This window comes from Lepidochelys kempii, chromosome 10 (assembly GCF_965140285.1).
Source record: "Lepidochelys kempii isolate rLepKem1 chromosome 10, rLepKem1.hap1, whole genome shotgun sequence".
Lineage (NCBI taxonomy): Eukaryota > Metazoa > Chordata > Testudines > Cheloniidae > Lepidochelys > Lepidochelys kempii.
In genome coordinates, this window is record NC_136389.1 from 47,448,901 (window position 1) to 47,660,921 (window position 212,021).

The 212,021-nt window shown below is 47.9% G+C and overlaps 8 protein-coding genes, 1 long non-coding RNA gene and 1 pseudogene across 26 annotated transcripts; 4 read left to right on the forward strand and 6 right to left on the reverse strand.

The window, feature by feature from the left end:
- Positions 1 to 11,908: 11,908 nt before the first annotated feature.
- On the forward strand, positions 11,909 to 23,888 carry CPLX3 (complexin 3). The gene is made up of 3 exons (XM_073363293.1): positions 11,909 to 12,398; positions 14,141 to 14,228; positions 22,662 to 23,888. The coding sequence occupies exons 1-3, from the start codon at positions 12,238 to 12,240 to the stop codon at positions 22,884 to 22,886; spliced, it is 474 nt and encodes a 157-aa protein (XP_073219394.1). The 5' UTR covers positions 11,909 to 12,237; the 3' UTR covers positions 22,887 to 23,888.
- LOC140918568 (uncharacterized) lies at positions 20,581 to 42,308 on the reverse strand. 2 transcript variants are annotated; one of them, XR_012161241.2, is made up of 3 exons: positions 41,757 to 42,308; positions 23,090 to 23,292; positions 20,581 to 22,655 (listed from the first exon to the last, which is right to left on the reverse strand). It is a non-coding gene; the product is annotated as an uncharacterized LOC140918568 (long non-coding RNA). The 2 variants fall into 2 exon arrangements; XR_012161240.2 differs by lacking the exon at positions 41,757 to 42,308 and adding an exon at positions 26,753 to 27,429.
- Positions 41,550 to 45,196, forward strand: LOC140918566 (growth arrest-specific protein 1). Of its 2 annotated transcripts, none has more exons than XM_073363292.1 (2): positions 41,550 to 43,040; positions 44,932 to 45,196. In XM_073363292.1, the coding sequence occupies exon 1, from the start codon at positions 41,898 to 41,900 to the stop codon at positions 42,678 to 42,680; it is 783 nt and encodes a 260-aa protein (XP_073219393.1). In that variant the 5' UTR covers positions 41,550 to 41,897; the 3' UTR covers positions 42,681 to 43,040; positions 44,932 to 45,196. The 2 variants fall into 2 exon arrangements, with proteins under 2 accessions (XP_073219393.1, XP_073219392.1); XM_073363291.1 differs by having other exon boundaries at positions 41,550 to 43,021.
- Positions 45,197 to 45,758: 562 nt separating this feature from the next.
- Positions 45,759 to 72,922, reverse strand: ULK3 (unc-51 like kinase 3). 11 transcript variants are annotated; one of them, XM_073363295.2, is made up of 16 exons: positions 72,672 to 72,917; positions 70,676 to 70,816; positions 69,818 to 69,938; positions 69,225 to 69,329; positions 68,393 to 68,536; positions 67,408 to 67,490; positions 64,831 to 64,986; positions 64,504 to 64,609; positions 63,884 to 63,924; positions 63,148 to 63,250; positions 62,803 to 62,867; positions 59,461 to 59,539; positions 59,298 to 59,335; positions 58,084 to 58,131; positions 57,803 to 57,857; positions 45,759 to 48,778 (listed from the first exon to the last, which is right to left on the reverse strand). In XM_073363295.2, the coding sequence occupies exons 1-16, from the start codon at positions 72,771 to 72,773 to the stop codon at positions 48,762 to 48,764; spliced, it is 1,404 nt and encodes a 467-aa protein (XP_073219396.1). In that variant the 5' UTR covers positions 72,774 to 72,917; the 3' UTR covers positions 45,759 to 48,761. The 11 variants fall into 11 exon arrangements, 6 of the variants coding, with proteins under 6 accessions (XP_073219396.1, XP_073219395.1, XP_073219397.1 ...); XM_073363294.2 differs by having other exon boundaries at positions 59,298 to 59,338; XR_012161243.2 differs by lacking the exon at positions 59,298 to 59,335.
- A 4,040-nt stretch (positions 72,923 to 76,962) lies between these two features.
- SCAMP2 (secretory carrier membrane protein 2) lies at positions 76,963 to 103,499 on the reverse strand. Of its 2 annotated transcripts, XM_073363302.2 has the most exons (10): positions 103,329 to 103,499; positions 95,345 to 95,425; positions 94,354 to 94,443; positions 93,766 to 93,909; positions 91,484 to 91,601; positions 86,503 to 86,631; positions 85,650 to 85,802; positions 84,824 to 84,932; positions 81,306 to 81,423; positions 76,963 to 79,347 (listed from the first exon to the last, which is right to left on the reverse strand). In XM_073363302.2, the coding sequence occupies exons 1-10, from the start codon at positions 103,383 to 103,385 to the stop codon at positions 79,201 to 79,203; spliced, it is 1,146 nt and encodes a 381-aa protein (XP_073219403.1). In that variant the 5' UTR covers positions 103,386 to 103,499; the 3' UTR covers positions 76,963 to 79,200. The 2 variants fall into 2 exon arrangements, with proteins under 2 accessions (XP_073219403.1, XP_073219402.1); XM_073363301.2 differs by lacking the exon at positions 93,766 to 93,909 and having other exon boundaries at positions 103,329 to 103,496.
- A 1,205-nt stretch (positions 103,500 to 104,704) lies between these two features.
- Positions 104,705 to 122,402, forward strand: MPI (mannose phosphate isomerase). The gene is made up of 8 exons (XM_073363303.1): positions 104,705 to 104,842; positions 107,814 to 107,941; positions 108,685 to 108,885; positions 111,080 to 111,221; positions 112,032 to 112,214; positions 116,275 to 116,448; positions 117,100 to 117,308; positions 118,886 to 122,402. The coding sequence occupies exons 1-8, from the start codon at positions 104,827 to 104,829 to the stop codon at positions 119,102 to 119,104; spliced, it is 1,272 nt and encodes a 423-aa protein (XP_073219404.1). The 5' UTR covers positions 104,705 to 104,826; the 3' UTR covers positions 119,105 to 122,402.
- A 328-nt stretch (positions 122,403 to 122,730) lies between these two features.
- FAM219B (family with sequence similarity 219 member B) lies at positions 122,731 to 134,514 on the reverse strand. Of its 4 annotated transcripts, none has more exons than XM_073363304.2 (6): positions 134,238 to 134,514; positions 131,396 to 131,495; positions 129,470 to 129,560; positions 128,136 to 128,213; positions 127,399 to 127,447; positions 122,731 to 126,465 (listed from the first exon to the last, which is right to left on the reverse strand). In XM_073363304.2, the coding sequence occupies exons 1-6, from the start codon at positions 134,307 to 134,309 to the stop codon at positions 126,307 to 126,309; spliced, it is 549 nt and encodes a 182-aa protein (XP_073219405.1). In that variant the 5' UTR covers positions 134,310 to 134,514; the 3' UTR covers positions 122,731 to 126,306. The 4 variants fall into 4 exon arrangements, with proteins under 4 accessions (XP_073219405.1, XP_073219406.1, XP_073219408.1 ...); XM_073363305.2 differs by having other exon boundaries at positions 122,731 to 126,462; positions 134,238 to 134,512; XM_073363307.2 differs by lacking the exon at positions 128,136 to 128,213 and having other exon boundaries at positions 134,238 to 134,512.
- An 8,692-nt stretch (positions 134,515 to 143,206) lies between these two features.
- On the reverse strand, positions 143,207 to 156,461 carry COX5A (cytochrome c oxidase subunit 5A). Its single transcript, XM_073363309.1, has 5 exons — positions 156,262 to 156,461; positions 148,992 to 149,108; positions 147,090 to 147,211; positions 145,371 to 145,493; positions 143,207 to 143,365 (listed from the first exon to the last, which is right to left on the reverse strand). Exons 1-4 carry the CDS (start codon positions 156,353 to 156,355, stop codon positions 145,380 to 145,382), a joined length of 447 nt encoding a protein of 148 aa, XP_073219410.1. The 5' UTR covers positions 156,356 to 156,461; the 3' UTR covers positions 143,207 to 143,365; positions 145,371 to 145,379.
- An 8,358-nt stretch (positions 156,462 to 164,819) lies between these two features.
- Positions 164,820 to 179,410, forward strand: LOC140918574 (histone H2A type 2-C-like; annotated as a pseudogene). The gene is made up of 5 exons (XR_013636418.1): positions 164,820 to 166,624; positions 166,942 to 167,065; positions 167,240 to 167,360; positions 175,159 to 175,226; positions 178,629 to 179,410. The product of XR_013636418.1 is annotated as a histone H2A type 2-C-like (transcript).
- Positions 179,411 to 182,040: 2,630 nt separating this feature from the next.
- On the reverse strand, positions 182,041 to 183,218 carry RPP25 (ribonuclease P/MRP subunit p25). The gene has a single exon (XM_073361448.2). The coding sequence runs from the start codon at positions 182,816 to 182,818 to the stop codon at positions 182,159 to 182,161; it is 660 nt and encodes a 219-aa protein (XP_073217549.1). The 5' UTR covers positions 182,819 to 183,218; the 3' UTR covers positions 182,041 to 182,158.
- Positions 183,219 to 212,021: the final 28,803 nt, after the last annotated feature.

Consider the following 212,021-nt stretch of genomic DNA (forward strand, 5'->3'; position numbering starts at 1 on the left):
CAGGGGAGGCGGTGGATATCTAGTGTTAGACTATCCTTCTCAGGAGATGGGCCACCACATGGTGGATTAGCTTCCCCTCCCTGTGACCTTTGCCTTCAGTCCCAGGTAGCGAGGGACAGTGTAGGTGAAAGGCTTGACCAAAAAGTCATGGCGATTCCAAACAGAAATAATTTCAAATCTGTACTGAAATCGCTAGACACCAATGATCTTAGTTATTTTTATATTAGATCCTCTAAAATTACTTGCATGTGCCACTCCAGCACCTCGGATCCTGCACCAATATTGCACCTTGAGACAGGCGCAGATGACAGCATAAAATCAGGAATGAATTAAATGCATGTGATAAACACCCCCTCAGCCTCCCACCATCTGCCTGGACCTGCATCTCCACTTGTTTCTCTACCATCTCCTCTTGGATGTCTTGCCCTTACTCATCTTCCCACCCAAGCTCTCACTTCCCTGTTCTCCATCACTGTCAGCATCATTATCAGCCTTCCAGGCCCCCTGGCTTGAGCCTGGGACTCATCTTCCATCCTGGCTTTTGCCAAAAGTTCATCTCTTTTTCTGTCTCTTCTTCACCCCCATTACTAAGACTCTAGTTCTTACTCTACTAATTTCCTGCCTCAACTATTCTGTCCTCCTTCTCTCCAGCCTGCCCATCTCCTATCCTTCCCCATTCCACCCAGAATGGCAGTTCTTTCTTCCCTGCTGCTCACTTCTTTTATCTCGGTACTGGCTTCCACTGTAAAATTCTCCTCTTCTCTTTCCCTTCCAAGCTCTCCTGGACCCAACTTCTGACACCATCTCTACCTTTTTCTCCTCCTACCCCTTATCTCCCTAACCCAGCTGATCTCCTACCTGCCCCCTTTGTCTTCTTTATTCACTCCTGAATTCCTGCTTTTTTTCGTGCTGCCCCCGTATGCTTGGAACAGCCTGCTGAGTGATGTATGCCGAGCTCCCTCCCTTTCCCTCTTCGAAAAAATGTCTGAAACCCCATCTGTTCCGTGAGAAATTCCAGCTGTAAGGACTGTGCGCAGCTTTCTGTTTCTTCTGTCCTGCTTGTCTCCCCCCTGCTCCTGCCTTTTTTAGACTTGCAAACCCATTGAGGGCATGCAGCCCATTTGCTCCTCTCTTATAAAGTGCTGCGTCCACTTAAGGTGCTATCCCAGTCATCTATTGGAAATGCCTGTGATGTGGATCGGGGTTAAGTATGTCACAGTTGCCAGAGAAAAGAATTTTGTAAATTTCACAGGGCTCCCTCGCAATCTGCCTGCCTAATTATTTTTATTCACCGTTCAGCAGATACTGCTGGCTCTAATTAGGTCCAATCGAAGAGTCAGGCTCATTCTGTCACGTCCTCTGTGCCCATGCTGCAAAACCCTCTCAGATCAAGTGTGCGTCTGTGCACTCCCATACCTCCACATGTCCCCACAGCATGTGTGGATATTTTTACCGTGATGTACAGAGACATCCATATCCCCAGTAGGTCACATTCTTTGAGTCTTAGGAGAGAGAGAGGTGAAACTAGAACTATGGAAAGCTCCCCTATGGGGAAACCTCTGGGGGGGGAAGGGGGTGTTCATGTTCCTCTGAGGTCAGGAGCTGCTAGCTGCCACTGGGTATTTAGGGAGCACATGTTCCCCCATGTGCCTGTTTACATGGCTCGATCCACTGCTGTATGTGTCTGTCCATGCATGTTTGTGTCACTTGCTGTGCATGCGTATGCCTCGTGTGTGTCGTGTCCGTGAGTTCATTCCTGCCCGCTTGGAGCTCAGCCTTTGACAGCATGCCCAGTGCCCTGCAAAGAGCCCCCGGGGGTGCTGTTTGCAAAGGGGGCAGATCAGGCAGCCTCATGAAAGCCGAAAAGGCAACTTGGCTGTTTGCAGTGAGGATTACTGTGCATGCTTGTCCTTGCTCAGACAGCTGTTGTAATTCAAATGAATTTCTTCACATTGAAAGGGGTAAAACTTTGTCAGCACGGGTCAGCGACGATGCCTGTAGCGACAGTTAGCTTTATCTTGGCATCTCCTTTTGTAGCAGGGCTCAGCTTTGGGCCTTCCTGTGGCCAAGGGTACGTGTGTGGCAGTTACAAGAGAGCCCCAAGAAGGCGGTGCGTCCTGTTTCTTTCTGGTGTCTACGTGACATGGCATCACCGGAGAAGGCTTGGAGCTTCCGGAGAATCCTCGCTCCTTTGTTCACTGTGGCTCAGTAGCTTTGCTCAGGGGAGCCTCGCTGGGGTCCTGTGTGGTGACTTAGAATAAATGCCAGAGTGATCATCCTTCTGGAGGGGCTTCTGCAGCCTGGGCTACATTTCACTTTGAGAAGTCCCAGCCACGTTGAAGATGTCACACTCGCTTTGTGGTCCACCCTGTCCCCTTCACCCTCCACCCCAGTCTGTCCATGCTGCAAGGATTGGGGGAAAGGGGCCAATGTGGGGTTTGTATGGATTGCATGGCACACGGGGCCAGCATGGGTGGGACAGTACAGGCATGGTATTACCAAGCAGACCAACCTGTCTGCAAGCCTGTGAGTTGTCCAGGTCAGGCCGTTCCGCTCTGCGGCCAACTTAGCAGTGTCGGCGAGTGAGATCTGGGAATCCCGGGCACCCACCTGGGTAGGAGGATCACTCCTGTCCTCAATCCTCACTGCTCACTAATGTACTGGCCCCAGGGGCCAGGTGTTTGCTGTCACTGAAAGGAACATGGGCATTGTGGAACCTTTACTCACTCCATCAGAGAGGGAAAACATCAGTGGAAAGTGACTCACCCCTTGCTGACTTTCCCCAGCTCTCCCTCCTCCTTTCCCTTTTATTTTAAGATCTCCAATCAATATTTATATTGTGCCTACATGCAACATGCTCCTTTCCTTGGATCCATTTGTTAATGTCCCTGCAGCGCACAGAGATTGGTAAGTGCCATACAAAGGCTCAGTCTGATTATTCCTGTTTTGCTTTCAATATAAAAACAGCTTGTCCTTTTCCACCACTGAGCTCCTCTGTATCTTCTCCCCATATGTTGTCTGGGTGAAGGAGGAGACTGTTCTCACTGCAAGCTGCCACTTGATCTTATGTCTGTGTAGGGCACGAATTTTTAACCCTTGCCCAGATTCTATCCTATGTTCAGGCTGCTTTGCATTGCACCAAAGCTGGCATGGCTGCCTGGAGGAAGCTCACCCCTTCTGGGTGGCACCAGCGTGCCAGTTCCTGCCATCAGTCTAGGGGGCACAGCTGGCTGAAGGGAGCATGGCTAATGCTTTCATGAACACTGGTGGTGCCTGGTTGTCAGGATGACTGCTTGGGCTCTTGGCAGCTGGCACCAATTAGGGTAGCTTTTGGGCTGCTCTAAGTATGCTGGGGCTAGCCCAACGCACAGCCAGCCCAGGAGCAAGGGAGAACAAAGGTGGCTTGACAGCACTGCGTAGTGCTGAGTAACCCCTTTGGGTATGTCTACACTGCAATGTAAGGCCAGAAGTAGAACTCGAGGTAGCAGCCCTTGAGTTTGTTAACATGTGGCTTGAGCATCTACTCTCACTTGTAGCCCCAGGTTAGGAAGTGTTGAACCCTGGGGCTCCAGTGTCTATGCTGCATTATGTGGGCCTGAGGCCAGCCACTCACATCCCAGACATCCTGGTGCCCTCCCAACATGTGATTCCACTAGCCCTTTCTTTGTGGGGCAGTGTGGGGAAACTTGCCAGCCCAATACATTTGACCATCCAGAGGACAAAGAAAGTCAGCTCGTGGAGTTGTGGGTTACTTTTGGTGGCCGCCCAGAGCATGAGTCCAGTGAGGCTGCGTCTACACTGCAAAGCAATAGGGCTTGAACCCTGGGTCCCAACTTGGTGCTGGGGCCCCAGAAGCCCTGGGTTAGCCTTATTTGAGAGTAGACGGAACGGGGGTTCGGCTAGCGCCTGACTTTAAACTCTGGGCTTACATTGCAGTGTAGACCTACCCTTAGACACAGCTGAAGATCTGGGCTCCTATATCACAGTGACTGTCCTGATCATAAGAAACGTGACTTCTCCAGGCAGAGAGCTCTTCTGTTTTTCTTTCTTTTTTTTTAAGAGTTGAATTCTCATTCCCTCCCCTCCTCGCCCACGTTGATGACTCCAACACACACCTTTCAAGGACTGAACTCTGCAACCCAGAGTCTTGGAAGGTCTAAAAATCTCCCCATGGATTTAAGAGTAAAATGTCCCAAGGAAACAGGGTGGGCATCATCTAAGGACTCCTCCTTTTTCCTCCTCTGGGCACAGGGCAAAGGCTTCTGAAGATTACATCAAAAGTCAAGGCCATGTACTTCCTCACCGGGCCTATTGCTATACACATGTTGGACAAACTTCTCCTCCCTGGTGCAACTTAATTGACTTCAGTGGAGTTCCGCTGGTGTAATTGAAAGGAGAATTTGTCCCACTGAGGAGACCATTAACCTGCTGAAAGGAGTTGGTGACGCTCCCAGGGACCTTACAGAGACTGATTTCTGCAGGGTGTGCAGTGTCTTGGGCTTCGGGTTCTAAATACGTATTCTAACGACCGCTTCTCATTAATCACATCCAGCATCTCAACTCCCAGCATTAACCTTCCTTCTGCTGGAAGACTGGAGGCAGAGAAGCTAAGGTGCACGAGCTTTGGAAATACAGATCTAGTGACTTATGTCTCGCATCACTGTAATGCCCAAACACCTCAGAATCAGGCATGAATGAACGACAAAGGTCCCTGTAGAGAGAGACCTCATCATAGCAGGCTTAAGTAATCCCCACAAAGATACCATATAACATTGAGGAACAACCCTTCCACATTAGAAGAGAAATGAGAGGTCTAGTCCTCTCCAAATCTCTCCTCGGTGCCAAGTGAACGTGAGCTCTCGCTGGGGCATGCTCTAATGCAGGGGATCCTGACTGCTCCTCATGGCCTGGTGGAGCTAGGTCTCCTCAGACCCACATATTGATGCAGCGCTTGTGGAATCCCCTGATGGGAGGTTTTAAAAACAGGGTAGACACGCACCTGTCAGGGATGCTCTGGGTTTATTCAGTCCTGCCTCAGTGCAGGGGGGTGGACTAGATGACTCTTTTAAGTCCTGTCCAACCCTACATTTCTAAGATTCTCTGTGTTGAAACAGTCCCTGAATGCCAGTGCTTTTAGCAGCAAATGCATGGGAGGCAAACGGCTCTGCTCCTAGCCCTGCCTCCTATTCAAATCAGATGTCAAAGTGAGGAAAGGATGCTCTTAACTTCTGCCAACTTGTGTTAGGTTGGCTTCCACTGGGTGAGGTTTCTCTCCTTATAATCCATGAAGATATGTGATATAGCATAAGCTAATATAATGGGTCATGCAAGGATTTACATCTAATTACTACATGTTAGCATCCTCGCGGAAGGATGATTCATACTTACTGGAATATATTTACTGGCTAAGGAACAGCTTGGCTACCCGGAGAAAAGAGAATGTTAAATTGCCCACCATGGAGCAGCCCAGGCCTCACTCCATGGGGGAATGTGAGTTCTCGCCCCAGTGTCCAGATGGCCTTCCTTCAGAAGATGAGAGCCTAGATGTAAAGCTTATGGAAGAAGATGTGTCCACCCCTGGGGGATAGAGGTGCATTGAGCCACTCCCATAGCCCTTATTGACTGATATGGTGAGAGGGGGACCCCTTTCTTGTCCTCAGATGAAGCTTGTTGCCATGACAGTATTCTAATTCAGGGAGGAGTGTGCTGGCACTCCCAGCCTGGAGACACCCTTAGCGCAGAGGGGACTGAAGTGCAGAACATTCAGCCTGTCAGAAAGATGAGAGGTTAAAGCCTCATATTCCTCTCTCTCTCTCTCTTCCACCTCTCACCTCGATCCTGACTGCTTCTTGGCCTACCTGGCAAACGGAGTGGAAGGGCAGGCAACCAATGTGGGGCATTTGGAAGATCTTGCTGTGGGGAAAGATGCCCCCAAGCCCCATAAAAGTAAATGCCGGGGTGCTGTTGATTGATCTGTGTAACATCTACATCAGTCCAGGCACATTGTCCTAGGATAGGGAGATCTTTGCAGCTTTCTGCAACTAACCTAAGGCTCATTTTTGCAGCCTGTATTAGTCTTAATTCTGCTTTTTAACCTCTCACTGTTTCCTTTAGCATTTTCATCAAAAGCTTCATTGCTCACCAGTTGCACTTACTTCTTCTTATGGGTCTCAAGACCACTTCAGCCCAACTCGTCAAAGGTATTTAGGTGCCTTCATTTCAATGGGAGTTAGGCACCTAAATACATTTAAGGATCTGGGCCCTCCTGCTTTTTTCCCGTCTAAACTAAGCAGAGTGGATCAGTTATCACCGAGCTCGGCACTCAGTGATAATCCAGGGGGTGATGTTGTAGTTCCCCATTTCATGTTTCTCAAACACGTAAGTTACATAACCACAATTAAAACACGATGTGGCAAATGTACACCTTGATAAGCAGTAATATGATGCTTTCACTGATGTATCCCATTGCACCTGAGGCCATAGTGCTGGAACTAGGGGTGCTGGGGGTGCTGTCACACCCCCTGGCTTGAAGTAGTAATAACAAACACCAAGTACATGGTTTCCATCAGCAGCACCCCCACTATAAAAGATGTTCCGGCCCCCCTGCCTGAAGCTCCACAGGGCAGATTCCATGCCACACCTCAGAGGAGTGGGGAAGGTGACTTTAAATTGTCTTTGTGACTCCTGGATTCTGGGTGTCCCGTGAAACCACGGTGTAAAATACAGACACCCCAGGGGCTGCTTTAATTGGCAGCAGCCTTACCTGGGATGCCTCTGGGCTGGGCTGCAGCCTGGAGCAGCCCAGAACTCCTATAGATCCTGCTCTTTTCCCACCTCTAGCCCCACTCAAGCTATATCACCTAGGGTGGTAGCTGAAGAAGGCTGGGAGGATGGACCAGAGCATAGTCTGGTGGCTAGAGCCCTTGCCTGGGCTAGCGGGCTCACTTCCTGCTCCATCACAAACATCCTGTGTGACCCCAGGTGAGCCACAAAGGCTGAGCCCAACATAGGTATTTAGGTGCCTATCTCACATTGAGTTCAATGGGCATTAGGTACCTAAATATCTTTGAGGATCTGGGCCTTAGCCTCTCTTTGTCTCAGTTCCCTATCTGTAAAATAGGAACAGCAGTGCCACTTTGCTTTGTGGTGGTGTCATGAGCATGAATTACATTCAAGATTGGGAGGAGCTCAGATACTGTAGTGATGGGGGGTCAGGTAAGAATCGAAGATAGCTAGCAGCATACAGCAGCCCTACACAAGGAAAATTCTCCCCTTGCCTTTAACAGTATTTATATGTATCCAGGTTTCAGATTAGCAGCCGTTTTAGTCTGTATCTGCAAAAAGAAAAGGAGGACTTGTGGCACCATAGTGACTAACAAATTTATTTGAGCATAAGCTTTCATGAGCTACAGCCGGGGGGGGGGGGGGGCAGGATCAACCCCCAAATGTTATTTTCTAATGAAGCCTCATCAGAGCCCTGTGAATGAGTTGTATTGTCTGAGTGGTGTGAGCTGTTTGGCTTGGACCACAGAAGTATTTGGAATTAACCTGTGTCTGACCCACATCTCCAGCCAGCTGCGGTTCACTCCAGTGTTGTTTGTGTCTGTAAATTGCCCATGGAGGTTTCCTGTCACCTGGTGTTTCTCCTGCATTCCTGATTGGGTCGGCCAAGCAGCACAGCTCTTCAGAAGCCACTTTCACTTAGTTTCTCAGACAAGGAGGCTACACTTTAGTTGACGCTTCTGATCCAGCTGGGAAAAAAAAACAGTCCTGCTTTCAAGTCTCTTGCTCTAACTGCTAGACAATGCTCCCTCTCGGCTGGAATTGAAGGACTCATCTGATGCATCAAAGCAGAGCTGGGCACTTTATGTGCCCTAGATTTCTGGTTAGCGTGCTGTGGTCAAGAGCAGTGGCTCTCAACCAGAGGTCCAGGGCCCACTGTGGGGCCATGAGCAGGTTTCAGGGGGTCCGCCAAAATAAACCAGAGAGCAGGGGCAGTGTTCAACTCACTGGGGCCTGGGGCTGAAGCTGAAGCCCAAGCCCCACTGCCCTGGGCTGCAGCCAAAGCGCGAGCAACTTAGTTTTGTGCCGTCCTCCTTCTTTTCCCCCTCCCTCCCATGATGTGGGGCCCCAGGCAATTGCCCTGCTTGCTACCCTGTAATGCCAGCCCTGGCTTTTAATCTACTAGATATGCAGAAAAACATTGTCGTGGAACAGGCGGGCCGGGGAGTTTTTACAGCATGTTGGGGGGGGGGGGGCGCTCAGAAAGAGAAACGTTGAGAACCCCTGGTGTAGAGCAGGTATGGAGACCCTGACTCAGTGATGGAGTCCGACTTGAATTAACAATGATAGAGAGAGGCCAGAACGAAAATCCTAGATTCAAATACCTCTGTACTTTGGGGACAAGTCATCTCTGGGTCCAGACTTCACAGCTGGTCTCAGATCTGTGCAAAACAAGAAATGGCAATGGGACCATATGTGTCCCATTAAACCCACCTGAAGGTAGACTCAGGCTGCTGCTCTGTTTTGCTACCGCAGAATGAAAAGTTCAGCAGGGTTTATAAACCTTTCCTAGATATCCTGAATAAGCAAAAGTCCTTCTGTCAGGGGTTGATAAAAACCAAGGGCCAGCTCCTCAAACCAGTTAAGTCTGGACGCTGCTTGAAGTTGAGCCAGGGTTCAAAGAAGCCCAGGATTGGGGGACGGGATGATATAGGTAAAGTATCATCATCTTTGCCTCTCCCCACCCCCTCTGATCAAGCACAACCCAGCTGGACCTGAGGTAGCAACCCCAAAACTGTTAACTGTTGCTTACTCTGTTATTTGCATTGGTTGCTAGTGCATCATTAAGTAATCAAGAGGGCCCAAGAAGTATAGGAATGTTTCTGGACCATAACAATGCACTCCACGTAGGCATAGTGAACTGAGAGCTGAGTGACTCTTAGACCTGTAACACTGGCTTCTGTGCTATGTAATTTGCACATAAGGAAAACAGTCAGACCTGGGCATTACAGCGATGGGTATGACATCACCAGCAGCCAGCCAGAAAGCTCCAAGGGTCTTCATTGTTCTAAAGCCATTTCACTACCACGAGGAACGCCGGATCACTGGGGAAATTAAAAATAAAGTTAAGAGCTGTTTCTGTAAATGTGGTAATGTAGATTAGATTGTAAGACCTTCAGATCAGGGGCCATGACTGAGCCCTCTAGGGACTACTGCAAGAGAAAAATACCCCCAAAGCCAGTGAAAAAGGTTTGCTTAGCGTCTCTGGACAGCTGAGAAGGGCGCCTCCTACTGTAAGAAAAGGGGCCTCATTTTTTCCAGAGTAACTAATGATTTGGGGTGCCCAACTTGAGGTGCGTTAAAGGGACATGATTTTCAGATAGTGCTGAGCAGTCTTCATCTAAACGCAGCCTCCTTTAAGACATCTCAACCATGGCAAACTGAGGCATACAAAATTACTAGTCACAAAATATGCAGATCGGGACTCATAATAACACTGATGACTGATTAGCACAAACCCCTCTGTCCTTAAATGTACTATTGCCTGATAGTTAATGAATGACCTTCAAATCCCAGATTATTATTCAAGCAAAAAAAAAAATCTTGATTTTTTAACAGAGAAAGTTTTGCCTGTAGCTATACTAGGGGCATAGTCATTTCCCCTCCCCCTTCACCATGTTCTGCGGAGTCACAGCTGTTCAGTCATTTTAATCTCCAGAGATCGTCTTTATATTCAGGAATCCAAATGATTTGCCACAAACAGGGATTGCATTACTGAAAATAAAACAATTCTTGCACTGTTTTGGGAGAGAAAGCGAGAGCAAAGAATGTATATTAATCACAACGATGCCAGCTGGCAGTTAGGTGCATTTTTGGGGGAGCCTCATTAGCTGCACCCCCCCACCCCCACCCCAAGTCTGTGATCTTGCAGTAGGTAAAAGATTCAATAGAGGGGTCAGAATAAGATTATTCATGAACTCGAAAGGGGAGGAAAGAATTATAGAGTGAAACCAAAGATCTTCCCCCTTATGCCTCCTGATTTAAGCGAGCACTTTAATGAAGCCTTATGCGATTTCCAGTACTTTTTTTACATTTAGTTAAAGCATTGCTCTCTTATATAGGCCTGATCCAAAACTCACTGAAGTCAGTGGAAAGACTCCTGTTGACTGTAGCTGAGTTTTTTTCCTCCCTGTACCCTTGGAATGATGTTTGAAGGAAGAGGAGGACTTGTGGCACCTTAGAGACTAACAAATTTATTAGAGCATAAGCTTTCGTGAGCTACAGCCCACTTCAGCAGATGCATGCAGTGGAAAATACAGTGAGGACACGGCTGTTACTCTAAAACCTGTTTTAAGGAAGGTTTCTTTAACTGTAGCTCTGAGCTCTCTCTCTCTATTCGCTGAATGCATTTGAAAGGGCTTTCCTTGTTTCTCACTGCAGCGAGAAGGCAGATGGGGGCCATCAAGGAATGATTTTTTTTAAGGGAAAGTCTAAATCAGGAAAAACCCACCGTTGGGGGGGAAAAACATATTTATTCCTGCAAATAACTTGGGCTGTGTCCGTCAGTGAACTGACCGAAGCATATGTTATTCTGAACTTGATAGATTTGGGGCAAGGCTCCACTGTTTATGTCAGTTACATTTTTTCCCCATTTGATGTTGGGACTGTAGCTAAAGTAAAGGAACCGTTGTACCACGTTTGTGTGTTGTGGTCCATGGGCTAACGTGTGGTTTGGGTGATTAAATGTATTATGGTGCTGAAGCTGCTGTCTGGAAACCGCATTGTTTTGGCAGTCACTGATTCGTTGTGAAAGTTGCCCTGTCTCCATCGAAGCAGCAGTGACTGCAAGAGCTGGCTGACTTGTTGAGATGGCTCGATCTTTGCAAGGTTTTTTTTTTCTTTCCCCCCCTTCTTGCCAAACAACAAATCGAAGAGGCGGGTTGACCTCTGGCGTTATCTTGCACGCGGACACAGCAGTTCCCTCTGTAAATGGCTTCCTCTCACTTTCTAGCAAGCATCCCCAAGGCAGGCTGAGCTGGAAGCCATCACTGATGACCCACGAGTCTCCCAAGCATCAGTAATCGCCACCGCAGCAAAACCCCTGCTCAGGCTCAGTAGAGCTGTTTTATTTATTTGGTTTTAATCTAGCAGATTAAACCAGCAGTTCTCAAACTGTGGGTCAGGACCCCAAAGTGGGTCGCTAGTCGTGACCTATTTTAACGGGGGTCACCTGGGCTGGCGTTAGACTGGTTGGGCCCTGGGGCCAAAGCCGAAGCCGAAGCCCCACTGTCCAGCCGTCCCCTGCCTGGGGTGGTGGCGCTCAGGTGGGCTCAGGCTTCGGTCACCCCCTGCCCTCATGTAGTAATTTTTGCTGTCAGAAGGGGGTCACGGTGCAATGAAGTTTGAGAACCGCTCCATTAAAACACTGGGAACTTTCATGACTGCCATTGTTAGCACTATTCTGGTGAGGCAAGCTACTGCCCTCAGCGCCAACACTCACCCTTTAAAGGCGGGGAGGGGGCGATTTTATCGCTCTCACAGTGATGAGGCTGGATTTGACTTTTGGTTGACGATTCCTGTCGCCCATAGCGATGCGCTGCCGAACCGTCAGACATCTCCATCCAGTCGCTCTCCTTCCCAGCCACACACACGCTGCCGCCAGGGTGTGAAAAAAGCCTCCCCGATGTTCACTCGCTCGCCTCCGCCCCAGGTTTTAGCTGCACGGGGCGAGGGCGAGGGTTGTAAGCAGGAGCCCGGAGCTGGAGCCATGTGGTCTGCTGGCGTCACACCAGTAAACAAGTTAATCCTCCTTTCCAAAGGGGCGTGGTGGGCGGGGCGGGGCGGGGCGGGGGGGACAGAGTAAAGCTCGGGGAGGCTGCGAGTTGAGCTCAGACTGGCTCAGCACCGCTGGAGTCACGTTCCCCTACAGAACGGGGGGAGCCCTCTCCCCGCTCCGGCCCACAAGCGACCCCGCGCGGCTGGAGCTGTCCACGCGTTGCGGTGCTGAACCTTGCCCCTGAGCCCGTCGAGCGCACCCCGCAGAGGCGCTGGCCGCGCGAGGCGGAGGCGCTCGGAGCTGTCCATCGCCTGCGGTGCTGACCCGGGGCCGCTCGTCCATGGCAGGCGGAGCGCGGCTGGCCTGAGCCCGGGCGCCGAGAGGACGCCGAGCGGACGCCGAGCGCTCCAGCCGCGCCGCGGCTTCTCGCTCAGCCGAGCCCCAGCGCCCGCCCCGCCATGGCGTTCATGGTGAAGTCCATGGTGGGCGGCCAGCTGAAGAGCCTGGCCGGGGGGCTGGGCGGCGAGGAGAAGGGGGATGGCGAGAAGTCCCCGGCCGAAGCCCAGGGGATGACGCGGGAGGAGTATGAAGAATACCAGAAGCAGCTAGGGGAGGAAAAGTAAGTGCGGAGCGCGCCTGGGGGGCTGGCGGTGCGTGACCCTTCTGGCCATCTCATCTCCCGCGTGGGACAGGTGCCCTCGGACCGTGGGAGCCCTTCACCCACCTTCTCTGCCCCCCTAAGGGGCTTTCCCTTCGGGAGCAGGTTAAAGAAAGCCTGGTAAACTTGTCCACCAGATTCATGCCCCCCGCCCCCTCCCAAAAATGTCAGCGGCGTCCGTGCTTCTCGCTCAATGCATCAAGGGGCTCCTGGCCGGCAAAGCGGGACTGCCCCACAGGGGAGATGCCGGGCAGGAATCCCCTCCAAGTGGCAAGGGAGCATGGAAAACGCGGGGTGTGGGGGAGAGGGGAAGTACGGGAAATTCCCCAGCGTCTCCGCCTCTACAGCAGCGCCGAGCCCGACCAGGCATTCAGCTAACTCCGCGACGCCTGTGACCCAGCAAACCGGCGGGCTGCCGCTGAATTAGGCTCATTGGCCCGAGCTAATTAGGCTAAACGCCCAGCTCCCCCTGTGGCCGGGGCTGTAGCTAACTTCAGCGCGCCCACAACCCCCCGAGGGTCCGTGGGTCGAAACTCGCGGTGGAGCCAGCGTAGACCTGCAGTTTGGGAAGCGGGGCCCGGGCGGGGGGGTCTTTGGTTGGGTGAGTGGTTTACACCCAGGGCTCGCAGATAGCCGCCTTGCCTTTGCCTTTTCAAAGGAAACGCCAAGCGGCAGAGGACATCGCCATAAATAGGTTCAAATGGCTGTAGAAGGCGGGGAATTTTAGTTTTAATGGCACCCGTTATCTTTTAATCTGCTTTCGCACCGGCGGGATGGGTTTGTCTTCTCCTCCCGGGCCACCTTCCGCTACCGTTATTTTTTATGGCGCTCCCCCGGAGTTGGTTTTGGTGTCTCTGGTTCCTGCTTTTTGGGTGGAGGCTGGCGGATGTCTGTAGGTGCTGAAGGCATTGGGCGTGAAATCGCATGCCCAAGGGCGTCACCGCAATCTGGGCCAGATTGTAGTCAGGCTTCCTCCGCACACGCAGAGCCTTCAAACCTGACAGAAACAAGCCTGGAGAAAGCGCCTCCCTTACCCCCCACCTGCCCAAAAGGGCTTCAGTCTGGTCACTGAATTTGTCCAGGCCCGCTTGCTGCACTGCTCAAACTGGACTCATGCAGTGATTGATTTCTGTGGCAATGAAATTCAGGTGAAAAGATAATTGACGTGAAGAAAGAAATAAGCAAGCTGAAGAGAGGGTTGTGTCCATTTCCAGCTTTCTAGCCTCCAGTTGGCTGACCATTAAATAAACTAAAGTTAGGAGGATCCTGAGAGATGGCCCAAAATAGCTGCAAACTCTGGGAGATTCATCGATGTATTTGTTCTTGACGGTAAACACTGGCCGGTTTTTTTCCTCAAGTGTTATGTGCTGATTAGATTGTGTACAGTGCCCAGGCAGGCGTTTGCAATAGAAACTGGCAGTAAACTCCTTCCCCTGCTGCTGCTGTATTCCCCTGTGTGTGGCTGTAGGAGACAGAGGCTCAGGTGGGGGAAGCCTCTTCTGGATGCCAGTTGGAAAGCAGCCTTCAAGCCCCATCTGGCGAATTAAGACCTGTTCACGTCAGATCAGGGCTTCCATTCAGTGCATGCAGGAGCTCAGGGAATGGGCATTAGTGACCTGCATTGGACACCTCCTCACCCAGCCCGGCCTAGCGAGCAGAACGGGAGCAGGCTGACAGTCTTTGTTTTCTAATGTTGTTTCCAGGATGGAAAGGGATGCCCAGTTCACTCAGCGCAAAGCAGAGAGAGCCACGCTCCGGACCCACTTTAGAGACAAGTACCGTCTCCCCAAGGTAAAGATCGAGGCGCGCGCACCAGCTCTGTGGCCTTATCAGCAGCCCTGCATTCAGGGGGAACACTCTGGATTCCAGCCCATGGCTCCTCAAGAGCATTCTTTCAAACTGCTTGTCTCTGGGCTGGCTACCAGCTAGGCACCAGGATGGGGGTACAGGAGGTAGGATTCCTGCCCCACACCACCCCCACGCTCTTGGGGAAGCATGAGCTCAGAGAAGGGATCAGCCCTGGGCCTGGCTGATTGTGTCCTATTTACAGCTGAGTAAGTGTTTGCATTCCTAGGAACCACTCTACTCCAGTCAGTTTCCCAGGAGGGTAATACTTCCACTAAGGCAAGAGTCTGTGCTTCTAGTAACATCCTCTCTCACTCAGCCTTCCTCTATCCACAAGCCTTTCTACTGCAATTGATTGTCCTGCTGCTTCCCTTGTCTACCTACCTGTCTACCAGCCCAGACTCATTTGGGGCACTAAGGGGTAACCCATCAGCTAGAAAAATGTCTTTGCTATCGCAGGCTTGACACATGTCCGGTGCTCATCACCAGGATGGATGGAGATGCTGGAACTGGTGCAGTTCTTTCTATATCACTTTATATTTAAACGTTATCAGGCATCCAACTGGGGGAAAAAAACAGAAACTCACAAAAAGGGCCACAACTCAGAGAAACATTGTCTAATTTTAACCAAAATTGGCAGAAAGTTTTGAAATACAATTGATATGCAACCACATACTCAAAATAGTACAGGTGGTATATTTTATCATTTTCCCATCTTCCCCCACCCCTCTGGTTAAAACAAAAATCTGTAGTTGCACGACAATATGAGCTTGTTTGTACCATGTAATACATTGTCATTATTTGTAGAATGGACTAATTTGAGAAATGTTTTTCTGTCTGTTATTTTTCTGAAGCTATGCAGATAATAAGGCCCCTACCCCTTAATTATAAAACATGGTTATCTGCTCAGCTGGAGATGTCAGTCTAAAGCACTCATGGTACAACTGTAAGAACATAAGAATGGCCATATTGGGTCAGACTAAAGATCTATCTAGCCCTGTATCCTGTCTTCGGACAGTGGCCAATGCCAGGTGCTTCAGAAGGAATTAATAGAACAGGGCAATTATCAAGTGATCCATCCCGTCACCCATTTCCAGTTTCTGGCAAACAGAGGCTAGGGACACCATTCCTGCCAATCCTGGCTAATAGCCATTGATGGACCTATCCGCCATGAATTTGTCTAATTCTTTTTTGAACCCTGTTATAATCTTGGCCTTCACAACATCCTCTGGCAAAAAGTTCCTTAGGTTGACTGTGCGTTGTGTGAAGAAATACGTCCTTTTGTTCATTTTAAACCTGCTGACTATTAATTTCATTGGGTGATCCCTCTCTCTTGTGTTATGAGAAGGAGTAAATAACACTTCCTTATTTACTTTCTCCACACCAGTCATGATTTTATATCAATCATATCCCCTTTTAGTTGTCTCTTTTCTAAGCTGAAAAGTCCCAGTCTTATCAACCTCTCCTCATATGGAAGCTGTTCCACACCCCTAATCATTTTTGTTGCCCTTTTCTGTACCTTTTCCAATGCCAATATATCTTTTTTAAGATGGGGTGACCAGAACTACACGCAATATTCAAGTAATTATTATCGTCTTACTATCACTGACTACAATGACAATATCTGTAAATCGCTTATATAACAGTAATGACTCTTAGAAGAAGGGCTTAGAAAGTCTTGTCTGATATATCGTGTGCATAACAAAGTATAACCATGTATGCTTACATAACCCTGCCATATAACTATGAGCCACTAACTGGCTAATGCAGCACCCCTTCAAGCAATATTTACTCACTAAAATAGTCCCCATGATTTGCAGATAGTTGAAGCGTTTCTACTCCCCCTTAGAATCTGTGTCTGATGCGTTCAATACGCTGTTTGTTGCTGCACTCGGCCCTGCCACGGCTGCATGCACCAGAGCGCACCAAAGCTTCCCTGTTGTACTTGCATCTCCCTGTTGCACAGGTCCTCTCACAGCCACACTGCACAAAGGTGAGGGTGGCTTCTGGAGCAGGTGTCAACACCGTCATTTTAGGAACAAGCTGTCCCCTGCTATCCATCACCCATCCGTTATTGACAGGGGACACAAAGATACTGAGCTGGTGCATGATTCCATATGTGTGACTGATCATTAGCATGTGTTAGGTGCTGCCTGAAGGAGGCCATTGTTGGTGGCAGTTTCTCATTTGTTTTGTCCTGAGCAAACAACTGATAGTGCCCATTATGCAGAGATGCTTCCTTCTTATCACACTGTAACAAAGATACCTGTAAGACAGAGGCTGCTGCCTCTGAAAAAGCAGCAATGAGCTGGACTGCAGTTAGCTACCTTCAAATCTTCATAATATCCTGAGCAAGGGCTACTTCATTCAGCTACTGCTTGGGTCCCCGTTACCTCTCTGGTGAGGTCAGCTCTGTCCACGCCATGAATTCAAAGTAATGGGCCTAATTCAATAAGCCATCGACAGGCAGAGACGGAGCTACCTCCTGGACTGTCAGATCATCTTTGATGTGTGACCATGGCTGAGTGCTTCTGCTCTTTGCCCTCAAAACTGCTCATCCTGTGGGTGATGGGAGCAGGCTTATAAATGACAGCCTGCAGTTAGGTTACTGACACCCCACAGCTGGTATTTCCCACTTGTTCTTGGGATGGGAAGAATCATGTTTCTTTTGCACAAAGCTAAGGGGGAAATGAGCAGTGTTCATACCGAATGTATCTCACTAGCCTTCCCCTGAGATGACCAACACACAACTCCGACGGCCAAGAATCCGAGCACCGTTCGACTGTCCCTTTGGTTCTACAAAGTGGTGCTATTGTGAGCCAGACATGGAATGCCGGATACTCTACAGGTCACAGGCAGAGTAAGACTGGCTTGGAAATGTCTATGCTAGGAGAAGGCTTTGGGTACCATGCATGTGGTGCAAATTTGAGGTCATGGTCAAGGGGCGCCTGGGATACAACTCCCTTCCTGGCAAATGACTTGTGTTTAATTTTAAAATGCTGTAAAATGCAAAGGCAGAGCCAGATTGGTTTGAGACCCGGTGTGGCCGATGAAGACCCAGAATATCATCTGGGGTAGAGTTTGGGGGGTCATTTGGTGAACAGAGCTGCCCTTTCCCCTGCCCTGGCTTTATAAGGAGAGAACTCCAGCAGCGTTTTAGGCGGCACTGATGCAGCAGGCATGCAGTGCTGCGCTGGGGCGCGAGCTGAGCGTGTGTGTGCCCAGAATTCAGGGGTGCTAAGCGTGGGCACACAGACCACACAAAACCAGCTCCAAAAAGGGACATAGGAGGTTAAGTCCCCGTTTCAGGCTCTGGTACCTCCTGCTAGGAACCAGATGCCTTGCTCATGCCTAAGCCCCAGCACGATTCTCAAACCAGGGGCAATAAGCAGGGCCCTGCATAGCGTCCCTGGGGGGCCTGCTCTGGTAGCCAGACTCATAGGCTACCTAATGCCATACAAGGTCGGGGGAGAGGAGATAACCACCCTTAGACTGTAACTCAATGGTTGGGGTATGTACCCTGAATACAGGGAGCCTGGGTCAATTTAATTCTCTGCCTGGTGTGCAGAAGGGATTTGACTAGAGAGCTGCCCTTGCTCAAGTGAGAGCCCTAATCACTGAACTAAGGGATCTTCTGATGTGGGCTCATCTCTTGTCAAAGCTGTTCCACTTTAATTCCACAATGAACTATTGGGCCAGAGAGAGTGTGAGAATCATGCAGTGGGACAGTGGTCTGGGTACTCACCCAGGCTCGGGAGACTCCGGGTCAAGCCCTGTTGCTTGCTGAGACAGGATTTGAACAGGGGCTCTCCTACCTCACAAGTGAATGTCCTAACAGCTGGGTGATGACATGTTCAGAAGTGGGGCTCCCACAGGTTTTCCTGTTGCATCTGTTTCACTTTAATTAAATATTAAGTAAGCCAAAGCAGCCACAAGTAGCCCTCTGTGCTTAGGGTGCTCTCCTAGCCTGTTGGAGACCCTAGTTTGATTCCTCCAGCTTCCTGATGAGGAGAAGCAATTTGAACAGCGAGCTCCCCTGGGCTTTAATTAAATATCAATTGGGCAAAAATAAGCAAGAGTAGCCCTCTGTAGTGGTTAGGGTACTCGGGTGAGACGCTGAAGACCCTCGTTCAACTCCTCCAGCTGCCTGAGGAAAAACAAGTCATGAGCTCCTTCAATCTTTCCTGTTGAAGCTGGTCCACTTTAATTAAATATCAAAAGAGGAGCCTGGCATGAGAAGCCCTCTCTAGCCCAGCAGTTAGGGCCCTGGTTCCATTCTCTTCTGCGTTTGAGGAGAAAGGGTGCAAACAGGGGTCTGCCACCTCAACTTCCCCCTTTTATTAAATATGTATTGGGTCACAGAAAACATGTGAATCACTCTTGAACCCACAGCTAGGACACCTCCCTTCCCAGTCAGTAGCTCATCAGACAGCTCCCCAAAAGTCTTTGATTTGGCAGGGTTGGTGCACACCATCGGCAGAATCCTCATGATGTCAGTAATAGCTAATGTTGACTCACAGGTGGCTGGTAACTCAATCATGGATCGATTTTTCTCCAGCCAAGACGGTGTGCTGCTCTTTGGGGTCTTTAGAGTTCTATCCAAGTTGAAGAGGGAAAGTGGAACAGGTGCCAGCTCACACTTCATCATACACTGGCTACCAACATCTCTGCGCTAGGCAACAACTGTCAGCTTGCGGGATATCTGACAATCAGTAGTGGTCCCTTGTGCTGTCTGCTGCTTCTTTTGTTTGATTGTCTTGTTGAGATTACCAGTGATTTGAGATTAGACCTTTCTATGGGATCAAAGAGATCTATCTCACCCCTTTGCAGCCTACTGGTTACAAACTGCTTCCTTTCTTGTGGGCCATTCTCTCTCCTCATGCACAACGTTTCTGCAGTTTCAGGTGGGGCCCCAGGAGAGGTTATAATGTTCACATGTGGCTGTCTGTCATCTGGGCTCATTCCAAATTCAGGGCTAAAAGGAACGGTCATTCAGTCACAACTTTTCTAATATCTGGGACAGCAGTTTCATCTGCCGCCATGCGCTGTGTGGTAGCTTCTTGGTGGAGCTCTGTTGCTGAAGGCTGCATTCCACACATTTGTTTTGTCATAGCTGTTACAACTGCCTCAAATGTGAAGTCAGGTAATACTTGGTCAGAGCCTTATCTTTTGTCAAAGATGCTGATGCTTCCCACAGTCCTTGCTGAGAGATTGCTCGACGGCCATGTCATGCCATATGCCACTGAAAGGTCTGGCAGTCCGGTAGACTGCTCCTTGGCTATCAGCTAGGGCATGATATATAGCTGGCTTCTCCTCCTCCAGAAATCTGGCTTCTGCTACAGTTACACATCTCCACCTAGCATAATTCACGTGATCACACTGCAAATGTCTCAAGTTCCCTAGCCTTGTTATCATCTCTCTTTGCTGCTCTGTAATCCATCAGTAGCTGGGAGAAATCCATTACATAGTTCTCCCAGAACAGAAATGTATCTGAACAGATTGTTCCTTGGGTAACATAAATGTCCATGAGCTGATTGGGTTCTGTTCATGAAGTCTGCCACAGCATTCTGTGCTTCCACTCTGTCTTCTCTGTGTGCCTTCTCCACAGCTTCAAATGCTTCAACGAGGGTTTGAATTTTCTCCAAGATGTATCTCTCCCCATCTTCACACCATTGTTCATGGAATGGCCAAGGGCCATCCATTTCAAGCAATTCATTGCCTCATTTATAAGTTTGTGGATTCCAACACCACAGTTATATGCTCTCCCTCTTAGAGTATGGCTGATGGTAAAACCACCATAGTTGCTGGCTTCCACAAGGATGTCTTCAAACCCACTTTTCTGCATCACACTGCCTATATCACCCACAAAATTCATTGCACGATTCATACCTCCCACATCAATGTGGTCATGGTTAAATTCCTTTTGATTCCTCCATTTAATAATCTGTGCTTTGCAGTAGATTGCTTCATCATACACGACATAGGCCCAGTCTTGGCTCAGAGAATGGAGCATCTCCTCAAAATGTTTCATCATCATGGTATATGCTGCATTAACATCAGTTGCCAATGCAGGAATAACACAAGAATGGCCATACTGGGTCAGACCAAAGGTCCATCCAGCCCAGCATCCTGTCTACCAACAGTGGCCAATGCCAGGTACACAAGAGGGAGTGAACCTAACAGGTAATGATCAAGTGATCTTTCTCCTGCCATCCATCTCCACCCTCTGACAAACAGAGGCTAGGGACACCATTCCTTACCCATCCTGGTGAATAGCCATTAATGGACTTAACCTCCATGAATTTATCCAGTTCTCTTTTAAACCCCATTATAGTCCTAGCCTTCAAAACCTCCTCAGGCAAGGAGTTCCACAGGTTGACTGTGCGCTGAGCGAAGAAGAACTTCCTTTTATTTGTTTTAAACCTGCTGCCCGTTAATTTCATTTGGTGGATCATCAGACATTAGCCCATAGTCATAAAATATAAAATAGCAGACTGAAAAACATCTCAATATCAGTCCATGCTACAAATAATGACAAACATTTTGAGGTATTACATGGTAGAAACAAGCTCATACTGTTGTGTGACTACAGACTTTTGCTTTACCCAAAGGCCTAAAAGGACAAGAAAATGCATCAAATATATCAGCTGGGGATAAATATTTCCCAAATTTTCCAAACCAGTACTGTTCTGAGTATATAATTGTGCTATCAATTGTATTTAGAAGGTTTCTGCCAGTTTTGGTCAAAATTAGACACTGCATCTTGAAATTATGACCCTTTTTGTGATTTTTATGGTTTTCTTCAGATTGGCTCCCTGATGACATTTAACCATTACGTGATATAGAAAAACTGCAACACTACCAGCATCTCCATCTGCCCCGGTGATGACCACCAGATATGCACCTAATGTGAGACATTTTTCTAGCTGATGGGTTCCTCTAACTCATTAATCAGACCCCTTTTTATATCTGGCTGGTGGATTAGATACAATACCAGCTCTGCAGCCTCTTAAAAACCACAGTGCAACACTCTCACGCCTTCCCTACAGCTCTGCACCGGGAACCCTGTGCTGATGCTCACCTGCTAATGCCTAGCAGCAAGCAATACTACTGCACTATGCAGCCACCTGTCCGGCTGGCCAGAAGACAGCAGTCCCTTTGAGTGGCAATTAGTAATAGGCCAACGTGTACATCTTTTTTTCCGGCAATCTGTCATGTGAGCCATTCTGCTGTACTGTCAACTCACCTTCTCCTGCTCAAAATCACTTTCTGTCTGCAAAGCCCCATTGTGCGGCTACTCTCACTGATCTGTTTCACCAGGGATTTGGCTGCTTCCTCAATATAAATAGCAAATCAGGAGGAACTCCACTGAAGTCAGCCACTTGAGCCTAGATCCTCAAAGGTATTTAGGCACCTAATTCCCATTGATTTCATTGACAGTAGAGTAACAATATCTTCCTTCAACCGGCATTGCCTCACCCCTCCATTTCACCTGCTCTTTCTTAGGCTAATTCCCATTTTGGTACATCTGCTTAGAGCTGTATGAATGATTCACTGGGAACAATTTAATCTACGAAAATTCAGCCTCCTTCTTTGTTCATGGACTAACTGAAGAGCTTAGGGTTAGGGTTTCTTTAAGTGCATTCAACAAAAAAGTGCTTTTTAAAAATTCTCTGACTTGATTATGAATATTCTAAATTGCCCCGGGTTGATTTAGTTTTGAAAGGTCAGTTCAGTCCCTTGATATTGTTTCAGTGTCCCTAGTGGATAAACAGACATGCACGTCTTATACACAGAGGAAAAATCATTTTCTACCACCATTAGTGACAGGTAAGTGGATTGCTCAGGGGTTTGTTTCTGTAAACACACAAGAGGGGGAAAGATGTTCAAAGTGAAGGAACACGTATTAATTCACGAGTCTCTCTGCCTCGTTCACCCAGCTCTCATTCGCATTGATATTTTGGTTCAAATACATCAACTATTTTCTTCCGTGAATCTTTTCTGCAGTAGCTACTGACCCTCTCCAGCTGTTGTGCCAACTCTTTCAAAGTCATCCTGTGGTTCGTCAGTGTATTGATGCTCCCAATCTGGTCCTGATTCAGCAGGTGACTTAAGCACCTGAGTAAAGTTAAGCATATGCTGAAATCCAGCATTACTCAGCAAAACATTGAGGCATATTGAGGCACTCTCTTTGATTTCAGTTTGCAGAGTAGCAGCCGTGTTAGTCTTAATGCTGAGCAAGTGATTAAGTTCAGTGCTGAACTGGGGCTTCTAATCTCATCCACTTCCTACTTCTTCTCTCCTTCCTTATCTCTGTCCCAGAGCCTGATTCTGAACTACTCACTCATGTTCTTCTCTTTGATTGATGTGACCCTGTAGAATGAAACAGATGATAGTCAGATCCAGCTGGCAGGAGGGGACGTGGAGCTCCCAAAGGAGTTGGCCAAGATGATAGAGCAAGACAACGAGGAGGAAGAGGAAAAGGACTCTGTTATCGGACAGCTGACCAACATCCAGAACCTGGACCTTGATTCCCTGAAGGATAAAGCCCAGGCCACGCTAGAGGACCTGAAGCACTCAGCTGAAAAGTGTTCTGTTATGTGACGCAGCTGGTTCCCTCGACATAACACCCCATTCTTAACCATATAATGTTGGGGGGAGGAGGGAAGCAATGGATGGTCTGGGGGAAACGATGGTGTATGAAAATTAACCAGTGGGAACCCCACTGAGTTTGTCACCCTTACCTGTGTGAGTTGGATACCTTTTCTGAACCCATGCTCCCCCTAGATTCCCCCAAACAGACTTACGTGTTCTGTTCCTCTTGGAAGTGTGGTTTCCAGTGCGAGGCCAGAGTCGGGAGGCAGCACTGTCCTCCCCCAAGCACCCCTCCAGAGGTCGGATCTAAACCTGCCTGTGCCACTGCTCATGTGGGGGACCGCATTCCTCTGTCCATTTGAATCTTTCAGTGCAGAAAGGCAGGAGGGTTGTGATGCGGGTTGCTGAACCATGCCTGTGAATGGGAGCAAAGAACCTCTTTAGAGGAGCAGACTGGCATTGCTGCTCTGCATTCACTCCCATCTTGGTGAAGGAGATTTGGAGCAAACCTCCTGGAGGCGATGCCCAGTGTTCCCTTTGCTTTCCAGACAAGCCGTGACAGGGAAATTTCCCACATCCATGTAACTAAGGCCAAGAAATAATACAACTACTTTGCCTTCATGGCACCTTTCATGCATTGATCTCAAAGCACTTGGCAAAGGAGGGGACAGCTATATCGGTGCCATTTGAGAGAAGGGGAAACTGAGGCACAGAGCAGTTAGGCTATTTGCCCAAGTCAGTGGCAGGGTCAGGAATAGAGCCCAGACCAATTGGGGCTCAGTCAGCTTAGACCACAATCGCCCTTCCGTGTAAGAAATGTCACTTATTGGAAATGCGTTCAAATGCCGTGTCACTTCTACAATATGGGGCCTACTCTGTGTAATGAGAGGAAAATCTATCTATACATTGTGATGTAACCATGCCAAGTTTTTGTCTGACTTTCTACCCCTTATATACCCTCCTTATTCTATGGTATTGATATAGCTGATGGAATAAATACCAGGATATCTCTATGCATTTCTGTCTCACCAGTATCGCCATGCTAAAAAGATGGGTGGTCCAGCATGGGCCATTTTTTCCCCCCTGTACAGTCAGTGTTCTTTGTGCAGTAGCCAAGGATGGATTCAGCGAACTACCATAGACTGTGATCCCTTTTAAAAAGCATTAAGAACATAAGAACGGCCATATTGGGTCAGACCAAAGGTCCATCCAGCCCACTATCCTGTCTGCTGACAATGGCCAATGCCAGGTGCCCCAGAGGGAATGAACAGAACAGGTAAGCATCAAGTGGTCCATTCCCTGCCGCTCATTCCCAGCCTCATTCAACTCAGTGGACTCAGATCTGACTGTGGGGTGTGTGTATGTCTGAAGTGCTTCGCCTTTTTCCAACCTTTGCCAAGATTTCTAAAAGGTGCCTTCTCCAGGTGAAAGAATGTCTGGGAAAGGATAACCTGTCCAGGTGGGTAATGCTTAAATCTCCAGGCAACTCTGCCAAATCTCATAATGACGATGGTAAGAAATACTTTTCACTTCCAGAGCACCTTCCATCAAAGTACTTTACAGATGTGAGCCTTAGCACCCCTGGGAGAGGCGGAAGTATTATTATCCCTGTTTTACAGATAGGGAAATTGAGGCACAGGGCTATTTCTTGGATTTTAAGGCCATTTGGGACCATTATGATCATTTAGGATATGTCTACACTACAGAGCCTGTGCCGGCATAGCCCCCCGAGGGAAGACGCTGCCTAAAGCGGTGCAGGAATACCCCCTCCCCAAACGTTCGCTGTGTCACCAGAAGTGCTCTTCCATTGGCATAGTTGCATCTGCACTGGGGGCTTTGTCAGCAGAGGTAGGTCAGTCAGGGGTGTGTTTTTCTCATACCACCGCCCAACAAAGCTGTGCTGATATATAATTTTTAAGTGCAGACCAAGGCCAGTGGTTCTCTTTATGGTGTGGGACCATCCTCCCATCTAGCTAGGGTTTAGCTGGGCCCCTTCTCCCATTTAGCAACATGGGAAGGGCCGACGGGTCACAAAGTCAAGAACCCACGATCTAGCATGAGGCCCAGTCACACTTAAAATGTAGGCCGACCTAGCGGTGAGGCTCAGGAGTATGAAGTGAAGCTTTAGCTCCAACCACAGCAGGTCCTGATCATCCGCAGTAAACACTGGAACAGTACAAAAAATATCTGCACATCCCCTCTCCCCATCCAATGCAGCCTGGTGGCCAATTGTATGCAGGGTTTCTGAGCCCTCTGAAAGATTCATCAGAGACAGCGCCAGGGAGACAGCACCCATCAAGGACGCCCCCACAGGTCACAAGCAGCCCAGAGGTCGGATTCGCCGTAATGGAGGAAATCTGCAGCCTCTCGGGATAACATCAAAACTGCCTCCCCACGAGAGGTGGGGTGATAATTGGAAAGCGCAGCCACACAGGACATTTCTGGAGCACGGACCAAATGACTGACTGCTCCTGCAAAGGAAGCCACCATCTTGCCTTTCCTTTGGGAAGCCTGGATCATCTGGGCATAGCTCGCTTCATCTAGCCCCTGCCACTGCATTAGAGCAGCCCCTTGTTCTCTGCCCGTGGCACACCATAGTTTAGTGCCTTGGGATATAGGTGCTGACTTTTATTTTTCCTCGTGGGTGCTCCACCCGGAGGCCCCACCCCCATTCTGCTCCTTCCCCCGAGGCCCCACCCTCCTTCCACCTCTTCCCACCCCCGCTCCACCTCCTTTCCCAAGGACCTGTCCTCACTCCACCTCTTCCTGCCTCCACTCCATTCTCTCCCAAAGGTCCCACTCTTGCTCCATCTCTTCCCGCACCTACTCCACTCCTTTCCCTGAAGCCCCCCTCCCACCTGCCACTCACTGCTCTTCACCCTCCCCCAAGTGCCTCCTGCCAGCTGCCAAACAGCTGATCTGTGGCACCGCTGAACAGCTGTGGCTGGCTTTTTCCGTGGGTGCTTGAGCCCCAGAGCACCCCTGGAGTCAGTGCCTACATCCTGGGAGCTTTAATACTTTGATCTAATTCTGGTTATTGGACGTGGAGTGGAAGTGGCTGGATGGTATTGATGGCCTGTGATATGCAGAAGGTCCGATTAGATGATGTGACAGTCACGTCTGACTTTAAACTCGTGATCTCCACCAACAATCCACTCTGGTTGGCTTTATCAGACGAGAGGGACACACATCCAGATTGTGAGCTCTGTTCTCAGCGAGTTCCCCCATTCCTAGAACTTCCCTGAGCAAAACTGGCTGGAACTCCAGCAGTGAAGAGGTGCCTTTGTCAATGTGGATTTGCCACTACCATGGCAGCTAGCCTAGTCCAAATCTGAACAACGTGTCCACCGAACTGAAAACTCCGCTCAAGAAACATTCCCACTGTTTCTAAGTGGGGAAGCCTGGACTCCTCAATTTATCTGTCCACTATCTGGAGTAACTCCACCACTTGGACCTTTGTGAACTCTAGAGAAGGAAGAGAGCTCTTTGCCTCCAACACAGCCTCAGCACAGGACTTAAAAAACTTTCTGTGTCTCAACTGATGCTCACCACGGTACTCTAGCCTCCAGCTGGTGTGCTTTTTCTGTCGCAGGTCATCTGAATACCAAATATCTGGAGGATCATAATGACCTGTGATAGAGAGGACCAGCAGATGCAGGGAAATCTCTCACAGGGAAATCTGAAATCAGTCTCGGTGAGTGGACCAGCCCTCTCCACCCTGGTGGGAATAAGGGTGAACCCCAATTTCCAATCGGAGGAGGGCATGGTCGGACCACAACCAAGTCATAATCATCATACACACCCAGGGCCTCCTGGAGCCCACACCTACCATCCCAGCCACAAAGCAAGGCATAGAAATTGACCTATGGTCTCACCTTTAGAATGAGGCTGTTTGGAGGAGAAGCATGGATGAAACTGCTAGGGCTGCAGGCCCTTCTTGGCTTATCCTGAGGTTGTACTGAGCAGTGCAACACCTAGGGCTGTCAGCCTGCCATGGATCATCACCACTACATTCGCTGGAGGGAGGGGAAGGAAGAATAACAACACAAATAAAACATCCTTTTGCTGCAGTAAGTGCTGGGTTAGGCAGTGACAGGTTGTGGGTTCAGCTTTTAGGAATCAAGAGCATATCTGCACTTCAGTCTTAATTAACCCAGGAACTTTTCTGTTTTAAACCACGCCACTTATAAGAGCAGTGAGCAGCTTAGGGAGAAGGATCTCGCCCACATCTAGGGTGTCTGTAGAGTCAAAGTCACCCTGCCATGGGCTTCGTCCCCCCTCAGGGCAGTAGAAGCAAAGAACATCAAGGCAGCCTGCTGTGTCTTATTGCTTATTCATAACAGGCAGCTCGGCAGATTGGCTATATATAGGCAGGAAGCTGGGCAATGGTGCGCCTCCCTTTACAGGTCAGTGAAACGTACCCTTGCAGCTAGCCTCCCTGAAGGTGGGGCCTGCAGCTGTCAAGGAAGAAAAGAGAGGGGCTTAACTGGCAGCGAATGATTCTTAAACCAAAAGCTTGGGTAGAGCAGGCTTTGTAGGGCAGGAAGGCTGAATGATTGTACCAAACAGGCATCATTTCCATCTGAAACAGTCCCACAAACAGTTAAAATATACAAGGGCTGGGAGGACTCTAAGAGACCGAATAGCTCCAGAGACAAACTGTTCCTAGAAATCACGTGTTTTGTTTAGTCTCTCTTCTGCTTTGTCTTTTTTTTTCTTCTTCCATTTCTCCAGCTAATTTCAAATCCAGATGCTTTACTGATAGGGGCTCAGTGTTGCCAATGGCTTGAACAGTCCTGAATCTTCATTCAATTAGAGAAAATTACTGAGCAATTTTGGGAAAGTCAGCTTTGGCATCAGAGTGTGTGCACACAACACACACTACTGAAGGGGTCAGACCCTCAGCGAGCGGAAACTGACATGACTTCCACGAAGACCTGCCAATTTACACTCACTGACAAGCTAGCCCTGTGCGTGTATCTTTTTAATCTCCCTTTTTTCCTGCCTCCCTTTCCTTTTTCTATTTTATCCTCTCTGATCTCTGTTCAGGTTGGGATTTTTTTACCAGTAGCTCTGAAATCTCAGCTCTGCCAAGGCCCTGTGATGTTCCTCTGGTTTATTTTAGGAGGCAATATGACCTCCAGTCGTGTGACAAGAAAGCAGCATGTTACCCTGACTGGAATGATCATGCGCTAAACATAGGTGCCTATAAACTATTACAAGCTCCTGGGAGTCTCTGAGCCTGCACTAGGATACCGCTCAGTATGGGACAAATTCCCTGCAGTTGCATGTCTTTGCATGTCTTCTTCATGTCGTCCCCACAACAGCAGAAAGTCAGCGCTGCTCCCTGTGCTCTCTGAACATCACTGGCCCATTGCCGTGCCTTGGTATTTCGGACGCGGTAAGAGCAGCTTGTTGTGTTGCATTGCACAGCAGCATTTGTGTTGGTGTCCAAGCTGGGACATACCATAGAATGACGGCAAAAGTAGCATTTTGGCTAATGGGACAAATGATCTGCTCGTGTCAATTAGCCCAGCACCATTAAATCTCTGGGGCTGCAGCAGTGTACGCCAGCAGGGAATCCGGCCCAGCGTCTCTGGGCTTGCTCCGTGGGAGCTGCTGGTGTTCGGCACCTTTGAAAAATCAGACCATTTATTTTGGTGCCTACATATCATAGACTATCAGGGTTGGAAGGGACCTCAGGAGGTCATCTAGTCCAACCTCCACCAATCCCCAATTTTTGCCCCAGATCCCTAAATGGCCCCCTCGAGGATTGAACTCACAACCCTGGGTGTAGGAGGTCAATGCTCAAACCCCTAAGCTATCCCTCCCTTCCTCTCTGGGCATGCAGCTGGGCTCCTCAGTTTAGGAAGCCAAGCTGGAAAGCGTCACCCTTTGCCTCAGCATTTTCATCTGCGAAACGGATCAGAAGATTCACAGTACCTACCTCAGACAGATGCAGTGGGGAGTAATTAATGGCTGCCCAGTGCTACAGCAGCTGCATGTGTGGCTGATTAAAACCCTGGGCTCCGATACCTCGGTGATGGACGCAGCAGCAGCAGAAATACCTACTAGGCAGACCGCTAAGAATGACCCAGCTAGCTTAGCAGAGGGGCATCAGCACAGTATATGGGTCTGATCTTGATACGGCAACAGAAACCAGTAGCTCTACCCTATGGGATGGGGAATTTCTCTGCTCTTTAGCACTAGGTCCTCACCAGCTCTCTCTAGCGCCACTCCATTCCTCGCTGCGACAGGCAGACGGTGTCGTCTGGGTGTTCTGACTCTCCGAATAAGAACCTCTCTCAAGCACTTAGGGGTTCCAATTCACACCAACATCGTTGGAAAGACAGTTCATTCTTAAAACAGCCCTTTCTTAGACAGGTACCATTGCTGTTATCCCTATATTCACCCTTATCAACAAAAAGTTGACCCCCCTCCGTCAGTGCAATTCCAGTGGAGTCAATGCGGGGGTTACATAAGTTTGACTGCAGGCAGGGACTGTCTTTTTGTTCTGTATTTGTACAGTGCCTATTACAATGGGGGCCTGGGCCATGACTGGGGCTCCTAAGCACTACCAACCAGCACACAAATAATAATGAATAATTTGTCCCTAAATGCCTGCGCTTTTCATAACCTATAGGGTGCAACTTTAGACAGCACAGCTCCTTAAATCAGCCATTGATATTAGTTTCTAGATTGGCTTGAATGTATATGCACTCTGCACAAGCCTTCACGACAACTCTGATCCACATTGGCTTCAATACTGAGGAGTCTCTCCATAGAGATCCACAATCTGTTTTTAAAAGGACTCCATTTTCCTGTTTGGTCAATGACCCCATTTATTCAGAAAACACAAGTTCCCACTTGCCAGCATCATCCCATGCATTGCATTCCGTCGGGCCTTGGGGCTCTCTTGCCAATGCAAAGACAAGTGGCCCCACCCTGCATGAAAGCCCTTTCTTCCTTCGCTGGCTCGCAGCTCTAGGCTGGCCCCGGATTTCTTGCCACATGAAAGGACTGGCCATAAAACACAGCCTAATAACTTTAAACAAAGCATTACTGGAGCTTAAGCCAGAGAATCTATTTTCCCTCCACTGTACCATAAATCCCATATAATTCCCTAACCTTTGGTTCTAGGGTTTTTGTTTTATCGTCTCAGTCCTGGGCCCCAACTGCTGCTGTCAGAGAGCAGCATTTCCAGTCGCTCTGCTCTTCTGATCATGTTTTTTTCCCCAATGAAGAGGAAACTAAAAGAGCAAATGTAAAGGGCGATAATTGAAACCAGGGAAACAAACAGGAATATAGGATTTGCCAGACCAGCTCAACCCATGGATCCATCAAGCCTGCTCTCCTGCTTCAAGCAGTGGCCAATAGTCAATGATTCTTATGGAATTAAGATACCGTTTCAATGGCACCTCACACCAGTCAGGTTAAAAAATAGAGCAAGATTGAATGGGGACAAATATTGGAGAATTGTGGTAAAAGAGGAGATTTTATGCATATATGGCAGACATGGTCAGTCATTACAGAGTATTTGGGATGCAATCTGTAACCAAATATCACAAATGATTGGACATTTATTACCCAATGATCCTTTGGCAAACCTCCTAGGGCTTCCTAATGGAAATGGTCACACAAAAGGAAACAAAGAATTAATCCCTCATCTGCCGGTAGCTTCCCAGCTATTGGTAGTCTCTAACTGGAAAAAGAAAAATAGCCCAACTATTGAGGACTGGTTCAAAAGCGATGGGAGGTTGTGATTATGGAAAAATTAACACACCAGTTACATACCCAACAAAACAGACAGAGGACAGAGAGACACTAAGATATTTGCAGGTTTCAGAGTAGCAGCCGTGTTAGTCTGTATCTGCAAAAAGAACAGGAGGACTTGTGGCACCTTAGAGACTAACAAATTTTTTTGAGCATAAGCTTTCGTGAGCTACAGCTCACTTCATCGTTCCCTTCTATTCAGTACTCAGACAAAGTACGTTCACCTGCAAAAAAAAAACCCTCAAAAACCCGGCACACCTATCCAATTTTTTTGAATATTAACGTTTGATAGACATACTGGCCTGTTAAATTCATATATATAGAGATTTACCCCCATTTCATAAAATCACTAGAAATGACATAGGTGTTGTAATGATGCTCACTTGTAATAGAGTAACACCCTGTTAAACAGAAAGATTGGATAATTATATTCCCCCTATAATGTCCCTTTAAACAACAGCTCACTAGCATAACGATTGCTTTGTTTCTGATATTTACACAGCAAGAGTTTGTAAACTCGTTATAACTTCCTAAATAAATAGTTTAAAAATAAATAAATATCCAACTCATAAAGCAACTGGACAACAGAGTGATGCTCTATTTGGGGACAAAAATAATTCCCGATCCCCGAAAATCAGGATCTGTTATGTTCTAGGCACATAAACAGAGAAATTAGATTAAAACATACAATGCTCTTTCTGGAAGGTTGGCGCATACCCCTACTTTATTTCTTGAAATCCAGAACCTTTGCACACAAGCACCAAAAGCTGGGAGATAAAGCAGGCTGGTCCCTAAGGCAGCGAAGCACATCTCACCCCTCCTTGCTCTTTACAGACTAACTGCTGAAAGACCCAGATCGCAAGCTTCCCTACAGAGCCCCCTAGCCTGCAAGCAGGACCAGGAAAACCCTTAAAAACTTAAAGTAATAGTTTTGTAATTTTAACCTAGTTTTCAATACACTACAGTATTCTCTTCCGGGAGCACAGGATCAAATTTAGTTTGCCACATAGGGGTCTTTAGGATGAGACTTTAGAAACCTATCTGACCTGTCTGGATATTAAAGATCACACAAAGTTTTTTATTTAGAGTGGAGATGGTGTTGCTCCTCTGTCCCTGGACAAAATTTTCCCTCCTCTCACCTAGATGCAATGTATTGGTTGCTTGCTGCTCTCCACTCCGGAGATGGCTGCATTTCAGGGCTGCTGCAGCTAAATTTCTAAAGCTCTTTAGGATTATTTAGAATTAAGGGAGATTCCACTATTGCTCGTGCAGCTATGAAATTATCTAATCTCTCCCACCCTCTTTTTAAACCCAGCTATATTACTTGACCTTCTGGCCTTCTATGGCAGAGTAATCTACAGGCTGAAACACAGGGATGTCAGTGTACTTGCTCTACATTTAGCAGCCATTTGTGTCACCAAATTTAGCGACCCCCTTTAGCGACCCCCTTTGTGGCTAGTAATAAAATCAGAAGTAACAGGTTACAGGAGACGAGAGGATGCAGCTGTCTTAGAAATCCATATGAGGCTGAGGACGGCTAGATCACCTAGTGGGATTGATAAGGCACACGAAAGAGCCTCCCAAGACAAGGATAAGTGTATCCACTGTACAGCACAGGGTCCCTGCTTTCTGCAGGGGCTCTAGGCTGGATAATCCAGGCGGTCTATTATTCCCTCATCAGTAAGTCTGTGATGCTGACCCTGATGTGATCCTGCCTGACAGATGCCGCAGGCAGAAGAGGGGCCTGGCGTGCCCGCCACCTGGGCTGACTCCACGCTGTCGCACCACGGACTGCTCAGTTCGTGCAGAAGGCAATGCTCGCTGCACTGCCAGGACCAACACGTCATTAGCTTCAGTATGCGCAGTGACATTTTGGAAGCTTTTTTTCAGGCCTTGACGCATGCTGACTGGGATCTGCCCAGACAGGAACCTCTGACTTGACCCCACAGCACAGACCACAGATTATATTCAATTTAGCAGAGCACAGGACGGGACTGCAGGTTCACACTACGGATAATTGCAGTGCCAAGAGGATAGTTGCTAAGTACACACCTGCCATTGACACCCCAAACAACATGCAACTCTTATCTTAACAAGCCACTGTGAAGGGAAGAAAATGCCCTTAGAGAATGGCCACTGACTGCATCTCTCCTTTAGAACATACCTGGGTTCAGATTTACCCTTCTGCTCCAGATTGTGTCCTCTGAAGAAGATAATGAAAGTACGTTGAAAACAACCCCTATGGTAGCCTATCAACTGATCAACCCAGTTCTGTTTCAGACAGCTCCCAGGGCAGCTGTCACGGCCGCGCTAATGATAGACGAGTGGGGGAGAAAGCTAGCATTAGAAAGCTCTTTAAACCTCAAAACGCATCTATCCACTTAGACTTAAGAATGCATCTGCACATCTGTCCAGGAGTGCACTTTCCCTCTGCAGATGTGGGTCCAAACAGGAGCATGGCGCTGGCCGGTTAAGTAAATTCTAGCTGGAGTAGCAGAGTGAAAAGACAACAGCTGTATTAGGCCGCGTGAATGTGGAAGGGGGGAGTGGAACTAAAAACCCTGATCCAAAATCTAGAGACATGGCAACTTTGGCAAAGAATTCTCTTACATTTCCTATTTTAGCCATAGATCAAAAGTTACATGACAAAAATGAGTGATTATGAATTCTAAAGAAGGACGTGTCCTCTTATAAGGCTGAAGGAGATTAATCCCATTATCATCTGATAACAAGAAGTACAGTGGCATGCCAAATGCAACCTGAACCAGCCAGTTAGATGAAACCAGTCTACCGGCTGGATGGCTCACCCTGGTTTAGCGATGAACTCCTTTAAAAAAAAAAAAATTACACACACGCACACATCAGCCAATTAGAGTTGTACACGCTAGAAGGAGCTGTATTTTCATAGAACCACTGTTCTCTGATTGGCTCAGGGAATGGCACAACTGTGTGCCCCATTCAATGAGAAAACCCACATCAATCATACTAGACAATAAACAACGGCTGCTGTATCACAGCAGGATCCGTCAGGCAAAACAATTGATTCTAATACCTCACATGATTGATGCTAGTTTACATCAGCCTTGCAAAATGCTACTCACCCACGCTCTGGGGGCAAGTCAAATATCACTAGCAGTTCCCTCAGTAATAGCCCGGGCAAGTGGATTTTGTGCCCAAGCTGGTATATGTTCAAGACTGTTCTGCAAAGACGATTTAGAGACACTGAAAGAGGACACTGTCACCTCTGGATTTAAAAATAACCATCTCTTTTTGGCTGCTGACGTTTGTCTTAGGGCAGCAGACGACAACAGTCCTGTGACAAGGTTCAATTCAACTGACAAAATGTCTTTCTTCAAATGTAGGTTCAGAAGAATTATTGTTACGATACACACCAGCTTGGTACCTGATTTGAAGGGGGATTGAGCACACAGGCAGTAACTTGGTGGCGAGCTCTGACGGGTGCCCACGGCTGGCACCTAGGTATAGAGGGGAAGGGGTTTGAGCAGTGTGCTCCGCAGCCTTGGGCCCATGCACCATGGCCAGGTTGTTCATGCGACACATTGTTCCTATTACGATACAGAAAGTGCAAGGACCTTGCAGCCTCCACCTTGCCAGCAACTGACATGGCCTCTTGTCCAATTCCTAAGCTTCACTCCCATCAGTGGCCAGTACTTTGGAGGGGAGGGCTGGGAAGGGGCTTGCTGCCCTGATGTCTGCACTGATCAATCAAAATTGGATGCTTTTTCTCAAAGATCGCATCAAGAATTATTTTGGGGCAGATCTCTGGCCCGCGTCATACAGAGAGTCAGACTAGATGATCACAATGGTCCCTTCTGGCTTTAGAATCCATGCATCTATGAAGCCTAGTGTATTAGCTGCTCCAAGTCTGAATTAAAGGGAAAAAGATCACCCACCATTAATTGCAGTTCTTCAAGTGTATTGCCCGTGTAGCACCATATTTTGGGGCTGGGTGCCCTCAATGCCACAATGACTGGGGTGGGGCTACACATTTACCTCTTCTTAGGGGCCCACGTGTTTGGCACAAATATAAAAGGAAGCCACCCCATTCGCTGCAGGGCCTTCCTCTACTTCAGGCTACTGTCACAAATACTCAAAGTGAGAGGGACAGGAGAATGAGAAGGATGAATCTGCAGAGGCAAAGCACTCAGAGAACTACGGTTCTTGGTAAGTAAACTCTCCTTCTGCTTTGGGGCTGGCGCCTCTTGGGAGGAGCCCCAGAAGAGGACTGACTTTAATTCAACAAAGATTTCAACACTGCTCCACCAAAGTGGACATCAGAATGAGATGCCAAATTTGGAGAGCAGTGCTGCCTAAAGCTTGGAATGGTGTTTCCAGCAGGGCCTTGCAAATATCTGCAAGAGATGTGACCCGTCAGATATGCTGCCTTTGACCTAATTGACCCTGGGCCTTCAGGGACAGAGACGGTAGCTAACATATACCATGTCTGAATACGAGATTTAATACATTTGACTGGTTCTGTAACAACCAGACTCACTAAGCAGGCCCGATTCAGCAGAGTGAGCAGTAGGAGGCTTACGTGCTTCCTCCATGAGAGGGATGTCAGGTGATACTGACTATCCCTGCAAGCTTACAGAGCGAACCCAGCACAAAAAGTCAGCCAGCAGGGCTGGACTCATGCAGGCGATTTAGGGGCTGCCAGCCCAGGACCTCGGGCTAAGGGATCCCCCAAGGGCTACATGCAACCCACTGCTTCTTTTAATCTGGCCCGCAGCAAGTCACTGCACCACAGGCTGGACACTGGACCCTGAGCCGTGGTGCCCCCTCCCCCAGAGCTGGAGCCATGAGCACCGGCTCGCTGATGTGCCCCTGCAGCCCCTAGGCGAGTATTCAGAGAATCTCTGCAAGCTGCCTCCACCCCCAGTGCCGGCTCTGCAAGATAAGTGCCTCCCGGCCAGAGCCTGCACCCCAACCCCTTACCCCAGCCCAGAGCCCCCAAACTCCCACCCAGAGCCCTCACCCTGAACCTCTTGCTGCACTTCAACCCCCTGTCCCATCTCTGGCCCCAACCCAGAGCCCACCCCCCTAGCTGGAGCTGCAACCCCTCCTGCACCCCAATCCCGTGCCCCAGCCCTGAACCCACTCCCCCACTCCAAACCCCCAGGGGCCCCACAAAATCTAATAGCCTCGGGCCCACACGCGAGGGGATCTGCAGCAGCTTTTCTGAAGTATATCTTTGCCATTGCCCCTTAGCCTGTAGTTAACAAGTGGGTTCAAAACGCAGCCTAGGAATCTAGCAGTCTCCTTTGCTCAGTAACTTTGACTTTGCTAAGTCTTTCAAAGGTTCTCCAGGACTCATGGCACAGACTTATGTATCTGAACACCCAGCCATCTGGTGTGCAGAGAGTTCCCTCTCAGCCATTATACACCTCCAGCACAGAACAATGAGTGTGAATGATTGGTTCTGAACACCACCCCTGGCATCACACTGGGTACAAAACTATTCTGCTCTGACCCACATTTTAGCATTTAGAGATCTCACTGGCATTCAGAACTGCTGACAGTATGAGGGGCTACCACAAAAGTGACCACCACAATGTTTCAGTGGAAAGCAAAATGCCTAGTGGAAAGCATTAGCGTTAGATTAAGGCAAACAGGGCCCTAAACACATTATCGCCTGGGGCTTTGGTGTCTTTACTTTAGCATCATAGAATAGATCATAGAATATCAGGGTTGGAAGGGACCTCAGGAGGTCATCTAGTCCAACATCCTGCTCAAAGCAGGACCAATCATCACATGACCTGAGTTCAGGGCATGAGTCTATTGTTCTTAGTGGTTAATCAATCCCTGCTGATAACACACCTAGCCAATTATACATCAGAGAAGGAAATTCCTTCCTGACCCCCATATTGGCAAGCTGAGGGCCCTGATGCATGAGATTTGATCCACCTTTGTTTAGCCTATTTAGGCCCATCTACACTGGGATTTTTTTGCACCAGAAAAACAAGTGCAAACCCCCAGTCCAGCTGTGCTGCACTGGTGTGAGATGTGACTTGTGAAGCTGCACAATAGAAAAAAAGACACACAGATCCAGACAACACCTCGACTGTGGACTGAAATGAGGAAAAGAAAAAAATGGATGATTAACTAGCAATTATTTATAGAACAGTAGTACCCAAAAGCCCTAATCTGCATTCCTAATGTGCTGGGTGCTGTGCACACAGAGATGAAGAGACTTTCCCATCCTTTGTGTGCAGCATTCCTCTACAAGTATAGGAACAAATTTCTATTTCCTCTTTGCGTCAATTATATTTTAGTTCCAAACATTTCTCCCGTGTCTCCTGAAACGTTGCTCTGTCAGCATTCAGTCAGTGCAGCAGACCCTGAAAAGGCACGGGCCGGTTCCTCAGCTGAGGGGAATCAAGGTAGCTCCATTGATACCACTACCTCTCCCATGCATTACCCAGTGATATAAATTGGTGTTGCGCCATCAAAGCCAGTTTGTGCCAGTGTACTTCCATTGCCTTTAATACAGCTCCACCCATTTACACCAGCTAAGAATCTGTCTCCCAGGCTTTCAGTATTGGTGGATTTAGATTCCACCATCTCAGCAATAACAACCTTTTCATGCACAGTATTGCTAATGCAATTTGTTTCTTCCTCCATTGTGCCATGCCACTGCACTCATGCAAGTGTATTATTAGACTGCTAGAGAGCAGCTGTTTTAAATGTAAGAGGACAGCTGCTAACGACTTTATTGGTGGGAGGCAAATTATCTCAGGACAGATGTGTGCTTGCAAGTCCTCCTTTCACCTGAATGCCCCTCTCATTTTTCAAGTGCGTCTAAGGTCAGCCATGCCCACACTGACTCCAGGCAAAGTTCTATTTGGGGCTGGTTTGCAAAACTGGCTCCTTGACGTGTAAAGATTCTGTACTAACCCTGCCAAAAATGCATGGGAGAGTGTAACAAAGGCTCAGCTGAGAACAGATACTTAAATGCAGCACATTTCCATCTATTTCAGGCCTTGTCTAGATGGGAGATTTGCCCTGATTTCAGCCATCAGCATAGATCCACTAATGCAAGCCCGTGGTGTATCCCAGCTGCTGCCATCTGAAAACAACTACCAGCAAAAATGTTCCTTCTTTCACAGGGATGTGAGATTCCCCTTATCATCATCCAAAATTACACTCACCTGAGACCCGGGACATGTAATATTCAGTGACAGATTCCAGATTCAATATCTTATCACCTATCCAGGCTAAAACCAGGCACTTTCTACAGTCAGAAAGGTCTGTCTACCATGGTACTTATATGGCCCCCATTACTGTAGTGGCTGTAATGTATTTATCCTTGAACACCCCTGTGAAGTACGGCAGTGCTGTTATCCCCATTTTACAGATGGGAAATTAAGGCACAGAATGGCTAAGTGACCGTGGTAGAGCTAGGAGGGGAACCCAGGTTTCCCAAGTCCTAGGCCTGGTCCATCCTTCCTCTTGCTTTCAGGGACTTTTAACTGTGGTGCCGTAGATCATAAAATATCAGACCTTAACATCCTGCCATCATCGTATGTGGAAAAGTGATTTCAGGTAAAAGGTATTACTTAGAATTGAGCGATAGGTTCTAAGGCCAGAAGGGACCACTGTGAACATCTCGTCTGACCTCCTGTATAGCACAAGCCAGAGACCTGCCCCCAAATAATTCCTAGAGCAGATCTCCGAGACGAAAAATCCAACCTTGATTTTAAAATTGCCAGTGACGGAGAATCCACCCTGACCCTTGTTCCAATGGTTTGTTCCAGGGGTTAATGAGTCTCACTGTTAAAAAGTCATGCATTATTGCCATTCTCAATTTGTCTAGCTTCAAATTCTAGGCACTGGATCATGTCAGACCTTTCTCTGCTAGACTGAAGAGCCAATTATCATATATTTGTTCCCCAGATAGACACGCATACACTGTAAGTCACCCCTTAACCTTTTCTTTGTTAAGCTCAATAGATTGAGCTCTTTGAGTCTATCACTGTAAGGCAGGTTTTCTAATCCTTTAATCTTTCTCATGGCTCTTCTCTGAACCCTCTCCCATTTTTCAAGATCCCTTTTGAACCGTGGGCACCAGAACCAGACTCAGTATTCCAGCCACAGTCGCACCAATGCCAAATATAAAGGTAAAATAACCTCTCTGCTCCTAACTGAAATTCCCCTGTTTATGCAGCCCAGGATCACATTAGCTCTTTTGGCCACAGCATCGCACTCGGAGCTCATGTTCAGCTGAATCTCTACCACGACCCTCAAGCTGAGGCCTGAATGGCTGGACTCACTGTCCTGAAGTCATTTAAAGAAGGAAGGATAGAAAAAACAGGACTAGTAGCAGTGCAAATAATTTTTTATGACATTTCTACAACAATTTTCCTGTAAAATCCATCCAGAATGGATGATGGATTGGAGCTGCAGAAGTCATGAGTCGGAGATGGTTCCACCACTCACAAGTAAAGTGATTATCCCAAATCAATGCTGATAAAAGCTTCCTAGCACACCTGAAAGTTTGCATGCACGGGGCAGCTACATGTTAGAACACAACCTCGAGGAATCATGCTAATGAACACGTTAAACACAGCTTAGAACTCTGGGATTGTCTACTAGGAATAAAAAAAACCTTAACACAAGGTACAAATCACTTTAACACCAGCTAAAATCCTAGTGTAGTTTTAACACATTAGCTGATTGAGGTAAACCCTAGGCTGATGTAAATTTGGCCTTGTCTACACCAGGATTGCAACCCATTAGGTAACAGGTTAGAATCACACCCTAGCATAGACATGGCCTCAGTGTAGACAAGAACAGTCATAGTTAACGTCGTCTCAGCTTGTTAAAGGTTAACCACAACCTGTTGCCACAATGTTATGCACAACAGTCTGGGTCTACACCATGTGCCAATTTGTGTCAAATGTGTTACCATGACTCCACAAGGCCGTGTTCTAACACAATGGAATTTTCCGGTGCAGATAAGCTCTCAGGGTGCAATGCGTGCCTCAAAGGAAACGCAACCCAGTCTGACTTCAGTGGTTTGGCAGCATCTCAGACAGAGCCCTTGGGACCCAAGCTGAGAGCACTCAGCACCTCTCAGGATCAGACCTTTTGTCCTTCCAGATTCTTTAGTTTAATGTATGGAGGGTGGGGGCGGATGGAGGTTGTTTCTGGAATCCATCTTCATTCCTCTCTCCTCCCTGGGACACTCCCCAAGGGAAATCAGGAAGGCTTCTTTGTGTTACTGTGCAGCTGGCAAGAATCCTGGGGGCTGCTGCTGCCCCCGCCCCCTGCCTCCTGAAAGCCCAGAGGGTGGGGAAATCAGGTTAGTTTCCATTTCAATGGCTGGGGGGAATGGAGTGAACTGCACTTCTTTGCAGGCTCTCAAGTGCGCTTTGTCAAGGCAATGGCAGTAAAACAGAGGCCATCTGAAAAAGGCCCCTATTGACAGGCTGCAAGGCGTGAACAATCTTCTCTGCCATAAAGGCACCAGCTCGCTGCATGGCCCACGGGAGACAAAGGGAATGAACCAGCCCAGAAAATGCTATTCACCCCTTTTACTTGCAGTGATTAAAACCCATATCCAACCCCTGTCTCCCCCCCACCATGCAAACTCCTGGCCACTACCACCCCTTACACACCAGCCCTGCAAAATCTCCGTGCAACAGACCCGCGCACACTCTGTTCCCACATCCAGAGCAATCCCCCAGACCACTACGGACCTCTCCACACCCAGAGCTCACTTTCACACCTCTGTGTCTCTATCCCTCCCCACAAGCCCAGCCCTACGGCCCTCCCCATACAGGTCCCTGGCAAGGCTGGCCAGGGACATTTCCTCAGATCGGACACAAAAATCAATTGGCCTGTAGGTAAGACCACTTGTGCATAGCAGCGTGACCTACCTAGTGCCGACTAGTGCTCACCCTCTGCTAGTCAGTGCTCAATTTACAGTCACCACCACCACTGCCCCAGTCACACACACTCCGAGCCCGACTCACCACTGCCCTGCGGTTTGCACTTGTCCTAGTGCAAAAGGCTCCCTCTGCCTGTCATTCTGATTGGGCAGCATTTTGCACAGGCCTAAATGGCTGTGCAAGGCACAGACCAACAGAGGAACTGGGCTCTCCCAGTCCACTCTTCTGCCTCCTCCACACCTAGACAGACAGCAACCGTCCAAGCTAGCCTCTGCAGGCCTCTCCACTCCAGAGGCTCCTCCTTTGCTCTTCTTGCGGCCTCTGCCTAACCCACACCAACCTCTGCCGCCGTGCAAAGGGGCCCCGAGCTGATGTTGGCTGCAGAAAGATGAGCCAGACAAGAATGCCCCCTGAGCAGAAGAGCTCCATTTGAGGCATGACAAGAATGGCTGTGTGATTATTTGGATGGGGGAAGACAGGTGCAGTGAGCCCGTTTCTGCAGAGACTAGCAGGAACCTCTTCCTGCCCCATTTTGGGAAAGCCTGGAGACCACAGTGGCAGCTGTAGGAACTGGAAGGCCAGGAGAGCAGAAGGAAAGGAGGCGGAGAGATGGAGGGGGCTCTGGGAAGGGGCTGCAACAGGAGGGGAAAGGGAACAATGGGTCTGCAACTGCCTGGAAGATGAATGGAAAAGATTTCCCCCGTCACTGGTGTGTGTGGGTCGTCGTCGCCGCCCCCCCTTTCACCCAGAGGGATGGTCGCAGCGCAGCATCTACACTTTGCACCGGGGATCTGACCGCGGAGTGCACCGGGACCGGGGAGAACATGCCCCCGGGGGCCTGACTGCACTGCAAAGTGGGGGCGTGCAACCAGGACCTGACTGCACCTTGCACCGGACAGCGGGGCGTGCAACCAGGACCTGACTGCACCTTGCACCGGACAGCGGGGCGTGCAACCGTGCACCTGACTGCACCCTGCACCGGACAGCGGGCCGCGCAGCTGGGGGCCGGACTGCCCTGCACCGGACAGCGGGGCGTGCAACCGGGCACCTGACTGCACCGTGCACCGGACAGCGGCCCGCGCAACCAGGGGCCGGACTGCACCAGCCCAACGTGAGCCTGGGATCCGACGGCCACTTGCCCTAGGACCGGGGGAGCCCGCCACCGGCACCAGCACTGGGCCCTTCGAGTCACCTGGAGGCGGCCCGCTCGGACTGCGGTCGAGCGGTGCCCCGCGGAGCAGGCGGCAGCTGTTGCCGGGCCGCGGCGTAGGAGCGCAGGCTGGAGGCGGAGCCGGGCGCTGGAGCGCATGGAGCCCGGGGCGCCGCTCGCTCCATGTGGCTGTTCCTGCCGCTGCTGCTGTGCTGGGGCCGCGCTGGCGGCGGCGCCCCCGGGGAGCCCTGCTGGGAAGCGCTGCTCCGCTGCCAGGACGAGCCGGACTGCGGCTCCGCCTACAGCCAGTCGCAGGCGGCCTGCGAGCCGGTGCTAAGCGGGGCCGGGGCCGGGGCCGGAGGAGGAGAGCCCCCCGGCGGCTGCCCCAGCCACTGCATCGGGGCGCTGGGGCGGCTGAACCGCAGCCGGAGCGGCCCGGCCCTGGAGCGCTGCGAGTGCGGGCAGGACGCGCGCTGCCGGCTGATGAAGGCGGCCATCGAGCCCTGCTTGCCCCGGCCCTCCCGCAGCGGCCTGGGCTGCACGGCCGCCCGCTTCCGCTGCCAGCAGGAGCCCGCCTGCCGAGAGCCGCTGGCCGCCTACTTGGCCCGCTGCGGGCAGCTCTTCAACGGGCGGCGCTGCACGGCCGCCTGCCGGGCCGCCATGGGGCAGCTGCTGGCCGCGCCGGGGGGCCCCGCGCTGGAGCGCTGCGTTTGCGACGGGCCCGAGCGCCCCTTCTGCCAGGTGCTCAAGGCCAACATGGGCCGCCTGTGCTCCGGGCCGCCCGCCGAGCCGGGCCCGGACGAGGACTACCGGGACGAGGAGCGGCTCCTGCGGGAGGAGGACGAGGGGCCGGGCGCGGGCGGCGCCTGGGTGCGCTCCGGGGCCCGCTCTCGGGACGCGCCGGCCTGGCGCGCCCTGGCACTGGCGGCCCTGTCGCTGGGGCTCCGGCTCCTCTCCTGGCCCTAGGCCGGGCTGCCCGGAGCCTGGCCCGGGGCTGAGTCAGGGGGGTCGGAGCGATCTGATGCGCCGCCCCAGGCGGAGGGGCCCCCTAGCGTTGGAGGTGGCTGCCGTGAGCTGGAGCTGGGGTCCCGGCTGACACTCAGGGACGCTAGCCACTGGAGAAGGCCCCCGCAGGGCCCCGTTTAGAGGCGCCTTTCCCGGCGCTAGGACTCCGGCTGCTTGTCCAGCATTTCTCCACGGGCTGAGGTTCCCGTACGGGTAGAGGTGACTGGAGAGGCCGAGATGCGACCTTTTCTTTGGACCCTGGCAACATCACTTTTCCTTTCGCTGGAGGAGAGATGCAGCAGGTGACTAAAGCCTAGCAGGGTGAGCCCTGCCAGGGACTCAGTTTGTTTTCTATGTACTGATCCCCCTAAACTCTCAGCTCCAGGGGTAGAGCTAGTTTGAGGGGCACTGAAGGGATCAGAAAATGCTATAATCCCCACAAGATTCTTGCTCTTGTGTGTGGTTCATACCTGTGGACATAGGTATTCACTCAGAGGGGAGCTCTCCATTCCAAACACTAGGGCTAACAGAAGCCAGGAAATCTTCAAACATCTGGTTACAAAGCACTGATGGCCCCACACTGCCCCATCTGTTCAGGGCTCATGAGTCAGGCTCCAAGAAATCGAGACTGGCTAGAAAAAAATTGTGAGATTTAAAAAATTAGGAGTTATTTTTCTTTGCTGTTGGGTTTTGAGCCTTTCGAGGGTTGTGTTTTTACACCCATCCACACCCAGCCTTCATTAAAGAAATGAAAGTCTAGAGTCTTATGTGATGACAGATTTAAGAACAGCGTAAGACTTGCAGTAGTTTCGCTATGAGTTGGCAATATTGTGTTGGGAGGAATGTGTCTTGTCTAGTGCTTAGACCTGAAGATGAGGAATCTGTATGCTTGGATTCTATTGCCAGCATTTCACTAGGTGACCTTAAGCAAAATTACATAAATCCAACACCAAGATTGAGAGTGGCTTTCAAAGCACTGGCAGCAAAACAGAGTTAGCAGAGGCACATTTTCCAGACACAGGTTTGCAAGATCAATAAGGCCTGGCCCGCTCTCTGCCTTAGTTTACCCCATCTATGAAATGGGTTTTATCTCACAGAGGTATTGGCAGAATGAACTAAAATAACTGCCAACGCCCTGGGTAGGATGATTTAGTTGGGATTGGTCCTGCTTTGAGCAGCGGGTTGGACTAGATGACCTCCTGAGGTCCCTTCCAACCCTAATCTTGTATGATTCTAATTACCTGGTTGATCCCCACTAGCAGCCTATGGCAAACCTGCTCTTGCAACCTCCTAGTTGCTGGGGCCTACAGGCCAGGGCATGAAAGGCGCTAAAAGTCCATCAGTGGTGAGCGCCCCTAACCCCTGTTTGGCCATCACAGATCTAGGGAAATAAGAGAAGAGGAATCCAATAGTCTGGGGTGAATGTGAGCACCCTTTTGCCATCCAAGCTGAGCACTTTGCTTCTTATTCCCTCCTGCTCCCCTGTGTCCATAGCCCTGGAAACTTCTCCGTATGAATTAAATTTAGCAGAATTTTTATAACCCTGACAATAACTGTTCAGTGATCACACCAAGGCCTGCAGGTCTATGTGGTAATCCTAGTTTCTCGTACCATACACTCCCGTGCACACCCACTGGGATTCTGTTTCTCTGTAGCATGCTTCTTCCTTGTAGTCCTTCGCTTTCCAATGACTTCAGATTGGACACTGGGAGTACAAGTAATACACTCTCCTGTGGCTCACATCCTGATGTGCCACAACAGGGACATCCAGACAAACGGACCACTCCCCAAAGTGTGCTGGGAGTCTTAGGGTTACACCTAACTTCTATATAAGCTCACAATTTGTTTTAACTAAAAAACGAATGTACTGAGTCTCAGTGCCTGGGTCAATTGGCTGAGGCTCACAGGGCTTGGCTGTGGGGCTAAAAATAGCAGTGCAGCCCTTTGGGCTCAGGGTGGAGCCCAGGCTCTGAGACCTACCTGCGCTCACAGGGTTTTAGAGCCCAGATGTCCACACTGCAATTTTTAACCCCACAGCCCAAGCCCTGTGAGCCCAAGTCAGCTGATCCAGGCCAGCCACAGCCATCTGGTGGGTCTCTTATTGCAGTGTAGATGTAGCCATAGACTCTAGGTTTGAGTTAGTCCAAGGGTCACCCTCTGGTTACTCATGTTTTGTATCTACTTTAAAAAACCCATCTGCCCTCTCTTGTAGGTGCTCCGTCGCTTTTAATGCGTGCAAAGCCGCAGATCCTCAACTGCAACCAGACTTTGGCTAACCGTCGTGAATATGTATATTGCTTGGAACGTCTTGTCCTGCACACATATTTTGTACAGAAAGTAGGGGGCCAACCTGGAGGTTATTTAAGTTGTAAAATAAGCATAACCCTGTCACTATAAAATCTTTAATTTTTTTGAATGCAGCGTTAGAACATGTATTTTTTGTACGATTTTGATAAAAGTTTTTGACAATGTTAAAATTCTGGTTTGGGTGTCTTGAATCTCCTTAGAATTCTTTCTGGAGTTGTGGGAGAGGGGAGCGGACACAGAATAATTGCAAAAAGAAAAGGAGGACTTGTGGCACCTTAGAGACTAACCAATTTATTTGAGCATAAGCTTTCGTGAGCTACAGCTCACTTCATCGGATGCATGAAGTGAGCTGTAGCTCACGAAAGCTTATGCTCAAATAAATTGGTTAGTCTCTAAGGTGCCACAAGTACTCCTTTTCTTTTTGCAGATACAGACTAACACGGCTGCTACTCTGAAACCTGTCATTATGCAAGGCACAGAATAATTGCAGGTGCCCAAGCCCCCAGTAAAGTCATTCTTGGTGGCTGACAGCAAATGTGGGCGGGTGGGTTTGCTATTCCCCTGGGCTGGGTCAGTATTAGGAACAGGGGCTGCAAGGTTCATTAATCAGACCCTGTGTGAACAGAGATGCTCATCCCCTACAAAATGCAATATCTGGTCTGTGTCCAGCTGAATAAATGATGGTTCTGTGTCTGAGCTGGGCCCTGAAGAAAGGAACTAGGGACTAGAGTGTTTGGAAAATTATTTAATAAAGCCACCAATCAATTACATTTTCTTTCAACGCAGCAGACTTTGAGAAAAGCTCTGAGCGGTGCTGGGCCCGTTCCCAGAGCGCTGCCTCCTGCCAAGCTACTACTGCCATTTACCATTCCCTCCCGTACGTTTCAAACCAACAGTGGTCAGAGCCAGAGGAGCTGCCCGTGGCTCTGAGGAGCTCACTCGTCAGCCCAACATTCTACAAGCAGGACAAAAAGAAAAATCATAACCAAAAATAAGAGATGAGGTAAGGGTCAGTTCAGTCCAAACTAATGCTGGGGGTTTCAGGGTTAAGTGATGTCTATAAATAAAGACTGTCACAGGGAGGAAAGGATCAGTCAGGCTTGTGGCTCAAAGCAGCTCCAAACAGCAAGACCCAATAAACCCAGTGCTAGGGGGAATTGGCGGTTAGCAATTCAGCACCCAGGGATAGGGGCATGGGAATAAGGCCAAATCCTCATCCCAATCAGAATTTTGTCATGACCTCCAGTGGGATGAGTTTGGCCCGGGGCCTGCAGCGTTTCAGGGGAGTGCAGGAGCCGGGGAAAGTTGTCAGCATATAGTACATTATATGTGATTTTATTATATCCTGCAAAGTCGGGGGGGGGGGAGAGAAATGGAGCATATATACCTATGAAAAGTCAGGGCAGAGGGGCAAATCAAGGTCTGGGAGGGGTAACTGCCCCCTTTGCCCCATAGCAAATGACTCCCCTTGTCTGGGATAGTCCAGGATCTACAGAAATAAAGGGCAGGAAAATTAGGAGAAATTCAAGCTGGCGTATTTGGCTTCAGACAATACAGTACACAGATGTAGGACCAATGCTCTTAGGGTTGGCATGAACCGTTCTGGTCCCCTAGCTTGCTTAATCTCTCCCCAGCCATTTCAGGACAGTGTTGCTACAGCCTGAGAGAATGCTTGTTAGGGACACGGTATTATAGAAAGAGACTGGGGAGGACACACGATGCACACAGTGAAATTCTGCCCCCAAACGGAGCGACTAGACTGATTGAGATCTCTGATGTAGGAGCAGGGAGCTGACTGATCCATTGACGAAGGCACATCTGTAGTACTCGAGTCAGCACTAGAGCTGGGCAAATAGATTTTTTTGGTTCACTGGCAAGTCTGGAAGGTCAACAACAAAAATGGATTTGGGGCAAATGAAATTTTGTTTTAACAAAATCAAAACATGATGTTTTGATTTTGACCATGTTATAATAAAATTCAGAGACAGATTGGAACTCAAAGCAGTTTCAAGCCCATCCCCCCCCCCTTTTTTTTTTAAATAGACCAAAACAATTCAGCAGAATCACCATGAATTCGTGAAACAATTCAGTGTTGCCAAATCTGCATTTTTAACTGGAAAAAATAAAAGTTTCTTCACCCAGCTCTAGCCACGACCGACCTGGAGTGCTGCGCATGTCAGTGCTCGGTACGGTATGGCACAACACCTCCACTCAGCGCGCCATGGCTCACCTAAGCATCCAGCTCATGGATCTGTCCCCAGCCCTCAGGAGCAAACTGCAGTTTTAGCTGTCGTTTGGCCTTCCCATACCAGTGAGTGTTTTCTAAGCGGCTGGCTGGATTTCCAATCCCGTCAGTCTTAAAAACAAGCTACTACTGACGGGTCTGTTTAACAGTCAGCTTAGGATTCAATTTAAAAAAACAGAGCCCTGAATAACTAAAACACAATTGGTAAAAGCTCCACCAAATAGATTCCAGTCACTGGGAGATGCTCTGGTGTGGCTTTTACCGGGATTAAAGGTGCACAGTAGATAATACTAAGACTAAGGGCCTAATCCATTGATTTGGATCAGGCCCTTCTAAGTGCTTTTCTTCCATAGATCCCGAGGGTCCTGATCCTGCAAGGTGCTGAGTGCTCTCAGCTCTCGCTGATTTCAGGAAAGAAACCAGGACTCTCACAAGGGTGCTCAGCCCCGTGGGGCCAAGGAGGGGCAAGCTCCTTCCTTTCTCTTCCCTCAGGTTGTGGACAGGGAGCCAAGTGCTGGTTGTATATCACCGGCCAATCAGGAGACAGGATTTTGTTAAAAAGGTGTCCTAGACGAGGATTTGTGAGGAGAAAGGAACATGTATGGCCGAAAGGAAAGATGAGCACACAGTGCAGGGGATGATGGAGAGTTTAGAGGGGGGGGGGAATCTGCAGGAGTTAAAATGAAGAAAACAATATTTATCCCGCTTTTTAAACAGTGAAGGAGATGCGAGGGTGGAATAGGCCGTCTGCCGCAGTCACGGAGCCCCTGATTGGAGGGATCGAAGTGTGCAACTGGGGATTAGGCAGAAATACATTCATACCATCCTGCAGCCAGGGGGATGGGACTTAGACCCTTTCCTCAGATCCCCCTCAGACCCTTCCCAGCCCCTCTATCCACGACTCTGTTGCAGAGAGGCAGTGAGTGTGGAAAAAGCAGCCGTAGAGAGCAAATCCTTAAGGAAGGTACCGCTAAAGCCCCCTGCCTTCTGTTATCATGTCCCTCAGGGGGTCCCTAAAGGCCAGTAGTCTACAGCAACACCACACAAATGCCCTGTTTGTATGATCAACCCTTTAAGCTCTAAATCTTGTCATTATCCCCTAGCTACCCAGGCAGGGGTCAGCAATGGAGCTAAGGTTGTTCCTTGACATTAAATACTAAAAGGTCTTCTTTAATTCTCTCTTTGCTTAACATACGACAAACCCATTTTTTACAATGATTTGTACATATATACTGCGTATATACATATGTAAAATCACCAGACAGTGCATATAAGTGAAACCCTCTAGATAACCTCCTGTTCTGGAACTAGTGTGACAGCGTGTATAGAAACCAGCCAAGTGTCTGTTAATACACGTACGCAAACCGCGATGCACGCACATGATTCCTGGGTGGGAAGTCAGATGAGGAAGCTGATGGCGAGGAGGTCGGACGGTATCTGTTGCCTTGGGTGCTGTACTGATCCCCCGGGGGTCCATGCTCACCTGGGTGTTACTGCAGAGTACAGGCTGTGACAGAGGAAACAAAGGGGGGGGGGGGCGGAAAATGGAAGATTATTTACTTAGCTTGTGAACTCTTCAGTGCAGGCACTGGGGTGTCACACTGGGGCCATGATCTGCTACCATGGAACAACAAAATAATAAATTACATGGTTGAGACATCAGACTGAATCTTTGTTCATTCCTGGCCTGCTGGACTCCAGGACAATTATTGATCATGCTTATTATGGTACTGCCTACAGACCAACCAAGATCGGGGCCCCATTGTGCAGACAGTGCTCCTCTGAATTACAGAACTCAGAACTTTCTACAGGTTGTATGGATCTGGATTTTTAGCAAGGCACCAGAAAACACAGGCAAGCAAGGTTTTAAAACCAATATAACCACACAACGTCAGGGCCTTTCTATATTATTTCCCAGCCTTGCTGATCATGGAAAGTTCTGTCTGCAATCAGAAGCCGTTGCCTTTAAAACTTAACCTCCAGCCCAGCTCCTTCAGGAAGAACGATTCTCAGAGCTACTCTTAAGCCAAGCTGTGCTCCCTGCTAATGTGGGGAAGGGAGCAGGGACCAGGATGCGGGAAACTGGACAGAGTGACATGCTGCATCCTTCTCCTCCTTTTCATTCTGTAGGGATAGGGGTTCACAGTCAGGAAGGCAGTGGGAAATAAGGGCCAGGGAAAGCCATCCCCACCACAAGGTTTAACAGCATCCAAGCGCAAGCCACGCTGGTGCTGAGTCTGACCTGAAAGGGACCACTGATTAAGGGCCTTTGGAATGAACGAACTTTGGTGTTTTTTCATCCAGCATTGAACGGTGCAGGCTGCTAAACTGACAGGAAGAGCGACTGTTCTGCAAGGCCATCAGGAGCTCAAAGGTTATTGCTTGTGCAACACAATTCACCGCTTTCCATAAAGACGCAGCTAATTTCCATCCCAACCCCATTCACCTCATTTCAGAATCCTAAGGGCCTGGTCATGCTCTGGCTTCAGCAGGTGTTGGATCAGACCCCAGATTTTCTAGGGCAGAAGGGAGAGCATGGCCAGGATCACAGCTGCCCTCGATGACATGCTCACAGCCTGGCCAATAGCCACCTTAACTCCTGCTGCATGCCTGCAACTCCACTCTGGACCCCAGGGGGATTTATGAGCAATGGAAACTGCAGCCCCATAGCAAGCAGATCTCTGCAGAGATAGCTGGCTTGTTGCTCTCTGACAGCCTGGCTTCTGCCATTTGCTCTCCCTGCCGCCGGAGGAAATCTGTGTCTGATCCAACAACAGCTGCTGAAGCCAGAGCAAAGACTCATGTGCTTAAATGGCCACTGGATCAGGTCTTTAGGATCTTGAAATGGGTCAGAATGTAAATGCAGTGAGTTGGGTTTGGATTGCCACGCCCCCTCAATGGGAACAATCCCAGGAAACTTGGGAAGATCGACCCACAAGAGCTGGGTTAAATCCAAATCCTATGGGGCTTTTCCACTGATCTCACTGGGCTTTAGATCAGGTCAACAGCACTGTTCCCTTTTTTTTTTTTTTTTTAAAAGGACATCAACTTTAAAAAACATCACTTCTGTTGGAAATTGGTTTACTTGCAATTGTAAGTAACATTTTGGAATGACATCTACAGTATAATGAGGCTTGGTGGAATTCGATTTTATTTTTTGATAATTTTGACATGTTTATTTTAAAGGATTTTTAAAGATTTTTATCTATTTTAAAATGTTCTCGCGCAAAATTACAGGTTTTCAGCTATTTTTTTTTAAACTTTTATCAATTTAAATTGTCCAAGTTTTGGGAAATGAAAGGGTGGAGTGGGGAGAGACAGTAATTACTGAAGGACGGGAAATGTTGAGATTCAAAAAGTTAACAATTTAGAACTGTGAAAACACAAATTGTCAACATCACATTCAAATATACAAAGTAAATATCCTGGAGTCAAACTAACAATTGCTCAAAGCAGCATTTTTTATTTACTTTGCCTGTCTGTACATTTTGATTATTATAGATGGAAATATTTTTTGGTTTGTGTGTGTGTACGGTAAAATCGATGCATTTCAACATTTACCAATAAAATCGAACTCTTCCAAGACTACTTCTTATAAGAGAGAAATATCATTCTGTTTTTGTCTTTGCTTTGCATATTGTGAATAGTCAATTTCACTTTTTCCCCTGTTTCATCAGACAGATTCCTCTGTTTATGTGGGTCTCACATAGCAAAGGAAGGGGAAAAAACCAACAACTTAAATTGGGCTGTGTGATTACTAACCAATCACAAAATCTGGCCGTGGGAACTAGGGGCAGGACCTGAAACCACTAAGTCACTTTAAAAAAAACAAAAAAAAAACAGACAAGATTTCAAGCCGACAGTGCTCCTGTAGGAAGTGAATTTTAAGGGTGGTGAAAGGAAACAGAGGACTTCAGGGCTGGTGTTCTGTTTATCTACAGAACAGGTACATCACATATGGTGCAAGCTTGCAACATCCTGTTCAAAGGGATTCCTGTAGGAGCGACTGGATCATTCAGGTTTCTTAAACCACTTGATTCTTATTAAGGCTGCCAACGAGGCAGCTGGAGCCAACAGCGAAGGTAGGCTCCTGTCATACGGAGACCTATCTGTTAAGAACAGGACTGGACAGAAGTGATCAGGAACAGTCAGCATGGATTCACCAAGGGAAGGTCATGCCTGACTAATCTAATCGCCTTCTATGATGAGATTACTGGTTCTGTGGATGAAGGGAAAGCAGTGGATGTATTGTTTCTTGACTTTAGCAAAGCTTTTGACACCTCCCACAGTATGCTTGTCAGCAAGTTAAAGAAGTATGGGCTGGATGAATGCACTATAAGGTGGGTAGAAAGTTGGCTAGATTGTCGGGCTCAACGGGTAGTGATCAATGGCTCCACGTCTAGTTGGCAGCCGGTGTCAAGTGGAGTGCCCCAGGGGTCGGTCCTGGGGCCGGTTTTGTTCAATATCTTCATAAATGATCTGGAGGATGGTGTGGATTGCACTCTCAGCAAATTTGCGGATGATACTAAACTGGGAGGAGTGGTAGATACGCTGGAGGGCAGGGATAGGATACAGAGGGACCCAGACAAATTGGAGGATTGGGCCAAAAGAAATCTGATGAGGTTCAATAAGGATAAGTGCAGAGTCCTGCACTTAGGACGGAAGAACCCAATGCACAGCTACAGACTAGGGACCGAATGGCTAGGCAGCAGTTCTGCAGAAAAGGACCTGGGGTGACAGTGGACGAGAAGCTGGATATGAGTCAGCAGTGTGCCCTTGTTGCCAAGAAGGCCAATGGCATTTTGGGATGTATAAGTAGGGGCATAGCGAGCAGATCGAGGGACGTGATCGTTCCCCTCTATTCGACATTGGTGAGGCCTCATCTGGAGTACTGTGTCCAGTTTTGGGCCCCACACTACAAGAAGGATGTGGATAAATTGGAGAGAGTCCAGCGAAGGGCAACAAAAATGATTAGGGGTCTGGAACACATGACTTATGAGGAGAGGCTGAGGGAACTGGGATTGTTTAGTCTGCAGAAGAGAAGAATGAGGGGGGGATTTGATAACTGCTTTCAACTACCTGAGAGGTGGTTCCAGAGAGGATGGTTCTAGACTATTCTGAGTGGTAGAAGAGGACAGGACAAGGAGTAATGGTCTCAAGTTGCAGTGGGGGAGGTTTAGGATGGATATTAGGAAAAACTTTTTCACTAGGAGGGTGGTGAAACACTGGAATGCATTACCTAGGGAGGTGGTAGAATCTCCTTCCTTAGAAGTTTTTAAGGTCAGGCTTGACAAAGCCCTGGCTGGGATGATTTAATTGGGGATTGGTCCTGCTTTGAGCAGGGGGTTGGACTAGATGACCTCCTGAGGTCCCTTCCAACCCTGATATTCTATGATTCTATGGAACCAGTTTACTTCAGGATATGTAACCAGCTACCCATCAGGCGGAAAATGCTTTTGGTCACTTCACCACTGGGCTGAAGGTCAAGTGATCTTGAGCTTTCATGATCAAGGGGACAGGGAAAGACTTCATATCTTCTTACCAACCCTGGGGCTCCCTGGTTCTCTGCTTTTAACCCTCCACACTGCATGTAAGATATGCAGATCCATCCATACTGAGGAGACCGGGCAGTAGAAGATACTCCTATAATTAGCATCATTTTACCAGATGCCGAGCGGCACTGTCCTGAGTTTGCTAAGCAGATGCACCCAGGGGGCAGAGAGCTCTTGTGCACGGATTACCCCAGACAGAAAGGTGGATGGTCACTTGGAGTCAGTATGCCTGACACACAGGACTATCCCCACAGCTGTTGCAAGAGGAGCTTGGTTTATGGCACCATGCCCACTGCAGAGCACTAATGCCGGAATCCCATGGCTACCCCATTCTACGCCGCTCAAGAGCTTATTGCAGGGAAGATGTAGGATTAAAATAATCATCATCATCATAAAATGCCCCCTCCAGGCCTCCAGGAAGCATTTTTATGTCAAATGTGATGAGCTGAGCCCTTCATGTCTAAATCAAATCCCCACTCCCCATCTGCTCACGTATGAGGGGAGCGGCGGTAGTGGGGCCTGCAGCCGAAAAGCTACTTTGCTCGCAAGCTCCATTAGCCCCTGACCTCCTTCCTCCATCAGCATGTGAGTAAGGAGAGATGGAAGGAGAAAGAGACAGAAGGGGGGGGAAGCACTTCCCTCCATTCAGTGTTAAATTCACACGCCCCTATGTTCTAGGTGCTGATCAATGGCCTGGTCACATGGTGATTGAGAGACAGGGGTCCAGGGCAGGGCGGGGGGGCACAGAAAGGCTACAACCCCATTTGGAAGCCCAGCCTCCCATTTTGCAGGTGCAAATAATTGTGGGTGCAAACACATGGGAGCCACAAACACTGTTCCTTGAGCATCTCCAGAGTCACCAGTGGTTTTGGGTGCCAGACTCGATGCACTTGAAAGGGATCAGATTTTCCGAGGAGATCTGCTTAGCACTTTAAAAGGGTCTCAGGTCTGACACCCACCAAAATATCACTAGTCCCTCTGAAAATCCTGGCCTTCACTCATGTCTTCAGATCGTAACAGACATCTACGAGACCTCTACTGAGAGTCAAGCCCCTGTTCAGGTGGGCCAGGTGCCACTTTCCTCACTGCACATACTGCAAGGACAACAGCTGGGTCCTGTCATTTATATAGCACCTTTCCGTGGCCAAGGAGCCCAGAGCATTTCACAGACCATATATGTACAATTTACCATTAAATGCAGCCACCTCTGGGGCGGATAGCAGCAACCAACTAGCACATTGCACAGTAGCTGGGAGGGGACATTTTGGTGAGACAACGTCATTTGTTGTAAACAGGAGGCCAAGAATTCATCCTGTGTCATTAAAATATACAGAGACTCAGGCTGGCAGGCACAGACAGGGCCCGGAAAATGGACAAAAAGCAAATAGCATGAGTATGTGAGTCACAGCACATTAGGGCTTGCACTTCCTTCTTCCTCCTACAGGGGTCAGGCTGGGAAAATAAAGGGTGGCACCCTCCCAAGCGCTGCCCGCCGGTCACGGAAAGAAGACGCCACTCGCAGCAGACTGTGCAGGTCTTCCCTCTCTCTCGGCTGCTTTGATCAGGGGTGTTATAGTTAACAACATGGACACATAAGCCAACATTAGGTTTCAGAGTCAACATGCCCACAGAATCGAATGGGAGCAATTCACACTTCTCAGAGCTATTGTTTCAGGCTGCCTGAAGACTCGGGCATACACCGCTACCCCCGTTTACACATTGTAAACCTTCACCATGTGAACGTTTACACCCATAAGGAGTAGAGACTATTTTTCAGATCATGAAGCCACCGAGAGCTGGCCGAGCAATGGGAGTCCAGGGAGCGTGGATCCCTGTTTCAATGTAAGAGCGAGCAGGGCCACAGACCGTAGCAGGGGGAAGCAGCCCAGGAGCTCAGGCCTCGGCAGAGAACTCAGGAGAGAAGTGACTCGTTCCCCAGCAGCGATCTTAGACCTGGGATGGGGGAGAGGGGGGGGTATTTAAAATATTTCAGTTCACTGCTATCAAAAATATAAATAATTTTAAGAGTGCGGACAAGTATCTGCACAGAGCCTGGCTCCCAGCATGCCACCCTGGGAGCATGAGGTGAGAGCCAACTAAACATTAAAGGGTTAAATCCTCTTGACACCCAGCCAGGCTTCCTGGACTATTCCCGGGGCTGGAGCAGAGCTCTCCCTCTGCCGTGCCAGGCTGTCACGCATGTCACACGCCCACAGCCCCCCTCTTCCCCGCAGCCTGGGGTGCAGCAGGGGAGAAAAGAGCTCAGGGTGCGGGGGGAGGGGGGCGGGTGTTCGCCAGGTTTGCTGGTCACATGACTGTGCAGAGCAGGGAGGAGAATCTGTGGGAAGGGGATACAGGTAAACCGGGGGAGAGCTAGTCCAACGGCAGCAGAGAGAGGACGTCCCCTCCTGGCTCTCTATGCTGCATCCCGGCAGGGAGAACAAAGCTCTCATTTTCCAGCTCAGTGGATCACACAGATTTGCTGGACTCCCAAGTGCTGAAAAATCTGGACGACGGGTCAGATCAGCCAGTGCAGAGGTACTTGTAGGGACAGCACCCTGCTCCCCCCATCCCAGTCCCAACATGTCACCTGAGCAGGGAGAGGCACTGAGCCATCCATGCCCCTTAGCTTCTGCCCTGGCCCTGTTGAATCTGGCCCATGCCCAGTGCGGGAAGGGGCCCTTCCTTATAGCACATTCTCTGGAGCATTATCCTTTCCAACTAGCCCTTCCCATGGAGGCACAGAGCCAAGCGCCCCATGTCTATTTCAGTTCTAAGGGCTGCCTCTGGGGGCCCCTCTGAACACCTGCCCGCCCCCCTCTGCTCATCCCCTCTGCTGACAGGACAAAGGGAAAGGGCATCCCCCTGTGATCTGTCAAGCTTAGGAGAGGGACGCAGGACAGACAGACCCTTGCCCCTCCTTATGGCTCCAGATCTGTTCAAGAAGAAATAAAAGGATCCCCACAGCAGCCTCCTGCCCCCACGGGGAGCTACCAGCCTCTGGGACGGAGAAATGGTCCCACCTGGCAGCTTATTCCAATTAACCAGTCAAGCACAAAGAGGATAGGGATTAGCAGCTACCTGTGGATTCCCCCAAGCTGCAGAGAGAAGGCACAAAGGCCTGCTTCTACCCCAATCAAACGGGGAGGGGACAATCGCGCCCTCTTCCCCATCAAACCGTTCCAAGTTCAGAGTGGGACAAGCACCAAGACCTTCCCTAAGCCCCATCCCCATGCATAGGGACACTTACCCTACCCCACTGAACAGAGGGGACAGCCACAGCCCCTTCCCCACCTCCGATCCCAGGCAGCCAGGAGCAGGGGAGACACCTAGGCTTCAACCTCTTCTCCATTCCTGGCTCTGGGTATTGCTACTTCTCCTGATTCCAACGTAAGGATCCCAGGATGGGATTTTGAAAAGTGACACGGCGGGTCAGGAGCCTGGAGGGGTGGGGCTGGCCAGGCACCTGCTCTTAAATCCAGCCACTCTTCACCACCTGGGGTGGTTGTAAGCCGCACAAGGGAGGCGTGGCATTTTAGAGCCAAGTACAGACAACTGGTCTCTTCCCTGCAGGGCGTACAGTCTAGATTAGATGTAACAGCCCGGGAGGAGACGGCGGAAGGGGCACGGGAACCATCAGGGGATGTGCCGACTGCTATGTGTGCATCTCGCGTGCCAGGCGAGGTAGATAAAGGGAGAGGAATGGCTTAAGCAGCATTAAGACATTTGGATTTTTGTCCATGACATAGGAACTGGGAGAGTCGGGCGAGGGGCTGAGAGGGGTGGGCAGCGCTGAAGCTGTGTCTGGAGGCTGCAGAGAGCCCAGGCCGGATCCAGGCTATTCCTGGCCTAGGGGGTGGTGCGAGAGGATGCCAGGAGCCACTAAGGGGCGAAGGAGATCTAAGCCGAGGAGCTGGCCAGGCAGCAGGTGGGAGTAGGGGGCGGTGTGATCAGACAGGCAACAGGCAGGATGAACACACATGGAGATAGGACCCAGAGCAGGGACTACTGGAGTGGCTGATGCAGGGCTGAACGGGGGAGCAGAGGCATATCTGGAAGTTGTCAGCAAGGAGTTGACAATTGGTGGCGTGAGAGCGGATAGGGTCGCCCAGGGATGGAGCATGGCAGGAGCAGGAGGGGACCAAGGATGGAGCCTGACAGGACACTGATGGACAGCAGGACATGGGGCCACAGAGAGAGACACTGAAGGAGCATCTGGACAGGCCCACAGAACTGGCCAGGAGCAGGTCACTGGCTGTCTCAGTGAGAGCTGGGCCAGTCGGGGCAGAAGCCGGACTACAGAGGATGCAAGAGAGAGCTGGGAGTGGGGCAGGAGCAGGCAGCAGGTTCGAGGAGGGGACGAGGAGGAGGAGGAGAGTGGGTGGTAGCTGAAGAGGCAGGAGGGGTTGTGGGAGGACTTTAAGGAACCATTCAGAAGTAGAAGGGAGACGGGAGAGAGGTGAAGATGGCGGGTGGGTGTGGGTCTGTAGTAGGAGCAAGCGCAGCCAAGGCCCTAGGTGGGAGCTGGGGAGACAGCCAGAAGGTGGCAGTGGGTTGTGGGGAGCCAAAATCAAATTCTGAGCAGAGGGGTCAGAAGCCTTGGGGGGTAGAGGGGCTTAGCCAGGGAGATGGCAACGGAGGACATTCACATGGACCCTGCACATTCTCCACAGAGGCTCCATGGGGTGGGAGGCAGAACGGAGGGACAGGACGGGAGGGGAGGGGGAGACCCCACGGGCAGGGTTAGCGGGGCAGACAGAGCAGCGAGAAGCTGGCAGACTGAAGGAGACACAGCCAGGTGGAGAAGGGAGGGCAGCTGGCGTGGAGCTGCGTAGGGACTGGTGCGGCAGGGTTGCGGGGGGGGGGGGGGGCGGGGGAACAGTGCTAATGGGAGGCAGAGGGGAGCTGGCGGTGGGGACTGGCAGTAGGGAACAGCGAGGGGGACAGGCAGGTGTTGTACAAGGCACAATCACACTCACAGCTCCGGACAGACTCCGACAGCATCTCCTTGCCCATGAATTGCGCATCCCTCATCTGGAACACAGAGGGGGGTTCTCATCACACGTTGCATCCAGGGGCCAGTCGCTATCTAGTCCCCAGACACCCCAACATACCGCCCCCACCTTCCCACACCTGGCAAGTGCCCCCAACGTCCCCCCATCCCACCCAGGCCGTTCTCTTACGTTCCCAAGTATCCATTTATACCGCAGCCCCCACTCCACGCATGAATCCTCCCCCACAACCCCCAGCCCTGCTGTACCTTGATCTGCTCTTTCAGGTACTCAGCCCGGCCCATCAGAGTCTGAATCTGCGGGCGAGACACAAACAATCACTCGTCCCGCTCCCTGACCAGGAGTCACAGCTGAGCGTGAGCCAGCAGCTAAATGATGCTGGCTCAGGGGGTTGGGAAAGGCTGGCTTGGCAGCTTAGTGGCAGGGAGCCTGGTTTGGTTCCCTGGGAGACGACAACATGGTTAGCCTCAGGAGAGAGCTGGGACAAATATCCTCAGTCAGGAGGATCATCTGGGGAGGAATCGGGGGGCAGGGGACAGCTGGGATCCAGGAGACTCTACCAGTAGCTGCAAGGACCACCATGGGAGTGCAGCTGGGAGGTGAAGCATCAGCGTTAAGGAGGCTGATTTGGATTCATCAAGCTTGTTTAGTGCAAGGGAGGCAGTGTTGTCTAGTGGTTAGGGCACCAGCCTGGCCCCTGGGGAGCTGGGTTCTGTTCCCAGCTCAGCTACAGACTACCTAAGTGATTTCCTCCTGCCTCAGTTTCCCCATTCGTAAAATGGGATGGAACATGCTTTACAACAGGTGCTAAGTACCGTTATAATCCACTCTAGACCAGTGCTTTTTATTTGAAAAACAACAAAAAAATTGTCCTGCGACCCACCATATCCCACAGTCCTTTGCAGCTGCCAAGATTTGTGGGCTTTGGGTGCCAGGCGGAAACCAGGGAAGGTGACGGAGGGCTGCTGCTGGGCTGTGGGGCTGTTCCTCCTCCTCTCCACCACTCCAAGAAGCGGAGGCAAGATGGGGCCTATGCAGCAGCTCTAGAACTGCGCAGCAGGTAAGAGAGGCAGCAACCCCATGTGAGTTCTTCCTTCCATCTCCTGGCCAGGTTCCTGCTAGATCTTCCTGAGCCAAGGATAATGCTGCTTTTTCACCTATCGGGATGTGATTCACTGAGCTCCCCCACAAACCCACCCCTGATCTAGCCCGTCCCCAGGGGGGTCAGAGCAGGATTGTCGCTGACCCAGAACTTGGCCTGGAGTAATGAAACTTCTGCCTCTCCCCTTGGCAGAGATCTCGCCACTGGCAAAGGGCTCTCAGTATCTGGCCGTGGGTCATCCCATCAGCCCTAGCAGGAAGGAATGGAGGCAAACTCTAAAGCCAAGGGAGCCTGTAACCGAAATCCCCATTGGGCTGCTCCTCCGGGAGAGCAGGTGAAGGGGACAACCCCATTTCATACCTCCGAGTGAAGCAGCTCCCGTCTCCTGCCCACAGGTTCTGCTGGAGAGAGAGCCGGCAGCGTTAGCCTCCAGCGCTGCACAGAATAGCAGCATGCACGGTCTCTGTTGCTAAGCTAGATTCCAGCCGCGCCAGCTGGAATCCCACTGCAGGCTGTAACTCACCAGCTAACATAAGCAGCAGCTCCCCCAGACTCTGCTGGTAGAGATCCAGTGTGTCAGAGTCCTCCTTGCCCTCTTCCTCCTGGAACAGAGACCCCAGGAGGTTACAGATAAACTCCCAGACACTGCATAACATCAGTGAGGAGAGGCAGGAGAGAAAGCTCATACACTGACAGTACCAAGCTCTTATCTAGCACTATTCAGCAGTAGACCTAAAAGCACTTTACAAAGGGAGGGCTGGATCATTATTTCCATTTCACAGATGGGGAAACTGAGGCACAGGGTGGTGATGTAGCTTGCCCAGGGTCACCCAGCACATCTCCTGAGTCCTGGAGAGAGAAATCCTCAAATAGACAGAGATATGAGCACAGGCCATTCGCTTCTGTGAGCATGTGTAAAGGATGTTGCCTGTAATATTTCATGGCTATTATGAGTCTGTCTGTGTGTTTGTTTTATGATTACAAAGGGTTAATTCAGGCGTTAGTTTGCCCACTAGGCAGGAAAGCAGACAGACACTCTAATAGCCCTCCATTCCCTGACACTTAAAGGGACAATGCAGTTATCAGTCCCTTTGAAGTTTGCCTCTGACCATGCTGAATTCAACAGTCCCTGGACTGGTAAGGGAGGGGGAAATCCAGATGGGAAACTGAAACAAAGAACTTTGGAGTGGATAAAAACTGAACCCGTGGGGCACGGGGGGGGGGGGGGAGACACAGTTATGGGGAAACAGATTGAACCCCAGTCTGCGAAATGGGGGTGTCTAGAGAAGCTAGGCCTACCTAAGCCTTAGCTAAAACAGATATGCTCGTAAACTGTTTGTTGTCCTTTCTCTTGTCCCTTTGTCCCTGCTGTTGAGATTAAACAATACTTTGTTTTGAAAAGGTTGCTTTGAAGCTCTGTTTTCACCACAGCTCCCGACCAACCGGAAGTCCTGCAAGTTGCCAAGCCCAGTTGGACTTGCTGAGCAATCCCAGCTAGTACACCTGGGGGGGGGCTAAAACTGAGATCTGGTCTGAGTGGGAGACTCCAGCGGTTCCACCCCAGCCCCGGTGTGGGCAAGAGGCCTGACGCCAGAGGTGGGTGCACTCAGCCAGAATGAGAGGGATCAAAGGTGCAGCTAGCCCTGAACCATGACACTACGTAACACAGTGGCCAGGTGCCCACAGGTCTCAGCAGGGTTCAGACCTGGGATCTTCAGCATCAAATGCCCACCTCTCTGCTACTTAAGCAAAAGGAAAACTTCTGTAACTGTGAGTAAGGACAAGGCTGCCACAGATGCTTGGGCAGCCACTAGAGGGAGACATAGCTTTCACACACACTGTTCTAGCGTACGGTAACTCCTCACTTAACGTTGTCCCAGTTAACGTTGCTTCATTGTTATGTTGCTGATCAATTAGGGAACATGCTTGTTTAAAGTTGCGCAATGCTCCCTTATAACGTTGTTTGGCAGCTGCCTGCTTTGTCCACTGCTTGCTGGAAGAGCAGCCCATTGGAGCCAGTGGTGGGCGCTTGGAACCAAGGTGGACCAGCAGCCTCCCATCAGCTCCCCTAAGTTCCCTGTGCAGCAGCCGCCCAGTAGGCTACCAATTGCCGGCAGTTCAGCTGTCCCTCCCCGCACTGCCTTGTGCTGCTCCTGCCCTCTGCCTTGGAGCTGCTCCCGGGAGCCTCCTGCTTGCTGTGCAGGGGTGGGAGGGGTGCTAATGTCAGGATGTCCCCCTGCTCTGTGGAAATGGAACAGGAGTGGGACCGGGGAGGGGGGGACACAACAGGACTCAGGACGGAGGGAACTTGCTGGCAGCAGCTGCTGTCTCAACTTGCTGATCTACTTAAAAAGGCAATGTACTTAGAGTGCAGTCAGCGTACTTAAAGGGGCAATGTGTGTGTGTGAGAGAGAGAGAGACAGACACACACACACAGTGTGTGTCTCTCTCTGCCATGCTGTGTCTCCTCCCTCCTTTCAAGCTGTTCTGTAGAGTGTGAGGCTACATTTACAACAATGTGTTAACCCTTGAGGGCTCAGCTGAGTCCTAGTTCATCATTTAGCAATAAGGCATCCCACCCTCTGACTCCACCACCTCAACCAAGCTTCACAATCATCATTGCTGTGTACAGTATTTAATTGTTTAAAACTTATACGGTGTGTATATATATAGCGTGTGTGTGTGTGTGTGTGTATATATTATATATATATATATATAAAAAAAATAAAATATAGTCTTTTGTCTGGCAAAAATAATTTCCCTGGAACCTAACCCCCCCCCCCCCCATTTACATTAATTCTTACGGGGAAATTGGATTCTCTTAACATCGTTTCACTTAAAGTCGCATTTTTCAGGAACATAAGCGCAACGTTAAGCGAGGAGTTTGGAGCTCTGGGGTAGAATAATTAACTCGGTGGTCTCAGCTTTCGTTCTCTCTCCAGTCCAGCAAAATAAGACACAAATCAGTCTGTGCTGCAAGGTTACGTTCAGACAGGCTCAGATGGCCGCCCCCTGGCGTGCATCTGCCATGGAAGCAGAGGGACAAACCTGGCCTCTGCACTCCTGTTTCTGCTCCTCTCCCAAATTACCTGGGTTGATATTTTGCAACGGGCTCTCTGAGGTCAGCGCAGAAGTGTTGCTGCATTAAGGGTGGAGCGTAAGGTCTGTTGAGTGGCAACTGATTCCCCCACCTGCCATATAACCAACCAGCAATTCTGGGGGAGGGACAAGTGGATGCCTTTTAAAGTGTAGCTTACACTAGGTTTGATGTGAAAGAATAGCTGCAGCAAGACAATGGGCTTAAAGAGGGTCTGCAGGCAAGCCAGCAGTTTGTGGCTGGCAAAGCTGATCAGGTTTCCCAAGGCATGGAATACATGGAAGGGAGGTTGCCTTTTGGCTGGACATTGCTGCGAATCCTACAAGAGTAAGCGACGTAGTGGGTGATGTCACAGGAAGGGAATTTTCCCTATTGGCTGGAGGACTGGGCATTAGAACTCTGGGGTTCTTTTCCTGACTCTGCCACTTATTCACTAGGTTACTTTGGGAGATTTCTTTCACCACCCTGAGCCTTAGTTTCTCCATCTGTAAAACGGGGATAGCGATAGGGTTGCTTTGTAAAGTACTGCATAAATTATTATTATTATTATTACTCAAACACCTATGGCCCTCACTGATTTGGGATCCCAGTGCCCACTAATTCCTTCCAAGCAGTGATCTTGCCCAGGCTGGTCCCTAGCTTTGCCCCTATCCATGTAGGGGTCTTCACCCTGTCTCTAGCCTCCTCCGCTGCCAGCGTATCAGGTGGCTAAGGAGGGACAGCAATGAGCCAAAGCAACAAATCCTGTCCCTTAACCCCGGGACTCACCTTAGCCATGGCTGCAGACGCCACCTCCAACGCAGCATACAGGCGGGGTTTGTCCCTGGACATCTCTGTAATGAGATGGTCCAAGAAAGGGTGAGGCCTCAGAGCAGCCCAGGCAGAGGGAATACCCCCGCTCAGGGAGGGAAACTAGGATTCACTACTGCGAGGGGGAACGGAGCAGCCCTCTCTACCTGCTACCAGCACCCCTGCAAGCCCCGCCCTCCCAAGTGGAGTCAGCATTCTCTCCCCCTTTTAAGCCCCACCCCCTGCACTCTGGTCACATGGTACAAGCTGTCCTAGGCCCATCCCTGGGGGTGGAAGGGAGGTTTGGCCTGTCCAGGGCGTTACCTTTGAGGATGTTCCTGGCGGTGTTGCCCTGCTGCAGGAGGGTCTTGTTGTTGGACGTCACCAGCGTCTTTAGTTCCTCTGCTCGCGAGATGTACTGACCCACCTGAGGAAAGCAGAAGCAGTGGCAAGCCTTAGAGGTGCCCTAGCATGTTATCCCCCCCAGGCTGGCTCCAAGGGCACAGCACCCATAGCTGGCTCTCACAGGAGGGGTGTGTGGAGGAGCATGGAGGCAGCGAGACACCATACCCAGGATCCCACATGAGGCGCCAGACGTACCCACAGATAGTGCAGGACCCACTGTTCTGTTGGCCAACCCTCCCTTCTCACCCTCACACAACTCCCAACCCAGCCCACCCTCCCTGGATGCTCCCTCTCACCTTCATGCCAGTTCCCAACCTTCTCCAGCCTGAGCTCCCATCTACCTACCTCCCCTGCCAGCCTCACCCATCCAACCTGGAAAGATCTATGTAGCTAAGGAAATAATACAGCCCTCATCACTGCAGTATCTGAGCATCTCACAGTCTTTGGTGTATTTATCCTCACACCCACCTGGGAGGTAGGGCAGCGCTGTTATCCCCACTGTGCAGCAGGGGAAACTGAGGCAAAGAGAGGCTAAGTGACTTGCCCAAGGTCACACAGAGTCTGGCTGAACAGGGACTTGAACCCTGGTCTCTCAAGTCTCCGGTTAGCACCCTAACCGCTGACCAACCTTGCTCTAGCATGGTCGGTCACTGACCTTTGACCTGATCGCTTCTTTCCTGCGAGCATCAGTTTCATCTGCGGAAGATAAGATGGGGGATGAGTTCACACTGACAACTCCAACCCCTAGCCCAGGATGTTAGAGTCTCCTCTAGGTCTAATGACCCTCAGAACATTAACCCCCACCCACCCCACGCAGAACACTTGGAGGGTCAGGGAGTCCAGCCAACACCTTGGCCTTTTCTGGCCCGCACGGAGCTCCTTTACTTAAGGTGGTTTCCAGGCCTGGGGTGAATGGGGTGTGTGTGAGAGACCCACACACTAATTAGCCCCATCTGCTTCCAGCTTCCTCCCAACCCCCAAATAAGAGTTTCAGCAATCCTCCAATCCCCACTCTTCCCCTGAGAGACCATTCCCAGACTGGTGGGCTGGTCCCAGCCAGAGCAGAGCGGGGCGATGATAAAGGCCCTTGAGGAGAAGGGATTCAGGTGGGGGATCACTTTATAGCGAAGCTACTTGAACTGGTGACATCATGCAACAGGTGAGCCCTTGTCGCCAGCGACTGCTGTGGGCAGCATCCCCGCGGGGCCTGGTACCATTCCCACCAGCCACGAAGAACAAGAGGCAGATGCGGGAGAAACAGGGTTAGTCACTCACAGTGCAGGGCAGGGACAAAAAACTCCAGGGCCTTGCAGTAGAGAGAGAGGGCGGCTGAGGGGTCTCCCTGCTGATCCTTCTTTACAGCTTCCATTACCAGCGCGGTCTGGCACAGAGAAGAGGGCAGGGGAGGGGGTTAGAGAGGCGGGCAAGGCTAGGATCTGTACTGCACCAGCAGAGCGATCAGGCTCAGATCTGGTATACACCAGGCCTACTGCACTGTAACCTTCTCTCACAGCGGTGCCCCGGGTCAGTGCCTGGCAAATCCAATGGGAGCTCCCTCAGAGCCGTGCCCCCGAGTGATCTCTCGGCGTCAGTCAGACTCACCGCTTTGCACAGGCTCTCTGCGCTGGGCATGTGCTCCATGTCCACGAAGGGATGGGTGAAGAACTCCTCGAAAGAGATGCGCTGCAGCGGGTTCCTCTCCAGGAGGCGCTGCAAGAGATCCCGGCACCCCTGGGAAAGCCGGGGCCGGCAGGGCAGCTGGGGGACAGAGAGATACAACAGGCAGCTGCACACGGCGACTTTGAATGGCTGAGGCCTGGCCAGCTTGAAGGAGCCAGGGTCACCCCTGCAGATATGACTGCCCTTGTACGGGGGCCCAATGGGGACAGGAGGCCCCCTAGGAGATCTCCCAGCCACTCCTCCCCTGCCCCCTCCACTGATCACTTCTCACACCTGGACATGGCTCTCCAAGGTTACCAGTGTCTCTATCATCAGAGGCAGGGCACAGAACTGGGCAGGACAACCTTGCAGTAGTGCCCGATGCAGACACTGGATCCCCAAAGCCCAGGCCTTTGGATGGTCCTCCCCTTGCTCCGGGCAGGGCCTCTGCAGCCATCAACAAGTGAAGCAGTGATAAAGTGCGCTCCTTCCCCGCAACCCCGGGGCTCAGCAGGCTGTCAGCCCCTGCCAGCCTTGGGCCAAGCACAGGAGACCCTTTTGGGCTACACCCCATCTCTGGGCTTTTAGTCACACAGGTGTGATGCTGCTTAACCTCAAGTTTGCCTGGTTCCAGGGGAGTCCACGCAGAATTCACCTGCTGTGGGGCCAGCCTGCCCCCCTGCCAGGCCTCACTCACCCACCACCTCCTGTCTGAGGCATGTTCTCGCCTTCCACTGATTACAGGCCTGCCAGCGGATGGCAGAGGCACAACAGGTGGGGCAGGCGGTCTAGCAGCGAAATCATCATCATCCCCTCTTTAAAGAGGGGCTCTCAGCTAGTGCTGCCACGGGCCGTGAAGACAGCTCTGGAGTGGAACACAGCTGGAGTCTGCACTGCAGTGATGCGATTCCTGCCTAGAAGGCCAGCCAAGCGCTTCGTGATCCCTTCGGAGGACGGGCGCTGTAGGAAGGTGAGACGATATCGTCTCCATGCGGACGTGGCTGCTTACCATGACCACAACCACATCCAATGTTGGTGGGATATATTTACCTCCCCCGTGGGACTCTGCCTGTAACAGATCTGTTGTCTCTGAGAAAACCCTTTGGTTGCCCTCCAGCAGAGCCAGTCATGTCTTTTTACTCATCAGCGTCACCGGCTGAAGCTGGGAGTTAGTCTGGTTTTTAAACAGGTGATCACTTTGAGCAGCAATGACAGGGAAGGCAGGGCCGGGGCATGCAGCTTGCTCCAACTCCAAGACAGAGGTGAACACAGCACGGTCTGACTGAGACAACAGGCCTCGTCTCTCTGAAAGGGACACTCAGCTTTGCCAACTTTCACAATATTTGGTGTTTTCGTAAAGCCCCGGCACCTGAAGCTGGATGATTATGTAAGAATCTCAGTTTTCATTTGATAAAAAAAAAAATCCAGCTCTTTGATAGTGGGGGAAAAAAAAGCTTGGAAACCCAATCCCTTCAAGTCACCAAAGCCAGGGGAGAAACAAAAAACACAGCATTTATTATTGTTAAAAATCTCAATCTTCAAGTCAATCTCACAATTTCTCAGGGTCTTGACTGGTGATTTCTGAACCTCGGGGGCTGGTGAAACTGGACGTTGTCAAGCCAAAAAATTGCAGTTTGTTCCAATTGCCTTATTTGGGTTACACCCAAGACTATTCAGAGGATTTTGACACTTCTCACTTGCCCTAGTGCTGCCTTTGACCTTTCCCTCTGCTCAGCCAGTGCAAGGAGACAAGTCCCTTCCACTTTTGTTTGGAGTCCATTTCATTTTTGTTCCAAGTCAGTTTCACTTTTGGGCACCATGCAGCTGGCCTTGCAGACTCCCCAGGGGAATGACTGCTGGTTTTTAAAATCCTCTTTCCCCTTGAATGATTTTTTTTTTTTAAACTTAATAGAAATATTTCTACGGCTCTTAGGTTTGGTAGAAAGTTTTCGGATGTGGGGGGGTAACACAAAATCTACACTTTGGACTAAATTTGACTCAACAATGTCCCTTTCCAGCCACTGCCCTCCGTGGATCAATTATTTCTGTGGTTTTCCCATGTGTCTGGGACTTTCCTCATCTTACTCTCCATCCAGTGTCTATTATTTCCCCCTTCCAGGGGGAACAATAGACACTGGACTTATGTGCCTTGTTTGCTCTTCTCCTTCACCTGCCCCCTCCTTCCACCCTGAAGTCCTCTCTCTCAGGAAGTTCTAGTCTCAGGACTGGAATGCAGGCCCAGGTCTCTCGAGCCACACAGTGCTCCATGGAGCAGCAAGCTACGGAGCAAATCCAGATCAGCACAGATTGTCTACACCCCTGGGTGGACACACACTCCTGCTGCCCGCGCAGGCTCCTCGGTGAAAGCAGAGTTGCCTTCGCCTGCCCTGATTGAATCAGACACATTAGAATAGTCACTGCTGCAGTGTGCTGGATCAGAGTGCTTCCTGTTTGCCAGTTCTACCCGTACAAGTTCAGACATCACCCGCCCCCGAGACACCCTGGCTGGCCCAATGTTACCTCGATCACCCGGTTGCTGCGGATTTTCTCCTCCAGCTCAGCAAATGATTTGGAGAAAAAAGGCGGCCTCCCGAACAGCGCCTCTGGGAAGGTGGAAACTGGGGGTTAGTCCTTTCGGTACAGAATGAGGGGAGCGGCTGCTGCCTTATTCAGAGAGATAGAGCAAACACAGCTCAGAGTTGGGGTCATCTGATGAAGGGAGGTAGGGAGAGGGGGAAATCACTGTAAGTTCTGAAAATCCCAAAGGCTGTTTCTGATGGTAAAAATTGCAGGAGATCTCACAACGACCTTGGGATTAAGGGCAGTTTTATGGCTCAGGCACTGGACTGGGTCTCAAGAGACCCAGTTTAGTTCCTGGTTCTACCTCAGACTCCCTCCTGTGTGATGTGGAGCAAGTTATTTAGGCCTAGATCGTCAAAGGTATTTAGGTTCTTAACTTCTAGAGCCCAAATTTTGTATCCACATCCAATCCGCGCTCCACAAACATGGTACATGGATATAAAGCAGAGATCTGCAGATTTGCAGGGCTCTACTAACTCCCATTGAAATCAGTGAAAACCTTTGAGGATCTGGGCCTTTGTCTCTCTGCATCTCAGTTCTCCATCTGTAGTACGAAAGTAATAGCACTTCCCTATCTCCTAGGGGCAAAATTCATCGTGTTTGTGTGACAAATGCACAGCACAGAAACAACTACACAGAGAGTGGGAAGACCCCAGATCAAGTCCTAGATGTCTGTTTCAGTGAGATTTTCAACTCTGATCCAAGAGATCCAGACTTTGGGGAGATTATCCAGACTGAAATTTCAGTTCTCCTGGGGTTTGCCCAGCACTTGGTACCAGGTACGTAATGGCAACACTAGTAGATCCATGGCTCCAGCGGTCCGGCTGTAACATACAGGCAGCTAGAAGGCAAAGACTGAAGAATCTCACTTATGCAAACAGAGACTGACCCCTTCACCCACCAGCCCAGAGGCAGGGAGACGTACCATAAAGAATGACCCCCACGGACCACAGGTCCACGCGGGCGTCATACTGCCGGTGGCACACCATCTCGGGGGCCATGTAGAGTGGGGATCCCCTGAGCATATGCTTCTCGTCCCACGGAGACATGTACTGCGCAAAGCCAAAATCTGCAGAGAGCAGAAAGAATAGAGAGGGGAGCGGCCAAGGAGACGCAAAAGGCCACATTAGAACAAGCTCACTAGGGGCAGGATGGATGGCTCAGGGGACTGGTAATGGGATATGGAGCCTTTCGCCCAGTTCAAATCCAGCCCAGGTCCAGAGTGGCTCAAAGTTATTACCACCCAATGGCCTGGGTGGAACGAGCTGGCAGGTCTGAGTCCAGCTACGCAGGACAGTAACCACCGGGCGCCTTGCTGGCAAAGAATCCAAGGGCCGAATGGAAGCCAGAGACTGAACTCCCCTCAGCATGTGGGCGGGGGACGGCATGTGAGGAAGCCAAGCATGCTGCCACCCGTGCTCGGTGGAGAGTGGATGCAGAACCCACAAAGGGGTTTTCACTTTACTAGAGTGGGAAGCTGAGGGCTCAGGCCCATTCCCCATGGGGATCCAGAGACCTCCCTTCCCCTTAAACCCACCCACACCCACCCTCCAAGCTCCCCGTTATAGCCATCAGCTAAAAGGGCGCCAGGCTACAAAGCTTGTGAAGGCCACTCATCAGCTGGAGGAGTGACCGAGGCATCTCCCTTTTCCCCGCTCCTGCCTGCAATTCCAGGGAGCGAGGCCGGAGACGGTGACACAAACCCAGCCGCCCCTCCGCAGACTCCTGTCCCACCCAGCCCCTGCCCACACGCTGACCTGCCAGCTTGAGATGAGGATTTTCCACGGAGCTGAGGAGAACATTCTGAGGCTTCAAGTCCAGGTGGGAGATATTCCTGTCGTGAAGGAACTTCAGGGCACACGCTGGTAGGACCAACAGATCCAGTAAGAGATAGGAGGGACAGCAGAACATCATCTCCACCCCACTCTGCGGCCCTCCCCCCACCTCCAAGATTCCACTTCCTTCAACGACTCCACCCGACCAGTCACTCCCGTTCCTTCTTACCCTGCTTTCCCTCCCCACCCTGATCCAAATGCCCCCTGCTTGCCCATTGCATTAGGGACCCCAGGGCATTTGTCACAAGAGCAGAGCTGCTGCACCTGGGAAGCGGTGAAAGTATCATGCAATTACCCCCCAAGGACGAGGGAGCATTGGCCTGCTAAACCCAGGATTGTGAGTTCAATCCTTGAGGGGGCCGTTTGGGACCTGGGGCAAAAATTGGGGGTTGGTCCTGCTTTGAGCAGGGGGTTGGACTAGATGACCTCCTGAGGTCCCTTCCAACCCTGATATTCTGTGATTCTATGATCTGCAACCAAGGGCTGGTGAGAGGGGAGGGGTGGGGTCCCCTCACCCAGCTGCTGCAGAAAGAGCCGCGCCACCTTCTCTGGGAGTATCTTCCGCGTCCGGATGAAATGGGACAGATCCCCCCCAGCGCAGAACTCCATGATGAGGTAAATGTTGTCACTGTCCCACTGCAAGACACACACAGAGTCCATCACGCTGACGGGTGCTGGGTTATCTTGTATCCAAATGTGACACAACAGGGATGGGGAGCGGGGAAAACTAACCCGTAACTCCAAGGTGGGAGTACCAGGCATTAGCCTGGCTAACTCCTGCTTCTCCAGGGCTGCAGGCAGGGGGCCTGGCTTCATCCACACTTACACCCCAGGGAAGCCAGTGGGGTTGCACTGGGCTTGTGTATGTGGCCCAACCACAAGCATTGCCCAGGTGCCTCCCGCCAACCAGTCCATGGAATTGGCAGGGCTGTTGGCTCAGGAGGCCCCTTGCTCCAACTCTTCAGTCCCGAGGCACTGACTTCCCCAGTTCCTGGGGGGTGCTAGACCCCCACTCCACCCCAGGCCCCATCCCCACTCCACCCCTTCCCCCAAGCTCCCACCCTGCTTCTTCCTGCCCCCACTCCAGCCCTTCCTGCCCCACCCCATTCCGTCCCCTCCCCCTGCCCTCGCTCCTCTCCCTGGAAGGGAGGGGAAAGAGCTGATCCGCAGGGCGGCCGGTGGGTGCTGAGCACCCACTGTTTTTTTTCTCAGCCCCAGAGCACCTGCAGAGTCGGCACCCATGCTTCCAGTCACACATCCCCCCATTAAGCCCCCAAGCTAGCCCTCCGAGTCCTCAAGAAGCTGGAGAGACCCACTAGCCAACCCGCAGCAATCCCCGCATCTTCTACGAAGCCCCAGTCAGCGCTCTTCACCTGGAAATCCTTCAGCTCCATGATGTGCGGGTGGCGGATGGTCTTCAGGATCTCAATCTCTGTCAGCAAGTTCTCCACCGATGCCCGGTTCAGGCTTTTCTTGTTCACACACTTGATGGCCACCACTTCCCGGGCGTTCTTCTGGAAAGGGAATGGAAACCATGCAGGCTTCCTGCATGATCTTGGGCAGGTCATTGAGGGTCTGTCTACACCACATTGTAAACCCGGATCTGTAGGACACGGCATAAGCGCCAACTTCTTCTGGCGCCGGTGGGTGCTCGACCCACCTCTGCCCCCAGCCCCGCCCTGACTCCACCCCTGCCCCACTGCCTCCTGCCCTTGCCCCACCCCCGTTCCCCAAAGTCCCCACCTCAACTCTGCCCCTATTGGACTCCTTCCCCAAATCCTCACCCCGGCCCCACCTCCTCCCCTGAGCACGCCATGTTCCCACTCCTCCTCCCTCCCTCCTGAAGCTTGTTTTGTGGCAGCAAGCGCTGGGAGTTAGGGGGAGAAGCGGGGACACAGCGTGCTCAGGGGAGGAGGCAGAGGTTAGGTGAGGTGGGGTGGGGGGACAGGGAACGGAGCTTGGCTGCCGGTGGGTGCTGAGCACCCACTAATTTTTCCCCGTGGGTGCTCCAGCCCCGGAGCACTTACGGAGTCAGCGCCTATGGGACACGGGCTTGTGGATGCATTGGTTTCAAGCCCACGCTTGAGTGTCCACACTGCACTGTAAACCTGCGTTTACAATTGCTGGACCCGGGTCTCACAGAAGTGCTACCACATCCGCCATGCTGCACTACGCAGCCCTTCTGACTCAGGTCTGCGGCTTGAGCTGTGCCCACACTGCAAAACGACAGGGCATGGACCCAGGTCCCAATGGGACTTGGGCTCTGACACCCCCCGCCCCCTCCAGCAGGGTGTTGGACCCGGATCTGGAGTGCTTGCTGACTCGGGTCAGACGGATTTGTGTGTGGAAGGAAGCAGGGCTTGGGCTCAGAGGCAGAGCCTGGGCTTAGCATGCAGTGGACATAACCTTAGCGTCTCTGAGCCTCAATGTCCCCATCTGAGCAATAGGGATAATAGCACCGCCCGACCCCACAGGGGTGTGTGAGAATAAATACATTAGCGAGCGTGAGGTGCGCGGGTACTGTGGGTAATGGGGCCAGGTAGTACCTAAGCGATTCAATCCCACATCAATCGTCCATACCTCCCAAGTCAATCATACCATATGGCACCGGCATAGCCCAGAGGAGCCGCGGCTCAGCCGCCCCTCTGCAATCACAGAAGATGCAGTGCTGGGGGAGGGGGGGTACAGGGGGGGATGGAGAAGAGGCAGGATCCAAGACACTGCCTGGTTTAGAAATACAGCCTCCAAGAATGGGGCATGGTGGGGTTCTTGACCAGGAACCCTCATGGGGAAGGAGAGCCCCTGACCCCAAGGAAACGACAGTAGGGGGCAGCACAATGGAAACACCTCCCCATAGGGTAATTCAAGCGCGAATCACGCCAGGCAGGCATTCCTTTAAGGGGAACCATTATCCACAACGCTGCCCCTCTATAGCCCCTTCCCCAGAAGCTCTCACAGGCAAGAAGGATACGACACACAGCCTCCCCGGGAGCATATCGCTTTTCACAAATGGGGAAGCTGAGGCACGGGGCGAGGGCTTGCCCCCAGTCACCCAGAAGAGTCAGAGACTGAAGGAGCAGCCCTGCTGTCCCTGCCAGGCTGAAAGTGCTCCAGCTCCGTGCCAGGGAATGGGTTTGTACCGGCCGACCAGCTGGCAGGGCCTGGGGAAGAGAGGTCTGCTCAGACTCCTTGGTCGGGCCCCCAGGGCAGAGCCAGAGAGGCTCCCTTGGGAGACAGGGCCTCTGAGCGGGGGCTGTTTAAAGCAAGCTCCCACTCGTGCTCTTCCGCTCTCCACCCCCAAGACCCCCCCCCCCCCTTTGCCCATCTCCCAGCCCATCCCCCTCTGGCTGTGCCCAGCAGCCCCATTACCTTCCTGTAGGCTTTGTAAACAGTAGCATAGGTGCCACTGCCCAGCCTCTCGGTCAGGATGAACTCCTCCAGGCGTGGCGGTGCCCAGCCAGCGCCCGCCATCCCGCCTGCCCCATGCACAGCCCCCGGAGGCAGGGCCCCGGCCCCTCCTGGAGCACAGAGCCCCCCTCCGCACACGGCTCCCCTCCCAGGGAGGGGCAGGCAGAAGCGGGCAGCTCGCTTCCTGCTTCTCTTAAAGGGCCCTGACAGCACGGAACAGAGACGGGCTGCCTGGGAGCCCTCTGCCCTGCTCCCAGCGGCAGCGGCGGTGACTGCAAGGGGACAGGAGAGCCCTTAGCAGCAGCCTCTGGAGGGGGCCTGAAATCTCACAGCCGGCTGGCAGAGATGACTAGCCCCCTCCCCCGCAGCAGTCACAACCCCTGAATCCGGCATGGGACGGGACAGCTTGCAGGATCAGGACCTAAGGGCCCAGTTTTGCACGTGGGCCCCTTTACTCAGGCGTTGAAGTCAACGGGACAGTTTATGTAATCTGCACCAATGTTTGCAGGGTTGGGGAATAACTGACAAGGGGGTGTGAGTGAAACTGACTAGACAGAGGGCTGGCACATGTACACTGTAAACTGGAAAGGAGGGGAATCTCCATATAATCTCTTGCAACTGCAGTGAATGAAGGTGTTGTTTGTAACAGCAGCAAGTAAAATATTCTCATTTTGCCTTGGTTGTGTCCCTTTAAGATTTTAAATGGACTGACATATTCAAAGACCCAAGCTTTATATATTTAAATATGTTAGATGCCAGCCTGGCAACCTATCTACATTGTAAATCTTTGAAAAATCCAGTTTTTCTAAACCATGCCCCATTTCGATGTATATAGTGTCCTGTAAACACCAATGCCCACCCCCCCAAACCCTGGATCTAAAACGAACAAGTGTCCTTAGACTAGAGTAAGAGGAAATTGTGTCTGTGACTGTGCATTGGGAGCAGGCAGAGAAGGGTTGTCAGGAGACAACCAGGGATTCTGCTGAAATGTTTTTGCAATATTAAGTAACCACTGTTTCCCCCACTGTTGCTTTAGAGCTTGCCCACCTCTCATCTCCACCACTAAGTGCAAAGCACCAGTGCTAGCAACCTGACTAGAAAGTGGTAAGACTGGTCATAACCAACTCATTTAAAAGCCAGGAAGTGTCACCTTATTAGAGGGGGATTAGTGCCGGACCCAAGCCATAGTGCTGCAATGAAACAGGTGGGGTATGAAAGCAATGAGAGCTGGTTACATTGGTACCCTTGGCAAGGATGGCACGTGATGCATTGAGCCATGGTATTTGCTCCTGTCTCTCAGCACCCCACCTGAGCAACTGTGCTATCTGCCTTTCCTTCAAAAAGGGGCAGTCTTCTCTGCTCAGTCCTGTTGAGTGGGAAGTACCTTCCAGTCTCACACACGCCCAGTAGCACACCATAGACCTACTGCAGAGATGGTCCTAAAGGTCGTGGAGCACGTTTGTGCTCCAAGGACATCCACTGCTCACAACTGAGCGGAGACAGATACAAGCTTGAGACCCACTCTTTGGGAGTGGCCTGTTGGCAAACAGAGGGATCCCAGGACAAGGCACCCATGGCCCCTGTAAGAAACAATACCCCAAGCTGCCTAATCTCTCCCCACACTTACTCCCTCTTGAAGGCATGAGGACTGCAGTGTGAGAGGGTTGGCCCCCTCCCCCTCAGCACTGAAGGGGGAGAGACTAATTTAAGTTTTCCTTGCATCTCCTAGCAGTTAACTTTTCATGGGCTCGTTAGACACAGACTAATAATACTGAGAACACTACATTCACCTGCCATGTTGCTAGCACAGTTTTTAGAAATAAGCAGCCAGATTCAGATCAAAGTTAGGGGCTGGCTACAAATCTTCTTGGGAACCTTAGCATTTAAAGCACATGGTGTTCACAGCACAGATATAATGTATTTAAAGATGAGCAGATTATGCTCCCATCAAATGCTCTGTGGCAACCTCTTTTAGCTTAAGTACTTGTATCCTCTATGTGGGGTCAGTAGGAGGAGGATCCAGTTCCATCCTCTCCTTTTCAATTTAGGGTCAGGCTAACTAGCATAGATTTAATCTCCTTTTACTGACTCCTCAGCTAGGAGGAAGATGGTGGGTAGAAGTTTGGGAGGTCAAGGCCACATTATCCATAGGGCAGCACCAGATCATCACTCACAATGCCATGGTTACATGGAAGAGGAGCTCTCGCTCTCTCAGACCAGCCCCTGACTCTTCATCTCTGTGCCTCTTGTACAGCCATTTCCACCCATGCAAAATGGATGTTACATGCCATCATATTGATTTGGGAGCACTTTGCAGTTACTTTGGGCAGGCGTCAAGGAACGCCCAGGGAGCAAGGCCAGGGAGCATAGGGCTGTAGAGCAGCAACTCCCAAACTATCGTTTGACGTACCAGACAGTGTCCTGGCAAAGTGAACGGCTGGAACAGGGAGCTCACATACCACAGCTGGAGAAGCTCTGCTCTAGAGATCTTGGGCCACTATGGCAGAAACGGCATACACCTACCAAGTGCAGCAGCAGATGTCTTCAGGAGCAGAGCCACGAGATCGGTTTTCATCGGCACAGGTTTTGTGCGGGCCATTTTGATTCATCTGAAATTGTTCACAAACTTGTATCGATCGATGTTGTGTACAAAAAACAAAACCAAAAAGTTCCAAAATTGTTAAAATGTCCCATGTTGGGGGTTCAGAACAAAAAGGTTTTGATTAAAAAAAACCCCAAAAACGAACATTTGACTCGAAGATCAAAAATCAAAAACAAAAAAACTGGATTGACCCAAAATGAATATTTTGCACTTTCACTTCATGACACATTTCAGAAATGTTGGCTTTTCGTTCCATATTGGGAGGAGAAAAATTGCAACCCTCAACATTTTTTGTGGGGTGGAAAGCATCACTCCAGACACCATCCTACCCACTTATACCTTTTGCTCTTACATTGAGAAGGCAGCCTTGTGCATCTGAGGCAGTTCATGTGGCAGAAATGTTACACAGCAAACCCAAGTCACCATTGGAGCCATGTTTTGGCCATCATTAATTAAGCCAGAATTGCTTGAAGCGTGGGGTGGCAGATCAGAGGCGCTCAGGAGATGCCACATGGTGAAGCTGAAGTGAATGGGGCACAATCAGGGCTTGCCTACACGTGGAAGTTTACTGAAATAGCTATTCTGGAATTATTTTGGTATAAGCCCCTGTGTGAACACTGACTGCAGTTTTTCCTGAGACTTGTTCAGACAGGAATTAACTCAGGGAAGTCCTGGGACCTATGTAACACAGGCCAGACTAGATGACAATGGTCCCTTTCTGGTTGTAATCTATGAATACCAAAACTAGAGGGTTTATGCTACAAATAACTACTCCAGATACTCATTTGTATTACCGTAGCACCTAGCAACCCTACTCATGGACCAGAAACCCATTGTGCTAGGTGCTGTATGGAAGTGAGCTGTAGCTCACGAAAGCTTATGCTCAAATAAATTTGTTAGTCTCTAAAGGTGCCACAAGTACTCCTTTTCTTTTTGCGAATACAGACTAACACGGCTGCTACTTTGAAACCTGTCATTCTGGAGTAGTTATCTTGATAATTTTCCAAGTGTAGACAAGCCCTTGGTTTCATTGTTCCGACGGTGAGCTTGGCTTCCATAAACGTGGTAAACCCTGAAGCAGAGGCAGTCTCAAGAGTGCACATGTGGACAGAGTGGGAAGAGGGCTTCATTCGCAATGGATCTCTGACACCACTTTGCTCTCTGCAAGCCAGCTCAGGGAAAATAACAATTCTCACCCCATGACCAGTGCGCCATAGAGAGGCCCACCCCAAAATGCACAGCATTGACAGCAACATGCTTCAGATGAATCTTCATATGGCTCTCCTCTGAGCTAGCCTAGGACTTCTGTGGCTACCGTATGGAATGGATGGGTGTGATCACTACTAGCTGAAACATAAGAACGGCCATGCTGGGTCAGACCGTGTGTTTGTGTGAAAAAAATATTTCCTTTTGTTTGTTTTAAACCTGCTGCCTATTAACTTCATTTGGTAGCCCCTAGTTCTTATGTTATGAGAAGGAGTAAATAACACTTCCTTACTTACTTTTGCCACACCAGTCATGATTTTATAGACCTCAGACATATCCCTCCTTAGTTGTCTCTTTTCCAAGTTGAAACTTCCCAGTCTTATTAATCTCTCCTCATACGGGAGCCATTCCAAACCAGCAGAGATGTTCAGAAAGGTTGGGGGGTTAGGTTTATTTTGTTTTTTATTTAAGCACAAAAGTGTGACTTGACATATACATTTTTACATGAAAAGATTAGAGAGGGAAATACATCAGAAAGGGGGGGATTTTAAAGTCTAATTTTTTCATCATCATGTACATTCAAACAAGTGAGAGGCTAGAGGAAACCTCACCAGGTACACTGGATCAGCTCAAACAGACCTGGTTTACCATTACCCTGGAAGGGGGGTGGTTAATGATGACCCAGTCACTATTTCCATATAACACACACCATGGAAACTAACTGCTCCTTTGTTCACATGAAGGTATCAAGCACTTTGCTCCTCCCAATTTTTCCCCTGCCCTTCATCTTCCTCAGAGCCCACAAACCAAATGGCCTGGGCCCTAATCTGATAGGGATTAATTAACTATGTTTTGATTAGTTAACCAGATCAAATATGGATGTAAGCAAACCCCCAAGGGTCCCAATTCCACAGTAGACTCCCCCCGCCCCAACTCCACTCAATCCCTCTGCAGAAAGAGCAAAATTCTCAACAGACTGGGTGGCACGGACGCCAATGATAGCAACAACAAGGAGCAAACAGCTCAGGGTCCTGGAGGCTGGCCTTTTTCTTCTTTCTAGACAGGCTGAATAATTACTTTGAACACACTTCAGACCAGGAGCTTCCAGATGCACTCAGCAAGCCCTGAAGAGTTTCCGCAGCCTCTGAAGAGAGAGGCATCAAGGCTGAGTCTGGGGAGGAGTTTCTGCATCGCACAGCCACACCGATGCTGTCATCATCAATTATAAGCAATTTGCAAATGATCACACCATTATTTTCAGGGCTTTTATCCACTCTTTCCCAGCATTCCTGGATTTCTTCAGTGCATAGGAGCACTCCTGCTTTCCCCTCTCCTAATCCCTTTTCAGCCTGCTGGTGGAGAAGTGAATCTCCCCCACACTTTTCCCTCTTAGAAAAGGGGCTTGTAAGACCAGGATACTAAAAATTCAACACCCATCAAGGGGTGGGGAGACAGAAAGCAGCTGGTGAAGGGCAGGTATTTTTTTCACTGCAGAAGTCACAAATCTAAAGAAAGTGCAGATTTCACCCCCCATCTCAAGAGCTCTCAGGAGTGCACCTCAAGAACTAACCAGTTGCTCAAGGTCAAACACAGAGGCATGCAGTCCAGAAAAGATGGCAAGTGCTTCCAGCAACAGCCCCGAGAGGGTTTTGCACAGACACTGCTTTCAAAAAGGAATATGCTGCAACCAAGACTTCTCTCTCTTGAGAAACGTACGAATTTCCCTTGGAATCACAAAGCGCCATGGGACGATCCTCTCAAATGTGGAGAACAAGCTGGGCAGGGAAGAGGAAGGGCCAGCTGCAGGCATATGTAGTGTTCTGAACCTGGCACCACACTCACAAGGGGCTGAGCAAGCTGTATAAAGTCTAGATCACTTCCTCTCAAAAAAGGTTTGTTGGCTCAATTCACTGCACCACGTCCTAAGTCCCATGGGACACATACCCAACCCCGCAGAGTCCCCCATGAAGCCGCTGGTCTCTCAAATGCTGCTACAGTGGCTGGTGAGGTACAGAGATTATCCCCACCCCCACAAGATTTAAGGCTATGGTGAAGGCTGCACCCCATTAATTAACCCTCCACACATCTCCTGGGGGCTACAGGAATAAGATTCCATAATACAACCTTGGGTAGAACCCTCCCCCAAGGTGAGAAAAAACAGAAGCGGGAGGGAGATTTGCACCATGATGGGATGGCAAAAAACAGTTCCCCAACAGCACTCTTTATGCCACACGTTAACCGGACCCCATGGGAGCCAGGCAGTAAGAGGTTTCAAACAAAGGGCAGCTTTCTCCCTTATTAACACCCACCTCACGTAAGTTACAAAATAAATCCTTCAGAGCAAAGCCCAATGGAAGAGTTGCTAAAAAGTGATGAGATTCCTCTCTCTATCACTGGAGCACGGGCAAGCAGGAGAGGTAGTAAAAGAAATGTCGAACCTGTCCTGGATAAGGAGAGCTATATTTGATTTAAGAGAATATTTCCCTATCCCCCCACCCCAAAGCAAGGAAAGAAGAACTAGTCGCCAGAAATGCAGACGAGCTGATGCTACAGAGACCTCTTCTCATCTCAGCAGCCGGCGTCATGGAGTTAGCATGGTGCCCGTGGAAAGTGCATCTTAAGATCAGGTTGTGATGGAAAAGGAAGGGGAAGAGGGCATGGTGGAGGTGCCCATGGGAAGGGCTAGTTTCCCCGGAAAGCGCCCTGCGCAGCTGAAGAGGCAGCCCCGGCAGCTGCGTTCTGGAAGTTCCTGTTGGTGAGGATGCCTTGGGAGAACTCTTCCTGGGCCCTTTGGAAACTGGCTCCTGTCCGGCGATACAGAGAGTGCACCTGAGAAAGGAGAGAGAATCTGTCAGCCAAAGGACTCTCCCTTTTGCCCCAGCACCACCTCTCTACGGGACTTCCGGCCGCTGACAGAACCTCAGGACAGCACACAGGAAGCTAGCAAATCCCTCTCCCCCTAGTTCCATCACGAGCTAGCCTTGCAGGCACGAAGGGATGCCACGAGCAAAAAGAGAGGCTGGCAGCCAAATCACGTCCAGTACCAGCTGTGGAAGATTCAGGAGGAGGAGATCATCACTCATTACAAAGTAGAGCACTCAACTCAGCGGAGGATGAATAACCAGGGACCTCCTGACCCCTAAACATTGTGGGTCACACAAGAGACCTGGGTATGATGGTACTTGATGGCACAGAGGCGGACATCATCCCAGGAGTCATTTAGGACTCAAGGAGGCAGCGACTATGGAATTCACTCACGCCCCTGCCCTCCACCTCCAAGATTCCCCAGGTATCAAATCAGTTGCCTTTGATATCTGGCAAACATTCATCCAGATACTGCAGGAGGAAGGCAGGTGGGGCGTGTTTGGAGCAAAACTGGGACAACAGGAGGTAGATGTGTTTCCCAGACAGCAGGCTGTAGAGGGAGGGAACTGGCTCATGGCTGCAGGGGGCAGACCATGGCATAGTTTAAATGGGCACCATGTGGTGGTGATGGTTTTGAAGTATTTGGCAGAGGAATGTAAGAATTACTTTCCCAGGTCAGCCCAGTGTCCCATCTCCAAAACTGGTCAGGACCAGATGCTTCAGGGGAAGGTCCAAGAAGCTTCTTGATGGATAATTATGGAATAATGTGCCCATAACTGATGGGCTAGGAAGAAGCTAACAAGTGGCGCATTCCCTGAACCAGGAAGACTCACAGCCCTTATATATTTTATCCTATCTAGTGTAACTGTGGTTGTTCTCATGATCCATGTAAGTGTTTGATCTTTTCTGAAATTCTGCTTAGCTCTTGGCCTGAGATCTTGGGACAGTGAACAGGTCAATTATGCACTGGATAAAAGTGTGATCAGAGAGAGATGAGATTTCTGTTCTCTAGCCCATTTGTTATTTTGTCTACCTCTACCACATCCTCTCTTTAGACTAACCAGTCGCTATCTTTTCACTGACTCTTGGTATGGAAGTCTCTTGCACATAGCTGTAATCTTTTCCACCACCCACCCCTGCTGTACAGAGCCAAGCACAGCAGTGCAGGCTAGGCTGTACCATCTATCTCATTCACAGGGTGGCAGGATCCTGCCAATGTTCTTTTCTTTCCTATGCTTTATGCATCAGGGCATAGTTTGCTTTTTTGACTGCCATTACACACTGAGCACAGGCCTTCAGTGACCCATCCCCAATGAAGCCCAAGATTTCTCAAGTGGTTGCTGGGTTCTAGATTAATTGTAATGTCTAAGACCAGTTCATGCGATGCCTGCCAGTTTCATTTCCCTGCCTTTGTCAATGTTGAATTTCATCTGTCCTCATACTGCCCAGTCTCCTACTGTGTCTGGGTCCCTTTGAACTTCCTGACAATATGTTCTAGTCTCAATTAACCTAAATGGCATCTGCCAATCTTGCCACTTCACTGCTCTCCCCTGCTTTTCTAGATATTAAATGCTGGCCTTGTGGTAACCTTTTGCCATATAGAAAACAGACAACATATTCCTCCTACTTTGTTGTCAGTCTCTTAGCTAGTTTCTCACCCACATGATTACTTATGTTTCCATCACAGCTTCTTGTGAGGGACTTTTACAAATCCAGGAGGAGGAACAGGAAAACATGCCTTCCAAAAGCTCTTGACAAACTTGCTACTTTCATCCTTCCTTCGAAACTAAGCTGGTTACTAACCACAAAAAACTCTAGAAGAGACTATGATTCAATACCTGGAAATCCTTTGCTACTGGTGGTGAGCTGCCCCTAGGATGCAGGATCTAAGTTGGAGCTGCTCTTGTCTTTCAGTAACTTACCTTCTTTAGGAGGAAGAGTGAGAGGACAGCACACAGCGTGAAGAATGTAGCCACCACCATCATGATTATGGACACAGCCAAGTTTGTGCTTGTCTCGCCCAGAGCTGCAATCCAACCACTGTAAGAAAGAGGGCTCATCACATGAAGAGTACCAGGTATACACAGGGACAAGAGAACAGACAAGACTCTCGGAGAGCACTAGGTTACTCGGGTTATTTGATGACAAGAGGACTGAGGGACCAGAGAGGACATGCAGCCAAGTGGAGCTGCTGCAGGAATATCAGACCACAGGAAAAATTCCTTACTGAATTCAGTCTCTTGCAGGAAGTTACCCATTCTAGATGCTAGACTAGCTTTGAAAAGGACCACTGAGGTGCCTTCCCATTCCCTTGTACAGTTCCCTTCTCACAGTGCAGTATGGGTATGTCTACACAGCAATGTAAGCCTAGGGTTAGTGGGACTCGAGTCAGCTGACCCGTGTCAGGGAACCCTGGGCTTCAGTGTCTACACTGCATTTTCACCCTAGGTTAAGGATTTTCAGACCTGTGCTCAAACCTAGGGCTCTGGCATTCACACTGCAGTGCATGGACAAGAGTCAAAGTAACCCTATCCCACAGTGCCTAGCCCCCGCCTCCACCCCCATGTCGACATTCTAGCCCTAGGAAGGTGGTGCACTGTGGGAAAACTCTACTGCCCACCCTGTTTCCTAATTGTGGTGTTGCTACTGATGGGACTCAGCTGCCCATAAGGAGCACAAGTTCATCAGCTACATAATTAGCGCCTCTCAACAGAATGGCTGTAGTGTGAGAAGGCTTCATACTGAACGGCCATCGAATCTGAGAAGTGGGCTCTCCAGCTCTAGGCGGTCACAGTAGTGGGAAAATCCCCAGGTGTCCCTGTTCTGAGGAGAATTAGGACATCAGGCTCCAGGGCTGACAAACTATTAAACTGAAACTTTGCAATTCTTAAATTTTAAAATGGGCTGTTCAATGAAGGTGTCTTTGGTTGGTTGGTTTTTTATTTGTTTTGAAGTTTGAAACCTACAGTTTATGTCAGAGGAAAAACATGCCCCTCCCCCCTGCCTGGCTGCTGCTGACTGCAGAGCAGTGAAGTGCATCCCTAGGGCTTGGGGTGCAATGTACTCCAGCAGCCCTGGGGATCCCTTATCCCTGCCCCCGCTGTGCCCCAGGAGGCAGGGATAAGGGCTCCCTGGGGGGAAGTTTGGGGGCTGGCTCCCACTCACTGCCCTCAAAGTGCAGGCGCCCCTGCGCACACAGCAGCAGGGAGGACCTGGGAGCCACGGACAGGGGGTGCAGTGGGACCAAGCAGCTACTGGCATGGAGGGAAGCGGCAGAGCTTCTGACTCAGCATGGCTGGGGGGGATGACCCCCAACATCCTGGCAACTGGGAGCTGCCACCCACTGGTCAGCTTTGCTCCCTGCTCCTGGCAATCTCCGTGCACCAGCGAGGAGCCATAGCAGGATCAGGGAGTACAATGAGCCAGGCAGTAATGGTGCTTCCGGCCGCTGTGCTGGCTGCCTGCACTGCTACTCCTCTGCCGCCAGGAACTCTGGGATATGTCTGGAGGACTTCTGGGACCCAAGTCAAGATGGGGCTGTGTGTGCACAGGAAAGCAATAGGGCTTGGACCCTAGGTCCCAGCTTAACATGGGCTCGGACCCTCCAGCCCTGCAGGGTCCTGGGACCCTACGTCCAAACCCTAAATTTGCACAATTGGTGTGCGGATGCCGGGGAGGGGGCTGAGGGGGGGTGGGGAGGGGGAGGTTCGGCTTGAGCCTGGGTTTACACTGCTGTGTATAGACATACCCTAAAAGTAAACCCAATGTGGAACGCACACACACAAATGGTTGCTAGCTGGAGAAGAATGGCCAAAAGCACAATGGACTTGGGAAAGGAGGAGAATCACTGGGCCACGGTCACAGAAAGGTACAAAATCCAACTCCAAAGAGTTAACATTGTGGGACTTGAGGCCCAGAATGCAGCTAGGGCACTTGTTTGTAGCAATTCTGACCCACTCATTTTCAGAAGCAGTCTGACGCCTGCACAGAGTATTATGCTAACCCTGCCTGCCTCAGATATCCTCCGCATATGGTTAGAGCCCCCACACTAGTCAGGCTCTGCTGCCATGCATGAATCAAAGCACTTGGGACCTTCATAAACACCTTTATGGATAAAGTATTCTTGTAAAATTCTACTCGCTAGTTTATCATCATGAGAAAGAACAAGCAAGTAGATTTCTAGCCTGGCCAGTATTTTCATGAGAGTCTTGCAAGGCTGGGGAAATATTTGTGAGGAGTGGAAGAAACAAAGAAAATAGAATGAAGGAGCACAGTGTAAGAGCTGGATAAAAAGCTCCTTAGTAGATGCCAGTTCCTGAGATTAATCCCTGGAGTTCCTTATGGCCATATCCCTGATAAAGTGCAAAGGATTAGGACTACTAAAACACCTAGCTAGAATCCAGAATTATCTATTTGGACAAAAGTCCTCCTCTCACCGTTAGAAAAGGACATTTAATTTCAACTGCTAAATAAACTGGATCATCTTTTGCCAAAGGAGACTGAGAAGCAATTGGCGAGAAGGAAATATTTGACGTGTTTCATTAGCTGTGTATTTTACACTGTGTTCAAGTAGCATTAACCACAAATCACATTATTTAGCCACTGATGAAAATACTGTCTGTCTGGGAGAGGCTCTCTCTACAGATCAGTGGGTTCTTGGGAACCAGAGTGCTTGCCCAAGTCAGACTAAAAATGGAGTTCCGACTGTGACTCAAAAGGCAGTGATAGGGTCAAAGAACCAGGAGAGGGAGGGAAGACTTTGCCCAGGAGTCATTCTCCAGGCTGTGGGCAAAAATAGTTTGCGATTTCACTGCAGTTGTTACCTGAAGGTGCCACCACAACTAAGCTCCCAGCTCTGACCTTTTCACTATTCTTCACATGCATAATGTTAATAGTGGGGGAGGGTGGGGGGTGGAGCTGGAAAAAACCACCCCACTTCTGTCTCAGTTTAATTTGCAGCGGCACACTAAGAAAGCTCTGCTCTTGTTTTACAGGGGATCAGAACTGCTGACAGATGGATTCTGGTACCCAGTCTTTAGATTATTAGACATACTGATCTATAGAATATCACCTCCACCAAAGCAGGCTATGTGGGTTTTTAGAGTAGCCAGACAAGATTTCCATTGAAGCCGTGGCACCACATAGGCGTAGAAAGACATTTAGAAATAAAAAGCAGGAGACAGCACAGTAAGGAGTGATTGGGAACTGTCAGGCAATATCAGCAGAGGAAATACATGCCTTTGACTTGACTAAAATAGGAAGCGTGGCAGAGAAAGGCACCCAGCTGAACTCTGCAGAAGCCATGCACCAAGAGAGAAATGGAAGAGAACAGACAGCTTTAAGAACAAAAAGCAAAGAACAGAAACTCTTCAGACAACTGCAGTCCTGTGAGAAGGTGCCAGTTCAGGGCTGCATTGCACACACTGTAAGTCATGCTTACCTGTCTCCCCAGCCAGGAATGCCAACTGCCTGGATGATGTAGATTGCAATTTGGCAGAAAAAGATCAAGAAGAACACAAAGAAGCTGAAGGAGCTGTCAGACCTGCAAGGTGAGAGACGGGGCGAGTGAAATCCAGGAATCCCCAGGACAGACGCACGATACAAATCACAAAAAAGCATTTAGTAAATAAATGGGCAACAATCGCAATGAACCCTCCCTCCAGCTGACGATTGCATGAAGGGTAGGGATTGTGGCACCAAGAGGAAGCCAGGCAGCAAGAGAATTAAACACAGGGGCTGCAATATGCACTCACTCATTCCATATGGTATGTAGGATGGTAAAACCCACATACAACCCACATACAACCCAGTTTACTGGGCTACTACTGTCAAGAATTTTCTGAGCATGAATAGTAACTAGGACCAAATAATTAGCTGGGGTTTGGACACTGGATATGTGTTAATGTCTCATTGACAGGCATTTCCGAGTTAGTTTAGGTTTCTACTGTCTAATGTGGCACATTTAGCCGCAGTCAGATGATCTTTCACTACATCCATCTCAATAGGTTGTAGATTTTAACGTGAGAAGGGACCGTTAACATTATCCAGTTTAAGCTCATCACAGTGAGCACAAGAAGATCAATCTCTCTTCCACACCTGCAGCACACACCCCCAACATTCAGTCTGTAAGGGAGGTTTTGGTCTATCTAATGTACTGAAGACTTGGAAAATCCCCCAGGAATACACATTATGATCAGATTAAACAGCACTTCCTCCCAGTAATGGCCATATCCCTGTTAAACTGAAAAACTGTACTTGCCTGAAAGCCTTGTAGATGGGTCGATACCAACAGAGGAAAGCACAAGGGGTGAACAAAACAAACCACAGGATTGAGAGACCAAAGTCTACTCCTCTGTAGGAGTGGATGGTGAACCATGCCAGGCAGGCAAGCAGGTTTAGAAGCAGGGTAACTGAATGAACTGTTCAGGATGAGAGAAGAAAGGAAACAGATGAGTAATCTCTCGGAAAACCCACAAAGTACCAAAGCATCACTGCCCTCTCATGGACCACAATGCACAACATTGTCTATAGAAACTAGATAGCACGTGAGCCATAGTTTCAGCATTTCCCTTCCCTATCAAGGGCTGTCTGCATGGAAAGGTGGATCTTACTGTAAGGGTCCCATCTGATACTGCTCCTTATCTCTCTGCCTAAAGGCTTAATTCTTCTTAACTGCCTGCTGGGGCTGTGATTATTTTCCACCTAAAGTAGTAATTGTGTGGGATGTTGTAGACAGATATCAAGAGGGGAGCAGAGTTTGGGTTCCCTGATGCATTATAGTTAAACACATCCACCATCCTTTCAGATTCATAGATTTCGTAGTCCAGAAGGGACCGTTATGATTACGTAGTCCTACATAACACAGGCCACAGCATTTCATCTAGAAATACCTGCATCGAGCCCAATAACTAGGCATTTAACTAGAGTCTTTTTTAGATCTGTCTTTAAAAAGCGGAGGACCAGGATTTTACAGCTACTAAGACAGATGACTTCAGCATCAATAGTTGCTATGGAAAAGTCAGCATTTGATAGAAAGCCTCCTGAGAAAGAACCATTCAAAATTGTCCTTCTAGCTCAACACTGTTTCCCCAATTGTGCCAGTTATAGGTGGTTACTCACGCATCCACAAGTAATACAGCATCTTGCATGTACGCTGGTGATCGGCTGGGATGTCTGCAGAGAAGTCCTGATAGAAACATGGCTTGATTGGACACCTCTTGGGAAAGGGTGGCCAATTGTTCTGTCTCGCTATAAAAGGAAACAAGGAGAGATCCCTCAAGAGAGTACCCTGGTTCGACAGACTCCCTAAAGCACGATAATTCACAAGCAAGCAGACTAGTAGTCAGTATATATTAAGACTGTACTCTTGGAAGATGATGTAGCAACCAGACCATGGCAAGAAATTTGATTTGAATAGTCTGAGCCTTAAAAGTGAACCTGCATCAGGAGCTTCACTCATGGATGGATAAACACTGCTAGGAACCTGACACCAGTGAAATAGGTCAGGTGTTGTTTTAGAGGCCTCTGATATCATGGGGTTAGGCCAAGACTGTGGAACAAACTCCCGCAGGGACAAAGGACCATCACAAACATCATCTTCCGCTCCAAGTGCGGAGCGCACTTCTTGGAACTGCCTTCTTTAAACACACATAGCAGTGAGTACACACACAAAAAACCCTACCAGAATCTAAACACTACAATACACTACACACACAATTCACGCATGACAGGTGTCACTCACTTTGCTTAGTGTGCTACTGAAAGGTACTCAGATGAGACTATATCAAATTACATTACAAAAATTCCAATAAAAGAACATTAAGGCTGCAAAGTCAAACATCCGAGTTAGGAAACGTCAGAATTAAGGTTACTTGTGCAACCTTAATTTGGTCTTCTTGTGTGTGTTACAATAGTCTTTAATTACATGATCATACTATTTGTTCCCCTGCCTCATTCAGTGAATGGGTATTCAATATTACTTTGTATTGTCCTCATTCAATGTGTGGCTGTCACATTAATTTATCTGCACAACATCCCTGTGAGAAAAGGTGGTGGCATTATTTCCATTTTACAGTTAGGAAAATGCGGCAGAGAGATTAAGGCCAAAGTTGTCAAAAATGTCTAATAATTTAAGGTGCCTAATGTGAGACACCTAGGGCCTGATTTCCCAGAGTACTTAGCATTAGGGCTGTCACGCGATTAAAAAGATTAATCATGCTGTTAAACAATAACAGAATATAATTTAAATATTTTTGGATGTTTTCTACATTTTCAAATACATTGATATCAATTACAACACAGAATACAAAGGATACAGTGCTCACTTTATATTTATTTTTAATTACAAATATTTGCACTGTAAAAAACAAAAGAAATAGTATGTTTCAATTCATCTAATACAAGTACTGTAGTGCAATCTCTATCATGAAAGTTGAACTTACAAATGTAGAATTATGTACAAAAAATAACTGCATTCAAAAATAAAACAATGTAAAACTTTAGAACCTACAAGTCCACTCAGCCCTACTTCAGCCAATCACTCAGACAAAGAAGTTTGGTTACAATCTGCAAGAGATAATGCTGCCCACATCTTGTTTACAATGTCACCTGAAAGTGAGAAGAGGTGTTCGCATGGCACTGTTGTAGCCGGCATCGCAAGATATTTATGTGCCAGATGCGCTAAACATTCACGTGTCCCTTCATGCTTCAACCATCTTTCCAGAATATGCGCGTCCATGCTGATGATGGTCTCCTTGGTAACGATCCAAAGCAGTGTGGACCGACACATATTCATTTTCATCATCTGAGTCAGATGCCACCAGCAGAAGGCTGATCATCTTTTTTGGTGGTTCAGGTTCTGTAGTTTCCACATTGGAGCGTTGGTCTTTTAAGACATCTGAAAGCATGCTCCACACCTCACCATGCTCAGATTTTGGAAAGCAATTCAGATTCTTAAACCTCGAGTCGAGTGCTGTAGCTATCCTCAGAAATCTCACATTGGTACCTTCTTTGCATTTTGTCAAATCTGCAGTGACAGTGTTCTTAAAATGAACAAGTGCTGTGCATCATCTGAGACTGATGTAACATGAAATATATGGCAGAATGCAGGTAAAACAGAGCAGGAGACATACAATTCTCCCCCAAGGAGTTCAGTCACAAATTTAATTAATGCATTATTTTTTTTTAACGATCAGCATCAGCATGGAAGCACGTCCTCTGGAATGGTGGCCGAAGCATGAAGGGGCATACGAATATTTAGCATACTTGGCACGTAAATACCTTGCAACACTGGCTAAAAAAGTGCCATGCAAATGCCTGTTCTCACTTTCAGGTGCATTGTAAATAAGAAGCAGGCAGCATTATCTCCCAAAAATGTAAACAAACTTGTTTGTCTTGTAACTGGCTGAAGAAGTAGGGCTGAGTGGCCTTGTAGGCTCTAAAGTTTTACATTGTTTTATTTTTGAGTACAGTTATGTAACAAAAAAAAAAAATCTACATTTGAAAATTATACTTTCACAATAAAGAGATTACACTACAGTACTTGTATGAGGTGAATTGAAAAATATTTCTTATTTTTACAGTGCAAATTTGTAATCAAAAATAATATAAAGTGAGCACTGTACACTTTGTATTCTGTATTGTAAGAAAATATATTTGAAAATGTAGAAAAACATCCAAAAATATTTAATAAATTTCAGTTAGTATTCTATTGTTTAACACTGTGATTAATTGCGATAAATTTTTTTAATCGCAATTACTTTGAGTTAATCGCGTGAGTTAACTGCAATTAATCGACAGCCCTACTTAGCATTAGATATCACTTTATATTAGAGCCAAGGAAATAATTGATATTTTGGTTCTGTGGCCGAACCAAATTAAAAAAAAAACAAAAACAAAAAACACCATTTAGTTTCTAACCAAAACTCAATTTTTTGTTTTTTCTTGACATGCGGGAAAAAAAAACTGTTTTGATTTTAAAATGTCAATTCAAAACAACATTTCAAAATGAACCATGTTGATAGTTCCAGGTTTCTTCTTCAGGATTTTTTTTTTTTGGCTAACACTATTCACCCAATTTGCAAATAGTTTCGGTGCCCCCCAAAATGCATTTTTAAAGGAATTTACTGCACCACAAAAATTTCACCCAGCTCTACAGTGTGTCCAAAGCCCAATTCTAGCTGGTTTCAGTTGCAGTTGTGAGTGCTCAGCACTTCTGTAAATCTGGCTCCAAGTGTCTTATGTTGTGCATCCAGAAAGTTGAGGAACACACAATTAGCGGGCAACTGTGAAAAGCTTGTTTTAAGTGACTTGACAAGCATCACACAGGAAATCTGTGGCAGAGGCAGGGCTAGAATACCACTGTGGAGAAATGGATTGTATTTCCTTATCAATAAGACTCTCTTCTTCTGCAATTCTCTGCTTCATTCACTACATGCACACAGTGTAGTTGTAGTCAGTTGGTCACAGGATATGAGAGAGAAGGGGGGGGGGGTGAGATAATATCTTTTACTTGACCAACTTCTGTTGGTAAGAGAGACAGCTCTGTAGCTCAAAAGCTTGTCTTTCAACAGAAGTTAGCCCAATAAAAGATATTACCTCGCCCACCCTGCCTCTCTCATTGATTACACACGTTCCAACTTCTACAACAAATAAGGTGAGTGTCCCAGACAACTATCTCCTTCATTACACACAATCCTGCTGCATTCCCAGGGCACCATCCATCCTATACAGTGAAAGGGGCAAAGGTTCTGTGGAAGAAATAGTACGTGATCATGTAATTAAAGACTATCAGTGCGTATTCACAAGGGGGCTGAATTACAGTGACACGGGCAACCTAATTCTGGCATTTCCTAACCTGAATGCTTGACTTGGCATTTAAAAAATTGTTAAAAGATTAAGGCTACAATCTCCTAATTTTTAAAAACACTGACAAAAATCCCATTATGCGGAACCATACTGACCACCAGCTTGAATCATCAGCAGGCTTCAAACCTTTAGATCTGCAGAACGGACCACTAACACTTGAGCTAACAGTGTAACTGGAAGTAGTAGCAGGCTGTTATCCTCTGTGTGGACCAGCTACTAGAAGGGAATGAGACAGATGCTTTGCCAGTGAGTTCTGCAGTTCTTTGCTGACAGCAGAGGAACAGAAACTCAGGGCTCCTGGATGTGAAGTCTAGTGGTTATAGACCCTTCTTTCCCTGTGCCTTCTTTCTCTGGGCTGCGGTATGCTCAGTACAGACAGACTCTTCTGAGAATTTTGCTGCCAAACTAACAAGGGTCTACTGAACATGTGCCAACAGCCTTTTCAGAGGCTCAAAATTGGCCAAATTTTAGTGAATTTTATGGGGACTGACACCAGGGCAACTAAGCTGCCAAAGCGTGGAGCAACAGAGCTCCATAACAACAAGACAGTTGAAAGAATATTTTAACATGGATAAAACAAGGATTTTTCCTGAACCTCATTCTCAGAAATCACTGAATCATTTTAGCTAAAACTTTCCAAAAAAAAGTTAGCCTTAGGCACACACACAGCACGGACAATTTTAGCCTGAACAGTAAAAGTTTGGCAAAGTTATAAGCAACTGAAAACAGGATCTTATAATGCAGGCAACCGTAACTGCGGATGGTACCACAAACTCCACCTATAATAAAACAGCCACTTACAGGTGAGTGCCTGAGAACATCAGCATGTGCATGAGACAAATGGGTAAGAGGTGTCACATGGTCTAACGGATTGAGTATGGGACTGAGCTAGGTAGCAGTCCCCCCACCCTGACACACACACACCATTATAGGAAAAATGAAGCACAAAGTCCAATTGGATCAAGGTTACATACAGCTGGTCTCCTGAATCCCAGCCTTTAGCTTTTATCACTCTCCCCCTTGTGGGATGTCTCAGAATTGCATTAAAACGGTGTGTGTAAGTTTCCATTGCTGTGGCACTTAGACATTTCTCATGCAAACTCAGCCCCAGCACAATATAATGGGGTCCGACACCCTTCAGAATGCACAGGCCAGGGGAACTCTTGTACACTTGGGCTTAGACAGGTGTGATGCACAGTATGGGTTCTTAGACAGGGAAAGAAACACTACTCACAATTAAAGTTTGCTGCATTACTCTGCAACTCTCGCTCCTTCCTCTCCAACTCTGCTGCTTTCCTCTCCAGCTCCTCCTGTTGGTGAAGGAGTCCATCCTGGGCTGCTGAGACTACAGCCTGCATGGAGAGTCACCAAAAAGCAATCAGAACCAAAGAGTCATTCAGTGGGGAGAGGGTCCCTTCCTAAGGGAAGTGGGGGATGCACACACACTAATGAGTGTTCCAGCAACATTCAGAAGGCTGAGGACATCTCAGAAGCAGAATATTCATGGTTGGGTCTGAGACCTCCTTCAACTTTCTGCCTGCATCGTGGTAAGATGTTAGTAATAGATTTCTACAGAATCCACCAGCAGCTCCCTTCTCGTTGCCCATCTCTTCCATGAGGGTGACTCTGACAAAGTGGGAATCTTCTGGAATATTTTTATGAAGCCGGTGTGTGCCTCAGTTTCCCTCTATACTTTGCATTGCTACCCAGTGGGGGCAAAAGGGTTAACAATGCTGCTGGAACTGCATAGGAGACACTGGTATATGTGGCACCTCGCTGTCTGGGAGGAATGAATGGAGTAGGCAAGGAACTGTTTGAAACTGATTCAGATTAATAAGGGGTCCAGAGAGACAATTCAAGCTCCATGACTCATGCATGGCGCTGCCTGAAGAACAAAGACTGGGGGGGGGGGGTGACCAGCAAGGAATACAGCGTGGGCTTCTGGTTCTGGCTGCTCTCCTGGGACTGACTGAGGGAGGTCAGGGAGAGATAGAGAGCCTGCAATGGAGCTCACTACAGCTTGGCTGTGAATCATGCTGGTTTGGCCAGAATGGTTTATGCTTTAACCTTCATTTCCCTATGCTAACGTAGGGACTTCCAGTGCCGTGTTCCAGCCGACTAAAATATCCTACTCTGTTCTGAAAATGCTGCTTGGCTGTCACCGCAAATACTGGCTTGGGTTCATTAGTCCCTGAAGACAGGACAAGTCTCTACACAGTCTACTTCAGTTGGACTCACTGGGCAGAGCTCATGGTGTGAAACAGGAGGGCTGGAGCCCATACACTCAGTCTAGGAGATAGTGAGGCTGCATGACCAAGCCTCAAGGAAGGAGTGGGATCCTTTGGGGTTCTGCCATGCTAAAGGGGCTCCTCCAACAGCCGGTTTAAAGGCTCAGCACAGAACAGATCCTGTGGATCCATGACTCCATAGCTTCTCTGGCAAGTTATTCTACTGTCCAGTAAACCTCATTCTTGAGAGAGTCTTTTGAGCTACTTCATCCACTTTTCCTGTTTGTTTAAGGTCATTACTTTTTGCTGTCCTCACATTAACTACTGAGAATCTCAGCATGCCCAGAAGCTTGTGCTTCTGGACCAAATATCCTTTTGCTGCTCTAGTTTAGCTGTTATGCTTTCTTCCTGGGTCTCCTAGAGGCTTTCAGCCCTAGGTTTTGCATTTAAACTCAGCCCAGGCCAGCTATGACCAAATCACTTTCCCATGAAATCCATTCTGGGGTCTCTGAAATGTGTTGCTCAACGAGGGACTGAAGGGAGACAATCACCTACACCATGACCCCCTTCCCCAGTTGACTCAGCAGAGAGGTCAAAGGCTGAATGGGGGAGGTTTAGATTGGATATTAGGAAAAACTTTTTCACTAAGAGGGTGGTGAAACACTGGAATGCGTTACCTAGGGAGGTGGTAGAATCTCCTTCCTTAGAGGTTTTTAAGGTCAGGCTTGACAAAGCCCTGGCTGGGATGATTTAACTGGGAATTGGTCCTGCTTTGAGCAGGGGGTTGGACTAGATGACCTTCTGGGGTCCCTTCCAACCCTGATATTCTATGATTCTATGATTCTATGAATGAACCATGAAGACAGTCTCCCCCTTAAAAGGACACATTGGTGGGGAAAACTTGCACTGCTGCTACCCCCCCCCCCCCACCCTCCCATGGATAACTAGAGGGCTTCAGAGCTGCTAATCTGGGACCTTTCACCAGCACTAAGATAATTTAAACAAAACAAACAAGATAAGAACTCCCTCTCCCCAAGAGTCTCTCTCATTACCCATTCTGGATCCTTTCCAAATTAGCACCAATTTGTTTCAAGAGCCAGGAGCCCAAGTCTGCTCTGGTGGTGAGGTGTAAAGGCAAAGCTAAGAGGTCCTTACAATGAAGAGTAGACAGTGGACTCCTGGGGTTTACGGAGTATGGCGAGTCTAAAGAGAGGCAACCTCCCAACCTGGGATAGGAGATTTTGGAGGTCCAAGAAAAAGGCAGTGAAGCCCCCTCTCTCCTCTGTACTTTGCCTACCTTCCCCTGGATCTCTTTTACCTTGTTGCTATTCTGAGAACTGAAATCTTCTCCTAGCAGCCTCTGTCTCTCTGAATTCTTGCTCGCTGAGATGAACCTTGGCGGCTGGTACTTGGTGGCCTGTCTAAGCAGCAGCTGCAACACACAACTGCACTGTGTCCACACTCACAGAGCTGAGTGTGGCTATTCACTCCCTGAAACTAAGCTAACACCGTTAACAAGTTATGGGTGGCACTGTGCGAGAAGGCCAAGCAGAATGGGACAAAAAACAGAGTTAGTTTCAGTAGCAGAGGGAAAGACATGGGGGCTTTACATGGTCTACTTCTCAGAATTATTTGCAAGGCTATTAAATAGTCCCCATTGCAATGCCAATCAAAGTAATAAATACAAATGAGGGCAGAGCTGGTCAGCTGCAGCCTCCCATACCCCACCCAAATTAATCCAATCCCTATAGGAAAGTCTTGTTGATGGCCTGTAAGATGATAGAGGCTCGTTTGTATTCCAATAGTTTTGCTTGGCGGAAGCCAAGGTATGAGCTCTACAGACATTCAGCAGAAAGGTGGAGGCTGGATATACTACCTGTGGAGTGGGTTCCACAGATGGCTGTAGGACAGCGGGTTGCGAAGGGCCAGCAGGCTGCGTCGCTGGAACTGTCTGAGCTCCATTTGTCTAGACGAAGAGTGACACAGCAAATGAGCATTACACACACTGCTCCAATTAGCTCTGGGAATCGCTGAACACCAAGTGCCTTCAAGTAGGTGTGTGCCAAATTGGAAGGCAGATCTGGAGTCCCAGGTACACCAGGCACCATCCTGCATAAGCATCTTTATTTTATGTTTCTGAATCATGAACTGTGAAATCTGATCTCCCCTGTGAAATCTGGCTAGTGTAGGGAAGGGGCAGGGCTGGGGGCTCTTACCATGCTCCGGTCTCCGGATGCTAGTCCCAGCCAGGCTGGGGAGGGATGGGACTTCCTCTTCCCCTATAGGGGTCGCTCCCTGGGCCAGGTCAGACCTATCTCTGAGAACTTCCCCCAGCTATAGGTAGCTCTGAGGCTGCTGGCTAGGAGCCCAGCTCTGAGGGCAGAGCTGCCGCCAGCAGCAGTGCAGAAGGAAGGGTGGAAATACCGCAACCCCTACAATAGTCTTGCAACGTCCTCTATGGCCCCCTTTTGGGTCAGGACCCCCACAGGTACAACACCGTGAAGTTTCAGACTTAAATATCTGAAACTGTGAAATTTACGATTTTAAAAATCCTATGACCATGAAATTGACCAAAATGGACTGTGAATTTGGTAGGGCCCTAATTATATCCCTTGGCATGAGACTTGTTCTGCTTCCCACTTTGGGATTGCATTGGCCATGAGAATTCCTGCAGGGAGCTCATCAGTGCTCTGCTCTTGGGAGTCTCATGAGAAGTGTATTGTGCATGTATGTAACACAGTCACTGTCCAGTAGGGACAGATCTGTGAATGCCTCATTCATCTTATAGTCCCCTCTATCAGAGGACCCAGTTTCCTGATACAACAACAGGTATGTAGATATTTGGTGCAATCACATGAGCCACATACCAGCCGGGAGTTCTCAGAGAAGGGATTGAATTCATCCAAGCTGCCTTGGTTAGCATGTGTCAGCTGTGTCACTGAGGGATCCTGAAAGAGAACAGGGAAAGGGACTTAAGACAGAGGTAGGAGTTAAAGGGAAAAAAAGAGAAAGCCTCTAGACAACCTGCTCCACATGTTCCTTATATTTGTCAAGCTAAACAAAACCAGTGACTGATTAGAGCTTCTGAAAGCAATACCATGTCGTAAGCACTTAGTGAAATTGAGGCCGAGAGATTAATTTACCAGAGATCAGTCTGCAGCACAGTTGCCAACTAGGACCTAGATTTCCTCTCATCCCTGAACTTTACTCACTAGACAACAGCTACCCTGAAGCCTTTTGTAAAAGCTGAAGAAACTGGTAGTCCATGCTGAGATGATGCTGCAGTCTGCCTTTGCATAAGGCTCCAGTGTCCTCAGGATGACAGAGTCTCAATCAAGTGCAGCAGAGAGCAGCTGAACCAATTTTCAGGTAGAAAGATGTGCTTGGTGACAGACATCTGATACCACAAACTGATTCATGCAGCCCTCTTCTGGAGTACCGAACTATCTCCCAAAGCAGCCATTCTGACAAGGCAAAAAAGCTATGAAGGGTGAGCCTATGGTTTCAGGTTAACTGATCACACTATCATACTTGTAAATTTAAACCCAGATTTCAGCTGGAGTATCAGTTTCTCCTTCCTCCACTCAGTGCCAGTCTCCTTTTGGTCCCTTCCCATAATCATACTGCTATGCAAAACCTCTATGTCTTCTGAAGACAACTTTCTTCTTCCCTCTGTTGAACATTATTTAACCCAAGTCTCGTGTGATGCAGTTTGTATGAAAGCAGGTATACACAGCAAAGCTGTGTCTTGCTAAAGGTTCTCCCTTTAACAGCCCAGACACTGACTGCTGCTGACCCTCAAGCATCCTTTCTCCCAAAGATAAAATTATGTACAGTTGCTTCTCTGTAGAAGCCTTGCTCACAAACTGAACAGCCATGTAATTTTACCTTTGGAGTTCTGCTTAAGCAAGGTGCTTTCTCCTCTCCAGCAACCAATGTATCTATCAGCACAAGCCATTTTATTTTTGTTGTTAATGGGGCAAAAAGTAATGGCTAGGCTGGGCAGGGGAGGAGGAAGAGCAAAATCAGATATGTAAAGGTCAGCCAAGTTTCCTGTTGATTAAGCTCCATGACATCAGAGCTGTAAACCCTGGGAAAGCCAATTGACTTGTCTCAAACATACTGTAGGCAGGTCTCTTGCCTTCCAGTACAGCTTTCTGATCAAGTGTATATAAAAAAAGCTCCGTTTAATGGGTAACTTTAGACACATCTAGAGATTAGACACTCCCTGCCTAACTGGTTACACAAGTTTATGAATCACTCCAGGATGAAATCTCAGAAACAGGTACAGGTTCTTAGATGCTGAATTGAATTCACCAGGCAGAATAGGGTACCAGAAACATTCCAAGGAATCTATATATATGAGCAATTCTGCAGGCAGGGGATTCTCAGAACAAAGGGTGCATGTTCTACTCAACCACTTCATCCATAGGGTGAAGCACATGCGGAAGAAGAGCACCAGTTTAACCAAGTGTGCAGACAATACACCTTCATTGGATTTAACCACAAATGGCCTGGGAGATGGAGCGGTTGGGGGAAGGAAGGAGCCTAAGCCATCAATTTCTTAAGAATTTAGCCTTTTTTTAAATCAAAGTTTCAATTCCTATTCCTTTGTAATCCTAAGAAAACCTTCCACATGTGAACTCTGACAGTGCTGTCTTCCTGAGTGCATGGACAGGTAGTCCTACCCTCTCTGCATCTGTTCATGGCTTTCCCAAGTAGCAAAGTGAAGCTAACAAGAATCTGGTCAGCTTCTACCTGGAGAAGGAAAAAGAGTTTTCTGACTTGTCTTTCTGACATGTCTTTCCTTTCCAGACACTTCCTCCTTCCCATATCACACAAAACTCAATAACCCTCTTAAACCCTGCAAGAGCACTGTCCTTTTCCTATCAGAGACATGGATTCTTGTCTAGGCTAGAATTTAGGTGTGACATGAGGATGCATTAGCTCCCCTCACACTTTAACTTGACCAGTTTTGCACACCTTGAAGGCAGTATGCCTTGTCTACACTAGACTTTTAAAACATGTTAGTTAGAACATGGTAGCTACTGTGGAAGAAAACAAATCCTCTCTCTCTGTTTGGATGCAATAAATCAGACAATTTTTATTTCAAGCAATTGCAGGGGGAGACTGCAAGGCAGGAGTTACCCTGGCCTTAGACAAGTCTCCGAACAACAAGCGGTTTATCACAGATATTTGTAGTTTTCGTTACAGGCATTGACGAATAGCAATTGCACTTTGTTCATACGTTTTCCTTCCTGATATCTTATTATTATTATTATTGATTTTCTGCTACAAATACATTCTATTTTGTCTAAAAACAAGGTCAGACAGCTTAGCAATTTTCCATACGCTTTTCCCAATCCTGCCTTTGCAAGTCTTGCGTTATTAGGGTTATAGTTAGCCTAACTTTTGCTCTGTTTCTAACAGAACCAAGGTGGCTACACTTAAATCTCTTTCTCTCACTTCCTAAAGCACATGGCACAGTGGAGCGTTGTTAAAACCTGTTAAAAGTATGAGATATTTATACCAGGGGTTCCCAAACTGTGGTTTCTGAATCTGATATTCTGTCAATTCACCTGACAACTTTTTAAGGTGGTATGTGAATCAAAGTTTGGGAGCTGCTGATTTAGGAAACGCTTTCTAGAAGTCATTGTAAGCTATCCCTAGGTTTCAAATCCGAAAGATGAAATGCTTGGTAGTTCCTAGAAAGTACAAGAAGAATTTGATAATGTCAGTCCTTTGAAGCGAGAGTAAGATCTTTTCATTCCCCACATGCTGCTCACGTGAAACTCATGGAAGCAAAAAGTGTTACTTTGTTCACAAGACGCATATTGCTAGATTGCTCTGTGAGATGCCATGAGGAGACTCAAAGATTTACTACCTTGTTTAGCTTCCCATATACAGTCAATAAACAGGATTTTAGTTCTTTACTTCATGCTACAGTTTGCAAGCCCCAAATGGCCTTGATCTTGGACCAAACTTTACTAACACAGACTAAAAAACTTTTAGAGACTCAGTTGCAAAGACCGTGTGTTTCTTTTAAAGGCAAGCATCACAAATACATACAAAAAGCTAGTTTTATTACTATGCTAGCTGATAGAGCCAAAAACTTCTGTGGCTGAGCAAGAATTGGAGTACATCAGGTTTGTGCAGGATGGGAAACTTGTACTCTCTTCTGGTAAGACCTGGAATCTGGGTCAGCTGATAGAATCACAAAGGTAATAAGACAGCTTTAGGAGTTGCGGAGATGAAGGCAGAAGAGCTCACATCTCAACTGGCTGGCTTGAATGTAGAGGTGTTCATGTAGACAGTGCGTAAGCTTAAGTAAAGTCAAAATCCTCCCCATGCTGTTATTGACCATGGCATCAGTCACAATTTTGCACTTGCTATTCTGTATTTCAAAAGATTATCCCACCCTCTTAAGAAATTTGAATTTATTTTGACTATAATTTAAAATGTTATTTATGTCCCAAAGGATGCTGGAGATTCAAGCTCTTATCTACACCTTTGAGGCAAACATGCGCTACTCTGGAGCGATCTGCCATGTATACTGGGTTGCTGGGGAAATTAACAAAAAGTCATTTGGCTGTCATTTTGGAATGTACCACAGAATGAGAGTCAGATTTTCAGGAGATCAAATCAAGCACATCTATGAGTGTACAGTGCATTTCATGATTGACCTTATCAGTATTATGAATTAAATCTCCTACTTATCAAGGAAAAGATACCTTGTTGTTTGAGGGTTTGCTGTGCGAGAACCAGAGCAATAGACAGTCCTGAACCTGACTGAGGCCCAAAGGGTAAATACACTGCTGGGGCTTCAGGGGCAAAGCTGCAGAAAATTCAGGACCACGTGTCCAAAGCTGCTATCAGTTAACCACCACCATCATATATATGGTTTCAATTATTTGAATCCACATACTGTCTAAAGGATTAAAAGTATGATAAAGAATTGGCCCATTAACACAATATGTGAATTGTTAAAATGCCAAACTGGATTAGTGCTATTCTGCATAACCATGATCTAGATTTCAATCAAATGGACGTCTATAGCTATTTGCAGTGTTGTGGTAGCAGTGTTGGCCCCAGGATATTAGATAGATAAGGTGGATGAGGGTAACAACTTCCACTGGACCAACTTCTATTGATGAAAGAGACAAGCTTCCAAGCTACAAAGAGCTCTTCTTCAGGTCTGCGCTCTGTGTAAGAACTCCGGGTAGCTCCAAAGTTATTTAGCCATTAGAGTTTTTACTTGAAACTGAAACAGATTACATAGGCTCTCTTCTGAGTCCATCAGACTGCTGGTGGCAGTGGCATTTTCATCTATATTAAAGCAACTCAAAATTGAACATAAACCCAAGTGAGAATCACTTGCTTTAGAAAACAGAGAACATGAATGAGAAACCCTGACCCCACAGTCCAAAACAGAACATGCAGAATGCAAAGAAATGTCATTAAACAACTACAGGAACAACTGTGAAGATATCTGTACCCTTTCTTTTAATCTGTAACAGGAAATCAGATTGGATGAGGGCCAGGGAAAGTTGTAGTCAGAAGCCACAGACAAGCTTAAGTGATGCTGCTATTTTTCTGATTCCAATAAAGCTCTTTGTTCAGTGTTAGAAGAAAGTGACTTAATTCTTTGCTACAGTCACACTGCAATATTTTGTTTTAATTTACTTAATGATACCACAGACTTAAAATTAGGATGAGCCCATATTCTTGCCAGACAACCAAATTTGAAGCTTCAGCTGCCCTTGGACAAGTGATCAGAATCTTTTCCCCCAGGTTGCTCACTACATTAGACACAGCATGTCCAGAAAAGTTCATATTATACTAGTCACATAAGACAGAACCGCCCCTTCCCGCCCCCAAAAAAGGAGCCTCACAGTGGATGAATAAGAACCCCATTGGAAAAACAGACAGACAATTGAAGCTATCTTTGACTGCATGGAGAGAAGGAATATAAGAAACTGAAGTTATTCAGCAGGAATGGAAAGCATTCCTTTGGCATACACCCAGCGCAAATACACACCTCTGACTTCCTCTGTCACCTGCATTACATGAATTATTGAAAAAAATTAGAAGACAGAATCTAGAGGCAGGCGACTCTAGGATGGCAATCTGATCTTATTGTTTGAACAATGAGCTAAACTCAAGCACAGCCCGGTTTGGTCAATGATTCTGTGGCAGCATGATGATGCACAAACCAACAGAGTATTTACACGCCCCCGTATGCAAATTGACAATATCCATATTTCCAAGCCACTAAATGTGCCCAATAAAGGTGATTAAAAAAATCATGAGCCACTTCTAGTTCTCAAACACACCCCAGCAAATACTTCTGTTTTCATTTGAGTATGCACAAGATTATTTCTTAGAGACTAACCAATTTATTTGAGCATGAGCTTTCGTGAGCTACAGCTCACGATGAAGTGAGCTGTAGCTCACGAAAGCTCATGCTCAAATAAATTGGTTAGTCTCTAAGGTGCCACAAGTACTCCTTTTCTTTTTGCGAATACAGACTAACACGGCTGTTACTCTGAAACCTAAGATTATTTCTGCTTTCTACGCCCCTTGTGTTTATAATGAACTCAAAATCTTGTTATTAAGGATTTTAATTACTGCTGGCTCACCAGATTGCAATATCACAAAAGCTGTCTATGAAATAAGAGGATATGCACCAAGATGCAGCTTCCTGTTATACCCTGATACTTTTCTGTCATGTAATAAAGGTAAAGAACTTTTTATAGAAACAAATTTCTGAAATGTGAAGTGTTAACATTTATCTTCACATCTACAGCCATGTTACTCAGGGTCAACAGACTGTTTTTGGAACCCTCCACCAACTCCCTAGGTAAATAAATGCAGGTTTCAAGGCAGCACACACAGACATCAACTCAGCGTAGAAAGAATCCAGGCAACATCTAGAGTGTTTGCAGGATTCCAGAGCACCTCAGAAAGAAGTCCTTTCTCTTAGGCTGCCAAGGCTAAACCTCTGTTAGAATACACACTTAACTCTGAATGCTGAGCAGTACTGCCAGAGGAGAAGGACCCCTAGAACATATGGACATAACATTGCACAAGTCAACACAGAATGTGAACCAACCAACAGCTGCTATGCCACAGTGCAGCAATGCAACTATCTGACAGGAATATTTAACATACCTACAACTCTGTCCTGACACTTGCAATCCAGTGTTGCTAAAGCTTTCTCCTGTACCACTGCATCACAGTAACTGACACCATGTCATGTACACCCAGAGAGATTTTAATGTCTCATTCACTCATCAGAATAAATTTTGCAGAAAGAAAGTGTGCGCTCTTTGAACCAAGAGCGTGGTATGCACATTTACCACAAGAATATGCATGTAGACGAGGCAATGCTGGTACACTATGAGCCTCGATGACTACATCCTAATACTGTCCCATGATCGACTCCCATTCACTTGCACACACTCATTCAATGGGCCTGATTCTCCTCTCACTCACACTGCTGTGTACGCTCCAACATAGAACTGGTTACAGTAAGTGGAGAACATGCCACAAGGTGTCTACGACAGAGCTGGGCCAGTTACAAACCATATTTTCACAATATGGTGGGTGACTGCCAGCGTAACTGAATGGGAGACAGCCAGCACTGGCTGGTACAGCCAATATATTAACCTAATAAGTGGAAATAGCTGCTCAAAAAGATTGGGAACCACTAGCCCTTAAAATACAAAAGGAACAGTGATCTTTCCTAAAAGGGGCCACAGGACATGGATGCACTTGAAATACAGTGTCTGTTCTTAATAAAGACTATTTCCCAAGATAAGCTTCAAGAAGGTAAAAGAAGAAGGACAATCTTGTGGTTAATACACTGGATCTGAGTTCAGTTCCCAGAGTTCCCACAGACGTCCTGCATAACCCTGGGCAAATTGCTTAACTCTCTATAAAATAGGAGTGATACTACTACTGTTCTCCCACGCTTTGTCTGGTCTATTTAGATTGTAAGCTCTTTGGAACAGAGAGCATCTCTTATGTGTATGGAATATCAGCGAGCACAATGGAGCCTCTCCTCTCAGTAGGGGTCGTAATACAAATAATGCGGTCTCAGATTAATTTAGATCAGTGGTTTACATTTTGCTCATCTATATTTGTGTATGAGACTAAGGCCTAAGCCTGCCCTCGCGCATGTGGTTGCAACACCCAGAAAAGCGAATGGGAGCTACACCTGTGAACCACTGGCAAAACCAGGAGCCCGTCACTGTCCCAGCCAATGCCTACTTCTCCCAAGGCACTGAGCATGCCCTAACCCAGCAGGGCTGCGACTTGGAGCAGTGTCCTGTTGGGTCAGGGCCGCAGAAAGGGGGGCTCTGAGGTGCATGGTGGGTGAGGTGCATGGCACTGCGAGGTGGGTGAACTAGGCCCCCCAGACTGTACAGAGCCGAGAGGGGAGCGCACAAGCGGCAGGCACCAGGCAGGCTGTGGCGCTAGGGGAGGGTGGAGCACGGGGCAGGGACCCCGGGGGGGAGTGGGAGGAACGGAGAGTTGATGGGGCAGGTACTGGGGTGGGGAGGGGGGGGGCGGGGCAGGGCAGGGCAGAGCAGCGTTGAACCTCCCCGACTTGTTGCTGGGTCCCGCCTCCCCCGATACGCGTCGCAGACCTGGGACTCCCCCCGGGGCTGGCACAGCCCCACAGGATCGGGCCTCCCCTATGCCCCCATCAGTCCCGCCCTCTCGCCCCTGATTGGGCGGCGCGGGTCACAGCGGCCCCACCATTGGCAGGCGGCCCCTCGCTCAGCGCCACGTCCTGGCGGTGGGGCAGGGGACGGGGAGCCGCGGGGCTCGGACGCGCTCTCCCACCTGGAAGGGATTCACGTCTACCGGGTCGGCGAACGGATTGGTGTCGTAAGCCGACATGGCAGGGTCAGCGTCCGACTCCCTGCCTGCGCCGGCTCGTCCGTTTGTTCGCTCGCTTCCTGCTCCCTGGGAACGGGACACTTCCGGGAGCGAGACTGCGCGTGCGCCCCACTCAGTCTGGGCGGGGCATCGACTTGTCTCTTTTACGTGACAAACAGAGTTTGTGACCTCACAAGCGGGGTGAACCCTAGCGCATGCGCCGCCAGGAGAAAGAGACGCGGCGAGGTTCGCGCGCGCGCGGGCGGGGCCCGTTGTAACGTCTGTCTGACGGCGCGCGGGAGTGTGCGCGTGCGCTCGAGTACCTGAGGGAGAGCGGGTTGCGCGCGTGGGGGCGGGGCCTGGCGTTACATGAGGGGCGGGTGTGGTAGGACGGGAGGTTGCTACGGGAAGGGGGCGGCGCGCCTGGGAGGTTGTGCATACCTGGGGAAGTGGGTGGGCTGCACAAACAATAGGCTACCAATAGTGGGGAAAGGGAAAGGGTTGGGCAGGTCGGGGTTTGCACACATGGGGCGGGTTGATATGGTGCGGAAGGGGGCTGCGCGCACTGGCGGGTTGCATATCCTCTGGTGGAGCGGACTGTGCACAAGGGGGGTTGCACACAGACTCCATAGAGTGGGGAAGGGGCCGCGCACGTATTAGGGGCGTTATACACATGCTGGTGTATATCGTGGGGAAGGGAACTGCACACGAGGTGGTTGCACACATGCTACGTGCTGTATATAGTGGGGACGGGGGCTTTGCACACGGGGTGTGTATAGTGGGGAAGAGGACTGCACAGGAGAGGGTTGTATATGTGTGGAGGGGGCTGTGCACACGGGTTTGCACGCATGCTTGTGTATATAGTGCGGAAGGGGGCTGTGCACACGAGGTTGCACTCATGGGGCTGTGTATAGTGAGGAAGGGGGTTGCATGTGGGGAGAGGGGCTGTGCATACGGGGGTGGCACACATCCTTGTGTATGTAGTGAGGAAGGGCGCTGTGCACACCGGTTGCACGCGTAGAGGTGTATATAATGGGGAGGAAGGCTGTGCACAAGGGGGGGCATATAGGGAGGAAGGGGATTGCATATGTGGGGAGAGGGGCTGTGCACGCAGGGGGTTGCCCCACACTATGGCAGGATGTATCTGGGGGAAGGGTTCCCCCCGCAGGAGCCCGCATGCACAGAGGAGGGTGTTTCCCATGTACTCAGGCGGACCCTGCCCGGGCTGGGTGAACAATGGGGCCGGCGCCACGCCTCCAAGTGGAACCCTGGTGGGGGGCTCGCGTGACCCGACGACACCGGGCTCCGCCCCCTGCCCCCGGCGCTGCTGGGCTTCAGGCAGGGAACTACCTCTCCCAGCGTGCCCGGGCCGGGAGGGGCGTGGCCGCCGCTCCATCCCGGATCTCCCCTCGCTCGGCCGGCGGGGCGGTGCAGGCTGGGGAAGCGGGCACCAGGCGGAGCCATGGCGGAGCTGAGAGGTGAGCGGCGGCCGGGGCCGAGCCGCTCTGGCGGGGATGCTGGGCGGGTGGGTCCCATGGCCTTGGGGAAGGGGCTGGGCTCGAACCTGCCCCAGCTGCTCAGACACCCCCGTCCGGGGATGCGCCTTCCTCGCGGCAGCGTCTGGGGGCAGCGGCCGGCTCCCTGCAGAGCGGGGCACATGGCACCTCCTATGCCGGCAGGGAATCCGCCAGGTCACCGCCAGGCTCCTAGGCCAGGCGTCCCTGGGGCTGGGGTAGCACCGCCCTGGGTTCTGTGGGGGCGGGGCAGGACGCCTGGGTTCTATTCCTGGGTCTCACATGAAAGGTGTATTGATGGGGGGCGGAGAGGCAGGACTCCTGGGTTCTGTTGGTGGGTGGGAAGGGAAGGTACAGGGGCAGGACTCCAGGCTTCTATTCCTGTCTCTGGAAAGGGATTGGGGTCCGTTGGTTTGTGGGGAGAGGCTGGGGGTCTGGACTCTTGGGTTCTATTCCTGAGTGCTGCTGATTTCCACATGTGGTGTTGGTGCAGCCTCTCCTCTGTACTTCTGTTTGTGTGTGGAAAATGGGTGTCATGGTCTTTGCCCACACCTCTGCCATCCACAAAACTGCCATGTGAGAGACAAACTCTGTAGCTCGCTGGTTCGGGCACTCTACAAGAAGGTGGGAGGTCCCGGGTTCTGGCCCTCTGCTCCAATCACTCTTTAATTATTTATCCACAATGGAACAGCTTGAACAGGAGAGACTGAGGGAGGCCCTATATATATATATAGGGTATATCAGACTATCCCATAGCTCAGTGCTTAGCACACTCTCCCAACAGGTGGGAGATGCCTGTTCATATCATTTCTTGTCAACATCTCCCATTGATAGTTGTAGGTGGCCCCTCGCCTAGCATGCTGGCTTTTGTGGATCGCATTCTAAGGTGCCTATCTCCACTCATTGTATAGGAGCCTAGTGGCCCAACAGCTCTGTGGATCACAGTGTCGTTCCTGTGATTTTCTAGGTGCCATGTGTCGCTCCCACCCTCTCTGTCTGTCCAGGCTCTCCTGTGGTCCCCATCATTGTAGTATATGGAGTTAAATAAGGGTTGGGTTGGTTGTTGTTGTTTTGTTTTGTTTTTTTGATGAAAGCTTAAATTCTGCAGAAATCAGTGGCTTTGCTTACTCCACCCTCCTCTTCCTTGTCCCTTTCCACTTGTTAGGGAAAGTTTCCTGCTTAGCACTGGCAAGTAGAGTTTTCGAGGCCTACCAGGGATGCCAAGCCCTGCGTGAGCACTTGGTGAATCCAAGAACGCAGGTTCAGCCAGGCCTGCAAAGTCTGCTTAGGACCCCGAAGATCAAAGATCTGCCATCAGCAATGTGACTGACGCATGAGAAGGAGTGGAAGTCAGCTTACCTTCCCACAACTGTGTGGGCTGTGCGAATGGCAGTGTAAACACATTTTTGTCTGGCTCAGCAGGCATGACTCAAAGACAACGAGGCAGATCTGGGGTGTGAGGATGCCATATTTACCCAAAAAGAAAAGGAGGACTTGTGACACCTTAGAGACTAACAGATTTATTTGAGCATAAGCTTTCGTGAGCTTCATCTCACTTTATCGGATGCATTCAGTGGAAAATACAATATTTACACAGTCACACTTTAAACCATGTTGGGGAGGAGGTTTGGCCAGTTTTGGAGCTGGAGGCTCTTGGAATAGTTGAATGTCTTACACTGGGGCACAGATCTTTCACCGACATTTGTTGCTCTAAACTGAAATTGTCTCGTAGTGAAACATACTGGACTTGAGGTAGTGGACATGCGTAGAACTGGACTGTGTGGTGCTAGACCAGAGCATGTGGGTTTGGACTGGAGGGTATTGAGAAAACTAAGGCTCTAAAAGCATGAATGGTGTGGAGAAAATGAATAGGGAAGTGTTCTTTACCCCTTCATTTACCACGAACCAAAGGTCATCCAGTAACATTAATAGGCAGCAAGTTTAAAACAAACAGAAGGAAGTACTTCTTCACGCAACACACAGTCACTTTGTAGAACTCGTTGCCAAGGGATGTTATGAAGGCCAAAAGTATAACGGATCAAAAAAGAATTAGATAAGTTCGTGGAGGATTGGTCCTCCAATAGCCATTAGCCAAGATGGGCAGGGATGCAACCCCATGTTCTGGCATCCCTAAACCTGACTGCCAGAAGCTGGTACTGGATGATAGTGGGTGGATTGCTCTATAACTGTTCTGTTCATTCATTCCCTCTGAAACATCTGCCACTGGCCACTGTTGGAAGTCAGGATACTGGACTAGAGGGATCAGTGCGGCCTTTCTTATGCTCTTATGAGCTGACGTGGAGGAGCTGTAGAACCATGCCATTAGCATGTGCTCAATGCTGTGCAAAACACATCATCGCAGCTCCAAGGATCGTGTGTTCTAAATTAGAGACGCAGGACCATTCAGATCTATAAAAATGGTCTCTCCTGGGCCTCTAGGGGCTACTGTAATACAACTAATCCTAATAATCCATCGTTTTCTCTGGTGGATGTTGTTTAAAAGTCTTAATGGAAGAAGTGAGTTTTCAGGAGGGGAAAGTGGTTGGGTGTATGGGAGAGGAAGACTGCTCTGAGTATGAGGAACAGCATGGGAGGAAGCATGAGGATGAGTGTGGGAGAAGGACACAAGGCAGTTAGGGGCCAGGATAAGTTGTGCAGAGACCTAGAGATGGGGAGCTTGAATTTGATAGAGGAGCCGAAAGAGGAATGCGGATGGGATGCTGCATTGATCTGAGCGACAATATTTTGGAGGGTGCAGCTTCCCAGAGGGGAGAAGGTTGCAGCAGTGGAGGCAAGAGGGGGGGTCAAAGTACGGACAGGAATTTTAGCCGGGGGAGTCAGGTGGCTGGGATGTGGCAATGTCAGGCCATTTTGTGAGCTGGTGATTTTTGCCCAACGTGTCCTTGGATAACCCTTTGTTTTTGTGTTTGCTTAGTGTTTCCCCTGTCCTGCGTTGTGCAGAAATATGCCTGGGGGAAGATTGGTCTGGACAGTGAAGTGGCCAAGCTGCTGGCTAGCAGTGATCCACTGGCACAGATCGATCCAGACAAGCCATATGCTGAGGTAAGCCTCCAGCTCCCTCTCTCTGCCCTTCTTCTGTGACACAGGTTTTGCTGAGATCCCAGAGTCAGCCACTTTCCCTCCCCTGTCTCCACCCTCATGACTGAGGCCAAAAGTTGGCTTCTTCCTTTGGAACATTGCAGCTATTACACACATGAATAGAATCTATAGTGGCAAGTGTGCTCTTGATCCTCATGCTTCAAGGCATAAGCAGATCACCAGCTGAGGTCAGGCAGGAATTTGAATCCCTTTTCCTTGCACTTCGCTGCAGTGCAATGCTAACAGAGTGGGCAAAGGGGAAGGGGTGGGTGGGGATGGGGGACCTGGTCTTTGTTTGAAACATTGCATATCTGCTGCTGCGGGAGGCAGGGTACTGGACTGGATGGAATGGTGGTCTGCACCACTGTGGCAATTCTTGTGTTTCGAAAGGTACTGAGGAGAAGATCAAGATCAAGCCTGGCAGATCAGACCTCTGTATACTTTGACCTAGCTGGGAGATGAGGAAATAATTGTAGGTGGGTGGATGTGAGAGATGCGCTTAGAAACTAAGGGGGATGCTGATATTCAGTCTGAACTGTAGCAGGAAGCAAAAGCTGAGAATTCAAGTACAGACAACCCTACCTCCTTTCCCCCTCTCCTTGAACCTGTCTGTTTGGCCTATTTTGTAAGCCTGTCGAGAACCATGCTGGAGATGCTAATGGCTTTGTCTTGTCCCTCTTTTTCCATCCCACAAATGCCTGTTCCAGCTCTGGATGGGAACCCACCCCAGAGGCGATGCTGTTATTCTGGATAATCGAATTCCCCAGAAGACCTTAGGACAGTGGATAGGAGATAATCCTGGATGCCTGGGATCCAAGGTCAAGGAGACTTTCCAGGGCCAGCTGCCTTTCCTATTCAAAGTGCTGTCGGTTAACACAGCCCTGTCCATACAGGCCCATCCCAATAAGGTAAGAAGCTGTTCTGAACCCCCTCTGAGTGCACTTCTGGGGCCTTGCAGGCAGCCTCTCTGCAGATGTCCCTGATGTAAGCTATGCTGCTGAGCCAGGACTGCTGTCGTGGCATGATGCTCAGGAGTGCACCATGTTCATGGTCCCCTACCCACTGAGCTCTGGAACGGTTGCAGATGCTGCCAACACCTGGCTGTTGCACTCCATGCCCAGAGGCTGCTTGGTACCTGACAGAGCATAGCTAAAGACAGACCTTGCTCCAAAGCCAGTGCAGATACAAAAACAATCCCCCCTTAGAATCAGAGAATATCAGGGTTGGAAGGGACCTCAGGAGGTCATCTAGTCCAACCCCCTGCTCAAAGCAAGACCAATCCCCAACTAAATCATCCCAGCCAGGGCTTTGTCAAGCCTGACCTTAAAAATATCTAAGGAAGGAGATTCCACCACCTCCCTAGGTAACGCATTCCAGTGTTTCACCACCCTCCTAGTGAAAAAGTTTTTCCTAATATCCAACCTAAACCTCCGCCACTGCAACTTGAGACCATTACTCCTTGTTCTGTACCCTTCAACTTGCACTCATCCAGCCCCCCTGGGATGAGACGCATCTTGCTTCTCACCTGCATGGATGCCCCAAACGTGCTGTGGTGGCTGGAGGGGACGAACACGGCATGGCCTCTAGGTCTTGAGAAGGAGCCCTGCCATGTCACCATCAGGTCATATTGTATTTTGACCCCATTGGTCTCAATGGCTGTGACAGAGCATGGAGCACATGGCAGAGTAGCTCTATGTTAGAACAGGTCATTCAGTAAAACGCCTTCACTGCTTCTCCCAAGTTGCTTCCCTCAGTATAGGGACACGCCCAGTGTGATGCACAGAAATAAGAACAACGGGAACATAAGTGTCTGTTGTGTCCTCTGCACAATAGGCTACCGTTGAAATAGCACCCATCCAGGTGTAGTGTAAGGGTGAGGCCTAGGTGTCTACTTCAGCACCAGTCGTCTTTGACCTTTTGCCTGTTACAACTGGCCCAGTCAGGCCCCCTGAGCATCTAATGCCGGTCTGGCATGTTGAGCAGTGAGCCTGATCGGGCCCTGGCAGTGCTCCTATGTACACTGCTGCTTTGTGCGACTATGAATTGTAATAGCTTAATGCAGATCAGCCAGTGTGTGTTGTGTACAAGGGGCTTTAAACATAAGGCAACAGTTCTGTTGGTCATAAACTTTTTTTAAAAGCTCTTTGTACAAAACCTAAATACTGGGCTTGAATCAGCCACTGGGTGTCGTGGCCAGCTCTGACTGCTCGTTTGAGGAGCTGTTGTATTACTCTGTAACAAGAAGAGGGCATGAGGGCAATAAAACATTCCTTTTGCGTCATAAGGCTAGGCCCTCGCCCCTGAGATGTTTGTTCTCCACCCATTTCCTGGGGAGGAAATAACTGAATGAAGCACGGGAGAACGACTACGCTCCTCTTGGGCAGAGCATGGGGCTGGAGCTCTCGCTGAGGGGTGTTAAGTGCTATGATCTCAGCAACTGGTTCCCATCTGATATCAAAAAGCAGCTTTAAATTAGAAATGCAGAAAGAGTCATTTGACAGGAAGCCTTCAGCTCAGCAGCAAGTGCCAATGCCTACTACCGAGCCCCCTCTATTCAGCCTGGTGAGAAGTGCACAGCGGACTAAACGCAGGGGACATCAGCCCAGCCCTTGCTAGCCTGTGCTTGTATCCCAGATCTCCTTGGTGCTGCAGTGTTGCCATGTCTGCTGACTGCACCTGCATTTCCTCAGCGTCCTGTGTTTTTAAATGTGCAGTTGCGGTGCTGAAGTGTCCTGGGGGGGGGGCGCAGCAGTGGGCAGAGAAGAGAGGTAGGTGGGGGGATTCAGTGGGAATGTTTCACTGGTTGGGCATTTGGGCTAAAGCCTGGTATGTAGCTAGCCGTAGCCCCTCTCTGGGAAGCCACGAAGATGGTGCAGTGAGGGAGCCCAGGGAGTGAGAATTCTGCCTGGGATGAGTCACTCTGACCCCTGGGGCAGGACTGGCTCTCCTCATTGAATCCATTTGCTGGCATACCCGAAGCCCTGTGGGATCTCTTTCCCCAGGATGCAGCCTCCCAGCGCGTGAGCTGGCGAGGAGGGACCTAGTTGTTGAGGGGGGATCACCCGGGCTTTGACTCTTCTTGTCCTCGTCTCTCCTCTCTAGGAGCTGGCGGGGAAGCTTCACGCCCAGTTTCCTGAGCACTATCCAGATGCCAATCACAAGCCAGAGATGGCCATTGCGCTGACCCCATTCCAGGGCATGTGTGGCTTCCGGCCCGTGGAGGAAATTGTGGCTTTTCTGCAGAGTAAGCACCAGGTGGTGCTGCTGGCTGGGGATGTGCTGGGCAGGGCAGGAGAGGGGGGCTAAAGAGCTCCCAAGCTTGGGACTGCCGACTAAGAGGAAGGGTCAGATGCTATGGTGGCGGGGTGGGGCAAAAGGGGAGGGCTGAGCACTTGCAGGGGTTAATAAGATCCCCTTCAATGTATCTCTGAAGCTGGGCTGGGTATATCATCCTCCAGCCCCTGGCGGTGGCCCTCCAAGCAGAGCCCTGCAGGGAGGAGAAATGCCAATGCATAAGGCCCCAGTCTTGCACTCCCCTCTCACTGGGCCTGCCTGCAGGGGGCTGATCACTCCGACTGACCAGCCGTGATTATGGGGGCTGTTCCATTGCTGAGCCCCTCGCCCCCCCAGGGGAAGCTGCCCTTGCCGGATGGCAGGAGCAGCACATTTGCTGCCCTAGCTTCGTAATGCAGAACATCACCTGGGATAAGGCTCAGCGGAGCAGCTCGGAGACACTAAGCCAGCCTGGACCTGGGGCTAGCACCTTCATGTTGGCAGTTACTGTATCCCTTCTACAGGCTTTTCAAACACAGGTGCCTAAAACAGAGATTTAAATGCCTAAGTGTGCACCAGAGTGCAAAGCTGGGCCCTGGGAAGGCAGGGATGGGGCAGGGGCTCCTGGCTTCTATGGCCAGCTCTGTGACCCTAAGCCAGACGCTTTGTAAAAGGGGGCGTGGTGTTAGCAGCCCATCCCTGTGGGGGTAGCTGAGTGGGTGGGTTTGCCCCTGCTATCCTACCCCAGCCTGGGCCACTGACGGGCATCTGCCCTTTGCAGAGGTCCCCGAGTTCCGGGCGCTGATCGGCAACGTGGCAGCGGAGCAGCTGGAGCGCAGCGTGTGCAATGACCCCCGGGGCGTGTCTGCTGCGCTGCGGATCTGCTTCACCAGAATGATGAAGAGCGAAAAGAAGGTCTTTGTGGACCAGCTGAACATGCTGGTGAAGAGGATTTCCCAGGAAGGTTTGTTCGGCGCCTGCCCGTGACATGGAGAGCCCCGCGTCCCGGGGGTGGGGTATATGTGTGTCAGGGATGTGGCTGTCTCTTCTTCCTGTCCGTCCAGGGGGAGGAAAGTCCCTTGGAGCTGGGACGACTCAGAGGCTACCTGCATGGATCCTTGCCCCATGCTGACCCTGGCAATGCCCTGGATTAGTGAAGGGGATGGAGCTGCCATGGATCTTTGGTGGCAAGCAGGCGTCTTGGAGTGGATAAGAGGGGGCAGCATCTTTGTGGTTACTGACTGGCTCTCGCTGTCAGGGCTTTTAACAACGCCCTGGGTGGGTGGGTGATCATATTGGGTGTAATGTCTGGGTTCGCTAGGGGGATGCTGCAGGTGGAGAGGGCATGACACACAGGACAGAGTGCATTTTTCACTGCCAGCTCCTCCCCAGCTCCAGTCTTTGGACTATCCCTCCCACAGTGCAGCCGACCAACCTTGCTCCAGAATAACCAAGGGCTGTGCCCTTTACTTCCTGGTGTTTGGTCTCGTGGGTGCTAGCTGAGTCTGTTACATTGTCCGCCACCTCCCTGCAGGAACAGCACCATCTCCCCCTGCCATTCCAGTCCAGGCAGAGCGCCTTGGGGAAAGCAGGTTCGCCATCAGAGGCAGGAAACGTCCCCTGAAGTGCACACAACCTCCGAGCTCTACGCTGCTTTGCTCATGTAGGAGAGACCTAGCTGTCTGCTGGTTGGCCAGTGACAGTCTGTGAAATGGGGAGTGGCTACAGGATGCACCTGTCCTGTAGAGCCCCCTGCTGGCCAAACGTGGCTTGCTGCCATTCCCTGCCTCAGTTTCCATTCACCAGGGTTTCCTGTCTGTCCTGGACATTCGTGGATTAATCCTCTGGTTGGGTCACTCTGAGTTCATTCCCCTTCTGGGGTAACAAATGTCCAAACAAAGTTCTTTTGCCTAACTTGGGCTCCTCTTCAGCCTGCCTTCTGGGCTCCCTTTATCCCCGAGTGGAGAGACCCAAAGTGCTGACTCCCAAGCCACTTCCCTGGTGTCCTTCCAGCCGAAGTCAGGACTTGCTCCCTAGAGTTCCTTCACCAAACTAAATTCCCTGCCCCTTGTGAGGCCTGGTGTTTATCAGGCTGCCACCTGACTCCCACTGGGAGGCAGCTAATTGTGGCCTAGGCAGGGCTGATTGAACAGGGCTGGCTAGCATCTGGCCTTTAAAGGGGCAGGCCATCCTGGAACAGGAGCTTTATGAGACAGAGCCCCCGAGCCTGACCATATTCCCTACCATACAACCCCTGAGAGGACGGATCAGCTGAGCGCACGGTGGGGTATGTGGTCCCTGACTGCTTGGGGGTGTTAAAGATCCTAAGTCACTTGTGAGACGCATGTGTAGCCCTAGCATCCTGACAGCGATCGGTCTTGGGTCCCTACGCTCCGCCCTCTGACTTTTACCTGAGTGTGACACCTCTTCATTGCCTGCCCTGGGAAGCTTTGCTGGTGTTCGCGTTCCCAAAGTGGCTGCAGTTCAGCCCCTCCCTCTGTATTTGTACAGGCGCTGTGTAAGTTGCCCTGGAGCGATACCACCACGAAAGGCCTCTGATTTGTGAGTTCAGCACTGAACATGAGTAACGTTATGGCTTGGGGACAACACCAGGGGCTTCAGATCCCTCCCTGTGCATAGTTTATCCAGTAAAAATAAACTGAGTGGAGCAGCCATGTGGGCCTGGAGGGCGCATGTGTATTTATAACCAAAGAGTAACAAGCATGGAGAGGATTTTGCCTCCTGCCCTCCCTGCACCAGCAGGGCAAAGCTCTGAGTGTTCTTGGCAGGAGCTTGTTCTATCCCAGCGTGGTCTTTCCCGTCAAGGCTGATCTGCTCCTTGAACCAACCCAGCAAGTGTTTGCCCGACAAGCAGTAGGAGAGGAGCGTCCGTCTGTGTGACATGGCCCACAACCATGAGTGAGGGCAGACTGTCAAGAAGCAGGGTGCAAATCCCAAATTAGCTGTGAGTCCTATACATAGATTTCACCAACCACCTAACAAGTGTGAACTCGTAAAGCCTTAAAACAGCCTTAACATGGAGTCTCTGACACTGGGGCACTCCAGTTTGTCTTGCAAACCGGTCTTTGTGATACAAGCTCCCTTGCGCCCAAAATCCCAACAATATTCAGGTTACTCCCAGTCACTTATCCCAGGTCAATTTTACCTTAGATCTCTTACCAGAGGCAATGCTTGTAGCCAGTCCTGTGATTAACTAAAGATTTATTAACTAGGAAAAAGAAATGAGCTATTTACAAGGTTAAAGCAGGTAAACATACACGAGTTACAGGTTTAGGTTTCAAAAGGTAACAGACACGTGCTGTAATATGCAAGCTCTATATGTCCTTTAGGGCTAACCCAAGTCATAGCATGCTTATGCCTATGCTTAGAATTATTGCCCTCTCTGAATTCCAGGCAGCATAGTCATAACAATTCCTCCTTGGCAGGGATTTTTATGCCCTTCCCCCAGCTTTGAAGCTGTGATGGGATGCGGGCTTGTGCATATCCCCTCTTCATGGGTGTGGGGGGAGCAATCGCCAAAGTCTTTTGTTGACTGATGTTCCACAATGGCTTGTCTGGTGTCTAGAGGCCAGGCTGGGGAGAGATGACACCTCTTGTGGTAAACTGGCACTTCACACTTGGTGATGTCTCTCCTTACTGTCCCTCCTTTTTTTCTTTTTATTTTACACTTCTAGCACACACCCATTACCTTATACCATGGGGTACAGATACTACAAGTAGGATTAATGCAGGCAGCAGCCTGCAAGCATTCCACACAATCTAAACACTAATCTCATTCTTATAATTCTTGTATCTGTTTTCACTATCGTAACCCACAGGGAGCCAGACTGGTTTCCAGCTCTGCATTTGTCAGTGTGCAGTGAGGCCTGCACCTTGGCATGAGTTGGCACCTGGTCTGCCAGGCTCACACTGCCCTCCCCCAAGCTTATGCCAGATCTTCGGCAGTCTCTCTTTCCTCCAGGTTGCTGGGGCTCTGTCGGGGAGGCTCCCAGAGCGGAAATACAAAGGAGCCCTTTTATGCCAATGGAGGGGAAGTGCGAGCCAAGCCAAAGAGGCCTCCTTTCTAATGAAGGAGTTTCAGGCCAAGTGAGGTTGCCCCAGTCTCTGCTCGAGCAGGAGCGGGGAGGAGGATCGGCTCCAAAAGGCCATTCTTGGATGCGGGAGAATGCCCCTCCTGACCTGCTGCTCCCCACTGGAAGAGGAGGGAGGGGCTGGAGTGGGAAATGTGGGGAAGGAGATATGGAGATGAGTATCTGTCCCTGGATGCTGGGGAGAGTGCGGCATGTGTGTGGAATGGGCAGGTGGGCAGAGGGCTTTGGAAGTGGAGTGAAGGGGTAGGTCCAGATGTGTGGTGATGTATCGTAGCTGGCAGGGTCTGTGTCTGGGGTGGTGGGGAGTAAGCATTTCTGCTATCCAGGAGATGCCCCTGTGGGAGAGAACAGGCCACTAGCAGCCTCTCTCCACCATGATCAATTGTTGGGTTTAGTGAGACAGGGTGGGGTGGGTGGCCTGTGATCTACCGGAGGTCAGGCTAGGTAATCAGTTCCTTCTGGCCTTATACTCTGACTATATGATCCCGCTGTCCCCAGACAGTGGCATGGGAAAAGCCAGCCAGCCCACCCATCTCTCCCCTAGAGCAGAGCCTGGGGACATTGGACCCTGTCTCTCTGGAAGTGGATGGATCTGGGTGAGGCTCATGTGGCTAATCAGGTCTGACTCATAACCACACCCAGGCAGGTTGAATCCCTCATTGGCCACCTGTCCTCGCTCAGCTCATCTCTGGGGATCTGGAGGGACTCAGATGTGCAGCCGGAAATGTCCAGGCCTGCCCTGGCCTCCTGATGAGGAGGGTTTGGGGAACCCCAAAGCCGTTGACACCTGACCCCTGGGCTGGCAGCACTGTACTGCCTCCGCTAGCGGGCTGTAAGCAAAGCAGGGGCTCTCGCAGAAGGGACTAAGTTGTGGGGCTGCTGCTAACCTGGCTTTGCCCTTGTCCCCCACAGATGCTGCGGGGAAGGACACCTCGGGGAGCAGCGGGAAGCTGCTGCTGCAGCTGCACTCGCAGTTCCCGGGAGACATCGGCTGCTTTGCCATTTACTTCCTGAACCTGGTGATGCTGCAGCCAGGAGAGTCCATGTTCCTGGGAGCCAACGAGCCTCATGCCTACCTCTATGGAGGTGAGTTTGACTGCCGGCTGTGCGGGTGTGTTCCCATGCCTAGCCAATGCTATTGAGACCGTTCTGAATAATAGCATTTGTGATTCCACTCATCGGTGGATAGTGGCTCCTATAATGGGATGGGCACTTTGTAACCCTGGCTACGGTAAGGCTGCCGCTGCCAATCATCATGATCCATGACTTATGCTGATCTCCAGGTTACACCTTATCTCAAGCTCCCTGCCTTGGCCATTGTGGGACCCGGGATACCAAACTAGGTGGCTCGTTGGCCTTTTCCAGTGAGGTCGCCACTAAGTGTCTCCACGGACAATGGAGTGAGAGGCTGCCGCTCGGATCGTGCTTTCTGATGTGTTGTGGAGGGAGGTGTTTCAGGCTCAATGTTGCCACCTGCTCCCCTACCCCATAGGTGCCCAGCCTGGCATTGACAGCAGCTGTTTGTGGGGTGTGGGGAGGAAGTGTTCTCTTACTCAGTGTCTCTGAGATGATGGGATGGCACGTTTCCCTGAGCCAGGCATCCCTAGTCTCTCCCGCTGTGAAGGGACGAAGGCTTTTCCTCCTGCCTGGAGCCTGCTGGAGCCGAGTTCAGACACCTGGCTTCTGATCGGGAGGGTCCCACCTTCTTGCACTGACACTGTGCTCCTTGCTCCCCAGACTGCATCGAGTGCATGGCATGCTCCGACAATACCGTGCGAGCCGGCCTGACGCCCAAATTCATTGACGTGCTCACCCTGTGTGAAATGCTGAACTACAACCCAGCGCCCAGCAGCTCCAAGGTCTTTGCCCCCACGCAGAGCCGCTTGGATCCCTGTGTCTACCTCTATGACCCGCCTGTGCCAGACTTCACCGTCATGAAAATAGAGGTGAGTGGGGACCCTGGATCAGCAAATTAACTGGGGGAAAAGGGGGTCTAGTAGCAGCATCAGACAGACTGCCACATCTCCTCCAACGGGAGCAAACAGAGACAGCATCCTTGCCTTTGGATCTCTCTAGCAACTTCTCCATTCCTCTCAACGAGCAGCAGTAAGTGGCTTTGCAAAAAGCTAAAGCTACACCTAAGCCTCCCTTGCCAAAGGCCATGTCACTGTGACGTGGGGTGGGAGGGAAGAGACTCCTTCCCAGTCAAGGAGTGGGAAAAAAACACATCAGTTGGGTTGCCCATTAACATCCAACTCTTATCCCCTTCCCCCCCAATGCTTTGACCTGAGATGAGATCACTGCATCCCCTCCCCAGCCTGTCGGAGTTCCCCCTTCCCTCCCACCTCCTGTACTAGAGGTAGGATCATGGGGTCAGCTCAACTGGGACAAGCCACACTGTGCTACTTTGAGACCATAAGGCGCTGGGATAAGGAGATCAATGATACTCAGACCTCAGTGGTTCAGTACCCACATTAGTGACCAACGTTACCCAAAAGACCCACAGTAGTACCTGGTTATAATACTATATTTAAACAGTATGATGGGAAATATGTAGGTTCTTTAATATATATTATTCTCACAGCAAATAAGTTAATAACTTAGTGCAAGTTGATAACTTAATTGTTTAATAACATAGTAAAAGCATCCTGATTGGTTAATAACGTAGACTGGCTAATAATTAAATCACAGCGTTTTAGTATCAGGCCCTGCAGAGAGCCCCAGGAGACATGAAAGAGCCACTTGCAGCTCCTGAGTATCACTGGACTCAGCTAGCTGGCTCTGGGACAGATGATGGTGTGTGTCTACCCATCCTGCCCCCTGAAGCCAGAGTGTCCCATGTCCTCCAGGGAGCTTTGCCTTCTATGCCTCTGGGTCCTGCTCCATTTCCCCCTCCTCCATCCTGCTGCTGCGCTGGTGTTGACAAGTTTCAGTTTGCTTTGAATGCAGGGCTGGGGGAGATACGCCCACCCCTTTCCTGGGTCACATGTTATCAGCCAAGCTCCAGTCTGAGCAGCACTAGGAGGTGCTAAACAGAGCAAGCCGCTCTCTTTGCTCAGTGCTTGGCATGGTGTCAGAGCTAGAAGGCCGCGCAGAGCTGAGACCTGGGGGTGTTTAGCTAGGCCTCGTGCTCTCACTTGAGGGAGGTAATGACAGGCTGCACCGCTGTTGGTTTTCCCCTCTTCCTGCTGTGCTCTACCATTCACTTGTCTCCCTCCCTCTCCTGGTGCTGTCTCAGCTGCACGGGCATCGCTGCACCATCTTTGGCTGCTCACCTCTCAACCGGGTGCTAGAGACTGACTCCAACATCTGGAGCTTGGCCGCTCTCAGTTATGCTGTGATCTCCCAGGGCTCATGGGGCTTGGGCTGCTGTGAGCAGAGGCAGGCTCCAGAGAGAAGTCACTGGGCAATGGGTCGTCTGAGGTACAAGTACAAGTGCCTCCTATGTCCTTGAGGAGGCAGAAACTTGGATCGGAATTTGAGCCCAGATTTGGTTTCCATGGCAAATGTGTTTCCACTGCAGATTCCCTCCGCTATTAAGCTGTACCTCATCTCAGCCATCGACTCTGCCAGTATCCTGCTGGTGATCCAAGGCACGGCCGTGGGCACCTCCACCGCCGCCATTTCTGAAATGACCCTGCGCCGGGGCTCAGTGATCTTCATCTCCGCCAACGAGAGCGTCTCCCTGCACCTGTCCTCCCTGGATGGAATGCTGCTCTTCCGAGCCTGCTGCCTCCTCTAGCCTGGGACGCTTGGCACCTACCCTGCTGTGACTCCACGTAGAATAGATAGAAACTGGTCTGCGCAAACTAGACTTGCGCATGATGGGTTAGCTTGAAACTTGCCCACAAACCACTGTGTCCAAATCCAAAGCAGCAGGGTCCCAATCTGTAGAAGCAGCAACTCCAACTCCCATCCCCTGACTTGCCTCTCTCCAGCTCCCAGCATTAAATGACGTGCTGGGAGGAAGAGTCCATTTCCTTCCCCCCTCCCATTATATAACACTATAGCGGCAGCTGCTCTCATGTCTGCTCCAAGCGGATCTGGAGAGCAGTAGGTGAGTTTCCCTAACACAGTGCGTCCTGTAGTGCCAGCAGAGCATTACCTGCCCGGTGACATCTCCTTTTGGGCCCAAGTGGGCCATGGAGTTGTAGCTGGAAGGGGGTAGGGAGAGCGTGGTTGGGATTTGTATGGTGGTAAGATAGCTCCAGAAGGGACTCCGACCACAACTGGAAAGCACAGTACTGCAAGGGAATGCTGTGCCAGCCTGCCCGGGGGGAAGCCATAGAATAAGATTGTTCGGTTGTTGCAGGAAACTCTCCGTGCTTTTTCTCCTAGCTCGTCAATTTCCATGCCTAGCGATGCAGTTTCAAGCCCCGTGATCCCCTGTTCCCAGTGGAGCCCTTACCCTTTTAGCTGGGAGGAGACTAGTCCCCAGCCATAAGCAGATTCCTGTGCTGTGCAGGGGAGAGATGCTCCCATGAACTCTGTTGAAAGGTTCCATCTCAAGTGGCCTTGATCATCTTGCTGTCTTGTATTTGAAATAGGTGCTGGGTATAATGGAGAACTCATGTGGTGCTCGCCCCAATCTGTCCTAAGCAGTTCCTGCATCAGATAGGCTGACAAGTGGGATTGAATCTGTGGCCTGTCAAAGTCTCCTCTGTGCCTGCCACATGCTAGCATTATTGACTCACTTTCATGAACAGCAAGTGCATCCGCAAACCCATCAGCCAGCAAACCCTCTCTCCCATGTGCCCACTTTACTGAGGCCCCTGATCCTTGGCCTAAAGCCTTAGTTTGGAGATGGGTATTAGACACTCCACAGCTGCTCTTCCAAAGGCTGCAGCACCTGACCCATCCAGTTGTTTCTGGGGATGATAGTTATTCCATTGTGTGCACGTGCAAATTACCCATTTCTCCTAGAGGTAGAGTGTGGGGGAGAGTCAGGGGTGGAGTAAGGCTTATAGAGAGCCCAAAGTGACCAAATGTGCTTTTGGCAATTAAAGGGGAAGGGTGTGTGTGTGGGGGGGGGGGGCACAATGCAAAGCTGTGCTGGATCAGCCAGACTCTTTATGCAGGCCTTCCTCTACCACTGCCAACAGAATTGCCTTGGGCTTAAACTTCCTATCTTCATAACAACAAATGAAGTGGGGGCTGTGAGAATTCCCCTCCCTCCCCCTGTAAATTCTGCCACAGCAAGGCACATTCCCTAAAGCAAGATGGGGGGGGGGGGCAAACTGTGCACTTTTAAGACTGGTAAGGGGCTATCCTGCTCTGAAGCAGGCATCTCTGAGAATAGTTGGATGCAGAAGCTGTGGTGGTGAGGAATTAGAGTAATGGTCAGCATCAGAGCTCCTGAGTTTTATTCCTGCTTCTGCCTCACTGTAGGATTGTCAGCAAGTCACTTAACTTCTGTACCTCCATTCCTTTACCTGCAAAATGAGAATAACTGATCTACCTCACAGGAGTGTTGAGGCTGCATGGATGAATGTTTGAAGTGCTTGGAACTCCTTGGCTGAAATGTGCTATGATGTTATCCTTGCCCTTTGCTGGGGCATGAGGAAACGGTCTTAGCTGGAACTGTGTTCAGATTGCTGGAGATAGTGTTGAAGGGGGAAGCTTAAAGGGTGGTTAGTTCAGTTTGCTGGACCCAGTGCTGAAGGGGGAAGCTCAAAGGGTGGTTAGTTCAGTTTGCTGGACCCAACAGGTTGCTCTTGCTAGATTTCATTGTTGGTTAGCCATGACTCCCATGTTCATATGCTAGTGCTATCAGTTATATAGGGCCAGGCTTTCTACAGCCCAGTACTCTGTCCTGGCAAGATTGTGACACTACCAAAGCCTGGTGCTATTTCAGTGTGCCTACAGCTATAGATATTGGCTGGATGTTAGACTATAACAGGAGAGGTCATCCCTCCAGGGAGTGGTTGGCTTAAGCTTCCAGATAGCAGTTGCTGGCATTTTTGGTGGGAAGTGACCTGGTTGCATCATTCCACAAGAGAAGAGATGTGCGCCCACAGTGCTAACGTTAAGGGTAGCTTAGGTGTGGTTTGTTCACATCTTAATGGCAGTCCCAATGTGTAGCCCTTAAACGGCCTTTGTTCCCATTGTGGTGTCTAGGTCAGGCAGCACCATAGTGCCATCAGTATTAAAGAATTCACTTTAGTTTTCTAAACCCAGAATGATCTGCTGTGAACACACAGGCTGCAGCAGCCAGCTGTGGTGATAAACTTCCATTTGTGGAGTTGATCCTTGTTCTTTCACCTGCCTGTTGCTCATTTCAATCTTTTAACCATAGAGACTCAGCCAGGGCTCCGTCCCTCTTCAGTTCCTTGTTCCATGGGGGTGTGGTTCATCTATCACTTATCAGATTAATCTAGGTTAAGTACCTTGGGACCCAGTGAGAATTACATAGCATCAAACTCCACTCCAGTGGCATAATCCCCCCTTTGTTTGGCTTTAAGGAAAAGCTCCTATTTTGATGTAATATTTTAGGCAATTCCTCTGTTGAGAGGGGAACACAGTGTTGTTGTAGAATGAAGCTGTGCTCTTAACTTGATTCATTCTGGAGCCCCAAGAGTTAAATAGCTTCAGAGGGGTAGCCATGTTAGTCTGGATCTGTAAAAGCAGCAGAGAGTCCTGGGACACCTTATAGATTAACAGACATATCAGAGCATGAGCTTTTACTACATTGGATGCATGGAGTGGAGAGTTAAATAGGCTCTGTGGGGGTGGGGGGGGGGAGAGAGAAGGAAAGCTGAGGAAAGAACTGAACCCTAGGAGGAGCTAGCCTTAGGCATATAACCTGTATTTATGAACCACTGGTGAGTGAGACTTTTCTTCCAACACACCTGGCTGTGCTGGTTTGACTTGTCCACCATGTGCTGCTCTATCAAGAGCTATAAATCCATTTAGCAGGGTGGCACAGGTGGGGCACCAGTGACAAAGAACCATGCAGCATGGTATGTCAACAGCTAGGGTATATTCATGGACTGGAATGTTGTAACAAAGAGGAATAAATAAAGAGTCACTGCAGAAGACAAGCCCTGGTCTGCACTTTATTTCAAAATGGGTATTAGGAAGATAACCAAAATGTGCCTGTGACCCCTGGAAGAGGAGGGTATTCTCTTACCCAGGATCAAAGCTCTGAGCAGTCCCCCACCTACTCCTTGCTTATAGAAAAGGAGTACTTGTGGCACCTTAGAGACTAACCAATTTATTTGAGCATAAGCTTTTGTGAGCTACAGCTCACTTCATCCGATGTTGATGTTGCATCCGATGAAGTGAGCTGTAGCTCACAAAAGCTTATGCTCAAATAAATTGGTTAGTCTCTAAGGTGCCACAAGTACTCCTTTTCTTTTTGCGAATACAGACTAACATGGCTGTTACTCTGAAACCTGTCCTTGCTTATAGTACTTCATGCCAGTCATAAATAGCTTCCAGGAGACCTAACCCTGGCTGAATTCTGCCCAGTTCTCTATTAAAAATCAAACCAGGAACTCTTTCAGTTGCACCAAGAACAGTGTGTGATTGTTCCCAACTATAGCAAGACACACTGCTTGTGTAACACAAGATCAAGTTTATTATAAACAAAACACTTCCCTTGACCAGGAATATACAAAACTTTGTCATAGTTCTCTATAGCGATACTTAAGACGTTAGATTTCTTTATAAGCTGGTTGTCCTCTGCATCTGACAGCAGGACTGTTTAAGGCAGCTTTTTAACTTCATGTCAGATAGATTCCCCCTTGTCTTCTGTCCTTGCCCCAAACCCACACATATAATCTGCTCACAACTTAACCTAGAGATTCTGGACTAAAGACTGCTTCATAGCCACAACTCTCTTGTATTGTCTTGGTAGTTGAACAAGTACCATTAAAGCAAGTTAGACTAGAACAGATTAACTTTTAGCTAAAACAGCTCCCTGCAATTGACTGGGAGAGTATTTTCCACAGCAAAAGGATCTGTAATTCAGGCCCTGAGATTTAGCAGGAAAGGGCACAACATCATATTCCAACTCCCTGTTTTAACAAGTGAAAGGCAAGCAGCCAAACCTTTCAGGCCACTACTAATGTGAGTGTACCTGTGCTGATGGAGAAGTAAAGCCTCCCTAACCTCTTCACTGCTGTTGCAACATACAGCCCTAAGTAAGGCAGCACACTTGGTGTGGCCCACGTTTTTAGAGGTGATGTGAAATCCAAGCTCATTTGTTCAACTGCTGGGGTCAGGAAAGTGCCACTGAAAGCAGCCAGAGTCAGCCAACTTCTAGGCCCAGCCCATACAGGTACTTACAGAACAACCCTCTCCTCAAGGAGGAGATATAAACAGAATGGGCTCAAGTGCACTCATCTGGGACCATCCAGCTGAAAAAAGGTCACAAGGAGAGAGAACTCAAGACACTTCATATATATAAATTTAATCAGCTTCAGCCGGCAGAGACAGGAGCCTCAACAACAGGTGGTGATATGTGCCATCTGAGATTTTAGCATCAAGACATCCTGTCTTTGAGGCCCCTATTACATCCAGGAGTCATTCTGACGCTGTAGGGTGTGAAGGTTTGTCATCCAAGCCAGCATGCCCTCTAGGCTGCAGCATTAGTGTCAGACTATGCTCAGTTCCGCAAGATCTACATGATGACCAAAACGTGGAAATTGCTCCCTTCTCTGGCCGTGACACCACATTCTGGACAAGAATACTCAATCACCTCACACAGCTGAATACTAATGAAGACAGTGTAAGGGACAGGGCTAGGACAGCGGTGGTACAGAGACTACACTCCAGAGCTCAAAGCCTCACTGCCATCTGACTAGCAGAAAAAAAACAAACAACATTTAAATATTAACCAAACAGCCCTTCAAACGCTTCCATAGCATCATAATCTCTGCATAAAACAATCCACTACAAACAATTACTGTTAGTGTGCATAGTAAGCCCATGGCAGGGAAGTCACAGTTTTGTTTGCTATTCCTGTCCTGGAGGGCAAAGAATTCAATGGAATTGAAATTAATGCTGAGCATTGTGGGAGGAGGCTCATAATCTTCAAGCTACATTGATGCAGGTTGTTTTTTTGAAAGAATTAAATTTCCTTCATTTTTAGGACAAAGACCAAATCCATCTTTATGAATTTTGTCCTCTTGGAGGAAGTCAGTTCCTTGTATCATAATGTTCTAGGAGATCACATCAGCACAACAGATATTTCAGGACTGTTTCAACAGCCCACCAAATTTGGGATTGGCTCACCAAAAAAAAAAAACCAAACAAACAAAACAAACCACACTCATGAAGGGAAGCAATCCTGATTGTATGCCATGATGCACAGATTCATAGTCAGCAGCATGAGTAAGAGTAGCACAAGACTCCATCCTGATTTTGTATTTTTGTAACTAAAAGGTTATCAGCCAAATTCACACTAAAACTTCTCACTCTTAAATTCAGACCTTCCATGGCAGAGTAAACCCCGAGTAAAACTGCTATGACCTAGTCAGAAGCCCCTAAACCCCACTAATAACAGAAATTGACATGTCCTGCAAGAGATGTTAGCAGTATTTCTATACAATACCATGTGCCACTGGTCCAGTCAGACAACTAGAAACCAGTCACCTGATTAATCAGATCAAATGCATGGAATGTAGAGCGCTCTCAGCAGGCAACATGGCAATCTTTAGCAGAGAGCCTCTCAAATAAAGCAGCTCAAGACCCTGCCTACACCTGCCTTAACCCTCATCTCCACCACACCCAGTCACTTCACAGTGCTTGGCATGGTACTCAAAAGGAGCAGCAAGCTTTGGTTTTGATCACTATGTATAGATTTAGTTCAAAGCAAACCCAGAGCAATTATAGATGCATTACGTCCATTAATTTAACTAGACACTTATTAGGCAGCCCTCCTCCTCCTCCATTAACCTCGGCTGTTTCCCAGAGGAATTCCATCTCAGCTGGCCTACCTCAATCTCTCTGCCCCAGAGGGGGCCCCCCAGACTTCAAGCCAGGACTAGTGAATACACAAAATAAAATAAATAAATAAATGCAGAGAGTTTGTTAGGTCACCTCTACAGAAGTGAGGATTAAAGGCCAGGGCCTGAGGTTGCTTACGAGATACACTCAAAGTGTAGTGCCTTGGTAGTAATGCTACCATCCAGGATCTCACAGCAGCTCTAACCAAGCCCCTAGACAAAGGTTTTTTGTTTTTTAAATAAAGGACAGTCAATGCTTTAGTTATACAATAAAAACAACCAGTTAAATAGATGAACCCCAAAGAATAAAAGCAAACCATTTGAGATCCCACAGGATTAACAGAATGTGTGGGAAAACTGGATCAAAGCATTCAAGAGCCTTTCAAGTAGCTTGTTTCAACATGGAAATACAAGTTCCTTCTCTGCTTACCTGCTAGATCCTGAGTTCAGAGTCTATAAGGACATGGCAACCACCCCAAGGCAGCACCAGATCCCAAACCCCAGCCTTGGAAGATGAGGAACAGGAATGATTGTTTGCAGACACTCAAGTGCCTTCATTTGCATTTCTCCAGCTTGTTAGATTACTGACTTGAGACCTTTGCTGTTCTCCTTTACAAACAGCTTTGGAGTTCTCCTTTAAGAGTGGAAGTACCCACATGTTCTCTTCTCCCTCCTCCCCTAGCCAGCATGAAGCATCTTTCCATGCTCCAACAGTGCATGAGGTGACCAGTTGCATCCAGGCGACCTGAACAGCTACACATAATATCTATATATTATATCACTATATGTAACAAAAAGTAGCTTTGGGATAATCAACTGTTGCTGCTCAACTTGAGCAGGTGCCAATAACTGCAGCAGTGGCAGCGTCCAGTTCTCCAGTCACTGAGCCCACTTCAGTTTCTGCCAATGTTCAGTGCTGAATGCAGTTGCCTCTATCAGGCATGCTAATGTCCTAAGAAACAAGGTAGAAAGTGCTGGCCCGGTTGAGCAGTGCCTACTGGATTGTGCAGGAGAGAGACTCTCCGAAGCAACAGGGACAAGGTGACGAGGCAACGGGCTTTGGGGGAATGAGATCTAGGTCCTCATCGTCCGGGATCTCATCTAGGTGGTACCCGTCCTGTAGAAGCTGACGGCTCAAATCCTGGTTCACCTGCTGAGTGAGCAACAGAAGAGATAAGAACTCCTGAAGCAAGTCAGTCAGTTGGGAACACTGAAGCCCTCCACTGCTCCAGCCCCAACGAAAAGATGTTCCCTGTACTATCTGATGTCTATCATACCCTCTTGTGGTTGGGGTTGTAGTTTGCAAGTTAATTTCACTTGCATTCTTATTGCACACACACACACCCCCTCAGGAGCCAAGCAATCAAGATGGGCCTGGTTAGAGGGATGAAAGGAGGAGAGGGTTGATTTAAACTGAAAGAAACTTTTAAAACTAAGATCAAGTCTTAGCAAAAAAAAAAAAAAAAATACTGATTTAAACTCAAAGAGCCCCAAGTTCCCTGCATTGCTCCTGATCCCCAGCTCCCACCCAGCAGCCTCCCACAGAGAAAGCAACACCAGCTGAGCAGAGAAGGTGCACATTTGAGGAGACAGCTTTAACTCTTGGATTGCAGACACTGATGAACACCCCACAGATCAGTGTTAGGGTTGCCACTCAAAGCCCTTTACAAAGCTAAGGTTGGGACAAACTGCTTCAGGGTCTGGAAAGAGACAGGGTTTACGTACCCTAATAGGAGATAAATAGGAATTTTTAGCAGTATCAAATAAAACTGTAGTTGATTTGTTTTGGGGTTGGGGGAGGAGAATTAAGCATCCCCTTGCAGCTTTGGCTACCAGAACAGCATTATGCTATGGCAGGAGAATCGGAAATTTGAAACTGACCAGTCTACTTAACTGTCCAAGCTCAGCGAAGTCCACAAACAGCTTTAGAGGAGTAAACTAAATTATACTCCACATACTGAACTCTTCGCTATCAAATATATGGCAACTGGACAAAGGGGATAGTTGGGGTGGGGCAGACTGAGAGTGGATCCATGTGAATCATACGGCATGTGAGATACAACAAAACAAAACACTCTGGACTTGCCTCTGCAGAGGAGTAACCGGAGGAACATCTTGACTCCAGCTCCCCATCACTAAGAGAGGAATGCAACAGTCAGGTAAGCAAGAGAATGTGTGAAGCGCATCAACTGCTGCATCAGTGGGGTGTGCATGGAGTCTGGTAGAGTATACGACTTCCTCCCCCGCCCAGCAAGCAAATAAGGGTATCTGAAGTGAAGGAGCTGATGTCAGCTCCTGGGGATTGAGTGGGGAATGGCTCTTTACATTTGCACTGCTAATGAGCGTTTCAGCAGGGACCTCAGTGTCAGCATAGTCCTGCTGAAACACTCATTAGCAGCGCAAATGTAAAGGGGTCCTGCATCACCCTCTCCAACAGGTGCCCACAAGAGCCTAAATTACAGGTCAGCAAGGCATCAGCCTCACAGAGATCGGAATAGAATTTGCAACTCAGGTTGTTAACAGGTCCAGCTCCCTTGGGTTTGTACTGCTGGGGGCAAGCAGATCAGTCACAAAGGTGACTAATCAGCCATTCCCTTTACTTTACAGCCCCAGGTCAGCTCCCTTAATGTAAGTGGACTTCTCTCCCTTCAAAAAGGAATCTCCATATAAACAGAGGCTGGCACAGCTAAGTCAGTTAGTAACTTGTGTTTTGAACAAAGTGTTGCTATGCAGGGGCTCAGATCCACCAAGCAGGCATCACTCAGTACCCCTGAGTACACCTACCTCAAAGCACCAAGCCACTGACACACACAAAGCTCTCACCTGTCTGAATCAAGGGACACCAGGTTCTCATCCGCTGTCTGGCTGAGAGCAGCATAGCCCTTGTTAAACTTCACTGACCTGGAGAGAGGTGCACAAATGAACCTGCAACAGACATCTAGATGGGGAAGGGTGATCACAGATCTGACTGTCTTCCAGGCTAAGAACACAGGATAGGAGGTACAACAGTAGACACTAGAGATGTCCTCTCTCACTTTACTGCCTAGGTCAGAGGTAGTCAATAGTTGGACCACGTGCCAAATCTGGACCACCAGATATTTATGAATGGATCCTGAAATCTATTTATTTATTATCATTATTTTTTATTATTTTCTCTGGAGTCTGGACCTTGACCAAGAAAGATGGACCGTAACAAAAAATAATTGACTAGCCCTGGCCTAAGTATTGCTAATCTGAAGAAGGAAGACTCTCACAGCCACAATGGGCTAGAGCAGCTGGAAATTAACTCCAACTCCAGGTGCTGCAATAAATTTAGCTGATTAATTCCTCAAAGCCACACTATCCTCCTGACTGAGAGGAGAAATACATATCTTGTTAAAAGGATTTAGCGTTTGTGAATGTACCGGATTGACAGCTCTAGGGCAGCATTTCCCAACTGTTGGCAACTCCTCATTCAAAGTCAACAATTTTCACGGCCTGCTTTTTTACTCTTCCATTTACAATACATGGATCAATGCTAACAAATTATAAGCCGATATAATGTGTGTGTTGTGTTATAAGAGGCTAACAGGAAGGATAAGGGTATGCAGGGAGAGGGGGAAGTGACATTTTCTTTGCTTAAGATTGTAATCAAGTTTTCAATACTTTGTGACTCCTCTGATTGATTTTTGTGACCCCCATGGGGATTGCAACCCACCAGTTGAGTTGTTCTAGAGAGTGATGTCCTCTGTTTAGCCACAGAACAGTTACACCATAGGCAGCAGCATCACAAGCTTCCTTATGCTGCCCCTTGCCAGTGAGCCTCATGCCTGACCAGGAGGGAGCACCTCTAGGAGCAAGAAGGCAGTTCAGGCAGTCATTTGCCTCTTAGCTGGGGCTGTCAACAAGGGGGTGGGGAGAGGAAGGGATGGGGCAGCACCCAATTAGTGTGAACAGTGATCAGTGGTTTGTGATGTGAACACACACTGGGAACTGACAGGAGACACTAACTCATTTCACATATACTGCTGACCTATCAGTCACTATACACCTGAATTAGAACGAGTGACCTAGAGGTCAAAGACCCCATATCCTGCTCCTAATCCTCTGAGCCATCCAGTCTCTCAGACGTATTTGAAAATACAGCTTGTCAACAGTGAAAAGAAATGGGCTCAAACCTCTTTGCTGCTGGCTTTGGTTGCTGTAGAACAGTTGCCCCCAAGATGCCTTTCCTCCGCAGCACCGCCTTTGCCATTTCTCGATGCCTCTCTGAAACCCAAACAAGGATACATACAACTCCGAACCCAACTGACCCATACTCCTGGGGCAAGTTGTCATAAGTCATCACTAATAAGAGTGCAGCTGCTTTACAATGCCTTTCACATGCAATATATGGTACAGAAACTCAATTCCAACATGTCTATTCTTATCACTTTGATTGAAAGAGACATATGATTTTGTTATCCATGTGGTCAGACGCACACTGCGGTGTTTTCCATTTGTTTATTTAAAAGTCCCCTTTTCCCTGCCAGTCACATATGCTTTGGTGCCGAACAATATTAAACACATGACTTGTTGACTAATGCCAACATTAGAAGTAGATTAATAGCAGTTGATACATGTCACCCTCAGAAATATCCCCCACCTCTGCAAAAGCCTGGGGAAACAGATTTGCCTTCAGGGTTTAATATATAGCCTGAGAAAACGTCAGACCAGGGTGAGTGAGTGGTGGTGAAGCAAGTTCCAGAGTCAAGAGCCTTCACCAAGCATTCCCCATCTCCAGTCCCCACATGGTCAAATCTAGGGATGTCAGCAAAAGTACCTCAGCTGACTTCTGTTGCATGGGCAGTAGATAGGGCTCAGCTAGCCAGGACCCAACCTGTGTAAGGTTTTGGCAATCAAAGACAATACCTTGAACTGCAGCCAAAAAGCAAGCAAGGAGCAGTCTGGAGAATTAGCACCATGAGCTCCCTGCAACTCAAGCTGCCCAGCAATCAGGCATTTACATTCTCCACCATCTGTAACTCCTAGGTGCATATGGCAGTTACCTAGCCTTGAAGTTACAAAGGACAACCCTAGAAAGACCCACATCAGAGAAATGGTGGCAGTTGCTTAGCCAGATGGACATGAAAGGCACTTTTGGTCACAGATGTTTTTGAATTTTTAGACAGCAATTGGGTTCAAAGCCCCCAGATTTGAAGCCTTATGGACAAATGGTGGGTGAAACTACCACAAGAATTTCAAAACGCTTCGCCTATATTAAGGGCAGTCAGCTTTGATTTTATCTTATGTGGAAGTCTTGAGCTATTCCGTCCCATTCAAATTATGATCCCTTCCTTAGTAATCCAATGGCAATATTCTCTAGCCAGTTACGACAGAATTATGCAGTACTACTTGCCTAGAGCAATCCAAGTTGATCATGCTAAAAGATAAAAGTTCTCTTTGTTTTAATACAAATGGTTTAATCTGATCAAAACTTCTGGCACTAAACAGAAGAAGATCTAGCTGACCAGTTTTTCTAATTAAAGGGAAAGATCTAGGTTTTAACTTCTGATTTAAGGAGAACATTCCTTAATTTTTTTCCATCTATTACCAAGCAGTGCAATGCATAATTTGAACTCCCTCAGTGCAAGGTTTACCACGCGAGGGACCCATTAAGTCTCTGCAGTGGGCTACTCATGTGCTTTTCTTTTAAGACATATTTTGAGCTGGCACTGGGAAAGAGCCAGACAGAGGCCTGGAGACAGAAGGCTTCAGTCACAAAGCAGGCATGGGACAGGCAGTGCTAGGTTCTGCCATGCTATCCACCAATGGATTGTCACCTGTCCCAAGCACAACCACCTCCAACAGAGGCAGGCTCCATGACCCATTCAGTCCCTGGCCTCTCTGCTAAAACTGTCATTAACCATAGCAACTGCAATGATAAAAACCACAAAATGTTTACTAAACCTGGATTAAATTTCAATTCAACTCATTTTACACAGATGGTACAGTTTACAGTCACTACTAACCTGGGCTGAGTTGAACCATTACCCTCCCCTGACCCTCAGATGGGAACTTGCTAGGGAGATGGGGACTCTGTGACAGACCAGGTCATTACTTACGCAGTTTGGCATGAATGGAGGAAGCTTTGGTCATGATGTATGGGCCCCTTTTTTCCACTGTATCACTCTCCCTGTTTGTCCTCTTGTTCTCCATCTGAGCCTGCAGGAGAGAAAACAAGCAAGAGCAGAGCAGGTCAGCCAGCATCACTAAGATACAGATGCTGTTCAAGGTGTCTGCAGTTATTTTCAGTATTTCTAAGGCACCCATTGCTGTAACAACATACTCAATGACCACAGCAACCTCTCGCCACAGCAATTCAAGAGAGCTGAAAGGGGGAAACCTTACTCTCTTCCAGGCCCTGTGCGTGCTGTGAAACTGGAAAGATGGGAGAAGTGTGGGAAATGAGATTTTTGGGAGGGGATTGAAGATGTTAAATTAAAGACAACTCATATGGCTGTGATAATAAGCTTCCCTGTAAATCTGTCTTCACCCAAAAATATAGAAAAAGGGATTTCACAATTGCACTGTTGCCAACCCAACCATTCAAAAATCATGAGATTTTTTTAAATCTAATGATTTTTAAAGCCAATTTGAGGTTTTGGCTTTTTTAGCCTTTTCAAGCTTATCCCCACCCTGATAAGAAAGCTAAGCTTGTAGATCATTTACAAAACAAAAGTGAGATTCTCATGTACTCGTATGACTCCACTACCAGGACCTTAAGGAAAAACACCAAATATTGTGAGATTTGTGACAAAAATCGTTAGAGTTCTCAACAAAAAGAAAACTTTGCAAAAATAACTTAATAAAAACATTTGGAAAATGTGATACTTATAAATCAGCCAATCCAGATGATACATATCCTAGCATATTAAAGGACCCAGTAGGGCCATTCTTATGGACTGACTAATGCAGGGGTTCTCAACCTTTTTCTCTTTGAGGCCCCCCTCAACGTGCTATAAAATTCCAGGGCCCAGTGCGGGCAGAGGGGCCTTGGGCGTAGGCGTAGTTGGACTTCTATTTTGGGTGAGGAGGGGCCAGCGGGGCTCGAGCCACCTCTGCATCGCAGGGTCCAGGGAGGTAACACCACCTCCACCCCCTGACTCACCTCAGCAGGCCAACCAGCTGGGGGGGGTTGGAGGGGGGCACACTCAACCCAAAAATTACAACTCAAAAGCGGAGGGCTTAGCTCAAAAAGTTTGAGAACAGCTTAGGGTGCAAGGCAGGGGTACTAGGGGCTGTGTCCACATAGAGGGTAGCTGTGGGTGCAGGGAGGGGGGGTGGCTAGGGGCTGCGTGCTGGCAGGGGATAGTTCAGGGTGCAGGTAGGGTGTAGCTCAGGGTGTACGGAGAGGGGTATTAGAGGCTATATACTGGGAGGACTCCCCGCTGGTCCCTGTTCCCGGAGGGGTCTGCCAGCTATGGAGCAGAGTCTCCCCACCCAGTGAACTCTTACTGGACTGGCTCCCTCTGTGGGAGCAAAGGGGGCTGGGAGCTGAGGAGCAGCTTCAACCCGGGGCACCAGCAGGAGAGGAGGGAACGCTGCCGCTGCCTGCTCCATGGCACCAGCCAGAGCAGCAGCTGCCCTGCACTGCCTGGCTCTGGCTTCCCACCTCTGACCTGACCAGGGGGCGAGGAGAGGAGATGGCGGGAGGTGTGGAGCTTCTCCCAGGACTGCTATGCTCTTGTGCTGCAGTTCTTTTTTGGGGAAAATGCCCTCCATGTCCCCAAGTCTTCCCATGGGCTCAGGGCTTCTGCCCCACAGGAAGCACCAGGGCTCGGGGCTCCGGCATTCAGCCCTGCACCTCCCGGCTTTACCCCACAGGGGGTACTGGGAATTGGGGCTTCAGCACCCCAACTCCAGCCCCCCGGGGGCTGCCGGAGATTGGGGTTTCAGCCCCACGCCTCTCAGCTTCAGCCCCCCAGGGGGCACTGGGGATTCGGGCTTCAGCTGTGGGGCCCCACAGCCCCTTGAAAGGGCTCACGGATCCCCAGGAGGCTGCAGACCCCCAGTTGAGAACCACTGGACTAATAAATAAAAACATACAGTAACTATGAGTTTTGGTAGGGAGATAACACTAAATCTTGATGTAACTGTGGTTTTTGATGCTAGCTCTGCAAACACACACCTGAATATCTTTATGCATGTGAACAGGCTTGGGAGAAACTGTTTTTTTAAAATAAATGTTGATGGATAATATTGATAGATATTTTAAAGCATTCCCTGCCCCCAATTTTCATCTATTTAAATTTTCACCATTGTTGGCAATTATTGGGGGAGGTCAGACAATTATTTAGTGACAGTAGCGAATGAGATTAAAAAACTAAAGCTCTATAACTTAAATATACAAAGCAACTATTCTTAAACCCAGCTCTCCTTCTTGAGCGGTATTTCCCCTACTTTGCCTATGGGTAAGTTTCCATTATTATTGATTAAAGCATTTGTAAGGGAACTTGACGTTTACGGACTAATCTCTCCAGGCCCACGCCGAGACCGAGCCCCGCTCCGCTAATGACACCAGCCGCAGCACAAATAAAGCCCCGCAAACAGCCAATAGCTCCATTAGCGCCCCAGCCACGTCCGAGCGGGAGGAGCCGAGGACCGCGGGCGGGCGGCGCCGGCCGAACCCAGCTGCGCCGGGCGGACCCCGCTCCCGAGGGGAGACGCGAGCCCGTGACGCCCACGAGTGGCCCACGCGGCTGCCCGGGCGCGGGCCCGGCTCTGCTCGCAGCCGCGGCGCCTCGGGTCAGCGCGGGGCGGGAAGCGGAGCCAGGCGCGACGAGGCGCCCGAGCCCCGGCCGCTCGGGGAGGCGCCGCCCCGTGGGGTCGGCAGGGGCGGTGGCAGGGGCGCCCCCCGGGGCGGACACTCCCCTCAGACTCCCCAGGGCCGCCGCAGCACCTCACCGTCCCGGCGCTGGCTCCAGGCTGGATCCCGGGAGCCCTCTTCGCGCCACCGCCGCCATCCCCCGTCGCCATAATTGTCGGTGCCGGAGCCCCACCCCCTCATTTGCATACCCAGGGGTCATGAATAATTAACCAGCCGCCGTCTCGCCGATCAATCTTGACGTACGGAACCGAAAGCGAGGCGACCTATTTGTTTGCACGGCGGAGTCCCGCCCCCTCAAACCGATGTCTATTGGCTGCTGTGGGACAAACAAGCCAATCCCAGATGACCAATCCCTTTCACCCGGAAATAGAGACAACGTTCTCATCTCCCCTTCTCGAAAGCCGGGGGCGGGGGAAGATCCCAGACTATCTTCTTGGTGCTGCGGTCTCTATGGTGCGTCTCCCATGCCTTTCCCGGGCTGGGACACGTGCGTTCCTCCTACGAGGCAGCAGGTGGCGCTGCAGGCCCTGGCTGGCTCCTCCCCATCCCTCCCTCGGGGCTGCACGTGGGGGAAGTGAGGAGGGGCCGGGCAGTTCGCACGTGGGGGCGCTACAGCTGGCTCCTGGCTGCTGCTTGGGGGGTATGTAACGCAGCCAGGAACAGCTGGGTGCGGGGCGCCAGTGGGGCGGGGGCGGGGGCATTCTGCACGAGGCAGGGCGTCAGGGTTCAAGGGGTGTAGGCACAGCAGAGAGGGACCAGCAAACGGTGAACTGCCAGGCTCCTCGCCTCTCAGCTTTTCCTGTCCTGGGCTGCTCTTCACTCCCCCTTATGCAGCTGCGAGTGAGGGCAGGCTGGGACTTGAATTTCTCATGTAAACAAAATGCAGAAAAGGTTCTTCTCTATACATTATAAAGTAGCACCAAAAAAGGGGGGGAGGGGTCCTTTCATAGTTTCAGATCCTCATTACTCTGCTCCATCCATCTCTAAGGGGACCACCCTCTCCTGGGGTATAGATACACTTCAGCTTCCTTTTTTTGCTCACTTCTAGAATCATAGAATATCAGGGTTGGAAGGGACCTCAGGAGGTCATCTAGTCCAACCCCCTGCTCAAAGCAGGACCAATCCCCAATTTTTCCCCAAGATCCCAAATGCCCCCCTCAAGGATTGAACCCACAACCCTGGGTCTAGCAGGCCAATGCTCAAACCACTGAACTATTCCTCCCCTCTCAGAAACCCAACCCCCCCAACACTTACATGGAGTAGAAGGAACTGTATCCATTCTGCAATAGTCTTAGCATAGTACATATTCTGAACTAGATAGCCTGCTATCCTGCAGAAATGGGCTTCTTTAATGAACATAGAAATATATTATGATTCCTGCTGGCTGCCCAAGTTTCCAGAAAACTGGGGAAGGAGAAAGAATGGAGAGAAGAGCAAAGCTGCAGAAAGCCTACTGAAAGCTCAAGGTAGCATAGAAAACAAACCATCATGCCCAAAAGGATTGTTACTACCCCATCAGATAGCAATATTACATAAATATTTACACAGAGGGCAATTACGGTGCAGCTACCTAAGGAAGCAACAGATGCTTCAACCCATGAATGTATCATAAAAAGTTTGAGATGTATTTGAGGAATTTGGTGGGAGGGATATCCCAGTGGTTTGAGCATTGGCCTGCTAAACCCAGGGTTGTGAGTTCAATCTTTGAGGGGGCCATTTAGGGAACTGGGGCAAAAATTGGGGATTGGTCCTGCTTTGAGCAGGGGGTTGGACTAGATGACCTCCTGAGGTCCCTTCTAACCCTGATATTCTCTGATGACATCCTGAGGTCCCTTCCAATCCTGATAGTCTATGATTCTATGAAAGAGACATGATAGGCTAAACAGGCTGGATAAAGAGGTAAAAGGACTGTGTGACCTCATTTGTCTTCTCTAGGAAACCTTCTGGTTAAACAGGATTGTGAGAACTTGTTAACCGACAATGCTGATTGTGACTGGAGGTGGAGCCCCATCCTTCACATCATGCTGGTAGTTCATTAGATTTCTGCAGTAATGGAAGGAAACGGCAATATAAGCATTTTCATATTTTCTTTCCTATGAAAACTGCCATCATAGAATCACAGAATATCAGGGTTGGAAGGGACCTCAGGAGGTCATCTAGTCCAACCCCCTACTCAAAGCAGGACCAACCCCAACTAAATCAACTGACTGAAATGCATTTGTGACCGGCCGCTAAAAGGGTGGATCTTTATTTAACTAGCCCATGGCTCTGTTTTACAAAAAGTGCCACTGGATGTTCAGGTTATCCAGGGGGCTTCAGATGGTTAGGCTTCATAGCAGCAAGCAGGTTACTGTTACTCACACCTTCTTGTCAACTGTTTGAAATGGGCCATCCTGATTATCACTACAAAAGTTTTTTTTCTCCTGCTGATAATAGCCCACCTTAATTGATTTGTCTCGTTAGAGTTGGTATGGCAACCCCCATCTTTTCATGTTCTCTGTACATATATCTTCCTACTGTATTTTCCACTCCATGCATCTGATGAAGTAGGTTTTAGCCCACAAAAGCTTTTGCCCAAATAAATTTTTTAGCCTCTAAGGTGCCACAAGTACTCCTTGTTCTTTTTGCTGATACAGACTAACATGGCTACCACTCTGAAACCTACAGTAACTGTGGTTCTTTGAGTCAGTGTAGATCCTAGTGTAGGATGGGATGCACACAAGACCAGATTTTTTAATAAACCCTTGCTTGTCAGGGCTGTGCATGTCCATTGTGTCCCCTTGTGGCTGAAAAGTAAAGTGCACACGACCCTTCCCATGTTTCCTCACCATTCAAAGACCAGGGCAAGTAGGGACTCCAAGGAAGAGGTCAGGTCATGGGATCTATACTGACCATCTTGAACTAGTTACCATGCGGTAGTTCTCCCTTAGAGCTCGTCTCAGTGTGGATTTTAGTGTAGGTAACTGGCAAGCAGTATCCCCTCAAGGTGGCGGGAATGAGGAGTTCCAGCTGCATCAGTTTAACTGTGATTGTACTATTGGTCTCCCGAACTTGGCATCTGACGTAGCCACGAAGTTCAAGGTACAGCACTTGGCGTAGGTCAGCAGGTTACTCTACATCATCGCTGATTAGATCTCCCATCTGGTGCTTTTCTGGAGCAGATGGAGGATGTTGCTTGTGACCCAGTGGAGTAAGCCTTGATGTTCTGTAGGAAAGGTACAATGGCCAGCTGATAGCACAGTGAGATACATTTGTGACATCATTCCATATTCTTTATGAAAATATGCTTATATGAATTACATAAGATATACTTTATGCAAAATGGCTCATGTGAGATAGCATTGGAATGGTTATGATTTACTGAATGTGATAACCAATTTGTATGCCTGTATCATTTCTGCATCTGTATCTGAAGTTAGAAATATTGACTAGGAATTTATCTGTATTTCAACTATGCTACTTTGGGTAACGCCCCTTGCCAACACTTCAGGTACAACAATGGAAAAGCCAGTCAGGGCAGATGGCCCATCAACAAGGACAATGGACTGTAAAAGAGCTTAGTCTTCCTGTGAACATGTGGGTCAACTTGTGAAGAATGGCTACAAGGGCCCTACAGAGTCAGGTGATCTTGTCACCTGATACTAAAACATTACCCAGGACTTCTTGTAACTTTCCACTGTAAGGGAATGGGGGGGGGGAAGGGGGAAGTGGTCAAACTAGGAAACAAAGGACTCCCGCCTTATGCAAATCCTATTTAAGGGAGGGGAGTGAGGTAATTCTGGTCTCGAGGTCTCCCCTACTACTGCACCCAAGATGACTGCTGGAATCAACTAAGATTGAACGTTGGAAAGAACTGGACCCAGGCTGGAAGGGCATTTGGCCTGTGAAGATGATTATTAGAACCACATTTAGGGTGAGAACACACATGAAACCAGTTTCTTTAGTGTATTAAGCTGAGTTTGCAGGCTTGTTTTATTTTCTTAGTAATCTGCCTTGTTCTGTCTGCTACCTCCTTAACTACTTAAAATACACCTGTTATAGTTAATAAATTTATTTCTGATTTATAATATAACCCAGTTTATGTGATATCTAACTGGGGGGGTGGGAGGCTAGAAATTGTACATACCCTCTTCCACACTGAGGGAAGCGGTGAATATATCTTTGGGTCTGTACTCCAAGGGAGGTGGACATCTGAGTGCTAGAGAAAGTCCCTTAAGCTGAGTCTTCCCAGAGCTAATCTGAAGCTGGGAGTGTGGCCCTGCCTGTGTATGTGTTACAGGAAGTTTTAAGAGCCTGGCTCAGCAAGACAGGTAAAAGGGGGCTCATGTAGGCAGAACACGTAGAGTCAGTAGTATCTCAGTACATCAGGTGACTTCCTAAGGGATCCAACCCATAACAACGTTATCCATCGTGACCCTTCCTTGTGAAGAGAGCGCTTGAGCTTTAGAACACCCAGCTCTGGTTATGGACAGGGCTACAGCCTAAATGGCTTGGTCCTGACAATATAATAAAGCAAAATCCTGACTACATATAGTGTGTGTAATTTCTTTTCACCCAGAACAGAGCATGGCTTTGGGAAGAAAACAGTGGGTTGACTCGTGTGTATGAAAATCTGAGACCAACTTAGGAATGAACTTCGGGTAATATCTTTGCACCATCTTGTCCCTATGGAATGTCACATGGGGATTTAGCCATAAGAGCCTGCAGCTTACTCACCCTTCTGGTTGAAGTGACAGCTACCAGAAACAGACTGTAGAGTGAGGTGCAGTAAGGGACAGGCTGAGAGAGGTTTGAACAGAAGCTCCGTGAGCCTTAGGAGGTCCCAAGTGGGTGTGTAATAGCCCTTTGAAAAACTTCAATACCATGGGGTAAGAGATGACCAAACAACTGTACAGGCAGATGGCAAGCTAAGACTGCTGCAGGGTGGACATTAATAGCACTGAATGAAAGACCAGCCTGTTTTAAGTGTAGTAAGTAGTTGAGGATCTTTAGTATCAAGACCTGGGCTGGGTCCAAACCACATTGGGCTGCCAATATCGAGAATCTCTTCTATTTAGATGAATACATTCTCCTGGTAGATGTTTTCCTGCTCTGTGTCAGGATTTCCTGGATCTGCAGGGAGCAGATCCTGTCCATAGCAAAGAAGTCTATTACAGGGAATCAGCAACAATGAAATATCAGGCCCGTGATGAATCTATGCAAGGATCATTTGTGATTGGTCACAGATTGCCTGCTCAGGAATTCTCCTAAGTTGTTGCTGACTCTCAGGAGATGAAAGGCCATCAGGGTCGCCCCATTCTGATGGGGCCAAGTCCAGAATATAATGATCTCCAGGCAGAAGGGCAAGAAGTGGGCACACACCCCCCCCACCCTGTTCAGGGAGAGCACAGCTGTCATGTTGTCTGCGAAGATTTTCACTACTCAATTCTGGAGGACAAGTAGGAACACCATAGAGGACGGTCTGATGGCTCTGAGCTCGAGGATGTTCATGTGTAACCCCATGTCATCCAGGGAACAATTTCCTTGAATTTGCAGGTGGTCCAAATGAACTCCCCAACTTGTCCCTGGGGTGTCTCTTTTGGGGAGGGGACTAAAAAGGGTATCCCTTTCCATGCACTTGTAGGATCCAACCACACAAGTTCTCCAATGACATAATGTGGCACTGAAACCTTCTTATTTGATGTCTCACTGGAAAATAGACTACCCTGAACCAGAGCTGAAAGGGTCACAGGTGAAGTCTGATGAAATATTTCCCAGAGTATCATGATGGGTACTCTGGCTGATTGGTTACTGGTATGTTCACATTTCCCAACAATACAGAGCTTTTCATTATTCTCTCAAAACCAGAATATGATTGAAATCAGTGACTTGCATTTCAGGTATGTTACTTCAAGCCAGTCCCATTACAAGCCTTCTACAGTTCATAGTATTTTTTTTTTTACAGAGAGAAGAAAAATCTCCAGCTTTCCTCCCAGCCAGTTGCAAGAGCATACGTAATGTGACTTCTCTCTTTAGGACTTCATAGATATAGTAAAAAGTATAGGTAAGTAATCACGATTGGTTACTGGCATAGAAGACAGTGGAGGTCATTTGCTTGGACCAGTGGAATTTGCGAGAGCTAAGCTTTTTCTTAACCCAATGAGATTGTCTTATTAATAAGGTAGTATTCCCACTCTGAAGGATTGTTGGTCTTGAAATGCTTTTGATGCAATTGACTCAGATAGAACTGGCCCTTCAATGGGACCTCAAGTGGCCAGCCACATGAACTCTGCCAACCCAGGAACTCAATCTTAGTAAAGCTAGCTTATAACCAGTAAAGCTGTTAGCAGTAAAGCTGTTCATATTTCTGTTCCGAGAGTCCTAAAGAATGAACAACCAGAGATGTGTGGTTTGGTGCTTTAAGAAAAAAAAGACATCTGAATTTAATGTTCACAAGAAATGAGACGCAATATCATCTAGCGACAGACAGGATGAGTATGGGGTTTCGGACAGCATGATAGTTTTAGACTCTTCCTAGATGAGGCTACAGCCAATAGTGTAAGTTTTGTGAACAAACTCATTAGAGAACCCCCTGAAATTATCAAAAACGATTTTTCATCATAACATCTGAGCTGCTTCTAGCAGTGGAAACTTGTGTATTAAGCTTATTTCCCCCCATACTAATAATTCCAAAAAGGTGGAGTTGGAGGTCAGTAATGAGAATACAAATAGCTACTAGTAAGAAACTTGAGACCCCAGGAATGTCAAAGGGAGGACTAATTTTCATTGTCTTCCTTTATCAGTCCTGTTCCTTTTACAGTTAAGAGCCTTAATGGGGGGTTAGGTTTGCCATTCATGCCCACTCTCCAAATACACTGAGCACTGAATTCATTGGGCAAGGCTTATTCATACAGAGCCTTTGGAAACAAGAGGGCAGACTTTCAAAGGCACAAATGACAGTTAAGCATTTAATTGTCAGTTGTCCATGAAAATCACCCCTAAGGTCCCTTACCTAAAGGCCTTACACTCCAAACAGTGTACAAAGAATTGGATAGAATTAAAAGCAAGGCACCTGAGCTGAGAAAACTAGGTGATTTGTCAGAAAAATCTGAGCAGATTGGGGAACTAGCATTGATTAATTAGCACTTCACTATTGGCCAGCATGGGCTTGGTTTGATAAACTAAACTTCTTTGCAAAGGTCTAAGGGCTTGTCTTCACTAAAGTGCTAGAGTGGTGCAGAGGTCTCCCTTTATGTTTGAGTTTGGAAGAAGGGGCTATTTCTCCATCTACACATCCAAGAGTACAACACCTGGGGGCACCTTACCTACTGCTATACATCTTTAGACCGCTACTATTGCTGCTTGTGCTCTTCAGGAAGCTTCTGCTGCTCTCTTGACAGACAGCAATTCAGCAGAGGATGGACTTCCAGGTGAAAAGTGGACAGTGACCCCCTGAGTCTTATTTTTAAATAGTGACCAAGACAGACAGTGACTACTACACCATTTTTCTATAGTGAGAGGGTCAGCAGAAAGAGTCCAAAATAAACTCATCTGATCAAATCCGTAGTGTTTTAATAAGTTTGGTTCGTTCCCTCATGAAGATTTCCCTCTGGACACGTCTTCTGGCAAAGACTACACTGATTTGGTCACGTAGTTACCAAGCGTATGTGAAATGCTTTGAACAAGCCTACACTTTGATTAGGCTAATCTTGTTCATTGCCTTTTTTAACTGTAAAAGCCTGGGGTCAAAAGATGATTTATGAAAGGATAAATTCTGTTAATATCTTCAGGTTACTTTTTCAGTTTTGCTATAGATTTACAGAGAATACAGAGGAAGTAGCTACTCAGCTGTAACTGCTCCTCTTCTCTCCTACACTTCTGAAGTCAGTGTTATCTCAGCACTGTTCGAAAAGAAAAACTGTTTGAACTGGCGTGGTTCATTCCAAGAACCCAACAATAAATATAAGGTGTGGTATTAAATATTCTTGCTGTTTAGCTTCCCTTATCAGTCTGTTTTTGCTGCCCAATTCTAATCTGGCTAGGATTGCCTGTGAGCAGCTGCTGGCTACAGTTACTCTCTCCTTCATGTGGACAGGGCTAACATCCCTGTGCAGTGGCAAAGAGAGTATGATTGAGGTATTGATCATATTATACAGAGGCAGATGTCGCAATCTCCCCAGTGAACAGTTCTAGAATGTTTGCACACTCCTTTTTCATATTAGACACCTTTTGGTGTTTGGACTGTACTCCAAGTCAGATTCATGATGCACATGTCATTGCCTCAGGCCCTCTGAAAGATTCCATGCCTGGCAGAGCAGCAGGTGAGGTCATCAGGGAACAGTTTTATATTGATTGTTTTTTGGGAGGTGGGGAGGAGAGGGAAATAAAGATCCCTAAAGAGAGGAAAAACAGATAAGTGGCACTATCTGTATTGCCATATCACCACAAAGTCCTGGTCAGGATCGGGACCTCTACTTTGTAGAATACCTAGCAAACGCAAAGATGGGATTCCTGCCCTGAAGAGCTTACAATTAGCATTTTATGTTAAAAAATAAAACTCAGCAGGTTAAAACGGATGTCCTTAAAAACATTTAATGCCATGTATGTCCTCTATGGGAGAAAAGAAGCCCTGATTTACTGAAGTTCAAGCATTAGTGTGTAAGCATAAGTCACATACAACAGACTTGGGTCAGCCAGTGGTCAAGCAAGCACACAACTGATTGCTTAAATTACATTCTGGGGTACAGCGAAACCAAGCAAAAGCCTCCCATGCCTCATTGCATTAATCTACATTGCTAGGTAGTTCAAAGAAGCCAACTGACAGTACTTTTATCCTTAGAATTCTAGTAAACTTCACATGATGTGAATATAACATCCCATCTAGGAACTCTGCAGCTGGCCTTGGAAACCAGCATTGTTGCTGGATGAATTCAGAGTGGGTTATACAGTTAATAGCAAGTTGGCTCTATCCAAAGTGTATTTTTGCTACTTACTTTGCTCTTGGGAAATTTCATTTTTTGTTTTTTCTCTCCAATATCACCACAGAGGTAACAAGGACCAAGCTCAGTTCAAACCCATTTCTCCTTTATTAGGTCCAACTTCACATTACATACACTGGGACTCAATAAAGAAGGAAGTTATTTCAAATAAGGTAATATTTAACATTTGTGTCTCCAGGCGACTGTGTACAATCAGGGAGCATTAATAAAATGCACGTGCAGCCCATCTGGAAGAGAACAGATAAGGGATTAATTTAAAAAAATTACTTTAAGCAAGCCAATACTTCCACACCATTTTAGGTGGTCTCAGGTAGTTTCAGACCATATGGTGTTCTTCCCATCACTCAATCAACACATTGCCAGGTTTAACAGTCAAATTCTTCAGAAGAGCAGTACCAGCACCAGTGACCCAGTATTACCACTCCACCCAGGGCATTAAAAAAAAAAGTTAGAAACTCAGTTTTTACCCCTTTAAACAAGCCAATTTGTTGAAGTTGTTAAAATGGGTGAAAATGCAAAGTCTGAGCTGCTTTAAGGTTACATATATCTAATCTTAAGAACTCTTCTGTATTACCCACTATTTTCCGAGAGTGAAGTCCATTTCTAATAAACAAATTGACATGCATTAGTTGCATCATCACTGAAAGTCCTGTTATGCTTCACTCTTGTCTACATAATAATCAACATTTACATTCAGTGCCTGCAGCTTACTTGCTATTGTGTTAGATACCCACTGGCCAGCTGAGGGCCTTTTGGTATAAGCTGTCAGCCAGTGATATAGCAACATAAGCATTAGCTAATGTTAGACAATGGTCAACTTACTACTTTAAAACAGGATTTAGATTCCCATTCATGTCATATTTGAATCTGAGGAAGATACCAGCTTTGAAGTTTAACCATAAAAACAGATCCATCATCTTTACAGCACTGAAAATACTTTCCCCTGCCCTACCTCCCACCAAGGATTTTAAGCCTTAATAAGTAGGACTTGATCCTGCACTTGAAACTACTGAAGCCAACAGGAGTTTTGCCCACAGAGCACCTAACCCTAGCTACACTATGAAACTGACCTGTTGACTATGTTGTAAGCAAGGGGTCCCCTGTGCCAGTGCTGTGCTTTTTAAACAGCTGAAAATAGCACTGTCCCCTTCAGCACTGTGTGGAGCCAGATCACACTTTGTGAAAGGTGCAGAAGATTTATCCCTTCTACATTAGCAGCTTCACTATTGTGGACAGATGTTGCCAGCAATGCGACCACTTCCCAACATAGGGAACCACTAGTGTCCTGTTCTATCTTCTGTTTAAAAGGGTTGGATAAACTGAGACATTAAAGTAAAGATTAGCATAGTTTCATATGGGATGATCCTTCCATATGGAAGGAAAGAGCTTCTTGGAAAGACTGCTGGGATAGCAAAAGTCAGATATACTTCTGAGCAAGTATGGTAACAGCTTATAATCAAGGCAACAGACTCAAAGCTGCAACACTGAAAATAAATGAGGATTCTTTAAAGACTAGTAATTGTGACAATCAAGCAAACATCTAGAACACTGAATATTGCCTCTTCCCCTGACCCCCCTCAAGCAGCAGAAACACATTGTTAGTTTTTAGTAGTACTACAGCTAGGTGATCAAAACTGTCAACACGTGAAAATGTTTCTCTCCATATATCTTCTGTCTTCTTGCTGTATTTGGACAAATGCATTTGATAGGCCCTCTTACTTTTATTAGAGGCACCATCTAAAGTTTTCCATTTAGGAATGGAGTCTAGGCTCCTTGGCTTTAAAAAGACATCTGCCTCAATTTTAACCTCCTTTCATTTTTAGGATGCATTAGAGACTCTGGGGCAAATATTTCAGTAACTGAACGTTACAATGATTTCTGTTCCAAAAGCCTCTCTCCACTTACTAAACCATGCTCAGATTAGTCTGCAACACCAGTCTCTCACCCACAGCCCCTTTGGTTTCTTTTCACAGAACACATTACAATTAGGAATTGGACTCGAGACACCCTCATTCTGCATATATAACTAAAAAGAGAACTTTGAACTCTTCACTGAGCATAGCCTTACTGTAGACACTACTGAATTGTTTCACATTGCCAGGTAATGCAAGTCCCAAAAGTCTTACCCATGAAACATGCATTCCACCTCCCTTCTCTTTAGGAGTTCCTTATATCCAAGGAAGTCTACTATATACCCTTAAAAGGAGTTTTAGGCTGCGTAGTCCCCCTTACCAATTATGTTTATGCTTTGTCTAGGCCCAGTTCCTCTGGAGTGGAGATTCCCAATTCATTCAAAGTTGGTCTAAGTTCCTGGATAACATAAGGATAGATTTCCTTGTGAGGGCCTGCCTTGTCCTAATCAGAAGAGGAGAAAAATTAATTCAAAAGCAAAGAGATGGCCAAAAAAAAAAAATCAATGTTGCACTGTACGCCAGACTATGTCTGTGTCTGAGAATCATGTACTCACAACAGGATCTACAGTTTGATCCACTTATTGCTAATGATAAAATAGTTTGTCCCCAATTAGATGGAAAGGTAACATTATACCACTGCTTAAGAACAGTAAATCAGCTGAGCCTTCCACAGAATATCTACACTGAAATCTGCTAACCACAGTCTGTACTTATCTGGCTGGAGTATAGTACGAAGAGGTAGTAGCTAAATTCATTCATTTACTGTAGAGTTTTTTGAGTGTTCATAATGTGGACTTCTTCCAACCCAACCACAGTTATGTGGACTACCCTCCCCCATTCACTATCATGCAGGCTACCTCATTGCCTAACAAACCACAGCAGTTGCTTACATGAAAAATAAATGGGTGGGCTGGGATTTTGAACAGCACAGAACTTCCACTAACTTCAATGGAAGCAGAGTTAGGCCAAAGCCGAGTGCTTCAGCAAACCCCCTCCCAGTCTATCTGTAATGAAATATTCAAACTGAAAACAAGGAAAAACAGCACTAGGTGAACAGCTGGCTCTCCACACACCTCTACATGCTCTACAGACTGGTTTGAGGGATGCCTGTTGATTGTTTTGGCAAAAAAGAGTAAGAGATATACTAATATCTAAACAAGTCCAAAGAAAGGGTCAGTTTATAAAACATAAAATTTTAGTTTCATGTCTGTTCAGGGGTTAACGAGAAGTCACCTCCACAAAAGTCTTTCAAACAGGGTTTTAGGGGAGAAGTAGTTTGGGAGGGGGGTTATAAACCAATCTGATTCCTTACATTTCCCCAAAGGAAATATTTTAAAGAATCATCTCAGTGGCCGGTCATCCTGGCATAGAGGGAAGAGGAGGAGAGCAAAAAAGACATGGCACAGAGAAAAGAGAGACGATAAGTTTAGCATGTGGTCATCTTTGTTAAATTCCCTGAAAAAATGCTACAGTTGTACAGAGCTGTTTGACTTTCACAGCTGTGCTCTTTATATTCATGTGTATGTCTCGGATGATTTGGTGATAGGCAAGGTCTCAATTTGGTCTCCCTTACAAGATATGTCCAGCATAAACACTTCTGAAAGTCAGGCCCCATTAGCACACAATTCTCCTACAAGTTTGCCTGGTGAAGAAGAGGGGACATGTTCCTTTTCTCATACTTTCCAGTGTGGGTTGCAAAGGCTCACCTCTTTATTCTGTTCTCCTCTAAAGAGGAGGGTCAAGAGGGGGGAAGGAAGAAGTACAGCAGTATCCAGTGCATTTACACTTGTGATCCTGTACAGGAGGGATTTTCTGTTGGTATTTAAACAGCAACAATTTAAAACTGATTTTGACCATGCGACCTTAGTCTAATTACTAGTTCCAGTACCATCAGAAAACTGGGGGTTTCCCCTGCTTAAGTGGGTGAAAATGCAACATGAGAAGCTAGGAGACTCATCTCTATTTTAAAACCCTTTCAGCAGCATGAAGGCACAAGCAGCAGCATTTCCAGCATACCCCAAGTCACCACTATACTGACCTTTACAACTTCTAGGATGCGGACCGCAGTAGCAAAGTCATTTAACCGTCTGCATGCTCTCAAAGCAGCATCGATGATTTTTGGTTCTGGCACCAGATCGTAGCCCACCAGAGTGTTCATGCCTGTCAGAATGAGAAGATAAGAAAGACAGCCTGAGAAACTCTCATTATGTAAGTGGTAAAAGGAGGGTTAGAACCTGTTGTGAGAGAGTTTTTCAAAGTTCAGCGGGGGGGGGGGTCTCCTTGCCATTGTAGTTTGATGCTAGTCATGTGATCTCATTATCTACAAAAGCTTTAACAGAAAAGATAGGTTTCATTAAGCCACTGAGCCCCAGTTTCATCCATGCTCCTAAAAAGTCAGACTACATACCTTGACATGCCATTCTGCTGTCAGTTACAGAACCATCACATTTAACCAAGCACACTCATACAAATGCATTGAAGGAAAAAAATTTTGTCCATGTCTCTGTTCCACTTCTTTCCATTTTAAACTTCTAAACAAAGAGCGCGATTCCTTATCTTTCGCTCTTGCATTCAACTCTCTGCAGGTTTAGAAGCACAAGTTTATGAGCTTAGTTTTAGGTTCCACAACAGTTGACATTATAAAAAAAACTTCAGGGCTCAGACCAAAGGCTCAGGTCAACTAGAAGAGCTATTATACAGGTTTCCAGTAAGTAATGGCCACTCTTAAGCTATATAGTCAACCTCCAAAGGTTATTCCATTTGTGTAGTTACTCACATTCGTTAAGCAACAGCTGAACTCAATTACTTTTCCCAAAAAATCAATTTTTACTCAAGTGACTTAATTATCAGCTACTGAAAAAAAAAATCTCAAATTTAATCAGATTCTTTAAAATCCCAGTGTAAGACTGTAGTTAATGTGTTGAAATCTAAGCAGATATTTCACTTGGGCTACACAGTAATCCTCCTCCGTCATCTCAAGAGTTTGCCATGAAGATGCAAGAAAGTAAAGCCTTTCTGCACTAGCATAATGTTTATTAGACTCACTTTGTACATGCTATAAGCCTGCCTCTGCACCCTAGCTGCGCCACTGACCAGGAGCTGCTAGAAGTAAGTCTGTGCCACAACCCATTCCTGAACCCCAAGCCCCTCATCCCTGGCCCCAGCCCAGAGCCTGCACCCCCAGCCTAGAGCCCTAACCAGCTCCTGCACTGGGAGCTGCCAGAGGTAAGTCCATGCCCCAACCCCTTCCTGCATCCCAAACCCCCAGCCCAGATCCCCTACCCCCTCATTCCCGGCGCCACCCCATAGCCCTCACCCCCGCACCCCAGCCCTGAGCCCCTCCCACACCCCAAACCCCTCATCCCCAGCCCCACTGGGTCGCAGGCATCAATTTTCTTCAACTGGTTAACCAGAAAAAAAGTTTGAAAGCCACTGTACTACATCACTGACCATCTTAAGAGTGCTGATACAAAGCAATCACAATGAAGCAGCAAGTCACACTGATTGCACTTGGACTACACAAGTAACCCCACTCCCTAATCTCAGGTGTCTACCACCTAGAAAAGGCAAGACCCCATCACCTATGCCCTTGGTTAGCACTAAGTAAGTTAAGATGACTACGTTGGAGTTTCCTGGGTTCTTTTAACTCCTTCACAAATGTCTAATATTACAGTAAGTGTAGTAGTTTGTGTCATTCAAGGTAGTTTAGAAAACATACACAGACCGTACTGTTCAGTATTATGGAAGTGAATTTTAGGACAATTTCTGAGCTCCCCCCTACAGCACAGCACATCTGCCCTGCTATAGCATAAGCTTTTACTTTCTGACATAGTAGTAACGTTCAGTGGTCATAATATTTCAAAGCAGTTTAGGTTTCCCCATATTACCATAGCCACAAGTATTTCAATATCAGACATTCCTTCCTGCCCTTTTAACATACCTTTCCTCAGCTCCCAGGCATCAATATCTGGTTTGTTGAAGTACGTCACCCAGCGAGCATCAAATTCTTCATCTGACTCTTGTGTCCCATGAGAGTAGCAACGAGCAGGCAACACAGCTGTGTGACGAAGGAATAGGAAAGGATTGAAGTGAAAACAGAGGAAACTTAATTCAAAAACTTAGGTCCAAGAGACTGCAGCTATGAAGTCATTATGTCTACACAGCAACTAGACACCCACAGCTGGCCCATGCAAGCTGACTTGAGCTCGCAGGGCTGTGTAGACTTCCGGGCTTGGGCTCTAAGATTATGCTGGGTGGGAGGATCCCAGAGCTCGATCTCCAGTCTACACAGCAATGGAACAGCCCCGCAGCCTGAGTCAACTGGCATGGGCCAGCCGTGCGTTTTTCTTCACTGTGTAGACATAACCTTAGTCAGGATGCAGCAAGTACATAAACTAATTCAGTACATTTAAAGTCCCAGTGATGTGCTCTACGGTAAGATGGTCCAAGTAAAGGCCTTTCAAGCAAGTGTTTGCTCTTTCTTTGAAAGAGAAAAATCTACAAAATGTTTACAAACTGGATTCAAAAATGTAGTTATACCAGCTCTCAAAAAAGCACTAGTTTATACTTAATAAAAGTGATCACCTTGAAACTGTTAGAATCTGTTGAACAACTCATTTTAAAAAAGGCTTCCAGGTCCCCAAATAGAAAAAGACAGACCACTGCAGTACTTTTGCTCCTTTGCTGCAGAGCAAACCAGTCAAAAATGAAAGTCAGAGTTAAGGAAGCTCTATTTACAGTATCTAGCTGGCAACACTGTCATCATTTATGACAACTTCACAAGGATATTTGCAAGCTAACACTATGTCAATTTTTGCTCCAAATGAAATGGTGGGAGAGGAGAAAGTGAATTCAACTGTTCCTGCCTCTTAAGGGCTTGTCTACATGTGGAAATTGACCAGAATAGCTATTCCACACTAGCTCCCTATGTAGGCACTTACTTCAGAATAAGAGCATCCACCCAGGCAGTTATTGCAGAATAGCTATTGTGCTTCATGTTTACACCCTACTTTATTCTGGAATGATTTCCCCATGTAAGCTCTACAATTGTTAAATAGTTGGTTTTGTAATCTAAGGGGGGGAAATGTTTCCTAGTTTCTAAATCCTATTTCTAACAGTAAGAAACACTGAGTTCATAGAACTGTTGGATGACTCAGAGGAAGGAGTAGCACGATACACACAAGTCTGGGTAACCAGGTTCAATAGTGGATGAAAGCTAACTTTCAATTAATGGCTGTTCAGTGGCCTGTGTAAAGTGCCTTTGTGTACAAATATCCAGTCCCCAAAAACACACCTTTGCTGTCTCCAAGGGCATCATCGAGGCAGAACTACTCTTACCCCGAGAACAGAATAGTGAAGCCTTGCAGGGGAAACTTACATTATCATTACTACAGCTATGCAGTGAGTCGGCACAGAACTTCAGTCTTTGGGGTTGTCATCCAGCACTAAGTTTACACTGAAACTTGAGTATCTGACAGTTTCTTAAAAACTGTTATTTAAATGTAATAAAATAAAAGTGGGCTGGATTCTAAGATGAATTCAATTAATATGGTTGTAATCTAGTTTCCTCTCCTAATACTGTTCTTTATCACAAGAGGCTTTCCGAACACTAAGCAAGGGAGAACAAGTAGCCTTTGCCAACAGCAACTAACAGCTATGGGATTAGCTGCTGTGCAAAACCTCAGTTAGATCCATACTCTCAAGAAGACAAGGAGTACTTGTGGCACCTTAGAGACTAACCAATTTATTTGAGCATAAGCTTTCGTGAGCTACAGCTCACTTCATCCGAATGCATCCGATGAAGTGAGCTGTAGCTCACGAAAGCTTATGCTCAGATAAATTGGTTAGTCTCTAAGGTGCAACAAGTACTCCTTTTCTTTTTGCGAATACAGACTAACACTGCTGCTGCTCTGAATACTCTCAAGAGTAAGTGCTTCCCCAGCTGCTCCACCCACAGAAGATAATGACTAAGACCCATCAATTTCACTCTATGATTGGCACTGTTGAAAGAGTAATTGCACTCAGGAGCATAGCACTAATTGCCAACCCTGAAGACAAGAGTCTAGGAGAAAGGGGAAAGAAGTTAAGACTTGTTCCTTTCTAACTTAGATGCAACACATTTTGTTCATATTGACCAAAGTTTTATTAAGATCTCTGGGGAGAGGGCATGTCTTATTCTATGTTTTGTAAAGTGCTATCTGCATTTACAGCACTTCATAAATGTTTAATGCATGTTAAGGACTACTATGCTAGACTTTGGTTTATTCATGCTGACTAGCCTTTTTTTCCCCTAGCTTGAAGTGACACTAGGAAATTTAATTTACCATTAAGCATGAAGCAAACAATTTTCCTAAAAACACACGACTTAAGACAGTGTATCCTAATTACAAAAAAATTGCGAAATACAAAAGAATGTTCTCCTAAACATCATTCTCTCCAATACATATATACGCTGAGTCAGACTAAAGTTATGTTTAACAGAATGACCTGAGTGCAACACATTCTTGCCAGATATTGATTCAGTACATCATTTGAACAAAGCTTTCACAAGGTGGTCAATGCTCCCCAAAATGTAACAGATTATTGCATCATTCAAAATGGAGATTACGAATTACTGATTTAGAAATCAAATAGAGTTCTCTTAAAAAGATACAACTCTCCACATTATTATAATGCCTTCCTAGTAGGATGGACAATGAACTCCCTCAGGTATACTGCTGCATTGTAGCTAATTGGAAGTCAAATGAAACTCATTAAATTTGACTGGAATTACTGACAACCCTTCACCTTCCAGGCATCCAAGTATTCCAGGGATCTGGGAGAAAAGAGAAATGAAGGGTATTCTGAACCACTTTGCAATAATCAGGCAACTGGTTTACCTAGATCAGACCCTCACTTGGCATATTCTTGATTTTTTATGCTTTAAATGTAGTATACCTCTATAATGATGGCTACTTATGTTAAAAGGATGCTGTCAACTTGATCATATTTCAAACAATGTTCCTTATATGTGGGCATACTAAATTTAAGATTAAAAGTGTAAATTTTAAAAAAACAATTTGCTTTTCCTCTCCCCTCCCCCAAAATCTCAAGTTGGAAAATGGAAGTATTGGAGAGTTTTCTCAGGCATCAACCCAAGACTGTGGAATGAGCTCTCAGAGGAACTAAGGACCATCATACTGGGTCAGACCAAAGGTCCATCTAGCCCGGTATCCTGTCTTCCGACAGTGGCCAATGCCAGGTGCCCCAGAGGGAATGAACAGAACATGAAATTATCAAGTGATCCATGCCCTGTTGCCCATTCCCAGCTTCTGGCAAACAGAGCCTAGGGACACCATCATAATCTTCACCACCTTCCACTATAAGCAAAAGGCGCATTTCTTTGACTTTGATTTTTCTGACATATATAGCAACATATGTATTATAAAAAATTCCAGCATACAACAGTCTACTGCACACAATTCTCCAAGGGAAAAGATGGCAGAACAAATACAACAAACAGCCATATTGCTTAATGCATTACTGGAAGTTGCTCTAATATTACAACCTATATAGAAGTCAGTTAAGTCATTTTCACTTTCAGATTCTTACTGCCTGTGTTTTGAGTTGCAATTACTGAAGATTAAACAAAGTTTTTTTAAGAAGTGCCATAAAAATATGTCCATTGGTTTTAGTTTTTAAAACTGCATGTTTACAAAATATATGTTATGGGCCATCTTTTAGAAATAGATACTTGCGCACTTAAATATTAAGAGCCAGGAGCTAGAACTCAAAGCTTCCAGGATATATTCCTAACTCTACTGCTGACTTGCTTCAAGACCTTGGGCAAGTTACAGCTTCCAAACACCTTGTCCAGTCATAGGTAAAAGTGGAGAATACTTACCACCTGCCTTTTATAGGAGATATTCCAAAATGTTGACAGACATTTATAAAATATTTAGATCAAGCTGGAATGTGATATACATACTAAAATAATACTGTGATGAAGATGTGTCAACATACCCACATTTAGAAGGAGACAACCTCAAATTCACTGTTACCCCTATTATCCAACATACTCCATCTCTATTTGGTGGTCAAACCAGACTTGCACTCAGCTGCCTCCAGAGGATGACAGGGACACAACAAAAGCAAAAGTAAAATAGATTGGTAGAAAAAAGACAAGGTCAGAAGAGTGCTGGGGGAAGGGGAGAGGAAGTGGAGGTTTTTTTTTTTTAAAAAAGACCATTTAAAGCGATTTTAAAAAAGTTAAGTTTGAGTAAAGACATGCCCAGAGACAGAAGACAGGCAAAGAAGGAGGCTGTCCCTGCTAAGAGGCAAAATCCAAGGCTCTGAAGGCTAAAAAGGCAGTCTTGAAAGGAATCCACAGTCACAAGAAGAAAATCAGGACACCTCCCACCTTCAGGAGGCCCAAAACTGTATGATTATGGAGACAGCCCAAATATCCAAGACAGGACATTGTACACCATACTCAAGTGTGCTAGCTAGGCATTTCACAAAAAACAAGAGACAGGTCTCTGTGCCAGAGAACTTACAATCTAGCGATGCACTTGACAAAATTATACAGGAATGAAGCACGCACCAGGAAGTAGGAGGAAGAAAATACAAGTTTACAGATATTCTTATACAGTTACTCAGTTTAGACAAATGCATCTTGGGGGCATAATTTTTTTAAAAGCATGAAACATTTTTGTGGAGGTGATTCTGCAAAAGTGGGTCTTAGGAGTGATTTGAATGAGGTAAGGATGGAGAATTGGAAGCATGAAAAGACATTTCAAGCATATAGGGTAGCAGAGAGGGCAGCACACAGACTTTTGTGAAAGGGTGTAAGAAGGTTAGCACTGATGGAATACCAAAGACGAGGAACCAGAAGAGGTGTAGGAGAAGGGAGACGAGGGGCTTGTTTGCACTCAAGATGTTACAGTGGCACAGCTGCGTCTCAGCAATGCTTGCATAGACACTACCTACCCCAATGGGAGGGATTCTCCTGTCTGCATAGGTAATCCACCTCCTCAAGAGGCAGCAGCTAGATAGATGGAAGAATTATGTCATTCTTTTTGTGGATACAGACTAACACGGCTGCTACTCTGAAACCTGTCATTGACCTAGTGCTTTCTACACAGTGACTTAGGTTGTTTTAACCAAATCACTTGGAGGGGTGTGGATTTTTCACACCCCTGACCTACATAGTTATGCCAACCTAATTTTCTAGTGCAGACCAGGCCTAGGTCAGAGATTTAAACATAGGTGTTTGAAAGCAATCAGAGAAAGCTTAACCTTGATGAGCAGAGTGCACATCAAGATACAGAATTGAAGACCAGGAAGAAAAGGAGGAAGATACAGCAACAAATTTTACATAAGTATTCTTTTCAAACTTATGATTTAAGGGTAGTCTGGCTGTTTATATTCTGAAGTGTTCAAGTGGTTTCCTAGAAACAGGGATGCAGCAATATCAACTTCCTCAGTCCACTTTCATTTTCTTTTTGAAAAAGCAAAGATAAATCAGGAGTCATTCCTGGGATAGATTGTAAGTTTACTGTAGACACAGATTTGAATTTGCAAGTGGTACATTTTTGCAACCAATAGCCCTAGTCATTTCAGACAAGAGCACAATATGCTCTTTAGCAGATCTCACAGTATCCTGTACAGCATGGCTCTCAACCTTTCCAGATTGCTGTACCCCTTTCAGGAGTCTGATTTGTCCTGTATACCCTCAAGTTTCGCCTGACTTAAACAATTTACTTACAAAATCAGACATAAAAATAAAGTGCCACAGCATACTATTACTGAAAAATTGCTTCCTTTCTCATTCTTCCCATATTATAAATCAATTGAAATATAAATATTATACTTTACATTTCAGTGTATAGTATATACAGCCATATAAACAAGTCACTGTATGAAATTTTAGTTTGGAACTACTTTGCTAGTGCATTTTACGTAGCCTGTTGTAAGACTAGGCAAATATCTAGACGTATTGATGTACCCCCTGCAAGATCTCTGTGTACCCCTGGTTGAGAACCACTGCTGTACAGACATGTCACTGGGCTACTAATCTGAGGATTAGTAAACCTTAACACTTGTTCTTGTACTCAAGATTTGTTTTCCCTTTGGTTGCAAGGCATGTGAGATTAACCAAAATATATATTTTTCATAAAACTGGGAGAACAAACTAGGCTGGTTTACACAAAGCAAGATTTGCATGCCACAGACAGGTTAGCTTTGTTATAGAAAGGCCCATACAGTGGCTGCAAGTGGTGCCAACTATCTTCAAAGCAAAAAGAAAAGGAGGACTTGTGGCACCTTAGAGACTAACCAATTTATTAGAGTATGAGCTTTCGTGAGCTACACGAAAGCTCATACTCTAATAAATTGGTTAGTCTCTAAGGTGCCACAAGTCCTCCTTTTCTTTTTGCGGATACAGACTAACACGGCTGCTACTCTGAAGCATGAAAGAGGAAGCGAAACTGGCAATAGAGACAGAGGTAGCGGCATTGCGAAATAGGCCGGCTGGGCTGGACCCCCTTTGCTGCCCCTCCCGAAAGAGAGACCCGCTCCCCATCGGGATGATTGGGGAGCCAGAATCAGGCCCACACTACCTCCTCTCCCTTACAGGGAAGCCAGCACAGGTGCCCGTGCAGGCTTCACCTCCCTCTCCCCTTCAGCCAGCTCAATGTCACCTTCCCGTGGCGGCCACGGATGCAGCCATCCCCAGCGCTCCTTGGCGGGCGCGGCTCCCGCTCCGGCACGCGGGGGACCCCGGCACAGGCACCGGAGGCTCGACCTTTAAGCGATAACCTTGACAGGGCAGGGCGGTGAATTAGCCCGGGCCCCCCTCCCCACTCATGCCACGGGGCGGCGCGGGGGCCGAGCCGCGGGGGGGACCGGGCTGCCACAGGCGCTGGGCAGGGCCCGAGCGGCGCGCACTAGGCCACAGGTGCAGCCAGTCCTCGAGTGACACCGCAGGTCACCACAAGGACACGGCGCCGCCGGGCCGCCGCCGCCCCCCCGTCCCGGGGCCCGCCGCTGGGCGCTCCCGGAACTGGGCGCCCCCGCGCTCCCCCGCGGCGCGGGACTGCGGAGCTGAGGGGGCCGGGGCAGGACCGGGCAGGGGGCACCCGTGTGGCCGGGCTCCAGCGGCCCGGGGCCAGCGCCGAGAGGAGAAGAGGGAAGAAGGCGCCGCCCGCTCGCTCGCTCGCTCATTCACTCACCGGCGGCGGCGCCGGGCGGCTGTCGGGCCCCCCGGGCCAGGCCACGGAGGCCGGCAGCGGTGCAGCGGCGAAGGAGCAGGGCGGCTCCCAACATAGCGGAGCGGGACGGGACAACCGGGGCGCGAGGCTTCCTCTCGCCGGCCGCGCTCAGAGGCCACCACCACGCGCCTGGACCGAGGGCAAGGGGCGGGGCAGCGGCTACGGCGTCGCCGGGCGGACAAACCGCCCCCGCCACGTGACGGCGGGGAGCCGCAAGGGGGCGGGGCCCTGCAGAGCGGAGGGGAGGAGGGGCGCGGGCGGCCATTTTGAGGGGAGGCCGGCGGGGAGCGATCGCTGCGGATCGCAGAGGGCCGGGGGGGTGAGTAGGACAGGCTCCCGCCCTCCCCTTGCCCCCCCATCCTGCCTCAGAGCGGGGGCAGATCGGAACAGGAGGGGGGCTTGAAGTTGCTCCCCCAGGACAGGCGGGGGGCGCTGCTCCCCCAAGCCAAGAAAAGGGGGGGACTGGGCTTCTCCCTTGGGGTGCGTCCTCCCTAGGAGAAAGCCTGTTCCTGGCACGTGGGGGCTAGCGGGTGGTATCTAACGCCACAGAGGTATTTAGGCTCCTAACTCCCAATGAGTTCAGTGGGAGGTGGGTGTGATGGGTTGGACCCCCCCTTTCCCGGGGGTGCCGCGGGATGTATTGGGATTTAACTGAACCTGCCTGCTCTACTAGCCTAGGCTCCCCCTCCCTGTCTTGCTGAATTAGGCTCTCCGGCCTTTGGCAGCGCACACACACACATACAGGTAGGGCCGCACAGCTGTAGAAATACAGAGAGTCTGCAAACAGCTCTCTGTGAGAGGACTCGGCTAGGAAATCACCCAGCACTCAAGTGCAGCGCCCTTCTGGAGAGTGCACCCAAAATAATATCTTGTGCTGTATAGAAAGATCTGCACAGCACAAGCTCATAAAAATTTGCCCTCTCCCTCAATGTGTATAGAGAGATACACAACTTCTTGCTCCCCCCCTTATAAATTGCACAAACTGTGTTTAATAATAAACACAAACAAGTTTATTAACTATAAAAGGTTGATTTTAAGGGATAGCAAACAGAACAAAGCAGATTACCAAGCAAATAAAAGAAAACACATACTGAGCTTAAGATCTTAAAGAGACTGGTTTCAAGAAGTAATTTCCTCACCCTAAATGTTGCTTTAGGCAAGTTCTAAAGTTTCTGTAGCTTAGAGTTTTATTTCTCTTTACAGAGTAGACTCCTGGGGGGAGGACTTTGGGGGGAGGGATAGCTCAATGGTTTGAGCATTGGCCTGCTAAACCCAGGGTTGTGAGTTCAATCCTTGAGGGGGCCATTTAGGGAACTGGGGCAAAAATTGGGGATTGGTCCTGCTTTGAGCAGGGGGTTGGACTAGATGACCTCCTGAGGTCCCTTCCAACCCTGATATTCTATGATTCCTGTCTTAGGCCTTGTCTACGCTGCCACTTTACAGTGCTGCAACTTTCTCTGTGTGAAAAACACCCACCCTGCGTGCTGTCAGTTTCAACGCTGTAAGGTGGCAGTGTACATAGTGCACCCGCGGTGGGAGCCGTGTTCCCAGCACTGGGAGCTACTCCCCTTATGGAGGTGTTTTATTACAGCGCGTTGGTGCCATGACTACACATCCACAGCACTTTGACAGTGCTAGTGAAGCTTTGGCTACACTTACAGATGTACAGCGCTGTGAGTTAAACCCGCCTTCCTACAGCTGAGTAGGGAAAGTGCTGCAGTCTGTCCACACTGACAGCTGCCAGCGTACTGTCGTGGCAGCATTTGCAGCTGCATTGGGAGCGGTGCATTATGGGCAGCTATCCCAGCATTCAAGTGGCTGCAACGTGCTTTTCAAATGGGGGGGAGAGAGGGTTTTTTTGGGGTGCTGAGAGTGTGTCAGCATGCTGTCTTGTAAGTACAGACCCCCCTCTGCCTCTCTCTCACTTACTGAAAGCAAATGGCAGCTGTTTCTTTTTTTTCTCATAGACAAGATAAGCAGCTGCTTGCCAAAACGGACCCCAACCCCCGACCCCCCTCTTCAAGCAAAGATTAGCTGTGGGCACTCCAAACGGAGCCCCCCTGCCTGCCTCTCATTCATTCAAAGCAAACAGTAGCTGTGTTTGCTTTTTTGATAAGCAGCTCCCCCAATGGAGCTTTGAAACATACTTCCCCATCCGGAGTTCACAACAAAACAAGAGAGGATGCTTCAGTTAAAAGAATTATGGGGAGTTTCTGGAGGTCAATCAGGGTGTAATAACGTTACTCCCCGTTTACACTGGAGATGGAGCCTCTCAGCCAATGCGCAACAGCAGTTAATCCTCTCAGGGAGGTGGAGTACCAGGAGCACTCCAGCCAGGGAGTCAGAGTGCTCTGGGAGGCTTTATTGCGGTATAACGTGCAAGTGTAGCCAAAGCCACTCACAACAGTCTGGACTCAGCCCTTGCCTCTCCCACAGTTCAGTTCCTTTGTCCCTTCAGGTATTGTCAGCAGTCTTTCTTCTTGGGCAGGAAGACAATGGAGGAAAGTCCTGTTTGCCTTCCCTCCCCAGCCTTAAATAAAGTTTACATAAGGCGGGGATCTTTTGTTCACCAGTCTTGACTTCCCCTTCCTTTTAGTGGAAAATTACTAGAAGTCCAAGATAGTGTTTAGTACCAGGTGACAGGACCATCTGACCTAGTAGTAAAAAGAAAAGGAGGACTTGTGGCACCTTAGAGACTAGCAAATTTATTTGAGCATAAGCTTTCGTGAGCTACAGCTCACTTCATCGGATGCATTCAGTGGAAAATACAGTGGGGAGATTTATATACACAGAGAACATGAAACAATGGGTGTTACCATACACACTGTAAGGAGAGTGATCAGGTAAGGTGAAGCTATTACCAGCAAGGGGCAGGGGAGGGAGAGGGGGAGGGAGGGAACCTTTTGTAGTGATAATCAAGGTGGGCCATTTCCAGCAGTTGACAAGAACTGAGGAATAGTGGGTGGGGGCGGGTATGGAATAAACATGTAATGTTACTTTGTGTAATGACCCATCCACTCTCAGTCTTTATTCAAGCCTTAGTTAATTGTATCCAGTTTGCAAATTAATTCCAATTCAGCAGTTTCTCCTTGGAGTCTGTTTTTGAAGGCTTTTTGTTGAAGAATTGCCACTTTTAGTGGCATATGCTTAACTTTGGTCTGTAATCGAATTACCAAAGAGATTGAAGTGTTCTTCAACTGGTTTTTCAAAAACTGGTTACAGTGTGTATGGTAACACCCATTGTTTCATGTTCTCTGTGTATATAAATCTCCCCACTGTTTTTTCCACTGAATGCATACGATGAAGTGAGCTGTAGCTCATGAAAGCTTATGCTCAAATAAATTGGTTAGTCTCTAAGCTGCCACAAGTACTCCTTTTCTTTTTGCGGATACAGATTAACAGGGCTGCTACTCTGAAACCTGTCCTAGTAGTGTCACAGCTAAATCCCAGGACACCTTTCAGGAAGGAGAGAGATTAGTATCCTGGAAATCTTATTGTTTCTTCCTAATGACCCATCAAAGCTGATGACCTGTTCTCTGGTGGGTGTCTCCCAAATACATACACAATTGTCAATATTCCTAACTTTAGATAGAGAAATGATACATGTATACAGGTTGGATAATAACATTCAGTAAATTATAACCTTTCCAATGATATCTTACATGAGCCATCTTGCATAAAATATATCATAATTATGCCAAGGCCTCCACCTCAAACCACTGATAACTGAAGACTCTGATTCTGTAAAGATTTATGCATATGCTTAACTTTAAGGTTGTGAGATCTTGGTGGGACTGCTCATGTGCTTTGTATATGTGTACGTCTTTGTAGGCAGGGCCTAAACAGACATCCTTCAGAAAGCAAAATGAGAACAGAAACAATGAGATTGAGTAGGGAGGTTAAGTGCACATCTTCCTAATTTCATGATTTTTGTATGGTTTTTTTTGGTAATAATATCAAACTATTCAGGTTTGCATACTGCACCCATCATCCTGGTGTCTGATTCCCTTGCAGAGATGCTGTACTACATACTTGCTGGAGGAATAAAGAGGATTTGGTTCCCACGTTTGTATGAATAGTATTAATTTTGAAACTGTTTCTTCAGAAAATAGATTGGGTGAAAATAGGGTTAAAATGGAAGTAGAATTGTAACCTCAAATATAGCAATAGTGCTAACATACACGAGGAGACAGGATGGCCGAAGGAATTGCTAAACAGAGATGATGCTTTTCACCTATAGGTCACCATTTTGAAGGCACTTTGCATGTTGTGACAGAAAAGATTACCACTTGGTTTATATCTTTCAGGGAAACCACTTGACAGCTTTCCTTCACTTTCTAGCAAGCAGGTGTCCAAGCCACAAGAACAAAATTACTGTGAACAATAATTGGCCTCTGTCAGCAGTTTCTGCAGAGCTCAAAGGTTCAGCAGTGATTTAAAATGAGCTATCCTCACCCCCAGTATGGCCCTTCTAGGTTAGAGTTAAAGCATATTGGTGGGGAAAGGTTGCACTGCCACTGTTCTCTAGATAGAGGATTTAAATTTCCAAAGCTATCGGTTTCAGCCCAGATTCTCAAAATGTATGTAGGCGCCTAACTCCCTTCATGGAAAAAGAAAGAAACCACCCAACGGATATCGGCCACTATGGGAGACAGGATATTGGAGTCGGTAGGATCACTGATGTGATTCAGAATAGTTATTCTTATCTTTGTAGGGATAGAGTTAGGCTTTTTAAAAAACAGATCTTTGGATGGTGTGAGTGTAAGGCTCAGAGTAGCTCCATTAAACTCAACAGAAATACAGTACAACCTCAGAGTTACAAACAGGAGAGTTACAAGCTGACCAGTCAACCACATACCTCATTTGGAACCGGAAGTACACAGTCAGACAGCAGCAGAGACAAAAAGAAGCTAATACAGCACAGCACTGTGTTAAATGTAAACTACTTCAAAACAAAAGGGAAAGTTTAAAAAAAAAGATTTGACACAGTAAAGAAACTGCTTCTGTGCTTGTTTCATTTAAATTAAGATGGTTAAAAGCAGCATTTTTCTTCTGTGTAGTAAATTTCAAAGCTGCATTAAGTCAATGTTCCGCTGTAAACTTTTGAAAGAACCACCATAACGTTTCGTTCAAGAGTTACCAACATTTCAGAGTTACGAACAACCTCCATTCCCAAGATGTTCGGAACTCTGAGCTTCTCCTGTGTGCTGATTTACGCCACCTGATGACCTGGACCCTAAGTTTCGGGAGCTGAATCAGGCTCTGTATCTCATTACAAAGCTCCTGAGCCTCTCAGACCCCATGTAAATAAATCATTTGTCAATACACACTTTGAGATGAATTTTTTTAAAAATAACTTTTCCAAGTGAATGGGCTTGTGACATTGGTGTGGTAGTGACTATGGGCCAGATCCAAAGCTGGAGTGGCTGCAAAGGCTCACACTGACTTCAGTGGGTTTTGAATATGGCCCGAGGAGAGGCAGTGTAACCTTAGGAGACAAAGTCGTGTAAATTCTTGAGTTTTCATCCTAACCATGCTATTGAATCACTGTAACTTTGGGCCAGTCTCTGGGTGTCAGTTTCCCCATCTATGATAAATTGATGATAATGCGTACCTCCGGTGACTGGTGTTTATGTGCTTTGGAAATAGAGGGCTCAATACACAGAGCAACATTCGGTACACCTGAGCGTGGGGCAAGGGAAGAGAGAGCTTCATGACACCTTTCCTTCCCCCCATGGCTCCTGGGACTGACTGAGAGCCAGTCTGGCTCTGGATGAAAGTCGCTGCAGTCTCTAGGCTACTCAAAGTTACACCAGCCTGTAATGAAGCCCCTAGGAGCTGTTGGTTTGGAACTGTCAGAGCACAACATGCTCTGACCCCCCCGCCCCCTGCATCTAACAAGCCTCCTATGCTGGGGACAGTGTAAAGGGGCTGATGTAGAGCTAGCTCCTTTGGGCAGCTATAAGGCTGGTGCAGAGGGACTGTATGGGCCAGGATCTAGCCAAGAAAAGGCTACATAAAGAACCGTCCCTGTACACTGCTCTGCATAAGCACAGGGGGTCTGCCCTACATAGAGCAGTTTGCAGGATCAAGGTGCTAACTGTTACTATTAGCAGCAGCTTCAAGTGTTAAGATGAACATAATACACTGAGCCCCTTAAGACGCTGTGCAGTAGGGTGACCAGATAGCAAGTGTGATAAATCAGGACAGGGGGGCAGATAACAGGTGCATAAGACAAAGCCCCGAATACCGGCACTGTCCCTGTAAAATCAGGACATCTGGTCATCCTATTATGTAGCCAGATGCCTGCAGGCTATTTTTAAATTTTTTTTTGTTTGTTTTGGGTTATAGTATTTAAAAACAAACAAACTGTTTCCTAATGCAGAGAATCCTTGGTACACAGCCAATATAGTGAAGAATTTGAAATCCCCAGGCTCTAGTGTTGGAAACATACATATAAACCTGCATATAAAATTAATTAAAACTCATTTAAAACATTAAGCAAATATTGAGGAGAAATGACTTAGAGGATGTTTTCCTGCTTGCGAGGAGCTTTCCTGATATAAGACAAGATCCTTAATGACAAGTTTCAGAGTAGCAGCCGTGTTAGTCTGTATTCGCAAAAAGAAAAGGAGTACTTGTGGCACCTTAGAGACTAACCAATTTATTTGAGCATAAGCTTCCGTGAGCTACAGCTCACTTCATTGGATGCATAAAAGTGGAAAATGCAGTGAGGATGTTTTTATACACACAGACCATGAAAAAATAGGTGTTTATCACTTCAAAAGGTTTTCTCCCCCCACCCCACTCTCCTGCTGGTAATAGCTTATCTAAAGTGATCACTCTCCTTACAATGTGTATGATAATCAAGGTGGGCCATTTCCAGCACAAATCCAGGGTTTAACAGGAAGGGGGGGGGGGAATCATAGAATCATGAGGAAGGGGGTAGGAAAAAACAAGGGGAAATAGGTTACCTTGCATAATGACTTAGCCACTCCCAGTCTCTATTCAAGCCTAAATTAATTGTATCCAATTTGCAAATTAATTCCAATTCAGCAGTTTCTCGCTGGACTCTGGTTTTGAAGTTTTTCTGTTGTAATATCGCAACTTTCATGTCTGTAATCGCGTGACCAGAGAGATTGAAGTGTTCTCCGACTAGTTTATGAATGTTATAATTCTTGACATCTGATTTGTGTCCATTTATTCTTTTACATAGAGACTGTCCAGTTTGACCAATGTACATGGCAGAGGGGCATTGCTGGCACATGATGGCATATATCACATTGGTAGATGTGCCGGTGAACGAGCCTCTGATAATGTGGCTGATGTGATTGGGCCCTGTGATGGTGTCCCCTGAATAGATATGTGGGCACAGTCCTTAATGTCGGCATTCAGCTTCTGTGGCAGTGAACACGGGACAGATGGCCAGACAGATCTTTGAAATCTGGGCTTGGCAATCTGAGAGGTCTCGACACAGCAGGGAGAGTGAGAAAACAAAGGCCCAATTCTGCTATCAGTTAGTTGGACACAAGTCCCACTGATTTCCATATTTGTGCCCATTATTTGGCAGAATTAGGGCCCAAGAGCCTATCCAAAACCAGTGGGGAAATGGGCAGAAGAGTCTCTATGAGATTTGAACAAAGTAGACAAGATGTATAGGAAGGGCCTGATTTTTATTTAAATTTCCTAAGATTCTGGTTGATCTGGGCCCTGTTTAATTATAGCCTATGCTGCCCTTTCCTCCAAAAACCTCCAAATAATTTGGCATGGCTGAGAATCCCTGTTTGGGAAAGACTTAGGCAGGGCTAGACTTATGAAGGCACAACGATGCTTTAGTGGCATTGCCTCTCCAAGCCACATGACAAAATTAAGTGTCATGGCTAAGATGGCAAGGAATAAGCATAAGCCAAATAGCTTGTGGACTGCCAGAGAATGTCGTAGTGCTCAACATGAAAGGATTTGGGCCTCCCTCTCCTAGAAAGAATAGCCACTGGGAGCAGGTTCAGAGATGTGGAACTGGTGGCTATTGGGGTCCTCTGTCTGCTGCGGGTGTTCCTAGTGGGAGAGCCCCACAACAAGTTGCTTATACTCACAGGTGATGAGCATAGCCCATAGAAGGGCCAGAGAATTCCCCCACCTCAGCCCCTATTGGCCCATTTGCCGATACGAGGGCACTGCAGTGGGCAGAGGGGTGTAGCAGTTATGGGAGGACACCTTAGCACTTCCCCAGATAGGTGCAACTTCACCTTCTTCCAGAACGTGCTCGTCACTTGCAAGCATTGCCATGCCAGGGCTGGTGCTGGACAGAGGCTGCTACCTTGCATCAACAGCGAGCTGTGCAGGCAAGAGGACTCCGAGGTTGTTAGGCTGAGGTGTGCGCTAGAAGAGAAGTGCAAGTGTCTTTGGGACCATGGGAGCAGCACATGAGGCTGAGAAAAGGAAGCATTCTTCAGTACTGGGAGAAAGCACAAGACACTGTGAGAGCGGCTAGGAAAGGTAATTGATCTGATCCAGGGGGCACAGGGGAGGGGGGAAGGAGCTGATTGAACTGGAGGAGCTTGCAGGCAGAGGGACTGGTATCCCTGTCCTGCTGTAATTCTCACACAGCTTCTACAAATATATAAGACCAAAAGGAGCCTGAGATGCACTGGCAGAGCTGGGGTGAGAAGTGTGCTCAGCAACAAAGCGTAGGAGTTTTTGGCTCATGATTTACAATGTCAGGCCGAGGAAAACAAGGAGGTAAAGCAAGGGCTAAGGCGAAATCTCGCTTCTCGTGGGCTGGGTTGCAGTTCCCGGTGAGTTGAGTGCACCGCTTGCTCCGCAAAGGTAATTATGCTGAGCAGGTGGGGACTAGAGCCCCGGTGTATATGGCCACGGTGCTGGAGTATCTGACCACTGAGATTCTCGAGTTAGCCGGCAAAGCTGCTCGGGACAACAAGAAAACCAGAATCATTCCCTGCCATCTGCAGCTCGCTATCCTAACGACAAGGAGCTCAACAAACTGCTTGGGAAAGTGACGATTGTTCAAGGGAGTGTCCTGCCCAACATCCAGGCCATGCTGCTGCCCAAGAAAACCGAGAGCCATAAGGCCAAGAGCACGTGAAACTGATCAGGAAGAAGCAAAAATCTTCAGTCCAGAACCACAGATTGGTCCTTGCTCTTACCAGTGCTAATCACTGCATTTTGAAAGCCTGAGCAGCAGCAGGTAGGGGTGGGGTTGTTGATCTGGCAACGATCTCTCCTCTAGCTTCTGACTTGTGATTTCACAGGCCTACACCTCACGTGGGTTTTTTTCTTCTTGGTTGCTTTTCATTGTTACACCAATCCACTCCTTTTTTGCACCGTGTTTCCCTTCTTTCCCTCTCTCCCCCTTCACTTCTCCTTGACCATCTAGATGGAACTTCACACAGCTTGTCTTCCCAAGTGTCCCAACTTTGCCGACAGACTCCACTCGTTCAGTGGAAAAGCATCCGTCATTTCTCTTGTTGGTGTCAGAACAGCACCATCCAGCACAAATTAAACCCATCAATCAGTTCAGCTCCATCTTCCCGGTAGTTCAACAGAGAGTAATGAAAAGCAGGGAGGGGTTTTGAGATCCTATAGTTTCTGTCACTTTCTGGGGAAGAAGAATGAGGATTTTGTATCATTATTTGTGGTGGGAAATGGTAGGCAGAGTGGGCAGGTGGGTTATTATATGGTAATGAACTTAACCCTTATCAATGGAACCAGAACTGCTCAGTCATCTGTGTATCATAGGCCCTGTACTGCTAACACATAAGTGGGTTTCTCCTTTTGCTCAAGTAGAAGGGTCTGTAATTTCAGAGCAGGAAGGTCTTGGCACTAATTTTCACTGCTTCTGTATACCTCTGAATGGCCGTGATGTCAGCATAGCGATAGCCATGAGGTTCCTGTGTGGCCATGAATATGTTCCAGTATACTGATATATCTGAACTCTCTCAAGCATGTTGCTTTGTGAGTGATACAGAAGAAGCTAGGTTGGACCCTGAGGCAGAAATCTTTCACCCAAATACAAAACACTCAGGTTAGCACTGGAGCTGACATTAATAGCTCATTAAGAATTGTGATCTTTCTTTATTTCTTTAAACACATATAGGGCTGACTCATGTATATTTATGCCCCTTTACACCACTCTGGCAATGGAAAGTGGCCTTAGACTGGATATAAATTATTATTAAGAACCAACACTGTCCTGCTTTGAAATTGCAGATCCCTTTCAATTGAGCGAAAGGAGAATCTCCCTTGGGTGTTAGCAACACAGGGACTATGACACACAGTCGAGCAGTTTTGGTTTCCTCCAATAAAGGTCAGTGATGCGCCTGCACACACATACATACATGTGCGTGCCAGTACTTTAAGTCCCATGACATTGCCAGTGTGATATAAAAGAGAATCAGGCCCTTATATGCCTAATGGTTAAGATCGGGGATTGAGAGTCAAGAACAACAGGGTTCTGTCCCCAGCTCTCCCACAGACTTGCGGTTCATCTTCAGTAAATCACTTGACCTCGTTTTACAGATGGACAAATGGTTGCACAGAGAGGTTGATACCTACCCTCCTATGTCATTTTCAGAGCCTCTTGTAAAGCACTAGTTTAGTGCTTGTGATTATGTCTCCCTCTAGTGGCTGAACCCAGAGACTCCACGACCTGCTACTTGCTACCAGGGAACTTATTTCGCAGAACAGCTTGTGCTTTTATTGCAGAAGTTCCAGGATTCGATCCTCCCTGGCAACCGTGTCTTTTCATGTAAGTGGCCACAATTTATTCCGCTTGCATGCATGGTGCTATGGAAGTGCCAAATATCACTAGTATCATCATCTTTGGATTTAATCTGCTGAACTCCAACAAGACTGGCTCAAGCAGGGGCTGATTTTTTGTCTGAACTGTTTGCCAAGCACTAACTGAAAATCATTCTTCTAGGAGGTCGAGGAGGACAAGCTGGTGGGATGATTTAGCAGCTCAGTTCATGCTGCTGCATGTCGCAGAGCAGATAAAACTTCAGGACTCTTGCTCATGGAGTTGGAACTCTCACTATGGCAAGGTGTGAGTAGCAAGCATCTGCAAAGCAAGGGGCTTGGTGTTACAGAGGGGAATTAGAAAGTAACTACCCTGAAGTCAGTGGAGCTTCAGCAGTGTGAAATTGGTGTGAGAGGAGAGTTAGGCTCCAAGTGTCTCCTGCTAGCTGATCCACGGAATAGCCCTGGTGTCATCCTTAGAAGTGTCACCCTCCAGTCTGGAGTGGGAGCCCAGAATTGGTGATGGCCAAAGAGAGTTACAATAGAGGGAGAGAAGTGGTGGTGGTTCACTAGAAAGGAACCAGGGGAGAGCCTCTTGAGCCTGCTGGAACCAGGTACAAATACAGAGATAAATCTCCTTCCTATAGCTGAGGTACGTACCATAATTGACAAAAGAACAACCCCAAATGCCTGTCTCTCAGGGACGGGTGGCACTGAGTGCTCTCCTACAAGGAATGCCAAGAGAGGAACTGATGAGGTTAGAATCTCTGCAGAGCTATGAGAATTTGGACCAAACTCAATTGAGGAAGGATTAGAAACTTTACAGTGTAGCCCTGGATGGGTGTTGCTGGGTTCAAGGTCCACTCTGTCTCCTGCAGTGAACGCAGAGTGATAGTTGTCAGAGGATCAAAGCCAAGCCACTCCTGATTTTATGATTGCTGCATAATATGCCCTGGCCAAGATGATACACAGTCAAAGGAAAGCAGGGGCAGAGCCTGGCTTGTGGGATTGGAAATGGACTGAAGAGCCTTTGAACTCTAGGTTACCAAACTGAGGGTGAAAGTCACCAAAAATCTTTCCTAGCTGGCCACTGTCTACATGAAAGGAGGTGGTGGTGTCACTTCTGTTCCTAATGGATGAGTGTCCATATCACAAAAGCCACTATCCCCATTGCAGAGTACATGCACACGTTAGCAGATGTAAGACCATCGGAACTACTATACTGGATCAGACCAATGGACCAGTTAGTGCTGGATAATGCCAGATGCTTCAGAGGAAGGTGTAAACCCCTGCAGTACACATCACTATAAACCTCTACAATCATTCCACCGTGGGGGAAATTGCTTTCCGAGCCCATCTGCTGATGCCCTGAAGCAGGAGGTTTAACTGTTGTCCCAGCTCATATAGCTACAGCTGCTGTTTGCTCTCAGCAGAGACGCTAAAGATTGAATGGGTTGTGGACACTGGACTGAGCTCTCAGTCCCTCAGTCCCTGTGGATGCTCCCTCCACATCAGGATGCACAGTGCAGAAGGTTGGCCTGCTACTTCCCCTTCTGTACCTGGGCTGTGCACTGAGGATTTCAGTCACCAGGGCTGAAAATCCAGCATCTAAACCCATTGATGTATAAAGAGACAGGAGAGCAGCAATCCAGCGACTGAAGTGATATTAGACTCTGGAAATAAGGCATGACTTTTTAACAGGGAGGGTGATTAACCACTGGAACAAACTGCCAAGGGGAATGGTGGGTTCTCCAGCTCTTGATGTCTCCAACCAGAGTGGATGCCTTGTTGGAAGATCTGCTTTAGCCAAACACAAGTTATTAGGCTCAGTACAGGAGTAGCTGGATGAAATGTAATGATCTGTGATATACAGGAGGTCAGACTAGTTTGATCTAATGGTCCCTTCAGGCTTTAAACTCTATAAAGCTGTGAAACCAAATGAGGGATTAGTTCAACTCCCCTTGCAAAGAATCACCTCCAGTCTGCATTATTGGCCTGTGCCCCAACAAACTCATTACATCCACAGTTGCAAAGCATTCTGTCTCATCTAGGCTGGGCACGTTCATCCCTGTGTCCTGGTCTATTTCCCCACCCTCCATCCCAACTCCTCTTCCTCCCCACAGCCTGGAATATGACAAAAGGGCAAAGATAAGAGCAAAAAATAACAATCAGAAATTAATATTCAATTACACAGGCGCCAGATAAGCGAATGAATCAATGAATCAATCTGTGCCACAGGCAGATAAGCGACTGCCTCTGGCCCTGAGAAGCAGCTGTCTCCTAAGAGATAAGGAGGTCATCCTAAAACAAAACCATTTCCTGCATCCTCCCTCTGGTACAGCCCCTTGTCTCCCTCGCTCCCTGTTTCTCTTCCTTCTCCTTCCATAGTCATTTCATCTCCCCCATTACTGCAGCCGAGATTCAAAGCGAGCCCTGCAGAACCAGAGCAAAACAAAAGGAGAGCTGAAAAGAAAAGGTTTCCTTCCTTCTGTGCAATGTGACTGTTGCCTCTGCGTACCCCCTTCCAGATCTCTGACATCTTTTCCTAGCAGCAGCTGTGCTGCAGAACATAGCTGGACTGGAAGCCAGGGGAGAGGCAGAGAGATAACGGAGCGATACAGAGACAGCGAGGCAGAGCTGAAGGGATTTCTCTCTTGCTGCAGGCTCAGGGCTTACGGAGAGAGTTAATACATTTGGCTGCCTGCAGACACTGATAGGAAAAAGCCATTCAGGGCTGGCAGCAGAGGGGAGAGGATGGGGGTGAAAAGACTGAGAGCTTGCGGCATCTTTGACTCCCTTTTGTATTCAGCCCTTGTGAGCTGCCCTGTAATCCTGCAAGACAGAGATCGGCGGCTACTGTAACTGCAGCAAGCGCGCGAGTGCTGATGTTGGAGCGAGCGGAGGTTCATCCCCTCCAATCTCTGTACATGAGGCTGAAAAACAGCAACCGAGAGCTGTCTGAACAGCTAAGTCTCAGTCGTGGCCGACATTGCCCATGCATCACAATGAGCCAGGGCGGAAAACAAACCCAATATCCATTGGCGCCTCTCAGGGCCTCTTCTTGTTCTAATATGTTTGGCAGAGAGCATGTGGCTGAATCCAAGAGCAGCAAATGCATTTTCTCGCCCCCATACCGTGCTCCTTCATCATCTATCCATCCATCACCGGTTATTAGGGCTGGCCTGCCACGTCAGCTCCAATAGTCCCTGTTCCGGACGAGAGACCAGTTGAAGGCTTATTTAAATATTTCCTGACAGCTGCCTTTTGGGTGAGACTGCAAAGCCTAAGTCTTGCTCCTAAGCAGCTCTGAGAGATCCCAGGGCACATATTGCAAGGGTAGGGCTCGCCATCCCAGAGTCCTGGCTGAATTCCAACTCAGTTCATTGCACTATGCCTGTCTCACGTTCCTCTGCTGGGTCAGTTGGATGCAGTGGCCAAGATTTTCAGAAGTGGCTAGTGCTTTGGAGTGCCTTGGGTTGTGGGGCTTCCAACCAGAGACACTTGAAAGGGGCCTAGTTTCAGAAGGTGCTGAGCACCCACCCTCTGAATATCAGACCCTTGTAAGGCACCTCAGGCTGGGCCCCCCCAATATTGAGGTATCCACAGTCACTAAATTCTTGGCCACTATTCTGAGGGCTGGTTTCAGTCAGTCTCGGGTCCTCTGCAAAGCTGTTCAGTTGAGCCCCAATTGTTGCCATGCCCACGAGTCCATGGATGACCTTCCCCACTCCACACACCTCCCTATCGTTCCTCTGGCTCGCCAGCTAGAGGGAAATTCAGTGCCAGGTGGGGGACGGGAAGGCCAGTAGGGAATGTGTCTACAACTGGTGCAAGTAAGGGCAGCTAGGAGCACAGCAAATTGAGGCCTTCTGTCCAGACACCCCAGTTTCCCCAAGCAGAGCTCTTGGGCAACTTGGGTGTCACACCATGTGCCGGTAGGCCATGAGCACTGACTAGTATCGCACTAGTATTTCAACGTGGTCTACGTAGGACTCAGGAGGTCCTGTGCCCCACCACACACTGCACGTGACTTGGGCAAGTTACTTAGTCCCAGAACCACAAAGCTATTTAGGCTCCAAACTTCCACTGATTCCTAAGTCTCTTAGGCCTCAAAGCTCCTCAACTTCCGTTCATTACAGCGTATACAGCGTAGTTGTAGTCCTGATCTAAAAAAGAGCTCTGTGTGGCTCGGAAGCTTGTCTCTCTCACCAACAGAAGTTGGTCCAATAAAAGATATTACCTCCCCCACCTTGCCCCCCATTGGTTTCAGAGGAAGTTAGGATCCTAAATACCTTTGTGGATCTGTGCCTCAATTCCTCAGTTGTAGAATAGGGAATAGCTCTTCCCTGCTTCTCAGGGATGTTGTGAGGATGAATACATTAAAGATTGGGAGGTGCTCAGATATTAGGGTCATGGGGCCCATGTGAGTGCCTAAAATAGGATCAGGGCCCCTCTACATCATGGCCGAGAAGTGTCTCTCTGATCTGAGCTCCTGCTGTGGCTGCTGGTTTGACAGCTCTCTTTGCCTTCTTCCCTTCCTGTCCTAAGCTTTTGTGTAATGCTGCTGCAGCTGTGTCGCATTACTGAGTGTTGTTTCACCTCCAGAGGTGCATGCATCAGTTTGTTATGCTCTTTGGGATGCTGTGTAAGTGCAGGACCATGAGCGGAGGCTGACTGATTAGAGGATTGTTTACTGGGGACATGGAGCTGCTGGCTCAAAGCCAGACCAGGTGGGGAGCGACCAAAAGTTGTGACCATCTGATGCCTTTTTGATGTGAAATGAGATTGATGGTCCTAGTCCAGTTGCTCATGGGCAGGTACACAGTGCTAGTCTCTCCAGTGAATGGGCTCGGGAGAATGAACTCCCACTCCAGAATAGGGTGGAAGTACATGGGTGGGGCAGTATGGGGAAAGCTAGCACTCCTGGGATCCATGCTGTGTCCCAGTCTCTAGGGCTGTTGATCCAGTATCGTTTGCCAGCACTAAATCAACTTCAGACAGAAAAAAAAATAGTGATTCCTAAATGATTTGCATGGATTTACGACTTCATGTCTCTTTTAAAGGATCTTCCCCACACGGTGGCATTGGGAACATGAACAGTAATGCTTGCTCAACAGGGCTAGAACACATCCCCGACTCTTCAGAGAACAGATCCCTGAGTCTTCACAAGAGAGCCTGATCTGAAAGGCCCAGGCTCAAAATCACAGCTAGCTCGTTTTAAGCTTTTTTTTCCTTTGAGATTGCATCAAAGCCCATGCATGGTTTTCTGTTGCCTTCAGTGAGAGCAAGACCAGGATCTTACTCCTCATGGCAGTCATAATCATTCCAGGTGATTTTTCCATTTCCCTGGAGAGAATGCAGTGCTTGGATCTCTTTGAGTTCACCCACTGCCAGCAGTTGGACAATTTCAAGACCTGCTAGCACTGAACATGGGTCAGCCTGGGATTCAGAAAGATCGGACATTTCATCTTTCTAGGGCACTGCTATCCCCTAGTGGCAAGCTGGAAAAGTGACATGTCTCCCTGCTGCTTTAAACTGGGAAATGATATAGAGAGGGTGCAGACTGAATGGGTAAGAGTTATTTACCCCTTTTTTACACACACCACCCTCCTGTCCCTCACATGACTGCAGATGATCTTGGACACACAGGGCAGTCTGGATTATTGAAAAGAGAGGCAGATGGCTATGTAGACATTTTTAGTTTCCCATCAGAGAGTCCCTGTAGCTTTTAGAATGTGGGGTTGTGGAGGTTGAATGCCTGGGTGGATATGATCTCCGCCTTGTCTATTAGAACCTGGATGTTAAGCCATAAATCATCAGAATGGGGATTTTCTCTAGGTCTACAATAATTTCTCAGACTTGACCTTGATGCAGAGAGAACACTAGATAGGTAATTCTTTTAGATAGAAATAAGTCCCGGCTTGACAAAGCCCTGGCTGGGATGATTTAGATGGTGTTGGTCCTGCTTTGAGCAGGGGGTTGAACTAGATGACCTCCTGAGGTCTCTTCCAACCCTAATCTTCTATGATTCTATGATAAAGAGAATTACATGGCACAAGGAATTAATAATCTCTGTACAGTCAGAGATGAGATGACCACCATTTTTTTATTTTGTTGGAGAGTGGCTAGAATTTTATTAATTTGAGTTTATCAGGATAATGGGAAAAATTCTGAAAAGCACATAAGTGACTTGGGAGCCTAAAGCTCATTGATTTTTTCAATGGTACATGGGCTCCTAAATCCCTAATGTGCATTTGAACATTTTGCCCAATGACAATAATGTTATTTATCAAGCCTCCTGCCAAAGGGGTTGGCTGGTGTACATTAATTATTACTTTAATTTGTATTACAGTAGCATCCACAGGGCTCAAGTGAGATAATGGTCCCATTGTGCTAGGCACTGTACAAATGCACGAGAGAGTCAGTGACCCAAAGAGCTTACAGTGTAATTCAATGCCCATTCAAATAAATAGACTCTTCCTGTTGACTTCTGTTTTAATTTAATCTGGCCATAAACAGACAAGACAATAAAGAGATTTTAAAATAAAATTAAACACAGAGAACAAACAGAGATGCGACTGGCACAGGGCAAAAAGGGGAGGAATCAAGTGTAGGCGATTATCCCTGTAGGGGGAGCACCAGATGGGGCTCAGAGGTGGTTTGCACACTGTCTTTCAGAGGCACATGTTCCTGAGTAGCTCTGCAACTGGGTCTGATCAGACAAGAACCCCTTAGAACCATCACTCTGAGAGTCTGAACTGAGTTTTGATTAGTGGGTCCACCCCCCCCCCCCTCTAGTTTCTAGCTGGGTAGAGGCCACGTGAGAAAGTCTCTTCCCATAAGATCCTCAGGAAGGAGAGGTTTTGAGAGGCTTGGGCTGAACATTCAACCAGTTGAGCACATACCAAAGCACTGACCCTCATGAGCTTCACCCAGCCTGAGAGATGCCGTGGCTTTGGCCCTCTTTCCCCACCAGGCCCTGACAGCTGATGTCCCAGCTGCCACCGCTTTTCCTGTCCTGAGGGAGAGATTTGAGGTCCACCAATGAAACGTAAAGCAAAAGCTGCTGGAGCGGCAGTTCCAGACGACAAGCTGAACAGGGCGGGAAAGCAGGAGGCAGACTGGCATCTGAGAGATTGCTTTTTTTAACTCTGAAGAGAAATTGGCCAAGCAGCACATGTTCCCTGAGGCGGTTTTGCTGCTTCAAGCTCATTTGCGGATGAAGGTTCCATTTTTTCGATCCTCCATCTCCTGTTCCGTACTAGTCCTGGTTCCCCTGGAAGTTTTGGTTCTGATGAGTACCTCAAGCCCCCTCATTTCTCCTTTTTCAATTGGCACCTTGGCTTTTTACTGTTAAAAACTGTGGGTTTTGAGCCCCTTCCCGGCCTCGTTTCAGAGTGGGGGGAGCAATTGGAAAAGTTGGGGCACTGTCATATCTGCCTGACTGGGGAGCAAGAGCTGCCTGGAATTGGAACAGGAAGTTGATCCATTTCTGTATTGCCTGCACCTCTCCCTCCGAGTGATCCTGCCATACCCAGAGAGGAATTGTGTCCGACTGAACTCATACACCTGCCTGCTCTGCATCATCTCTGACCCTAGACTGCCCAACAATGAATTGAGTCCTACTGCATCCTCACTGTAACCTTGCCTGCCATATAAATGTTCATGCCCTTTTGTACTTTGGCACCAGCCTGGCACTGCTGTACCTCAGTATTTCTGGCCTGATGCTGCAGAGTTAGGTTCCACTTGGGCACTTGGCAAGATGTAAGAGCAGCTCGCAGGAGACATCTGAATCTGATACCATCTCCTTTGCTCTGAACCCCAGTGAAGAACAAGAGGCTGAGCAGCTCAGTAATACAGAACAAGTGACAGTTTGATTTATTCTGATGTTAGTGAGGAGCTTCTTGTGCTGCGTAACAACACATCCAGCAGCTCTCCAAAGAGGCAGCATGCATACCAACCTGGGCATTAGGAACTCCTGAGTTCTAATCCTGCCTCTGCCACTAATTCAATGTATAGCCTTGGCCACATCACTTAATACCTTTGTGCCTCAGTTTCCCATTTGTTAAATGGAATAATTATCCATGTGCTCCTTCTTGGTAGAGTCTGGATCCCCCTCAAAGTATAGTGTGATTGGAACCCAGGCTTGGAGAAGGGAAGAATGGAAAGAGGTATGTTGCTCTCTGATCACAATCTAATTTAAAGTTGCAGTAGCGCTATCTTCTTTAGAGTTAGCCAACGACCTATGAGGGAGGGAGGATCAGTGACTTGCCTGAAGTCACCCAGGAAAATCTGTGGCTGAGTCAGGAACTGAACCACATCTCCTGAGTCCAGGGCCTTAACCAAAGACCGTCCTGCCTTATTCAAGGGGATGCTGAGATGGTGTTTACCTCACACTGATCAACACACTGAGGGCCAGATCCTCAGCTGATGTAAATCAGCGCTGCTCTGCTGAAGTCAATGGGGCTATGCTGATTTACACCACCTTAGGATCTGGTCCTGAAAGTTCCAAAAGAAATAGCTGCCCCGAATAGGTATGAGCATATGTCCTGATGCCCGTGTGCTATGCGTCTTGCAGAGGGGTGTCGCCTGTTAGGGATTATTCACATTCATTATTGCCTGGCAGAGATAACAGTCAGGTACTGAAGCAGAGGGCACCATGGGTTGCTTAGAAATGCCCTAAGTTTTGGCTGCCTGCCGGTAAGAGATACCTCATGATACACACAGATGCCTTTTAAAAACATTAAGCAAACACAAACACTCCACATACAAACCCCACATGACAAAGTCACAAAACAAACACACAGACACAGGAATGAAAAATCGTGAACCCCAAACAAAGGGAAACACTCAACGTTTAAAATACACGAGACCAGATTTTCCCTTTACAATAAAAACGTGAGCAGGGCAGAAGAGGAACAAAGCTAGAAAAGAGTAAATTGCACCTGTCATCTCACTAAGAATTTCCAATAGGGCGAGGCAGATGTTTCATAGAAGGAAAAGGTGACGTTTATTCAAATGTAGTAAAAGTAGCCTCATTTATGACTCCTGGAGACTCAGTATGCAGCTGTTTGCCTATAACAAAGCAATCATGTCAAACGGGAGATCCCTCTTGCTGTGTCAAGGGAGCAGGCATGGGAGCCAGCAGGTGTTTCAGCAGGAGCATTCACACAGGCAATATGAGGGTGGGACTGTGGTGCTGAATCCCGGCAGAGAGGATAACTTGTGAGAAAGGTCAGTCTGAAGGGGATAAGAAGAGCGAGTGCTGTACACTCTGTACAGTAGGGGCCTGATATTTGGAAGTGCTGAGCAGCCACATCTCAAATTGAAGTCCCTGGGTGCTGACGATATTTGTCCCCTCTGAAAATCAAGCCCTACGTGGAGAGAGAGAGCGCTGCATGCTTTATCTATTAGCGCTTCCCATTTCAATCCGGCCGTAGCCACGCATACCTATTAGCTCCAGAACAGCGGTCTCACAAATGCTGAAGTTGGAAAACAGCGGATTGTTTTGTACAACCAGTAACGTCTGCTGCAGAGTTAAGCTAACAAGATTTATCTCCCATCACAAGCACCTAGGCCTATTCAAAGTCAATCAGCTGGAAACCAGAGCTCCTCCATTCAATGACATTAACCTGAACACCAAAGAGCTTATGACCTAATGTGGAGGGGTTCTAGCAGGACCATATTGCCAACAGATTGTAAGCTCCATGGGGCAGAGGCTGTTTCTTCCTATGTGTTGAACAGTGTCTAGCACAACAGGGTCTTGATCTGGATTAGAAATAAGTCAATATATATTATCAATATGACATGCATATCACTAGAATGGGCTATTTCAATTTGGCATCAGCCCATTCAGCAAATACATCGTCCCCCGAAGCGCAATAACCTCTCATTAGCAGCAGAATTAGATACAAAGAGGGGCAGAAGGAGAAATGTATATCTGTCCTATGCAAATACAGGGAACATGTCGAGTTCAGGATGTAGCCCTGGCCACACCTCCTGTTGGGAAAGCCACACCCACTTTTCCATACCAAAAGTGAACTAGCCACTTGTAACTTTTGGTGTAACTTGCTCCAATGGAATTCACAACACAGCCAGACAACACATGGAAATGTACCACAGTGCATACCCACAAGTGCATACAGAACACAGAGCCAAGCAAGGCCAAATCTACACTGGAACCTTTTGCTGGTATAATCGCATCGGTTAGGGGTGGGGTTTTTTTTAAATGACATTTCAATACTTGCAAAAGCCCTAGTATAGATGCAGTTATACCTGCTAAAAAGTGCTTTTGCCACTATAGCTTATTTCGCTTGCCAAACCAGGATAAGCTATGCCGGCAAAAGCATTTTTTGCCAGCATACGTTGCATCTACACTAGATGGTTCTGCCAAATAGCTATATGGGCAAATCGTCTCTAGTGCAGACTTGGACCAAGACATGTAGGAAGCACCTTGGACTGTCTGGCGCTGTTGGAGCAGAGATTGTGTGGTGTGGCTGGTGGTGGCCATCTCACCCCATACCGCAGAGACAGCAGGACTAGTGAGGGGAGAGAAAACTTTGGTATTGGGGACTGTGCCTTTAAGGACTGAGCGTCCTAGACAGAAACATCTGAGGTCACTCTCTCTCCATGAAAAACCTCTTCAACCCAAACTGGGAGATCAAGCCCCCTCAATAGGAAAGACTCTCCTCTATTTTCAAGCTCCCCCATCCCTACTTTGAGACTGTCACAGTAGTATGATGGATAAAGATGACCACAAAAAAATTAGTTTTTTTTTTATTTCCTTTTTTTTTCACCTCAGAAATATCAGGAATGTCAAGCCCCCTCTTCCCTGGTTTTGTGGGAGGACTTCTTGGGAGATTCACATGTGCTTACAGGCACTCAGCAGCTTAGCTTAGTGGTTCTCAACCAGGGGTACGTGTACCTCTTGGGGTAAGCAGGGTCTTCCAGGGGGTCCATGAACTCATCTAGATATTTGCCTAGTTTTACAACAGGCTACATAACAAGCACTAGCGAAGTCAGTACAAACTAAAATTTCATGCAGACGATGACTTGTTTATACTTCTCTACATATTATACACTGAAATGTAAGTACATTTATATTCCAGTTGATTTATTTTATAATCATATGGTAAAAATGAGAAAGTAAGCACTTTTTCAGTGATAATGTGCTGTGATACCTTTGTATTTTTATGTCTGATTTTGTAAGCAAGTAGTTGTTAAGTGAGGTGAAACTTGGGAGTACGCAAGACAGATCAGACTCCTGAAAGGGGAACAGTAATCTGGAAAGAGCCACTGGCTTAGTTGAAGAGTTTTAACAAAGATGTACTTTCTCCAAAGTGTTCATTGAGCATTGAAATTAGATTAATAAAACAGAACAGTCTGATGAAAAATTCCTCCCCATCCCAATTGTTCAGTCTCCTGTGTATGGCATAGTTTCACTAATTCTTCAGAAACTTCCAAGGTAGATAAGACCTGATTTTCTAAAGTAAAAACAGATTATTATTTTTTTAAAAAATCTTTCAGAACTTCTAATCAAAAAGACAGAAGCCCAATCTTTGTTTCTTTTACAGGTTAAATTTAAGACGTGAAAGGGACAGGACTGGATCACCCAGTGGATTTACTAACTCTCTAACAAGCTCAGATGTCACAGTGATGATCATTGGACAGATAGATGGGTTAGATGTGCTTGCTCACCTATCTAAGACAGAACCAGAGAGCTCTCCTCAGTTTTCCAGGCTGTAGGATCATTTCCTCCCAGTTTGGAGGCTGAGCCATACTGCTGTCAGGAATTATTTGTGTTTATGACAATAATGGGCCCATTGCTGCTTTCATTTATAACAGTGTAAATCAGGAGTGAGCCCATGGCAGCCAATAGAATTACACAGGTGTAAAGTCAGTGTGAGAGCAGAATCAGCTCCAGGGTAGTTAGTATGAATAAGAACAAAGGGCAAAGTTCTCTGCTGGTATAAATGGGTAAAACTCCATTGAAGTCAGGGGAGCTGCAACCATTAACAACAGCAGAGAACTTGGACCAAGATTTTGATGAGAGACTCTCATCAGCTCGGTTTTCCTCTCACACTGGTATAAATAGCTCCTCTGGAAAAGTGTAAAAAACACTGAGAGCAGAATCAGACCCTTTATAATCATTGGTATTGCTGTACTAGAGGCCCTGACCAAGGCCCCATTGCAGTAGATGCCATACAAACACATAGCAAGAGATAGACAAAGGGTGGGAGGGGAAAATGAGGCACAGACAGGGGAAGTGACTTGCCAAGGTCACACAGGTCAGTGGCAGAGCCAGGAACAGCACCCAGGTCTCCAGAGCCTTAGGCTAGGGCCCCAGCCATTATGTCACACTGCTTGGCTCGACCACAATTCCATCACATACAACCATAGCATTCACCCACATTGGATCAGTGGGAGGGTTTGAACCATAGACCTTCAGATCAGCCCTGTATTACTTAAGCCATCTTCCTTTCCTTCTTGCTCAAGGTAGAATCAGTCCTTTTCTTGAAAAGCTGAAAGATCTTCACAAGATAAAAACCATGATAATACGTAGCCCTTGTATACTAGCTTTTGTGTGAGGTTCCCAAGAATGGAATGCATAGGATAGCTCGGCTTCAGCTACTTCAGAGCAGAGTCCAAAACCACAGAGGACAAAATAAAATAATTACTGAAAAATACACACTAGAGAGGAAGACGACACAGTGGTTTCAGATGCATCAATGCCCTGTGGCTCACAGCTTATGGAAAATGGAGAGCTTGGTACTCAATAAATGGTGAGAGGAGAAAACAACCCATCTGCTTGTTTGTGTGTTTTATTCAAAATGAATCACAGAGCCATGAGTTGCTGAGCCCTCCATTAATAACCCTGACAGCTCCTCTCCGTCTGTAATTGAAGCAGCTCCAGTTATGAAGGTGTTACTCCAACAAGCTTCAAGCAAACCATCTTTCCTGATGTCTCAGGCATCTCCTGGTGGATCTGACAACCCCCAGACATTGTGCATAAAGGAGTCGTGACTAACAGCTTTTGTATTCCCTACAACACCCACTCTGGATTGTTTGATTCTTTCCTGTAGCATTAGGTGCAGCACCTCCACATAGTCCCACCTACAAAGCCCCCCATGCTGGACTCTGAAGAACATTCCCTCCCAGGACAGGAACTGTCTCCACATCCATGTTTTCCTGGGCTTCCTCTCACTGCTCCTCACCTTCCCCAGCTTGGGAGCCGTTCAGTCTCTAGACACCGATGTTAGGTGTCCACAGTGCTTTGCCAATGGACTCCACCCTGGATGTAGAAGGCCCACATCTCCTGATGTTAGGGACCAATCTTTCAAGGTACCGAATGCCCTCAACTACTGTTCACTTCCCAGGGTCAGGGAAGATCTGAGTTACATGTTTATTCATTGCAGGTCTTTAGCCACAATGCTTCAGAAATGCCTATGATGGAGGAACTCCCGCTCAGCTCGAGTGGGAGAAGAGTCTGGTCTTCATATTAAGTCCCCGCAATTTCAGTTTCCTGTCTGGGCCACCACCTGGGACAACCTGCACATCTCAGTTGTGAGCTTTGTCACCAATTAGTCAGGGCACTGAGACTCAAACAAGTCATTCCACTTGTGGTTAGAAACAGACCAGTTACACCTATTTCCTTTCCTGAGGGTTTTCTTTGTCCCACTGACAAGAGCAATGGGTCTGTTAGACATACATTCTCAATCATCTGAGACACATGAGCTCTCCAAGCCTGGAGTTCCTGTCTATGGATTGAGACACACCCTGTAGCTAAAGAAGAAACGGCTGCGTTCCACAGCAGCCGGACACTTATAGATATAAGCAATCACACTCAGAATCAATTAATTCTTCCCTACCTCCATCCTCTGTGCTCCCGACAGAAATACAAACATTCACTGAAGGCACAGAGTGGGCCTTGTGTTATGAACAGTGGCTGATAAACACCATCTCAGTGTCAGGGGAAGAGAGAGTTGCTCACTTTACACACACATGGGAGGAGAAAGAAGCAGAACACTTTAGCAGAGGCAGGAACTCTCAGGGCTGGGGAGACTGCAGCCTTTGCAGCAAGAGGGTATTATTTAGTATGGAGGGGCTGGGCCGGGGAGGTGGAGGGGAAGAGGTTGAGGAACGATTTAAAAACCTCTCAAAATTCCTGCACACACAAAAGCACAGGTTCAGCATCAGGAGCTCCCAGCCTAGGTGAGGGAAAAAAAGTTTTGGCACTGTGGATTTTCCTGGATCTTGAGCATTACATACCCAAGTTGAATTAGCAGTTATTGAAATGGAGAAGCCTTTGCAGGAGATTGCGTGCTGTGCTACTGACAGTCAGTTAGCGCTTCAGAGCTCCCCCAGATCAAATTGCACCTTTATGGCCTGTAGGGATATTAGATTAAAATTATTACATTTCCATTTCCCTGGAGAGGGATCAGGAAATGGATGTGCAGATAGATACACACACACAACCTGAGGTCAGCAGCCCCAGCAGGACCCTCCTCTCACCTCAGCATCAGCTAATATGATCATTGGGCTTTAACCCTTTCCAGCCTCAGTGGTCACACAGTGCCACATCCTAGAGCATATTCTGTCAGACCCTGCCCTCTTTTGCCTTTCAGTTTGCAAGTTTCTCTGGGCAGGAAACCTGTTCTTTACCCATGGCACCCATGACTGTATGCAAAACCTTGTACCCACCCAATATATGACAACCACCCCATGCTTCCACATGCAAATGAGCTGCTCCTGGTGCATTACTGCTCCCACCACTGGATTGATGTCTCTCATCACGTTCCTTCTAATTAGCCAGCTCCCTGCAGCTTGAGAACAGAGCTGATCACTGCCCCCAGCCCTAAGAGCAGCAGAGGGTGGAGGGCTGGGGAAGTGAAGGGGAGCAGCAGCATCTACGAATCAGAGTCTTTGTGGGGAAAGCTACGCAACACGCGAGATCATCAGGACTCATGACCAAACAAGACACTGGCTTCATCGTCCCTTTATTGATTACAAAGCATCTAAAAATTTAGAGTTTCTTCAATATATAATCTCCTTTCTATGTACACTACATATGGCTTAGGTTATTTCTCTGGGGGGTGGGAGTGAGTCAGTGATGATAGTCCAGCATGTAGTCCATAGTCCCCAAGCCCTTTTGACTCTCCGGTACCTGTACCTGCATTTTCTTGTTAGCCAGCTCCCCGTGCGGAAGTGCCAAAGGTCTCTTCACCCCTTGTGGGGGTGAACTGAGTCCATCTTCCTCTATTCCCCCCTCTTCAGCCCACAGCCCATCCCTGGGCTCCGGAGGTTGGTAGCCCATCTCATTGGGGTCCAGGGGGTCCTTGGACAATAGGATACAGATGGAGGGCACATTCTTGTGGACAGTGAGGTTCTCCACTTGGCCATCAGGCTGGGGGTCCTTGTTCTCCCAGACCTCCAGCAGGGTCTTGTAACGCACCTTGGTGACCTGGTGGAGACCCCCCAGCTTCCTCTTCATGATCTCCACACAGGTGATGGTCTTGGTGACTGCCCGGCCACAGCCACTGAAGACTATCTGCCGGGTACCCTTCAGCTCCATCCTGGCCATAGCAAAGCCCATCAAATTCCTGATCTTACTGCCCTCCTTCACTTTCATCTCCACCACGCCAGGGGGCAGGTCAGGGAAGGGCAGTGGGCTATCCTGCTCCGATGTCTTGACCTTCCTGAAGTTCTCCATCCTGGACTGGGCTACGGGGGGCATGGGTGTGGATTCCACCCCTTTGGCAGCCATCGCTTGCCCTTCCTGGAGGGAAAATGAGTCAGATCAGATGTCTAAACGCCAGCATCCATCCCAGAGACTATCCTTGGCTACAAACTCCCTTTGGTCCAGGTCAGCAGAGAAAGGGGACCAATTTAGTGCTGCTCTTCCATGATTCTGCCTCTTCTGACTGGCTACTCAGCGCTCTCCCTCCCCAGGTGAAGGACTTTCTGTCAAGCCCAGATAGTCCCCTCCTGGCTGTGCCGGAGAATCAGTCCCCAGAAGGGATGGAGCTGCAGAATTCTCCCCGGGTGGGAATTCCTGCCGGTGCCTCCTCTGCTCCCACTGCAGCACTCGCTTCTGCTGCTCTTTGCTTCATTCTGGACTTCAGCAGCCCCCAGAGCTGTTTTGTGTAATTAGCAGATCCTCCTCCTCTCCTCCTCCTCCTCCCCCTCCTGCTCTCCTCCTCCCTCTCCCCACACTCCTGATCAGCCTCCCAGCCCAGCCCGGAGCCCTCTGCTTCATCCCCCAGCTGCACTTCCCTCAGTCTCTGGCAAAAGGAGAGTCTGACTTTTCCCTAGTCCAGGAGCAGCTGTGGGGAGGGAGAGGGAACGGTACTCTTTCTCTTCATGATGCTTCTGGAGTCCTGCCCCCTTAAAGAGAAACTGGCCCCTTCCCATGGGCGATTTCTCCAGCTCAAGGACATTAACTGCTAACTGCAAATGTCAGCAAAGTACAGGCAGCTGCTGCTGCTCGTGCCTCTCCCTGCCTGGCTGGGTCAGCTCCCACACCGTGCACCTCCACAAGGGGCACAGATCTCAGTGGCCCTTCCTTAAAATGTCCTGGTGACTGAGTTTTCCATTGTCTTCTCAGATTCTCCATTGAAATCCATCGCTCTCAGCCAGTCCTTTTGAATGACCCATCCTGACTCAGACAACCAGGTGGCATTCATACCTATGCCTTTTACCGTGCCCTGAGAGCAAACAGTTCTTTTGCACCCAGAGGGTAACAATGCAGCATATGGGGAAACTGAGATACAAATATTACAGGAAATTTCCAGTTTGTCACAGGGAGTCTCCTGTGATGGTTGCAGGGAGCCCTGTACCTCAATCCCTGACCCCAGGTCAATGGGGAATCTGCTGTGAGATGTTCAGGGAGACCCTGCCCCCGGATCAGCATAGGACATTTCATCCCCATGTAGATTATAAGGCTTTTAGCATGATTCAATCTCCCTCTTCAGCTGCCGGAGCAGAGTATTTGGGGACAACTCAGCCTAGACCTCCTAGTCTCAATTGCCCCTTTCCTAGAAACCGGAGGATGAATGCTAGGGCTGAGCTAGGCCCTGGCTGGAGCAACGTGGAGAGAAAATGAGTAAACATGGAAACAGCTCTCCTGTCATCGAGGGGAGTCTGAAAGGGGCTAGAGGGATGGGGTACTGAGGATACAGAGTTAGAGCAGTAGGTGAATGCCCATAGTGCCCTGGAGTCCTGCTGGTCCAATGCTGCAGCCAAATGAACTCCGGACTGACTGAACATAGAGTTCCAGCCATGCCCCTCTGGGAGGAGATGGGTCAGGATAAATTCAGAGCAGCATGGTGCATGAACACAGGGACTGAATCCTCTGCTCACTCCAGGAGATGTGTTGGCCCATCCCTGCCTAGGGTCTCTTGGGAGGAAGTGAGATCAGGTGAGTGGGCTGCCTAGGTCAGTGTCTGAGTCCAGCGGTGGGGCAGTGTGTACGAGCCCTGCAATAAATGAGCATGAGGACCATATTACCCTCGATCTCTTCCCAGGAGGGAATGGCCCCTCTGTGCATTGACAGTAATGCTTTCCCACCGAGTAGCGATGAGGGATGGAGAGCCTGCCATTTGGTGATGTCCTCATTCCGCTGCCTAAAAGACGGAGTGAATGAACACAATAAAAGAGACATCAGGAAGGAGGAAAAGCAACCTCGCCGGGAAGGCAAGGATAAATATCCAGTGGGAGGTGGCGTGAGGCTCCCAGCGCTCTGCAAGCAGAATTAGCATTGCTGCGCCCACTGGCACCCACATGCATGGGTGGTGGGTGAACCCCTGGTTTGGGGAGGCCCCACCCCTTCAGTGCCCAAGGGAGCCCAAACCCCATTGTGGCCTGCCCCAGGCTAGCACCCCCAGTCTCTCCTGGCCCCGGAGCACCAGGCAGCATGGCCCCAGCCTCCCTGGACTCTGCCGCCTGGCCCAACCCCCCAGCCAGCATGCCTCAGCCACCCCAGTCCACGTCGCCTGGCCTGACCCCCGGCCGGCCAGAACCCCCGCCCAAGCTGCCAGCCCCAGCCTCAGCACTGGGCTGGTGGCGTAGCCAGAACACCCCCAGCCCGAGCTCTGGGCAGGCGGAATGGCCGGAGCACTCCCAGCCCCAGCACTGGGCAGGCATAAGTTAGAGCAATTCTAAGGTTGCTCTGACTTACATCTGAGGGATAGGGCGGACAACCCAGCCTGCCCTGGCACAATGGAGAGCACAAAGGTGGCTTTTGCCTACTTCCCTCTTCCCTGTGCTAAATGCAAGAGAGAATGGAGCTCCAGTCTTTACTGACTGTGACAGAGGAGCCCAGATCTGCCTGGGAGTGATCAGGCTACTCCCCTCCTCCTGACCATGTGATGTGGAAAGGGAGGGAAGATCCCCAGGGTGAATCTTCCCTGCCCTTTAGAGGAGAGAGGGAAAGCCTCTGGCTGGGAGGGTTCAGACTCATGGGTCCTCAGAAGAGAGGAGGAGGAGGAGGAGGAAAGAGCCCCCATGGACTGCTAGCTCCTCTACCCAGACATGGGGGAGGAGAGCAGCAAGCTCTCTGGCCCATTGGCTCCTTTCCCAACACTTCACGACAGAGAGGAGTGAAGATCCAGCTGGTGATCCCCTGCTGACTCCCAGGGGATGTGGGAAGGCTCCTGGAAAGTCAGTGCCAGGAATGAGGCAAGCAGTTATTTGGGATCATGTGCATTAAGGGTTCTGATTGTCTCCCCAAGCAACAGGGCCCACGAATACCAATGCCACCCTTGCCATGGGTACCCTACATGCAGAGTGAGGGCCTGATCCAGTGGGGGGGTTGAGCTCTCATTGGAGCCAAGCAAGAAACAAGATGTAAATGAGCTCTCAAATAAATCACAATGATCTCCCTTTGCAAGCAGCACAAGTGGGCCTGGGCACCCAATTAAGCAAATAATTATCCTGTCTGTGCAGCCAGGTGCTTAGCTAGCCAGCCATGCCTCAGGACCTCCCCAGCTGTCTCACTGTGCTCTGCCAAGGGCAGGCAGGCTCACCTCTATGCTGTGATTAACCGCCCCAGTGATGGAGGTCGCATGGCATGTGAGTGTCCCTTGGCAAAGCCAATTGGTCATATCCTAGTCAAACACATGTGCATTTGCTATTAGGAAATCCAGCCCAATGCCAGGGTTGAGTAAAGGACCATCCTAAACACCAAGTGGCACTGACTGCATAGAAGGTAGGAGGAGATTCCCTTGTAGCTTACACCAGTTGATGTCAGCTCTTAGCGGTCTGTGTGCAAAATCTCACGGACAGGTGTCCCCAGCACAGATCTAATGCTAAGGGACAAATATTCAGCTGGTTTCCTTACCTAGCCCAGCAATCTTTGCAAACACCTAGCCATGGATTTGCAAAGAAGCCATGCGAGTTCAGTTCCAAACTTCTATGGAATTTCAGGGGGAATTACGAGCCTAACTCCCTTAGGTTTTTTTTGAAAGTCCCAGACGTAGATTTTGCATGCACACTGGGTGACTAATTGCCTTGCTGCATGGGCACATGGAGGTGCCTGCAAATACTTTGGGCACATCTATGGAAATGAATGAGACCATGTGTTAGGAACTCCAAGATCTGAATCGGCAATGGGGACTGGATTCCCCTCAGATCCTCTTCCAGCCTCTCCAGGTCTATGCAGAAGTTTGCACTGATGCTGCCTGTTCTGTACCATTGCCATGGCTAAAGAGAGACTTCAGCCTCCAAAACTGGCACCTTTCCTCACACTAAATTCACTTCCCCCTATGGAATAGTCCCTAATGCATGTGCGGTTCTCTCCACTGCGTCGCAGAGCTGAGATGCAGAATTGTGAGATGAAAAGACATCCTGAGTATTGGCTTTCACTTGAGTCTGCTCTGCCTCTCGAGACCCATGGCTTATTTTCATCTGAACTAAAAATCTACCTGATCTCATGTCAGCAGGAGCCTGGATGAAACCCAGTTGTGCAGTTACAAGTGGTGTTCAGATCCAATCCACCCCAAAGACCAGTCCACATTCAGTGAGTGTCTGGGAAACCTGGACTGATAGTGTCCTTCAGATAAGATTCTTGCAGTTGAGTCTTTGACCTGTTAAAATATTATGGCCAAAACCTGGAACCTGTGCCTGAGGACATGGGCTTCCCACAGTGCTGCAGGCGGAGGGAATCTTCCCCCACAAGAGTGTGGAGTGGGAACAGAATTGCTTGTTGGCTGCTCTCCACAGTGGTGGGAGAAGTGAGGGGCACCTTCCCGTGAGGCTGTGTGATCTGGAGGACAGTGCACTAGAGTGGGAATCAGAGAGCTGTAGTCCACTTTCCGACTGATCTGTTGTATGACCATGGCTAATTCTCTGTCTCTCTAATTCCCCATCTGTAAAATAGAGTTAATAATACCTAGTAAATGGCTTTGAGATCTACAGATGGCATGTACTAGCTAAGGGATGGCTAGTGAATCTGTACAGTTGTAGATGCCCCACATTCTATCCTGTTCTCTCCTGCCCAGTGAGTCCTCATGTTGGGTTCCTCACATTGCAAGGGGAGTGGATCCAAATTCCGCTCCATCCTGCTGAGTAGAATTGGGCTAGTGCCACTGTCTTAAAGATTTGCCCTTAATGATGTGATTTGTATAAAGGTAGCACCCAGGTACCCCAGGAGAGATCAGAGCCCCATTGTACTATGGGTTGCATATACACCCAGTTAGGGACAGAATCTGCATCTCAGTCTAAGTAGGCAATACAGACAAAAGACAAATTGTCCCCATTGTACAGGTGGGGAACTGAGGCACAGAGAGACTAATTGACTTGGCCAAGGTCATGCAGGCAGTATGTAGCAGAACTGGGAACGGAACCAGATCTCCAATGTCCCTGTCGAGTGCCACGCTGTAGTGATCCTGCACAGTAGCTACTTTTAAAACATGAATTCCTCATTCGTATGATGAAAAACAATGTTGTTTTTCTCCCTCATGTCTGATGAATGTTCGTGAAATTCTCAAGTAAGGCACAAAGCGGCTCTGCTCCTTTCTCAGTCAGGCTGGGATGAATTAAGCTTCTCACACAAATTGCTTCTTTTAAAAAGATGCATCTTCAGGCTAAAAGCCTAGGAAAACAAATGGGAAGGAGTTTGGCAACTGTTCATGGAATGTATTGACACAGAATAAAGGGCCGGGAAGGCAGAGGCAGCTCTCATTAACTCAATACATAAACTTTATGGCGGGCACAGAAGATGACAAATCTTGATAAGACATTAAACAGCTCCAGAAATGCATATTGCTTCAGCACAATGCTGTGCATCTCTCAAGAGTCTTGAGAATCAAGCTGTGCCCTGGTTGATACAGGATCAGGAGCAGAGAGAGACTGCCTGCTGTAGAGATTTTCTCATGGGTTTATCTGTGCTGAAGTCAAGGGGGCTCTACTCATTTACCCCAGCTGAAGATCTGGCCCCACATATGTATCGGGACCAGATTATCTCTCTCTACCCATCGCACCATTTCTGCACTTGAGCTGGGAACAATGGCAATTCATGGTGCTTGGGGGGAGGGCTGGACCAATACAAATAATCATCCCAACCCTTCTGAATCGGCCAGTGGAGCTGACTGAGTGCAGAGGGGAGTGGATGTAACCCCTTCTCCAAAGGTGGTGTAGCATGCATGTTCTCCCTGAGTTCTGAATGGCATCATGCACAATGCCTCACAGTGGCATAGGGCTATAGCTATATGTCCCAATCCAGTCCATGCCATATGGACCAGATCCCAAGGGATGCTGTATGCTGACTCCCCACTTTTGAAATCAGTGGCAGTTGTGGGTGTTCAGCATTTGTCTCCATATTAATATTTATGCCTGCTAATGCCTGACATGATGCTAAGCAAAGCAGCCAGTCAAGGGCTTGATGGTCCAGTGCAGAATTAGGCACCTCTTCTCCAGTGGTTGGATGCATCCTGAAATCGCTATGTGTTTCTATGGAGCCTGCCTCCACAGTGCTGCACTGATTGGGTATTTAAATCCAAGGCAGCATTTATTGTCTAATTGCTGCTTAACAAACTCTGCTTATTACAGCCTCCTAAATGGGGAAGATGAGGTGCAATCATGTTAAACAGTTTACGCATCACTAAAATTGATTGGTAGGGAGCTCCCCCCAAGGCAAGGGATGTCAGGGGGTGTTAATGACAGGGTCCTACTTCCTCTCTCTCTCTCTCTCTCTCTCTGTGCAGTGCTTAAAATGTAAATGAATTTCATTATTAGCAACTCCATCACTAATTACCATCCAAAGCCATTCATTACCCTGTCAGCTTATTTGTTGGAGGACAACAGAGTGGATCGTTTAGCCCATGTGAAGGAATAGCGGAAATTAGCTCATGCATAAAGAACAGAGAGTGGGAGATGGGATGCAGATGAGCTGGAGAAGAGGATGGGGGCTGTGGGTGGATGGGGAGGAGATGGGAAAGACAGACTGACATCGGAGGGAAGAAAATCAGAGACAGATTAATTAGAAATACATTGGAAAAAGAGGAGAGGTGAGATGAAAGGAGAGAGAATGGAGAAAGAGTAATAAATAATGGAGAAGTATGAGAGAGTGAGTGAATAAGAGAAGGTGGGAGGAAACAATGAGGCAGAGTAATCAAAAACAATAATACTTTGATCCGTCTGTCATAGGTTTTTCCATAGTACCCATCGCTGTAGTATCTAAGCACCTTTTCTCCTCATGAAGATCTCAAAGCGTTTTCTGAACTCCCATTGCTTATCATTACTTTTGAGTGGAGGTACTCAGCTCCATGCGGGCATGGAAGAGCTTACCACTGAATAGAGAAGCAACAGACAACCATGCAGATACAGAAAGGTCTGGCTGAGTAGAAGGCAGATGCATTGCATAGCAAGGCAGTGGGATTTTTTAATACAGATACATAACATGACTCCCTGGGTAGTGGATTGACACTGACAGGCTTCATGGAAGAAGTATGTTCAGAGGGGAGACTTGAAAGAGGGAAAGGAAGGATGCTGCAAGACCAGGAGCCATGTTCTCATGCTCAAATAAATTGGTTAGTCTCTAAGGTGCCACAAGTCCTCCTTTTCTTTTAATGGAGGCAGTGAGAGCAGAGGCACATTCTAGAAGTCTGGGGGAAAGAAGGAAGGAGATGGGCCAGTAACTGGAGGGGCGGTTGAGGCTATAGGGAGATTTTTGAGGCTAAGGGCAGCCATAGCCTGTTGATGGCTAAGGACAAGGAACACTAGGTGAGGGAGGGAGCAGGGCCATCAGACCCCAGGAGATGTGGTCAAGGGGGCAGGGTGAAAGGTTGGCCCTCAAAAGAAGGAGAGGCCCCTCAGAGTGGAGACTTGAGCAAAGGAAGAAGGGGTACTAGGTAGGAGAGAGTGAAAGTTCCTGACAATGGTGCTGATTTCCACTTCAAAGCTGGTGATATTCTTGGGGAGAGAAGGATTTGCTGAGAGAGTCAAAGGTGGGGAAGAGATGTCCAGAACTGTAGCCACAGGAATCAGTTTGGGGGAGAAGAAGAGCTGCATAGCACAGAAGATGGATGAAGAGAATGAGGTGGGGGTGGTCGAAGTTGAAGTGGTGCCTCGATTTTCTCCAGAGAGTCTCAGCATTTCAGGAACAGGAGCAGAGGAAGCAGAGTGATGAGACAGGGCTAGAGATTGGTGGGATGGCCAGAATGGAGCAACAGGGGAGAGGAGGCAAGGCCAGAAAAGAGACTAGAGTTGAAGGTGGAAGTAAAGGAGTGGAAGGATGTTACAGAGGGAGCTCTGTCAGGAATATAAATTGGTAGGAGAGACAAGAAGCATTGTGGGCTTGCACCAGGCAGGTGGGAGTGAATTTGGTAAATGAGGTGAGGTGTTGATCACAGGAAGGGAGTTCTGTGAGAGAGAGAGCTCTGTGAAAGCATGGGAGAACAAGAAAGACCAGAGAAGTGAGTGGTGCCATCAGTCTAGAGCTGAGGACCAATGAGGAGGTCAGGGAAGGGAAGTTAGAGGTAGCAGAAGAGTGGGATGAAGTCACTGAGGAAGAGGATGTGGGACTTGGATGAACTAAAGGGTAAAGGAGCTGAACAGTTGAAGCTGGACAAGGAATAAAGGTGGCAGTCGATAAAACCCATTAAGTAAATCTCATGATACCTTGGTGAGGGGGCATCTCAGGGTGACTCCCCCACCCAGAACCAGGAAGGCAGCGGTTGCTTGATAGCATTCAGCACCACAAGGTAAGAGCTTCAGGGGAGGAAGTGTATCCAGATGAAGCTGTGGAATGCAAACTCCTTAGAAAGCATTTGCTCAGGGCACTGAGGCTAACACCTCTACAGCACACAAACATATATAATAACTATACGTAAGCCTATACTCTTACAGACAGTGCCATGCCCTGCCTCATGATGACAAGAGGTCGGAACCTTGGGGAGTATGTCCGACCTAAGCCTGCCTGACAAAGTGCCCCTTGACACCACATAGGTTCATTGGCTCAGGGGAGAGAGTGCCACCTGCTGGTTCACCAACACCATTCCCTGCAGCCCCTGAACGCTCCTTATGCTGCGTCATCCAAATACTGATCTGGCCCAATTCTGCTTAGTCTCTGAGCACTGACAGTCCCACACAAGGTGGCATGGCTCCAGGCAAACATACTGGTTAAAATAAGGAGGACCAGGAAGAGAGAGGGGACAGGGAAGAGGAACCATATTAATAACGGAGAGCTGGGGTGGGGAGAAAGTAAGGAGCGCAGAGTAACCTGAGATTTTGTCTGCCACATGCAGTCTATTTTCTTTCATCCGAGGTGACCCTGTTCTGGAGCCATTCGGAAAGTCAAAGCATATGATACAACAAGGTCACTCTCTCTGCCTCTCTCAATCTCTGTGTCACATCATCCCTTCTCGGGTCTCAGCCAGTCATCACATTGCAGCCTGGGCATGGGCAAGCTGAACCGTATGAGACTTGATTCCTGCTGCATGAGCCATATGCTCCTTGTGTGAGGACATATGCCATATCCGATCCTGTTAGGTTGTATCTGTAATGTTCTGGGGAAATCTACTTCACAATCCTAACCAGGATTTTGGGTCAACTATCTATGAAACCAGCCCCCCCCCCACCCCCCCGAATCCAAGCCAGGTCTTATACTGAGCACCCATTGTGGTGGGGAACAGGACTTTGAGAGTTTGGTTAGTGTTGGGTGGGCTCCCAGGCAGGGTGGGCTCCCAGGCAGGGTGGGCATGATCAATAAAGCTGGTGGTTGTGTAGCTCTCAATAAAGCCTCAGTACTTTGATTCAAGGAGCTCCTAGTATTTTTCATGCCATGCACTTCAGGTATCATTTCAAAGTATATAGAATTGTGTTACTTACACGCACTCAGAAGAGACTTTCTTTGGTCCTATAATGTTTGTAATCATCTCTCATTCTCCAGAGCATCAACCAATCAGAGGTCAGGAATGAACCCCTTCCACCCATTTATAGTGCCACGCAACTTGCTAGACGCATTACTAGGGACATTTTGCCTTACTCAGAATCATCAGGCTTTGGACAGTGCTGGAAACAGGATGCTGCAATGGATGGACATTGGTTGATCCAGTGTGGTAAACTTTGTGGGCCTGATCCTGAAAGGTGCCCAGTGCCTTGTGAGGTGCTAAATAAGTGTTCTTGGCTCCTATTGACTCCAGCAGGAATTGACAACATGCTGATTTTTTCAAGTGGCACTCAGCACTTTGCAGGATCAGCCCTGTGCTCCTAAATGCATCTGTCCTGCTGGCAACAGAGAGGTCATGTTCAAGTGGCTGAATATTTGATAGTCCCATGTGTGGCAGCGATCCAGTGTTTAGTGGTATCAGGGCTTGTCCAGACTAGTTGGAGTCCTCATCTGCTGGGAAGCACTTTAAGGTGAGTAAATAAACGAATGTGTTCTTCTCTCTGAGGAAAGAAACTCCATGTGATAATAATACACTCGTTAATCTTGCATGAAATTAAACTGCTTAATGCATGCAGAGGATATGAGCAGCGAAAGAGCGGCTAGGAAACCATCTGAGACAAGGGAGTTGCCTCTGGGACCATACTGCTGTAGGGGCTCAGGAGCACTTCACTTCCAATTGGCTGCTATAAACCCAGGAAAAGAATCAATTTGTTTCAGGTTCAATTAAAACAGCTGCTTCCCTGACCTTGCTCTTCCGATCCCCTCTGGAAAAGCTAGGGGGAGGCAGAAGGGATGAGAATACAGGGGCTCCCATGCAATCATCCTTCCAAATGGAAATGCCTAAGGAATGCCCTTCCCTGGTGCTTTACAATCAGTCTTCTTCACCTCCTTCCATTTCACATGGCATAATGGGTACAGTCAATGCAGGAGGGGACACAGAGTGGCCATGGTGTCCCCAGGCAACAAATCCACCTGGAAGGGTTCAAGAGATTTTGGAAGAGTCCCCTTCACCCTGCTAATAAAAAGAAAATTCAAACAGAGATGCCAGCAGTTCAAAGCTACTAACACACAGGCATCTAGGGCTCCATTCTGTAATCAGCAACACTAATGACAATTTTGCTGTAATGACTGCTCCATCAGCTATAAGTGTTGCTGCAAGCAGGCCTAGGTATAGGAAAGAGTTCTTTATTAATTTGCAAGCTGAGTCTCAGAGTCTCTTTCAACCTGCAGAGTTGGCCTCAGGATGATTCTCTGTCCTTGGGCTCTCCAGCAAGCTTGACATCTTGACAGACTCATGTTGGGTACTTTCTGACTCTCCACTGAATCTGTTGGCTTGTAGATGCCTCCTGTGGGTTCATCAGAGCACTTGTCTCCCTGGGTGGTCCCCTCACGTGACCTGAGAGCCAATGCACTATTCATGACTCCTTTAGTTTTTTCTTTCCTGTGTCTTTCCCAAGGCTGGCTCCACATTGGAGAGCCCTACTCCAGGGCCAGTAGATCTCTGGCTGAGCAGTTGTAATAACTCATTTGCTTCTACCAGGTCCATAGCTGGGCTAAACTCCTGTCTGTGTGACGTGGTTCACTGTGCAAGTCACAGGTGCTGAATTTTGGTTTTGCCGGTGGGTGCTCTTCTCCACCCCCAGGGCCCACAAAAGATTAATCCAGTCCTGTGGGTGCTGAGCATCCCCTATTTTTTTCGGTGGGTGCTTGAGCCCTGGAGCACCCATGGAGTTGGTGCCTATTGTGCAAATTACTGTGCTCCAGAACTTCTTACAGACAAACCGTTGTTGCCAGGTTTCATTAGCAATAAGTGATGCAGCAGGCAGGCAGAGCTGTAGGAAAGAGATCTTGTGCTCCCTATCTGTCTGTCTCTACCTATTGTCTCTTAGATTGTAAGCTCTTCGGGGCAGGGGCCATTTTTTTGTTCTGTGTTTGTACACAACCTAGCAGAATGTGGTCCTGGGCCATGACTGTGGCTTATAGGCCCTACTGCATTACAAACAAAAAACTAATACATAATAAATAATTAATAATTAACAAGCATGTTGAGACACAGTTTGAGGTAGCAGCCTTGCTCTGGTTTGCATTCCTCAGCCCCAGGTGTCATACCAAACTAGGACCTTCCTGAGACCTCACCCTCCTTCTTCAGTTCCACCCATCATACTGTAATGACTGCGACCTTCCCATCTGATCCTCCCTGCCTCTCCCCCTCACTTTTAAAGTAATCTTTCCTCTCCCCTTTTCCTGCTGTAGTCAATGGGAGTTAAGCACGTATTTAAAGTCAAGTATGTGCTTAAGTGCTTTGCTGAATGAGGGCCATGGAAAGTATACTAGCCCATACTGATTTATACTACATTTGAAATATAAATTAATAATTGTTAATAAGCCACATAAAACAACTCAAGATTTCCTAATTCTCAGCCCCATTCTTAAACTACTAGATTACCCCTCTCTCTGCCCAATGATGAACACAGCACTAATAGTTCTGGAGGTATTTTCAAAGGCACCAATGGGAGTTAGGCATCCAGTTGCCATTGACGTTCAGTGGCATTTAGACTCCTGCCTTTTGATTCTCCTCCTTTTTGAGTTTCTTTAATACCTTTCATCTGAAGATCTCAAAGCACTTTACAGCGAGTAATAAATTAAGGCTTATGACCCTCCTGTGAGGTAGACCCAATTTTTACATTGCAGGTTGGGAAACTGAGGCACACAGAAAGAGGAAGTAGCTTAACCAAGTCCATGGCAAAGCCAGGAGTAGAATCAGTCCTGTACAATGTTTCTGCCTAAAGCACCCTAGAATCTCTACCAATAATTCTGACATGCAAGGGTCACTACATTTGTATTTGTATAGCCCTTTTAAACAGGTCCTTGATTCCCAGTAGTCCAGTAATTGCAAGTAATACCATCGAGCATGACTGCTCACTGCGCAATGGAAGCAGGTTACTTCAGTTGTACAGGCTTATGTTTCAATTAGCCAGTTGATCTATGCCAGGTCATCTCCAGCATGAGTGGAAAATAGCAGAGCTCAAGATAATCCTTATTTACAGAGTGTGTGTGTGACAGAGAGACTGAAAGCGAGAGAGAGGGCAATTCTTCTTTACACTATCCCCTTTACACTACTCCAACAGTGTAAAGGGGCTTGACAGTAGAGCTCGTCAGAAAATTTTCATCAAAACAGTTTTCCTCCAGAAAATGCCATGTAGTAAAAATTGACATTTTTCACAAAATTGTATCAATTTTGGCAAAAATATTTTTTAAAAAATTGAAAAAAAGTTTTGAAAATGCTGAAATGGCCTTTTTGACATTTTAGGAATGAAGTTTCAATTTTTCATCTCAAAACAACTTTTCATTTCAAAAGGTATTTTATAATAAAATAAATAAAAAGGGTTGAAACTGCAAAGAAACATTTCAAATTCACTGAAGAGAAACATTTTGATTGTCCCCAAACTACTTTTTTCAGATTTTTTTTCACAAAATAAATCAACATTTTGCCTTTTCATCCTGAATTAGGAGGAATGTTTTTTGAATTCTCAATTATTTTTGCAGGACTGAAAAATCCATTTTTCAACCAGCTCTACTTTATTGTAAATCTAACTTATATTTACACCCTGTGCACTGCCAGAGTGGTGTACATGAGAGTTGGGTCCACCAGTGTCTTTTTTTGCACCCTGCCTATGTTGTCTACATCACTGGTATAAGAAATGAGTTGATATGTGTTACGTTGGTAAAATGGGACGTGAACTGGGAAACTGGAATGTTTCTCTGTTAGTTCACTATTAAAAAAGACACCAGTTGTTGCACGACAGTGAATTTATTAGAACATTTTTCCCAAGCATCAAGGCTTAGTTAAAACAAACAAACAAACAATCAGGGTTGGAAGAAGCAAAGCTAGCTAGTTCAGAATAGTTAGTACCTAGTGAAATAATAAATGTAGAACTTTGGCTTGATCTGGATCAATGAGTCACCAAAGGGAATCTCACTCAGTGAAGAACACAACCACAAGGGAACTACATGAGTAAAAGCCAGGGGTCTGATTGTTCATTTCCCTGCACCTTATATAGTTATTTATCCCCGTGCAAAGTGGACATGAAAAGTTACCATTCTGATGAGGTAGCATTTTCCACCCAGTTTGTCCAGGTGTTTAAATTCTGTTTATTTTCAGTTTAGCGCCAAATACACATTTTTTCCCCATCGAGCAAGCATTTTTGTAGGTATAAAGACAAGTATTTTGCTTTGGCATTCTGCTGTTTCACTGCTATTGGGGACAAATCCCACACAATAGTCAGGAACAGTGTGTGTGTAGCCAGTTTATAAGGTACTCTGTATTAGATGGGAGAGGTACATGAGGCTATGAATTGTGGAGCCCCAAACCATAAGTATAAAAATCAGTGATTAACTAGTAACAATTTTAGGAAAAATGCTCATTAAATTCTTCTTTTTGCAGCTTGTATTTTGAATCCCACTGGCATTGTGGGAAGGGGGTGGGGAGTACTAGGCAAATGGCTTGAGTTCCACCCAGAATGGCAGCATACAAAAATCCTGTCTTGTATAAATAAGTTAACAGGCTCACTGGCCAGAAATTCCTCCCATCTATATATTAATAACAATAAATATGGCAGCAGAAACTTACCAGGATCTGGCTCCTGCTCTGGTGCTTGTTCTGATGCCGGTTCCTCAGCAGGCTGCACCCCATGGCCATCCCCAAATAGGTCCTCCAAGTACAGACTCAAGATGTAGCTGCTCTTGCGGCATAACCTCTTCGGTTGCTGGCCTCAGCTCCAGAGTCACTTCTTGCCCTTCATCTAGTGGCTGTCTCTCCTCCAGTGGTGCCTGTGATGGGGGCAGGGGAGAGTTAATAAGGTCGCCATCCCTGCTCAGGAGACTCTTATGCACCACTGTGGGTTCAGTGCTCGCTACAGTTCCAAGTAACCAATTGTATTTCTCATAAAAGAGACATGAATATGGAGAGTTCTCAGCTGTGCTGTTGGCATCCTTGACTTTGTGGTACTCGGTCTTCAGCTGCTTGATGTATTATCTGTGTTGTTTTGTTATCCAGCCAATCCCCAGTGCTGCCAGCTTCTTGGATACAGTTTTGTAGACATGATCGTTTCTCGAACTGTTGCTAACGTCGTATGTTTTGCTTGCCTTGCACCAGAGATTAACCAGAATTTGGCTGTGTTTCTCTGGCCCGTTAGAACTTCATCGTACTGCTGTCCATAGCTAATACATGTCAGCGTTGATTGTGTTTCCAGTTGAGCAGCCCACATGGAAATGAAGGGTTAAATGCTGAGCTGCTACATTTGAACCAGGAGGTTGCTTCTGGTTCCTGGGAAGTGAGTGGCAAGTTTTGGAATTCAAGTACTGGGAAGCTCAACCCCAGGGGCTTGTGGGATATTGCTGGCAGACTCTCCACACCTGATTTTGGGGACCTGGGCTTGAGCTGTGTCCACACTGCAAAAAGCCTGGGCTTTGACTCATGTTACAAAGGGACTTGGGCTCTGACCTACCCCTAGCAGGGTCTGTGGTCCTGAGTAGAGTGGCTGCTGGCCTAAGTCAAACTAATTTCTGTCTGGATAGAAGGGAGGTTTGGGCTTAAACCTGAGTCAGATCCCAGGGTTAGTGTGCTGTTTAGACATACCCTGAGAGGCTGGGCTGGATGTGGTTTCATACAGAGCAGCACTGGGGAGAACACAGGCTACAGCTTAAGACCCTACACTGATGGAAAAGAGAAAGAGCTCAAGCACTTCCTTCTTACTATCCATCACTTTGCCTAAATCCCAGACACCATCAGTCTACAATATATTTCTTCTAGACTAAGGATCCCACCCACGTATTGATCTGTCAGTGTGGATTCCATATTGTCAGCCTTTGATCAGACCTATGCCTTTGCTTCTCTGAGAGGGGATAGCATTTTAACAACTTTTCCAAAACTGTGGCGGGCAACTTTTCCTTTAAGTGTGTGTGTGTGCTTGCGTGCTTGCAGGTATGCACACGTAGTTCTTTATTTTCTTGTGTACCTATGGTGTGACAGGCCCCTAGGGGTCATCTACAAAAGCCACTGCATCAAGATGTCAGAAATAAAAATCTGAAAAGGCTGGGGCTGAAATTAATCACATCCATCTGATTTTCTTCTCCTGGCCTGATCCTCCCTGCTCATTACTAGGGTGTGACACGGTTCACTCACCCTGAGAGGTGCCTTCTTGTGGCGACCTCTGGGGATTAGCTCCACTCAGGTCTGACACCCCCTTCCTTGCACCGTGTGACCCCTCCAGGGCTCAGGGTGCTCCTTCTTCATGACTCAGCCCTCTGGCTAGGTCACTATAGTCCTCCCGTTCCAGAGTAACAAGATCAGCTGTCTGGTTGGCATCTCCAGCGCTCCTGGGCCACTTCCCAGGGGCTAATATGGGAACCCAGGTCCACCCTCTACTCTGGGTTGCCTATACATGCAGCCAAGGTCTGCACAGACCTATCCCTTTCTACTGTTTCCCTGGGCTTCTTCCTATCTAGCCTTCTCAGGATTCTTTTCCCCACAATTTCTCTGGGGTTGATCCTTCTTCTAGGGCTAAAACCCCAGGTTTATTCTCCCTCCTGGGTTTTCACCTCCCTCTCCTCTCTGGCTCCTAGAGAGTGACTGAAGACTCTCTCCCTGCAGCCTTTTTCTATGCAAACTTCCTGGCTTTACAATCCAACCTATTCCAACCCATCAGACCTCTTATTCAGTTAAATCTGATTCTCCCTCCAGGTACAGCCAAGTACCCTAATTGGCCTCACAGGCCCACATTAACCCTTTCAGGCCCTGTGTGGGGTTAACACCCTATCATATAGGGCTTCTGTTTTGGAGGGTTTATTAATTTAATTATTCAGGATGTATTTTGAACATGTTTTAAGTTCCATATATATGTCCAAAAATTGGGGGTTGGGGGGGCTTTCTCTTTGTATATACATGTAGTACTGTTTGAAACAGCACTACATTAAAGCAAACTAGGGAACCTTTAGTGTGCACAAGGAGGGTCTACACAGACCAATTAATGTGCAACACATTAGTGCAGTTTAGAAATCACACCCCCTATAGTGCTCATTACTGCTCTATGTAAACAAGCCCTTAGGTACAGAGTAGGGACATTGCGTATGTAAACAAACTGCACTGGAAAGAGGTGATATTAACATGAATTGACTAAAAAGAAAAGGAGTACTTGTGGCACCTTAGAGACTAACCAATTTATTTGAGCATGAGCTTTCGTGAGCTACAGCTCACTTCATCGGATGCATGCCGTGGAAACTGTAGCAGACTTTACATATACACAGAGAATATGAAAAAATGCCTCCTCCCACCCCACTGTCCAGCTGGTAATAGCTTATCTAAAGTGATCATCAGGTGGGCCATTTCCAGCACAAATCCAGGTTTTCTCACCCTCCACCCCCCCGCACACAAATTCACTCTCCTGCTGGTGATAGCCCATCCAAAGTGACAACTCTTTACACAATGTGCATGATAATAAAGTTGGGCCATTTCCTGCACAAATCCAGGTTCTCTCACCCCCCTCCCAAAAACCACACACACAAACTCACTATCCTGCTGGTAATAGCTCATCCAAAGTGACCATTCTCCCTACAATGTGCATAATTAAGGTGGGCCATTTCCAGCACAAATCCAGGTTTTCTCACATCCCACCCCCATACACACACAAACTCACTCTCCTGCTGGTAATAGCTCTCCAAGTTTAAATCCAAGTTAAACCAGAACATCTGGGGGGGGGGGTAGGAAAAAACAAGAGGAAATAGGCTACCTTGCATAATGACTTAGCCACTCCCAGTCTCTATTTAAGCCTAAATTAATAGTATCCAATTTGCAAATGAATTCCAATTCAGCAGTTTCTCCCTGGAGTCTGGATTTGAAGTTTTTTTGTTTTGTTTTAAGATAGCGACAAACAAAACAAAAAAACTTCAAATCCAGACTCCAGCGAGAAACTGCTGAACTGGAATTCATTTGCAAATTGGATACTATTAATTTAGGCTTAAATAGAGACTGGGAGTGGCTAAGTCATTATGCAAGGTAGCCTATTTCCTCTTGTTTTTTCCTACCCCCCCCCCCAGATGTTCTGGTTTAACTTGGATTTAAACTTGGAGAGCTATTACCAGCAGGAGAGTGAGTTTGTGTGTGTATGGGGGTGGGATGTGAGAAAACCTGGATTTGTGCTGGAAATGGCCCACCTTAATTATGCACATTGTAGGGAGAATGGTCACTTTGGATGAGCTATTACCAGCAGGATAGTGAGTTTGTGTGTGTGGTTTTTGGGAGGGGGGTGAGAGAACCTGGATTTGTGCAGGAAATGGCCCAACTTTATTATCATGCACATTGTGTAAAGAGTTGTCACTTTGGATGGGCTATCACCAGCAGGAGAGTGAATTTGTGTGCGGGGGGGTGGAGGGTGAGAAAACCTGGATTTGTGCTGGAAATGGCCCACCTGATGATCACTTTAGATAAGCTATTACCAGCTGGACAGTGGGGTGGGAGGAGGCATTTTTTCATATTCTCTGTGTATATGTAAAGTCTGCTACAGTTTCCACGGCATGCATCCGATGAAGTGAGCTGTAGCTCACGAAAGCTCATGCTCAAATAAATTGGTTAGTCTCTAAGGTGCCACAAGTACTCCTTTTCTTTTTGCGAATACAGACTAACACAGCTGTTACTCTGAAACATGAATTGACTAAGCATTTCTGGTGTTTATTGGATAAACACTGATTTCATTTTTCTCTATCTGGTGGGGGGTTAATTGGTGTTTGTTGGTTAAAACCTACAGTCAGAAGCCCTACTTATTATATATAGCCTTGGTAGGATTCTATATTATATTGTACTTAAAAATCAAATTCTCCATACACACAGAAATAAACTAAATAAAACATCCATCAATTGTAATCAAACAGGGCAAGGACACTGTGGGGATGGGAGTGGTCTCTGCTCTGCCCGGCTAGTGCAGCCTTCCCCTCGCTTAGTACCCATAGGGATCTGGTATCTCGGCGCCCCTCGGATTTGCAGGGAGCCTCCTGGAACCCACTGTGAAACTGAAAATTTAAATAGATAAACATTTTAAAAAATGCTTAAAAATCAACATGGATATTATCCATCAAAATTACAAAAAAAAAATTAATTCTTCCAAGCCTAGTTATATACTACTAATAATTTACAGTAGTATCTCTTATCTGCTGGGAGCTTTCTAAACACTCAGGAAGGAAAGTCCTGGAGGCACTCTCACAATTTAAGGACAAACTGACAGAAATTAGGGGGAAGGGAACGGGAACAAAAGGCAAATTATATACAATTTATATATATGTTAACTTGATTCACTATAGGTAGCGTAGCAGAAGTGAGTCTTTACAAGGTGATTACGTGCGAACAGAGTACTGCCTTGAGGGTGAACTTGTGGAAGTTGAATCGTGCTCGGGGGACATATGGAAGAAGATGCAGAGGTAACTGTATGAGAAGCTGATAAATAGGCAGGCAAGGTTGAGGCATTGGCACAGCAGAAGTGGTGAGGGCCAACTCTAAGGCCAGGTCTACACTACAGACCTTTATCGGTATAACTACGTTGCCCAGGGGTGTGAATAGTCCACACCCCTGAGCGACATAGTTATACTGCCTTAATATTGAAGACAGTGCAATGTCAATGGGAGAGCTTCTCCCACTGACATAGCTACCGCCTCTCAGGGAGGTGGATTAACTACGCTGATGGGAGAAGCTCTCCTGGCGGCATAGTAGTGTCTTCACTAAAGTGCTACAGTGGTGCAGCTGCAGTGCTGTCTGTGTAGACAAGCCCTTAGGCCATGTCTACACTAGAGAGCTTATAGCAGCACGACTGTACCGATGCAGCTGCTCCGCTGTAAGATCGCTTGTGTAGCTGGTCTATGTTGATAGGAGAGAACTCTCCTGTTGGCATAATAAAACCAGCTCCGCAAGCAGTGGAGGCTCTGTCTGCGGGAGAAGCTCATCGGCTCTTCTGTCGGTGTAACTTATGTTGGTGTAACTTATTGTTTTTCACATCCCTGAGCGACATAAGTTATACTGACAAAAGTGGTAGTGTAGACATGGCCTTAGAGATTTGGCAATAGTGATGGCAGGAAAAGGAAAGGATGGATCTTGATGATGCTGAGAAAGGAAGAAGTGGCAGGACTGGGATATGATCTGGCTGTGTGGGGCAAAATAAAGGGGGGGAGTCAAAAACAACTCCAAGATTGAGGGTTTGAATGATGGAGTGAATGATGGTGTCAACAGAGGAAGAGAAGGGGAAAAAAGGAGAAGGTTTGGAAGAGAAGAAAAAGAGTTCCATTTTAGCCATGTTCAATTTAAGATGATGACAAAGCATCCAAGAGGCACATAGGAATGGATGGAAGGAGACCGTTTAGTGGTGGAATGCAAGATTTTCAAGTCATCAACCTAGAGATGATTTTTAATTGCACGCTGCTGTGAAGTGCTGGATTGAAACCCCAGGACAAGCTCTGTGCAGCACTAGCAGCATCAAGGCAAGCTTCCCATGGGACTATATCAATGTGTCTCAACTTCTAGGGGTGAGACGGTAATTCAGTCTCCATGGGCCCATTCAGTCACTGGCCTCTGCCAACAGAGATCAGTTTGGATGCATATTAACAAGGCAATGTGAAGGAAGCATGCACTGCTGCTGCCCACAATGTACCAGAGCTGAAGTTTTCAAGGGTGCCAGTTCAGTGCCAGAACTAAATTCACTCAAGGTAGATAAGGAAAGGAATTTACCTAAAATGGAAGGGAACATCATTCCTTGGCCCAGCTGTTGTGAGCTAATATCCATCTGCTTTCAGAACATCTTTTTCTGTAAAACCTGTCAACAGATGGAAATTTGGGGAAAATAGCTTTGCAGAAATGGCTATATTAAAACTCTAAATGGAGGACTTGAGAAAAGATCAGTGTATCGGGCAGAAACAGATGGACAGATGGATGTAAGTGGGGAGAGAGGGATGGAGGCAGAGAGACAGGTAGAAAAAGAATAAGTAGCAGAGAAAGACAGAGTGGAAATCACAGATAGAGAGACAGGAAATGAAGAAGAGAGGGGGGAGGAGCTGTTTCCTAGGTGTGTGAACTAACAAATGGATCTTTAAGATGATACTCTGTGATCAGGTAAAATCAACAGATGAGTTTTGTATACACTTATGATGGTTAACTCCCTTCCAGAAGATGGATGCATCCAATCATTTGTGTATGCCACAAGGCCTTACTCTGCTGTGTGAGTCCTGTATCATTGTTTCATTTTACCAGGATTTCAAAGAATGCGAGGATCTTTCATGTTTGCAAATGCCTTTCATTTTAAACAGAGCATATATAGATATTCTAACTTGTATTCACAGGACAGAACACAGAGTATGGTGTGCAGAAAGTGTCAGAGCACCGCCTTGAGGTCTGAGTAAGACATTACATTAACTAGAGAGACAAAGTGAGTAATATAATATCTTTTATTGGACCAACTTCTGTTGTTTCTCTCACCACCAGAAGTTGGTCCAATAAAAGGTATTACCTCACCCACCTTGTCTCTTTAATATCCTGGGACCACCATAGCAACAACACTTCATATTGCATTAACTACTCAGTAAGCTAGAGTCCTCATGCAAGGTATCATGGTTTTCAATAGATGATTTAAAATAATATGTTCTTGGGTTTTTAAAAAATGTTTCTGTATCTCTCTTTCATTTTTATGCATGTGGGACCTGATTCAAAATTATTAGACTTCCATTGACTTTAATGGGCATTGGACCAGGCCTTTAGAACTTGAGTTGTTAAAGCTAAAGGCAGCGTGTCTAGTGGTTAGATGACTGGTCCTCTGCTTTGCCATTGAGTCACTATGTGACTTTGGGCAGTTCAGTTATTCTCTCTGTTCCTCAGTTTCCCCATCTGTGAAATGAAAATAATGATCCTTTACCCATCTTCCCTACAAAATAACGATTTTTGTCCCAGGTGGGATCCTTGGATGAAAGGAACTATGCAAATACAACATATTAATTAATTGTTTTCTCAAACTGTGAATTGCAACCCAACTGATTTTCCCATATTGTTAAATGGGAGGGGCTCTCAGGGTGTTCCCAATAGGAAAAGAGGGTTGTGGTATCGCAAAGGATGAGAAGCATGGAAGTTAATTAACATCAAACAACAATATTAATGGCTATTATTATTTAGTGCGGTTTGCATATTATCACTGACTGACATTTATGGGGAGCATTAAAACAGACATTTTGCTACATTACACCCTTCCTTGTCTCTGTCTGCAATATTTTGAGAGGTGGATCCATCTGTCTTTCTCCTGATTATATTCTGTTCTTGGCAGACATACATTTCTGACTCTCTTGAGCAGTTACTTTTGATCTACTGAAAAACACTGTGTTTCTTTAGAGTAGCAGCCGTGTTAGTCTGTATCCGCAAAAAGAACAGGAGGACTTGTGGCACCTTAGAGACTAACAAATTTATTTGAGCATAAGATTTCGTGAGCTACAGCTCATTTCATTGGATGAACAAGGCTTTAGTGAACAGGGCTGGAGGCTGAAGGTCTCTGTTTAGATTGTCAGCTCTTCAAGGCAGGAACCATCTTTTTTGTTCTGTGTTCATACAACACCTGGCACAATAGGATCCTAGTCTGTAACTGGGGCTTCTATGTGCTACTTCAATATAAAGAATAATAATATGTACAGAATGGCTATACTATTGTTAGTGCCAGTGTAAGATTCCTCCCTCCATTCATGAAGGCACATACCCCTGAAGGGTTCATCTCCAGAGCTGAGAGGAGAGCTCAGCCGCCATGCCTCAGAGAATCCTTGGCTGCACTGCTGAGACTGAAAACGTGGACCCCAATCTGTACCAGTTGTGCTGGTGGTTTTGTGATGTGCCCACTTGTCCACTAGAACTATGATGAGACAGCCAAATTCAGAGTCTGTATTAGTGAGGAGCTTTCACTTATGACCTGCTGTGTGGGCATGGTGTGCCCTTTTGAGGCCATCTTGCAGCTGTTGCCCAAGAATCCCAGCACTTCTGGGAGACACAGTCAGTAGTGCATAAGCTGTCTTTCCTTTCTTTTCCATCTCTGCTAATAAAACCCTGGGCTTCTTTTGCATCAACCACAGCAATCTTCTTCCTGGCCTCTCTGCATTTCACCTCTCCCAACTCCAATCAATCCAAAACACTGATGCTAAAGTTATCATTTTTCCTGCAGCGTCAATCAAGCCAAACTCCTCTTCCCTCCCCCGCAAATCCTTTCACTGGCTTTCCACTCTTTTTTCTGTATCACATTCAAGCTCCTCCTCCTCATCTTCAGGACTGCAAACTTGACTCCTATCTTGACTCATGAGTCTGTGGCCTGTTTGTATGATTTGATGATCTGGTAGCACTCATACCACAGAAATTGGTGTATAATAAACACTAGATACATTAGACAGATACATCTCTATTCTAATGCCATGCTATATTCCATTTATTTCTGAATTCACCTTTATGCTCTTTGCATTCTCTCCAAACCCTAGTTCATACCTCTGGAATGGTCATAATTTGACCCTAAGCATTTAATAAAAATATAGAGCACAAGATTAAAGGCACCAAAAGTGGGTAGACTACTGCAGTTAATCCTGACCCTAGTTTGCAGTATCATTCATGTCTATTACAACATACTTTTAAATGGATTGGATGGAATTCAAACTTTTACTTGGCTGCCCAAGTATCTTGAATCCCAGACTTGAACAGAGAGGAATCAATAACTGAAAAGATTCCTTCTAAATCTAGTTAAACAAGCTGCGAGAGCTAAGCAACTGGAAATTCAACAGAAGGAAAGATCATGGGAAAGACACCGAGCTAAACTGATTGGGATTTTTCTTGGGATGAACAAAATGATTTCTTCCCAGACTCAGACCTAGTTATTCTGTGGAGGAGGATGCCCAGAAGTAAAGCTGTCACTGGGATAAGCATTTTAATGATTTCTTGTTGCCTTATTTTTTGTAGTTTGAAAATATTTCTACCATGAATTTATTTTGCTTTTGAGAACTTGGCCTGTTAAAAGGACAAATATGAGCCAAATCCTCCTCTCAATCTCATTGTTAGAGGGCTTATTCCTTCACCCTCCCACTTCCCTGGTCCTTCTCACATGAACAGAGAGCAACAATACCCGAAGTCTGAAGGTGCAAACAATTCAATGTTTATTGGGGTGAACTTCCAGAAAGCTTAAATCAAAGTTCCTTTTTCCTTATTTTCAAATCCCAATTTACTTCCTGCTTGCCCTTAATTTATATAGTAATATTCTCAGCTATACCTTAACCAATCATTTTACTGAAGTCTATCTAACCAATCCTAACATATTGTAACATAATCCTGTAACCAATTATATCCCACTACCCTAATTAACTTACACCAAGCAAAATTAATTATACAGCAGACAGAAAAAATTAGAGAACCAGATTAACAATAGAAAAGTGGGAGCCATAAAGATAAAACATACAGAAATGAGTGTTTCACAACCACAACTATTGAGAAGTGATTTCTTGCCAGACAGGATGCTAGCAAACTAAGTTTTCTTTAACCATCTTTATCTGGTGGTGATAGGCATTATCAGGACAGGATTGTATTCCTAACAGCCCAATAGCACCTTATTTCAATGTGACTAGTTTGGAATGTGAGGATGTGACCATAAGCTTCCCAGTTTATGGCTGCCTCTGCTGCTTAGCCAAAGACCTTAGCCTAAGAACCAGGCCTCAGACTATCCTAGTGAGAGAAGGCCCATACACAGGCGGACTGTGATTTTGATTCTTTGTTTTATACCTCTATAACTAGCTAAGTGATAAAAATACACCTAAGTTCTTAAAGTATAGGCCTTTACAGGCAGTCCTGCATATCTATATCCTAACACTCCACCCCTTTTTTTGCGAGGGATGGGGGGGAGAGGGAAGAATCCTCCTGCCCAGGTATCCCTGGAAAAGCATAGGACATATGGTGACACACTTCCTGACAGGCCCAGGCATCAAGGTGGAAGGTGTCAATGCTCCGTCTGTCCCACTGCCCCTTGTGTAGTACTGTGCCCTGCATCTTCTCTTGTACAGGCATACCATACCTATTCCAATTAGTGTTCCAGACTTCCCATATAGTGGGCATGAGAAGATTGGGTCCAGGTTGCCTAATACAGTGGGTGCGCGGGGGGCGGGGGAGGCTTACTACATTACTTATAGGTTATAATTAGTGGCTGTTCTCTAGGGGGTTGTGCCCCCTTGATTGTTTCCATATGCAATGTAACACAAATACAGTTAACAATACACCAGCTGTTATGATAATCCACAGCAAGACCGAAAGTCCTGACCACTGCAGTATGGTTCAACATCCTGCCACCACCAAAAACGCTGCTTCTCCTCCTTTGATAGGGTTAAAATTTTGTCAGTGCCATCCTTTAGTGTGTATTGTAAGTGTGTCCAACTGTTGGCACTTGCAGCAAGTTGCTCTTGTAATCTTTGTGTTCTCTTGTCCATATTGTGTGTCCATTGAATATCCACAGTGAAGTTTGGTATTGTCCAAACCAATTCAACTACTTGAAATGGCATGGGGTAGTAGGTGCTGGTTCGATTGTTCACAATGATTAAAGTCCACTGATCCATTGGTGCACCATAGTCCAGGTACTTTCTTCCCAGACTCAGACCTAGTTATTTTGTGGAGGATGCTGTCCAGAAGTAAAGCTGTCACTGGGATTAGCATTTTAATGATTTCTTGTTGCCTTATTTTTTGTCGTTTGAAAATATTTCCACCATGAATTTAATTTATTTTGCTTTTGAGAACTTGGCCTGTTAAAAGGACAAATATGAGCGAAATACTCCTCTCAATCTCATCACCAGACCAACCCTGTAATAGACCAAATAGTTCCAACAAGACACAAGTGAAAGTCTAGCTCCACCAAAGTCAGTGGTCAAAATCCCATTGATTTCAATAGGCAGGATTTCATCCAGTGATGACTGCTATACCCCCTATCCTACAATGATCAGAACACAAAAGCAGAGCCTCCAGAACTCTCAGAAGCAGAGCTGCAAATGGCTTATCTTTTTCGACTAGGTGAAGCAAGAGCTTTCTCTGTTCCAGTAGTGTAAAGCCATGGTAACTGCACTGAAATTACTCCATATTAACATTAGTGTAACTGAGATCAACAGTGAATTGTAAAATGAAGGGGAATCCTGTATTCAGCTGAAGAGGTCACTGTTACCTTGTGCTCCGACCCCACTCCACCCCTCTCTTTGTTGTATCCACCTGTTGCCTTTTGTCATATAGTTAGATTGTAAATTCTTTAGGGCAGGGACCATGTTTTCATTATATATGTGTATAGCACTTTGAACAATGGGACACTAATCCTGATTGGAACATCTAGAAATAATAATAACAACAACAACAAATAACAGACCCAGGCTGGAATCTGGCCAGGATAGAGATTAACACTGGATTTGCAAAAAGTGCAATGAGATCTTTAACGACCACAAATGGTCAGGTATTCTCTTCTATGTTTCATGTGAAAGGAAGAAAAATCAACAGCACTGTGGCTCATAACATGAGGCTAGGGTATTATTTTGGTACTGATTCGGAAGGAAGAGCACCATATCCTGAATCACCAGCACAACTTCTTGTGGCATCCTGGTTTTTCTTTCACAGTTTCTCACTAAACTGATCTCACCTGACCTATCTTGAGTAAGATGGTAGGCAGTATGCACCATTGCCTGTACTGGTGGAGATGTGTCTCCCATGGTGTGCTATTATCCAACTGTAAAGTCCTTGTTGACTATGTCTATTTCTTCAGTAGGTTATCTTCACTGTGTTCTGCTAATAAAACAAGCAATAAGAAGGCAGGTATGATCTGTGCAGATTGTCACAATGACTACCTTGTGACTGAACTTTGTGACTTTGTCCTCACCCATAACTATTTCACTTTTGGGGACAATGTATACCTTCAAGTCAGCGGCACTGCTATGGCTACCCGCATGGCCCCACAGTATGCCAACATTTTTATGACTGACTTAGAACAACGCTTCCTCAGCTCTCATCCCCCAACGCCCCCACTCTACTTGAGCTATATTGATGACATCTTCATCATCTGTACCCATGGAAAAGAATCCCTTGAGGAATTCCACCATGATTTCAATAATTTCCATCCCACCATCAACCTCAGCCTGGACCAGTCCACTTCCTGGACTCTACAGTGCTAATAAGTGATGGTCACATAAACACCACCCTATACTGGAAACCTACTGACCGCTATACTTACATGCCTCCAGCTTTCATCCAGACCACACCACACGATCCATTGTCTACAGCCAAGCTCTAAGATACAACCGCATTTGCTCCAACCCCTCAGACAGAGGCAAACACCTATAAGATCTCTATCAAGTGTTCTTACAACTACAGTACCCACCTTCTGAAGTGAAGAAACAAATTTACAGAGCCAGAAGAGTACCCAGAAGTCACCTACTACAGGACAGGCCCAACAAAGAAAGTAACAGAACTCCACTAGCCGTCACTGTCAGCCTCCAACTAAAACCTCTCCAGTGCATCATCAAGGATCTACAACCTATCCTGAAGGACGATCCCTCACTCTCACAGATCTTGGGAGACAGGCTAGTCCTCACTTACAGACAGCCTCCCAACCTGAAGCAAATATGCACGAGCAACCACACATGACACAACAAAAACACTAACCCAGGATCCTATCCTTCCAACAAATCCCGTTGCCAACTCTGTCCACATATCTATTCAAGGGACACCATCATAGGACCTAATCACATCAGCCACACCATCAGAGGCTCGTTCACCTGCACATCTACCAATGTGATATATGCCATCATGTGCCAGCAATGCCCCTCTGCCATGTATATTGGTCAAACAGGACAGTCTCTACGTAAAAGAATAAATGGACACAAATCAGATGTCAAGAATTATAACATTGAAAAACCAGTTGGAGAATACTTCAATCTCTTTGGTCACTCGATTACAGACCTAAAGGTCACAATTCTTCAACAAAAAAACTTCAAAACAGACTCCAACGAGAAACAGCAGAACTGGAATTAATCTGCAAACTGGACATCATTAAATTAGGCTTGAATAAAGACTGGGAGTGGATGGGTCATTACACAAAGTAAAAACTAATTCCCCATGCTAATTTTCCCCCTACTGTTACTCACACCTTCTTGTCAACTGTTTGAAATGGGCCATCCTGATTATCACTACAAAAGTTTTTTTTCTCCTGCTGATAATAGTGCACCTTAATTGATTGGTCTCGTTAGAGCTGGTATGGCAACCCCCATTTTTTCATGTTCTCTCTGTGTCTATATATCTTCCTACTATATTTTCCACTACATGCATCTGATGAAGTGGGCTTTAGCCCACGAAAGCTTATGCTCAAATAAATTTGTTAGTCTCTAAGGTGTCACAAGTGCTCCTCGTTCTTTCTGCTGATACAGACTAACATGGCTACCACTCTGAAAAATGACTACTTTGTGTGTCATGCCTACTATTTTTATCTCTGCCTAGGAATTGCACTGCTGTCAGAAGAAGTGAGTTAAGCATTATGCTGCTGCATAGTTCCAATGGAAGCATTCCATAAAGTCACTGAATATGTGTGTGAGAGTTGTTATAGTTCCTATTGTCTGAGCTGTTTATCTCTGTTTGATTAAACACCAAATCACAATTACAAAAATAAAATAAAATAATCAACAGCAATCAACATGAATGGTGCAAACACTACATGTTACATTGGTGTTGCTGTGGTGTTTGAGGACTCTAAATACATATTTCAATAATTTTGATCGTTCTTGTATTAATAATAATTATTAATAATAATAATACATTGATTTTCTATGGCACCTTCCATCTGAAAATCTTAAAAACCATTTATAAATGTGATGGAATTAAGCTTCACAGTCCCCATGAATGTATTTATACCTTATAATCAAGTAATCTCTCAGTCTTCTTTTTGATAAACTAAACAGATTGAAAGATACTGGAGAATCCTGTAGTGGTATAATTTTGGGGCCTCCAGCCTGCCCTGCCTATCTTAAAGCCTGACACCCCTAGACCAGTAGGCCCTTCTGTGCTCCCTGCTCCGCTTAGGGCCAGGGCCCCCCTGCTCCACCCACAGCTTGGCCCTCCTGCCCCTCTCACAGCCTGGGGCACCCCAAGGGCCTGGGGCACCCCACCCCAATAAGACCCTGGTCCCTCCTGCCCCCTCAGAGCCCGGTACCTTCTCCCCCCTGGAGCCTGGGGCACCCCACCCTCCTCAGAGCCTGGTCACCTCTGCCCCCCTCAGAGTCCAGTACCCCCGGCCCCTCAGAGCCTGGGCCTCCCCCCCTCAGAGCCTGGTCCCTCCTGGCCCCCCCCGAGCCCAGTACCCTCTCCCCCCTGGAGCCTGGGGCACCCCACCCTCCTCAGAGCCTGGTCACCTCTGCCCCCCTCAGAGTCCAGTACCCCCGGCCCCTCAGAGCCTGGGCCTCCCCCCCTCAGAGCCTGGTCCCTCCTGGCCCCCCCCCCCGAGCCCAGTACCCTCTCCCCCCTGGAGCCTGGGGCACC

Coding starts and splice junctions, on each gene's coding strand:
- ULK3 (XM_073363294.2), bottom strand. CDS start 72,773: ATGGCGGGCGCTGGCTGGGCACCGCCACGCCTGGAGGAGTTCATCCTG. Junction 69,939..70,675: donor TGGAGCTGAAGGATTTCCAG/GTGAAGAGCGCT, acceptor TGTGTCTTGCAG/TGGGACAGTGACAACATTTA. Junction 63,925..64,503: donor TTTTGTCCCTGCCCTGCACT/GTGAGTGACTAA, acceptor TATCTTCCGCAG/ATGAAACTGATGCTCGCAGG.
- FAM219B (XM_073363304.2), bottom strand. CDS start 134,309: ATGGCGACGGGGGATGGCGGCGGTGGCGCGAAGAGGGCTCCCGGGATC. Junction 131,496..134,237: donor CTGGAGCCAGCGCCGGGACG/GTGAGGTGCTGC, acceptor TCTCTCCTGCAG/GCTCAGATGGAGAACAAGAG. Junction 128,214..129,469: donor CCAAAGCCAGCAGCAAAGAG/GTTTGAGCCCAT, acceptor ACCTCTCTCCAG/GTCAGTGAAGTTTAACAAGG.
- LOC140918566 (XM_073363292.1), top strand. CDS start 41,898: ATGTGGCTGTTCCTGCCGCTGCTGCTGTGCTGGGGCCGCGCTGGCGGC.
- SCAMP2 (XM_073363302.2), bottom strand. CDS start 103,385: ATGTCGGCTTACGACACCAATCCGTTCGCCGACCCGGTAGACGTGAAT. Junction 81,424..84,823: donor ATTCCTGGCTGGGGAGACAG/GTAAGCATGACT, acceptor TCTTTCTTACAG/TGGTTGGATTGCAGCTCTGG. Junction 79,348..81,305: donor CACTCTTCCTCCTAAAGAAG/GTAAGTTACTGA, acceptor CTCCTTTCTCAG/GTGCACTCTCTGTATCGCCG.
- MPI (XM_073363303.1), top strand. Junction 111,222..112,031: donor AATTGTGGCTTTTCTGCAGA/GTAAGCACCAGG, acceptor TGCCCTTTGCAG/AGGTCCCCGAGTTCCGGGCG. Junction 117,309..118,885: donor TCACCGTCATGAAAATAGAG/GTGAGTGGGGAC, acceptor TTTCCACTGCAG/ATTCCCTCCGCTATTAAGCT.
- COX5A (XM_073363309.1), bottom strand. CDS start 156,355: ATGTTGGGAGCCGCCCTGCTCCTTCGCCGCTGCACCGCTGCCGGCCTC. Junction 147,212..148,991: donor TGCCTGGGAGCTGAGGAAAG/GTATGTTAAAAG, acceptor TCATTCTGACAG/GCATGAACACTCTGGTGGGC. Junction 145,494..147,089: donor GCATCCTAGAAGTTGTAAAG/GTCAGTATAGTG, acceptor TCTTCTGATTAG/GACAAGGCAGGCCCTCACAA.
- CPLX3 (XM_073363293.1), top strand. CDS start 12,238: ATGGCGTTCATGGTGAAGTCCATGGTGGGCGGCCAGCTGAAGAGCCTG. Junction 12,399..14,140: donor AAGCAGCTAGGGGAGGAAAA/GTAAGTGCGGAG, acceptor TGTTGTTTCCAG/GATGGAAAGGGATGCCCAGT. Junction 14,229..22,661: donor ACAAGTACCGTCTCCCCAAG/GTAAAGATCGAG, acceptor GTGACCCTGTAG/AATGAAACAGATGATAGTCA.
- RPP25 (XM_073361448.2), bottom strand. CDS start 182,818: ATGGCTGCCAAAGGGGTGGAATCCACACCCATGCCCCCCGTAGCCCAG.